This window comes from Corvus cornix, chromosome 2, assembly GCF_000738735.6.
Source record: "Corvus cornix cornix isolate S_Up_H32 chromosome 2, ASM73873v5, whole genome shotgun sequence".
Taxonomy (NCBI): Eukaryota; Metazoa; Chordata; class Aves; order Passeriformes; family Corvidae; genus Corvus; species Corvus cornix.
This window is the reverse complement of record NC_046333.1, coordinates 140,369,063-140,612,855: the sequence shown is the minus strand read 5'-3', so window position 1 is coordinate 140,612,855 and position 243,793 is coordinate 140,369,063. Positions and strand designations below refer to the sequence as shown.

At 43.0% G+C, this 243,793-nt stretch overlaps 1 protein-coding gene across 1 annotated transcript; it reads left to right on the top strand.

The window, feature by feature from the left end:
* Nucleotides 1–1,014: 1,014 nt before the first annotated feature.
* On the top strand, nt 1,015–179,491 carry EXT1 (exostosin glycosyltransferase 1). Its single transcript, XM_010404830.3, has 11 exons — nt 1,015–2,195; nt 153,802–153,895; nt 156,612–156,719; nt 160,348–160,467; nt 166,013–166,145; nt 167,486–167,604; nt 168,325–168,420; nt 171,389–171,478; nt 175,174–175,334; nt 176,329–176,500; nt 179,025–179,491. Exons 1-11 carry the CDS (start codon nt 1,249–1,251, stop codon nt 179,208–179,210), a joined length of 2,226 nt encoding a protein of 741 aa, XP_010403132.2. The 5' UTR covers nt 1,015–1,248; the 3' UTR covers nt 179,211–179,491.
* Nucleotides 179,492–243,793: the final 64,302 nt, after the last annotated feature.

Sequence of the window (243,793 nt, the reverse complement as noted above, 5' to 3'; positions counted from 1 at the left end):
ACAGCGGGAGCGCCGGGGTGCGAGGGCAGCCCCAGCGCTGGCAGCGGAGCCACGTCCCCGCCTCTTCCAGCCTTCCCTGCCGAGGAGAGGGGCCGCGACCACGGTCCCAGGCCCTATCCGCACCACACAGAACGCTTGTTACCAGGCGCCTCGTAACAGTGTTTTTGGGTCTCAGCCCCGGTTTTGGGTCTTTTCACTCGGGGCGGCTCCAGCATAGCGGCGCCACACTCGGCAGGGGGCGGCAGCGGCGGCGCCGGCGCTGCCGGCAGAGAGCGGGGTCGGGACACCCCCGGCCGGGGGCTGAGCGCTGCACTGGCAGGGGGCCGCAGGGGCCGGGCACGGAGCGAAGCAGCCGCCGGAGCGGGGCTCACTGGCTGCCACCCCGCGGGAGCAGCACCGGCCGGGAACCCTCAGCACCACCCCGGCAACGGCGCCCCCCGCCCGCCGGGCTATGAATGGGCGCGGCGGAAGCCCCGCCCCCCCGGACGTGACGCCCGCCAATGGGGGCGCGGGGTGCGCGGCGGGGTGAGGTCAGCGCGCGGGGCCGGGGCGGGGGCGGCGCGGGGCCGGGTGCGGCGGGCGGGGTCGCGGCCCCGGGCGGGCAGGCAGGGCGGGGCGGGTGAGCGGGGCTCGGGGGCCGCGGCCTGGGGGAGGCGGGGAAGGAGGGAGGGGCGAGCAGGAGACGAGGGTTCTCGCCGCTGTTGCTCCGTCCTGGGGGCCATTCAGTGGGAGCGAGGCGAGGAGCGAGTGACGCCGGGGCCGGGCGTGGGGCGCCGGGCGATGCGGGGCTTCGTCAGGCTGCGGCGCGGCGGCCGTGGACTGTGAGCCGGCGGGGCTGGGCTGGGCCGGGCCGGGCTGGGCTGGGCTGGGCTGGCGGCGCGGGGCGGAGAGGGGTGGGCGGGAGCGTGGCGGAGCCGAGCGCCGGCAGCGGCGGGAAGGCGGGAGCGGCGCTGCCCGGTGCCCGCCCCGCGCGGGGGGCCGGCCCTGAGTGCATGCGGGGCGCCCCGCCGGGCCGCCGCCGGGCCGCCGCCCGCCGCCCCTGAGACACCGGCGGCGAGAAAGTTGCGGCGGTCGCCCACATGCGCGGCCGCGGCCGGCGGCTTGGGGAACGGCGCCGAGCGGAGGTGGGCGAAGAGAGTTTGAAGCGCTCGCCGGCGGGAAGATGGCGGAGCGGAGCTGAGAGCGGCGCCCGGCGAGCTCGGGCCGCCCCCGCCTTCCTCCGCAGCCCCCCGGACCCCCGCCGGACACATGCAGGCCAAAAAACGCTACCTGACGCTGCTCTCTGCCGGCACCTGTCTCGCCCTGCTGCTCTACCTGGGAGGCGTGCGGCTGCGGGCGGCCCGGCACCCGCCGCCCGGTAGCCGGCATGGCCCGCGCCCCGGCGGCGCTGAGCGGCCGTGGCCCCGCTTCCCCGACGCCCTGCGGCCCTTCGCGCCCGCCGAGCGCCCGGGGCCTGAGGGCGGCGGGCGCGTCTCCCCCCGCCAGCGACGGGACGCCAGCGCCGGCCTCTACCGCGGGCGCCGCTGCCGCATGGAGTCCTGCTTCGACTTCGCTCAGTGCCGGAAAAACGGCTTCAAGGTCTACGTGTACCCGCAGCAGAAGGGGGAGAAGATCGCCGAGAGCTACCAAAACGTCCTGGCCGCTATCGAGGGCTCCCGGTTCTACACCTCGGACCCCGGGCAGGCCTGCCTCTTCGTCCTCAGCCTGGACACGCTGGATCGGGACCAGCTCTCGCCCCAGTATGTGCACAACCTCCGCTCCAAAGTGCAGAGCCTCCACCTGTGGAACAACGGCAGAAACCACCTAATTTTTAATTTATACTCCGGCACCTGGCCCGACTACACTGAGGATGTGGGGTTCGACATTGGCCAGGCTATGCTGGCTAAAGCCAGCATCAGTACTGAAAACTTCAGACCCAACTTTGACGTTTCTATCCCGCTCTTTTCTAAGGATCATCCTAGGACAGGAGGGGAGAAGGGATTTTTGAGGTTTAACACCATCCCTCCTCTCAGGAAGTACATGTTGGTATTCAAGGGGAAAAGGTACCTGACGGGGATAGGGTCAGACACCAGGAATGCCTTATATCACGTCCATAACGGAGAGGATGTTGTCCTCCTGACCACTTGCAAGCATGGCAAAGACTGGCAAAAGCACAAGGATTCGCGCTGCGATCGAGACAACGCCGAATACGAAAAGTAAGTGAGCGGTGCCCCTTCCCCGTGCTTGTGTCCTCAGGGCATGCCGGCATGCCCTACGCTGCAGGCGGCCCGGGCCGCCGGGCAGATGTGAGCAGATGTGTGCCGATGCGCTGGTGGTGGCCAGAGGAAAGCATTCATCACTCCTTTGGGCGAGTCGGTGGCTTCTCCCGTCACCCGTGAGGCTGCCGGCTGGCTCTGTGCTGCCTTGGCTGGGGGAGCTGGCGGGGAGGCGTTGAAGGGCGATGCGGTGTCCTGCAGCCGTGGCGTTGCTTGCCCAGGGACTGATGACCTGCATCCGCAGCCCGATGGCTTTCCAAACGTTGCCAGCGGCGGAGGTGCTATTGGAGGATGCGCTGGCATTTGGCACTGCCTTTTGTTCCACCAGCGCCTCTTAGACTAGATGTCCTGTGCCTTCCCTGCCCTGAGACAAAGTTTGTACGAGTCCTCAGCTCTCTGCAGGTCGCATGTGAGCCAGGCTCCCGAAGTGGGTTGGTTGCTGAGGGCGATGGCTCTGCCCGGCGTGTGACCTGTGTGTATCTCTACAGACAAGCTAGTAACTTGCGTTGCCGTGTTTTAACTCTCAGTTCAAACCAGCGCAGTATCAGTAAAGAAAGAAGGAAAAATGAGTGCTGGCTGTGTTCGTGTCCTGTGTCTGAGTTTCTGGTTTTCACGTGTGAGGGGATACACCAGTGATGGGAGCTCAGCGTGTGCTTTCTGTGAACGTCTGGTTGCTTGGCTTCCCTCGGCTTTTATTTGTTGGTAATGTCACTGTGAAGCCAGATTTTGTCTCGCTGTACTGCTGCCCTTGTCTTCAGTCTGCTTTTCAGGTTTGTATGTAATAGCTGCCGGGAAATCGCTTCTGGGAATTACCTCCAGGACTGCGATGCTGACTAAGCCGTTTGCAGCTGATTAGTTCATTTAAATGCCGACCACCGCTATGTTTGCTGCAGAATAGGTGCCTGTATATGAAGTTTGTCACACGAGAATATTTCCTGGGTAGCATGAATTACACACTGAATTAAAACAGACCAGCCGTACAGCACTGGGTGATGTGCAGTGGAGCTGCACCCAGAGCTGCCAACGGCTAGAGGGTTTTGTGGTGCACAGGGGAATGTGGGTGGAAAAATACTTCTGGAGAGCATTTGGGAAGAAACTACGTTGGCATTAATGCTGGTGAAAATTGCCGACTGGCTGGCTGTTTCTCCACTGAAACTATCCCCGGGGGTTGGGAAGAGACCGGGAGGGTCAGCATTGCAAAGTCGGGAAGCCTGCATGAACTGCCTGGGTGAACTCTGCTCACCTTTTGGTTACTGTAATTCTGCTGCAGAGGGGGAGGAAAGAGCAGTGCAAATACTTAGTGGACTTTTAATCCCATTCGTTTTCAGAAAACGGATGGGTGAGTGGTGAAACAATGCACACGTGGAAGCTGTAGAGGATCAGTGCCGGGTGATCAGTAGAGATACTAAGCTAAGCTCGTGTTTTTTGTCACCAGGACGTCCCTTTGGCTTGTGATCTCCTTCAGGGAATATATGTTTGGGAAAGAAGGGAGACCTGGCAATGACAGACTTTCAGGGTGTGTTGGTTTTTCGTTTTTAGATCTCAGCAATTGGAGCTAATTTGCAGATGGGAAAAATTCTGGTTATTTGCTGTATACTACAGTATGTGTGCTGTTAAGTTGGCATAAAACCAAACATTACCTGCCTGTGGTTACATATGAGTCCATTCTTTTACAGCTATGCCGTTTGGTCTAATAAAAGATAGACCTCTCTCTGTGAGTTCTGCTCCTCCTAAAGTGTCTTTGCCACTTATTTTGTGGTGAGATTTGTACATAGCAACCCTCAGGGGACACGATAGCATGAACCCAACCGGATTATTCATACAAAAAGCATACTTGCCTCTAGGATGCGGCTGTATCTGGGGTGGGGGGCTTCAACATTTGTTGCAATGCTGCTGTTAGAAGACAGGAACTAAAAACTGATGCTGACAAGAAAATAAGATTACGCCAAGAATTGAGGCAGGCTCGGTCTGTGGTCAGGCTGCTGAGGTGAAGGGGTTTGCTCTAGTGAACAACTGCAGATGCTGCAGCTCTTTGACCCAGCATCTTACCGGAGCAAGGGCACCTGGCAGAGTGTGCTGCTGCCCCTTCTCACTTGTGCCTTGGTGCCAATGCACAGCAGAGTGTGCCATCTGCTGCTCTTCCAGTACCGCATCCTGCCAGGGCCTGTGTCTTCTGGTTCCTCTGTGCCAGTGAGGACCATGCCTGGTGCTCCACTCCCTTTATAAAATCTGACAGTGTCGCATCCCCAAGGTAGCAAGGACACAGCATCCAGTTGAAATGCTTCTGTGCTGATGTGTAGCTCAGGTGTGAAAGCCATAGAAGGAACTCCATTTTTCATCCCACATAAGGCAGCAGCCAATCATCAATGAGGCTGTAGTGCTTGGGAAAGAAGTGACTCTAAATACATCTGGGCCTTGAAAACTGTACACGGAGTGGCTCTTGTAAGGTGTTTGGAGCATGGATTTAACAATGCATCCTCAAGGTTTTAATCTAAAAGAAGGAAAAACATACTCTCCAGGATATGTCTATTTGTATATCCATATCCAATTGGGAATTGCATATTGTGCTTTTCTATGCCAATTTTCCCTTCCTCTGCTGTGATACCACTTCATGTGAAGTACAGGCATTTGGGTGCCCTGGCCATGGAGAGCTGGCCTTGACATATGACTGCTTGCCAGCGTGATGTATGAATGATGTGGTCTAGGTAGAGGCCTTGCCAAGCCAGGTAAATTAGGTGACCAAATTTTAAAACAAGCTAACCTTGTGTCAGCAGGGTAGTGGTGTTACAATATGTTGGGCTTGGGGCTGCACAGAACACAAGTTACTTGTGGTGGGGTTTCATCTAGGATGTAGTATCTGGTGCTGGGTTCATATGAGGTCCACCTGTCCACTGGATGTGGTGTTTCCTCTCTAGGAGATTGAAAAAGCCAAGAAAGGTGACTTCCTGACTTCTGGAAAAATGTGTAAGAGTATGTTACTTCATTTGGGGAAAGGAGGGATGGGCATGTGTGTATTTGACTGTCTCTGTGAATTGTATTGAAAGATCCATCTGTATGTCACAGCTAATTAATTTGCATCCTAGTTACGCATCTCAGCAGATAAAGCTGAGGCAGACTAAAATGAATTACATTATCATGATTAGACTGCTAGCAAACAGGATATAAAGGAAAACAAAGGAAACCTCTGGTTTTCTTTACAATGTCCTTGGTTGTCAGAATTGGCCTTTGTCACCCAGCACTAGGGCAGCTGGGCTTTCTGAGTTCCTCCACAATAAGGTTTCAGCCTCAAGCTTTCTATTTCACGAAGGGTTAAGTGAATAAAAGCTGCTGCTGCTGAAGTTTGAAGACAGCGTCTTAAATATTTAATGACAGGCTAAATATATACATATGTACAATGTGTTTTAAACAAAGGCAGAATTCATATACAGGCTTAACTGGTTCCAAATAATTACTTTTTGGAAGGTAATACAAATGAGTATGGATACTGAAAGAAATGGAGGAATGCAATGTTCTAGTAAAGCCAGATGCAGAGAATAGGTTTGCACCAAAATGAAGATCTTTCTAGGAAAGTAAGATAATGTCTGTGGCATATCCCCTGACCTGTAGCAGCCCTGCCATTGGAAGATGGAGAGAGTAGGTTGATAGTATCCAAAAACATAATGTCTCACCAGAAGCTCATTCAAGGAGACTTTTTTCTCATCCATATCTAAAGTAAATGATGAGAATGAAACAAGGGGAAATAAAAAGAAGAAAGTAGAATGGAGGAGGAGAAGTGAGAAAACATGTATTTTTGGAGAAAAGTGAACTGTGGTGGAGGACAAATAGTATAGTGAGATGTTCCTGATAGACTTACGATTTTTGACCAGTCAGTGCTCAAAAAGCCTTTGTGATCATGACTGAACTGAGAAAGGAAGGTAAAACATGCAGGACCTCATGAGGTGGGATTAGTTCTGCCAGAGGTGCTTGGAGGCATGTGGTAGTGGAGGAGGAGCCTGTGGAAGGAGCTGCTCACAGATTTACCTGGAGCTGCTGGGTGCTGGCAGAAGAGGGAGAGAACAGCAGCACCCTGCATGCTTATACCAGTGAGACATCTCTGCAGGGCACACAGTAGCACTAGGCAGGGTTGGATGTGTACTTTTACAGGAGAATATATCCAGCTGAACATTTTCATTGATGCCTGGTATGCAGTAGGTTTACCTGGTGTGCACACTACTGGTGGAACATGCACCAATCACAGCTGAACCTCCTACCCTTGAAAATCCTGAGTAAAGGTCACAGGCGTGCAATAGGCACAGAATGGGAAGAAAAGCAAGTTTTAGTTTTGCTTCCTTTCCACTAGGAATAAAATACACATACTGAAGAAAAAGAAATTGTAGAAGTAGACATGAGGGATGACTTTGCCACTCAGAAGACTGTTATGAGAATATGAAGCAAGGCTTAGGCTTGCCTGTCTGACATGTGATGATAATCTGAACACTCCATATGCATGTATGTGCATGTTTCAAACAAAGGTGAAATTCTTGTATTTTTAATATACTGAGCTTCTGTGTATTGTGCTAGAATACAAATGTCAATGCCATACTTAATCACTCACTGGATTATTTTTTGAATTATCTAAAAGTCAGCTCATTTGCAGGTATTTAGGACAGGTCAGAAAAATCACCCAGGTTCAGGGTGGCTGTTTTTCAGGACATATGAAATGACATGGGGACCAGTTCATTCACCTTGTAGATCACCAGGCTGTTTTGGGAGCTTGGATAAAACTCAGAAATTACTGAGAGAGCTTGGGCATTTTCCCAAAGTATCTTGGCTCCTACAGAGACCTATCCCCACCAGACTACTTTTTTATATTGATTTTTGAGAAACTGGAAATTTGCAGTTTTTGTAAACTGGTTTACAATACATTTATCCAAAATGCAGGTAAATAACAAAGCTTTAGTGAATGTCTGAGAATATAGGATTTGCTCTATTGTGTTCTTCTCTTGCTCTGTATTAGGGAATGTAAGAATGTCCTTATGCACCTGTTGATGCTGATTTAATGCGAGTAGGGTCCTGAGGTGTAGGAGCTTCCAGAGATTCCAGGCTGATGCCCTGGCAGGACCTGAGAGCAGGGGCGACAGGAGCATCCCTTAGCTCACAGCCAGCCGTGCAATCCTCAGCCTGGCTGTTAGCACCAGGCTCTTCCTTCTTGGTAGAGGTGTGGGAGCAGGTGGATGTGTGTGCGTGAGCATGTTCCCTGTGCGAGCAGTGCTGGGCACTGCCGTGTGTGTGGCCGGGTGTGTAGGGACAGGCACTGGCAGAGGAGCCCACGCTGCCTGCAGGCCTTAAACCAGGCACCTTCCTAACCTCAAGTAATTAAGTTTTCTTGTGGGGTGAGTTATTAGTATAATTGGTTGCCTCAGGCCCTTCTGTGTCTTTCTATGAAGCATCTCATAAGAGGCTGTGTGGTGACAAAGCATTACAGTAGATGGGTGATCTGGTCTGCAGCAGGTGTTTTCTGCATGTAGAAAGTATGTGAACACTGCTTTTGCAGCTGGAGGGGCTCTGCTTTTATTTTTCCTGGCTAGGAAAATTGATCTAGGATGTTTTATTGATAAATACTCATCACTGAAGAGACACTTGACAATAGAACAAAACTCAAAGAAAAAAATAATCGGAATCATCATTTTAAGTAGAATTGATCTTGAAACAAGTAGTTTCAAGGGCTTGTTGAACCCAGATCAGAACTGAGCTAAGAGTGACAGTTCCAGCTACCTATTTTGGCAAGACAAATTCCTCTTGTGCCCCCAGCGAGGTGCCCTTAGCAAGAAGGTGCTGCAGAGCATCCCATGGTGCTCCTGCCTTCTTACCCTCCCTGGCCGGGTGTTTCACAGGGCAAACTCCAACTTCTGCAGGACATTTTGTAGTGGCCTAAAGTAAGCTTCACTGAAACTGCTCCAAAGGGAGAGGGGTAGCTGAATTTGGGGTTCTTTTAGGGGTTGTGTGCAGCTCCCTGCTGCTCCCTGCTGCACTGAGGGTGTTCTGAGCTGTGGGCCTGTTTGCATCTTGCTGGGAGAATGGGATTGAACAAGAGAAGTTTCAGCTTGAGACAAACCCAAGTGAAAAAGACTACTGATCTGACTATGCTGGAAATAGTCCTTCTGCCCCACATACAGTCCTGGAACAGCCCACTGGAAAGTAAACCGGCAGCCGCTTGCGGGAGAGGGAAGTAAATGAAGCTGGTCGGCACAAAGCACTTATTTACTCAACAGATGTGAGTCAAGAGAATGTGCTGTAATCTGATGATTTCTGGAGTATTATCTGTGATTGTTTTCCCTTTCTCTCTGAAGAGTTTCTTTCAGAAAATCCACAGAGTTTTGTGGTCTTGGGTAAACAAACTGTTTTGGTAACCAGAGAAAAATAATTGGTGGGTACGTGGATAACTGTCTGGCCTGTGAATGGAGTTAAATGCCGTGTTCCGAGCTGCCTAGGTGACTGACTTGTCAAGGACTTGGCTATATCTAGATGATGATGCAAGATTTATACTCTTGTCTCATGTCATATGGAGATTAGTTTAGCCTGTGGGAATGTGTGAATATAACTTCAGGTTACATTTGAGGTTCTGCACCTTTCCACATTGCCAAGTATTTGGGACGTATCGGTTTCAAAACCTTCTCATGGTTTACACTGAGCAGTAGATTTGTTCCTCTTCCTCTGTTCTTCTGGCTATGCTGTGCTTTTATGTGAGGTTTTGTATTGTTCTTTTTTCAATCCAGATTTCAGGAGGAAACAGGACATATATCATCCCTGTTTTTCCCTTAATTTAGGAGCCTCCTCAGTCAATGGTAGGCAGCATTGATGGTACCTAATGCTGATACAACTCATCCCCATGTCTCTGGAGAAGCCAGGGAGGGAGGGAGCTATGGCAGGAGGTGCATGCGACACCAGGTGTACACAGGGGCAGTTAAAGATCCCAGCCAGAGGATGGTAGGAGTCCTTTCTTCCACTTACAGAGCAAATTATAGTTTATAACAGTTGACAGCCAAGGATGGAAAGAAACTGTCCTGTTATTGTGGCACGGGTACCACAGAGTCTGCGAGGGTGTTTGGAGGCCAAGAGGTGGGGGATCAGCACACTGCTGTGGTGCTGGAGAAACTACTTTAAGAAATGAATTCCAAATGAGAACGAAAGAGAAGAGATTTGTTTCACATGAAAAGGGGGAAGTAGTGTTTTAAGAAATACAGGCCTTATCTCAGCAAGATATTGTGTCTTAACTGCTTTGCTGGGAAAAAAACTGGTATGAGTGCTGCCAGGCTGATGGCTTTCCAAGTGCAATCTAACTTCCTAAAATGTTATCATTTCTTAGAATAAGAAAACATAACTGTAAGCCAGTCAAGAGGGTTAGGCCTCCTCAATAACAGGATAAAGAAGATGCCATTTTCTTTAAGCATCTTAGTTTCCCCGGTTGTCTCTCCCACCACCTCTTGCTGAGATTTAGCACCAGTTTTTCAGGTGGTTTAGTGCTGTCTCTTTGGCTAAAATGCTAAATGGGTGTTCCCTGAAAGGTGGTAGAGGTGGGCTGTTTGTGTTGGCTAAATCAGGCTCCCATTTCATACTCCAGTTAGACAGACTTCTCAACCCTCCTGCAGTCCCTGGGAGAAATGTGGTGCTGGCAGGGCTGTCGCAAGAGCTGCTCCTGCCTTCTCCTGCCTGTAGCAGATGTGGTCTTGGGACTGCAGTCCAACAGCCAGGACTGCCAGTGGCTACCACGGTTATGTTTCCATATACTTTTAAAATGGAAAGAAGTCTTTGCTTTTCCTAAGCATTTTGGAGGTTTACTTCAGTGCTTTATAATGTTTAGAGCCTGTATAAAACTGAAACACCACTCATTTATGTTTTCTGTATCCCCTTCTCAGTAAGCATCAGTGAGTATAGGTCTAAAATGATTTTCCAGTATAAGGTGGTAGTTGTCAGAAGCAGTATAAAGCAGCTCTTCTCCGTGTATCTGGCAAGGGGAAATTGCCACTAAAGCTTTTTTGGGGTTTGACTTGTCCTGGGTCAGGACATGTTTGGTATGTGAACCTTTTAACTCTCCTTGCTTCACTCAGCTGCTACCAAAGGCCGCTGCTTTTCCAGGCACTGAAGCGCTGTTGTTCCTGATCACTCCTCCATGGGTTCCTGCAGTGCAGTTAGTAAATTCAGTAAAGCTGCTGTAAGTTGACTTACTTTTCCATGACGGTTTCTAGTCCAGAAATACATGAAAACAAAATAATTCCTGGGTTCCTAAGTGAATTTCCCATTTATTCACTTTTCCCCCCTCTAATATCCGCTTTGTGTTTATGAATGAAACAGAATTAGGCCTAATTTAGTTGATTGGCTGCAAAACAAAAGTATGCAATGCTAAGAATGGGAAATGAGAAGGCCTTTCTGAAATGTTACTTCTTTGCATAATTGTAATAGATTATAATTATACAGTTGGGCGTTGAGCAATGGATTTGCTGTAAACACGGTCGTGGGAAATCTCTTGTCGCTCACTTGTGTCGGTTCGAGTCCCAGTGCGGTCCCATCAATGGCTGTACCAGCATCTCTAACATCATTTTCTCTTCGGGCAGGTTGACGTGCTACAGAGAATGCAATCTCCAGTTTCCTTCCCAGCTCCTCCTACAAAATTACAGCTGGTCAATATGGCCATGTCAGACTGTTGACACAAATCAATAAGATCAATCATTCTTCAGCTCCTAAACAAAATTGAGAGCGTGATGCTGGCAGCCTGCATGTAGCAGTAAATTCCTAAAGGAAAATTGCATATTGTAGTGTTTGCTGAGTGTATCTGTGGGGGATCCTGTCCCGTTAATAATTAGTTCTCTGAGGCTGTAAAAAGGAACGTGGTATAAATAGTTTGCTAGTGCTGCAGTGTGCATTATGACCTCTGCAGCCTTCAGGCTGATGGAGAACTCACCTTACCAGCAGCAGTGTGGGAGACAGGGGAGTGTGGCAGTGTTTGGGTTGGAATCCAGTTTTTCTTCATTCTCCTGGAAGATCTTGACTTCTGATACTGGGTTTTGCCTGGCGAATTATTGCAGACATTTTATCACAATACTGGAATTCCTGGTGCAGTCAGGTAGGTCAGTGTGTTACTGCCAGAAAGCCCATCAAAATTGTAGTTTTTGTTGTCTGCAAGAATAAAATCAGAGGCTGATTCTAAAAATCAGAATCATTGTCTGAAGGGAAGGACAAATTTTTGTTATAATGTCTGAGTTTATATCTCTGAAGGCTTGTTTTGGTGTGTCTCCTCATAGACTCAGCTGCTTCAGGAAGATAAACACATGAATGTTTAATCTTAAGAGTCTGCTACCAACCATTGTGCTGGGTGCTAGCAGATTTTTCTTTTAATTAAATGTAATTTATCTAATCCTAATGGGAAACATATTTATAGGACTTATTTTTTAATACTGTGATTTCAGAATTATTTTATAGAGAGGAGTAACACTTCCCCCTTAAGGGTGGTTTAAAAATCAGCAAACAAAATAGAAAAACTAAAGTACACTTTGCTAAAAGTAATAAATCTCAGACAAGATGCAGAAAAAGGCGCAGCTGACGTGTTGGAGCTGCAATAAAGCTGAAAATTAATGATCAGTAGGTTGCTGCTGCAAGAAAGAGTGCATGCATTATGGATTTGAGGAGATGCCTATAGCTTATTAAATGCCAGCAAATTTTTGCATAAGCAGTAGAAAACCCTGATCAGAAACTGTAAAGTGATGTGAACTGCAGCTGGAAGATCCAGTGCTACAGAGGATGTGTGCACTGTGTGTATGGTTGAAACATAACAAAGTGCTTTGCAGGATCATGGTCTGAAGTTGCACACTAAGCTTTTTTAGTTTCTGGTCGGAGGGGTTTAAATGTTTCAGTAAGGCATGACTGTAGTCTCAGGAACAGATTTATCATACTTTACATAAGAAGGTGTGTATCACTGTTTAAAATAATTTAAAACAAGTAACATGCCTTCACCCTTCCACACTCCCTTACACTTTTTTTTCTTTAAACCCAAAAGCTAAGACTACTACTTGAATTGTAATGGAATAATATATCAAGTGAGTGATCACATCAGGCATGGACACTTACCAAATCACAGCGAGATAACTGTGAATAACTCTCTAGTTTCAACAATTTGCATGGCCATTAACAATTGATGGGTTTCCCTTAGAACCGCATTATCTATGGCAGCAGGATCTATTCCTGTGCACCGTTCCTGCATACTAAGTGCCAGAAAAATTCTCAAAAGTGAGGATAATAAAAAATCTGATAGCAGCAAGGTGAATGAAGCAGGTTGGAATTTCAAGGCGATATTTTTTGACCGTGAGGAAGTATTTCAGGCAGTCATGCATTTTCGTAACTGTTCTTCATCCCCTTTTTCTGCCTACTTTTTTTACTACAGTTCTGCAAGTTTTAATTCAAGCTGGTGTTAGGTTTCTCTTCACTGCTTGGCATCACTTCAGGCTTGATGGTCAGTCTGGCCTGTGGATATCAGTTTAAGTAACATTTTAAAATACTTCTTGTTACAGTTTTTTGTTGGACAGGTGTCTTCAGAAGCTTTTATGCATATTTGACATAAGATAAAAATGGCACTAAATTTAGCTGTCCTAGATTGTTGGGTGGCTCTTTCATGGGAGTGATTTCAAGCAGGTGCCAAAGATGTGCTTTCCTTATGAGAATCATGCCACCATTTTAATAAGCGTGTGACACATCCCTTATTTCTAGCGCTTTCATCTCTGCCTGACAGCATGTCAGTTCTTTCTAGATTCCTCTACCAAGCTGACTTTTCCAGCCCCAAATCTCTCCTTCCTTTTATTTCTCTTTCTCACTCTCTTCCCTCTCCCCCGTTCTTCTCATGGTGCTGTTGTTGTGGCAAGATGAAAGCAGCTGAGTGAAGTGGTGGCAGGGAAGGCTCGGGTAATCAAAGAGCACAAGCAGCTGGAGTTGTGTGCAGGCAGGTGGGTGACACATCAAAGTCAGGGGTATGTGTGCTTGCTGCTCTCACCTCTCCTTGTAAATGACCCCCTGCCATAAACAGAGTTCCTGGGGTTAATTTGTGAGGTCACGCGCACACAAATGCGATTACTTTCCTATAGCCTTCCCAAAATCTACTTGCAGAGAGCAGTAATAAAATCTTAGCTTTGTTCCTTGGAAGATGGCTTTTGCATATGTGGTGTGTGAAGAGACAAATACCTGAATTGTTGATAGCAGGGGTTGGTTGTTCACCTTCAGCTGAGAGTAACCTGCCACCTTATTGTCCCATCTGCCTGCAGATGTTGTTTCTGGGTTGCTGTAGGCAGGATGAAAGCTGGAAGGTCTGAGCAGCACCTGGTTATCCCCAGCTGGGCCTTGCATGGTCAGAGACCCAACGTGTCGTATCTTGGCAATGGGTCCCTTGGCCAGGGGAGGCAGCATCTCTCGCTCAGCCACATGCGGGTGCTGCTCCCTGACCTCTGCAGCCAGTGGAGCTTCAGGTCCCCTCAGCTCAGTAGAAGCCCCAAACTCTCACCTTTAAACTCTCCGTGCACGTCTCTTGACGTGGAGCTGACTATGGGGCTGGCTATTTTCTCAGCTGTTTCATCTCCTCAGATCCTGGTTTGTCTTTGCTGTGGAGCTTGGCAGTTGAGCACCCCAAGGTCTGGGTCGACTCTTGCTGTGTGTTTCTGCAGAGGGACCTGGTCCTTGTCTTAACTGTTTGCCCTGAAGGTGTCAAAAAATCATTGCACTCTGCTCCTGCCATTTTTGACAGGACTCTTCCTTACTGCCTGCTGATGCCTGTTAGTTACTGCTGCTGAGAACTAAAACAACCAGGGCACTTGCCTCTTGACTTTCTGTATCACAGCATTAGTGAATTGTAGTGAAAACAGGTTTTCAGCTTTTGTTTTATTAGCTGTTTCTGATGGCCTGTAATAATAACCCTTTCTAGCAAACAGGTTTTTTACTCTTTCATTTTTAATGAAAATTCTTTATGACACAGGTCGTAGTAAAATAATTCATAGGGAAATTGTGTGTGTTGTTTGGGTCTAAAACGGGTGATTTAAGAATTTAGAGATAGTGTTGTGATCCCAGGTTGCTCTGTTGGTGTGGCTACTGGTTATAGCAATAGTTCTTATTTTAACTTTGGTCTCAGGATAACTATGTTTCACAATAATCAATGCACTGATTACTGTAATTGCAGCTTGTGGTACCGTGGTCTTACAATTAACTGACTGGGCCAATAAAGTATGGAACTTAAAGAATATTTGTAAACAAACTTGATTAGGAAGTAGGCTGAGGATATGCACTGGTGGAGGATAATAGAAGAGACCCATCCTCAGCTTTCATAAATAGAACAGATGGAAACCTGAAAATGAGCAGCAAAGCATGGAAACCATCCCACTGCTGTTTACCTTGCATTTATTGCTGTGCCATGTCTTAAAAAATCTCTCCTTAAAAAAAAACGGAAGTTGACTCCCCACTGCAATGAGATCCTGTGTACACAATTTCAGTGTCTTTTGCTGAACTTTAAAGCATTATCAGACACAATGTTGAAAACTGGATTTACAATGTAGGGCTGGTATTAGCCTTAAGTAAAGAAGTGTCTATTGTCACCCCATGATTTAATCATAATGCAATTAAAATGAAAAAGGAAACCACCATTGAAAATGGGAAATAGAATTTGTAGTGGTGCCTCTGGGGAGGTGGATGGCTGACATCTGGTAGTTGCTGGAAAGTTGGCTGTGTTTTACTGTCCTTGAGGAACTGTGTCCCATTTTTGCTTGTTATTGGGCATGCTTTGTGTGCCTCCCTCTGGTTGTGTCCCCCTGTTTCAGATGCACGTCCTTCATCTCTGGTATAGAGACCTGTCCTGCACCCTCTGTCAGGCCATTTGGGAGTGTTTTGTGTGAGTCTGGCAAGTTAACTGTTAAAGGTTACGTTGTGTTTTGGATGGTTGCTTTATTTTAAGGTTGCCAGAAATCCTTTACACCTCGTTGCCTTTTCTCCTCCCTTTCTCCATCTTTATTCCATCTTTAAGAACTTGACTTTTATTTGCAGGTTTTCCTGACTGAGTACATGGGTGTCTCTTTAACAAAAATACCATTAAATCCTGCTTACCCAACCTCTCCTCTTTTTTTTTTTTTTTTTTGAGCTTTTGGTTATCCGCAAAGTTTGGCATTAATGGAAATGCATGAAAGGGAAATGCATGTGTAAGAAGCCTTGATCAGAGAGCTGAGCAGAAGGCTGGTGAGTGGCTGCTCCTGCCTCAGGAGCTTGGAAGGGACGGGGTCTTCCAGCACCTACAGTTCATCCGTTTGCTTCCTACCTGCTGGTTTCCAACAGTATTAATTTTTATGCATTTATTGTATTTAATTAAAAGCAGGGCTGCTTACAGCAATGCTTGCGGTGATTCCTTCTCTCCCCCAAATGCAACAAATAGGCATCTGGTATTTGTTTTGTATAACACAATCCTCATAAAATGAAAAGTAATAAAACATAATTATCTGTAAAGGCTTGTTTTATAAACCTAGGAATGAGCTTGTTCCTGCCTTGTTTTTGTCTGCTTGTAAGATAAAGACGCCTTTGTATGGTTTTAGCCCCTCTCCAGATTAAAAGAGAATCAGTTATTACAGTGTCTTAAACCCTGGTGTATAAAGGTATAAGGTGGTGTGAATGCATGCACGGGATAGCACTACTGGATCTCTAGAGGTGAGAACAGTCTTTCTGTTCCTTTTAGAAGTTTTTCCCTTACAAACAATAGGTTTTATTTGAAAGCTTTGGTAAGGTAAGAGGGAAGAAAATCTGTGGGCTACATGAACGATTCAGCATTTCTAAGCTGTAGGCTTAAAGTTGGATTTGAGCCCTTTCTGGACGCTGCTTGTCCTTGGCAGTGTGAAGGACGGGTGTCATGGGTCCACACTCATGCTTGGATGTGTGTTAGGACTCCTTGATTTGGCCCTCACTGCATTTCTGAACAGACTTTAACTGCTGTGTATCTTCATTTCTCAGAGAATCGCTGGCTTGATCTACCTCCAGTTTGGTCATCAGGACCCCCAGCATAGGATTCAGCAGTTTTGAAGAGCTAATTATACTCATTTCACCTTAGATTTGCTGCTTGCTCTTTGTAGGTGACTATGCCATTTTGCATGCTTTTGGCTTGCTGAAACTGTGCAAAGCCCTTCCACCACGTGCTAGTGGTATATTTTCCTGGGAAAAAGTTAAACCAGATCATTTAAACCAATTAGGTAGTAAAGTGAGACATGCAAGTGGCTTATGGCTGTCTAAAAATGAAGTGTGAAAACCAAATCCTTCTGGAAAACTCACAGTCCAAACTTACTAGTTTTTTATTTTTCTTTAAAATGGTAGTAAGCAAGAATCCACTTTGTTGTAATGAAAGCTGAAAGCTGTGGGCCTGCAACACACCTTCAACTTCAGCATGCTTTGGAATATGTTTGCTTCAATCCTGTTCTTCTGTGCACAATTAATTAAAGTGATAGAAGAGAGCTTTGCTCAGCTTTTATGTGAATTGTAGCCTTCTCAAAACCAGATATGACTTAAGTATTGCTTTCTCTCTTCAAGACAGGCCTTGTAATTTTGAATCTTGATGAGTGGCTGCTTTTGTTCTCTGAGTCTCAGAAACAATGGGGTTGGGAACACATAACAAATTGCCAAATGATAGCACCGTAGAGAGAAATATCTCCTCCTTGAAGTGCCTCATTCCCTGCATCTTTTGTTCTGCAGAGGCTGCACTGATGCAGACCTGGGTGTAGTGACCCACTTTTGGGGCAAGGAGATGCTCCCCCAGCAAGTCCTGCTTTCTGGGCAGCAGCAGTACCTGGGCACAGCCATGTGCTGAGCTGCTGCTGCTCTGTTTTGGAGTAATTTCCTTGAAATACATTCTCCTTGAAATATGCTTTTTTTTCATTGTGTCTGGGGATACTGGTGTAATCTGCACATTGCTGACTTTAGTTGTTTGACAGCACTGTTGTGGCTGCTCTGGGTCCTCTGCCAGAGCACGGCCAGCAGCAGCAGGGGAGGTGCTAGGAGGCACCCAGCTGCCTTATGTGATGTTGCTTTCCATGGCCAGAAGTCTTTGATCTATTCAAACAGAAGCCTGAGAAGTGGGGGATGGATGCCACATTGCAGGCTGATGTGTAAATGCATCCTTTTGCACCAAAGTCTCATTTAATTTATAAGCTAAATGTGCCACGTATGTCAGGGGCTGCAGAGTCCAGATACAAGTCAAATGATCTGTTTGTCATCCCCACACAGTATAAAATGTTCCATTTTCTTTTTCATGCAAGGTTTGGAATTTGACTGTTGTATTTTTTATCTGGGGTATTGCTCCACTTAGGTGTAGAGTAGGGAGATATCTCCCTGGAGAGTTTACTGGTCCTTAATTCATTAATGTCTCCAGAATGTTCTGAGACCAGTGTTGCTTTGCATTCACAGCAACAGAATTGCATTTAAAAGTTCGGATGGCTTCTGACTTCTTATTCTTCAGACTTCTTATTTCTCAGGAATAATTGGGTTTCGCTTTACCAGTGTGAATGAAGTGAAGCCTTTAGCTTCAGTCCTGCTATCAGTGTTGCACGGACTCATTATTTATTCTCTTTCCCATTATGTGCAGAGTGATCGCTTTTGGCTCATTTTGTTTTAAATTCAATGTAAAGTGAAATCCTGTTATTTGCACACATCGTGTGGCATGCATCTTAAAAGTAGCTAGGCAACCTTTATGCAGATGACACTTTTAACTCAAACTTTTCCATCATTATGAGTGTGCTCCTGTGAAAAGAAGCAGGGTGAAAAAGAGAGGGAAGAAAGGGCTGGCTTGAACTCACTTTGGGCAGCTTGAGTCACTTGTAAGACTCTTTGTAGGAAGTATGACACACACTGAAGATCTCTGCTCCCTTACCCTTAAAACATCAAACTATTCCATGTTCTTCCTTTGAGCTTGGGCAGGTAGGGGATCTCTTGGCTCTGCTGGAGCTGATAGTGGATCTATCAGGAAAGGGGGATTTCAGAGCTTCTACAGTCCAGCACCAAGCTGTGGACTTCCTTGTCTGGTTCTCGGTTCCAGGCTCAGGAGGGTGAGTGGTCCAAAATGTCTTCAGCTGTAGCCCTGGGAGGTATTTGTGTTCAGACAGCTTTTGAGTTCAGCTGTGCTTCTCAGAAAACAAGAGCTGAATGGAAGACTTGAAAGACTTAAGGGGAAGCCACCATTGCTCAGTTAGTTTGCTTTTAACCCCTGCAAGGAAGAAGTAAAGCTTACTCAAAGGAGATACTTTGAATAAAAGCATGTCTGTGGGGTCAAATGTGACTGTCACCCATCAATGGCGCAGATGGAGCAGGCGTCACTACTGCAGCATTATGATCTCCAGTTGGGAATTGGCCTCTAAAGCCAAAGTCACTGAGATATGCTGCACAGGGAGTGTTGTGGTCCCAGACTTTGTAAAGGGTAGATGTCATCTCTTAGAGCAATTCTGGTTTCACTAGATCAAGCAAACATCTTCCAGGCAGAAAGCAGGGCCACTGTAAACATCGCACCATGTGCTGTGGCTGCTTTGGCAGAAATGGGATTGGTGTCCTTATGCTTGATACTTACTGCATTGGGACTGTGGGTGATCAATGTGATGCATGTTGGTATTAAGGAACACAGTGGTAGTGTAGGTCAGTGTACACAACAAAACGATCACAATTCCCCACTCCCCATCAACAGTCAGCATACACAAATCTCACTGTGTCGTGGCCTGGTCCTGGGGAACATGGTATGTTCCCTATCCAACTCTTAAGAGGATGGGGGTGTTCAGAGGGCTGATGCCAGAAGCCTGGGAGTGTGGTTTGGGGAGATAAAAGGTTGTGTGTCTGTGATTTATGTTTACTGGGAAGTGATTCCTTTGGGCTCTCACTACATTCACGGTGTCAGCTCAAATACAGGTGACCATGACGGCATCTTCCTACATGTAGTTGAGTTGGCCTAGAGGAGCAGGCTGAGCTGGCGGTGGAAGGGATGGGATGCATTGTATGCCCTTGTTGCCCCAGGTGCTGGGTTTTGGGAGGTGGCAGCCCCAAGCAGCTTACTGAGGTTTCCCTGGAAGCTGATGCAGAACAGAAAATGAAGGTCAGGTTTCTCAAGACTCCTGTTGTCAGATCCCCTTCTGCATACTCATGTCACCCCTCTGGTCTTTATCCATAGCTGAGCCTGAGTGTCCAGCAATAGCAGGACAGCAAGTGTAGCTGTTTCTTAGGGAATGCTAAAAGGGAGAAGTTGGAAATGGCCTGGACAAATACTTAAAGCATGGGGAGGAAGAATCCAGATTTTTGTGTTTGAATGCTTAGGACAGTAAATGAAAGCCTCGTGTTGCGAGGTAAGGCAACTGTTTTTGTAGCCAGAGGTTGGGTTTGGGGGTTTTTAAATTATTATTAAAGGCCAGCTGTATATATAACCTTGACTTAATTTCTCTGCTGCAAAAGGCTGAAATCATTATCTAGGACTTCATGATTAATGTCCAGTTTGCCTGTACTGAGGGTACTGCTGGTAAGTATCCCCATGCAGTGATTTCTTTATTTGACCTTATGTCTGTGGGTTGGTCATGAAAGCTGAGACTACTCTCATCTTGACTATATTTTTAATTACAGGGCAGTAAGAGTCAAGTGGGATAGCATTTCAGGTGGTTCATGTGGGAATAAAGAGATGTGGTAAACTGAGCCCTGGTAGCTCACTTGGGACAATGTGGTGAGTTGTTACTACATTATGGTGGGGGAAGCTGCCAAAGGAATACTACAGCACAGTTAAGTGGGACTGTTTAGTGACATGGCCGAGTGAATTCATTAGTGGCAATGGTGTATTCTTGTATCTGCTTTTCCTTACAATTGCCAGGGGAAGATACTCAGGTGAAACAAGACCGGTGGGAAGAAGGGAGGAGGAAAAGAGACTCCAAAGATCTGGTTCTGAAATGCAGCTGTTTCCTGGATGGGTTTTACTGAATACTGGCAGTTTGCTGTCAGAGCAGTATACTTCTGATGAAACATCTTCATGTAGATGCTGTCTCTGTGCATCTGCTTGTTGGGTAGGTTGGAAACAAGCGGAGGAAAGGACAGAGGTACTTCTGTCAGGTGGAGGCTTTAGCGCAAAAGGGCTGAATCGAGGCAACAGTTGCCTTTGGCAGAGGATATTCTCAGTTACTGGTGTTTTCACAGGCAAATAGCAGTAAACTTGCAGGGGTGTTTGAGATACAAAAATGCATAGACAAAGGTGCCATCTTTGAGATTCCAGAGGAAAGCCAAAGTGAAGAGCTGGAGGCTGCAGACAGCACAATATTTTCTTAAGTATAGACAGAGCTGTTGGCTGACCTATTTCTGTTTATCAGCATCTTTGTTAGGAATTAGTCTGCTGCTGAACCTTGTAATTTTTGGAATTAAGCGGAGATAATAAAGATGACCCTAAAGTAGGAGTGGTTTACAAGAAAAACAATGCATGTATTGCTTTAAACAGTACAATAGACCCCTGTAGCAGAGGATATACTCAGGATCAAGGACATGAAGGTTTATGCTTTCTTCTATAGAAAAAGGGGTCTCTGGTTGAGCTGTGCCAGGGTGTGCGAGATGACCTCTGTCCTGCTGGGGTGGCCCAGTGCCAGGGTTGATGTATACCGGGTGAGACATCTGGGCATCAAAAGAAGCAGGGCAAGCATTAAGGAGCTCTCAAGGAGATAAATGTTGTGTGTGAAAACCCAAGGATGGAAGGTGGGGGAGAATTAAGAATTAGAAAAGCAGCACTACATCTTTTATTGTAATAGCTTTTTCTTCCCTCTCAGGTCTGTTTCCTCTCATGTTTGCTACAAGTAGGGTTGCACTGTTTGGGTAGTGAGAGGTGAGAAGGTTACTCTCTCAAATTTGATGTGATATAGTTGAAACAAATATGCCTGCAAGAGAAATGCTCATCATGGCTTGAAACACCTCCATGTTGACCTGGAGAACTTCTGGTGTGAGGGCATTTGTGTCTGGCATCTTAATTCACAAACAAACCAAATCTGAGAGCTGTCAGTGCTGAATGGTGCACCACAAGCATGTGATTTCAAACACAAACCTTGTGTAAACTTGCTCCACTGCTCCAAATTTCATTAGAAACCAAACCAAAACACCAAAGTGTGATCATCTGAGGTAGATCTGGCAGGGTTTGTGCTGAGACAGCTATACGCTGAGGCATCCAGCTCTGTTTAGGTGCCATCTCACCTGAAAATGGTGTGAAACCAGTATGGAGGCAGAGGGAACACAGCCTGCAGGGAGATGCCATCTGCACTACAGGCTTCCTGGGTGTTGCAGCCAGGCCTCTGGTTTAAAGAGTGTGATTTTCTTTTAAACATGGCAAAAACGATGTGCAAGATGTATTTTTAAACAGAGCATGTTTGTTTTGTATCCCTTTGGAAGAGAGTTTGTGTCTATGTAATCACTTTAGTTAAATTGTATTATTTTCTGTCTCACACCAATTATGCAAATTTTATATTAAGTGCTTATGTGTTTTAGTTTTGGTTTTTATTTTGTACAAAGAATCAGGCATGGTTACATTGGGAAGCAGGTGTTGCAGTGGTATTTGAGACACTTTGCTGCTATCTGGGAAGGGGAATGCAGGACCAGGCAGGGAGGGGACTGGAGGCAGCACTGCCTCTGGGGGCAGTCCTCAGTGTCCCACTCAGTGTGGCTGCACCAAGAGTTTAATGGTGGTTGAAGCATTGCCATGCTGATATCTTTGGAGGGAAGATGTAGAAGATTAGGCACTGCACCACTGTGCAGAGAGTGGTTAAGCAGCCACCTGAGCCTCAGCTTCTGGCAATGGAAACATCCAAAGGATGTCATCGTCTACGGTATTAAAATGCAATGCTTGGAAGTGTCTCACAACGCAAAGGTTTGTTAAACGTTGTATTTGGAGAACACTGGGAAGTGCTAAAGTGGCCCTGGCTATGTGTTTGGATAATGGAGCACAAACTGGATTCTTTGTACAGGATTTTTCTCCTCCTGCTTTCCTGTTTGAGGCCTGTGTGTGTGTCTAAATTCTTGTCAATGAAATAAACTCTGAAGCCTGTTTGGGTGCTTCATCTGACAAAAGCTGCCTTTTTTCTTCCTAATTACAAATGCTGCCTGTGTTTTTGCTCCAGTTTTTTGTAATATCAGAAAAGCTGATCCAACATGCCGTGCACATTTTCCCTGTTACATTATGCCCTGGAAGTTTTCACCTCTAGCTTTTCATAGTAGTTTGTAAATTATGTATGAAAATGTTCTGTATTGTTACCGTATGAACCCCTTGGAGATGGGGTGTCTTGAGTTGCTTGGTTTGGTACTGAGCTTGGAAATATTTCCATGTGCACCCCTAAACCCGCAGCAGTATGCTATTTTGTAGTCACTTGTACTGAATATAACTTTTGTCTGTGCATGCAGAAAACCTGGAGTTGCTCTTAGCCAGTTTAAGATAATGGATCACTTGAAAGACTATTGCCTAGTATTTATTGCTGCTCACCAGAGGATAATTTCAATAAGAGTTTATCATATTTATTCAGCAGCAGACTAATAAATTCAGATTTGTTTAAACAAAGGCTTGAGGAAGAACCTGCTAAATGCTTATGGTTATATTCATGGCAGGCGTAAGCTACTCCATTTCACTCAATGTACTTGTACTTGCTTATGTCACCAATTAATTTGGCTCTTAATATCTTATTTTCAGCACTTTTTTTCTTCTGGGTACTGCAGTCATATTCATCCTTGATGTAAGTCTATTGTGGATAATGGCATCTCTGATGCTGTTTGTCTGTGGAGGGGTTTGATTTGTTGTTGTGGCAAAGTCTAGATAAAGAAAAACGCTATTGCAGGAAGGAATGATCTCATATGCTGAACTTGAATCCGGGAAGGTCTTGAATATGAATTCTCCTGTGCTGTGCTTGTAGCTTTGAATAGTTCACTCAATCTGTCTTTTCTCCACATATTTAAATACAATAAAGTACAGTGTTTGTGTATGGAAAATGTATTCAAGTACATTTGTAGTTTGAGATTTTTTGCTAGGAGTCGATCTAAAAAGGAAGAAACCAGGAGGGAAATGAGTGGTCAAAACGATGCCTGGGAGCACACTAGGATGGATGAGAGGTACATTTTGACATAATATGATCTTAAAGCTTTATGTTAATCTTATATAACTTGCTCTACCTGTGTTGGGCATTGCTTCTGGAAGACAAATGGATGTTATTAAAAACAAAAGCTTTCACCCAAACTGAAACTTCTTGCACCAAAGTTAAATTTGCAGACCCATATCCTCTGAGGGAGGGGAAATAGTCTGAGTAGGTGGAGTATATTATGTTTGGTGGTGTCCAGATTTTTCTGTGCTGCGGGGTATGTGTGATTTAAGTGTCTCTGCATGTTCAGAACTGACGTATAGATCGTGGTTTTCATTTACATGCCTCCTGCATGTACACACACATTTTAAATAGAATTGAATACACTGTGACTTTCTCTGTTTTGCTGGTTGTCATCCCACCAACTTGCCTTTTCTTTGCTTTTAATCGTCTTTATTATTAGGTCACTGCAAACTCTCTGAAATAACATGCACTACGTATATCTTATCTGTGAAAACTAAACAAACCCTCAGAGATTAAAGAGTTGGTCTTACAGAGCACAGGTGCCACAAAGAGACAACTTAGCACATCAAACACAGTGGGTTTTGCAGGCTTTATTCCTGACTCTGGTAAAGTGGGAACGTAGAATGCAGAGAATATTTCTCTGCCTGTTTTGAAAGGTTTTACCCCCCTGGACAGTACTGTTTTTGATCTTTGTCCATGGGAAAATTTGCCTAGCCTCTGGGAAGAATTTGACTCTACAATGGTGTGAATTAGGTGATAGAATACTATGTGAGATTATCACAGGGTGAAAAATTTAGAGTTTTTAGATCTATTTGCATAGTAAATAGATAGAAGTAGAAAACCTCAAAATGGAGGATAAATTGTAGTTAAAAGCTTCTTTCTCCTTCTTCACTAACTCCATATTTTGCAGCAATAGTGGTTTGGGATGATTGGATACAGAATTCTGCAGTTCCTGTCTATGTGATTTAGGAACTTGTTGGACATTGGTAAAAAAAGTGAAAATATCTTGTGTTTTAAGCTTTTATTGGGTAATTTACCTTTAAAAAGACTATGAGATCTTTGTAAGTTGCCTTCTTGCTGCATTCTCTGCTCTGTGCTATGTCTAAGCCATGCCAGTGGCTTGTACTCCTTAGATAAGAATTAATAAACACCCGTCTGGAGACTGAGAAGCATGAAGTCCCATTTGCCTCCTTTTTTCTCCTGGCAAAAATCTACACGTCTCCCCCATCAGGGAAGACAACAATTAATGACGCGGACAGCGTTATGGTAGATCCATTTCAGACCTAGCTAGAGCAGTGGCAAGAGCAGCACAACATGACCCAGAGTCCTGTGCTCCTTTTTGTGCTGGATAGTTTTACCAGTGCTTGTGCTCCGCTGGAGATTTTGGCATTCACAGAAGATGGTGATGTCTTGGAAAGCTCTGCCACAGTGAAAGTCTGGTGTTTGGACCTGCAGAATATGCAGGGTTAGTAATATTTGTTAAAATGTAACATTTTAGTAATGTTAGGAAAACGTAATGGATGGTGACCTTTTATGTGTAAAATTAAACAAACGAATGCCATGGTTATTAACATAAAAAGGCCTACTAACAGTTGTTGACTTTCTAGGAAATTGCATGTGTTGGTGGTTTCTGTTCCATCACAAATGGATTTTTCTGTGTCCTGGGAGTGAATCACAATTTTTTTTCCACTTTGTTTTTAGTTAAAAAGTAAAAGAGAGAAAACCTTTTTATACAAGTGGTTGGAAAGCTGAGCAAACCATAGGAGATAAACTGGCAAAGATTGTTGAACCAAGCAGTGGAAGTGACTGATTCTTGTGCGTTCAAATCCTTGACAAAAAAATTATTAATGTGACTAATATGTTGGTCTGATAATGCGATCTACTCTTGCACTGTAAATGATTTTACGTGGGCACTATGCTTTCTGAAATCCAGAGTAAAACAAAGGAACTGGTGTATACATTTTTGCCATTATCTGTAGTGTTTGAAGTCCAGTGCTGATGCAAGTTTAAAATTATTGGCCAGCAGGGAGTAAGAAATCTGGACAATTTTCTATGCTTTGAAGTCTTCCAGTGTACATTTAAAACACCTGGGCACTCGTGTCTGTGCAGTCTTTGGGCTGCAAGTGGTTATGTGCTTGGTGACCTTCTTCAGGCAGCACTTACCTGGCAGCCTCAAAGATACACTTGCAGTTAGTATTTGTTGCATAGATGTTAGAGGGTTTTAACTGCTTTTGTGTCTGCACTGGTGGCAGGGCCCTGTAATTGTTATTTGCATGGAATTAATGGTGGGAGGTGGATACTGAGGGATACTGAAGTGGTGGTGTGCTGGGGCTCATGGATGTGTAGGTGGTACAAGATGGGGCTCCTCAAGCTCCCTCAGCTGTTGGAAAGCTGCTGTTGTTGGCTGCATCTGCCCTTCTGCTGGAAAGAAGGAGAGGTGAAAGTCAGCATGCAGTGTTCAAAACGGGTGCTTTTTATTCCGCCTGATGTGATCTTACAGGACCTCTCTGTTAAAATAGCCAGAGGTGGTTTTAAATGGTGCTCTCCTGTGTTGTCAGCAGGGAGTGTACCACCCCACCAAGCTGTCTGGAAATACCCACTCCCTCTGTCTGCACTGCTGGGAGAGAGATGGGTGTGTGATGGGAGAAGCTGGAGTTTGGCTGGCACTGCTTCAGGAAACTCCTGCTGCTCTGCCCCGGAAACACCAGTGTTCCCCTGCATGGCCTGGATTGGGAGGTTGAACTTTGTTGCTATTCAGAGCAAAACAGTGATGGACACTGCAGAAATCAGAGTTTACAACTGTCAGTTTGGGGTAACTGATTTATTTTGCAGATAAGGGCAAGGAAGAGAACTGGGTGCTTATGCAAATTGCATTTGTGCTGGTCTGGCATTAGAGTATCAGATGTCTGGAACTCCTAAAAGTGCAGGGACATGTAGGTCTGTATGTGGTTTTGTTACTAAATGATGATGGCAAAGACAAATGGCCCACATGGTGTTTCTGTAGAGGTATTTTGTGCACTAACTATGTCAGAGCCTCACTGAAGGGTGGAGATGACTGGACTCTGTAGGTTTTGGTCCTTACCTCTTTAGCATGGGACCAGGGAAGGTGGCATTGAAGTTGTGGAGCACTATCCTTGGGCCTGAGAACCTCCTGTCAGCCAGTGACTGAAATCTGGTGTCAGGATCATAAGGGGAGATTTTCATGGCTGTGCAGCTGGGCAGCAGCTACCAGGAATACTGTTAATGAGTGCTTATGACCCTTCCTGGTGCCTTCAGTGGTTTTGGTGCAATAAATGGACACCTTTTTAGTGCTAGTTTGAAAAGGGACAAACTATTTTTGTTCAATTGCTCCCGATTTGTGCCAAGCGTGCTGTGACCTCTGCCAGTCTCTGTGCATTAACAAACTTCTTAAAGGTTTTACGGACATTTTCCATTAGCCGCACCATAGCTGTTGCATGAATATTTAATGTCAAGAGCAGTACTTTTTGTTATTTTTATTCTTTTTTTCATTGCTCTGCTTTGACAAAAGTGGATATTTGCCCTCACAGACCAGGTGGCGGCCACATGCCCTGCACACCCGACTTGTACCTTCCTCTTCACTTTTTATCTGCAGTTTAGCAAGGCCCTAAACTTCTCCTCTTCCTGGCCCTCCTCCTCTGAATCCCTCAGGGAACGGTGCCACTTCTGACAGGATTTGCAATTGAACTTCACTGAGCACAATGGCTGTCCTGTGCCTAGCCTGGGTGCCAGGGATGAATTCCCCACGCTTCATGGGTCTCTGGGCCTTCTTTATCTGCAGCAGAAACAGAGGAATGCCTGCAAGGCAGAGCCACTTCTGAGGGTGCACGTGAATCCACAGTGTCTGGGATACCCTCTGAGTATTTTATTTCTTTGCTGAAGGAACCACATTCTTTGATTTGTAGCCCAAGTCCTCTTTGTTGGTGATTTGTTCGATTAATACTTTTTCCCTTGTCGTCTTTCAGTGTTTGTATTGTCTCCTGTTCCCCACTTCTTGTGCACATCCATAGGCTGTGTTCTGTTCTCAAGGAAGACTCTCTTACATTTCCCAGGAGGAAGAATAATGCATGCCCAGGATACCCAGCTGCATGGGGCAAAGGTGGAGGTTTTATGGCATCAGGATAAGTTTTGCTAAGTGAGCGAGGTGTCTGCTTAGCTACATTTGAATGTTTCCTAAACACTGATGTGGAACACGCCTGCCATTACTGTAAGGCGGAGGGGTTTGTGTCCCCAGCTGGCCCAGTGGAGTTGCAGGGTGGGTGATGGAATTAGTCTGAACTGTGCATCTGACATCTCCATGTCAGAGCTGCAGGCAGGACATGGGGCCTTTCTATGGCTATCTACATATCTTCTTCAATACAAATTTGGGGGTGAAGCTCTTCAGTTTATGACCAGGTGACCCGCCTGGTGGATGCGGGAAAGGCTGTGGATGTTGTCTATTTGGACTTCAGCAAGGCCCTTCATACTGGCTCCCATAGCATACTCCTGGAAAAGCTGGCAGCCCCCGGCTTGGACAGGAGCACTCTTTGCTGGGTCAGGAACTGGCTGGATGGCCGGGCCCAGGGAGTGATGGTGAACGGTGCTGCATCCAGCTGGCGGCCAGTCACCAGTGGTGTCCCTCAGAGGTCTGTACTGGGACCAGTTCTGTTCAATATTTTTATTGATGACATGGATGAGGGTACTGAGTCTTTCATTAGTAAATTTGCAGATGACACTAATCTGAGAGCTTGTGTTGATCTACTGGAAGGAAGGAGGACTCTGCAGAGAGACTTGGATCGATTGGATGGATGGGCAGAGTCCAACAGGATGAAGTTTAACAAGTCTAAGTGCCGAGTTCTGCATTTTGGCCACAAAAATCCCCAACAATGTTACAAGCTGGGGACGGTGTGGCTGGACAGTGCCCAGGCAGAAAGGGACCTGGGGGTGCTGGTTGACAGCCGACTGAATATGAGCCAGCAGTGTGCCCTGGTGGCCAAGAAGGCCAGTGGCATCCTGGCCTGTATTAGGAATTGTGTGGCCAGCAGGAGCAGGGAGGTCATTCTTCCCCTGTACTCAGCACTGGTAAGGCCACATCTTGAGTACTGTGTCCAGTTCCGGGCCCCTCAGTTTAGGAAGGACGTTGAGATGCTTGAGTGTGTCCAGAGGAGGGTAACAAGGTTGGTGAGGGGCTTGGAACACAAGCCCTATGAGGAACGATTGAGGGAGCTGGAGTTGTTTAGGCTGGAGAAAAGGAGACTCAGAGGTGACCTTATCGCTCTCTACAACTTCCTAAAAGGAGATTGCTCACAGGTGGGGGTTTGTCTCTTCCACCAGGCAGCAACTGACAGAATGAGAGGACACTGTCTCAAGCTACATCAAGGAAGGTATAGGTTGGATATCAGGAAAAAGTTTTTCACGGAAAGAAGAATAAAGTACTGGAATGGTCTACCCAGGGAGGTGGTAGAGTCACCATCTCTGGATGTGTTTAAGAAAAGACTGGACATGGCACTTGGTGCCATAGTCTAGTTGAGGTGTTAGGACATGGGTTGGACTCAAAGATCTTGGAGGTCTCTTCCAACCTTGTTATTCTGTGATTCAGTTAGTTTTATGCAAACTGTGGTCACTGTTGAATTGATTTCCGTATGTGCACGTGCTGGTGCTGGTTAATGTGTAGGTGGCCAAATCTATTGGAAAGCCCCAGCAAGCCCTTTGTGCAGAAGCAGGTTTCCACCCCTGCTGGTTATGGTGGTGTGCTTTAGCAGCCTGTGTCACATACTTGTGTTTCTAAGACTTAAGGGACACTGAGGGGCATGCTACTGTAACCATTGAGTACTTCTGCAGTTATCTCAACCATGGTCCATGCTGGCTAGAGCAGGTGTAGGATGCTGCATGTATTGTCTGTTCAGAGAAGCTTTGTGCTATTTGAAGACATCTTCCTGCTGGGGATTGTGTCAGTAGGTCTCTTTCTAATAGTTAATTTAGGTGTAACTTGCTACAGCCAAGTTATAACCACACATTCTGGCTTAGTTTGTATTCCAGCTCTTAGTGTGAGGCTGGGGCTGAGGGTTAGAAAAATACTTGATGGACTAGGACGGCTTGGGAGCAAGAGGCTTTTCCTTCACCATCATCCCTTTGACTGAAGCAGCCACAGCACTTTGTTCTCCAAAGCTTTCTGCAAACACTGTTTGGTCTCTGTACTTCTGACACCAAGCTAAACCTGATGAATGGAGAGTTTGAAACCTCCTGCTTTGCCAATTAGTTCCTGAAGCCTGTGGTCACAGTCGTGACATTGTGGGTATCATAACTGCAGGGGCCCCATCTGCCCAACATCTCTTCTGGGTTTGCTTTTCTAGGATGTGAAAATTGAAATGTTCAGTTCTGGAGGCAGGTGCTGAGGAGTATGTGGGAATGGAGGGCTGGGGCTTGAGAGGCCAAAGCACTTCTCATTGCAGCCTCCCTGGAGTGATGCTGGATTGTGACAATAGTGAGATTGGGCTTTGCAAAACCTACTTAAAATTTCACGACTGCTCCACAGGTAGGTAATAGCTTTGAGGCAGCAAATGCATTTGTTCTATCTCGCAGACCTACTACTCTACCAGCCACAGCTGCTCATCGCAGCAGTCACAGACATGTAGCAGTGAGGGGATGGGGCTGCTTGGAGCCACTCTGCCTGGCCCTGTGCGCCTTTAGCTGAGGAGGGAGGGAGAGATGATGTCCACAAGACCTTTTCAGGAAGGAAGGGAAATACCCCTGGTGTCCTGCAGGCACGGAAAAGTGTGCAGAAGGCAGGAGGAGTATTACCGGTGAGTATTCATGGCTTCAGGTTTTACTTTCTAAGAATAAGAAAATGTTTCTTGGGTGAAGAATTGTTAAGAAGTGTAAAGCATTACTGGAAAGCAAGTGGTGGCTGTATTGAGCTTTCTTTCTTTCCCATGCAAAAAGCTTTTGTCTCCTTGCAGGTACCTCCCATCACCTTTGGTATGCTTCCGTGCCAAATTAAACTGATATAAGTAATCTTAATTCCTTTGGATTTAGGGAGTGAGAACCTATGCTTGATCTCTTTGCCTTCCTCTCTGCACTGAGAAAGGAACTGGGGCTGTGGTGTAGTTTTTTCAGAGGTGAGACTGGCTGCCATCTTGTCAGCAAAGGACTGCTAACCTGCAGTCTCTGAACTGGACATGCATAAAAAAAAATGTTAGTAACAAGCTCCTTCTTTTTAATCACCTTTATAAGACATGTGTTGGAAACATCCAGGCTTCCCCACTGTTCCTTGTCCTGTCCCTGGGGGAAAAATGTATCTGATTGCTTAAACTTGGATTTCCCTAAACGAGAGCTTACAAGCAATTGGGACACTTCCATCATTGCTCTAGCCTTTTATTCAAGATAATATTAAGAGACATCATAACATCACAGTGTCAGAACAAACAAAGCACTATGTAATTTTATCCCATATTAATGCAGAGCGTTGCAGATGGTGCTATCATGAGACAGCAATCTATAAAAATGGCCCATGAGACAAAGCCCTAGCATAATTATTTATTCTTCAATTATTTATTCAGCCCTTTAGGATCTGTAGTACTGACAGACAGCACAGAATGTACTGCCTACCAATTTGCAGATCTTGACTGACTGAGTCCTCCGTCATTGATGAAATAAAACGTGTGGGGGGAGGGTGATGTCTCATGGCTTTGAATTTTATTTTTTGTTTGTTTTCCTGTTTCTTGCATGACTGTAAGGCTACCACTTTGAAGCAACCTCATCCACCCTGTTGTTCATCTGTTTATTTCAGTTAATTGCAAGGCAGATTTAGTGTTCTGAACCTGGGGTTTTTAATCTCTTGTGTGCTTGGAGCCAGGGGTTGATTTCCCCACAGGACTAACATCAGCTGGCCAGCCTTGCAGGGCAGACTAATTGGGTGGGTGCCTGCTTTCCTGCCAGCCCTGTCAATCCGGAGAGCTCTGCTCTCCTCAGCAGTTGACAGTGCTGTGGATTCTGCACAGACCCACTGGTTTCCAGTTGGATTAATGAGTGAAGATGCAGGCTTGTTTGGTTAAGACTCTCTGGCCCAAGACATGGCCTGTTCCTGACAGCTATTACTATTGCAGTGGCCTTTTCAGAGAGGAATTTAACCCCTTGATGAATTTTTACTGTTGCTTTACTATCAAAATTATGTCACTGCCATCAAAAGGGACACATCTGCCTCTAAATGTACCTCTGCCTCCTCTGTGATAAGACAAATGTTTCTGTGGTTTGCCAGTGAACCAGAACCGGGAACTGATTTGGTTTAAAGCTAAGGACTGATTTAGGTTTAGGCTCCAACTGAAAATGAAACTGCTTAAGTGTCATTGTCCAAAATGGCTAATATTAATCAGAAAAATCCTCCTAAGCGGCTGTATTATATTAACAGTAACATTAACTCTGTAGGAGTTGAGAGTCCAAATAAAATGCAAATTTGTCTGTCACTAGTGTCTGCTTTCTCTTTCCAGTGTGTGTTGGTTAGGTTCATCTCTTTGACATCCATATTGTCAAAGCCCCTGCCTTTGTACTGAAGCATACCTTAAACTACTGCCCGAAGGTGTCCTTCTGTACTGTTGGGTTGTTTTTTTTATAAAATAAATCTATAATGTTCCCTTGGAAAATCTCCCTCCTTCACCACAGCACTTGTCTTCATATTAGTGATAAAAATGAACAATGGCCCTTTCACTCAGAAACAGTATTTCAGTTATTTATAGATTATATTAACTACATGTCTTTAAAACTGTAAAATCCAACCCTGCTCTTTTATTTGATGTTGAGTCATTCTAGCAAGTCCTTTGTATTAAGCTGGTAAATTTTGTGCTGGTGTAACTAACATCCTAATTTTTTAATTTAGTGGTAAATCTATAACAAGGGCCTTGTAACCAACAAGATAAACTCTCTAATTAGATTCGTTTGGAATTTCTAAGTGCCTGTTTAGAGGGCCAAGTTAGCTAGTTTTGTTCTTGATGAGATAGGATCTCTTGGTCATTTGCTTCATTTAAGTAATTTCTTAAATTTGACTTAAATCTTGTTCTGGGTTTTAAAAGTAGATGGAGAAAATGTGTATGTATTCCGTATCTCAGCCCTGTAGGCAGCCAGAGCTGCCATTGCTTGGCAGAACATTTAAATTGCATGGAAAGGAGTTATGGGCTGCTGTGCTGTCACTTGTTTAGCCAAATATTCTGGCTCCTCACTTCTATGTGAGTCCCCCTCCCTTTTCCAGCCTCTATGACCGAGGCTTCACGTGCTTCAGCATTCCTGAGGCAGCAGGTCCTGATCCAGGCCGTGCATGTGTGGAGCTGCTCCAGTGGGGGATGTTTTGTGTGTGCTGGGCCCCGGGGACTCAGTGAGGCTGTGCTGGGCACATGCTGATTGTGGTGGGAGACCAGTGAAGGCAGGGTGGGAGTGGAGCAGCCTGACACTCTTCCATGGCTGCTAGGAGCCTGTGTCCAGGAGAGCTCTCCTGCAGGAGTGGGCTTGCCTGCTGGGGTAGTTTCACAATTTAACCTACTTTCAGCCATCCCCCATTGTGTAGCTCTTAGTCACACAAGCTGAAATGGGAAAAACCTCACCTTCTTATTGCTCTGGGCTTTTTTTTTTTCCTGTGGTATTTTTAGATTTGGGAAGCCTCTGGAGGGGCTGGGACACCATGAAAAAGGGGCAGGCAGCAGCCATGGCTGTGCCCACCAGCAACTAGCCCAGGCCCACTTCTGCCCTTGGAATGGAGAATATCCCCTTTCTGGGAAGTCACTTCCCAGTGAAGGCCCCCAAAGCTTCCTATCCTCACCCTCCATTTAAAAGAGTGACTAAATGAATTCAGTGAGGGTGACTAAAAGAGCCAAGAACAGTTCCCCAAGCACCGTATTTGGCATCTCTGCCCCTTAGGAGAGCTATGCCATGGCTAATCCCCAGGGTCCTCCTCCCACCCACCTTCCTGGGTTTGGGAGGGGAGCCAAAGCCGGATCCTTGGGATGTGACGTTACTCTGAAATACTGATTGCTACGGTTGCCCAGGTCTGTTTGTCAGCACTATTCAGCACTGCTTAATCCCCTTTTGTGTCCACTCTGGAAGGACAGCTGGGATTTTGCAAGTTGGTTCATGCTGTATTCACAGCCCTGGGGAGAAGGAAGGTGAAGCCACACATGGAAAGGTGTTGGGTGTGGGGATGTGTGTGCGTATGTGTTTTGCCTTCATGAGGTGTTCATGTATTATTAAGAAGAATATATCTGAGTGATACTAGCAACTTAAGCAAGTAAATTAGTGGCAAAGTCTGAAAAATCTCTGCTGACATGCAGGCTTTAACCCAGGCAGTTGTGCCAAAAGATCCAGAAAAGGCTTAATGGCAGGAGATAATGCTGCTGTGTCAGCATACATTTTCAGCCCTGGCTGTGAATTTCCTGGCTTTTGTGTACTCAAGTTAAAACCTGATGTTAGTAGCCCATCACCCCTTCCAAATAAGTACCCTCAAACAAAGAGAGAATCAAATCCCAGCAGTTTGCTACTTAGTGGGGGAGACTGGTGGGTAATAGCGTGTTCAGAGGCATGAACCTGATGAACACTGAGAGCAATGTTACAGTCCACGAGTGACCTATTACATCTGCAGTAGTTTGGGTCAGTATGGACATTCCTGGCCAGAAATTCCCAGAAAAATATATTTAGTTCATGGATCAATAGCTGGAGCTAACAAGTCCTTGGGAGTCAGAGATGCAGCCACTGGTAATCTTTGTGCTGTTGCTAGTGAAACATGTGCGTGCTAAAAAAACCATCTTTCTTAAGCAATTGTTTGATTATACTTTCAATGAATGCACGCTGCAACCAAACACTTTCATGACAACTGTGTAATCTAAGTACTGTAGCAGTTTATCTGTGGCTCTTTCATATTTTGCTGTTTAGTCCTTTCACCCTGCAACTTCCCAGGCAGGGGCATGTGCTGCAGTAATCCGTGTTATGTCCTGGATGTTGGAAATGCCACATGAGCTCCTGGGAGCATGGTAACAGTGGCACCCAGGGCATTTGCTTCTAAAACATGATCATTCTGACAGCACCAAAATAAGAAGACAGATACTGGAAAGAATAACAAAGATACCTAGCAACATTTCAGTGACAGCAGGATTTGATTTTGAGACTCAGATTCTGTGCCGGAATCCATTAGGTTCTGATCCCCAGGTGTCCTACTCCCTCAATCTCCTTTAACAAGAAACATTCAAGAGAAAGGAAAGGGAAATCTCTCTCTTGAACTCGAAGCTGTAACTGGTGTGTGAGTGAATCTATCTAATCCAGCAAAGCAGGGATGGGGTTTATCTTCTGCCTCAGCCAAGCCCTTCTCAGTGTCTGCAGTGAGGAAATGTATGAAAATGTAATGTTCTTGGTAATCCATGCTATGTGCGTGCCTTGGGGTAGCTGTGCATTGATGTGGTGTATTCACACTGTTGGCAGCCTGTCTGTGCTCAGCCATCCGGCCAGCCCTTTCACTGGGACTGGTGTATCCACCCCGGGTGACCACTGTTAAGGTTTAGCATGGTTGGAAGCATGGCCTTGAGTATCATCAGTTCTGCTGACCAAATAAACTGGAGACATGAAATGTTAGAGGTGTTTTGTGCCAGGTGGGTTGTCTGGATTTGTGTGATAGTTGCTAGAGAGAAATGCGCACTCCAGATGTGACATTAAAAATAGGTCAGATGACTCAGGCCCTTAAGCTTCACCATGAACTCTGCAGAGATGAGATGCCTAGACAACTACAAGATTGTAGTTACTTGAAGAGGATATGACTTGTACTTGGCTTAGATGAATATGGGTTTGGACTTGTGCTTAAAACAAGTCTTAGCAGAGGTGGTGGTTTCTTGGAAGAACAAATGTTGTTATTTCCACTATCCGTGGAAAAGCTGCATGCTCAGTTTGTCTGGAAAATGAACAGCTTTTTATTTTTTTTTTCTTGTTTTGGATGCTGTACTGTGGCAAAGTTCAGGGGTACCATTCTGCATTCTTTTGGCATTGGAAATTTCCCCAGGTGTGTTTGCCTTTGTCTTACCCTTGCAGCAAGCACGCCCATGGGTATGTACAACCACCCATTTGCCCTCTCCCTTGGAACTGTTATGATGCCCTTGCTACACAATGGTTTTGTGGGAAATGGTCTGTAGGAATAAGAGTGGGGTCATCTTTTTGTTTTAAGTTATGGGTTCTGTGAGCTCATTTGATTTGTAGAGCTGACTTCTAAAAAGACCTGATGACTCTGGTTGCATACTGCTTACCATTATGAGTGATGCTTGCAGTCCTCTGTGAAGAATACAGTGCAGGGCCTATGAAATTACAGCTTACCTAATGCTTCTGCCTTTTTAGTAGGGTTTAAATGGTGTGGTTAATATCTATACTATAGTGATTGGAAATACGAGGAGGAGATCTGTCCACAAGCCAATTCTTCTTTTGACCATCTTTGCCCCCTGTATCCAGATTGCTGAACAGAGCCTTTGGTCCTACTTCCCTCCTCCATCTTCTCTGAAGAATTTTCCTCTACACAGTTGAACCCAGTATGGGTTCAGGTAAAACCAATTGTGCAGCAGACCTAAGGAAGATAAGGTGACTGCCACACTTTAATACTTAAAGTGCTTCTTAAAAGCTCCTTTTCTATGAAAGACAGCTTTTTGAGTACACAGCTGACTTGGGAAGCTGGTGTTCTACAAGTGTCCTGTGGTCCTCATTCAGATGGGTAGTTTGAAGAGGGACTGATGGGGCTGACCCAGATGTTCAGAGGCTGGTGCAGCCGCTACAGGGTTTTGGTCTGGAAACATTCAGCTGCATTTCACCCAAAGAATTGAAAATTCCTTAAACAACCAGCACTGTCAGGTGGGAAGAAGGAAATGGAGCATCTTCCTCACCTCTTCTTTTTATGAAACCAATACAACTCCAAACCTCAGTGAGTCAAACAGTCACCTTCTACTTACTTTTCTCCAGTGTACCTTCAATTTCTGTGTCATAGGGACAGTATAAATACTGCCTGTAGCTGCCATGTAAACATACAGATCATGTTTTCAATAAAACCAGACTACACTAAATTAGAAAGTGAAGTTTATTCTGCATTACTCTGATATGCTGGTTTATGCTGAAACCACAGTTTAGCCCATTCTTTCTTTGAGTTTTTAAATAAGTGGAATATCTATTACTTTTCACCTCTGTAGTACTTCAAATGCTGCAAATAAGGATAACAGCTAACATAAGGGGGATGTTTTGTCAGTGATTTGTTGGCATACAAGAGTTATTTTTTACAGAAAAGAAAGCAGAAAAGTTGGTGAAGCTCTGCCTTTGAAGATTTCACACAGAGTTGTGGTTTTTACTCTTGGCCTCTGTATGGCTTATTGTCCTTCTCACGGTGGTGGTGGTGAACATAGGCTTTTCTGATTGCTCCAGGCAATGGCTGGTAGCCTGCCCACAAGCCAGCTCTGAGCTCTGCAGAGCAGGGATTGTGGCATCAAATATGCAAGTAAATAAAAATAATTTTAAAAAAAGGGACAGTAAAATAAAATGAAACTTTAAAAAGGACATGGGAGGAGGCAGGAATGAGCATGCTCTTTTCTCAGTTTCTCCTTCTCCACGAGGTTCTTTTGGATTGTGAAACCTGATGGAAAGGATGATATGGGAATGTTGTAGTGGTCCACAATGCTGCACTTCTGCATTGGGCCACAGGTATTGGAGAGCATCTCACTGACAGACATGGAGAAAATTGTAGCTTCTCATAACTCCATAGGCTGCTTGGAAAAATGCACCATTTAATGGATATAATATTACAGAGCCTTAAGGGTGAGTCATGGTATGTTGTTCAATAGCTGGATTCTGTCAAATAGATACAAGTCTTCATTTTGGAGAGCAATGCTTTCAGGCCATGGCGAGAAACATCCAATAAAGGTTTTAATCTGTAGGAAGTTGAATTTCCTCTGTGTTGTGTGAGACCTAGGTGCCACTTAAATCTCATGTATCTGTCAAAATACTTCATAGGTGAATTGAAGTAGCATCTTGGCTTCATGGTGACCCCCTGTTTTGGTGACAGTTTCCTCCCTGGGAACATCACAAGGAGCAGAGGTGTCAAGTGTCTTTGTTTCACTTGGTCAGCCACTTGCCTTTCAGTAGCATCTTTTTTTCCAGGCCTCTATGCTAAATCAAGAAAAAACAATCTATTTTCAGCTGGCATCCCATAGGCTGGCCTCGTGCACCCCATGCAGAACCTGTGTGCTACAGGAATCATGGAGAAGTAGTTGGAAGGGACCTCAAGGATCATCTGGTCCAGCCTTTCTTGGCAAAAGCATGGTCTAGACAATATTCCCAGCACCTTGTCCAGCCGAATCCTAAACACATCCAATGCTGGAGAGTCTGCCACTTCTCTGGTGAGATTATTCCAATGACTGGTTGTTCTCATTGTGAAAATTTTCTGTCTTGTGACCAGCTGGAGTCTCTGCAGAAGTAACTTGTACCCATTGCCCTTCACTTTTCCCTGTGACAGGAGTGGAACCCTCTGGGGCAGGGAGGTCTCCGATAGCTGGGAACAGCGAGGTGATGAGGTGTTTGAGCAGCTGAGTGTTGAACTGGGGTTTGCTCAGCAGAGGTGGCTTGGAGCCGGCAGCTCAGACCTCTGCTGGGACAGGACAGCTCTCCTGGGCTGTCTACATGGCCCTGGTTGGGGTTTGAGTGGGCTGTGAGTGGTGTGGTGCTTGTTGGGAGGATTAGAGCAATAAGAGCTTCAGTGTCTCTGAAACAAGAAAAGCGTCTGGTGTATTGTGCTCACATTCCTGAATGAAACTATTTTACAGTGGTTCTGGTAAAAGGTTTTAGGGCCAAAGAGAAAATGGGAATGTTTCAAGTCTCTTTATAAGGATAGTCTATTTGCATTAATTCCTTTGTGTTACACTGAAGGGAATGTCCTGGCAAAATGTCATTTGAAAGGATTATTTTAGAGTTTAAATGCGTCTTGCCAATCCCTTCTTTCTTCCCTTCACCTCCAAGAAGAGCAGGGAAGTGTATGCTAAAATAAATTTTGGCTTCCTAGCTATTTAGGGGAGTAAGAGTATAAATAATTTTGAAAGAACTTAAAGCTTACAGAATGGAAAACATTTGTTCCTGCAGTTCATTGCAGCTGAAAAAATTTGTTTTATTAACTTTCCGCTTTTCAGTTTTGGTGCAAAGTGCACAGGTTTACAGCCTGAAAAAGGATAGAAGCTTGGCTTGCATGGCCATTCTTATTACATAGTCTTGTCCAGCTCTCACTTCTCTCCTTATTTACAACCTTTGTGAAGTTGTTTTTGTTGAGATTTGATGAATGTAAATTCTGCAAAACAGTGATGAATTGAAAGTGAGTAATAATTTAGCACTTGATTTTGAGTGGTACTCTTGACACAGTGAAATTAGACTTCTATTGCATTTTAATATATTTTAAAAAGAAAGGAAGGTAATTGACTGTTTCTCACTGAATTTTATAAATGGATTTGTAACTCTTAGTGGTTCTAAAAAGGAATAAACTTGAATGATGCATGAGAGGATGTGGTCTGACTTCTGGCACAAGAGAAGCAATGCTCTGAGGTGTACTTTACACAGATACTGCAGTGTGAACAAAGCTTTGCCACAGGCCATTCCTAATTTCTCATCCACTTGTGAACATACTGTGTTCTTGTGATTGCTTATGAAGAGATAGAACAGTCAAGACTATTAGTATTTTCTGCAGGTAAGCTTGGTGGGGGTTGAATACCACCTGTCTTGCTTTATAAACCTAATGCTGTAGTTTGGGAGCGGTCTACTCACAGGCAACTTGGCTTTCCAGTTTCTCTGGGTACTGATCTTGCAAAGTTGATTGTTGGTTTTGCTACAGCCCTCCTTTGCTATATGCACTAATTACGGACTGAGGCCTTGTTTGTATAGCATGTTTGATTCTTAAAAATATTTTAAGCTTGTTTTCTTTCTTGATGTTCACCTCTGATACCTTCTGACCCTACAGTGGAGATGCAGCAGGAGCCAATGGCAGTTCTGATGAGAGAAGAGATAGCAGAGGACCCTTGCAGCAGTGACAGCACAGAACTTTTGCAGTGGTGATGGGACAGAACCCTTAGAGTGGTGATGCCACAAAACTTTTGCAGCAGTGATAGAACAGAACTCTGGCAGTATTAAGATTACAGAGTCCTTCAAACAGAGGTGAAGCTTCTGTCCTACCTAAATAGGTCTCCTGGTAGGTAAGCATAAGTATCCTGTTCTGAGACAATCAAAATGTATACTCTCCTCTGTGCATCCATGGTCATAAAGTTTTCCTTGTGGGAAACTACCTGAGATTTTACATCTGGTTCTGTCATTCAGGTGAGGTGTCTCATGCAGCATGGCCTTTATATTGCCAAGATAGACAACTTAGTGACTATAAGCCAGCTGACAGAAGAGTTGCTTTTGGTAATTTCTTTCCTGAAAAGTGTTTTCTTCTGATGCAATACACCATAATTTTCTCCCCAAAATACAGACATCAGCACATACGTAAATGTACTCTTTACCAAAAGAGAGATGAGAATACTGCCTGACATCCAAGAGATAGCATGCAGTTCATTCACTTGTGAAGTTTAGAAAATATTTCTGCAGCAGGAGAAAAAAACGAGTAAAAATGTAGCTTGGAAACCCTGAAAACCACACTGACATGCTTCTTGTCCAGCAGCCACCTTGCCTAACCACAAGGCCAAGATTACTTGGCTCCTCAGGCAGATCTGTGCAGACTGGTGCTGGGATCCATAAATTAAGGTTATTCAGTATCACGGTTGTTAAACTCCATTTGCCTTTCATTCTGCATTTATCAGAGTGATCCATGGAGAACTGAGTAAACAAAGAAAATTATTTAATTTTAGGAGAGATTAATCTTAAAAAAAACCCCAGAATTCAGAGGAAACTGTGCAAAGTACATGTTTGTTTCCAAGGGAAACAGTAATGAGAAAGAGTTAGGTCACTGTGGAAAAAAAACCCACATAAAAGATCTTTTTTAGCAAGGACATGGAAACAGAGCTTATCTTCTTGGACAGCTTTGCCTAATAGATAAGGCCCTGGACTGGAAGCGGGTTCAAATCCCAGCTCTGCTGGAGAATTTCTGTCAATTTAGACCTCTCAGTTTGTGCCCTTGTAATTTGTTTTTGCAAAGAGAAAACAGTAGTTTGTCCTCTGAAAGCTGTTCAGAGTAGAGATGAGGGCCTTGGGTGGCCCCCTGGTGTGGTGCAGGTCCCCACCTGTGCAGGGACTTGGGGCCTGAGGGTTGAGCGTGACAGGTTGTCCTGCTCACTTGTATGTCCTGACTGGGATACTTTTGCCCTCCTTTAGCAGACAAGTTGTTACCAATCATCATCAGTGCTCTGAGAGACCTTATACATTGTAAAATACCTCCCTTTTTCACCCTCAACTTCAGAAAAACAGAGTGACTATATTGGTCACGTCAGTACCTTTGAGCCAAGGCCCAAATGCTGGTGAATTAAACCTTGTAGCAGGCTTTTGGAGTGTCTAAGCATTATCCCAGCTTTGCTGGCCGTGAATGAAGCATGGGAAGGTTAACTGGTGTGCTCAGTGCACTGGTGCACTGTGAACCACCCCAAACCTACTCACTTCGTATTCGTTCCTCTGTCTGAGGGTGAGGATTAATGTATTTCGTACTACCAAACCCAACCTATAAGGGCTAGGTTAGTTATCAAAGAGCTGGAGAATTGGAAGAGATACAGAGATCTTACTTTCTGAGCTGTGAGTCTCCAAGATGTCAGAAAATGAAGTCCTGTGTTGCTTGGTGTTACAAAACCTAAACTTGGTAACCCAGTGCTGAGCCACACCTTAAATGACGGGTAGCAATGCTTGCTTGTTTCTCAGTTCTCGGTATAATGTTGCAGTCTTTTGTTTCCTCTTTTTCTGGTATGCACAGTTTTCTGTAAGCTGCAGAATTGCTATGGTGTTGCTGACAGTGTCATGAGATGTAGTGGACAACATATTAGAAATGGGCCAGGCACATGCTGGTGGGCTGAACTTATTACCACGATTGTAAACTGTGAGAGGATACAGCCAATTGAATGAGAGCGTCTTAAGCTTTTATAAAGGAGATTTAAATTCAGCATCTTAATGAATTTTCACAAGGAGCGAGCTCAAATGGAACACCTCAAAGCCTTCAGTTAAATCAAAATTTAAGATTCACATTTCAGTATCCCACTGGGGAAAAACAGATTCCGTGTATTTTCTGCAAAAATTAACTGCAAAACCCAGTTCTGCTTCCCTACCCCCCAGCCTTCCAGGCCTACTTTAAATCTCCAAAAGAAGCAGTGAACTATAGTCAGTCTATTGGGAAAAAACCTACAAACCTAAATCACCGAACAATTGCTAGAAAAATAAAGTTCTATCCCGGATATCTTTAAGGTGATAGTTGGGTCCAACAGTATTTGTAGCATCCGAAGTACCTGCCACAGTGTTATCCTTGACTCTGCTGCCTCACATTCCCTTCATGCATCTCTGCTTAACAAGCTGGAAACCTTTAAAGGGTGTCCAGGTTCCTCCTGGAATTTTAGCTGCTGGTAAATCAAAGTCAAATAGAGGCTTTGTGAACCTTCTATTTAAGTATCTTTTAATTTTCTAGCAGTGATGCTAGATTGTTGATAGTTATTTTTTGTTCATACAATTTTTTAAAGTAATCATTATTTAATTAGTTTCTAAGTGAGAGAGAAGTAGTTGAAATCTGCCTGTTCTGAAGAGAAGAAAGAGAATATAGTGCATCAGTGAAAACTGACAAAAATAATGTAGTTCCACTTAAGAGCCTGTTAACTCCTTGGTTAACTAGCACCGTCCCAAACAAAACGTGACCACAACCTGTGTGTTCATATTTGCCACAGCGTTGGTATCACAAATTCATGCTGAGCCTTGTTCAAAAGCCAGTGGTTAAGTTATAGGTGACTTCAAAATGCAGTTGCTCCCTACATAAAAAACGTACAGTAGAAAATAGCAGCTTAACCATGTGGAGAAATAAAGCCAGAAGAGAGAATATGTTTTCAGTAGCAATTTAGTGCATGATTGATCTTACTGATAGCAGTAGTATAGTCTTCATAGCTGAGTAAGCCCACCAGCAACAACCTGCTTATAATATGTGTGTGTTGGAAAAATGCAAAGAAAATAAAGTAAGTTTTAAGTAAAATCTACATTTGTATTAGAAAATGAACATGTTAGAGTTAATTCCCTTTCCAAAACTCCTCTGTTTGTGTTTATTTTGCTATTTCCTCTGACTCTCCTGTGTTTGTCTTGTTATGTCTAGTACATTTAGGTTTTTTAAATCAGCAAAAACAGTGTTGCCAGAGGCACTTGACTTTGCCCTTGTGTGTTTCTTATTAAATTCCCTGCAGTGCTTCCTACCTTCTCACCCCTCCATCTCTCTGATAAGACAGTTGATAAAGTCATGCAGCGTGAATGTCCCGAAGGAATTGTCTACTGCCTGGGTTATACAGACAAACCATTCAGAGGGGCAGAGCATGGAGTGGCACAAAAGATTGGTCTCCCCTATGAGGACCTGGTGGCTCTGCAGCAGGGCCAGCTCTGAAGGGCGGAGTTGGTTTGAGATTCTGCAGCTGTGCAACGTGGGCTGCATACTTGGGGCATGGTTTTGCTCTAGTCATACTTTGTGGTTGAGTTATGAGTTGGGTGTTAGTGAGCAAAAGCTTGTTCTTCCTGATGATGTGAAGGGAAGCTTGTAAGCTGAAGACTTCTACCATGTGGAAATTTGAATATGAAAGTTGTCAAAACCACCTGGCAGTGGGTGAGAAAGATTTCCCTTTTCACCCTGACCACTCTTTAGAAGTTTCGCATGTGTGTCTGAACAGCCAAGGTGATTGTAAGAGTGGTGTTCAGAAAGGCTCTGGCACAGGTGGGAAGTGTGTGTCTTTTCTTCTGCAGCTCTCCCTTCAGTGTTTCCTTTTGTAATGAAGGTGCTCAGAGTAACAGGCATACTTCAGCATTGTAAAACCAGCATCTTTATATTGGTTTATCCATTGTCCAGAGCACAGCTTTTTTTCCCCATCCAAAACAAAGCAGTGGTTCTTGCCTTCCTTTCCATCCCTTGCAAAGAGTCAATTTGAAAACTGTTCTGGTAATAGCACTGAGTCCTGCATTGAGGCAGCAGTGATCCACTGTTGTGGCCAGCAGTGGCCCTTTCCCTCAGGCTCCTTGTGTTGCTCTGGCAGTTCTGTGCTTCTTGTCTACTGACCTTCAGAAATAAGACCACTGAGCTAGATTTCAGGTCCTAGCTGTTGGCACCTGTGTTCACAAACCTTAATATGGTCTGGCGGGTTGATGTCTACAAAACCTGGCTTCCCAAGAACAGAGAATGTTCACATTATTGGATGGAAGATGTTCTTGAACATGATCCTCATTTGTAGGTCCAAAAAATTAAAATGCTGGAATGTTAATGACAATATCTTGAAACACAGACCTGCTGTTATCTAGACACAGATAGCTCTGATACAGCCTTCTGAATTTTTCCCCTTTGGTTATATCCATATATTGTTTTTCTTCTAAACTTTAGTTTTGATCTGTTTTGTGTCAGGACTGGATGGTTGTTGTTCGGTTTTTTGGGGGGTTTTTTTGAATGACTGCAGTAGTTATGCCAGGATATCTAGATTAATAATACTGCTTCAGTGTTTGTATAAGGGCCTGATATATTTCAGTCCCACTTGGGAGGATGCTGGTATCTAGCTTTTGAACGTATATTAAACCATCATTGTGGGTCAAAAATTGTTGTTGTACTCTGTTCACAAAGTGCCTTAAGATTTGCATACTCTGAACTGATAAATAAAATGAGTGATTGTGTTCTGAGTAAATTTTCAGGCTTTCTGTCTTAGTGCTTTTCCTTTGAGGAATGGATGTTGCATGTTGGATTTTGCATGCATGGTGTGTGAAGCTATTCTTGTTTCATAAGAACTCACTCCACAGCCATTTATTGTGAGGTGTTACCTTGTGGCCTGGGAACAGCAGATTGTTTCAGCTTAGTTAGCCCAGTGGCAGCAGTTCTCTAAGACTCTGTTCTCAGGTTGAAAGTCCATGGTTTGCACAATGGGCTTTAGACTGTTTTCAGTTCCTTTTGTGTTGTTTCCTCTCCTTTTTACTCATTCATGACTGCCACATCATTTTTGTGCTGGGAAGAAGAAAGGGAGTTATTTCCTTTGGGAAAGAAGCCTATAAGAAGCTTTCAGTACTTGTTTCCTGCTGCTATACTTCCATCACTAGATCAGCTTCTGTTTTGTTTATACAGTCTTTGCTTTCAGATGTGCCAAACAAGACAGTAAGCTGTACAGACTATTACAGGACATGCTTATCTATGCCTGTTCTGGTATATAAAGCAAGCTTAAAGCTGCAGCATCTGACTGAAGGCCTGGGTGAGTGGTGATTGTGTGCCACTGGCATGTCACAACAGTACAGTGCTCTGGTGAGTGCTACTTTCATCAATAATTTCTTCCAGAATCTGTTTACAAGATGTGCTGAGTGAGATCTGTGTATAAAAGTGTATAACATCTCTGAGATGTATAAAGTACCTGCTGTTAAAGAGGAGTTAGTAGTGCTCTGAATTAGTCTTCTGAAACCTTAATACCTCATCCAGGATGGGTGACCAACCTCCTGTTCTACACAGTGAAGGGAGCAGCTCCAGGGGCTCGTGTTGCCCTCCTCAGGTTGGTATCCACATGGTTTACATCCATGCCACTGCAGCCATGGACAGATGGAATAAACTGGGTTTTGAGGAAACCCATCTCTTTTTCTTGACTCAGAGAGTCTGTATAGGTGACTTACAGTGCCTGGCTTTCAGATGCCTGAAGTTAGGTGTCAGGAGACCCATCCTAAATGTCTCACTCCAGCTGTGGATCCTGAATGAAGGTCGAGAACTGTCCTTAACAATTTTCTCTCTTATTTCCATGTATAAGCTGTGGATATTGTGGCTGTATTTGTGTCTTATTTTGAGGCAATTTTAAATACCTTCCTCTTGCTTAGGCTAGTTATGTCTGCATGTGTTTAGCCTGTTCAGTGGAGCTTTTCTTAGAGAAGCACATCTAGAACGTGTGGAGCTTCTCAGAAAATGAACAGAAGGAGATTTCTGAAACGTCTGTTGTGAAGGAAAAGGAGCATTTTCTGTGAAGAATGTAGCAAGAATTAACAGACATAAAGCAAATTACCATCTGAAATGTTGAGCTTTTGGGAGGTTTCAAAAGACCAAAGGAGATCATGGAAAACACATTCTGCTAATGTAGGACACAGCTTAGTCCATGAAAGTTACTAGCTTTTGGAAACTTTCTGTAATCATGTCAAACTCCTTACTAAACCATCTGGACTTTTTTCCTTTCTTGGCTCAGTTACTATGTGTAGCCTCTTTTATTTGGCGTGAATAGTATGGAGGCTGAAACAAAAGACTCCAGAGAAGGCTAAGGAGACCTTTTCCAAAGATCAATTTTATTAAGAGGTCATGTGAGACAGAGTTTTGCCTCACTTCAGGATTTTGCAGAATCTCAAGGAGCTGATGTGGCAAGTAATGAAGGAGCAAGGAGCAGTCATGCTAAACTGGGTGTAGGTGCAAGGAGATAGATGAACTTTGCCCAGAGTCATTCAGTGAGTCAGTGTGTATGTGCCTGCCTCCTAGCAGCACAAAATAACTTTAGAAACTGGATTATCTAATCAAGATAACAAGGCATTTGAGGAAGGATCTTTCCCATCTAGATCATTTTGTTGGATCAACTAAATTGTATGACTATGTTAGCTGTAATCTGCCTTGACTGAAAGCTACAGCTTGTGGAAGAAGATGGATAAGGTGGCCTGGAGTGAGCCACACCAATTGCAAAATTCAAATCTGGATCTTTTGCTCCCCTGAAATTACAGTAGTCTGGGCACATGTCTGATCAAGGTGTTTGGCTTATTTGGAAGTGTGTCTTTCTTTTTCCTCCTGTGTTGTTCACTTGCTTGAGATTCATCTTGCTTTGAAATAGCTGGTCTCTCTCCTGCAGTTGTCAAGTGTCAGGGTAAGAGTACTGTAGGGGAGTTGTTGTGTCTTGATCTTAGATGGATCAAAGATGTGTAAGTATGTGAGTGTATGTGGAGATTGCACATCACATGCTATGGGAAGAGGTTGCACTTAGGGATGAGACAGGCAGCAGGTATCAACATGTCCAAATATATATTGACAAATGCATTTGATGTGCCTGTCAGAATAGAGCTTTCTCCCTGAGATAGAGGCCAGCTGTCTGCTGCTGGCTAGAGAGGTGTTTTTGAGCAAATAAATTTTTGCCATCTTTCCATTTGCTAATGTGGATATGCTAAATTGGTGGAAAGACATAGGAGGGAGGTGCAGGAGCCTACCTGCCAGTTGACAGTGTTTTGCCCAGTTCCTTTTCTCTCCAAAAAGCTGCCATCAGAACTGGTTTTCTTACCGATTCTAAAAAGCTGTTAAAGTACCTGGAAAGGAAAGAGTAGTATTCCTAGACACTGAGTCAAAATATGATCTATGTAGAACATTTTTGTAGTAATAAACTTAGTGTGGTCCTAGGCACCAATGGAAAGGCAGACACACTTGCCAAGGAAGCTTTCCCTTGTTTGTCCTGTGGTTTGTGGTCTGCTAATTAGGTCAGTTGATTTACTTGAACTATACAGAGATTCGTTGAAGTGCATGCTTACAAAAGAAGGCATACCCATCTCCCTGCAAAAAGATGGCAGTTCTGAACAAAAGTATTGTTCTTTCTTGATACCTGGTTTTATTTTTACCAGGCTACGTGACGCCTGCCAGTTCTCTTTGTAGACTTTTAATAAATGCCAAAAGTCTAGTGTAGAAAACTGGAAATTAGGATATTCACAAGTCTGCAACTGTTTGTGATTGAAATGTGGGTTGTTGCTTTCAGTCAGAGAGAGACTGGATATTTAATTTATAAGGATGATTCCAATTAAAATGGTCATTGTTTTGCTTTTCCTTTCATATGGGAAAATGCAGAGCCTGTTCTGTAAAAGTTCCCTGTGGCTATTTCAGCACAAATACATAGTTTTTCCTCCTTCATAACTCTTCACCACTAATTATAAATCGCTAGATCACCTGTGTCTGACTCTATCTGCAGTTAAGAATTTATCTGCCTTATTCTGGAACTTCCTCTTTTCCCCCAAGGTTTAAACTGGCCATGGCTTTATCAGATTAGATGGAAAAAGAAAACTTAGACTCATTATGTAGGTCTGAGTTGAGGATCAGGGGCTATGATCTGACTGCATTCCCTCATTCGTTTTTTACCCCACAAATAGCGATGCATTCTTGCCAACAGGCAAATTTAATTCCTTGGCAGTCCACAAAGTTCCTTCCTCCCACTGCCGGCTGTTCAAAAAGTAACCTGCTATTAATGTTCATGCAATTCAAGATGTGGTCCTTCACTGTGTTCCTTATTTTCCAGGATCTCTAAGGACCACTATTGTCTGATTTGGGATCCATTGCTTAAAATAGCCATTCCTTCCAGAGCTGCAAAAGAGGGAAAGTGCTGTGCCCAGTGGTTGGGCTTTACAGGGTTGGGACTTTGCTGTCAGTGCAAATGTTTGAAAGTTCCTTTTGTGCATATCTTGCTGCTTAAATCCGTCTATTATTCTTAAAAACACATTAAGAATTTTTTTTATGCTAATTAAAAGCATATTACGTGGTTTTAGACTAAGACAACTGATGCATGGTTTTTTAAAATTGAGTATTTTAGAAATAATTTTCAGCTGTTTTTAAAAAGAAAATGGGTGAAAAGGAACTATTCTTTTTTGGTTTGGGTTTTTTTTTCCCCATCTCATGATTTTGCCTATAGATATTTTAGAGGCTTTTTTAAGGAAAAAATCTAGTTCTGTCTTGTTGCAAAAGATTAGTCTGTTGTAATCACTAGGCAGACAGTTGTACAGCAAGGGTGTTAAACCAGGAGATGATCGGTTTGGAGATGCTGGGAAGCAATTTTGTCTTCTACATCTTCTAGAAAGCAAACACAGTAGTAAAGGTTGTTTCATGCTTCTTAACTTGTTTTTGTAGACATTAATTTAACCATAATTCTTTATTTTCTCTTGTTACCTTGAAGTTGGATTTTAATGAACTGCTTTGATACTTTTAAAAAACCCACCAAATTTTGTAGTGTTGGCAGTAGATTGCAGGTAGACTGTTAAATAGAAATGCATAATAATTTTTTTTGCTTTTTGGCTCATTTGGTTTTCTGATTCCAGTGGTGCTAAATGCCAGAGTTTAGAATTCTTGTCACCACTTAGCCTTTGGTGAATTTGAATTTATACTTAAACTGTGCTGTCTGTATTGTTTCAAATTAATTTCTGGTACACACGTTTTTCTAGGCCATCCATTTGAGTCTCTTCAGGCTTTCTGAGGGTTCGGCCCTGAGTGAAGTGACCGTGACAAAATCCATCCTCTGGGGTTGGGGGTGGGAAGGAGTTGGACTCCTTATGCAATGAAAGGAAATTCGGTGAGAGGTTCTGATTTCTCTCCAAAGAGTTCGTTACATTTCGTAGCAAAGGCCAGATACTTATTACTAAAAACTGTTAATTGGATTGAATATGCTTGCAAACAATCATGGGGATAGTAACAAAGAGCTGTCAGAGAGGATGGACAATGCCTTGTTCTGAGCTTCAGGATAAATGACAGTCCCGTGCTCATTATGAACTGATGGGGTGTTTCTCCACGATTAAGGCTGCAACTACTTTCCATTGTATTTTGTTTCATCAGGTTATTTGTTTTGTTGTATGAGAAAACTTGGATTCAAAGATGTCTTTTGTGAGTTAACTTTATTTTTAACAAAGCTTTTTTTGTGTGTTTCCAGTGCTAATTGGAGTCTATCAGTGGCTATATGATTTAATGGCCTTAATAGGAATCTATGAGCACAAACAAAACAGAACGCTATAAATCTCAGCATGTGCAGAGAAATGTAATTCCTTTCTGTGGAGAGGTAAAGAGCAAAATTACTGAGCTGTATTATATTGCATACCCTGCAGGTCATCTGAAGAACTGGGACTTCACAGTTACTCGCTTTTGTAGAATAATGTCACATAAACAGAGTAAAGTACAAATATCAGTGACTTCTTTGTTTCCTTTGTGTGGCCATAAGCAGTGGTGCTGTTGTTGGAGGGTTTTAGCAGTTTACTGTGCTTCCACATACCCATAGGTACACTGACAGTAATTTAGCTTAGCACATTTGGTGGCAAGCACTGTTATAAAATAAGTGAAGAAAAGTTGTTTTTCAACTATCCACCTGTCTGTGGTTCTGGTAACTAAGGTCATTTGCTGACGGTATTGTAAGGAGATGCCTTACTTTTATTGGGATAACCTCTTTTTATTTTGAGTAGTCAGCAACTGTGCAGAAATTTTTACGTGGAAATGAGGAGAACTGCTATGCGATTTCTGGGACGTGGAATATTGTTCTAGCATCTGTTTTTCGACATGCTATATTTTAGTGTATGGACTGTAAAATCAATCTTTTTCTCCTTTTACTAGCAAGACAAGTTTTAAATTCAAAAAAGAAATACAGCAAACATTCACAGACATATGCCAGTAAAAACTGCAGTTGAAAAGGTGTGATTTCCCATCTTTTCTCTCTTGACCTTGTTACCTAGAAAATCTAGGATGTCATCTCAGCCTAATTGTGCTGCTGGAGTGTATGCATTTTACTGAGCTGAAGGATATCTTTTGATGTACGTAGAGATTTAATTATCAATATATCTCTTGACAGCATTTCAAGAATGGTAAAGAACAGAGCAAGTGGGCTATTTTTTAAACTATCATTGACATCTTCAAACTCCATAGGATGTTGACAATGCATAATGTTATGTAAAATTCCATGGTGGGATATTGAGAGCTACTGTCAAGACTCAGAATTAAAACAAAAAAAAAAATTGCAGAAGGAAGGAAGTAAGCTGTGGGTGGCAGGTTATTTCTTCTTGAAATAATGTGTCAAGAAATACGTATTTTATTGCTGCTCTTTACATCCTTCTGCTACCCTATATGCAGAACTACCTACTGTATCTTCTGTGTTACCCCTTCCCAAAGGGGAACCAATGGTGCAGAGATGAGTTGCTGAAGCTGGTAAGCTCCTAAGACATGTTAGTCCATGTGCTGTTTCCTGATCTGCACTAAGGATTTATGGAAAAGGAAGTCAGTGAGTTGCTCTAATGGGAAGCATGCAGAGTCCCTGTGTGGGGTGGATACAACCAAACCTCTAAAGAGCACAGTAGTTCTGGCTGCTGATTGGGATCAGCTCTGAAGAGCAGGAGGTTCACAGGAGGTGAGCCAGGCTTCCTTTAATGAAAAACCAAACAGCACTTCAACTAGATTGCAAGTTCTTAACTTGGGTTTGTATTTGTAGTAAGTGAAATTTTATATTAATGGCATTACAAATTTGTATTTGGAATAGTTGCGATAGTGGGGTGGCAGGGAGAGAAACAAGCTTAAAAAACAACTACGAAATAAACTAGGACATTTCTAGTTACACATGCAAAACCAGAATGTAAGATTTGAAAACAATACAATCACAGTTGCACTCACTTAAGTGCTCTTACCTTTTGATATGGTATAATGCCACATGTAGGTCCTTGAAACAAAGTGCAATAAACCTTCTGCCGTGTTTCTTTTGTTCCAGTGATGTTGTAAACCATTTAGGATTAACATTTGTAATCTGGTGCTACTTCCTGGATCGAAGTGTCACTGTGTAAAGTGTTTGTGTGTGTTTGCTGTCATTCCTCATTACTCACGTGCAAGCGACAGTCCGGCATTGTTGGCATGTGGCTTTGCCTTGCTCATGCTGCCTTGGTGTGGATAGGAAGGTCCTCTGCCTCAGTTGCAAATATTTGAGTTTCAGACCACAAAAGCATAACCCTTTTCTTTTTTTTCCCACTGAAATGCTTTGGTATGATAATGATCAAAATAAGGTGTGATTCCAAAAGAGGTATACAAACTTTCTTGATCTTGGCATAAAAATATTACTCTCTGGAAACACCTTCTATGTCAAATGATGGATATGTTCCTGTGATTTATGTAAGTGATTGTCAGGAGGTTTTGTGGCTCATCCAGTTTTAGCAGTCAAGTACTCTTTCCCTGTCACTTATGACATACTTGATGAATTTTCATGATTAGCTAATGTGCTTTCATAATTGTCAAAACTTTGCAATGGTATTCCTTGGAAATATTGAGAAGGGGGAAGTCAGCTCTACCTCCCACTTTTTCTGCACAGCCACACTTTTTTTTCAGTTCTCTTTTATTTACGCTGTCCAGTAGCCTTTTGGAAACCTCTCAGTTAGCTTTGGTAGACTCTTCCTCAGATTCATGCTTTGTTCGTCTGTTCTTTAGCAAACAACTCTGTTATTCTTGGCTTGGGCACAGAAATACCTCAGTACAGCAGCACATTAATTGTATTTAAGAGGGTGGTTTTGCTAGTAAGACACAGTGCTGCTGAGAATGTGACACTGATATTTTCCATGTTGTATTCTATCACTTGTGTTTTCTAAAGAAATACTGATAAAACTGTGTGGGGTTTTTTTCCCTACACATAACCTTTTCAGATGCCCTTGGTCTCTGTTTCGAGTTGGTGTGCACCTCGTTGCCTTGCTGTCCCCATCGTTCGTTCAGACACTCCAGCAGCCTATCAAGCACATCCTTCCTGTCACCAGAGAGATGGAGTTGTTTATGGTGTCTTTTATAAATGTTTAAATCCGTGATCCTGTGATTTCTGGCTTGGTGACAGGTGTGGCCCCTAATGGCCAACCTCTGTGCCACTGGGGAAGGACCCCACCATTACAGACAGCAAGGCCAGCACCTCCCTGCTGCCCTCTCTGCCCCTGTCACTTATCTGTCTGCCATGGCTGGCAGTAATTACAGTGCAGGGAACTGGGAAGCAAGGGAAAATGCAAAGGAGGTTTATGGTCCTGCTTTGGGTCTCCTGCACTCTGGGGAAAGGCAGAGAGGACACTGCAGGGTTTGGCTGGCTGGCTGGCTCCAGGGTCAGCTCTGGCTGATGGGCTAATGTCCATGCCCATGCTTGATGGGCACGTGTGGTTTCACCCCTCTGGGCAGAGCTGGGTCCCTGCTTATGCAGGCGGTGTGATGAGTGCTCCTGGCTCAACTCTGAGTCTGTGTGCCTATTCCTTAAGCTAAACCCCCTTCGTCTTGGAGAGTGCAGGATTAGTCCCTGAAAGTCAGAGGGATCAAGTCCTTTTGTGTCCCTGGGGCTGGCCAGGGTCTCCCTGACATCCCTCCCCAACAGTGGGTGTGTGGAGTCTGTCATGTCCTTCTGCCAGGCTCAGTTGGCTGCTGTGCATGTTCCTTGTATTGGGCTGTCACCCAGAGCTCCTCAGGGCAGGTGTTCAGAGATCCCCGTCTGATGTACGACATCTTTGAGGGGAGAATATGTACACTGCACCCTGCAAGGCTCAGAGGGTGTATTTTGTCAGTTGTTTTCCCTCCTACCTTCCATTTCAAACATTTCTGTGAACTTGAATCCTCCCATTAATTTGCCTGAAGGAAACACAAGTTCACTATTCTTGAATCTCATTATTGACTCCTTGTTGCACCAGGAGTTTATCTTCTGCAGGCAGGGGCTCTGGGTACCCGGAAGAGGATGCCATGCCACACCAGCAACACAGCATCCATCAGGTGTACTGTGGAAGCGAGGCCAAGCAGTCAGTGCTGTCATCATCACATTTGACTGGGGCCCTGCTTTGTGCCAGGGACACCAAGAAATTACCAATGGTAGGAATTGGTGCAGCGTTGCTGGTTGCTAAAGTAGTGTGATGGGGTTTAATCTTTTCTTTATTTTCCTTGGTAAAGTTTTGAAATTGAATCCTTTGTCCTTGAAAAGTCCCCACAAAAATAAAATCTCTCTGAGAAGAGAAACTGGTGGATGTGCTTTCTGAATTGCTTACATAAATAACTAGAAAACTCATTTTCTTGTCTCTTCAAAGTATCACAGCCCAGTATATCTGATGGGGTGCAGTGTTCTAGGCTTGCCCCCTGGGTGATGCAGAGGCCGGTGTGCAATTATGCCATTCTGTTTGTAGGAAAGTTGCAATGGTGAGACCTATTAAAATCTTTTGTGAATGTAAGAAAATACTTTACTGGGCTCTCTATTGCTTCTCTCTTTCCTCAATGTTTAGCCTGCTTCTCTGTCTTCTTCACCAAAACCCACTTGATTTTGTCTCTGAAATCTAGACTCATCAATTCTAATGAATCCTGTGGTGAAGTTGCTTTGTGGAAAAGGGGCATTAAAATGTTTTTAAAACTTTAAAAATGGATAGTCAGAATGCAATTTGAAAATAAGTGTTCATAGTGGAAGTTCCCCAGCTGTTACTAGGTGATTGCTCTTCAAAGGCTTTGACATTTTTATGGTTGGTTTAAGTGGGGGTGAATCTATGCTAGAGTTGGCTCCTTCTGACTGTCCAACCCATAGGACATTATAGGAAGACATAATGTAAGAACGAAGGGGAGTGGGGAGTATTTTAAAGCAAGTAGCAGTGAACAATAACTGATTTCTAAAATCCCATGAACTGAACTTTGGTTTTGATGCACTTTACTGCAGATGCCATTTTAAAAGCTGTTATTTTAGCAAAGGAAGGAGCAAGGCCCTCTCTCTAGGTCAGTTCAGGATCAGAGGTTTGAGAAGAAACTGAAATGAAAAAAAAGAAAATTAATGTTGAAGAGATTTTCTGATTTTTTAATTTAAAACACTAATAAAGTGTTCTGATGGCTCTGTAGCAGTCAGTAGATACCCAGTGACATGTACACCCACCCCTGCCCATGAGTCCCCTGCCAAGGCCAGGGAGCAAGGACAGGCTGCCCGACACAGGAATCTGACACAGGAATCCGTCACCTTGGCATTTGGGCAGATCACTTGCTACAGTGAGACTTCAGAGGGAGCTTTCTGGTTGCCTCTGCATTCCTGGATAATTCCTGAAAAGGCTACCCCAGCAATTGATCACAGAGCTGCTATAAAGCAGATTCCTGGATGACACCACAGTGTCGGGTTCCAGTCTGTTTCCTGTTTCTGCCCCTGCATGAAGGTGTCCAGGGCTGTGCCTGTGCGGACATGCTGAGCTCCATCTGCAGCCGGTCTCTCCTGGCCAGGGGAGTGGGTGACCATGCCTGTCGTGTGGTTTGTAGCTAACACAGAGCTGACAGCAATATTGATGAGCGGTGGTTGTGTTGTGCTGGAATAGCTGAGACTGGTAATATTTATGGCTGCATTAAACCCACAGCCCTGAATGCTCTCCATCCTGCATTTCCACCTGCTTTAGATGTGTTTCCAACAGTGGATTTCCAGTGTGTTAGTGTGTGTGTGTGTACATGTGCACAGATTAATCTCCAAAGTGGTCATTTCCAGTGGAGTCGTAATCTCCAGTTTCCTTTGTAAGGAGCTGTCTGTCTGGAGAGTAGATTTGAGCCATTATTCCAGCAGGTCACATGCAGGGCAGTCAGCCAGCGTGGATTTTCCTAGTCCTGCTATGCAGGAGACCTAAATCTTTTTACCTGACTGGGTTTTCCTTCTCAGCAGTGACATATCTGTGATCCTTCCCTGCTCAAGCCCAGATTTCTTTCTTGAACAGACATTACCCAGTTTGTCTGTGTATCTTATGCTTTCTTCTGCCAATACCTTTCTGTGGCTTGGACCTTACAGCTCTTCAAGGACTGAGCTGAGATCAGCAGTTCTGCCTTTATTTATTGTCCTCCCTCCAGCAAAGCAGCATGGATGGTGTTTAATCTACAGTGGTTCCTCCACTTGGCTACCCCTGTTCTTCTCCCATTCCTTACTGAGTCTGATCTTGTATTACATGAATAGCAGCATATATTAAAATATCTAAGTGCTTTATGCTGGCAAACACTGTGTTACGGACTGTGACCGCACAGGAAGTTGGAAGTTTCCCTGGATGTTTTTAATGGTGAAGTTGCCCTGGAGCATGGTTTTTGCAGTTGCGACCATTACAGCAGCTGACAGAGCTCTCATGCAGCATTTCATGAAGATGATAATATTACAAAGAGTAGGGCTGTTGCAGAATATTCTTTTTGTCAATTGCATGATATGAAGTGAGATTAAAGCTAAGTGAAATCTCTGGCCAGTACAAGAAGAATGTTGCTCACAAAAGAGCCAGTGACCAGCTTTTAAAAGACCAGGCTTCATTGCTGGAAAATCCAGATAAGCAAAGCCAGTTAGTTCTTATGAAAGAAGGCAATTAGATTTTTGCAATATAGATGAAATCAATTTGATTTTTCTAAGGCTTAAAAATTCAGCTTCCTAAATGATATTAATCAACACAGCATAGGAGAAACAGTCGATTTTTGCAGTAACTAGAGCAGCTGTGCCCTGGGCTATGGCCCCAGCCTCTCCAGTTAAGGGATGTTGTACAAGATATGATATGAGGAAAGCTAAGAGCAGTGCTGTGCTCTTCTGGGTGGGAGCGTTTTGTTCTTTGTTGGGAGCTGAGATTGAAAGGGTGAGGTGCCTTCTTCTGAGAATACTTGTAAATAGTATCAGAGTTTTATTGATAATTATAGTTCCTCTCCCTTCACCTTCTGTTATCTCTTGAGTTATTTACCTGTGTGAAGGTGCAGAGGGCTGATGTGAAAGCTGTGATGCACGCAACTCAGTGTCCATATTTTGGACAGTTGTTGGCTTCAGAAAGGAGTATTTTTCTCTCATTTTTATTGTTCAGCTGTCTTGAAGGAATTTTTTGTACTTTTCTTCTACTAAAGCTTTTTTTTTTCCTGGGTATGTTGGTACTGTCTCTTACCTTCAGAAGTTTTGAATTCTGTCCTACCATGTGGTTTTCAACATCTCTGTATTTCGACTCTCACTTGCAAACTCCTGGCAAACCAGATGGTGTCACCTGGATTTGGCCTGGGGACCCTTGCATATGAAAGGATCCTTGCTGGGTCCCTTGCTGGGTGGCTTCAGTGTGCATTACGACTTCTCCAAGTGGAGCAACCAGGAAAGGGGAAGCAAAAATCAGCATCCTTGTGAAGTCAAAGCATTTACATTAAAATACGAATGGTTTCATCCAGGTGTGAAAAGGCCTTTAGAAGTACTGGCATGAAAGGAAGTGGTGGGATTTGGTTTCAGGTAGCACTGTCAGCTTGTGCCTTCTTGAAAGCTCTCTTAGATCTTGTTTTGCATGAAGACAGTTGAAATGTTGACAGCTGTTAACATGTGTAAGTTTACTAAATGTCTATTTACATCACCAAGGTAGACATATGATCTGAAGAACATGCACTAGAGAAAAATCTTCATAATGGTAAAAGAGATCTTGGGTCTCTCTGCTGGTGGTTATTCAGTGGTTCAGTTCATAGTTACCAGGTGCCAAAATGCTGAATTTCAGGCTGGGGGCCACAGTGATGGGCTGGTCCCCTGGGTGATGAAGGTGCTCTGTGCTGCTGCATCGACTGAAGAAGGCTTGAGCTGGCTGGGGGATCTCAGACCCATCAGCAGGGTCACTGAGGGTGGTACAGCAGAGCTGGATGATTCGGGCAGTTGGAGTGTCCATCCTAGCACAAGTTAATGACCATCTGCTGCAAGAAAGGTGCAAGAGGAGGTATCCAGAGTGACAGTTCACATTCAAGAAGTTCAAAGCAATTAAGCACATTCTGTTTAATAAAAGTTTGCTTTTGCACAGTGAATGATTTACGGCAGGGTTTTAAAATGTATTGCTTTGGCTGTGCCTACACACTTTGAACACTAAATAAAAATCAGAAAACTTTGAAACAAACTCGTAAATATTCAGAATATTTTGCTTTCTGGAGGATGTGTAATGTAGTTATCACCAGTCATTTACAGGAAGATATTTACACAATGTAGACATTGTTACTTAAACCCCTAGTATACAATTATTCCATTAGTTACCAAATCCTGAAATAACCTCAAGCTCCTGAGATCTGAGGTAGTTAATGCCAGAGGGAATATGTTGTGTTTAAAGCAAAGCAAGTTATTTTAAACAAGGATTAGTTACTTGTCTTTTGTCTAATGCTTTGCAGGTGTATATTTGAAAAGAAGATTCAGATTTTCTGTCTACTCAGATAACAGCGAACTTTTCTTACTGGATTTTGGACCCATAGTGTTTCCTTACGAAACGCCGATAAGGAAAAGCTCTCCCCTCCCCCCAATTCGTTTGAAGTCCTCAGTCCATTTGTCACAGAGAGATATGTCACCCTAAAACAAATCTGGTATGCAGAGGAGCACTCAGCCACTGCTCTCTGGAGTAGAAAACCAGCAGTGGTCACCTTACTGGTGATAGCAAGTCATCACGACTGTCCACGCAGACCAGATTTATGTATATAAAACAGATGACTGGGTTGGAGGATGTGTGCCCTGCAAAGCTGGGTTCTGGGATGCAGAGGTAATTTTATTTTTGTTTTGAACAGATGGGGAAGATGGACAAAGTTATTGGTATAGGGGGAGTGGGTGGATACTCTGTTACTGTAACTGCCAGTGGGTGTTTATTCTCAACCTTCAGAAGTATTTCCCAGGTGTTTTGTGTGGAGCAGGGGTCCATAGCTGGGGAGCCTGGGCAGGTTTTTCTGTTCTTAACATCAGTACCCCTGCACTATTAGACAGTGTGGCATCCATGCGGGTCCCCCTGTGGTTTTAATAATCAAGCATTTAGGTGCTTAAGTCCTCATTTGTGGCCCTGGGAGAGTTTGGGCACACAGTTGCTGACCTGCTCTGGCCCTGGGATGGTTGTGTGGCCCCCAAATGATTTTTGAAGCCGTTTGACTGTGTCTGTACATGCTGCAGAATTGGGCCTTCCAGACTTGCCTCCTTCGCTTTGACTATGCAGGGACATGTGATTGGGTCAGAAAACAGGCTGGAAATAGTAGCCAGGTAATTTCCTTAGCTCCCCTTTGACTTGATTCCTCTGTTTCTGTGCTGGTCCTTTTTGAAATTTTTTAAGCCATGCAACAGCAGTGAGGGTATTAAGTATGTTACAGGGGTTGATCAAAAGCTTGTGGCTGAGCTAATTTCAGGCTTGTATTTAATGATACGCTCTCTATATTGGGTAATGACAAGATGGTATCCTTCATGGGAGTTCTTCCATTGTTTTGTCCTCTAGCCCAAATTAATTATTGATGTGAAACGAGGGGCAAGAGTAAGACAGGGCTTATTTCATACAAGAGTCATCATCTTAAATATTCTCATTGTAGACCGTAATTTTCTTTTACCTTGAGCACTGTCTAAGTAAGTTTACATCAAACATTGATCCTATTTTGTTGAAATATTTGCATGGTCCGTGCTTTTGATTTGTTAAATAGCACAATTTGTAGGCACACCCATTCAGGAAAACTGTGCCAGCCAGCCATAATTTTACTTGATAATAAGTTATACATGATGGCTTTGAAAACAGTCAGCGTGTAGGACTGTGTTCTCTCTGTTTCTTTTGAGTCTCTTCCAGAACTACAGTTTAAGTGTACTTCTGGTTCTGCCTGAAATTTTGACTCTGTGACATTTGTGTTCAAAAGACTTCTGGTGAGGATAGGGTCCATGTGCTACCAGACAACCTGAAATTAAGGAGTTAATAGTAAAGCTCTGTTTCCCTGTAAACTTAAATATCTTTGGGTAGTTGGATACATTTTTCTTAATCAGTTCTGACAAGAGATTCAAAACTTCCCAGTAGCCTAGAAGTTAGCTTCAGTAATTAAAATTTCTGTGTTAATAACTAAACTGATTTTTTTTTTTTTTTACTTTTAAGGGAAAACAATCTGATAAGCAGAATATAAGCAAGTGCCCAGGTGAAAGCTATTTTCTTGTGTTCTTACATTCATGTTGGGAATTGAGAACAAAATCCAAATGCCTCCAATGTCAGGTATTAGAACATGTATGTGCAAGATACTGTTCAAGGAGACAAATCAAATCAAAACTGGAAACTGTTGCATTTCCAATTAATTTTTCCTTTGATTCCTTGCTATAGACTGAGACATCACTGAATTAAGATTTTGGAGTAAATATTTCTTTGGCAAGTTTAGCAAAATTAATTTTAAGCTTACAGTAGACACGTTCTTATTATACAAATTTCCCTTTATTCTTAATTCTTTCTGTGGTCTGGTGCCTGTCTTTTGAGCAGAGGGATTTTTGTTTTGGGGTTATTTTTGTTTGTGGGTAGTGCAGCTACTGCAGCTGTGTAATACTCAATTTTGCACAGAGCCAGAATCTGTCATTGGTTAGGAGATGCTTCACACTTGGTGGTGATGATTTCCTTTCTACAAGCACAAACTCCTAAGTGCACAATTGCCGCATTTTCTGTGCAATTGGAAACCTTTTCTAGACTAAAGTACTTGTGGGCAGAGGTTGTGTTTTATCCTGGGCACGTCTGGTGCTGTGGACTTGTGAAACACACACATTTCCTTTAGGTATAGAGGACTAAACCATGACAGAAGCACAGTCCTATAGGAATTAACAAGTCTTTTCTCAAAGTGCTTCTTGTTTTAGTCTTGAAATTTAAAGCCTTTTTTGGTGAGAGGAATTTTTCCTGCCTTCTCCACATTGCTCTGGTCACTGCCCTTTGTTTTTTATTTGCTTACCTTAGTAACTGTAATTACAATATACTGTCCTGTCCTTAATGCAGTTTTTCCTTCTTTCTGTGAGATATTTCTGCCTCTTGTAATGAAACACATGATGGCTTGATTTTTTTTTTTTTAAGATGAGATAGAAATTCTGATTTCAAGGCTCAGAGTATCTGCCTGTGTGAGGGATTTGGCACTGTATTGCCTGATTTCCAGGGCCCAGCATTTTCTGTGTGAATAATTAAGTACTTCAGCAGTTTCTGCTTTTGGGATTCCTGGCTACCTGTACTGCTTTGTTTGTTGTGTTGCAATACTCAGCACATAGTCATAATCCCTGGTTTGAGAGGTAGTAATTATTGAGCAGATGCAGTATACAATGATAGTGAGGCTTTTAAGCGGCTTACTGATAGAGCAGTTTAAAGAATGTTTACCAGCTATAGTAACATTACTTCTGGTTGCCTGTCTTAATTCATTTCAGATTAATCTGTCTTATAGTCAGAAGGAAAATGAAGTGAGTCAGTAACTTAAAGAGTTATGTAAAATCTGTACAGTGCTAAATAATTGTGCAGTTTTATGTATGCTGCCGAAATTGGAATGTCAATTTGACACAAATACACCAAAACAGAATGCTAGATGATCTTATCTCTTCCTCAAATAAAAGCCTTGAAACCTCTCTTTATGTACTGCTTGGGAGTTTACCAATCTTCTTGTCTTCTTTCACAGGATGTCTTGGGCATATTTGCTTTTCCGTATGGCAGTTAACCAAATCTGTCCATGTTCGTGTGTGGGAGCGCGGGGATGTGTTTCAGAGAATGATGGTCAGAGGTGTATGTGAATATGCACACTAAACAGTATGTCCCATTCCCAGTCACTCCTGTTGAGCAAATAACCAGCTGAATTAGATAAGGATATGACAAACCAGAAACATCTAATTGTATCAAGAGCAAACAGACTAAAAGTGACTAAATATTTTGGCAGAGAGCCCTCCTGAGGAAACTAAAGATTAAGTGTTTCTGTTACATTATGTGGGAAGGAAGAGAGGGTCTGAATTCTCCCTTCCTCCAAAACTCTTAAGCCCAAAATATGATTCCCTTTGGCTGTTTAGAGCTGTTGAAAAATTGGTAAAAGGCAAGCTTGGGGCATGCCAGTGCCAGCTATTAAAATTCATCATCTGGAACCCATGTCTAAATCCTTTTACTTATTGAACTTTCTGTAGTTTGTGACTCTTAGTTTTTCCTGTTTATTTTAGAAAAGGGCCAGTGGGAAAAGTCTGGGCTCCCCGCCCTGAACAAAATAAATTGTGATTTCATCATGTTTTGGCCTTATCTCCTGTTGTTCTTTATTTCATTGCAGGCATTCAAATCTGCCCTGATTGTTGGTTCTGCTCTTTCACTGCATCCAACTCGAGCTTTGCAAACGTGGCTTAGGGCTTATTCCAATGCATATTGTCAGCTGCTCTGTATCAAGGTTCATCCTATTTCCTTAGTTTCTTAGTTCCTATTAAACTTCAAGCTCTGAAGGTTACTTAGACAAGAACCTCCTTTTTTTGCATTTGATTTTTTTTTTTCTCCCTTCATGGTCAGTGTAGGATGTTAGGAACAGTAAATACAAGCTGAATTCAAATTGGTAATCTTGCATCCATTACAAACATTTTGTGTCCATCACCTTACTGCTCATTATGGACAAAGGTTTATACCTGACTGTTGAATGCAAGACAAGTTACTTGATGAATTTGTTTAGGTTTTGGTGTGCACAGTATGGTGTTGCACATAATTATGCCCTCTTTTTTTATAACACTGGTTTCTTTGATTCTTTTTTGGGAGAGCGTCCATTTCAAGTCTATGTATCTATTGGTTTTCTTCACTGCCATTTAGATTAAGCTAAAAGGCAAGCTTCAGTGCAGTGTATATAACCTGATGTGTTTTGTAGTATCATCAACAAAGACTGCATGACCACTTTTTCATTTATCTATTTATCAGTGACAGTTCATGAGAAAAATTCCTTTACCTCAAAGGTCAAATGTGTGACTTCATTCTGTGTGCCTTGGGACAACTTTTCTTGTGTGGTAACTGGATACACAGACACTATTTAAGTCTTGAGAGCCGAATCATTTTGGTAAATGAAGCTTATAATTGTTTACTCCATTTTCTTGTGCGTAGCTTACTGCCTTGACCTGAGTTTGCAAATGAGATGAATGGCACGAAATGTGTTGTATCTCAGTCCTGCCTCCACCGAGCCGGGGCCCTGAGTGTGGCAGTGTAGCAAACAGATGTGGAAGGCCCAGCTGTCAGGTTTAGGGGTGCTCTGAGAGTATGGAGAGTTGGAGTGGGGAGAGGAAGGAGCTGTCTGATTTTAGTATCTGTCTTGGGATAGAAGAGGTGAGAGAGCATGAGGAGGAAGCCTGCTCCTTTGGGAATCCTGGCTCATTGCAAATGGCAGTTTCAGCATGAACCTGGCTCTGCCCCCTCCCTTGGTTTCTGACAAAACTTGTTAAGTGCACACAGCTCCTTCTTATGTGCCCTTGACCTCTGCAGAGGTCTTTGCAGAATGAAAAGAAATAACCATCATGCTGATTTTTTCCAAAGCTGGATGTTTGCTTGCTTGCTTGAAACATGTGCCACCTGGAAAAGAGGAGATAGTTTTTTCTCTCGTGTGCTTGTGAACACAAATAATATGTATTATGATAATAATACATCACCCAGAAAGCAACACTTCAGTGCTCCTCTGTATATGCTAGCATGTGAATTAAAGTGAAGCAACAAAGATTGGGGGGAGCATCCTGTGGGAGGAAAATACAGTGCTTTCTGCTTTTTCACAGGAGAACTGAGATTTACATTTGAAAATGTTTGGTTCATGAGCTTTTTTGTCTTCTTTTTGCCATTGAAAAAGTAAGTGAAATAGGATAGGTTGGCTGTGGAAAAGCAGAGCTACAGAAACAGAGCACAGCCAGCATTTGTTTCTGGCTTGTTAAAACAGACCATGCAGATGTCTAGCAAGAATGCCAAGACTCACTCTGAGCAAAGTTTAAGCTTTGCAAGCTTTCTTACAAACCTTAACAGTGATTAGGCACCTTAAGAGGAAAAATTCACTTTAATGAAGTGCTGGTACTGTTTCCTGTATGACTTTGTAACTTCTGTAAAAGGCTTTTCAGTCTGAAGGCTTGACCTGTCCTGAACCTGTGGAGCTTGGAAGATCTAATGAGAATGGATGCACATGGGATGTTCGAAGGTGGGAGTGATCAGACAAGCATGGATATGGAGTATGGGTGTGAGATTGGAGCTGCTCAAAAATACAGTTTTTTGTTTTTATTGGGGATTAGGTCATGAAACCACCATTAGTGCTAATAGGAATTTGTGTGTCTTAATCTTCGTAAACAGCATTAACATGCACCCTGCAATACTTAATGTGTTAATGTATATGAAAACTGGCTTTCAGCTAGCATATTTGAATGAGGCAAGATGGGGTTTTGGAGGTCATTATTACCACACATTAAAGTAAAATTTATGTTGCACAACTCAAAACTCTCAAACAGATGGAGTTGGAATTGCTCCCAGCATCTGGCTAGAACGCCAGGGCTTCCTCAGGAAGGGGGAGAAGCAATGTAAGAATTCAAACCATTCCTCCACTCCTTTTAAGTAAACCCTAACCGTGCAAAGTGAGGAAGCTGTGGCACAAAAAGCTTTTTTTGCTATCCAGCACATCCTATTTTGTCTTTCCTTGGGGGTTTAAAATGAACAGGATGATCTCCAGGCCATTGCTGCCAGTGTATGGGTTTACAGGAAAGCCAGTGTGTGGTCTGCCCTTGTGGGAGGGGGAGACAGACCCTCCAGCCTTGCACTTGCTGTCTGCTGGCATCTCCTGTCTGTCAGAGGAGCAGTGCTGAAGTGTACAAAATGCAAAGCTTGAAGTCTTTATTATATAGCAGAAAAGCAGCATCTTGGGCCAAGTTAAAGGTGGAGAGGCATGAGACTCTCCTCAGTTGCAGCTGCCACCAAAGGAGGATGGGTTTGAGGCAAGGCACTTGCACAGGTGTTCTCCAGGCTTTTTTCCCTGACTTGAAAGAGGTGCTGAGCACTATGGGATGTGTAAGGTGCCACTAACCCAGGGAGCTGGGAGTTTCTGCCATGCTTGATACTGAAGGAATCTGGCTGATTTTTCTTCCAACAAAGGATAGCAACTCACCTTTCTATGCAAACTCTTGCTTTTGTACTGTCTCCCTTTCCATATATAGTTTTCATTTGATAACTGTATGTGTGAAAATAAAAACACTGGGAAAATTAGGCCTGTGCCAGTTTTTAGTTTAGAGGTGAGATTACCTTAGCCTTTGCCACGTATCATTTAAAATCTTGCTCTTTATATCTTGATTTACATTTTAACGCTTTTATATTCCCCTGCTTGTTGACAGGATCCTCTCAAGGAAGGGCCACAAACATTACCTACTAAACCAGGAATTTTTGTAGTCTGTAAACTACACCATAAATTCTAACCTGACCATTTAGATAGAAAAAAAGCCCACTACCCATAATTAGCAGTGTGTTGGAAGCCTGCAGTGCTTGCATATTTTTTAAAGAATTTAAGAGAAATGAATTTCATATGTGAGGCTTTCTTTGTAAGCAAAGGGTAAACCAAAAGGAATTTCCTGGGATTGTTGCATGCATTAGATCTGAAGAGCTTTTGGGTGGTGGTGTGTTTAAATATTGTGAAAAGTGAACCTTAAGCACAGAAATTGAGGTCATTAGGATTTCTTTGTACTGAGAAATGCTTGCATATGGACCAAAGCAAGGAGTTTATCTGGCTACCTGCCATTGCCTCCTACATCACTCTTCGTAGAAAGCATTTTCTTCCAAACATAGCAGAATGGGAACTCGTAGCTTAAAAGAGCCTTGTGGTTTAGATGCCTTTACAGTCACTATGCAGGCAGGGGAAAAAAATGTTTGACCAAGATCCTGTTACGTAATTCAGGGCTCCTACATGTAGAAAATGTGAAACTGAGTTTAAAAAAATCATCTCCCAAAGGCTGTGTTGTAGTTCAGTCGGAAATGGTACTCTATTCACAGGAGTGAAGGCTAGGGAAGAAACTTCTGGGTTAACCCAGATTTAAATTGTGATTTTTAGCTTTTGATAAAGTAATTCTCTCAGACAAGTAGAAGAAGAGCCTGAACTAAGGCTATACTGCTCTTTATAACAAGATGCTGAACTTACTCTAACAACACAAATGGCTCATTTTGTTGCTCTTCCCACTTGTACAATTTTAATGGCATGAGAGGAACTGTATTAGTAGCCTTGGACTTTTGTTAATTCCGATCTTTGGTCCACTATAAAATATATTTCCATGGGTTATAATTAGTGGAAGCCCCCCCAGTAATTAAATGACATCTGCTTTTCATCAGAATCATGGCTTACTTAACCCCAGAGCCATCGTCTTTTGCCAGCTTTCCACAGCCTCCCAGGATGCTCGGACATGACTGTTTGAATTGCTTGCTGCAGCCTGTCATTGCCCAGGAAGATTAACGGAAATAGAGAGTCCTGGGTTGTCCGGTTTGGCAGTCAAGATGGGGAAAGTGCCATCTGCATAGCAGCTGCTGTTCCTCTGGCCTCGATTAATTTCTCTCATGTTGCATAATAGCCAACATTTTTTTCCTTTGTGCGGTGTTTGACCTTTGGGACCATCATTTTCCCCTGGCATGTGTGGGTGGGTTATTTTCCCTTATCTCTTCTATGACAAGCCTCATTTCAGACCGTGCTTTTAGGTCCTTGTGTAACATTCTGCCACCTTGATCTGGTTTTGCTCTGCTGGGTGAGTGTGGGCTCTTGGGGAAAGAAGGCTCATGCAGCTCCTGCCGGTGTGTGTGTTCAGTCCCTAATGTCCTGCTCCCCTTTTCTCACCTCCATCCCCAGGAGCTTGTTAGACCTCAACCCTCTGATGGATTAAGAGAGGTCTGCCTGAGGCTACTTTTGAGACACTCACTAGGGAGGGAAGTAGAAAGCTTCTGTTGTTGAATTTATCTTGGAAGTCCAAGTGGTGGGTCTTGTTGCTTTCAGGTGATCTCACAAGTTATTTCATTGAAACTCCTACAGATTTTATGTAGCCCCAGTGGTTTTGCTCTTATCTGCTTTGTTCTCTAATCAAACAGAAAACCCCAAATCAGCTCATTTGGACACAATTACAGTGCAACATCTGTTTGAAAAGCAAACAATATTTGTGAGTAGTTATGGTTATGAAATGGTTGCTCCGAAACAAAAACCAAACACAAAATGAAACAAAACAAAACTTCTACAGTTTTGCTCCATGAATTTACTGCATTTGGGGAAGAGGAGAAGGGAGTAAATACATAAGAAAGGAATGCAGCTTGAAAGTAACCCATTTCTTTCGTTAAGTTTTTCTCATTATTGTTGTCTACTTAGAAATAGCTTTGAGGATTACATTCATGTGGTCTACACTAGGTTCATTCATTCAAACTATTTCTGACCAGGTATTTATTTTCCCTGGAAATGAAATTTATCTTGCTGCTTTGTTGCAGCATGTGGCCATTTCACAAAGGGAATATTTGATTGGAAATAAATTAAGACTGGTTTTGGTTTGACTTTCTTTTCTCCAGATGTGAATGCCAGTCTGTGTCACCCCCACTCTTTTGGCTTTTTCTTTCTGTGATGGGAAATTACTTGAATGACTCAAATTTTTATTGTACTATGACAGAGCATCATGCATGGAACACTAGAAGCAAAGGGAGATAAAAGGTTGAGTTTTTGGACTCTTCTATATTTACTGAAGCATTCTTACCATTTTTACTAGAGTCAAAAACCTGTTCCAGCTCCAGAGCCCTCTGTCAGTCCTGATCTGTTGCATGAAAAGAGTATATAGATAGATTTTACTTATGTTTCCTAGGGGGGGTTTGCATTCATAGGTTATAGGTATTTGTAGCTGGCTTTGAGATGTAAAAACCCCACATTTTTACTTTGGATCAGAAGAAAGGTATACATCCCGTCATATTAAATGCACTAGGGAAATTACATTAAAGTAACATTTCCACACAGAAAAAAATAATCCATCAGGTTGTAGATGGATTCTTCAAATGTGCTGAATACTTTCAGATGCTGCTGCCGCTGACTTCAGTAGCGTACCAGTGCTGTATAGGTTTGGCAATTAATCCCCTTTGTCCTTTACCTGTAGCGCTGGCTTTAGAGCTTCTTGGCTTGTTTGTATAATTTTGGCAAATTGCCCTGTTCTCCTGCAAGGCACACATGGAGGGCAAAGGCAGGTGGCCCCGTGTTTGGGAGAGCTTGGGCAGATGAAGCTCCTTTGAGCAGCTGCTTTGGGGGTGCTCCTGCTGTGTGAGCAGCACCAGGGTGTCCATCCAGGGAGTCTGTGGCAGGAGTGGGGCTTTAAAGGGCCAGGAAATCCTCCTGGAGGAGGGATGGGAAACGCTCAGTGAAGACTCTCTGTGATTTGATGTGAAATGCCCATGTGATGCATCTCATTAGAGCAGGCTGACAGAAAACCTGTTTTGTTAAGCCCTGGAATAAAGCACACAGCAATGGTTTGCCTGCTTTGTCTTTCCCCAGAGATTTTTGGAGAGGGTTATGCTGTTCCAGCCACCAAATGCAAGAGCCTTATAGCTTTCTCCCCCAAGAGAGGTGGAAGAGGAGGTCAGGATGCTTTCATCATTAGACAGGCTATTCCTTTTGGCATGAAAAAACGTGATTTGGAAAGATTATTTTGTGCTCTGTGTGCTGCTGGACAAATGCAGGACAAAAATTGGGGCCAAACCTCTCTTAGTCCTCAGTCCCAGCTGGTGTGATCCCTATTGGGCCGCCTGGCCCCTAGAGGCACAAGTGGATGGGCCACGGGGATTTCCTGTGGCCCCTCTGGCAGCTTTAGGGTGGGATGCCCTGGCATCTTCACACCCATTGCCTGCCTCTACCTCCAGCTGCTGCCTGACACCAGGTAGAAATTACTGGAAGAAGCAGACAAGGCTCCTAGGATGCCAGCTGCAGTGTAGCCGGAGAAAAAATGCTATGTCCAGGGTGTCTTTTTCATCCCCCAGCTGATAGCAAAGCAGTGGGGAGTGGTAGGATTAAACCCCAGTGAAAACTGAAAGTCCTCCCATCTGCAGCATTCATTTTAATTTTGGTATTTTAAATCAGACTTTCGTTCAGTGCTTTTGAGTCTAGACCTTTTGATAGGAAAGCAAGGGAATAAAAATATCTTTGTGTGCAGGTTGTGTTTGCAGAATGAAACACTTCCTCCCCCACTTTCTCTTAAACCTAACAGATCCCTCCCACAAGAAAACTAGTGAATCTCAGAGCTGATCCCAACCCTGTGAAAAGTGTCAGACCAAAATAAAGAGTCCCAAAGCAAGTGATAGTATGAAAAAGGGAGGGAGCAAGAAAACCCTTGACTTCCATATGAAACTCAGCTTTTGGAGGGCAGTAGATGCCAGCTTTCACTGCAGACCCAGTTTCTTGTCCCTGCTCTGGAGATCATCACCTCCTCTTTCCATTTGATCAGCAAGGAAAATTGAGACAATTTCTCAAAGTGAATATAAAATATAATGCAATTGCTACTGCATTACTTTTTCACAAGGTTTTGTATTTGGAGGTCAAGGAAGGATCAGATCAAAGGAGAGAGGGGTAAATGAATGATGCCAACAGGAATGAATCAGAAATTAAGTGTTATTGCTGGGAGTTTGGGCTTTCCACATTAGCAACCAATGCCTCTGTTCTGTTGGGAGAACAAGTCAGTTTTGGACCTATCTCTGATGCTGGTTAGTCATGTTTTCCAGCAGAAGAGGAGAATTTTACCAGTCTGCTCCCCATGACAGTATGCAACTGTGTGGACAGTTTTCCATCCTGGAAAACTTGAAATCAGAGTGGAGAGTGTGTGTATGGAGGGAGGAGTGGGGGAAGGTGGATGAGAGAACTGCCTGCTCCATTGGCACATAGGAAGATGATGCTTCCTTCTGACAACAGAGCTAGAAGGAAATAGCATGTTTACAAAGTGCCACACAAATATGAAACAAGTATTGTGGATTTGATATAATGTGGATCAGAAGGCTTAAATATGTTTTAGATGGGAAAATTTTTGAACTTAATTATTTCTATTGGGCAGCTGTCAAAAAAACCCAACCCCAACCCTTCGTGAATTTTCAAAGAATAATTCAGCTTTCAGAGTATTTCCATGGATGGAGGAAAACTTGATTTGCAAGATGAAGAGATCTTCCTTGCCATGCTGCTGGCACAGGCTTGCACTTAGTGTAGGTGCTTCTATTTATTTTTTTTTTTTTATGTATCTTCTGTCACATAGCATATTTCTAGACAACCTCTCTCTCTCTCTGGGCTCTGCACAAAAACATTTAATTGAAAATGAATGTAGAAACATCTGATGTTCAGTGGTGTTCAAATTTTGGATTCAGCTTGTCTGCTGAGCTCTGCGTTACACCAGTGGAAAAATGCTGGCTGCGTTTCATCACATCTGACTGTTGACTAAGTTAGATGCATTTTAGCCGTTGCCAGATGTACAAGATACAGTAAAATGAGCATTTCCTGTAGCAAATTAAGACTTTTTGGCTTTGTGACGATATCGGCAGAAGCTGCTTGTTTGCACTGGGGATTTGGCCAGATTGTGCTGGTCAATACACACAATAAACTGAGTTAGCAGAGGAGATCTGATCTAGCTGAATTCATCTTACTCTTCTAATTAGTTAAGTTTGGGGGTTGCAGCCTTCTATTGTCATTGCTGACTGTGATACCGGTTCTAGATACACCCACCATTAAGCAAAGCCAAATGCCTTGTGGCATTTCTTAGCCAGACTGAACCAGTGAAGACAAGCTTCTCTGGAAGGGGGTATCTTGGATGAACTAACTGAATGAGTGTGTTTGTCATGCCAAACCCTGATCTGTCATGAACTGAGACGCTGTGGAGTCAGGAACACAATGCGTGATGCACCACATCATATGACTCACCACATCAAGGCCAGGTTGGATGGGGCACTGAGCAACCTGGTTTAGGGGAAGATGTCCCTGCACACGACAGGGATGTTGGAACCAGATGATCTTTAAGGTCCCTTCCAGCCCAAACCGTTCAATGATTCAGTGATTCAGTGACTTTGGCAAACAGATAGCTCATCATGCAAAGGCTTGCTAGTATGCAGATAAACTGCCCACAAGTACTGGCAGGCAGGAGATCCGTGACTGTCTCTTGCCCCTGAACTGCTTGAGGCTGAAGTGCTTATTGGATTGTATTTTAGGGTCATCTATAATTCTTCATAGTGCTCATTGATTCCCCGGAGTGGGAACTGTGCACGTATCTGGACTATAGAGTGTGGTCCTGCAGCTGCTGCTGTTGTCCATTAGCAGACTTGGAGTCTCACAGGGAGCTGGGGTTTGCCTTTGTGCAATTTTGTCCCTGCAATTACTTACTGAAGAGATGCTGCCTGCCCTAAGCAGCAGATGAGTGGCTGTGGAGGACACAAGAAGTAAACGAGGAAAATTGCCATGTTAACATGAGGTGGATAGCGTAAGCAAGATCACAGGGAGAGCAGAAGAGCTGGGTTAAGGCAATTCTGTCTCTTGTCCTCTAGCTGACGTGGAATTTACTGCTTGAAAAGCATTTAAGTGCTGTTAGGGCAGGCAAACTGGAGGGGGGGGAGAAAGCTGTTTGTGTAAGAGCCCTGGTTATGGTTGAGTATCTGTATCAGAGACTGCAGAAACCAGAGAAGAGCAATGACACTGTAAATACCTGACATTTGCTGAGCTTTAAAGAGGAAGGTTATCAGCCTCTGAAAAAGACCCAAAACTACTCATGGAGCCACCCAGCTATAAGAGCTGAAGCAAAGGAAATTTTTTTTTGAGCTGGTGCAACATTTACGATATTTAAAAATATTGTCAGCCTGGAAATGGTTTAAAAAAATCCCACACGTTCTTTTGGAAGTAGTAAGTTGACCTGAGGTGTCTGAGAGTGAATAGAGCCAGAAAGTGCTGAACTCCTGGCCTGGCCTGAGTGAGAGAAGGGGTCACAGCAAGGCTGGGCTAGTCTCGCCTGAATTTAGATATTCAAGAGAAAAACATCTGTGTTAATAGGCATGAATTTAGTACACTCAGTGTAGAAACACTGTGGTCTTTGAGGGAACAGTTTAATCCATGGTGCCTGTTTTGAGATGGAAGAGCCATGGAGCTGTGCTGGACGTGTGAAGACTTCTGAGCTTCACAGTATGACAGGAGAGATGGTCCCTCTCTGCCAGCACCAGCACTGTCGTGTAATGGGAAGAATTCCGGAAGCTGAAATTCAAAATTGGAGGTCTACAACTGTCTCTCCACATGCCATCTCTGCTCTGGTTGCTGTTTAAAGAAGGCTACCCTGTGCTGGAGCCACCCTAGCCACTACATGGGATGAAGTTACCTCCTTTGCACCTATTATCTTGTCTAAGACAAAGGGTCTACAAAGTAGGTGCATGTGAGTTGTCAACAGCAACTCTGCAGGGAGCTGAAAGCTTGGAAAGCCTGGGGAGAAAATGCTGTGCTAATAATGTATGAGGTGTATAAGCTATGCGTCATTTAAAACAGATGTATGGGTCCCCAAGGAGTGTAGTAAATGGGGCAAGGAAAGGTTTGGGCCAAGTTGTAGTACTGATTTATCTGTCTCCTTCAAAAATGAAAACAGGTCTAAATAAGGTAGTCCCTTTGGGAATACCTATAAATAAATAAATTTACAGTTATCTCCTATTACCAGATCCCTTGACTATTGAAAGCAAAGCTCATGATTTACATTAGTAAACTAACCCTGCTATTTTCCAAAACAAACAAAAAAAGAAAGTATTTTGGAGAGCTGGTGGAGGGAGGATATCTCTATCGCATTTGGTGACCTGTATTAATGCAGTGGGAAAGACACTTAGAAATTCATCCAACTGGGGAATTCATCGATATCTCACCCAAAAGCCCCAAATCCTTAGGGCCAGTCTAGATCCTGTTTACCCCTGTAAATAATCCCATACAAATCAATTTACTTTCATGGGTAGACTAAACAGGATTTGTCTGTAATTAGCATGAAGTGGAACAGATTGCAGGCGTGCTTATCTTCTAATATGGAGGTGCAGCCAGCAGAGGTTGAACACTGGGTGTTGCATCATCAGCAGAGCAAGGACAGCAGGGACTGGTGGATACTGGGAAGCTTTGGCTGAACGGAGGACCTTGGCCTTTGTCATGATTCTCTAGTAAATGCCATGAAAACAAGCCAACTTCAAAGTAAGTTTGCCAGATCAAAACAGAGCAAGATAAAACCTCATGTGAGATTAAAGTCCTTCCGTTTTATTTTTCCCTGTCACAGCACTGAATTCAGAGATTAATGCTGCCTCAGTTGTTTTTAGTTATGTTGCATTTTTTCAGATTAAAGCCAGTGGTAGTTCTGACTTGGATTGTAAAGACACATTTCATTTTTAATTTAGTAGTTCTAATACATTATTATTTAATATTTGATCTCCCAGTTGGCTTTAAGTAGCTTCTTTTTAATACGTGCATCCCCCAAGTGATAACAGTTTACTTACTGGTTTAAGCTTATTTTGTGTTTCTTATGCTGTCAAGATGGGGACAACTTTAAATCGGCCTTCCTTCAAAGATTTTTAGGTGGGGCTGTTCTTCCACCTGTTGGGTGTTAAGCAGTGATGGCACCACATGTGTATCGTCACACCAAATGGGTTATTTTTAAAATGGTGGTGTACATTCTGACAAGCTGAATGATGCCTCGTGTTTGGATGGATCTCTGTGCGTGGGGTGCAACCCGTTTGTGTCCTCAGGGTCTGAGAACATGTGGGAACCTTGCTGCCATAGCTCATGTGTGAATGCAGCCTTTGTCCTTAAAGTTGGCCTGCTAATGTAGTATGTTGCATTTGAAGTATGTTTGGTTACATGCCCTCAAAATGAAGGTTTCATTTTCCTTTGTAGCTTAGATTGATTTTTTTGGTTCATTAAGTATCTCTTAGTTCCGTGCTTGGTTTGGCAGGGATGATAGTTCACATGTACAGGGAGGGATTTCCCTCTCATCTGATACAGGTTGAAGGTGTGTTATGGCTCTTTATACTGAAGGTAATAAAATGCTTTAGTAATCTTTATTTTTTTATATTTATAATGCTTCAATGACACCTCATGTTCTGGATACCAGCACCTACTCTGATAAAGCCAATATCTGCAAAAACGAAATCCTATGTCTCAAGATACCATGTTCTCATCCACATGACTCGAACTTGCCTAAGCCAAGTTAAAATAGAGAAATAGGAGTGAGGTCAGTAGAACAACATTAAATTTACTCATGCAAAACTAAAAGGAAAAGTTGGCCTTTACAAAGGTTAGTTTTTGCTAGCAAGTGCACAGAGAGTAGATGCATAATAATAGTATTTTTATGGAACTTTTCCCTTTCAGTTTGGTGAAAACTATAGGTTTAGTATTTAACGAATAAGAAAGCCTTAGACTTTCACTTAGCCTAAATGAAATTAGAAGAAAAATAACACTGAATTTAGCAGGAGTTAAATTTGCTCAGGGATGAGTAAACCTGCCTTTTCATTCTGATTTGTGAGCTGCCAGCTCTAAAGCTGGGGGTTTAAACAAACAAAAGTGGAATGGCAGTATTACGAGATTTATTTGCACTGTATATGCAGTGAGCTGTTAATTGAGTTGGTTGAAGAAAATAAAATTGGATATGTTTGATATATTGATATAAGTAAATAAAACAGAATCTGTTTTGTAAGTTGAGCACTGGTATTTGCATTTACTCTGTGTGTCTATGTGTGTGTGTCTGTGTGTGTGTGTAAATAGGGGTCTGGCAGTTCACAACCTGTGCAGGGTTCCTTGTGGGGTAGGAGTCCACCTCATGATAACTGATGAATACGCTTTTGATAACCTCTGATACAGAAAGAAAAAAAATCTACTTGATTTGATGCGATAGCAAACATTTTAGGGAAGATCTGTCACCAAGGCAGGAAATGACCCAGCGCTTAATATCCAGGTTTGACCTTGGGATTGGTTGTTGGTTTTCCAGTTTTAGTAATAATGAACACTTAATATTTGCAGCTAAGCCTGCAAACAACAGAAGGGGGATTACAGGCGGGTTTCAAATCCATGTGCAGAAATGAGCAAACCAGAAATTTTTCATGCCTTGTGCTGAATAACATAAATATTTTACTTAGCTTTAAGGAATAACCTTTGAAGGGAAAAGTGACAGCGACCTGAAAAATGGCCCTGAGTGTGGAACTGAAAGGCTTCTAGTTGAAGAAGATTTTTAGGGATTTAAAAAAATTTTTTTCAAGTTGGGTCACTTCATACTTTCCAAATGCTAGCCCTCCTGGTTATATTTGCAGACTCCCCCATACCAGCGTACGTGTATCCTATTGTGCAGCGCCTGCCAACACTGCAGCCTCCAGCTCTTTTTCATGTTTGGGAAGTTCCCAAGCAATAGGGCGGGCATTGCATCGACGGTGCCCTTCCCTCGAGGAGCCCCAAAGCACCCAGGAGCAGCTTTTGTATCTTGGGGCCGGCCGCTGCCTCCTGCTCTGATTGTTCCCTGGGCTGCTCAGACTGACAAAGGCCATTTGAAGAGAAGGCTGGTGCAACAATGGAGCGCCTGACATGAATGCGGAGCCGGGCCCGCAGGCGTGGGGAAGGCAAGGGCAGGCCAGGCGGCCCCTCGCTGTGCCCGGGCGGTGCCCCCGGCACCCCTCGGCTGGGCACTGAGCCCAGACCCGGGAGCTGGGGAGCCTGAACCCAGGGGAACTTCCAATGTCCTTTGCCTGGCTCTTGTTTTTTTACAGCTTCTTGGTAATTGATCACACAAATCGGTGACAGAGGGCCACTGGAGTCCGCCGTTCCCCTGGTGGAGATCCTGGGCGCGTCCGGGTGAGCAGCTGGCTGCCAGGCTGGCCATGCACCCCGGGACACAGCCTGCGGGCCCCCGGCCGGGCCGGGCGAGGAGTGGGCATGGCAGTGTGTGTGTGTGTGTGTGTGTGTGTGTGTGTCAGGAAAGGGAGAGAAGGGAAGCCCATGTTTCTCTCCCAGCCATCAGATGGGAAGAGCAGTCAGCGGGTAAGGTTGGACAGTCTGGAGGATTGCTTTTAAGGTGGTCACCAGCTCCCGTGCAGGGCAGCTTCAGGCAGATGGCTCCCTGCGGCGAGTGCTGCCATTTGAGAGGCTGGCAGCACTCACAGCCATAACCTGCCCATGTCCTTGCCAGCTCCCTGCTTGCATCCCAGCCACTGGAGTGCAGGGGCTACCAGCCAAATCAGCAGCCATGCTGAGCACCTCCCTTGTCTTAGCTATGGGCAATCCACACTTTTATTCAAATTATCTGTTTTCACTGCCACACGAAGTTCATCAGCAGCTGACTGACAGGCCTGCTGTAGCATTTGATCTGCAGATCAAGAAAGGGTGCTTGGCCTGGTGCACGTTTTGGCATACCTGTCTGGTCTTGATTAATTTGTAACTGTTACTTCAGGGTTCAAAACTGCTTCTTTTTTTGGATTGTATCGAGACAGCTGTAACTTCATTAAGACAGCTGTGAAAGTGTAGCTACGGCTAGCACCTCTTGGGCTGGTGGAAGGAAGGGATTTATTAACCAATGTATCTCTTTCTGTTCACAGTGGTACTTGCTAAATTTGTCATGTTTCGCCCAAATCCAAAACCAAAGACCAAATGAGAATATCTGTACTTCCAGTGTTTCCTCATGCCATGTTTCTTGTAGCAGAGAGATAAGAACACTCTGGTTTGCTGTTGCAACTGGCAACCAAAGTCAGTTTGCATGAGAGCAGAGGTGACAAATGGGAGGGGATGGGGCTTGGGAGCCAGTGCCTGGGATCTGTAGGCGTCCATTGACAGGAGACCACATATTGCTGCACGAGCAGGGCTTGGCTGTGTGGTGATTTAATCCGTAACAAATTTTCCCATCCAGGTTTACAAACCATTGGAACAGGGCTTAAAACTGGAATTTCTAAGCAGCTCCAGCACTGTATGAACGGGGGCTCTGTTATAATAAGAAACTAGCAGACGACTGCTCCTTCTGCTGTTGTGCAGATCTCTGCATGGGGCTGCCCTCATAGCAGGACCATGTGTCTGTGCAGGCTATAATGAGACAGAGCTCTGGCTGGTTTTGTTTATGAGTGCAGGGCAGGGCTTTAAAAAAAAGTCCACTTGCTAGCTGTGAGTAAAGCTACGTGGTTTGACCAGAGAAGGAGATTAAGGTATAAATTCACCCTTCTTTTTTTTGTTTTAAGTTTTAATTAAAAGAAGAAGGTCTGACCTTTCTGTGCCAAGACAGCCTTTCAAATTAATTTAAAACGCATTAGTGAGTTCTGCTGAGGTCTACAAGTAGGTGACTCTTCTGTCACCACTGCTGCTCATTCCTTTCCCAAGAAGCAAGAAAACTAAACTCTGCCATCTGATACAGTTTTGAAACCTAGAGTTGAACAGGACATTTATTGGGCAAGGGAAAAAAAAAGGTCTTGTTAAAACAACAAGATAAATAGCAATTTGGAATGTATGTGAGAGCTGTGTGAAGGGTTGGAGGAATAGGAAGGCAGCAGCTCAAGCTGCGTTTCTGCAGTGGTCACCCTAAATTTACTCTAAAGAAGTGGAAGACCAGTAGTGCAATTCTGGCCTTGATTTACATCTCATTTTTAAACAGCAAATCTAGCTGAAGGGAATAAAGCAATTTCCATGCCATGGGAGTAGCTCCCAGATCTCTCTTTCTTCTGAGCAGCTGAATAAAGAGTCATTTTACAAAGACCTTTTCCCTAATAAATAGCAAAGCAATCTCATAAAGAAAGTAATGTGCTTTTTAGGCTCAGTAACCATATTGAATTAAATGTTATGCACAGTGTAATTACATTTGCCTGTCAATTGTATTAATGTGAATTTCCTTGATTAATTTTTCAAGTTAGTTGATATTAAGTAGGTAGGAAGTTTAACATCCCCCTAGACCTCCTCTGTCAGCCTGGCTCAGCTAGTGGAGGGAGGGCAAAGCTCAGCACAATCAGTGTTCAGTGTTACTTCATTAACTCTACCGCTTTAATAAGCACCTGGAATCTTCATCTTTCCAGTCATCTGTAGTCATCTTGTACAGCTGGGTACAGTGTGACTCCCTGAGCTGTGAGGAGCAGTCCTATCAGGTGTGGGATGCAGCACTTGGAAGCAGCATGAATTCCCAAATCCACATGTGTTGTAGAGTTTTTACAAGGCAGTGATGGTGGAAGAGTTTGTAAAATGGTGAGTGGGCTGCAGCTTTGACCATGCTGCCTGTGCCATGTTCAGAGTGGCACAGTGAGTGTGCAAGTTCACGCATTTCTTTGAAATTGTGTGGAGTATGTGATTGCAAAGGATGTGGAGCAGCAGCTTGAGAGCAGGGGTAAACAACAGAAGCCTTATCAAGACAAGATAGTGCACTGCTTTACATGCAGATCCCAGCTGATTTCTCCCAGTTACCATCCCGAATGTCAGCTCACTGCCTTTCCCAAAAGCTTTCGGTTATTGTGCTGCGCAGGTTCTGTTTACTTCTTGAGGCTTTGTATTTGGGTCTTGGCCACGTGGAGAGTATTCATTCCTCATACATACCTGGCTAGCTGGTTACTGTACCCAGTGAACTCACAACACTCAGCACAGACTCTGGAAACCAGTGGATGTTGATATGTAAGTCTGACCTTCTCTGAATTAATAAAATGCTTGAAGCTATTTTAGAGAGGAAGCTGGAGTCATTTGCACAGTGGGGGTCTGTGCATTACAGCTGTGCTTCTTTTTTGCTTGGTGTCTGCAAACTTTATATTAGGTCTGAGTTACTGATTCATCTCTCAAACATCTGTGTTAATTCAGGGAGCTTGGGGAGTCCTGGTGTAAGTGTGAAGTAGGAATGAAGTGAAACAAGCCCACTTAAATGTGGACCCTTCTTGTGTAAATTGGTCTGGATTATAGTGATCCAAATAAACAATCATTTGGATGCGTACATTCTGCAGCACTCTTTCTATTACACAGCTCTTGGGAGATGAAAAAGTCTGTTCAGAGTCTACTCAGAAGGAAGAAATGGGAGCAGGGCTGTAGAAAAATGTTTCAAGACTGGTAGTCTGTTTCATGTTACAGGGCTTGCCATATTTGATACACCAAATTTCTTAAATATTGGTGCCCTACACAACTGATTAGCAGTTAACATCTGTAAAGCCAAGTGGTGCACTGTATTTTATTTCCAATGCACATAGCTTTTGCTCCTTAATCCTGCTCTTTAAGTATTTCAAAGCAGTTTGGGAAAATGTACAAAGTCAAGTACACACGGTCAAGTAAGAAGAGACTTGGGAACAACTGGAAGCACTGTATAGGAAGGTCCAACATACACAAGGTTATTGCTTTAGGAGGACTTTTATTTACCCTTGCCCTATTGTTCCTCTATGGAGCATATACTGTAGCAAACCATATGCTGCAGGCAAAGTTCGAGGTACCTTGCCAGGCTGCAAGACCGTATGGACAGGAATGGATTCTCTGTGCTTTGCTTTTTTGCTTTCCTTTGCCCCTCCTCTGAGTAAATGGCATATTTGTCAGTTTTTAGCTTATTCTTATTTAAAAGAAAAAGAAGAAAAGACCAAACCCCCCTAAGAACAGTAATTGGAAAATAAAAGATCACCCACAGCCTTCTCTCTACTTTTAGAGCTAGTGAGAGGAATAAACTGTTTCAGGTGCATTTCATATTCATTGCCCTGCCATACACAGTTTGTTGGGAGCAAGTGTTTCTTTTTCTATGTGACCAGTGCCTTACCAAGTAAGAGAAAGTGAGATCCTGGCTTGATTAAATAATAGTGTGAAAGTTGCTTGCTTGTCAGTTCAGTGGAGCCACGTTTGTACCTGGAGTCAAAGACTGCAGAAAATGAAGTGGGTAGGGAAACCCAAATAATTGCATTTAGTTGTTGCAAGCCTCAGGGTACAAGAAATAAAAATGACCAGACACCAGATTTCTTATGTGATTGGTTGGCAGCCTGTAGGGAATGAGCCCATACACCTTGTCTTTCTACAGAAGTAATTTCTTCTGTAGAATGGGAGTGTTCATAAATGTTGCATGAGTACTATGAGAACAAATTAATTCATTATTGCCTGAACATTGACCAAACTTGTATTTTCTTGATTCAGTCATGTTTGTACCTAACAGTGTGAGCAAAAGTTTTAGTAACCACAGTGTTGAATGTCATGCTAAGGAAGAGCATGGGTTAACCATTGATACATAGAAAGCCTGGATAACCAGGGGAGCAATTACATTATTTAAGGCTATAGCAGTTTTACCTTCACATTTCTAAACAGCCTGCTTATTTTCTGTTCTTTGGATCAGCTTGTCTTTTTGCTATAGGGCAGACAAGAAATTGGCCCTGTTCCATTTTGAAGGGGAAGAAACAGTTTTGTGGGGAAATCCACTTGCTCTAGGGCTCTAATGAGTTGGAAATATTTTGAAATACTGTGATTTAGATCATGAGTTATGCTAATGATTCAAGTTAAAACTTCTTTTAACGCTTTAGGGAGGTAGGGGTATTCATGTGTTGCTGGTAGTGGTAAGTCATGTTTGGCAGATATTTTTGGTGTGCCCAGAGTGCTTAAATACTCCTTAGTGAATAGTAGAGAATAGGCTGGGATTGCTGCAAGCAACTAAAACCTCTGGCTCTATCTCAGCAGTCAGACAGGAGCGGCACAGGGATGTAGCAAAGCGCTGTGTAAGACCTCTTGGTGTTCTGGAGGGGTTATCTGGATGGCACTTGATAACCTCCTACAGATCAGACTCAGACCATACCTCTTATGTTCTCTTCATGTAAATAAAGGCTGCTAAAGCAGACCCACTGCTCAGGAAAACCTGAGTTATTCAGGCAGTAATGTGCCTTAGGAAAAGAGCTGCAGCAGTTTCTCGGGGAAAGTCTGATTCATCACTTGTCTGCATGCCTGGACAAGAAAAGGGTCATATTTCTGCTAGACACCAAAGCATGGGGGGGAGGGTGTTTCTGACTTGATTTATCAACTAGGAGAGATGAATTAGAACCCTCAGGGGAGGGAAAACTTCACAGAAACTGAAATATTTTTACATTGCAGATGATTGTGGCCTCCAGACTTTTTCTTGTATGGCATTTATGCAAGCACACATTCCAAAACAAAATTAAACAAACAGTCCCTTGAAGACTCCTAATTAGCCACTTTGCTCAATACTCAATTAGAATAACCATGTAGGTAAAATATGACTGCAGTGCAGTGAATTTCATTTGAAGTAGCAGTCCATAAGTAATGTTTAGGAACAAGTAACAGAGTTCATCAATGAATGCGTTTTGCTTGGAGCAAATTCGGCACTGCAGACGATCGGCAGTTGGGGAGGGTGAGATGCTATAAACCTGATGGAGTCTTGTAATTTAAAACAGAGGCCTAGAGTTCAGAAGATTAGGAAGATCGTGCCTCTGCCAGAAACCTTGATGTGACCTCAGGCAAGTCATTTTACCTTTCTGTGCCTTATCTGAATAAATATCTCTGTTTCCTATCTGTAAAATGAAGATAATGCTTCTTCATACGTGTCCTGAAACTTGAGTGTTAATAAAATAAACAGAAACCATCAGATAGGAGGTTCTCCAGAAGAACAAATGCTGAGTTGTATACATTTGTACAGCCATCGTTGACAAGTGTTTTTTTCTTAGGCCACTTGCAAATACGTACTCTATTGGGACTTATTTGGCTTACCCTCCTTGTGAGGAGGGTAGGTCTGAACAAGACATTTGCATTCAAACCCTCTGAATACTTGGGACAGAGAGCAGCTAGTTTCTCTATCCAGATTTAGATCTAAAGTGGAATTTTGGATGTAGTTGTTAGCTGCACAGTGACTAAAACTTTGCCTTGGAGCCTGACGCCAGAGCTCAGATAGGAAGTGAGATTTTGTGGCTAGACCCTGTTTCTCCCAAAGCATGTTAACTAAAAAAGCTTTAAACAAATTCCACTGCTTAGAAATTACCATCTCTACACGTCTATTAGTTTCATTTCCTCAAAAGGGCACAGCTCTCACAACTAGTAAATTATATATACTTTATGTTGATACCATCTAAACTGTGCTAGTAGATAGTTTTAGGTGCCTCACCTGCTTTTTGTAGTACAAAGAGAATTACCTAGAAGTTCTAACACTATAGGCTTGTCTTCTCCCCACGCCACATCTCCAGCCCCTCTTTTGGTCACATTAAAGTGTCTGCTCTGTACTTGCTCACACTTTGCTAACTGTTCGTAAAAGTGAAGACCTTACTGAGGGATGCCTCCTCAGAAAGGCATTTTGTCAAGAGATAATCATGCTTTTGAAATGTTATGTCCCAGGTGAGGTAAAATGCAAAATTCAAGGAAAGATTAGAGGAATGCCTGAATATTTCTGGAAAAAGGCAGGCAAAATTTGATGTGCTTTTAGTGATAGGTGTTAAAATAATGTCTTTAGCTTTGATATTAAAGTATTAATACCATAGTATTAAAAGAGCTATCATTTATAGAAGTGCTTTGCCTAAGCAACAACAACAAAAAAGTGATGTACTGATTTATTAAAAACCCAAAGGTTTGAAAAAACTTTTTTTAAAACCCTGGGGAAATTTTATATCTGTCTCAGGTGGTAGCTTCAGTTATTTGGGGGCAACATCTTTTAGTCATATTTCCAGGCAGTTGTAAATTACAGGATGCTGAGAAGACCAAGATCTTCTTGAAAATAAATTGCAGTCCAGCTTGTGACTTGGATCATGCATTTCTGTATGTGAACTGAGCAGCTGAAATCAAAGGCTGCAGAAGTGGCTGCAGAGCTGAAGCTGCAAAGACTGGAAACAGGGAGGGGTGTGAGGATGGCCACAGCAGCACAGGCTGCATGACGGAACGCTTTCAGGTTTGTGTGTTGTTCACAGTGCAAGAACATTTGATAGTTCATAAAATCTTTTGCTTCAATTCAAAAACAGTGTTACGGTTCTTGGAAGAGCACTTTGGGAAGTTCCAAAAGATTTTGCTTTTCCAAGGTTGTATGCACAGGTTTTGGGAAACTGAGTTGCTTTGTAGTTTCCTGGGATTCAGACAACCAAAAATCGAAAAAAAGCAGTCATGAAGTATGTGAAAATATAGCCCTTTATCCATTCTTTATGATAGACAGGAAAAGAGAGGTCACAATTAGTAACAGTTTGAAGTAAAGCTGTTTAAATATTTTGTACTTTTCCTACCTCTATTTGTAAAATTCAGATCAGGTTTCTACCTGCAGGGATCTTCAAACAGGTCGTTAAAGACAACCTAGCAGTTATGAATCAATTTATTCTAAATTTTAATTTAAAATTGCACTTGTATAATTTTCCAAACGGGTTGAAGTTTTTGTAAAACTTATTTCAATAATTTTTACTTTTCAAAAGAAGTCAGGTGGTATATCTTTACTTATCTTCCTGATTAAATCTCGCCATACTGGAGAGAACTATCATTTCCTTCCCAGCCTTTCCTTGTCTTTTGAAAATACCAATAGGTAATTTTAGCAACTTAGATAAGGAATTCTACTGTAACTGGGAAGCCAATTATCTGTCAAGACATTATTGCAATATTATTAGAAAACTGGATACTTTAGCAGCAGGTAATTTTTTTTGTATTTCCTGCATAACTATCATGCACTCTGTTTTGATTAGATCCTAATGATACTGAGAACATTTTAAACAAATACTCTCAGCCCATGCAAATGAAAAACATTTTACTTCTTCAGTTGCTCTTGTGCAGCAATGGTAATTAATATGTCTTGTAATATTCAAACTATACCTGATTAAATCACGGTGCACCAAAGAGGGCTTTATAAATAATCTTCCCATGAACCCTGCTGAGAGATTTGGGAGAAAAAAGGAAATGTGATAAAACGGCATCATTGTGCCTAAAGGTGTGGACTAACAGTGATGATGGTATGGGCAAGATTCCCTTGCCCATAACCCAGCTCCCACGCTGGCCCACCCATGGTGAATGGGACTGACTTGATTTTCCATCATTTTTACATGACAGCAGGCTTTGCAGTGCTGCACCCAGCAGACTGGCCAATTCCTGTTGAACAGTAACTCCCTCAGTTGCTTTATCCTGCATTTTACCAGTGGTTTTTCCTGGTGCTGGACAGCCTCTCCAAAAGAGCAGTCCCAGTGTCCAAGCATGTGCAGCCTAAGATGTTTCTCTCCAGTATGACCCTCACTGGTTGGTGATAGCCTTGGACTCTGGTAGAAGTGTGTTTCATAATAGTCAGCATAAAGGATATGCCAAGGAGTATCTGCTTGGACTAAGGTACCTTGGGGAGTTGTCCCTTGAGGACCATCGCCAAGCTTACATGCAAGTAGCCTTTGGGATTAAAAGACTTTAAATGCACTAGTTAATTAATAATATTGCCAATCCCTTACCTCAGTGATGTAGTATGTGCAAGCCAAAAAAAGAAGTTTGTTTTGGTTTTGAGTTAAGCATGTTTTATCTTTAGCAGCACCTTTTCTGAAGACTGAGATTAAGGCCTCCCCATCAGGGAGGGGATGAATTTTTAGAGGAGCACTGCCAACCCAACAACAGCAGAAAAAAAAAAAAAGAATCCCTGTGTTATTTTATGTTAGTTCTTTTTTCCTCCATTCCCTTTACTGAAGTTTGTTGTAACTACATGAATTTAGAGGAAAGAAATCGCTGTTTTCCAGATGATTTATTTCAGCTTTTGTTAGGCAGCTTCACTCTTTCCCCTGTGTCATCAGCTTCCCCTTGTTGTTTGCATGGCTCTTTCCTATAGGTACAGGAAGCAGGTTTGTAAAAATAGGAGAATGTGCTGTTAAAACAGAAGAAAAAAGAAGTATAGTAGCTAATGGGTATGGGACACTAACCAGGTTTTAGGGTTTCCAGTGTCTGTATTTGTGTAAGAGCCACCCTCTGTTGCTCTCTGTTTTGGTTCATGACTGGATGGTAAGCAGGCACTAGCCTTGAACACTGTCATTTGCAAAACTTCATTTTCTGTGTGTTTGGGCATGTCAGCAGGCTTTGAAGATTTATTAATAACAGATTTTTTTAAAGGGGTGTTTTCAAGTTCCTGGCTTAGATGAGGGCGTGGCCCATTTACTTCTGCAACCACCCATATCTAACTGCCTAAACCAAATCACTTCAAACTCCTTTTATAACATAACTGCCAAAAACTGGCAGAAAATCCCTCCTGGGTGGCATCCATCATGTTCCTCGGGATGGCTCCATGGGTCCGTGTCAGGTTGCACCTGAGCTGTTGCACGCAGCCAGGGGGGACCCGTGGACCCGCCTGTTGGGCGCTTGCTGCAGAGCTCAAGCTCAGCCATGTGAAAAAGCTTTTGGGCTGGAGAGCTTGGGAGGCAGTGCCCTGATGTTTGGCATTGCTAGACTTCTCTACCTGCTTGTCTAGAGCGCCAGAGTGAACTCCTTGTACTTGTGCATTTTTTTTCCCTTTGAAGACTGGAAGGCGTTTGGTAAGGGCAAAGTGTTACAGTAAGTCAACATGAGTTGCACCAGAAGGTCTCCCAGTAGACAAAGAAAGGAAGAGATTTGATTCAATTTAGCAGATTCAGTTTAGATGTAGTGTGGTAATTTCTTGTTTGAGTTAACCATGTAGGATCAGTACTTCTGAACACTTCTGTTTCGTAAAAAACAGAGCAAAAAGGAGAAACAGAGTGAGAACAAGAGGTACTGAAATACTTCTGAAGTACTACAGAAGTACCAGTGAATCAGCCTCCATTTAGCCATTCCCGAGTTGCACCTTCCCGGTGCTGGTTCCTGTGTTAACGTTTGTAACAGAGCATACAAATCTTGGATCTTTCTGTGGGAAAATACTTGGGACCTCAGACACTGACAATTTCTTAATTATAGCCTGTGGCAATTCCAGCTTTACAGAAGGAATTTTATGGAGAACTGGCATTTCTGTCCATCAGTGTACTTCATTTACATTTTAAAAATATTTTGATTATGGTTAAATAACTGGTAATCGAGTGCAGGTGGTAGATTTTGAGTATGATCTTCATTACTTTTGGCAGGAAAAGAGAAAGCTATCTTTATGAATAAATACTTCTTTCCAAAACTTAAATGCTGAGATTCCTTCTTTGTGGGAAAGAGTTTATTTTCTCAGCCCATGGTTCAGATCTGTGACTTGCCCTTTTTGGGACACACATACTAAATACACTTTTAATCTCTCAATATGCCCAGGTGTTCATTTTCTTCTTTTTTCTTTCAGCTCCAGAGCTGTAAGTAATTCTGGACTCATTCCATCCACCTGGTTGAGTGCTTTTTTCTATTCTTGATTTCTATTTTTCTCCTTCTCTTTCCGCATCTCTCTCGCGTTTCATTTCCTAAGCTTTTCTGCCAGAACAGCTTTTTATTTCAATCACCTCTGGGAATGGAGTGGACATAATGAATTGGGTATTTTATACAGGCTCCATGGAGGGATCAGGTGTGGCAAGAACTGATATTAGGCAGCGCTGAAGCAAAGCTCTGAGCCCGTGCCAGCACAGGGCACAGGGCAGCTGCCTGGCAGTGCCATCCAGCCACGGGGTGGGAATCTCTGACTTTCTGCAGTTGCTTCTGGTCCATGAAGCAAACATGGGCCTGTCACACAACCTCCCTGCAGTGCGGTTGGGGAATATTTTTGGGAGCAGGAATATAACTGCGGCAGAGATCTGTGCTCTTCCATCCTTGCTAATCAAGATTGCTGATGAAACATTTATTTGTCAGGGTTGGATGTTTAGCTAAATATAGGAATAAATTTTTTGCAGTGTGAAGATGAACATCAAGGATCTTGGCACAGGGTAATGTCAGTGAAATGCAGATGCAATGAATGTGTCTTGTCAAACTATTATCCTCCCCATGATGTAAGGAGGTGTTGGATGGGAGTGATTCATTTCTGTTTGCTTGTTTGTTTGTTCTGTCCCAGGTTATTGGTACCTGTATTGCTGTTCCATCCTCAGCTTCAGGCATGGAGCAGGACTCCCTAAGAATCCTAAACAATGATACATTTTTGCAAGAAATGATCTTGTTTCTGGCACTGGGACAAGAAGAAGTCTTGCCCTGATCTCATTTGTCTAAGCTGCTGTTGTAAAATTCCATGAAGTTAATCCTTGTTCCAGTTTTGGACATTGATTTTTTTTCACTTGATACCCAACTGAAATATATTTTGTTGCAACTAGAGATATTTTGTCCATTCACCTTTGGTCATAGTAATCTTCAACTATTTTTTTTTCCAGCTTAATTTTTTATATTTTAACTTCCTAACCCTCTTTTATTTCTTACTTTGTACAATTCTATTATCCTTTAGTCATTGGTTAAATTTCTTAAATCTCTTCTGACTTTTGCTCCCCTATTCAGGGTCTGGGCTGTTTTAAGTTTTCTGCTGCTGTATCTGTCTTAATGTATTGTCTGAGCCTGGACACAGGAATGTGACTGAGGTCTCACAGAGGCTGAACAAACAGAGCAATTATCTCCCAGAGCAAAAATAATCCCACGTATGCCATTTCTCTTCCTAAAACTCAAGATTTTGGGGTTTTTTGTAGCAGCATAACTTTGTTGATTCATGTTTGTGTTGTGATTCTCCATGACCCTCAGATTCTCATTCCTTGTTTTCATATTTGTGCATCAGTGTTGGCTTCCAAAATGTATTATTTAGTTTGTTAATTAGCTCTTCTGAGTGTACTAAGTTCTTTGGATTCGAGAGTAGCTCATATTTTCCCATGTGGAGAGGTTTTTTCCTCTTTATCCTTGCTCTTTCTTCTGTTGCTATGTAAAAGACAACACACACAGAAAACAAAGAAACTGCCAGTTATTCAGAAGAAATGGAGAAGCTGAGAATATACAAAATAAACAGGGTAAAAAAAAAGAGGAAAATATTTTTCCTTCTTAGCTGTGGTAATTTTAAGTTCGTTCTTATGAACAGTAGGGGAACCATATCTAGCATGCAATTTTAATGAAATGGAGGTTAAATTGAGAGAGAGCAAATTCTAAAAAAAATGGAAAGTAAAGAATGAGCCACAACAAAATGGAAGGATCTACTAGATATATTGCTCAGTATTTCTAGGGATGATGTTATGATTTAGCCAGCTAGAAATGGCCATAGCAGATTTTGTAAATATGATGGATAGTGGAATAATTCATGGTTGACTTTCATTTTTCAATTCAAATATGTTTGCACATGAATTACTGTTTGTCCTGGGTATATTAAAACATCATCTTACTGGATAAATAGATAGATCAATGCATTCAATGTTAATCATGTCTTCAAATTTATTTTAGCTGGGAGTCATGAAGCTGAAGTCTTCCAAACATACACATTTCTCAGTAATTTTGACTTTTAATTCAGCCAGGAAACAGGGATTTAAAGTGGATTGCTAATACCATTTTGTTGGGAGGGGAAAAAAATGAGGTGGAATGAGCTTATCCCAATAAAAACGTTTTGAAATTCACCAAATGGACAGTGAGCCCTCAGTTTGCACTGTCTGATACTGCACTGTCAATGTTATTGGCCAATATAAACTCTTCAAATGTCCTGTACTGCAAGTAAAGACCTTTCGCTGAGGAAATTTTAGGGAATAATAGCTCAGGCTTTCATGCCTAAGTAAATGCTTCACTTTTATCTGAAATTTGTAATAAGAACATTTGTGCTGCTTGTCACTGCTGTTCTCAAATCACTGAACTCTCCTCTCAAAATACAAGTCTCACATGGCCATCACGTGAGGTGGAGCACTTGTGTTTCGGGAGCGTTCACCTTTCTGAGTCCCACCAGGAAGGATCCCGCTTTGCAGAGCAGAATATAGGTGCCTCCTCCTGTCAGGGCAGGAGACCTTGAGTTTGGGCTCTTACCTATGTCTCGATTCCTTTTTCTCTATCTTCTGAAGCAGTGGGATAAGCCCAAGGATCAGGAATATGTAAGAGGATACACAGTGACCCACAACTGTTGGTGGGTGGTGGAGTTCTTCGTGGGCTTTGCTGGAGGTGGTCTTTGGTACAAAAGGTGGGACTGTCTGGCCTCATGACAGAGGGGATGGGGCAGGAGCCAGCTGTTGGGTGTCTTTGTTCCTGTTACCTCCAACCAGTCTTTCCCTTTTCATGCTGGTGCTGGAGGCTACCAAATGAATCTTGCATTTTGACCCATGGCTGCTATTGCCACTCATCCTTTTCTTACCTTTCATCCTTTCCCTTTGCACCGAGGAAGCAATTGATGGGTACTCAGGGGTGCAACAGCAAGCACTGGGAAGAGAGGTCATCCAAAATTTGTAGGGCTGCTAATTAGATTTTTTTCTTCATTAATTAGTCAAAGCTAATTAATGTCTGTCTTTGCAGAGATTCTGATGCAAACACAAGAAGAGAGTAGTTAAGTTGGGAATTTTAAAGCACCCTTGTGTTACTAACATCGGCAGCAGACATTAACCCCCTCTCCCCCTGTCCTTCTCAGTTTTTGGACTTTCCCATGGTGGGTGAGACTTACCTGTTGCCAGACAATGTTATTGAAATGCTCTGAAATCAAATAATGTGTCTAAATCACCAGCCAAGCCAGAGGGGATAGCAATTCCTTCTGTTTACATCTTGGAGGCAACTTTGCATCTGGAGGAAGGCGTCTAAGGCTCACTGGGGACTCGGTTTGAATATGTCCCCTCTCCCCCTGCCCTTTCGCCTCCTGGGCTGACCCAGCTGCAAAAGTGTCAGTCTGGCTGGAGATCTCCAACCAGCCTGACATGATGCATAGTTCCTCTGGCTCTTTGTTGTGTTCTGGTGGCTGCCAGGCTCAGGGAAGGTTTTTGCTGGACTGCTGGTGCAGGAGAGAGCCATTGCACTTCTACTGCCAGCCCCCATGCTTGTTTTGGGCGGACGTGGACAGAAAATGAATTGTTTTCCAAGCACTCCTGTTCCACAGAGCAGGGCTCCGGTGTTGTTTATCAGTGTAAAAGGAAATGAGGATTTATAGCATTACCTGTTAACTTTACTGGGGAAAAAAGATTGCTGGAATTTGAAACTACCCTGTTGGGATTTTTTTTTCTGTTTTTAATTATAAATTAGTATGCAAATAGTCCAAAGTCATTTTGGCTGCTGTTGTAAACTGCAATGCATGAGAAAAGCTCCCTATGATAGCTAAAGTGATGAAAGCAGCATGTAGAAAATGCTGGGTAACTGCTAAGTGCGGAGGAGAAGGGGAAGAGGGCAAAGGATTGAGCTTGTTCACAACTTGGAGGTCTTACGGCACAGCAGATGTCCTCTGTGTTTGATTGCCTGGGCCCTTGGGGGAGTCTGCAGCTCAGCATGCTTGGCATCAGTCTGTCATGCCACTGCTGCCTTGTCTGGGGAAACGTGTTCACTTGACATCCAGCCATGGTTTGTAGTTCACCGGCGAGGAGGCTGGCATCCTTCGTGGGGGGCAGTTGTAAATATTTCCATCCCCACACTGATTAACCTGAGAGACATGCTATCCAAAGCATAAAATAAATCTGTGCTGCTCTGTCAACCAGCAGTGCAGGGTGATCTGATGTACTAAATATTTGGGCCAGAGACTCCCAGTTCAGGATCCTTGTGCAGACCTCTGTGTGTGTTACCACATGTCTGCTGTGAACAGTGTGTGACTTGACCAAAATCTCCAGAAATGATCTTGGTTTACCTTAGTGAAGCTGAGATCAGAGTCAGATGTCTGTCCGACCTCTTTGTTGAGCACACAGATATAAAAACCCTCTCTTCTCTTCCAGGATTAATTATTGATCACAAAAAGCTTTTTTCTAACACAGAGAGCATTATGTAATTACTATTACTTCTATATACTTCTTTCCTTCTTCTTAGTCTTGGCTTGTGGACTGTTGCTGTCACAGAGGTTGTCAGGAAGGTGGCTGTCTACAGCTGTCAGCTAAGAGAGACCATTTTAATTACATTTCTTTTCATTTCACATTCAAGTCACAGTTTTAGCCATGCTGAGGTTGGCTTCTCAGCATGTGAACTTGGAGATGGCTTCTGCTGAGCCCAGTGGGGACCCCATCCCTTCTGTGGAAGTCCTTCTTTGTTTCCTTCCCCACTAACACCACTAAGGAGCAGATATTACTACCCTTTTTGATATGCTTGATATTAAAAATTAGCTTTGATTCAATACCTGATATTCCTAAAACTTTCTATTGTACTCTTTACTGCCTGGCATTTGAGGTATTGGAATTTATCTATCTCTGTAAGGTTTTTTTGTTGGCAACATCCAATTTTTAATGAGCGGAAAGTTCAGGAATGTAAACTTCAAGCATCAGACAGTCAGGAATATTAGCCTTTCAAGATCCTCTGCTGTTCTGACTGAATATGCATGACAGTCTCTTGGAAACTTCCTTCAGGTTATTTAATTAATTCAGTGGTTTAATTTTGTGTTGGACATTTACTGACTGGGAGGAGGATTGGACTGGATCTCAAATGTTCAGTGTGCCATGCTTAAAATGTATCATGTATGGGAGCTGATAATTCAGGTGTGACAGAGTCCAGGCGTCAGGAGAAAAGGAGGTGGTGGAAAGCACAGGCTCAGCCATTTCCACATCGTGCCTGGCTCTGTGCTGGCAGTGCTGCTGTGTCCCATCTGCCTACAGCCACACCACTGGTTTATGACTCAGCGCCCTTGGGACTGGAGTTTCCCCACATCTTGTGTTTTGCTTGCATATTGGGCTGGGGGTAGAAGCGCAGGTGCTAATCTCTGTAGTCCAGTGTAAGTCTGGAGTGGTGTTCCCTTTGAAATCAGCACTGTTTCCTCTACATTTGCATCTGTGCAATTGAGATCCAGATCTGGTACAAGGTGATAGGAGCTGTTTTTGCCTTTTTTTGTGGTTTTTTTTGGTAAAGTGCTGCTATTTAGAGAACATATTAGGTTTCACTGATACCTAAATCAACAAAGATGTTTCTCTGAACAGAAATTTCCACTATGGGCTGAAGCTAACACAGTTTTTTTAAGTCAAATATCTCTGAATCATTCTGAGTTTTTTTGTTTACAAGGGATTTTTCTAAAATCATAAGAAATCCCCAGTCACTCTCCAAGAGGCTTTAATAAAGTCACTTTGTAATATGCTGCCAAGCTTCCTCAACCCTTGTACTACCCCACTGCTTCCTAGATCTTAAAAGAAGCTTGAGAGCTCCTGATATTCACTGAAATAGTTACTGGTATAATTTTAAAGTAAGGGCTTTTTTTTACTTGTGTGCTTTGCCTCTCTGTCCTGGTGAACTCTGAACGCCCAGTCTGCCATGCTGGGTGGTGAGGTCTGACAGAGAGGCTGCTCTGCCCTGGCTGGCCTGGCTGCTTTCTGGCCCTGCGTTTAGTGAAGCTATTGCTAATAGCTGGTTAAATGGATAAGATCACTTGGGCGGTCTAATCCCAACAGCCTTATCTTCCTGAGACCGGTGTGCAATTATAACGAAACATGTTCCAATGTGAATGCTTAAGCGCATTATATCTTAAACCACTCAGATGCTTTGCCTTAAGTGGGAATCCTCATGGGGTGAGCATAGAAATGGTGAGTGCATCTCTTGCCCCACTCCCTGAACATCCCCTGTGGGTACGGCAGCCACTTAGCCTGGAGAAGAAGCCAACAGCTTTGAAGATTATGTGCCCTTATCAAGTGAGGTGTATTGACCCTGCCAGGAGGGATGGCCAGCTTGCTTCTCTCCATGCCAGTTTGGACATTCTCTGTACCAAAGCAGCACTCCTAGAGTTTCACCCTGAGGAAGGAGTTATGGTGGTGGGGAAGGATGGCCTGATGGGTGTCCTGAGAGCAAACATGGAGCTGCAGAGCACCACTCACTGTTTTGAACAGGGCTCTTGCCCCTGCAGGGACCACACAGCTGTGGGCTCTGCATCCTTCTCCACCATCAGCATCACTTGACTGCCCAGGATGGTTCACAGCTTGGGCAAAAAGGAGCTAATTAATTCCTTTGCCTGCATAAGTCTAGACAAGAGCAGAAGCATTTTTAGGCATGCTCTGTTTTGTTTTGGTTTGGTGGTGGTTTTGTTTTTTTTACTGAGGAGTGTAAGATGAGGCTGTGTTCTTTGGTATAAAATTAGTGTTAGTTTGCTCTGGCTAAGCAGAGCAGGACATGAATTCCTGCCTGCAGTTAAGTGTGGGAGCCTGGGAGTCGCTCTGTAAGGCTCGTGGTTTCATGCTCCTGCTGCCCCATGTGCCTTTCAGTATTTTAGATTGTGGGGTTTAGGTGTTTGTTCTTTTCATAGAACTTTCTGTGTTCTAGAGTTGTGTTCTGTTTTGGGGTCTTTAACCTTTTTTTTGTCTTTGTTTAATGATTGCATGCCAAACTATAATACAGAAGACTTTAAAGCACTTCACATCTAACCTTCCTGAAAAGCCCCTTCTGGGCTGTAACACCATAAACTAACAGTACAGAAAAAAGGAATCTTAGTCCAAAACCAAGGACCCTAATTAAATGGCAGTGTTCACCATCCCAGTATGGAAGGATGTCATGCTCCTGAACGTTTGTTTAGCTGTGACTTCTAGAGTATATTGTCAAACTTCAGAATAGACTAGAGAATAAACTGTTGGGAAGCTCATTACCAAAATATCTAGAGAATCCAACATTTTTGGCTGCAAACTACTGGTTTCTATTTCTCAAGCTAAAGAGGGATCTCTGGGAGGTCCCTGGCAGTGGCTCGAGCTCTGTGTGTTCATGTGGCCGGAGGACAATGGCACCTGTAGGCTTTAACCATCGGTTTGAACACAGGCTGCAATACTTGCATCAGACAGCAGCTCTCAAGTGTTGTTTCAGCAGATGTAATGAAGGGGAACAGAAGCTAAGCTGGAGGGAAGCAGGACCAGCAGCATCAGCTATAAGGCACAAAGTTCAGCTTCTGAAATTTCCTGTTTCCCTCCTCTCCTGCTTCTGTCCCCTCACCGTGGATCATGGGTGCATAAGTGGCCTTTGTGCTTATTATCCCTCTTAATCTTTCCCAGTGTAGATCTCCTTCCGTGCTAGAAGTGCCTTTCCTTCTTCTTTGAAAAGCAAATAAGGATGAAATAATGGAGAGCCTTTTTTTAAATTATGAAAAGAAAGAAGCTGTGGCTTGTGTGTATGAAAGAAATCACAATGCAGCCTGCCTTGTGCTGTTTATACAACCTGGGTTTAGGTCTAAACACTACCCAAGAAGTGTCAGTGACCATAAATGGGGAGGGCTAATACACAGCTGGTTTTATGGGTAGGTTAAAGCAGAGATCACTGGAGCGAGACTCATAATCCTCAAAGAATTGAATGACTAGCAGCTGCTTAAGGCGTTATTCCTATTCATAATGCCTGTGCAAGTGCACTTGAAACTGGTTACTCTTTTTGGAGGCACGAGGCAGAAAATGCATAAACAACTGAGCCAGGGAGAAAACCAGGGAGCTTGTTCCTACTCTAAGTTCAAATCTGATTGCTGTAAAGCCAAGCAACTTTAATTCATGTCGGGCACCTGCCCCTCATATAAAGCCAGAGTTGGGGGCCACTCAGTCTCTGTCTTCTCAGAGGCCGGGTCAAATTTGTAGGAGAAATGAACACCCAGTCTTCTGGAGACTGAGTGCACGTTCTTCTGAATACTTGACGATTTTCAGTATTTTAATCATCACCAGGCAGGAAGAGCTGTGCTCTGGAGGCACAGAGTCCCTGCAGGGCCAGCTTCAGGTGCAGGTCAGGCTGCTGGGGTGGCAGGGCCTGTCACTGGTGGGGCCCCGGCTTGGTGCGCACTCGGCACACCCCCTCCCATGGATATCTGGGATGGGGAATAGCACTTAGGGGAGGGTCCTGCCTGACTGGGGAGGACATTAGCACGGGCATTGTGTAGGGATGTCCTGGGGCAAACAGAGCATCTCTGCCTGCTCGTGCTGTTGCAGCACTACTGCTGTTCTCCCTGACACTGCAGAAAGGTAGATGCTTTCTTCTAAAGTGTCTTCTTTTAATTGTGGCAGTTTTTTAAGACCATTAAATGTGAAAAGGAGAAAAGCATATTTATGTGAACCCTGGGTTAAAAATAAAGGGGAATGGGATATTTAAGGACGCACAAAAAGCACTGAAGAATTTGAAATTGAAATGGTTCTGTCAGTGTGGAAATGCAGGGGTTTGTGCATGTATCTAGGTAATTTTCATATGGATTTGTGCATGTCTTTCTTGTGCAGTGTTGGTAGTGTCCATACTGCAGAAAACATCCTATAAATTACTTAATCAGTCTGTTTCTTTCCCTGTAATAATGAAATATTTGCATTAGCTTTCCATATGTCTACGTTTCTAACAGAGAAGCTGTGCTGAAGGCAATTTAGCCAAATTAAAAAATAAGTTTTGCTTAAGAATGAGGAGCTGATGAAGGGCTCAACTCTTTTCTTGCTGGGGGTGATGTAAATCATGAGTAAGTTTATTGGAGTTGATTACATTATAGTGGTGCAAGGAAACTCTATAATGAGATGTGAGTCAGGCTCAGAAAGTCCCATGCAGAGATGCCAAATGGCAGCACGGGATCATCAGAAAATCCCACAGAGCAACTTGAAAGTTAATTATTAGGGACATTTTCTCTTCTGGAGCAAAGACTGTTGTTTATTGAAGCAGGTTATGAACCTGCACAAATCCTGCTATGATTATTTGGCCAAGATCACACCACTCCGTGAAAAAAATGTGATTTCTTTCTCCCATTTGTTAGTCTTATGTGATATCCTGTTTTATGCCTTGTGTTTCCCTTGTGTTTTCCATCTGGCAGTTTCCACTCTGTGTATCTTTTCAAATAAGGATGAGGGTGGAGAAGGCAGGGTTTTCCCTGGAGATATGAAGAGAAAGGAGTCCTTTCCGCTAGCGAGTAGATTAAGAGTTTAGCCCATAAGCACCTTCACTGACCACCTTCAGAGTATGTAGCCTATTTGAGGTGCTGTACATGGAAAATGGCTCCCTTGGCTCACGTCTCTATGTCAGTTCCTACGAAAAAGACCAGAAGAGAGCGATACCATCTTATCTGACTTCAGCAATAGCTTCAGCCATCAGCCAGGGAGGATTTCCCATCACAGAACGGAGGGATGTTTCAGTTGAACCTCACTGATGCTATTTCTAATCCTAAACTAATTAATAAGCAAAATTATACCCCAGAGAGACATTCTGGTATGTTCGTTATGAATTCACACTTCCTCATCAGTAAGAAATCATTGTGTTTAAAATTGATAGGAGGAAACTGTTGCAAGGACTGCAGGATGCTTATGTGGTGGAGGTTGTAGGTGTCCTTCAGCTTGTGTATGAGTAATACTAGAAGAGTGGGAAGGACAAAGAAAAGATCATTAAGGGCCAGTGCTGTCTCAAAAAGGAAACAGAAAAAATTGGAGGAGAATCAGATGTGACTGCTGTATGCAAGAGCCTGTTTCAGGGCTTCCTGGGAAAGACTGGACATTCAGGGGTTGGTGAGTGCAGGAAGGATCACTGTCACCGGAATAAATACATGTTGCTCTGAGGATGGAAGCTCTGGTTGCAAGAACATTTCCATGGAAATATTTTGGAATGGGGAAATAAAAGGTTTCGATGGGGGAATAGTGAACAAGTCCAAGATGTTTCACCAGCCAAGATATCTGGAGAGCCAAGGAGGTGGGGACATACACCCCAGGGGGAAGGGAGTACCGTGGTACTGAGACTCAGACTCAAAGTACAGAGGAAAACTGATGGGGAAAGTAATACCTGGTAGACCAAAACCCCCAAAAGGGATGAAACAGAGTTGCACATGGGATACTGCTGTCATGAGCTGCTCTATCTGGTATGCGCTGAAATGTTACTCTGCCCCATTTCTTCCTTTTCAATGTCAACTAATGCATGCCTTTTCCTCCCCACAGCTTCTCTGGGGAATGGGAAGTTTGGGAGTTTTCTTCTTGGCATGATAACTAACATCCTTTGCGGTCCAGAAGGAACCTCCCTGGACCGTGTGAGCAGCTCTGCACATCCAGCCAGATGCGATACTGTGCATGAGCTTCTGGCCCAAGGGAAAGCAGAGTGGGGAGCCAAGCTCTCGGGAACAAGGAGTGGAAACCTGAGTCACCAGACAAGCCTACCCCTGAGCTTTGCTCCTTTTGCTAAATAGTGGGGTCAAGGCCGTTGCAAGCACAGTAATTGTACTCCCAGTGTCTCTACTGTTCAAAGCAGGCTGGAGAAGAGCTGTGAATTAACCATGTGTTAGGGGAGGATGGGTAAGATGGGCTGTTGGAGGTGAGAGCAGCCCTGCCAGCGCATGCGGCCTCCCTGGGCAAGCCCCGCCTGAGCAGCGGGAAGGATCTGGGGGGGATGCTGGGGATGGGACAGGAGCTGGGCTATTGCATGGCTTGTCTGGTGCCAGGTTTACTGCTTGTGCTAGAAGGTAGTATAGCCTTTCAGAAAAATTACACTGGAGGGAAGAGGAACAGTTATTAAAAGTATCATTAATACCTACAAAAAGTTTTCATAAAACTTTGCTTCGAAGAAAATAAAAAGAAATCTCCTTATCATGTGAATGGAGTCACCAAGGAAAGCATTCTCAGGGCTTGGAGCAACTAGTGCCTGCGTTGTGCTGAGTGCAGTGTCCTTGGAGCTTTCTCTGGGAGAGACGAACATTTTTCAGAGGGGTTAAGAAGGTTGCTCTCTGACACGCTGAATGTTTTTCAAGTAAAAAAAGTCACGCAATTCCCATGAACTTGTAAACTAGCCGTTCATAGTTTTGGCATTACCTCTTTAGGAGCAATCTGAGCCATCTCTGGCTGTGGATACTGTAGTCATCACAGAGTGACTTCAGAAATGTGAGTCAGATCATGACACCGGCTTCCTGCTTGCTGAGTAATCAGTCTGATTTGTGGTATGTGCTGCTTTGCTAGCACACCAGGCCCATTCCTGCTTTGCCACGTGTTTTGTCCGGGTTTTTTTATTCCGTTTGTTTCTTGTGTTTATTTATGGGTTGATAGGTTGAGCAGTTGACTTGAGCCAAGCACACCAAAGCATGTTGCATTCCAGGGTGGATTTTATTAACTTTTCTTCCACAATTATTACTAGTGTTGGTGAGAGGCCTGCAGGGGAGGAGGTTGAGAAGCCTCTGCTTTGTGCTTTGGTGCCAGGATATCTGCTTGCTCAGGCTTTACGTGAGCAAGCAGCACTGAGAACCAAGGAGGGAGACAGGGAGGCATGGGTCAGACTCCCTGAATCAGGGAGGTTTAGGGAGATGCTGTTTGAATTGACTCCCTGCCAGTTGAACCCAATACATCATGGATCTGGGCTGAGGCTGACGTTTTAATGGTTTGATTAGTTTAGGAAGAATACTTCTATTGCGTGTCTTCGATTATGTTAAGTACTGTGTGAAGTTGTTATATCAGGATGAGCTTAGATTGCCTTTCTGTATACAGTACAGTCTGTGCTGTCTATCCAGGATCCTACCAGTAAGCTGCTGGAATCCTCTTAAGTAAGGAGCTGTTAAATTAATAAAGCTGTTAATCACATGGAGGGTAAAAAAAGAGATAGAGAGGAGGAGAAAATCTTATGTAGAAATGCCAAATCGTAGCTCGAAGGTTTCCACATGGGATGGTCTTGCAGTGCTGGGTAGAGCAGTTCTTGTGTTAGAGAACTGCTTTTCATATGGTGATTTTTATACAGCCTCATTTTTTTAGATATTCTCTGTGTCAGAGTTTGAGCCTTGCTCTTAATCAAATGTAACACTTAGATTGCACTGTGCTTCTTAAATGTTAATCCCAACAGAACTCCTTTATCCTCAATAAAACCCTGTTACTATTATCCTCTGCGCACAGGCAAGAATTGCAGGCAGGGAGGTGAATTGTTAAAGCCCTTCTGCAGAGTTGCCATCAGTTCCAGTTCAGGACTGACAACCTGTGTTCAGACCATGGGACTGTGCTTTCACTCCAAATACAGTTGTAGGACTATGTAAAAGGTATTTCAGGTGTGTTTAAATATGACAGAATTGACTTAGGTGTTACTGAAGTCTATAGGATTTAAGTGGCTTGCCAGATACTCCAGTACTTTGAAAGTTTTGCTTTGCATCCATTGCTCAACAGAGTTGCATGAAAGAAATGGCACTGAAATGGAGCGTGATAAATAATTTACATAGAAAATAATTGAAAATTTACTTTTTCTGTATGATTGGCTATATGCAGCTGTTAATAGTACAGATAGTGAGCTGGGTTTGATTGCTCTTTTTTTACCAAACATGGCTGTAACAGAGTGCAGCTGGGGTAGACGTGGATTTATGTGTGTCTGATTGTTCATGTGTTGAAATAAACAGGGTCCTTGTCAGACTGATGTCAGCGTGGTTTTAGTCTTTGCTGCTGTTTTTCAGGGAGGAAGTGATTGCTATTGCTCAGCCTTTTAGCACAGGATGCCCCGCCTCAACTGCATATTTTAACTGAAATCACAGAATCAGAATTGGGTTGGAAGGGACCTTTAAAGGTCATCTGGTTCCAGCTGCCCTGCAAATGAGCAGAGACATCTTCAACTAGATCAGGTTGCTCAGAGCCCTGTTCAGTCTGACTCTGAACATTTCCAAGAGCTTGTTCATGTCTTGGTCTGGAAAGTTCTTATATGTCAGATATCCACTATGACGTGCTGGCAAATGGAAGCAATTAAAAAATTAAAAAAAAAACCAAAACAAAAAAAAAAACCAACCAAACAAAAAAACCCCACAACCCCAGAATTTAAAAAAATGCACCTTTATGGAGGGTCGAGGGCTGCAAGCAGAGCAGCAATGCTGACCCATGTGCAAGGGGCCAGGTCCATACAGAGATAAGTGGTATGTGTCACCAGGAAACCTACAGGCAATCTTAAGCCATAATCTGCCAGTGTTTTTGCATTTCTCTTTGAAGCTGGGGAACTGTGTTCCTCTAACGTGACCTTTGTATCCTCCTTTGGATCTTATTGTATGGACTGGAGGCCAGCATGTCATTAACAAAGGGGCAGAAAAGCAGCTCCGTCTGGGCTTTTTTTGTTGTTTTAAGACCTTTTCTGTTACAAACAGGCATGCCAGCACTTTGCCTGGACAGTCAGGGAGGGAAAGGGAAGTGGCAGTGCTGGCACACCACTGCTGCCCCCTGGCAGCTGTGCCCCAGCCCCAGCCACGCTGCTCACCACGGATGTGCCTGGCTCTGCCAGCTTGCCCTTGCCTAGTCTTGTGCCACCAAACTGCTTCTAACTGGTGTAGCTGAACGTCCACATCCACTCATCTGGACTGATGGGCTTCAGCTTTTGTCCTGTGAACAGCTGGCAAAGGCACCTGATACCAATAGCTGATGTTTTTTGGCAGGAAGGGCAGGGCATTTGGCCTCATCTCCACTGAATCCCAGCTCTTGGCTTTCTTTCAGAGGGAGGCACTCAGAGCAGATCCAGTTGACTGAGAAAATCTCTTTTTCAGATGATGAGCTGTGTCAGACGTGTAAGGCTTTCAAGGAATGGCAACTCCCAAGCCTAACTTTAGCACTTTGGCTCGAACTGCTGTGGTATGAGATGCAGCAGGATTAGAAAGGTCAGGCAACAGAAGCACCTCCCTGGCAAGCTCAGGGCTTGACAGTGACCCAGAGCTGCTGCCAGCTGTTGCCTGCTGGATGGCTCCAGGACATTCTGGGCTGTCTTGCTCCATTGCCGCCATTGGGGCTGGCAAATCTGATGTCAGCCTCTCAGTGTTTCACGGACAGCCATGGCCAGATACCACATGTGCTCTTACAGACGAGAGCTCCATCAACATTAAGACCATGAAGCCACATGATGGAGGTGCTGAGTCTGATGAGTGTGTCCTGCCATCCCTTGAGCACAGCTGACCAGTGCAGTCCCCCCCGCACAGGTGCTGAGCACCTGCTGAACAGCCCTGTTCTGTGCTCCTCAGAATCCTCCTCCAGACTTTGCATTTCCCAGCAGGAGGGCACTAAGAGCACCTCATCTCCGTCTGATATTTGGCATGCATTGTATCCAAGCCAAAAGTAATCCAAAGAAGCCACCACCAGACCAAGAGACCTGTGTTATCTCCTGCAGCTAAAGTCAACCAAAAAGCCTTGGAGGGCCCTTCGAGTACTCTGAGTTGAGAGAGACACTTTTGCATCTTGGGAAGAGCAAGTGATGTTGACTTCAGACCCAGGCAGAAGCAATATCTTTAATCTTATGTTGTACTGGATTCTTAATCTTCCTTACATTGCTGTATCTCATTTGCACATATTTTCCTGTGTACGTAGAGATAGGGGCTTTTTTCAAATATTAATCAGCCTGACTGATGGTGGAGATTTGTGCATCTGACAACATGACATCAGTTCTGTTCGAGCCCAGTTGTTTGCAGGTCATTACAGAGCACCTCCTTGAAACAAGTGTTTCACAAGCAAGTTTGGGGCTTTTAGGTGTTAGTTTTCCAGCTTGTATTTACTTCAAGAAAAGTAAGAAGGACATAATTCTTTGGCACATTAATACCCTTATGTTGCCATGTCAAATACTGTTAGAAGTTTGTTGAGATCTTGAAATCCAATTTGTATCAGATTGCCCAGTGCTGTTAAGATTACCATGGACATAACTGGAAGTGTGTCTTGCTTTCTCTCCTTCCCTCCGTCCATCCTTCCCTCCCTTACCTGGTGTGTTACCTAGAGAGAGAAACTTAAGAGCACGTAAAACAGTGCTGTATGGATCATGGTGTAGGACCAGTGATAAATGGCACCCTGTGCTGCTGTTGGGAGATGCAGGGTGTGGAGCTGCAGTTCTATTTCTGCCAGCATGTAGGAAATCCACCTCTGGTTACAGAGCAAGGCAGGCAGAATTGGGGTTTGTTTCTTGCTTGTTGAGATCTACCCTTTTTATCGCCCACTTTTCTTCTTTTTTTTTTTTTTTTTTTTTTTTTTTTTTTTTTTTTCTTATCCCAAAGCAGGCAGTGAAGCTGCTTTCTCCTGCCAGTGGGGTAGGCTAGGCTGCAGCAGAGCCAGGATAGGGCAGTGGTCGGGGCAGGGCCATGTGCTGTGGTGCAGAGCTGCCTCTGGAGTCCTGCTGGTGTGGGACTGGTGCCCAGGACAGTGAGACAAGAGGTGTGCAGCTTTCATCTGCTTGTGAAGCATCCCCAGTTTAGCCAACAGCTCTGTAGCAGCTTGTCATTTGGGAGGCATAGAAATGCTCTTAAAATGACCTTTTTGGTTTCCTTTTCTCCTCCCAGCCCTTTTTCTATGAAAGCTATTACATTCTGGCTGCTGTCAATTTAAGAGTTTGTTAAACCACTCCAGACGTATTTGTAGAATATCTGTTCTGAGTGTAATCTACACTGTGCTCCCTGGACCCTTCCTCTCTGTCACAGAAAAATAAGCTTAATAGAGTTAAATGCAAAAATACAATTTCCACTGAACTATGAGAATTGACTGCATAAGCCTCCTATGTAAACAGAAAGCACCAATTTGTGCAGCTCTGCAGTTAAATACTGGAGATTAATTTTTTACAAATGTCAAATGTCTGTATTTAAATTTAATATACATGTTAAGCCTTTTCCCTTTTTCCTCAGCCTTTCATTTATAACAGGCATGGAGTCAGTTAGAATTACTTCTTTCCAAAAAACAAAGGGGTCTGATTTCTGAACCTCATACTAGGCATGGAAAAGGTTGCTTCCCTAAACAGGATTTACCCACTCATTCTCCACAGCCGCTGTGGGCCAGGGACTGTGTCCCAGGCTGCACAGAGATGTGTTCAGCTGAGGCCAGCAGCTGCCCCATGCTGCCCTTGCACTGCTGCCTGGACCTTGCCAGTGGGGCTTGTCAGCAGCACCTCTTCCTCCCCACTCATTTTCATAGTACTTCATCTCTTCACATTATTTTGGGAATGATGGGTGGAAGAAGGAGAACCTCTCCGCCATCTCTCTTCACAGTGTCTCCTCACATCCATGCACGTTTTAAAAGCGCAATGAATATGTGTTCTGGCCCAGATTCTGTTGCTGGGGTCTCTGCATGGGGGACTTTCAATTGTTTGAAGTGCTGGCACATCTGTCAGGTGATGTAGGTTGTCTGTTGGCGGGGTCTCTGGGTGTGTCTTGCTGGGGACCAGGCGTTGGGAGGGGAGCAGTTTCCCCATCTATCTCGTCAGCCTCTGCAGCAGCTGTGCTCCCGCCCCACATACACACACAGCCTCTCCATTGCCTGGTTCTGGGCTTGCTTGTGTAGCACATTGCTTCCAGAATGAAATTACTCTTTCTCATGGGGAAAATAAGTCTCCTCGGCTTTATAGGCAAGTTAGTCTCAAGGTGTTTGAGGAGGACTTACAGGGCAGTAGCCGTATGGATGACATTGGAGGCAAATATGAACACCAGTGCCTGAGTATTTTTTAGTTTTCTGTTGTGTGCCACGCATTTGTTTAACTAACTTATTCCCTTAATTAAAGTAACAGTAAGAAATAAAACATAAAAAACTGTGCAGCATCATGCTTTATTAGTAATCTCAGGAATGTTTCTACCACTCTATCTTTTAACCTGTACTTATTTTTTAAAGAATATTGAAGAGGATGCGTCTTTTGTTATTTTCTCTTATCATGTTTGCTGTTACCTTTCTGCTCTTCCTTATATATTTGAATAATTCCCTTGAAGCTACCTGATTGGTGTGCACAGATATTTGTGTGTATAACCATCTGCAGATCGAGTAATCAGTGGGAATTAATGCTGAAATTCTTGTTGATGTAGTTCAGGAAAAAGAAGGCAGAATAGGAATAACCCTTTCAGAAAAGCCATGAAATGTAAAAAAGGCCTGTGTTGCAGCATCTGAATAACAGAGCTGTACAGAAGAGGAATGACAGTGACATTGAACCCATCAGTAAACACTTCACAGCTTTCCTTTGGCGTTGCAAACCCTTTGAGCTCTGTTCTTCTGGTTGATGTGATGCTGGCTGGACCCCATGATGTGTTTTACAGCCTTATAATTCTCTTCCCCAGCTTATATTCTCTGTATACATTGGTGCTGTGTGACCCTGCTGCCTGGCCTGCTGAAGACAAACACTCAACCAAACTCAAATCTGTTGCCTGTGTCCTGTCTGTGTAGCACTTAATCTTGGGAATGACTGCCTCTTAATTTTTCTTGTTGCTTGTATTGCTGTACCTCAGGGCAACTGAGCCTGTCCATAGATGCAGTGATGCTTTATCTGCGTGAATTAACAACCTGAATAAAAGGTAGTGTCTCAGCAGCTCTCATTATTTATTTATCTTTATGTTGGTCTTATAGAACAAATAAAAGTGCACTGGGCAGTGTGAGATATGGAACAGCTGAGGAGCCCAGTTTGGCTTTCTCCAGCTGGTATCCAGGGTGGCTTCAAAGATTTGTGTCCTCTTTAACATGTGCACGCGTAAGCCTTGGAGTGGGGATGGAGGCAGGGGCTGCATCAGTGGGTACTGAGGCAGTCCCCAGCTAAGCTCTCTGGCAGAGCTGACTGCAGGTGTCTGCAGATTTTGTGCCTCATGTAGTGGAAGATCACTCAGGGAGGTGCCAGTGCTGGTTGTGTCTGAGTATATGCAGCTTTGGTTAGCTACCAGTTACACCTTGGCTGCTCATCTCCAAGCACAAGTGTACTACTGAGCACAGCAACTTTGTGCACCATCGACTTTTAAGGCAGTACGGTCACAAATAGGGGCATGCAATTTTTACTAGGTCATGAGAGGTGGTTATTGTATTGTTGCTGAGTTATAACATCTTCATACAAGATGCTTGTGGCAGTGGAGATTCAATTTAGGGGTGACTGATTTACGAGATTACACCAGTGATATATGCATCAGTCTGTGCACAGGCTGCTCAAAATGGATGCATGGGGAGTACTTATCTGGGTATAAATGTACTATATATTATAAATACATAATGCTTATGTAGACCAGTTTATGCCTTCCAGTAGTATGTGGAAGGAGCAGAGAATAGAGAGATACCTGCCTCCACTCAAACATGGAGCATGGTACTGGAGGTGCCAATATCTCAAGGATCAGAAGGGGCTTCTTATGTGCATTCATTATACATAAATCTCATATGTGTGTGCAAAGATATATATGTAAATGAGTACTGGAAGATTGAGTTTTGTATTCTGTGTATGTAAATGCCTACTCATGCACTTGGAAGTATAGTGCTGGCTGTAGGTTGCAAGTATAGCAAAAGCATATGGCTTAAAAAATAACTTCAGCTCTGTGCTGTGAAATGGAAGAGAAATGCAGTGTAATGTGCGGAGCTGCAGTCACTACTTTTACCTCTGGGATTTTGACACATCCATTAACAAGGAGACCTTGGTGGTGCAGTTGTTCTCAATCACTGTCAGTCTCATGGAAAATTCAGAGGAAAAAAATCCACAAACTGGTGATATTGTTTAAGCGATAGCGCTGAAAGTCATTCATTTAATTTGAGTTATATATGACCATATAAATAAAATATAAGTGTATATGTGTACATAGTATTCTCATATGTATGATTAAATGTTTGTATGGTACTTTCCATTCCAAAAGGTAAGGTTGTGTAACAACCTTAAAATTAGGGAAAAAATTTAACTTGTATGCAGATGTGTTTTATTTTTTTTTGCTCATTAGTAAAATGACATGATTGCTAAGAAACAGGTTATCCACCCAACAATGTGTAGAAAGGCATCAGTTAACTTAGAAAACCAAAGTGGAGTGTAACGCAGTATCCAGCTTAACTGGTGACTTGGAGACTGAGTAAGCATTATACCCAGAGTGGGGCTGGAGGTGACTGGGGTCAGTGACTTGCTTTTAGATGGAAAAGGATTTTACTGGCTGCAAGATTATCTGGGAACCTGAGTGTGTGTAGTGGTATACGCGTAAGGAAAACTCAATAATAGATATGCAAAAATAATAAAAGAGATTGAAATAAGTAAGATAGAGATAAGTCTCTGCCTCAAAATCCAGATGTGGATTTCACAGAAGATACTTTTTTAATGAAAAATTTTGGGAAATACTTTCCCTTTCTCCTTCCAGCTGGCTCTTGCTTGCCCCATCTCTAATATAAGCCACATAAGAGAAATGCCAGTCATAATCTAATATTGCACTTGGTGACTATGAAGTATTAAGAAACAATGGGGAAATGAGAAAAAGAGACTGTAGGAGAACAGTCTCCAGACCTGGCCTCATTTTCATTGGTTTATCCGTTCTGGGAAAGAGGATATACAGTATTTTCAGTAATGTTTTCCACAGTTATTCATTTGCAGCTTTGTTTTTAACCTGGTTCTCAGTCTCTGATATTTTTCTTTCTTCTTATTTGTGATGTGAGTCTGATACCCACCATCATCGCCAATAACCTGAGAACAAATTACTTTCATAAACTGGGTAAGTTAAACCTCTGACTGTCCATAGCCTCCACTGCCATTAATGGCTTTTTTGTTCATGGCCCCAGACACCGGTCTTAAAAAACCCTTGTGCCTAGACATGACTCAGAGGATAGATGTTCAAGCATGAATGACAAATTAGTTTATCTCAAATATATGAAAAAGAAATGAGGTGTGACAATGTCAAAGTTAGATAGGCTTCTGAAAAGCCAGCATGACCTTGTGCAATGTGTGTGCCGAGTTGCTAAATTTAACTGGGTACAGTCTTGTTAAGAGAGTGCTAATGCTCCTTTTCCAGGAGGAAAATGGGCCTTTTTGGTTCCCTAGGCACCTGACCTCTTTTGGTGCACATATTGAATAGCTTGCACATCCTGACCTGCTTCTTTTTACAACCCTTCCAGCTGAGCCCAAGGAAATACTGCCAGGAGCAGGGGAGGGAGGAGACCAAAGCATGGACCAAGTAGGAGAGGGACCCACATCTCTTCACTGCTTTATACAGCAGGTCACATAGAAGTATAGGAGAGTTTTTTGACCCAGAGTGTTTTACCTGCAGAGCCTTAAAGGCTGTTCTGTTACCTTGCTGGAAATGGGATCCATGCTAAGGCCAACAGGAGATGCAGAGGGGTAGGAGAGAGCTCATGGGTTTGCTTTTCACAGCTCCTTCTTGGAGTTGCAGGTGTTGCCGTGCCCAGCAGGAGCATGCCATGCCTGGCACGCAGCATTTATTTCCGGAGCCATGGAGGCGATCTTGGGTGGGATGACACCTGTAGCTTCAGGTGTTTTCCTGTCTGTTCACTGTCAGGGTGGCCAAATGTCCTCCCCATCAGTTGTGCAGCAGTACTAGGCTGGCTAATCCCAACTGCGTCCTCTTGGCCACCTCAGTGGTATAACCCAGTGGTATATGCCCAGCACAGCCAGCTTGGCAGCTTGGAACTGCAGGGCTGTCTGGTTCAAAGACTTTTCCTATTCCCCTAGTGTACAGTGTGGCCTCACTTGGGTTTTCTCTAGAAACTCAATTGCCCTACATATTTCTGGAGGCACGTCACCTTTGCTCTGTCAGCTGGGGCCATGCAGGCTGTTGACAGCAGTGGAAAGATGACTTCATGCGTCTTGCAGTCTGTGCTCCCGTCTCTGCTTTCCAGGCTGGGCAGCATTTAAGGTTTCTCTTTCTGTTGGTTTTGGTTTGTTTTTTTGTTTTGTTTTGGTTTTTTTTTTACAGGAGGAGTTATCCTGGCTTACGCTGCATTTATGATTCACTGTAATCATTAGGTCCTTTTCTGAAAGGCTGTAATCTAATTAGTCGCTCCCCACCCTGCATGAAGTATATTAATAACAATAGGAACAGTTCATTTCAGAAAATCCTTTGTAAACTGTGCATGTGGCACATATGCACGGCAAAGTAGAAACCTTGCAGAGTAAAAATCTTAAAGAGCTTTACCAAAAATAATGCGTACCCTTGTTTCCATTTTATGGATATGGAAACAAACTCATGGAGTTAGTAACCTGACAGGTTTTTCACCACCCCAAAGGGAACTGAATGGGCTGAGCTGGAAAGGAGTGTAGTGATCTGGAGCTCCTGCCCTGTCCTGTGCCTACCCTGCCAGCAGGAAATGTGTGCAGTGTTCTGCTTATCTCTTATCTGACCCACTTCTTCATGTTATTTCCCTCTTAATTCTTGTCTTTCAAGTACTGTGGTGTGATGGAATGGGGATTCTCATCACTACATGCACCAGAAAGATAAATGTTGTGTCCCAGTATTTTGTAAGCTGGCCCACCGGAATTTTTGCTTTGGAGAGTCAGCTCTTTTGAAAAGTCCCTGTCGTGACAGCGCACATTGGGTACAAATCATCAAAATAGGAAGATAGGTGGTTTGCAGCTAGTTTGCTGGCTAGAGGTGTTTGGACTGTGAATCACTCACCATCACTCTGCTTTGCATACAAAATATCTTGTATCAAATTACATCTGTGCATTTTTGTCCTCTTTTTCTATGCCTCCAAGGTCTGACAGTAACAATTACTCTGCTTTCATAAACCTGCTGGACAGCAGTGCTTGGTCACATCTTCTATTTATTCACCTTGTTTAGGCTTGCAGTGATAATTGTTTTTTTCTCTGAAGCATATGATATAACCCATGAGGCCAATGTGAGGTTGCCATGAGCCATGCAACGCAGCAATCACTGGCAAATGCTGATTACCTTTGTGCTCAGATGATTTGAGAGGATGTTGCATGAAGGTGTAAATAGATAATTTTCTTTTCGCTTCTGTTAGCAATGCAACCAAAGGGATTCCCCCTCATTTAGCATTATTCCAATTCAATTTGCAGCAGCCTTGTCAGCCAAGAAATACCCTGGTGAGCTTCTGGTCAAGAGTGGTTTCCTAAGTGCCACTAGAAAAGCAGCCAGCCCTCCCAGGGAAAATGAGTCCTCTTTTTTGTCCATGTTTGTTGCTAGTAGCAGGCTTTAGCATTTAGACTGCCTTGTCACATTTCAAAGGCATAAAAAAAAGTATAAAATAATTTGTCTGCTTTCTTTTACACTTATTTACAGAAAATCAAAATTAATAGTTCTCTTTGAACTGAGGGGGATCCTTTTCACTTTGCCATTTCCTTCTCCTTTTTCTTCATGTTAAAGCAGGACTCCTGGGTCCTGCAATGAAAAAAAGTAGCAGCCTTGTTGCTAAAACTTAGAAGTTTTGAGAATGAGGTGGAAGTCTCTCAAGGAGATTTCTGTTTTCTTTCCAAGAACAGTTACAGTTCTTCCTAAACGGATTATCTTCTTCAGCAGGACAGCCCTGCTGAGCGTGAGGGAGTATTTTCTTTTTTTACAGGGATTTAAGGGACTTTTTAAAAACTAGTTCTTTAATTAAATATGGGGAAAGATTGTAAACTGAAGCATTTATGTGGATGGTTATGGTGGCACTGTGGGCTTTATTTTCACAGATTAGACAAAATTCTTCTTTTAGTTTTACCTTCCTTGTTTTTCTGCTGGATTGGTGGCCTTCTGGGAGGGGACTGCTGGCTAAGCAGAATGGTGGCCGTGGATGTCACAGACTCCTCTCCCAAAAAGTCTGCTGCTGTTGGAGCTGGTCCCACGTTGTAGGATGGATCTGGGCATTTCATTCCCTGTATCTCTGTGCTAGTTGGGTGTTAGAGGGACAGAGCATCAGCAAAGGGATGACCCAAGCTGGGCAAGTGTGAGGCTGGTCTTTAACTCCAAGTGCACAGTTGAGTTATTGGGATACTTCTTCCCAGTTTTGCTCTGTATCAGGATCCAGCTGGAGAAAACTCAGTGCTTTGACTAATTGCTGTTACTTGGTTCCAGTACTTCCCCATCAGGTATTTTAATTAAATAAGTTCTAGTTCCATCTTAGCATAAATGCAGACTTCACACCAATTCCCATAATTTTGGCTTAGTCTGTAGCCTCCACCAAGAGCCAGCACACTGCCACGTTGGAAATTTTAGGCTCACACAGGATGACTGCTGCTTTGAAAAGGAGATAAATATCTTTTTACTGCCTCGTAAACAGATAAAAAAGCAGAAGGACCAAGGTCCTGCATTTGTGGAGATTCAAGTCTGAGCAGGAGCTGGGTCTGGGAAGGAAAGCCAGAGTGTTCTTGCAGGGATGAAGGGAAGGTGCGACTGGAGAGCCCGTCTTGGGCCAGGAGCTGTGGCTGCACTTTTGAATCATAGCCAAACTGTGCCCTGCAGTGGGGACATCTTCTCACCTTCCCTCCCCCTTGCTTGGCTTGGGGGCTGCCACCATGGACAGCCCAGTGGTAGCAGAGTACATCTGGTAGGAGAGAGTTTGTGGGTCATGATTCATCTGGAGGGCGAATTAAAAAGTGCCTTATTTTTAGAAACAAATGCCCTCACAAGGCTAATTCTTCATGCGTTTGTAGTGAAACAATTCACTTCAGGTATGTTTTAGTTTTCCTGTTCAACTTTCAGCTTTAAACCAGGTCTTCCTCATTTTAATCACTCGTGTATGGCTGCCATCTCCTCCAAGCTGGTTGCTGGATGTGGGCAGGCATCCTCCAGCTGTGACTGCCCCTGAAGCCCGTGGGTCAGGTACTGATGCAGGTGTGTGGGGTGACCTCCCTGGGCTTGGGGTGGCCAGCAGGACTGCCATGACCTGCAAATGCACCTGGCATTCATCACCACCTTTGTCGAGGGAAGCACTCATGGTGCGGGAATTACCAGTCCCATTACCACTCCAGTGCCAGGGAAGTGAAGCTTTTGCATTACAAGACCATGGTAAATCACAGGGAGCGATGACAGCTTCGTTAGCATGGGCAAAGTTACTGTAATTTACGTATAAATAACTCCTTTGTGTCAAGATAATTCAGCTACCTTAAAATGCCTTCTCGAATTCTGTAGAGATACCTGTGATTTACACACCATAGTTCTTGGCATTTTCCTAATTACATGTAGACATTTTCAGGGATTTTTTCGGTGTTCATGCTTGCAGGTCAGCCCTTAGCTGTAAACTTTCTCCAGGAGGTCCTGGAGGACATGGGGCAGGTTGGCTTCTTCCTCCTCTGCTTTCCTGGCTGGGCTGGGACAGTGGCGCAAGGGTGTCCATTGGCAGTGGGGCTTTGCTCAGCAAGTTCACACAGTATCCCAAGGCTACTGGCCAAAGACTGCCCGAGGGGCAGGCACTAGGCAAAGCATGTGATGCCTCCTGCAATGACAGGCCGTGTCATTGGTTTCCATCAGTTCTCAAAAGGTTTTTTGGGAAGAATTTTTGCTTACAATTAAGCATGGCTTTACAAATGGGGAATGTTTCACCGCTTCCCTTTGGTCATATTGTTTGCTTGCCGAGGAGCAGTACAGCTGTCAGGTTCAATTCTGTGCCTACGTGAACTTGTTTAGATTTGCCTGCCTCCTGGTGGCTAATGCCAAGTGTCTGAAGGCACTGTTTCCTGTTTAACTGTGTGGGAGAAGGTGTTTTTTTAATAAAAGGTTTGAAAGGGCTTGGCATTACTGGGCCTACAAATCATCGGAGCATTTCAGCAGCCTTAATTGTTTTCCAGCACAACTGTGTTTTCAACTCATTATTGGCACATTCAATAGCATCTGTATTTTTTGTGTTAGGAGTGTCGTGCTGTGCAACCTTTTACCGACTGTAGTCTTTAGCCAGGTGAAACGCTCCATCTGGTCTTTGGGGTACAGCTTGAGCTCCTCATGTGTGCTCCTCTGGACAGGAAACCCACAACGCTGCTGCGCCAGGTCGGTGGACCTGCGGCGCTGGTGTTTCTTCCACGTACTTTGCAGAGAAGTAAGTCTCAGCCTTTTGGGGTAGACCAGGTATGAAGGGGGCTGGATCACAGGCTCCTCTCTGCACTTCTAGTTCACTTTCCCTGCTATGCAGATTTTGTCCTGGCACCCTACATAAGGACCACTGGAATTAGACTTGAAAGCCATAACATGAGTGTGCATTACAGTAGCTTCTGGTGTGGTTGATGATTTTACCTTTGTTACAGAAATTTCCATTCCACAGAAGAGCCAAGTAGGAAAACAGCTTTTGAATCATGGGGCTTTCAGTTGGAGAACAGTTTAATGGAAGTGCTGCATTCCTCCAGAAATTCATCACATGTTGCAAACAGCAGTCAAGTTGCATCATAGCCCAGTAAGGTGCAGGCAGGCTCCTCCACCCACTATAATGACAGGAAAAAGACAGGTGGTTCAGGTACTGTATGTGGACACTGAAGGGGTAGAGAGAGGAGTCACACACTAGTAAGAATAACTAAAAGAGCTGAGACAGCAGCCCCAGCTTGTCTGATGCCTTTGTTTGGTGGACAAAAGGCATGTTTTTCATTTCCATTAAGCTTAATATGATTGAATTAACAAGAATTGAAATGCCCCCTTCATCACTGCTGAGACACGCTCGCATCTGTGGCTGCTGTCATAATGTTGGAGTGTGTTGAGGACCACTGGCAGCATGTCCTTCATCACACCATCCGAGTGTGAGCTTGAGGATGTGCTCTGCCGTACCTGACAGAGGAGGTGTGAGAATTTGGTAATAGTTGTACCATGCAACCAGTATTTGAGCTGTTTTTTCAGTTTGCCTCCATCCAGCTCAGAGCACAGCAGGAGCAAGGGGAAAAAAAAATCAAGCGATGATGAGCTGCATGCAGGCTGGGCTGGAGGAGAAGCACCCTACCAGTCTCTTTGGGGAAAAAACAAATGGGGCCTTAGACATTGAACAGTTTTGGAAGCTTCACCTTTGGGTTTTTTTATGGAAGGGGGAAACGCAGGCCTTGAAGCTCCAGGGGTAGAGCAGGATATTTTATTGAGCACCATCTTCAGATGAGGAGGGCTGTTAGAGAGAGGGACTTCAGGGTATGGGCCTAAGTATTTTGTGGTGTCTTTTCATGGCAGAGTAGTAGTATTACCTTGCGCTGCTGTATCTACAAACCCAGCCTTTCTGCAGTCTTCTTTTCCAATAGGGGACTTTTGCCTTAAATACAGAACCTGATAAAAATAATGATTAATCTGCTGTTCTTATGCCTCAAAGCAGTTGTTCACCGAATAGTTTAATGTCTGGACCTTTAAAATAGAAGGAATTACTTAGGCACTTTATAGGTTTTTTAACTTTAGCCTCAGAGATGGCGAGCAGGGGATTCAACCTGAAGAGAAAAACACATGTGCACTAAGGGAATTGTGGGTTGGCGTTTCTTTCCAAGCTCTGCTTGGCTTTTGCAGGCTCCAGCCCCATAGTCCCCTGGCCATGCTTCCTGCTGCAGGAGGACTGCAGGGCTTGGGGAGAGTGAAGGTTGTGGTGTCCTTCAGAAAATCCAGCTTTCCAAAGGTTTGAAATAAAGATTTTGCAACTGAGCTGCAGAGTTTTTAAGGGGAATTCTTTGGGGATGGAAACAAATAGCTCGTCATACCATTTCACAGGATTTAGCAAAAGGTATTGCTTCAGCAAGGGATAGTGTGGGTATTTGGGTTTTTTTTTAGTAATGGCATGGGGGATTTCTGTTTTCCTTTTGTCTCATAGTGAGTAGAGTGTGTACAACTGACTTCTGAATGGAATAGATTCCTTTTAGAAACTGGAACTGATGTTAAACTGTGATTTGACCCACTGATGAATTAATGAAACACTGAAGCACTACAGATTTTAAATAACTCTCCCAGTCCCACAGGAAATTCAGAGCAGACCCAGGACCAGAGCCCATGTCTGTTGCTGTGGGAGCAGACTTCCCCAGAGACTGATTAGGGTGTGAAATCCCTGGCAGTTCCTTCTCACTCACCATCTATCTGGGAGAAGCTGCAACTGAAGTGAGCCTTCCTGCAGGGAGTCTGAATATTTTGGTTAATCACTTTTTCTCCCACGGTCCATTTTTCCATGCCATTTCAATTTTTTTTAATTGCTTGAATTTCTAATGAGCTAAAAATACGAAGGGTGTGTGTGCCTAGATGCTGCCGTAGGTCTCAGCGTACCTTCTCTGGAAATGATGGAGCAAATTCAAAAATGTGGTGCCAAGAGGATCATTTGAAAGGGAATGAATTTGCAGTCAGCTGTAGCATTGCCATGGTAAACAGGCATGATTGTAGGGGTTTAAATCCTCAAAGGGTCTTGCAGAGCTCTAGAGATACAGAGGAAAAATGAGTTTAAAATTGCAAGCTCACTGCCACGTTGGGGGAAGGCTGCTGCAGCAAGGCATTGTTTAAGGGCTCTGTTTTCGCATGCTTCTGAAAATGTGCTCTTGGAAACAGGGATTTGTGCCTAAATGGGAATCCAGACAGACAAAACACTTCATTTATTTATGTAAATGTCTGTATAAAAATGCAAATGCGGTACCTATGGCTATTGCCTCCATATTGGGCTACAGTATAGCATATAAAAGGCATACTGATGAGTTTTCAGTGAATTTTCTGAAAATGCTTGAACAGTTATGGGCTCTGATGTATAAAGTTACCTTTTAAAGTTATTTAAAGAACTAGATATTTGGTTTTGCATCCCAATGGCTCAGCTCCCCACTTTGAAAATACTTCCAATTTAAAAGAAATCTGAATCTAGAAATCAGCTTTAATTCTGCTGCTGGTTAACTTCACTCTGGGGTATATTTCCTAGATAGTTCCAACCTCAGCTTATGCATTTATTTACTTAATTCAGAGTTTTGTAATTTTTTTGAAAAGCATGCTTTGATCTTCAGGCAGATGCAATGCAGCTGAATCCAAAACACAGTAATTGAACAGGATGGCTGAGGACTGGAACTGCCTGTACCTGGCAAAACCAGCAGTAGATAGTAACACCGAGCTTGCTGAAGAGTCCATTTAAAAATGGTGATTAATTTCAATTTTTAAACTGTCCTTAATTTGATATTATGTCTTGCCATGTTGCAAGTATCCTTTGACAGTCTCCTGTTAAGAATTTCAAATAAAAATGTTTTGGCTGACACTTAAATAAAATACCAGCTGATTTGGAAAGATATGGATAATGTTGGTGAGTTGTGCATAACCTGTGCCAGCACTAATGCTCTCCTGCCAGTCTTCATCTGTTTCTATGAGGAAGAGTTAAAATACTGTGGTGCCTGTGCTGCCATTCTCCCAGCACTGCTTTTGACAAGAACAAGGAGCTTTTTCTGTGGGTAAGGCAGACACTGTCTGAGCTGTCTTCCCAGGAGAACAAGAAATAAAAAACGAGAAGAAGAAATGAAAAAAGAGGAAACTCTGGCATGTGAACGTGCACATGGGGACAGACACACACCTCCCCTCAAGTCGTCCTGGGGAAAGCAGCATTCCTTATCTGCAGCATATCGTAGGGAAAGTATACACAGCAATGTACCCGTAGGCACTGTATGTTCTTTTCTCAGTCACATCTGGAGATTTCCAGCTGACTTCCCAAGATGTGGGGATGATCTAGAGGGGTTTAAGGTTTCCATGCTGGGAGTCTGTTTTGCAGTAAAGAAGAAAATTATCAAGTTTGGTCACTCCTGGTGCTCTATATTTCAAAGTGCACCTGCCCTACAAGGTTCATTTCCACAGTGTTAGCTCCTTCTAATCTTCAGTTTGAGACCCTGAGCTCTGGTGGATCAGACATAATAGAGTTATATTTAAATGTATGAATCTGCAATACCTACTCTCACTTTCTTCTCTCTTTGCTTGCTTTTCTGGTGATTTTCCTGCCTGTCTTCCCTGGTGCTTTCTCCTTCTCCACCTATTAAAAATAAAACCAGCCTGGCTGAAATGGATGGTGTTTGTTGCTGCAGGCTCAGATTTCATGAGCCTTGTCAGACAACAAAGTGAGCAATGCACTGGATCGCCTTTATCCAGCCTGAGAAACTGCTGTTGATCAAATCTGCCGTGTCCTGGTTGAAGAAGCTTTCATGGAGCAGGAGTGATCAGCTATCTCCATGACAGCCTTGTCGCAGGGTGCCTATTGCCTCCCTTGGCTCTCTGCTTAGCCAAGCCAAGCTGCTTGGAGGTGCCTAATGAGGGACAAGCCAGGATTCTTTGTGCTCTAATTAATAAAAAATTAACCTCTGGTCGCTGGCTGTTTCCAGCACTCCCAGCGCTACTTGTTTGCAGGGAGGCAGCTATTATTTTCTGTCTCATTCTTTCAGACAGGCACAAGTAAGAGACAAGGGAATCACCCTTTGCCAAGGGCTTTTCCAGAGTTTTTTTAGAAAGCATCATATGTCCGTGCATGTAAGTTTTTAAGTCATTCTGGGATTGAGTGTTCAAGTAATGAGCTGTATTTGTCTTTTGAGCTGCCTGGATCCCACTGCAGCCCTTCAGCAGCAGTACTTAGGGGTTTCTGCCCTGTATTACTAAAACCACCATCAACTGCTCCCAATCTTTAAATAGTTAAAGATTACCTTGATCTTTAATATTGTTTTTGGGATGCTTTTTTTTCTCCCTACTTTTGCTCTTTTGCAGTCATCATAGTGAGCTTGAAAGGAAGAAATTGTCCAAAATACATATTTTTTGTTTTTCTCAGGTCAGGGGGAAAGGAAGAAAAATAGTTATGACTTGCTGGCTTTGAGAGAACAGACTTTCTAGCCATGTGTGTGCTCACCAGAGTAGGTGAATTCCTTGTTGACTGGGAGTGGAGAGAGGTTTGGGTTCCACCAGCTGGTTCCTGCCCAGCCGCTGACTTTACGTGACCTTGGAGGAGTTACTAAACCTGCCAACTTTATTTTCTCTAACTATAAATCAACCATTATTTCTGTAACAGAAAAGGAATTTTTGTTTTGAATTAATGGCAGAGGTTTAGGGTCCAATTTCTCAGCTCCATGCAATGTTGGAGACTGTAGAGCAGTTAAATTGGTTGGGCTCAATCTTCATATGTCTTCTGCTCCATAGTTATGAGTACTATAGTTATGAGTGTTGATGGAGTGTTAATTCTTCCTACAGTGACTAACAGTATTTTCAGGCTTGTGCAGGATGCAGAGAACTTTAATTTTTTATATTTTATGCAGAGGGAAGATGATATCAATGCTGGATACTCTTGAGGGGGTCATTTGTGCAAGCAGTCTTTGAGGGGTGAGCAGGTCTGTGGTAGTGTTTGGCACCAAACATCATCTTGATATGATTTTGTATCACTTTCACAGTGCATATTTGCAAGCCTGGAGGAAGGATACACTACTGGCCCACAGGTGCTGTGCTTTTATTAATTTCTTTCATATGTGCTCAACAAATGAGCAACTTTTGTGATAATACCACTTCCTGAATTTCCTTTCATTTTGGCCACTGATAAAGGTTTTATTTGATGAATAGCAGAATATACCTGAGGTGGTCAGCCTTGATTTTTGTGGTATGTTGGCTCTTCAAGGAAAGAAAAGGAAGGGTAGAAGAGAGTTCAAATTTATCATCTTGAGAAGTCAGACTACCATGTAAAGAAGCAGATGTTATCATCCTTTGCACAGAATACCCCTGCCAGATTTCTGCAAGACAGTGCGTTAAATACCTGATAGTGGCTCAACAATGTAGTCAATCTTAAATACCTTCTACCTGTGTTAGTGGCTGAGGTGTAGAAGTACTCAGGAAACCACTGTTGCAGGTTCAGAGGCAGCCTGTCTGAAAGGTGGTGCTGTAGTGATGTGGTCCCAGGGCTGGAAAAGCTGTCCCAGTGGTTGTACTCCAACACATCATGCTTCCAGCCCTGGGCCACCGTCACTGGCCACAGTAGGTTTCATGTTGTCCCTTAGGAATACCCTGCTTTATTTTTCCATTGTGTTGAAGTGTTACTGTCCACCAATTAATACTGGAGGTCCGTGTTGGTTCCTTACTGAAGATGAAGGTAGACATTCATGCAGGCTGGAAAAAGCAGGATGCTGTTTACAAGGAGGAAAGGCTGTGGGAATGATCAGCTTTTATTGTGAGTCAGGAGGGGGCTTTTCTTGTTCTTTAGTTTCTTTGATTCTTCCCTGCCTTGGGAGAAAAGGCAAAAAGTACCGCCTTTCATAGAATATTCATCAAGGTAAACAAAATTCAGCCCAGAAAGAATGTTTGGGGAATGATTTTTTTAGAGCTAAGGGGAGCTATCTGATGAGAATGCTCTGCTGTATACTTCAGCAATATATATAGATACAGATATAGATATATATAGGGAGAAAGAGATATATATATATATGCATTGGAAGAAATACACTAGCTTGGTCGTTTTGTTTGTTACTGTTGGCTTTGGCACTGAAGTGATGTAGTTCTTAAAGTAACACAGGAGACTATCTTTATTGCATTAAAAAGTCAGAGGAGAAGAATGAAGCCATCTCAGTGAACCAAATTGTTGGTGATCTAGCATACAAATTTTTTACATTTTTTGAAAAAATATCTGGTGAAAAAGTGTGACAGTTGAAAATGAGGCAGCACCTTCTTTGCTAGGCCTCTGCAAATGTAATAGTAATCTCCAAAAAATTACCTATTTCTAGTCTAAATGTTTCATGAGTAACTGCCTACAAGTGGCAGGAATTAATCAAAATGAGAATGCTTTTAAGCTACATCTTTTAGCTTCTTTTCAATAATAGATAATTATTGACATTTCTGGGAAGCATATGGAGTCCCAGAACAGCAGCAGTACAGTAAGCTCCTTCAGTCTTTCTTTCAACTTGAGCTTGGGGTTCTTCCTGTCGAAAGAAGCAAAATCTCAAGTCTGTTGATGGCAACAGAAATGCTCTCTGCAATTGAAAATTGGCTGTTTCCACCATTTAGTCATTTCTGGTTTGAGGCACATTCAGTCTTTGAGGTCTCTGCTGAGAATTGCCAGCGAGTGGAACAATAACTGAGGTTATAATTTTTGTGGTGCAGAAATATTAGCTCTCTGGCAACTGGACTAAACATACCAGACTCATTTCTCATAAGACACCAGAAAAGGTTCAGTGCAGAACATTACTCAGACAAATTGTTGATATTTCAGAGCACAGAGCAGGAAGGATTAATTTGTCCAATAACTCTCTTCATGTGATCAGAAATTTTGAGTGGCAACAACTTGTTTGGCAAATGACATTGCTAATGTCGTCTGCAAACTCTTAACTCCACTCCTAAACCTGAGAGTGTATGTTTTTTCATTGATGAATGCTGCTGTAGGTATAAATTTCCCCTATATCCAAAAGGAGAATGTAACCCTCATTTCAGATGTGTGTGCTGAAGGAGAGAGGAAGAGAGTTAATGCCGTAAGTCCTTTAGGGCTCTGGGTTTATCAGGCTTGGCAGGATTTGGTTGTAGTTCAAAGTGCAAATTCTTGAAACAGTGGAGATGGCTGCTGAGCCTTACTGGCATTGTTTTAGTTTTTGGTCTTTTGTTTTAAGAGAAAGCTGTGGTTCATATAACTTGGGAACCCTTTTTTCTTCAGTCTCCGGAATTTCTTGCATGTGCTTTCCCAGTGTATAACATGCACACATTTCTCATGTAAAAGTGCAAGCTTTCATATAAGAAATGTATTTTTGCTGTGTTGAGACCTACATAAAACCAGTAAGGATGCTTGGTTCTTGCTAGTATACAAGCATATATACATGCATGTAAAGATCTTGAGTCTGAGGTGTATCTAAGTCTGCAGTTCAGTCTGTGAACCTCTCATTTAAGTTATATTCTGAATTATTTTGATATTGTTTTTAATCTCAAAGACATCAACACATTTCTTAAAAAACTGTAAATCAGTCCCTTTGTGGATTTCACAGCTCTGTCAGGTTCAGGAGTAGTAAAGCTTATTTGAGAAAGTGCTTTTTGCAGTATTTCTAAATGTGAGTGTGGCTTCTGCAGTTGTTGTTCATAAAAAGCACTTTTGACAATTTCAGAAAATGTAAATTTAATCTTGATAAGTGCTTTCCCTGAATGCGACCTTTCCTCTGTAGTGGGAGAGTGCATATTACATCAGCATAAATGCATTCAGATAGCTCTATATACAGGCAAGTGACCTCTCATTCAAAAGATGTTTTAGGATCATTTCGAAGACCCTATTATCCAGCAGAAAGTTTAATGTAGATTAGGGAAAATGTAATATAGTTTTAGGTTTTCTGTGTTTTTTCCCCTGTGTAACAAAGCGAATCAGGACTTTGCCTAGAAATCATTTCGCACACTGTCTTCTGAGCTGATCACTGTCATTATTTTAGGTCTAGAAAGCACTATTCATTCATTTTTTCTGCCCTGTAATACAGACGGAGTTAGCAGGTAATGCAGAGCTTTCTATTGTAAATAAATAGCATAGAAATGGAAAAACTGGCATCTTTATTTTTCACACGTTGTTGTTTCTTGTCCATTTACAAATGAAATTTTAAGTTTTTCAATGGCATTTTGAAAACCTTCACATCCTACCTTGTCAGAAGAGTCACGGCAGTAATACAGCAAGATTGTTTAAAAACAAACAGTAATTTTTTAGGGATCTTATTGTGTACAAGTAGTATTAGTATGCATGAACTACCTGACTTGTAAATCCTGAGACATTGGTGGGGTGTTGGGGCTTGAAAACAATTCCAGATTTGTATTTTCTCCAGGTATTCAGCATCCCAACAACATTGTGGTTTCCACAGATACAGTTGAAAGGGAAGATTTCTCAGAGCCCCGTGCTGTTTTAATGAGGGTATCATGTGTCAATCCCAGTGGAGCCGTTACCCTCTGGACAGGCAAAGCACAGCACCAGCTGGGTTTAAAGGTTCCTGCACAGCCTTGCTTCCTTGTCAGCACCACCAAGAGAGGGATCCAGGCACCACAAGCAGACAAAATGCATCTAAGCCATCTTCCCAGGCCTGGCATATGCAGTTCAGGATGCGATGGATATCTGCACCCTTTCAGACTGGCAGCTGGAGACTGGGGAGAAGACCGTAGGAAGCCTGAAAAGGTAGCAGACCATCTGCATTTGGGCATATGAGCTGCTTAGGAGAGCAGGAGAGGGATCAGTACCAGTCAAAGCTTATTAGAAATTTTTTGAGCAAATTTCAATGGGTACTGGATGACATCTTTGTGGTGTGGGGGTTGTGGTACTAGGAAACGTTATGCTGGATTTTATCATCAAAGTGCATCTTCACCTTGATTTTCCCATTGTTGCGGTTTAACCCCAGCCAACAGCCAAGCCCCAGGCAGCCACTCACTCACTCTCCACCAGTGGGTTTGGGGACAGAATTGAAAGGGTAAAAGGTAGAGAACGTGTGGGTTGAGATGAAGACAGTTTACTAGGGAAAGCAAAAACCACACATGCAAACAAAGGAAAAAAAAGGAGTTAATTCACTGCTTCCCATGGGCTGGCAGGTGTTCAGCCATCTCCAGGAGAGCAAAGCCCCATCATGTGTAATGGTGACTTGGGAAGACAAATGCCATCACTCTAAATGTCCCCCTTTCTCCCTTCTTCCCCCACCTTTATATCCTGAGCATGATGTCATATGGTCTAGAATATGCCTTTGGTCAGCTTGGGTCACCTGTCCTGGCTGTGTCTCCTCCCAACCTCCCAGACACCCCCAACTTCCCTGCCAGTATGGCAGTACAAAAAGCAGAAAAGGCCTTGGCTCTGTGTAAGCCCTACACAGCAATAACAAAAGCAGCTCTATATTATCAACTTCTGTGTTCAGCACAAATCCAAAACACAGCCCCACAGCAGCCACTGTGAAGAAAATTAACTCTACTACAGCCAAAACCAGCATACCCATGTATTAGTTGAAAGGGCTTTCTCAGATGGCTTGTGCTAGTCCAGAGCAGTGTTCTTGGACTGGTTTAGGGCCCCTAAAACTCTTACTTGTATATTATTAGTCCAGTTATTTACATTCCTGTCCAGGCCTTGAAAAATCTTTTGCCTCTTTGTTTTCAGGTTTTCTTCATGACTGTTTAGCCTGTTCAGGCAGTGCCTGTGCCTCAGTGGAAGGCACCCTTGGCTTCTAATCTTGTGACTCTCAAATGAGCTCTATTTCAAAGTCTGTGCAAACCAAGCTTTTTAATCTGATGATTGGATGGGAGTGTAAACCTAAGAACTTGGCAGCAGAGAGAAAAATGAGAGGATTCATCTTCTTTAGCTTAACACTTTGGAGGTTTCAGCCTTTGCCCATTGCCCTGAATTCTGTGATGATTCATGCATGTGGATGTGCGGAGGTGTTCCTGGGTAAAGCATGTGTGGGCATATAGATGCACTCTGGTGAATACCGTGGTTGATGGTGATTTGGTTGAATTGCAGGTTTCTATAGACAAGAAGAACAAGAGGGTGAACTATGGCAAACGCGAGCGTGATTAGCATTTCCAGCATGAAACCCTTTGGTCAGCAGGAAGGAGGAAAAGCAAAGCAGTTTGACACATGAGAACAAGAACATTTCTTATTGCCTAAGCTGGTCCCTGAGACTTTGAAATGCCCCTCTTTGTTGAGGAAGCATGCAAATGTTCTCATTATTTTCTATAATTTGCATTATTAAACAAAAGTTATTACCCAGGCTCAAGCTTTCTCAGAGCACTGAGTCAAAGATACACTTTTGCTTGCTGACACTGCATGCTCAAATGGACCTAATGGTGTTCTGTGCAGAAGTATTTTATCTTTAAGGACCCTTAATTGCTTTAACATGCTGTGCTGTAAACAGACTGAATCACAGATAAGCAGCAGTCCTTTCCAGCTCTATTGTTAGGTAAGGTTAAAGGCTCTGGCTCAAATTAAGAGTTAATCCTTACTTTTAAATAAGGGGAACTAAGTCCTTAAAAGAAAAAGTAAAAAAGCACCTTTAGTAGTTCCTAATCTGGATTTTTAGCCCGGGATGCTTCCAGAGAAATCTCATCTCTGATTCTGGAATCCTATTTCTGGCTGTTTTTTTCTGGCATCTGTGTTTGTTTCTCTCCCTATGATCATGGACTGACATTGCTTCTTTGAGGCTTGCCAAGTTTTTTTCCTTTTTCTGAAGGTCCACCCCTTTGCAGACACTGTCTGTCTTTGATAGTCTGGAGGTGTCCTGATGGAGCAAGGCTCTCCTCTCCTCCAGCAGTGCTGTAGAAGATGCTTTACCTGAAGGATCTGGAGCAAGATGCATGCACTCCATGGAGTAACAATGCCCTTGATCACAGCAGGAGCCCTATGGCTGCTGAGGCAAGGAGTGGGAGGTAATGGGGATCTGTGAGACTGATTCCCCAAACTGGCACCAATGCCTCAGATTTTAAACACAAATCCTATTAAATGAGTGGAGAGTTTTCCACTGTGTTTTTCTTACCTGGGCTGATGGTTAAAGTGACGTGGGTTCAGGGTGAAATGCAGCGTTGGAAGCGGCTGACTGGCTGTGGGGAGGGAGCCCTGCTGCAGAGTGTGGCAGTGCTGCCCTGCTGCTCCATTTTATTCCCCATAAGGAAGAGACAAAATCAGTTGTTGATGTCTGGGAAAGGTAAAGGGCAGGGGAAAAAGCAATAAAGTGCTTGTCTGGCACACAGGCTGGAGCAGCAGGGAGGGAAGCCATAGGAGATGGAGGGCTGGCACCAATTCCAGCCTTCCGTCCTGCACCAAGCTGTGTTGAAGAGAATGTTTGGCTGCAGAAGAACAGATACTGCTCTACCCTGGAGGTCAGTTTGCTTATTCATTTCTCATCACTGGCTTTCCATTTACCCCAGGAAGCAGTTTAGCTCTTCGAAAGACTTTCTTGGTGTGAGGGGTTGCTCTGGTACCCATGTAGCCTTATCACATCCGCTTACCTTACCCCAGACTTTTGTCTCTAAGGATTCTGAATACTGGTGAGGATATTTCCCGTGGTCCAGCTCTCCTGCATGTACACACACACATAGTGGGAGGTCTGTGTCTGAGCTTTGATTCTAGCTGTAGGATGACTACAGGATGGGTTGGAGTGCTGTGATAACAAAAAGACAATTTCTGTAATCCAGATTAGCCTCTGCTCTGCTTGAAAAAGAACTTGGTTGCTCTTAGCCCCTCAAATGGTGTTCTGTGAACAGCACTGAAGAGTGGATCCTCCTAATCTGTCCAGGCATCAATACAGCGTGTCCTAGCTCACCAGAACCATTTTCACACAGCAGATCTAGTTGATGAAACGGGTGTGAGGTTGGCTCCCCAGTAGTAACTGTTGTGAAGAATGGGATTGCTGCTGGTGCTCTGGTCACAGAATCAGGTGAAAGCGGCCTCTGTGGAGTAAAAAGGTGTTTGCCCTGGTTGAGACAAAGCCAGGCTGCACAAACTCAAGGTCCCTCACTTAGCTCTTCAGCCAGAGGGGGTGCTTCTTGCTGCGGCTTCACAGGCTTCCTCGGCAAAGGGCAGCAGGAGATGCTGGTGGCTCTCTGGATCAAGGGCATTGCCTGGGCACTTGTTACCCTGCAAGACCAGGATGGCATCACATTTTACACAGAGTAATCCTGGAGTCCAGATGAGTATTAAAATAAGTTGAATCTGGGGATATGATTGTGATTAGGCTGCTTCGTCTTCTTGACTTGGAATATTTCTCCTCAAGGGTGTTCAAAACAATGGAGTTGAGCCTTCAGATTCATAGCTGCCACTTTATTATCCTATTAGTCAATTATGGCTGCTGAGGAGCAGGAGTAAGTGACAGTATGGCAGATAACAGCAATTTATTTGCAGTTCTCTTAGTCTGGTACCACATATCATCAGGCTGTTTAAATTTAATGATAGGGTTTTTGCATGTGTTTTAGTGCAGTTAAAGTTGTAATCAAAATGTTTAGGAAAACCCCCACTGACCTGCATAAATACTCCCATCTTCAGCACTGCTTTCATGCCCTGTTGTAATCTTTATTAGCAGAGCTGACTCACTAATTAGGAGAAGCAACCTGCCTTAGAAATAATAGGGTTTTTTCTCTTTTTTACCACTCTACAAAGCTTTGAGGAATAGAAGTTGGTGGTGACCTTTGTTTGGCTCTGCTTTTGAGATATTCTCTCACCTCCCACCCAATTGAAATTAAAATGTAGAAACAGGTACATGTTAGCTTGTTTATCATAAGCCCAGCACACTATATTCCATGTGGGGGAAAAGAGTCACCCATTGGACTGTAAGCGTCAGGCACTGGTGATCTTGTTCTTGAAGAGGTGTCTGTGGTCAAACAATGCAGCCTTCAGCATGGTCCCAGCTCCCATCACACTTTTGTCATCAGAGATCACTGTTGGAGAGGAATGGAGAAACTACCAAAATTTTGTCTCTTCATGTTTCATGGGTTTGTAGCTGAGGAGACGACAACCATGAGGTCTGAAAGCAGGCTTGGGCATCCTCCAAAGCGGCATCCATGGCCTTTCAGTAGAGGTTGTGTCAGGCATACAGGCTGAACACTGATGACCATCTGCTCTTTCGAGACACTCAACCTTAGGACCAGGATGCGTTGCTGCTGCTGGCCTGAGGTACAGCCATTCAGTAGAGCATCCAAAAGCTTCATGGCCAGAATACATAAACACATGGCTTCTGAAAAATTTAAGAGTTTTTTTTCAAGGATTTGGGGTTAAGTGGGATGTTCAGTCATTTCATAAAGGTGTAATCATCAAACTTAGGAGCATATTCAGGCAACATGGTCAGAGCCCATGTGGGAGAGATGGATGAGGTTGCAGCTGCCAGCCACTGTGTGCTTTCATGCAAAGCAGCAACCTAAATGAAATAGGGATGTGCAGGATGAAATTTAGGGATTAAGTGTTTTGTGACTTATGGGGAGCTCCTACATATAGCTGCTAAGCACTGAGTACATAAAGCATGTTGCTTATACAGAGCAGAACAGGTGGCCAGGAGACAAACGGCTCTGGCAAAAACACATGAAGAATGTGTTTCTGCTATAATGCCCTGAAACAGTGAAGGATGATGTGAAGGCCTGGATGGAGGCTGTAGCCACAAGTGGACAGACGTTTCTCCTGTTTTGTCCTCAAGAGGAGATGGCAGGCTTCATTTTTGTTTTTTTCCTCTGCAGCTCAGCTTTTTGATTGAGTTGAGGCCGGGTTTTCTACTTGCCTTTCCATTCACCTGCATCGATTCAATTACTGTGGATGAGCTGCCTGGATCCTGCTGCAGCCCTTCAGCAGCAGCACGTTGGGCTTTCTGCCCCTTTACCAAAGCGCCGTCAAATGCCCGCAAAGGGTGCACCTCACCAACCCTCTCCCACCTCTCTGCCCTGCACTGGAGCTTTCCCAGGGGAAAACCAGCTAAGACCCTGTAGCTGCCATTCACAGGAGCCCCATGCACCTCAAAGAATATTCTCTGAGCAGAGAAGTGGTGTCAGATTGGTGTTTAGAAGTTGCTAATTAGTGAGTAATGTTATGTAAGCTGAGCTGGGCTTCCAGAAATATATCAGTCGTGTACAAGTTAGGGAATGGTTTACAGATGACGGGTGTTATTTTGTGCTAGGGCAGGGACAATTAAATGGATTTTCTTTGAGTTGTTAACCAGGAGGCATAATACCATTTATTACATCCATATTGGGAATATGTCACATAAAAACATAATTGATGGAAGTATTATCTTGCTTAATTGGGAAATCGAAAAAGCCACTTCCCCTTTATTTACAGTTTATTAGTAACAGTATCTCCTGTTTGGTCTGGGATAGTTTGTACATAAGTCACAGGCTTTCTGCATTAGATTCAGTATATAATTCTCTTAAAGGACTCCTCTGTCCTTTAAGACAGGAAACTAAGAAAACTGGCTCCTCATTTTAGAAATGACAACTTCTGTTGAACGTGCTGTTGAAGCTTCACAGTATTTTACAAAGGCGCAGTACAACCAACACCTAGGATAACTGAAAGATTCAGAGGAAAAGTAGCAAAAATACTGTCTTCTATCTTATTAAGTAGGTGAACTCCCTAAATCTTTTGTTGCTTCTCTTCGTGAGAAGGAGTTTCAACTTGACTCTGCTTGACAGTGCCTTGTGTAGTCAGGATAATTATTTTTCCAGTAGTGTTCAGCAGTAAGTTTCTCTCTGGTGATTTTGAGGATGTTCTTCCAGTAACAAGAAACTCATTTTTAAAGGGAAAATATGATTATGAAATCATAAAAATATGTGAAAAGTCTGAGGCAGAGATAAAATTCAAATGGAAGAAAACAGGAAATGAAAGAATTGACCCCATTTGGATTTTAAGCTCTTGCTTTGCTTTTAAACTTTATTTTTAAATCAAGATGCTACCAGAAATCCAGACTTTTTCAAGCACCTAAAATATTAAAACCAAAAATAACAAGTATTTGATTTTGCATCAAAAAAATTAAATGTTTTACTAAAAATATTGATTTCAGTGAGTGGGCAGTGCTTCTGAGAAGAAATTAATCAGTGAAGGATTTGAGTTTTTGTCATAATCAACTTTAATGATGTTATCCTCAGTTTAAAGCACTTTTTTTTTCAACTGTGGAACCCATTTTAGTGAATGTAAGACACATTTCCATCTCATCATCCCAGGGATGTTCATCTTTGTAACCACCACATCCACAGCACAGCAGGAGAAAGTGGGTGGACTTGCCAGGAGTGGGTGGCAAGGGTGGGACAAGGTGCTTGGATTGCTCTGGTGCCCTTCTGCTGGACACAGAAATGCATCCACTGTCCCAGGGTGTTCAGTTCACCCAAAGTGAAGCTGGACCCATGGTCAGTTTTGAGTCCTTATTCAGTGCCTGAGAGGTTGCCATGGGGGCAGGGGAGGGAAAGTGAACAACATTTGGTTTTATTCTCTCAGTATGAAAACAGATTTTAAAGAAACTTCCAAGCAGAAGCTCACTGTCTGAAACATATGGACATTTTTCAAGCAGAGTAATTTATTAACCTCTATTCAAATACACAGAAGGCTACTGAGATGCTGTTTTCAAGCTTAATGCAAAATGAGAGAAAAGCGTATTTCTGAAAGAAAAATTACTCCTTTGGAGTCCCGGCTCCCTGTTGCACATTTTTGCTCTCCTAAGCTGAGTGGTTCAGGTATCACCAAGGCAGAAATGATGAGAGGGAAAGCTGTTTAAGCAGTGAGCCAAAATTTGTCCACATGAAACCAGGAGAACATTCCTGAGCTGCAGCCCATCACATCACACTGGTCAAAAGTTCTTGGCTGACATGTGGCCAGGGACATGTCATTACACTTCTCTTGTGTTTGGTCTCCACTGCACTGCAGGAACCAAATCCTTCTCTGTCTCCCTGATATTTTGGATAAGAGTTGTGGTTCAGCTGTTTTACTGGGGGATGTTGCTGCGCAGCGCCAGTTGTTGGCCACGGGGGTGCCAAACCGAATAGATATTCATCCAGCTCCTAACAGGGCTTAGCCAATGAGCATGGCTCCCATTTGTGCTACCTTCCCTCTCTCTTGCTTTCTGTTTTCTTGTCACCACCTTGAAATCCAGGTTTATTTTCTGGCAGTGTTTGAAAATCCGTAGCATTATGAATGGTAATGGGCAGTGGCTTAAAGCACAGAAAGTTCAAAAGCAGAGTCATCAGCATGGTAGAATAAAGCCCAGGTCTCTGAACACACAGCCAAGCCTGCCAAATAACCTTTCAAAAATTGGCTGATTTAAAAACTAGCTTGGGCCAGGATTTGCTCTGGTCCATCAGACATTCATTACTTTTGCTCTGGAGTTGCATGATGTCCTTATCTTTATCAGGAAAATGGCTCAAATCATTGGGAGCTGCTTGAAATCATTGGTGACATGACAGAGCCTCTTATTTACTCCTAGAATAACCATAAACATTGCGTGAATGCAGTGACATGCCCTGTGCCTGCTGCTGGTTATTGCCTGGAGCCAGACAGTTGGCTGTGCACTTGCAGGGCCGCTCCTGAGATCACACTGGGACTGGTCTTGCAGAGAGAGCTGCTGGCGTGCAGCAGTGACTGCATCTTCATGTTAATCCGGGAGCTCTGGAACCCAAGTAATTAGCAGCACTGTCTGAAATTGGACAAGATGCAAAGTCCTAACCAGATGATGTCAGAAATTTATTATTTAGAAATCTTTATTATAAGAGATGGCATTAAATTGTTCAGAATGTTTCTTTGAGGGGAGGGCAGTGTGGAAGCTCTGGACAGGTCCTTGTGTGCCATGTCCTTGGCCAGTGCTGCCCAGGCCAAAGGGCTACAGGAGACACATGGGCCGCCTCTCACCCAGGTGGATATTTGTCCAAAAGTTCTCCCTAGACCAGATCAAGGTGACAATTTTCACTGCTGTCTGTCCCACCTACTTCCCTAATGATGCAAAATAGCCATGGTGGGGGACACAAGACTCCTGCTCATACAGAACTGTCCCATACCACTGCTCATGGCTGTTAAGTACCATCAGACAAGCTAGTTCAGGGGTGCCTGCCTGAAACAGGATGTGTGATCTGCCTTCCCTGGCACCCTTGTTGTCCAATTTACTAGTCTGCCAAAGACCAAATAAATAAAAACTTTCCTTCTTGCTTGTAGTGGACCATGTCAGCATGAATTAAATGGCTGCTTTGGTTCATTTCTCAGCACTGTGTTTGTTCACACCCTTTCTCCCTCATCTCTGTGTGGTAAAATACCAAAATTATGGGTTCGAGGCAGATGTGGTGCTGAGGTGAGTGACAGCAACAGCCCAAGAGGCAGCTGGGGGCTGTGCTGCAAATGCTTATGATGACTTCCTTTCCCTGGGGATTTAGAGTGACCCAACCCCTTTCCAGTGCTCTCAGTGGCCATATAGCAGAACTGAACAAACACTCCAGGCCAGATATGCAGGACTGCATAGGGCACTGTTCACATACTTATTTCAGTGGGAATTAAATGAATGTATAGCTTTCAGCCTTGCTTGTGCTCTCCCATTAGGGAGATGTAACTGGAAACACTGGTTTTGCTAAGTGTTGCAAGTGGTTTTCAGGATTCAGCCTTTAAATCTCATTGTGTCAATTAAGCAGACAAATACGAAGTTATGTTCTCTCATTCTCTGGCCAGTTGTATGGAAATGAGTCCCTCATACCTGAATTTGCACCGTGTTGGGAGGCATCACATCTCAGTAGTTATTGTGGGAGCTTGTCACCCCCCCAGCCTGGATGAAGAGATGCTGCGGGATTCACCTCTGCTGCCTGCTGCTCAGCACCGTGCCAGGGAGGGAGGGAGAAGTCCCAGATGACATTTCCATCACTAAAATTTTCCTTCCTATTGTCATTTCTTTTTAGCTGGTGCCAAACAAAAAAGCAGTAAGTTGTTCAAGCAGCCTTCTTTTGGCTCTCCATCAGCATAAAATGCCATGTGTCTCCAAAGAACCATCCAGTTGCAAGCAAAGTGCAGTTGGCCAGGCACTGAAGAGCATGTCTCCAAGGTCATGGGGGCTATTTTCTGCCCTTTGGTGTGTAGAAATGTGCAGGAGGTGAATCTGAAGGGTGCAAGACGTGTTCTTGGTGGGTTGGAAGGATTTAGGATGAGACTTCTCCTCCGTGTGAAAGGGGAAACATGCGTCAGATGATGCAGAAGCTGTTTCTGGTGCAAACAGGTAATTTTCTCTCAAAGATGTGTTCAGGGGATGTGAACGGCCAGACACAGGGGGAGTCCCAAAACATGCTTGTAAGAAAACAAAACCTCAGAGTTTTGGGCATCAGCCTGAAAACTGAATCCAGGGTGCTGAGGCTCTGCTGGAATGTAACTTTGCAGTCTGTTCCACAGCAATTTAAAGACAAAATAAAATCAAGCATTTGCTACCAAGGGTCTGATGCAAGAAAACCTTCTACTAGCTTTACAAGAGGAGGAGTGGCTCCTGTCATCATCCCTTTCTCCACTAAAGTCTCCCCACTTTCTGTGGCTTTGTTCTTCCCTTTTCCTCATCCTCTGCTCTCCCCTCCTTGCAGTGCCATAGAGATGCAAACATTGTCGCTGTGTGCCTGGGGTATCCCTGACCCTGCTCTGCACTTTGGTTTGAAAGTATGATGCCTGACTCAATGAAACCAGGTCAGAAGGATCGGTGCTGAGACATTCACATTTACTGTGTGTGAATGAAACATAAGTAGAACTTTTTGGATAGTTTACTATCCCAAAAAATGTGAAATTATTATGAAAGTAATCATAAGGCACAAAGGAGCTGTGGCTAATGAGGGGGCACCTTGGCTGCTGAAGCAACTGAGCTGAGCATGTCCCTCGTCACTCCTGCACTGGCTTCAGCCAAACTTTTGTATTTCCAGGGATAGTTACTCCCTATTCACCCATTCCCTCTTCTATCATCATTATCCTGGATCCAGTCATCTTTACTGTAAAAACTTCCCACTGAGAAATGGAACCAAGACTTTTTCTGATCTCTTTAATGTAAAATACCTAAAAATAGATCACGTGGGAACAGTTTTCCACTTGAAGAGCAAAATCGTGCAAAAATGTTTTAATGCAGATTTGGGTCCTAATTATTTTTTCTTACTAACAGACATAGTTTTGCTACAGTGTGAACAACAAGTCCATAACACCCAATGTTCACCCACTTAGAACTTGGTGTTTTCCTTCCTCTCCTTAGGGCTTTACTGAGAGAGCAGAGAATCAAACTATTGAATCTCATCCCCAAAGTCCCAGAGTCAACCCCACCATTAATTCTGCACCCTTCGTTACACCAGGAAATGCCAGCTGGTTCAGCTGGATGGCCCCAGGTTAGTACAATGAGTCAGAAGATCTAAACTGGGCAAAAGTCAAGTGTCCTTACGTGAAAAAATACAAGAGAAGTGCTATAGTTAAAATATGGTGTTTCAGAGCACTCGTTAGGTCAGCATCATGTGATCAGATTATTTTAGAGTTGGCTAAAGAGCACAGAAATGTACAGACGGTGTTGTCAAAGGATCTTGTGTTAATGGCAGGGACTTATCCAGGCTGTTCTGCCTGGGCCACTGTCACTCCCATCTTCTTTCCTAATGAGCAGTTCAGTTCATCTACTGTGCCAGCAAGGCCTCCTCAGCCATGAACAGACCCGAGACCAGTTTGAGTCGAAGGGAGTGAGCTGGATCTGGATGTGTTTGTGGGTGTGAGCCTATGTATGTCAATTCTCCCTACCTACAAGTCAGTACAAGAGGAGATCTACTCCTAACACCTGCATACTATTAGCTTACTGGTAGGGCAGACAGGGTGGACAGCAGGGTAGTCTTAAAATCCCACATGGCAAAGCATGCAAAAGCCATTCTAGGACATATACAGAAAAATTTCTCTATGTCTGCAGTTCTGCCTGTAAGTGTTGCAGAAATACCCAAAGTATCAGGCTGCATGCTCGCTGGGGAAAACGTGTGGTAACCATCGTGCTGCTTTTCTTCTGTGACTCCCGAGAAGCAGAGACCTGAGCTGGCAGGGGCTGGTGATTGACACATTGTGGTGGTGCAGATTAACACATTGTGCTAGCTCTTGGTGTCAAGTGCTTTTGTAGCCTCAGATCTTTATTTTCCATGCACAGATGTCCAAATGATGGTCCTGATGGAGAGGCTGCGGTCAGGGCGGGAGCAACAGCTCTCCTCAGTGAAGGCGTTAGCAGTCCTTCACTTCCACCACATGCTTCATTCACCCCTTGGGTCTGGAGGCTGTTGCAAACAGGACTGTGTTTCTGGAAGCCTGGGCTGGTGCGACTGCCCCAGTCTTGTGCAGCCCTGTACTAGGATAGCGGGATGGGCTCATCTGGGTGCTTTATCACAGCTGTTTGTTTTTAATCTGTTGATACATCCAAGTAGGCTAAAGAAGAAGCTGTGCTTGTTTCCAGAAGGCCATCTTGAGAGCCATGCAGGACTTCTGCCATGCCTACAATGAGAGGACAAGAGGAAATGGCCTCAAGCTGAGACAGAGGAGGTTCAAATTGATATTAGAAAAAAGTTTTTAGGAATCACCATCCCTGGAGGTGTTTAAGAGGCATCTGGATTTGGTGCTGGACGATGTGGTTGAGTGTTTTAGGGGTTACAGTGGTAGTGCTGGGTTGATGGTTGGACTGGACGATCTCGAACATTTCTTCCAACTGTGATGATTTTATGATTCTGTGGTAGGCCCTGGAGAAAAGGAGGGTATGGAGGTAAGGGCTTGGGAAATGTCTCTGCCTTCTCAGCTTGGTGAAGACCTTGTCTAGAGAGACTTAAGCAGTTTTCTGCAAGGAATTGTGTCCTCTCCTCCAATGGAAAGTCCTATGTGATGGGCACATCTACCCCTCCAGTCAACGTGATGATGTGTAGAAGTCAAGACGCATGTCAAGAGTTCTTCAATACCAGAGGTACCTGGAGTGCCAAGGCCCCCCTCCTGCTTTCCCTATGAATAAGTAAAAACCTGTGTTCTTTTGACTCCCGTACAGGATGTCTAAATTCAGTAAATAAACAATAGGCAGCCCAAGACAATTAAATTATAGACTGTCACTTGGCTTTAAATCACAGATGTGTGCTTATAGTCAATGCCCTTTGTTGTTGTGACAATTTCAGACTTCTTCCCACCTTATTTTCCTCTCTGAACAGCTAAAATGAAAATATTGAGTGAGTCTTAAATAAGCTAAAGCTTGTCAGAAAGATCTGAGAGTGTATACTGCTATTTCAGAGGCGAGCCAAAAGCTGTATGCATATAATACATATTGTCAATGATTAGGCCCTGCTCAAGCAAGGGAAATGGTGTCATCTGCTTTTTAACAAAAACGTAGAAGAAATTGTGCTCTGCTCCTGAAATCCTCTGTATTGAGACCATAATAATTTACAGTGGTTGACATTCAGGCAGATGATACTGACTACAATTGATTAGCTTGTTGCAAATGAGTATTTTAGGTTTCTCAAAGAATCACTGGCAAAGGCATTGGCAAAAGCAGGGTTAGTATGAAAGTGAAAATGTGACAAAGTTCATTGATAAGGTTCACTGTACTATTTATTAGATGGTTAAGGCACACAGAGAAGAATTGGAATAAAATCCAAAATCAATGTCTAAAACTAAAATCAACCTAAAATTATCTTCATGAAAACTGGGGGTGGAAAAAGGGTAATAATGGGAAAGGGTAAGGATAATCCTTTGTGGATTCACAAGGTTTGGAGTGGACCCCTTGCCAGACTTAGTCCCAGACTTGACCCATGGCTTAGGCCAAAAGGTTCTAGCAGCACTTAAACTTCATAACGCTTGATCGATAGCCTAATTTAAACAATTTAAAAATAGATTCTATAGAATTCGCTATAAGCACTACAGTAACTCACTTACAGGCCTAACTTACTTATGAATGTAACATGCCTAAGAATCTAAGATACTAAGTGACACTCACAGTAAATCTGCTATAGCATATTCCCATTCGCACACACACAGTCCTAAAGGAGTATGCACAAAGTATGTACCTGTGAAAAATTTCCCCCCCGAGTTCAGTGACGTACTCACATCAAATGCCTTTGTATCTCCTTAACAGGCAAAGTGTTGAGCCTTGAGGAGTGGGAGTATCAGCCCAGGCTTAATTTTCGGCTTTTGGCAGCGGTCCTCCCTCCAATTATAGCAAACCTGAGAGTTCACTGTGAGAGGAGTCCCACTCAGAGGGGAGTGCTGATCACAGCCCCTGCAGTCCAGGAGAGCTCAAAGGGTCTCACTTAGGGCCGCTGTTTATAGGGTCACAAGAGAAATTGGCTTTAGTCATAGTAATTTTCCAAAGTGGCCGCAATTGGGGTCAGTAACTTTCTTTGAAAGTTTGATAACAAAAATGTTGTTCTGCTTGGGCTGTTATTCAGGCAACAAAAATAAGTTTCCAAAGCTGTTTATTAAAAATAAGGAGCTCGTTAGAGAGCACTTGCTCCTGGGAGCAGACAGTGTTTCTGATAAACTCAAGAGGAGCTCAGCCCAGGTGCTGTTCATCAAGGCCAAAGCCTAGCACGCATTTCTGAGATCATAGTGTAGCCCAAGGAGTGGGAGGGAGGATGCACCATTACACAGCTTAAGATGGCACTAACACAGGATCTGGTGGTGATCAACGTTTTTAAAGCTTCACAACCTTTGCATGTTTGGTCAGTGGTGGATGAGTCTGTAGATTATTAATAACTAAGCAGAGAAATGTCTGATTGCAATTTTGAAATGGTACATTATAGCCAAGTACATAAATATGTACAGGTTATAGGACAAGAAGGTTTCAAAGTGAGGTAAAGGAGGTAGTCTCCTGTTGTTATTCAAGGGTTCAAAGGTCTTCAGTGACAGGCTGAGGATGGAAGAAGGAGCAACATGAGTGGCAAGGATTCTCAGGTATTTAATTAAATCAGTGGATCCATTTAATGAATTTGTTCGATTTTCCATAAGGGAATGTGATTGCACCCATGTATATTAACAACCACATGGACTCACAAGGCAACCAACATGAACCCAGTGCTCCCCACCACTCATGGGGCTCTGCTGTGTGACAGCATCCATCATTTGGTCAGCAGGAGCTCAAACAGGCAGGGCTTCGGGTCAAAGGCTGGCAGTATTTGAGAGCATTTATGAGATTTTTGTGGTTTGTTTGCACAGTCACAAGAGCTTCATTTTCAGACCTCAGTGGTTGTAGGTAGCTCTGACCACTGCAATCAGCAAATAAGTAGCTGCACTGCATAATTCTTTGATTTGGATAGGAGCAAAAATAAATTAATTTGAAAGCTTTTTGAAGGAATAGTCGGCTATGTCAAGCCATGCAGATAGGTCCTCCTGACATAATGGGCCACAACAGGAAATTCAAATAGTTGACCTCACTGCCGAAGCCTCCCCTTGTGCTCCTGACCCTGTACTCTGTGTGTTGGCTTTCTGAAGGCTTCACCTGCAGCTGTGAAGCAAACGACTACAAACAGGAGTTAAAACTAGTTTCAGACTGTCACTGCTCCTCAGTCCCCTGCAACTTGTTTTCCATCTGTTCCTCTTCATATCCTTCCTTCTCCTGCAGGTGTGGGAGAGGGTTCCTTTGCTTCTCCTGAAGGGGCTGTTTCCTTGCCAGCTGACATCTGTAGGCAGCCTCCTCCAGCCTCTGGCTGTGGTCAGTACTAGTATGTGAGGAAGGCCTTACAGTCCCTAAGGGGTGATTATAAAAAAATTCTCCCAAGGTTCAGCTTCCCCCACACCTCCAGTCCAAGGTACGTCACAGACTTAATTTAAGTATCCCTCACTCATTTTAAGTGAAATGTAATGTAGCCGTGATAGTCATGTTATTTATTGCTCGTCCTTCCACTAATCCCCCAGAAGTTCCTGGCCTGAATTTTACTTAGAGACAATTAGTTCCATGTCTTAATTATAAACTATGAACTATATATAAAAAAAAAAAAAATCTCATAGTGCTTTAAATCCATCTTTTTTTAATTGGGTTTTCTTATTGTACAGCTAAAAACAAATGGGAATGCCAAGTGTTTCTGCTTTGTATTTCTTGTTCTGCATTCCACATCGGACTGGCTCTGCTCTCATCCTCAAACTTAAACACTTGCTTTCTTTTTGGAAAATGGTTTCTGCTCCTTCTTGTTAGCCGTACTTGGACCCAGACCAGATTCTCTTGGCGGAGCATTTGTGGCTGCCTGAGCAATCCCATTCATAACCTACCACTAAGCTCAAATGGTCCCTTCCTCTTCCTTCATCCCACTGCTTTCATATTTTTCTTGCCCTTCTGACAGTTGCTATACATCTTGCTATACATCTAGTCACCTGCGGAGTCAGTCACTGTGCAGGTTGTCCCCTCTTTCAGGTCACTGCATGCTCAAAGTAAACACTTTAAAGATTAAGTATAAGGAAGTGGGGGCAGGTAGTGTGCTTCAGCCTCCTTATGTACTTGCCTTAAATATTACTGCTAAAAATAAGTGGAGAAAAATGTGAAAAGTGTAATTTTAAAACTGATAGTGTGCCCTGAGAGAGGGGTGTCGTTCTTTTCGGCTTTACTGGTCTTCCAACCTAATTCACCCACCCCCAGAAAAGCTGTCTGCACTTACTTCTTTTCTTTAATTAAGAAGAATGCTGCCAGCAGTCTCGATTCCTGCTGAGACCATTCCACTCAGCTGTCAAACCCCATGGGAGTTGCCATGTGCCCTGCAGCCCCCAACCCCTTTCCCAGGGGCTGAGCGCTGCCACTGATGGATTCCTGATGCTCTGGTGCCTGCAGCCATGAGCAGTGCTTGATTTTTGGAACCTGCTGAGAGCACATAGTCCTGGTGGCATGAAAACAGGCTTGGGTGCATCTTGACAGCCCAGGGTTTGCAGTGCCGAGGGATCTGCCTCCTGTTCTAGCTCAGCCGCTGATCTGCTGCATGATGGGGGAAGTCCCAGCTTTTTGGATGAATTACAGATATAGTTAGAATGCCTTTCAGTAGAGGAGCAGTCCCTTATATACACCTAGAAGAACTGTAGCTTGGTCTTATTTGACTGTGGTGCAACTGGAATGTAATGAACTATAATAAAAATACCAAGTTGCTTGTCAAGCAAAAAAACCAGCTGTTTGGTATTAATGTTTCAAGAAGTAATTTCGTGCCCAGTGTATACTGACAAAGTATTTTTGTTTGTGCTAACACTGTGTAATAAAATTCTTAGAGAGTGAATAAATAGGGAAGGGGTTTTTTGTGGTTGTTGTTGTTGGGTGGTTGTTACTGAGCACAGCAGTGCATCTCCTGTGCTTTTGAGAAGGTTGATTGGAGCTGTGACTGATGCTACGCAATGGTAAATGACACAATCCCTTCAGTAGCTGGAGGAATTGAAACCAGCTGTTGGAACTTGTACCCACACAGTCCCTGAGTTTGTAAGGAGAAAAAAAAGAAAAAGTGGTTCAATGCAACGATCAAGAACAAGGCGTCAGCCTTTTCATCTAGACTCACTTTGCAGAAGTGCTGTCAGTTAGAACTTGAGATTTCTCAGCCAAGGTGCTTCCTGCGGAGGGAGGCGGGAGGACTGTGGCTGATCAGGGACATGGATGTAATTCTCGGTAACAAATGAGCTGTGGCATTGCTTGGGTTGAGAGAAGAGTTTTAGCAGTGGTGATGGTGGATTATTTGTGTATTTAAATTCTGTTGCAAGTTAAATGGACATGAAAACCTCTCCAGATATTCATGTTTCCGCACTAGGTGTTGTAGTTATGTAGCAAATGTATTAACCACAGGTTTGCACCAAACATTCAAAAACAAATTAGAAATGGGGAAATACAAACACATTTTCTCATTAGGGGATATAAGTATGTGCTGACTGTAGTACAAATATAATTTTTATTCCATTTGTGTAACCTTTGGTATTTTAATGAAGTCCTGTTCCTGTGTACAGCGTATGGTTCACTGTCAGATAATTTAACACTAAGAAAATCTGTCTTGAATAAATTAGAATATATTTGCAAATTAATTGGTTAATTAGATTTTAGACATCTCTTGAGGACAGGAGAGAAACAGATGTGTGCAAAAGCCACACAGATAGTTTGGGGATGAGTGTTTCTTGTAGGGTTTTATCACTCAGTTTTGTGAAAAACAGCCTTTCACAAGTGCCAAAGATTAAAAAAACTCTCCGCTTTAAATGCAGAACATTAAACTCCAATTTCCATGGTGTTGCTGGAACATGTTTTTTCTGAGGCACAGGCAGAGCCATTTGGACCTGTTTGCTGAATGACTGCACTCAGAATATGCAAGGTACCTCTTGAGCTCCTTTTTTTTTCTAAGTGTATCAGTGAAGCCGCCTGGAAATCCTCTGAACTAAACACTGGCAGATCAGCAGAGAGATGCCATCTGGCATTGTGGTGGTCAGGCAACTTATAAGAAGAAGCAGGTCTAAGATGGAGCCCAGGATTTAGAAGAACAGTCACTGAAGACAGAAAACTGAAAAACTGACAGGGCAGGTTTTTTTCTCAGCTACATCGGTGTAAATCCAGAGCAACTCCACTGAGATTCACACCAGAGTAACTGAGAGCAGAATCTGGCCAACATCATCCACCTGACATCAGGAGAGGGCTCGGATGGAAAACAATTTGCTTATGTTTCTCTTGTAAGCGTTTTGCGCCTGCTTTTAGAGAGGCACGAATTCAATTTTGCTCAGTTTGGGGACAGACATAGGACAATCATACAGTAATCACTGATTTATTTTTACTGATTGGTAAAAGTAGAGATTCTGCTTACCAAAATCTGCACTTGTGTATTCATTATTGACTTAGACCCCTTCAAAAACAAATTCTGAGTAAATCTTCCTTGGAAACAGAGAATGCAAATTTTAAGGGCTTGAGTAGGTCCAGAAGCTGAGTAGGAGAGGATTTTCAGCTTAAAACCGGTTCAGCAACTCCCTGCAATCCAGGCTGATCCTATGAGCAGCAGAGGTGGGTAGCTGCTGCTACTTACATCCACTTTTCAGCTCTGCTGAAACAGTACTGCAGTCTAAGCCCAAACCAGAGGACATTGATCAGTCCCTCTTGGAAGACAGCTGGTGATCACATTACTTTGTTTTTGCAGTTTTATCTCCAGGACCCCATTTTGGGTGTGTTCACCATTTGGCAAAAACCTCATCGTTAAAAGCAATATTTGCAGTGTACAGTAAGACAAACAAGAGGCCATTTGCGTGCGTCATTGATCATTTTACAAACAGTCCTCAGGCTACGCACAGAGCTCGCCTGGTGCTGGCTGTTTGGGGTCACAGTACGGACGTCAGAGGCAGAAGTTTTCCTGCTGCCTCTGTTAGGCACCAAGACCCTGATGCTGCTGGGAAGAACCTTCAAGTCATGCTCTTTCTTTGACCTTGGTGTGTTTTCTAAGCAGCGGACAGAGCAAAGTAAAAGCCTTGTTGCTGTCGATATGTGAAAACTACAGCCAGATTTTGCAAACTCCAGAGGCTGAAACTCCAGGGCTGAGGTTTCAGGGGACACCCACAGCTGCACTGTGGCTCTGCACAGGAGGCACCAAAGGAGGCCTCCTTTGGGCACAGGCACTGCGTGTCCTCGGCCTGGGACTGCTGTCAGCAGCCACATGCCTACAGGAAGAGAGCACAGCTTTTAACAGCGCTGTTGCAGACTGGGATTTGCAAAAACCTGGCCATGGTGACCTCAGTGCACTAATTTATGAGAGCATCTGGGCTGGCCCCTGAGGGCAGCATGGCTGGAGTGTGCGGGTAAGAACATCGTGCAGCTGGATTGTGCCAGCAGGCTGCTGTCCTATCCTTTGGGGACCCGGCTGCTGCTGGGTCCCAGGCAGCCTGTGGGGATGTCTCTGCTGGGCTCTTGGCCTTTCAGTCCTGGCTGACCCCAGAGCCCAGCTCTCCCTTTGCAGGCAGGGAGCTCCTGTTCCTACACAGAATCTGGCTGTCTCCTGAGCCTGCTCCCTTCTGGCCTCAGCACTTCTTTCCTCTCCTGTGCAACAGGGCTTACCAAGACAGGGTGAGACAGGTACCCACTTTTAGTGGGATCTGGTTTGTATTACTGGGAAAGCAGCACTACACCACCATCCCTGCCTGGGATGCTGTGGAACAGTGTATCTTCCAGCCCAGCCAGAGCTGCCCTTCCCTTCAGGTGCAGATTTGTTATGTTTCTGCGAATAAGTAAGAGTGTAGATGCATTAAGACCTGAGGCTAGGAGACTGCTGGTTTGCAGCTGTGACGAGTATGAACAGCTACAGAGAGATATCCATGGACATTTCCCTGCAGCATTCATCTGAATGCACAGCATGCTGGTTTCGTGGGCAAAATGAATTTGCACATTTGTCAGGAGTCTGGGGGTTGAGGAGAGACCTGAAAATTACCAGCTATGATACAATTCACAGAGTAATGGGTTAACATCATCTGCCATAACTTCTCTATGGGGCTTTTGTCCAATCTCTGATTCAAGCAGTGTTTTCTGAGGCTTTTGACATTTGTGGCAGCACTGGGACAGACAGTAAGGTCCTGTGTCACTTTAAAGGCTTAATTTTTTCCAGATTCCTCACAAAACTGGAGCTAGAAGCTCACTCATGAATTTCTTGGGGAATCTGCTGAGGCAGCAATTATGTTATCCTTCAAAACTCCGTGGAAAAGGTCACCACAGAACCATGCTGAACCTGTCAGGCTAAAGGAGAAGGGGCTGAGAGGCTACTCTCTGTGCTTGCTGAGAGCTGGGAGACACCTGTGGAAGCCACAGCCAGCTCAAGATGCCATGGTGTGGGCAAGGCACAAACCACACATCTCCTTGCCTGGTCAGGTTTCTGCCAGAGATGTATTTATCCAGCAGAGCAAGAAGGCCCAAAGCAGAGGAAGATATAAACCAAAAAAACCTGTATTTGAGAGGTGTGACTGCAGTGCTCACACCTTCCTCCTCTCTGAATACAAACTAACCTGGGGGATGATAAAACAAGCAAGGAGCTGCCTTCAAATTTATTTCTCATTCTTTCTCCATTTCTGCAACCCCCCCACAGCAGAATATTAATTTCTGATGAGAAACTAGTTTTAAACACGACATCTCAGTGCAAAGATAATAACACTGATGTGTTTATTATCTTTTGTGGAAGGTTTTGTGGAATAACTGGCTGCATTACTAGACAGAGATCATAAACCTTTGAAAGGTGGAGGGAGGAGAAAAGAAAATATTCCGCGTAGGGAAAATGTGATTGTGTTAATGACTTTGCTAATCCCTAGGCTTCCAGTTTTATCCATTCATGCTTCCAGTATCTGCAGATGAACTCGGGAGGGCTTCAGTAATCCATTAAAACAAGATCATTTTAAAATTTCCATTTAGGCATAATAATTTACTGGTTTGGGTTTTTTCCCCTTTCTTCTCTGCTAATTTATGGATGCCTCTCTTAAGTTTGCCAAAATTATAATCAACCTTGATACTTTGTTTGGGGTGATCATCCTTGTGGAAAAGTCTTGTGGAGAGTTTTATAGGAATTAAACCAGTTGAGATCTATAGAAATATAATAATGATCTCAGTACAAAATAAAAAAAAAAAGACACATTTCTAACTGTCCATCCATCAGATAAATAAATCTTGAGTAAGTTGAATGTGTTGGTCTGATGTAGAAAAATCCTGAAGCTTGTTATCAAGTGTAGGCTGTTGTTATTTAGTCTTACAGAATTTGTTGTACCTCCAGTAAAGTGATCTAAGTAGTGCCTGGGCTGCTTATCAGAAGATAGCCCCAGGCATTTCAATACTAATGTAATTGGATGAAGTTTACATGATGGAATATTGGAGGTAGAGGATTTGTGCTCAGGACTGTGAAAAAGCACCAGATACTAGTAGCTTTTACAGAAAATGGAAGGCCAGATGGATCAGGAGATTACTGTGTCTGATTTCCTGCGCAGCCCATTCTGTGTCACCCGCTTTACCCTGTGCTGCGTCCAGCAAAGCAGGATGAGTTACTGCGTGTCCTCTGGCTAAGCACATCCTTCCTATTTCAAGAGATCATTTAATGGAGGAGCCACCATCTCTCCTGGCAGTTTGGTTCAGTGCTTAAAATACCTTCAGTGCTGGGCATTACTACAGATTTCTATTGATGTTTGTTTCACTTTTAACTTCCACCGCTTGATTCTTGTTGTGCCCTTTTCCAGCAGGTTGAAGAACTCTTGCTTTCTTTTATTTTTCTCCCTGTAGAGCCACTTATATGCTGTAATCAAGCCACTCTTCCTCCTCTCACTGATAAGCTGAACAAGCTGAGGTCTTTCAGTCTCTCTCAGAAGGGTGTTCACTACAGTCCCGTAAATAACTTCTCTGTCCCTTTTCTCTGTCTTCAATTATCCACCATCTTTATAAAAGGTGGGAATATTAGCACAGTGTGTTTTCTGGTGTCTGCCTCACTGATTCCAGGTACAAAGGGACAATTTCTTCTCCATGTGTACACGGTTTATGTAAGTATTCATTTGCTCTTCTGTAACAGCCTTGAGCTGCTTGTCCACAATGACCCTCTAATCCTACACAGAATTGCTCCTTTCTAAGGTAAAAAGTCTTGTTTCAGATGCCAAGCATGATATTTTGCTTTACTGCATTTTATAGCCTCTTAAACAGTATGTAAAAGATACATGAGGATGCTCCAGAACCCTGCTGCAGGTCTGCACCTTTTTTGCCTCCAATGTTGGCAAAAATTGCTGACTCATCTAACACGTGATTTGAAGCACTGCTGTAGGAAAAGGCTTGTATCACAGCCCATCTGGAGTCTGAGAGGGGCAGCTGGGGGAGAACAGCTGCTTGAAAGTTTGTAGGGAGAGCTCGAGGTCTTGTTTATACCCCTTGGGGACACAACACACAAAATCCAGACTCAGCTGGGAACTGTGCAGCCTGTTCTCCCACTAACACAGGGTGCTGCAATTACAGTTTTTAAGAGGTAGGAAGTTGAAGTTACTCTGATGGAGAAGGCTCTTTTACAGATGTCTTCACCTGCTCTGTGCTTGTCACTGGAATTTCAAAAATAATATTAAATATTTTAAAACTAATACCAACATTAACACACCTGTATAAAAAAGCAGTCCCGTTGCATGTTGCACTGTGTCATTGCATGGCCTCTCTTACAGTCAAAAATTTCCCCCTCCATCTGGTGGCTGTTAGCATTTGGCTGAAGAGCTGTTGTTCCTCTGACTAATCTCATCACTGCTGGCATCCTCTAGTAAACCCTTTTGTCTGGACAGTCATGTTTTCCTTGGCAGTATGCAAAGCGCACCAGATCATAGGTCTCTCTGAGCACTTGCATGCAGATGCCTTTCCCTTTCCATTTGTCCTTGCACCTTCACTGCTGGTGGAGATACTAAAAGGCAGGCCGGGGAGCAGGGAGAGAGCAAAGGGCTTTTTTTGCCAGGCAGTGTCATTCTGGCCTTGCACACTTCCCAGTGGTGCTGGAGGAGGTGTGTGGCAGTGTTCCAGGGCTGGGGCTGGTAGAGCTGCTGCCTGGTGTAAGTGTGGTGTAGCTGTGCTTCAGCTACTGGCCACAGAGCAGAGTTGCAAATACACTTAAGAGTTCCCTGCTCTTCTACAGCTCATGTGAAGCATTTCAGTGTTTGGCAGATCACAGGAGAAGGTGCCAACATATGCCTAACCTCATCTGTGCTTCTCATTGGGGTTCTGGCTACAAAACCTACCAGCTTTAGATTTCCTTGCTGAGGTATAAAATTTCTCATGGTTAAAGCTTTATTTGAAGACACCTCTCTGCAAAAGAGGGAGTCCTCTCAAGTCTGCACAAACTAGTAATTCTGAGGCAACTGAATTTGTTGGTTTCTTTAAAGAAACATAATTATTTTAAAATGACAAACTGTTCCTTTTGTTGATAAATGTTTTATATCTTTGCTGCTATGCCTGAATAGTTTGTGTAAATAATTTATTAGCTTGCAAACAGACGTAGCACGTTCAGGCAAACACTGCCCAGCGGGGCAGGAATGCTAAAAAGGTGAAAGAAGATTCTGATTGGTGAGCACTGGGAGCAGGAGTGGGCATCAATAAGGATGGAGAAACACCATCTGCAGTTCGTAGGCTTGGGCCCAACATAGCTCAGATGCCTGACACTGCAGTGAGGTACTGGAGGTACAGATGTGAGCAGTCAGGCAATCACCATCAACAGGTATGTCTATGGGACTCTTAGGTGCACAGTGAGAGTGGTGCTCAGAGATATGAAATGGTCTGGTTTAGGCAGTGTTTGGCATTTAACATTTTCAGACTGGTTTTCTTGCTTTGTGTGCTTGAGAAGAGCTCTCCTTCACTTTGCTGTGGTTGGTTATTCCTCTAACGTTGTCAAAATGGGCCTTGATTTTTGAAAAAGTAATTTTGCAAAAATCGTATGTGAGGTTCTTTTATGTGTCAGGACAGGGTCAGGCAGGAGAAGGTAGCTAAGCACATGCATCAGTGGTTTCCAGATGAAAGTCCTTTGTAAATAGTGTGGAAGTGTGTGCATGTAAGTATGCATGGATGCAAACATGCTTCTGGGGTTTCTTAGACAGCAATTTTGCCTAAAAGTCCTGTATGTCACAATGGGGAATTATAGACTCATAGGAAGGTTTGGGTTGGATCTTAAAATATCATCTGGTCCAATCCCCTGCTGTGGACAGACCATCTTGCATAGATCAGATTGCTCAAAACCCCAACCAATCTGACCTTGAGCACTTCCAGCAACGGAGCATCCTGAACTTCCCTGGGCAATCTATTCCAGTGTCTCAGCACCCTCAAAGTAAAAAATTTCTTCCTTATATCCAACTAAACTTAGCTTCTTTCAGTTTAAAACGACTATTCCTTGCACCTTTGAAAGTGGGTAAAACTCTCTCCAGCCTTTTTATATTACTGAATGTAATACAGACACCCTGCTCTGATTCAGTATCAACTGAAGACCACTGGAGTTGCCTCAACAACACTGTGAAAGGTAAAAAACGCCTAATAAAAGCCATCTGCAATTCTAAACTGATGCTCAATGGCATGCAGCTCACTCTGGCTGAGGAGGAGAGGAGAGTGGCTCCGAAGGGCACTTGGTGATGCAGAAATGAAGAGGACCTGTGCACTAGTTATAGATGCCTTTTTTTGCGGAGAAAAACAAATAAGAGAGAACTTGGATTTTATTGTAGTCAGCAAAAGTGAGCAAGCACAGAGAAGCAGCAGATCTGCGGAGTGACAGATTCCATTTTACCTGGCCACTCAGTGAAGCACGGTCCTGGTTCTCAAACCGCAAATGGCATGGCCTTGATTTAGTTTTATGTTAGCAAAACTGTGAATGGGTATAGGAGGCATCACCAAAAAACATTTATCAGTGCATTTTTCCTGCTATAGCCTCTCTCCTCTCTCTTAAAAATTATTTTAATACTGACTGTTGACTGCAATAGGGAAAAAAATTGCACTTTCCTGCCCTTCCAGAGTTCACACTCCTGCTCTGCTTTATTGCAGAAATTAGTCTTAACATTAAGTCCAGAAGATGAGCACCTGCTGTCAGCCAGTGGAAACCAGCCTGGACTGTAAACAGTGCTGTGTTAACAGTTCACCCTAAAATTCAGAGCTACAAAACCAAAATACATAGAATGAGGATTGTTCCCTGCTGTCCACTGTGTCCTAATCCTATTTTTGAGGTAGCTTTATCTCATTTATAGTAAGGAGAAAGAAGATACTTGGAGGTCCTGAGATGAAGGCAAGTAGAATTCATAATCAGCCAAAATACTGACGTATCTAGATGTGTTGTAGTGTACTGCTCCTGGGGACTAAGCTGCAGCTGACTCCATATGAGAAAAACATCAGCTCTCTATTTCATTCAAAGTTGTTCCTTGGATTTGATGAACTAATTTCTCCTCCAAGCATGGTCACATTTTAGGTCAGCATGCCTAGACAACATGGGGCTCTGCCAGCAGTTCCTGTGTAAAGTCCCTCTTTGTTTTTTTGGAAACAGATCCAGTCATTCATAGAAATGAACTCCTGCATAATTAGAGCCAGCATTGCACATCATCTTTGCTTTCCATTTTTAGATGTTGCGTCTGGAGGACTATAACTTTTAAAGATGCCAACAAGCCACTTAGGAGCTTGATAGCCCTAATGGGAAAATCTGTGGAGCTGAATAGAAAATGATAAGCTTTGCAACAACTATTCTAAATTGTTTGGTAAAGAGCTCAGCCAGACATTCAAAGCAAGAATAGAAGCTATAACCTCTTCTAATTCGATCTTCAGGGGGTTGTACTTTCTCTACTGCCATGCTGAAGCCCCAGTCCTACAGGCAGCTTAATGGAGAGGATGGTGTTCTTTGCAGTGGAGTCCTCTGGTCTCTGCTGGGTCCAGTTATTGGACTGTTGCACAAATGGGTGCAGAACACTGATTTTATCCATATTTTACCCTCTAGGGCTTGTAATCAACCTTTTTTCTTTCTAGGTTAGTTAAAACATTCAGTAAGTGCAGATACTGAAGTGTGAAACTGTGGAAAACTGATCCTCTTCAGCATTTTTTAACCTTAAGTTTTTAATAAAGAACTATTTAAAAATAATTAAGGAAGATTTGGAGACCTTTTGTTTCTTTGACAGGTAGGTAGCTGTCATCAGCTTCGGAGCCAACAGGTGTGTTGACAGGTGAAAGATCTCACAATGAGTCTTTTGTATGTCTGCATGCTGAGGCTTTCAGGTATGTCCTGTAATCTCAAAATTAGAGTGGGTAGCAGATGAACTAAAATTTGTTTCTTTGTTCAGAAAATGCAGTATAGATTTTTCTTGTTTGGATCTTTAATCCAAACTGATGCTTGAATAACTGAAATTCCAGTAGTCATTTGGGTTTTTGGTTTGTTGGTTTTGGTTGTTTTTTGGGTTTTTTTAAGTTAGACAATAAATCAATAAGAAAATTGTCTTAGCAGTGGGAAATTATGCCAAAGATGTTCACTGCTGGACTGTCACAGCATGTGGGTTCAGTTAATGGGAGTAGATGGAGCTATTTAGGACAAGTGTTTGACACTGCTTCACTGCTAGGAAAAGGCTAAAGTCCAAACAAAGTCATTCTGTGAAGGACAGAATAGGATATCCCCAATTTTAAAAATAAGCATCATAGAATTACAGAATGGTTTGGGTTGGGAGGGATATTGAAAGATCATCTAGTCCAGCCTCTCTGCCATGGGCAAGGACACCTTCCACTAGACCAGGTTGCTCAGAGCCCAATCCAGCCTGGCCTTGACCACTTCCAGAGATGGGACAATCTGTTCTAGTGCCTCATCGCCCTCCCAGTGGAAAATTCTTCCTTATGTCCAATGTAAATCCAGTCACTTTTAATTTAAAAGCGTTATGCTTGTCACTACAGGATGTGGTAAAAAGTCTTTTTTCCATCTTTCATGTAAGCCCCCTTTATATATTGAAAAGCCCCAATAAGGACTCACCGGATCCTTCTTTTCTCCAGGTTGAACAGCCCAAACCCTCAGTGTTTCAATCATAGGAGGGGTGCTCCAGCCCTCTGATCATCTCTGTGGCCTCCTCTGGACCTGCTCCAACAGGTTGATGTCCTTGTGTTGGGGAGCCCAGAGCTGGACACGGTGCTCCAGGTAGGGCCTCACCAGAGCAGAGTAGAGGGGGAGAACCATCTCCATAACCTGCTGGTCACACTTCTTTTGATGCAGCCCAGGCTATTAGTTCCGTGTTGAAACACCAAAGCAGGCTGTCAAGAGTAAGATACTACTTTCAACTTACTCCTGCATTTTTCTATGCAGAATACTGAGGAACAAGGCTGAGTAGATGAAGCCCAAGTGCATGGCGGTTTCATCAGTGAAGTGGAGGTGCTGCTTTGTTCTCCTGCCAGCAGGCTGGGGTTCTTTATATTAAAATATTCTAAAACGAGTTCATGATCTCCAGAAAATCGCAAGGTAGAGGTACCATAATGATGCAAACCGCTGGTGTAATTTATTGTTAGAAGAATCCTTTTAGAAAGAGGCTGTCTGAGCCACCGGATCATCTTAACAGCTTGGTCTTATCTTTATCTTGTAAGGGTCCAGCACCTTGGTGTTCAGTAAGTGCCAGGTGGGCACATTTCAGACAAAGAGGATCCGTACATGTTTTTGTCACTTCAGAGGGCATGGCAGGGGAGGTGGGGCCGGGTAAAATTTTACCATGTGACTGTGTGTGTGCGCATGTTCCTGGGTGTGCATCTGCGCCTGCAAGCATCAGTATCTTCACTGCTTTCCCACCAGCCTGGAGGGTATTGAATTTACAATGTGTGGGGCTACATTTACATTCTTTACAAGATACAGGCAAGCACTGCATTTGCTGCTCCATGGATTTTTCTTGTTCGGGCATGATATGAGTTTCCTTGCTGCCAGCACCATGAGGTGCAGCTGTGAAACAGGCGCTCTTAGAGGACTTCAAAGCCTAGGAGCCAGTGTTTGGTTTTAGAAGAAGCACTACGTGGTGCCGTTAGCAGGTTGCTGGTAACTGGGGCGTAACGCTGCCTAGAGAGGCACTTCTGCAAGGTTTGCCTCTGACATGTGACTTACAAACCCACTCTGGTACACTTGCTAAATAAGCAGTTATCTTCAAACATCAAATTATGTTGGTGAGACCACATTTGCTGCTGTGTAAGACTACGTGTTCTGGGTGGTGTAGCTGCTACACTGGGATTGGATAGTATTTTGCAATCCAGATGTTGTGCATGCTTTGCATGCAGCATATAGATTTGCAGGACATTATGTGTAAATATTTAGACAGAAATCTTTAGAGCATTTTTATTTGTTAGAATGTGCATTGACTTTAACGGCTTGTGTACCCAAGTGTTTTTCTGCATAATATTGAAGTTAACTGAATCCAACAGTGATGTCACTGAAGACTTGAAAGACACTTTCATTTTGTACGGTTACTGTCCATCTTAACTGTAAAATAAGGTTTCTTTAGCAGTGCATTAAAGTGAAAAGTCTACTTCCCTGTTTTTCTTTGTTAATCCAACCTTCCGAACTAAATGAAGATGCTGGCACAGAATGGAGAAAACAGTCGTACTTTGCTGTTAGTTGCTGCATGCTTGCCGAGTTTCATTTCCATAGCAAGGCCTAGTACAATCATGCAGAATTTTCAGATTGGGCTCATGCTCATACCCATACTCAGCCGTTACCTGTGTTCTGAAATCACTGTTCACACCTGCTGCTGCTGTAGTTAGACAGTAGCATCCCTTGGAGTCCAGCAGCCAGGGCGGTGTGGTGTCAGTGGCTGCGGTAATGAGCTAGACTGAAAGAAATACTCCAATGGCCGCTTTTCAGCACTTGGCAAGAAAATCCTTTTTATGTTAGTTTCAAGGTCGTCAGATATCATTATAGGCAAGTATTAAAAATTTCAAAGAAAGGAGGCAGTGTGTTTGATTTATAGAATAATTATCTAGCTTTCGCTCTAACTTTGCTTTGGCAATGGTTTTGCAAGCACTCGAAAATTAAATCCATTTTTTATGGCGCTACAAGGTATTATCTCATAGCAAATGATAATTAAACACCTGTGAAATCAATTAGCCTTTTAAACAGGGAAAAAAAAAGTTTTCCAATTATGTTTTTGCACCTCCAAACTTTCTAATTCCAGAACCAGCACTTGCAGAGCGGGAGACGAACTGCCAGCCAGTAGCTAGTTAACTGGCATTCAGATCACCCCAAAGCATTGCGCGCTGTAAATCCAGAAGCAAGCAGCTCGCAGTGACAGCACCCTTCCAAGCAGGATGCATGAGCCTTCCCAGCTCAGTCTTGGGCAGCTATCTATCTGACACACAGCCGAGCTGTCAGCTCTTCTACAGAGGCAGTTACTCACTTGGTGTTTTCAATGCCAAGGTTTACTTGACAGTTTATTTAAAAGGCAAGATACCTTAATGGAAACCAAGCAACGAGATGCTCTGTGTGACTGAGTGGGGTTTCTTCTCAGGCTCTCCAGTCAGTAGTTCAGAGCCATCTGCATTAAGCATTCACACATGGAAAAACGGCCAATTGGTTAATAGCTGAAAATTAATATACTGGAGAACAGGGAAACACTTCTCCGTTTACCTTTGTGTTACAGGTATTTACTGTCTGTCTTTGTTGTAGTACTTCATCTGATACAGAAACTTTTGGAAGATGCAGTGTGTGTTCATGGGCTTGCAGATTCAGAGAGGGAGCCCTGGACATAGTTGGTTAAGTACCATTGCAATTTTTTGGCTCAAGAAGTAAAAAAACAGCTCTAGTCACATCTGACATCTAAAGCGGAATGTGCTGATAGTCCCTGCCAAAGATCAGCTCCAGCATCTTCCAAAAGATGGATTATGTGTGGCGCTGTTAAAATATGTACTGCTGGGTTAAACCCATTGCATTTGATTTGAGTTAAACCTGTTGTATTTGGCTTGGGTCCGGCTTCTGTTACTTCCATCTGAATTTTAATAGCTATGACATGCAGCTGGATTTCAGTGAATGCCGCATCACCAAAGAGGGAGAAGTAAGGTCAGGATACTCAGGATGCTGTGGTTAGCATTCCCAAGGTTCCTCTAGTTGCTGGAGAAGCCATCAGTTATTTGTGTCTCAGGTTTTCCACCTATGAAATGGGAATGGTGATGGTATCCTGTAAGAAAACATGTAGCCTACATGACAGGTGACATACAGCTAGATAAAGTATTATGATAATCATTGCATCTAGACATATCTGATGGTCTAAACAGTCTTTTTAGATTTTAGACCTCTCTTTAATCAGTGGTGATGAGGATGTGGCTTTCAAAAAAAAAACCAGTTTATACTAAAATTGGTAGTGAAAATGTTTCCCAGGCTAGTTTATAATCTCTACAGTGTTGTGACATGGGGAAATGCTTAAGCTGTAGGAAGGAATGTATGGCATGGCTGATTAGTCACTGCAGAGCCTCTGCAGCCTGCTGGGGCTCTTTGGGATAATGGAGTACCAGGAATCCCAAACAGCCTTCTAATCCATGTGCTGATTGACATGGTCGGCACATCAGAAGAAAAAAGAGGGGGGATGGGGAAAGACAAACACTGTGTGTTGGAGCAAGAAGTTAAAATGGTAAGAGCATTTGGCTGAGCAGTGTTTCTCCTTTGGATAATTGCCCACATGGCATTGCAGTGTTTACACCTGTGTGATAGCTGGGGCCAAACATGTTTCCTCAACTATGGGTGGTGGCAGGGAGGGAATAATTCAATTAAGTTGTGAATAAATTAGAATTGATTGCAAATGGAGCTATTCTTTTATGCTGCCTAAAAAGGTATTAGCTGTGAGCAAGGTACAAGTAATAATTACTAAAAGAAGCCTGAAAGTTAATAAAACATGCCTCTAATACCTACAGAGGGATGCCAGCTTTGGATTAAATCTGTAGCTATTTTAGTTTTGAAGACCCAACTGTCATTTTTAAGGCATATGCATTTTGGATTTTAACATTTGAATGCTGCAGCTGAGACCCAGGCCAAACCGACCCTAAAATTGGCAGTAAAATGCTACCTCTGTGCAAGCGTGCAGAATGAAGGAATCAGGAACGTATGAGCACTAAGCATGTGCCCCCACTCCCCGGCAGTCTTCTAATGTGGAAACCTGGAGCTTTCTAGAAATAAATACCTTCTGAGCAAAGCAGAGGACTCCTTTAAAAGCTTTTCTACAATAAATGCTAGGGAAGATAAACTGCCGGAAGGAAAGTGCCAGAAGTAGTGCAACACCGAAGCAGCAGAAGTAAGGAAGAAGTGCCCAGTCCACCCCTGCTCAGTGCTCTGCAGTGCTGGTCTTTGCTCTGATTCTCTGGAGCCTGAAAAACCTCCACAGCTGAGTGAAAATAAGAGTGTCTCAACAGGCAGGTAATGGAGAGCTGTCCACACATGCTGGCAGCTCTGAGTTTGCAGAAACCACAGCAATGCAAGCTGGAAAACCATAACAAAAGTCCCTGCCATATTCAGATCTTACCAGCTAATGGAAATAAGTAGTTCTGGAAACAGATCTAACCCCCATTGCTGGGAAGAAGAAGAAGAAGAGGAAACTCTGGAAGAACCTCTTCTAAATATTTGACTCTTTTCTCTATAGCTTAAGACGCCTTTTCCAGTTGCAAGTCGGGGTTCTCATACTTCATTGTCTCCCTGAGGTTTTGCTAAGATTATTCAGTGGAGATAGTAGGGAAATAAAGCTCGTTGTTGATCCGATACTGATGTTTGCATTAGATGCCAGATCGGTACTTAATGTGCAACATCAGTAGCTCTAGCTGAGAGGGTGTTCCTGGAAGTCTGTGCCAGCTCCAATTTCTCTCCTGGACAAGTGAAGGAGAAATTTCAAGTCCAGCAAATACTTAACTCAGGTACCTACCTTTAATCATAGAGATTATCTCACTCACTTCATTGAAAGTATTTTAAGTCTGAGTTAAAGGAAGTGCAGAGATGCTTTCAGGTGTAATGCTGTGTGCTTTCTATGTGGAAAAAAATGCCAGTCGTACATAAATGATTTTCGGTCCCTGACAAAATGCTGGCAAAACTCAAACCTGCTGCTGTGTGCATGGTTCTGTCTGGGCTGAATGGGAAGGAATCTGAAACTGAAAGTTGCCCTGAGCCTTCTGTCCTCGCCATGGCCTGTGTGCTGGAGTTTCATTTACCAGGTGACGTTTCTATGGCCAAGGTCTCCTCCAAATGCTGCCTGGCAGTCTGAAAAAAAATGAAACGGTCTCTACTGCAAGCTTGACTCTGAAATACTGTTCGGTATGTGTAAATTATTTCCTCCACAAGCGATGTTTCAAATTACAAAGCTATGCTTGCAGCCCGAAGAAACGTTTGTGTATTTGGGGCTGGTTACATGTGGTGCACAAAAAGTTTTTCCAAATTCGTATTTAAACATGCTGGGCCATCTTCTTTTTTCCAGCTAAGGCAGGGTGCTCCCATTGTTTGGGGTGCTACCCATGAACTCATAGGAGTAAAAGCAGAACCTTATGTTTGCAGATTTCAAATAGATACTTGATCCTGGAGTGGTCTCTGAGGGGTTTAAACTGGACATGGGTCCCTTATCACTGTGCTCAGAGATCCCATTGAGTCACCTTAAAGCATTTTGGTTGAAATTGCAGGGAAATTTATTCAATAGAATCTCTGATGCGGTTCATTCACTGCAGCAGCTCTTGATAGGTATTACTTTACTCTGGATCTACTCCTTCTGTATTTGTGGGTCCTCCCTGAAGGAAGTAGAAATTTTGTGCCCATACAGCAAGGTTAGGATGGGGCTTTCTGTGTACATATGATTGTAGATAAATTGCTTGATGACCATGAACTGTGCTATTACAGAGCTCAGCAATAAATTACATGGAAAATGGTCAACAAAATCCTTTTCCTTTTTTTTTCCCTTTGTAAATCTATCCTAATAGCAGCAAGTTAGATATGAAAGAAAAGTTGCCCAGTATAGGATGTCACTGGGATATGGAAGACTCACTTGCAGTGGCCTTGCTCTCTGCTTTGCTTCGTGTTCTGGTTTTGCCATCAATGTTTTGTGGATAGTGTTGCATTCTGGGGTACTAACAGGATTTTACATTTTTAGCTAGCTAATGATGGGGAACTTCTGACTGGTGTATTCTAGCCCTATGGGGTATTCGATTTTTGGTATTTATTAACATTTTCTGTCCTACAATACACAGTAAAAGCAATGCACCTCAGACCTCTCAACATGTAAAAAAGGAGTGCTTAAAAATGGCAACTTTTTTTTGGGGTTTTGGGGGGTTTTTTTGATATACCAGTTTCCTCATATTTTCCCCTGTGTGCTGTGTCAGTGCTAACTGGTGAGCTGGGACATGGCTGCCAATCTCTATCCCACACAGAGAAAAATAAATTGCTGCCACTCAGATGGAATATGTATATATGTATTTTAGCCAAAGTTGAGATAGGATTCAAAAGAAAAAAGGGACTTTGAAGTCTGTTTTGTAGTTTTAATTAATGCAATGAGGGGTTTTATTTTACTCTCAGTGGAGATAATCTTAATCCATTCACAGTGACCTTTTCTTGTGCAAATTAGCTATACACGGTTGTTTAAGCAAATGGGCCTTTGCAAGATGTCTCTTCCTAAAGACAGAGCTTATAATTGAAAATTGGCTTACTCCCATCTGTCTGGCCTGTGTGAGAATACAAACATAGATCCTGACTTCTTTGTATATAAAATATAATCATATATGTATGTATATCTATACACGTAGACACATATAAAAAAATTGCTCTTCCTGCAGGACATGGTAAAATTAGACTATTGGTGTCAAAAAATTCCAGTGCTACAAGTTGCTGTCAAAATAACATCTATGTGCAGAGTCCATGACACTCTGGAGAATGGAGGGTGTTCAGTCTGGATCCTTTTGACTCAGACGAGGTCAATGCCATTCACAGTTCCATGGGCTTGTCAGAAGTACAGTTCGCTGATAACAGGCTGATAACACTGTTGGAATTTGATGTGTGGTTTTGGTGACTGATTTTGTGGTGATTGATGGAATTGGAAAAAAAAAACCCAGAAGTGTCTATAAGCACTTTCATTCACGGGAGCATGGATCATTGCAGCCATGTGGTTACTTGCCAAAATCTGGTAGTTACTCCTCTCTCCACACTTAACAATAACCACCAAGTGAGTCATTATAACCCCCCATCCCTTTTTTAGTGCCTGCTCAATTTGGCATAGTTCAAATATTTTTTTGCTTTGTACAAACCTCTTGTGCAGAAATGAACACAGTTGTGCATGGCTTTGCCTAAATCTGAATAGAATCAGGGCCACAGAAGTGCTGCAACAATGCTTTGGGTACCAAAATATTTAGTGTGAGTTTGTTGTTAGAAGTTGTGCATTGTTTATATAGAACGGTCTCATTATTTCAAAGGCAAAATTACTTCCTTCCTTAACAGTGTCATTCCCACTCTCCCCAGCTCTCTCCCATGGTGGTTGCTCCTGAGGATGAACAAAAAGGAGCCAGAGAGGGGGCTGATACACATGCATGGAGGGAGCTAGTTAACCTGGTGGTGAACAGTCTTGGTTGGGGATGATTTTATCCAGATGTATCTCAACAGCTGTTTGCATTTTCACGCCCAGTTACTCTAGGACTCACCACTAATTGAATTTTCTCTTTTCTCCCCTGTTCTTGTTAGGTATGATTACCGTGAAATGCTGCACAATGCCACTTTCTGTCTGGTTCCCCGTGGCCGCCGGCTTGGCTCTTTCAGGTTTCTGGAAGCCTTGCAGGTAAGAGCTGCAGTTTAAAGCAGTGGCTACGCTGGCTGCAATTCGGCGTGCAATAGCAAGGAGGCGGGGAGGAGGGAAATGTGTTTCATTTCCTTGGTGGACAGTAATCCACTTTGCAAAAGCCTCTATTCATACTTCTGGAGCAATTGGCAGCTTCTTCCCAGGAGGGGCTGAGCACTGAACTCATCTGAAGGTTGGATTGCATTACCTCCAGGAAGAGGGTTTCCCTGCATGTGGTGAGGCTGAGAGATTGGACCAGTTTAGGACAGTATTTTATCAAGCTGTGAGACTTTCCCTGGGAGACACTGGCCTTTACCAGTAAGCCCTGGGGCAGTAAAAATAGCTTTTTGTTTTCGCTTAGCCAAAACAGATCTGCTTATGCATTGCCAGTTTTGAGATGGTGCTTGCTGAACATACAGAAGGTGGCCTGGAGGTGGTAAAGCTCCACATGGAAGCTTCACATGAAGGTGGATATAAGCTGATCTCAGGGAGCTCGCATGCTGTCTGGGACAGCACCTGAATGTCCTTCACCTTTTAAAAATGTTTTGGTTAGTGGTCCCCTTTTTGCCGTGGGGCAGCAGCAGAAGGCAATGCAAAAGGACTCCAGAGTCCTTGTGGCCAGACAGCATGGTAGTCAAGCCTGACACCTGCCTACACTGCCTTTGACCTGTCTGACTTTTTTTTTTTTGCAAACATCAGCTCAGTCCTGGGGTCCTGGATCTTCAGTCAGCCATAGAGAGCATTTTGTGAGGTGCTGCAACTCCCCTCTAGGTCTGGCATCTGCATTTCCATGGGGGCTGAAGTGGAGAGAAGGAGCTGCTGAGGCACTTCAGTTTCAGTGAAATGGCAAATGAACACACCTTACAGGGTCCTGCCTCCAGGAATGCTCTTGCCGTTTGGGAAATGTCCCAGCATTGACAGTAAAGCTGTTAATGAATGGCATGACAGCCCTTTACATCATCAACCATAAAATGTCCCAGCCACTGTTAGGGAGTATTGTTTACTGCAGTGCTGAGCAGGATTCAGGTACCTATGTGTAGGTGTATTATGTCATTTTAGAAGCCCAGGGTACCCAGAAACACTTCTGGCTTTCTGCTGCTTCTCTGGAAGGACTCCAGTAGATCCTGTGTCATGTCTGCCAGCCTTTGGATTTCTTGGGTACCCTACGTGCTCTGGACACGTGGGTGTAACCACTGAACCTCACACCTGCAATCGAATTTGAGACCCAAGTTCTGGACTGTCGCTTGCCTTTCTCCTACTAAGGAGAAGATTAATAGCCTGAAAAGTGCTGTTCTCTCTCCAGTCTCTTCAGAGGAAGAAGAGGCTCGGCTTACATGAGATGACAAGTCACTTCAGATCCTCCTGAAGAGCATTCCTCAGCTCTTCTCTCATCTGGGCCCAAAGTCACACAGCTTCTGTTAGATACATCATCTCAAGAGGAGAAAGCAGGGAGTGTACCTCACTGCCCAGAACTTGGGGGCTCCAGGTCAATGATAAAATGTAGACAACTGATGATTTTGCTATCGTGCTAGCAGCAGTATTCACCAATAATGATGTATTCCCAGTTTCTGTCTGGATCCAGATAATGTTGAAAGTCCCAATCCATTCACAATTCACATTAGTGAAATGTTTTAAACATGAAAACACATTACTAAGTGTTTTCTGGTTGGCTTTTTTCATGCACTGATGTAATTTCTTACAGAAGATCACAGTTCTTTACACATCATAATCACTGCTGTAATGTAGATTTGACCAGTCTAAGATGCTGTGCGTGATACATCTTACCAAGGAAGGTACAGCAGTCTGAAAGATTCCCCTTTATACCATGTTTTGGGAGGCCTGAACCCTAGTCTGGACCAAACTCAGAGCACTTAAACTTGGTTTGATCCAAAAGAAACTAACCCAGACCACAGATTTGATAAAAATCCTCTGGTACTAGGTTATTTCGTCACATCAGAAGGTTTTTGGCTTGGTTCTTATGTTGTGATTGAGCTGACCAGAACAGAACGGTTGATCATGTGTTTATGGAAATACTGACCTATTTACTAAGTATTCACAAACTGTCTGTGCAGAAGAACTTGTAAAACTCGTAGAAGTTTAATTAGTTTAGACAGATCATACCGATATGAAATAGATACTAAATGTGTATGCCATTTGTTTGTTTGTTTTAAGACATACAACAGTTCTTATTTTTGTAGACAGGTGATGACAGACAAGTTGTGTTTGTGCAGTTGCCTCTGTTTGGAGAGTTGATACCAAACAGGATAGAGAATTTACCCCTTCATGGGAAAGGTGCTCAGGAGTTAAATATGATCTGTATTTTCTCTCGGGTTGTCAGCAACATACTAAAAAAATTAGGGAAGTTGCTCCTTGCCAAATGGTTCACAAAGCAGTGAGAGAGTCCATCATTTTGTATTACATTCTCTAGTGTTCCATCTGCTGCATTGAGCAGTTCTGCCCTCATCTGGCAGCTTAAGCACCAGATGACAAATGGCCACTCTCTGTGCAAACCCCACCTTTCAGTGCATATGAATAAACCCAAAATGGAAAACTACTAACACTTGGGCTGCCCTCCTACGGCTTCTGGCTTCTGATGTTCTTTGCCATGTTGCCTCTCCTGAGCTTGTGCAGAGAACGGGATGGTATTGGTGGAAAGCTCGAAGCTTGCCCTGGTGGTGGGGCAGCTGCTGATGGTGGCCGTGCTCTGTGCCCACAGGCTGCCTGCGTCCCGGTCATGCTCAGCAATGGATGGGAGTTGCCGTTCTCGGAAGTGATTGATTGGAACCAAGCTGCCATCATAGGCGATGAGAGATTGTTATTACAGGTAAGAAAGAGACCGCGGCCTTCAGCAGATGCGTTGATTATTTCTGCCACCATCTAAATGGACAGCGAAGATGAATCCAAAAGGTCAGGGCTGTAAAAGAATTTTTATCATGAAGGGATTGTATGTGTCAGACTGGCTGTGAACTCATTTAATATTACATCATTCATTATTTGATTTGAAGGTCATTGCAGCCACCAGGCCACATTCTTAAGTGCAGGAGACTTTTAGTTTTGCAAAGAGCATGAAATCTCTTCTGGTGTGGAGCACTTGGATGCCAATCTGAGGTTGACCTGTCCAGGTACTGTGATGAAAGGAAAAACATTTGAGGGTGGATTCTGCTCCAGTGCTTAAAAAATAGTTTATCCTCAGGAGTATCCTCAAGAAAGCAGGTATTTTCTCAGGCAGGAGTTAACATCTAACGATTTGGTGGGAAGCAGAATCTGTCCCTTTTCTGATGCGTGGACCACGTAGCATTGCTTTCTGAAGCAGTGTTCATGTCACTTATTTTTGATCTTGAGATCATGGAACAAAAGTGGGCTGAGAAGTTACAAATTCCCTGCTACTTTCAGCATCTGCTTTGGTTTTAAATACACTGTGGTTGTTTTGGGTTTTTTCAGCTACCTTAGTGGGCTTTGCAATCTAAATATATTCTGTAAATTCTGCAGAGAAGTTGATGTTAGAAGAAGTTCTTGAAAAATTGGTTTCCCCAAAGTGCCATTGCCTAGCATGAAGCTGAGATCCACAAGATCTGGAATAAACACAAAGTAGTCACTAAGAGGGATTTTTTTTTTTTTATCCTTGAATTTAGTGTCACCCACAGAGAGAAGCCCTCTAAGGTACAGGTGTAGTGCCACCCCAAACCAAAGTATTCTTGCAATGTCTTTACATGGCTGTTAATTTGTCTAAAGAAGTAAATATTTGTGAAGAGCTGACTTAGCAAGCCTTGCAATGTGCTGCCTGTTCTACTTAGTGTGATACAAGCTGCAAATATAAAAGGGCGATTTGATTTTTGCTTTTGTGGACAACACATTTTTTCTGAGCAAAATTATGTCTCTCTTTAAATAATAATAATTTGCTGATCTTCATGTTTTCCGGTAACGTGCCATTCGTTCACTTCACACAGCTGCTTCCATATTGAACAGCTACTGCACTGTTATTAACAGTGTTTTTAAAGAGCTGGCAGAGGGCCTGAATGTCTGCTCTGGGAAATGTTTTTGTTATGTTACAATTCTTAATTTCCTGTTTGAGAGCAACTCGGATGTTTTTATTTGCATATTCTCCTCATCATAGCACTGGGAGAGCTTAATCCAGCCTTTCTGCACTTATTTGTGCAGGGTGGTTTCTCCCTCCCCCCTACTCATTGCTGAAATGACCTTTTATTAAAGTTCTAATAATTCCAATGTAATCATGCCAGATTAGTATTAATACATCATTTTCTCCACCTGTCCTTCTGGACAAGTAGATTAATAGAGTAGGCAAATGCATTTAAAATGGGAGCCCTGATTTTTCTTTCCAGCTGTTGTAACAGAGCCACCATCAAGGCTTTTTTAAACCTTGACACTGTGTTTGCTGTCACTCACAAGCATGGTATGGTGTGTAAAATCATAACTTCTTGCAGTAACCTTCATAGTCAGAGCAGCCTTCCCTTTCAAAAGGTGTAGTGAGGATTGAGTATTGATTTTACTGGTTGCTTACACATGTATACACACACACCACACAAGGTTGCACATATTGCAATGAAATGTTTATTGAGAAAATGCTGTATTGCCACTGCAAAGTGACTTGAATCTTGTCTTTGCTACTGATAGTGTTTCTGGGTGTGATTAATGCACATCTGTGCAGCCAGTGCAGGTAATGTTTATTATCCTTCTACTTACTGGAACACATCATGAATAGTGATGTGATCACTTGGAAAGACATGTGCTAATACATATTTTCAGGTTCTGTCTTTCATACTACTTCTGCAGGGAATATTTTACCTAAAGACCTAGGTTTTACTTAAAGGGCCTGTAGGGAAGGAACATAAAGTAGCATCTTGGACAATCTGACCATTTTCTTCTGCTCAGGCTTGCTGCAGTGCTAACTCTCTCATAAGCCCAAAGTCTGTACTATATTAGCAGTGTCTCTAAGATGATGGTCTAAGAGGTGAAGGGCTGAGAGAGCAAAGATTGGCCCATCTGACACTGCAGCCAGTAGAGCCATGGACAAAGTGTCCAGACCTGGTTGCAAACTCTGCAAGTAAAGAATTTGCTGATTATTGTGAAAATTTTTTACATGTAAATTCTTAAAGTCACAGTGTTTCTTCAGGAAAGAGGTTTCACAGGAAATAATTTGATTTGGGAATATTTGAAATCAAATAATAATTGCTGCCACTTCTCAGAGTATTTTAGGAATAAGCAGAGTGTGTTTTGGTCAGAAAAGGGTTGGATGTGGTGGTATGCAGGCAAACTTCAGAATAAGCTGGAATGCACAGGGACCAAATACACAGCCCAGGTATTTGCTTTTAAAACTAGTGACTCAGGTAAAAGATTCATGAGAAAGGAGTGTCTGAGAACAAGTTGGCCTAATTTAGTGGTTGGACTTGATGAACTTAGAGGTCTTTTCCAACTTAAACAATTCTGTGATTCCAGTTAGAAATCACAAAAATGTAGGTGCAAGCGCACAGCTATTAATTTCTAGAAAAAGATGAGCACAAAGCAGCAACATATCCTAAATGCCATTCTGGTGCTGTGACTAGTCCTTGTCACCAAAGCAAATTTCAGTTAAATTCCCTTGATAGTGTCACTTCTCATTGTCCAAGTTGTACTGGAGGCCTTGGTCAATGTCCTAAGTTAAAGAATGGCACATACACACCTTAGTTTCAAGAAGGACATGGGGATGGTAAAAGAAAACGACATCTTTTGTAGACACTCCTGTTCTGATCTAGTGAGCAGTGTCATTTTTTAATGTAAAAGTGTTGCAGCAGGACAATTTGGGGTTTATTTGTAAGGCAACTTATACAACAATTAATGTGTAGATTTAATGGGAAAAAGGCAAAAATTTGTACTGTTTTCCCTTGTGAATAACAGATGTAGTGGAAGATATTATTCTTAGGTCTACCTAAGGTAATTAGTGAAATGCAATTCGATCCACAGGCTCCCAAAAAGGGGAGTCTTACTTAAGGTGTTGCTATGTTTTCCTTGGGACACTTAGTGTTGCCATGCTGTGGTAAATGCAATTCCAGATCCTGTTAATATACTTGGAGCATGGGGATTATTGAACTCTTAAGACCTGCAGGTACTAGCTTGTTAAAATACTAGTCCACAAAGAGTTTTGTGGGATGAAAAGCATGAGGGGTGCATGGAGGACCTCCTTACTATGCCACACCACAAGGTTTTGTGACCATAAAACAATTAAAAACTAAAAGAAAGCAGATTTTAAAAAAATAATATATTCAATACCAGAGGTTATAAAGGGTTGTGTCTTACTTGTTTTACATCAAGGCTTTAACTGTTGACATGCATCTCCATTGGACAGGAGTGCTGAAGCTGTATAACCTGCTAATAGAGGAGAGGGCTTGTCAGCGGCATATTAATTTGAGATTGTGTTGTTTCTAAAGCTTCTGACTGTATTACATCTTGTATTACAGATTCCTTCTACAATCAGGTCTATCCATCAGGATAAAATCCTAGCACTTAGACAGCAGACACAGTTCTTGTGGGAGGCTTATTTTTCTTCAGTTGAGAAGATTGTATTGACTACACTAGAGGTGAGTAAAAATTATCTGGGACCTTGCCGAGCAGCAAGGTTTCTGTACCTGTCCAGCTACTCCTGTCCTCAGCTGGTATCAGACCTTGGTTTTCATGACATGCAATTGGTCACTGGGAAAAAATCTCAGCATCTTGATGAGTTTTCTCCCCTAAGGAAATACTTTCTTCATTATCTGAATCCACATTAGAAAACTGACACGGTGAAAAATGGGAGCTACCCAATGCATGGAGAAGTTGTCATGTGTGATCTTGACTTTGCAAGGCTTTATGGCTTATGAATCACTATCCTTGTCATTGGTAGTAAATGTATTTCTTAAGAAACACTTCTGGAATTCATTTTGGAAAAAATATTACTGTAGGGATCCTCCTTGACCATTCCTTAACATTTTGATGCCTTGTGATGGGACTATTGATCTGGCTCAAGGAAAAGGGGGGGGGGCTTGTAAATGCTGTGTCTTATCTTCATACACAGGAGAAGGGAAGGCCTGATCATTCTTATAAATTATTAAGAGATAATCATAATTAGACTGCTATTAAAAGGGGAGACAGATGATCTCAAATGTAGATAGAATCCTTTCTGAATTCAGAGACAGAGGAAAGATGAAAGCCTCTTCAGAAGTAGGACCCAGGCTGCACTTTCAAAAGCAGGTTTCTTTTCTAACTGTTTTGCAATTTTTCACATGACTTTTTGACACATTTGTACCACTGAAAGGAGCTCACTTTGTAGGTGCAAATGCATTCATCTTATGCTAATGCTTCTGCAATTGCACCTGTCTTTGTGCACAGTTGTAATGCACACTTGTTAAGGCTCCACATTTCCTGGTCTGCCTGCTTCCCCCTGAAAACTGCAAATGAGTGCCCATGGCTGATCCACCTCCAGCTGCTGGAAGTCAGTCCCTTAGGTTTTTCCATGCCAGTGAAGAACACCAGGCAGGGAACATTTGCAGAGCCCCTGGCATAGCTCAGGAGCTCACAACGCTCCCATTGCCCTCAGAAGAGCATATCTTCATCTGTGCTGCCCATTGGCAACTTCATCGTCAAACTCCTCATAAGCACTGATGCGGTAGTGATAATGATCACAGCCCACACCAGGATCAGATCACAAAGGTGGAAGACCATGTGCCATTGCTCACAATTTAATTAACCCTTACAGAAGTGCTCCCAGGGACCATCAGGTGGCTCATGCATCATCTGCCCCTTCCCTGCATGTGCCCTGTTGTTGGTAGGGATTGCTAAAAGGACAGGAGCACACGGCTCTCCCCACTGCCCCTCTCCTGCCTGTGCTGGGGCTGGACTCCAGGGGACATAACCTGCAGCTCCCACAGCCTTGGTGTCCATCACATCTAACTCCAGCACTCACACATGTTTTTAGTGCTGCTTTGAGACACATCGGCCCATGTGGCTGCAGGAGCCCAACAGACAGCAAAAACTCTAAAGCTGAAGCAGATGGGTAACCAGCAAGCTGGAGTTTTTGCTCAGAGCAGAAAAAACAAAATGAAGACAGAAGTGTTCCTGGAAGATTTAGTTTAATGAAACCAATTAATGTATCCCTGGTGTTGAAGTTATGTTATGCGTTTTTTCATTTGTTTGGGAGACTGATTTTGGTTTGTGATTTTTTTTTTAAATTGTATTTTATTTCAGGACTCTCAGTCTTTTGAGACAGCTAAGAGGGATTCTGTTATGAACAGATACTCATTTCACATTTCAACTTGCCTAAGTAAAGTCCCAAGTTAACTTTCCTTAGGAAAGGAGTAAAACAGTTGAGAGGGACTTTTGTTGTCTGAAACCTGCAAGCAGTGTATCCTCTTCTTAAAATATAATGCCTGGAAGAAAATTCCTAGCAGGATTTTTTTTTTTTTTGGTGGATGTGATCCATCTTCTGTTGTAATACTGTTGTGTCAGAGTGCTCTAACGGTTCTAGATACCATCAGAATAATCACTTGCCTGCTAACTGCAGAGCCAGTGTATGTCTATGTCTGAGGATATCACCACGGAAGAAGTCTGCACCAAAATCAGATGTCTGCAAGGACATCACAGCCTTTATCCTTCACACCTCTGGAATCACATTTTAAGTTCCTTGATCATTTCACAGCATTTGGTGGCTGTTGTGGTTTAACCCCAGCCAGCAGCCACGCCCCACGCAGCCGCTCGCTCACTCTCCCACCAGCGGGATCAGGGAGAGAACTGGAAGGGTAAAAGCCAGAACACTCATGGGTTGAGATAAAGACAGTTTAATAGGGAAAGCAAAAGCTGCGTACAAAAGTGAAGCAAAACAAGGAATTAAGTCACTGCTTCCCGGGGGCAGGCAGGTGTTTGGCCATTTCCAGGAGAGCAGGGCCCCATCACGTGTAATGGTGACTTGATAAAACAAACACCATAACGCCAAATGTCTCCCTCTTCCTCCTTCTTCCCCCTTCTTCCCCCCATTTTAAACCCTGAGCATGATGTCATATGGTCTGGAATTTCCCTTAGGTCAGTTTGGGTCACCTGTCCTGGCTGTGTCTCCTCCCAACCTCCCAGAAACCCCCAATTTCCCTGCCAGTGTGGTGGTATGAAAAGCAGAAAAGGCCTTGGCTCTGTGCAAGCCCTGCTCAGCAATAACAAAAACATTTCTGTAGTGTCAACCCTGTGTTCAGCACAAATCCAAAACACAGCCCCATTGCAGCCACTGTGAAGAAAATTAACTCTACCCCAGCACAGTGGCCTAAGCCACACAGCTCATAGTCCAAAATAAGATGTTTGAATCAGTTGGCCAGCAACCCCCAGTGGCAGGCACAGAGGAGTTGCCCAGTGCCTTGGACAAGGTGTGGGTTAGGCAGTGGTGCTCTTGAGTGTCTGCTGCAGGCTGGTGAGTGGGAGCACGGGCAGTGCAGTAAAGGGCTGCTGCAGGCACCATCGGATGCAGGCTCCAGGGTAACTGCACTTCTTCAGCTTGGTTTTCTCTGGAAACAAACCCAGAACATCCCTGCACAGCATGCTCAGTCCTCCACTCCAGAAGAGGAGGGGAGGGGGACAGCACAAAGTACAGACAAGCAGTGTTGGATACTTGGCTAGGGCCTGTTGAAAAGCAACAATGATTAAGGCAATATGTGAACTTTTTGAAGTGTGAAGATGAGTGAGACAAAAATATTGGACTATTAATGCATTCCAAAAAGAAAAAGGAGATCTTGCCAAAGATCCTAACCCCTTTCTTCTCTTATTAAACTTCCTGTCATGCCTCGTCATTGGAAAGACCATGTAGATTCTGTCTCTGCAATATGTGCAACACTGTACACTCTGCTTTTTAATTCCTTGGTGTCCTCCATGTCATCTTTTTACACTTCTTAGTTCTTTTTCTGCCAAGTTTACTTTTTTCCCCTCTATCCTGACAGACAGCTAGGTTTCTTATGTAGACCCAGGGGAGTGATAAATTAGTGATCCATTTTTTAACTGTGGTGAACCAGCTCCCCAGCTCCCCAGGAGGATGCAGAACCAGGCCGGTGAGGTTTGTGGTGCTGACTGCTCTGAAAGCAGCCTGTGCTGCAGTGGCAGTGGGGCCCTGCCCCGTGCTGGAGCTGTGCTGGTTCCAGGCATACTGAGGCGCGTTGAGGTGCATTGAACATGAGCCGTGTGTTTCCCCTGCAGCCTTGTTGGCTACCAGTGCCCTGGAAAACTCCACCGTCTATGGAAACCTCCTGGCCACGTACATTTGCAGACTTCTCCTTATCCGATTGTGCCCCAGTTCTGAGAAAGCAAGATGGAGGAGCTGTAGTATTTATGCTTTGTGGTAAACACTCAAAAATAAATACTTTACAGGTTTTCTCTTTTGTTTAGTGGCATAACTTGCAGGTGGGTAAACAGCAGTCATTGTCTGTGTTTTTTCCTGTCCCCACTGCCACATGGGAGATCTGACAACTGATACACCTAACTTTTCAACTAGAAATATTCAGATACATTCTTGTCAGTGATGGCATTACAGTCCTAAGTCTGTTATTCCAAAAAAAAAGTTAAATTAACTTATTCATGTGAGTGAATTACTGCATATTAGCTATGGTAATTGGCTGTAGGCAAAATTCAGACAAGCATGCATTTAACATCTGCCCCAGTTTAGCAGTTCATGTATTGCCACCAGCAGTGGATTGTCTGGCGCAATGTAACTGGTGTTTTAATCTTTTCTTGTCATGGCAATCAGAAATTCCAGGAAAACCACTGCTTGTGGCAGCACTTATTCATGTATTGACCAAATGTCCCTGAACTCAGCAGCTTACAGAGATTTTACCTTGTTCAGACTCCAGCAGCTGCTTTTGTTCTGCTTGTGGTGGGTCTTTTTGCTTGTTTTTTGGTTTTCCTACACTTCAGTCCAGCTTCAGAGACATGAAGTTTCACCCTATACACCTATGTTAAGGCCAGAGTCATTAGGTTAGGACAACCAACATGTTCTTGGCACTCGAGCCCTGTGCACTGCATAAACTGCCAGTTACGTGAAAACCTCCTTGGGAGATCACAAAAGATGAGCGGCAGAAGAAGGCAAGGCATTCCTGCTTAGCCCGCTTGGGGGAAAATTCATCCTTCAGCACCCACTGGCCCTTTGCAGCATCCCATCTCCAGACCTGCCAACTTCTAATGCTCCAAGGGAAGGGAAATCTGTGAGAACATTGGGCTCAAGAGTGTACTGCACTTAGAAAGTTGCACCTTTTGGAGGCTGAATTTGTCCTGTTAGAGATTCCCACCACTGAATCTTGTTATGCCTTTGCAGGAAGTTTAAAGAATTTCCCATCAGTGTAAGAACCACTCTTGTTCCTGCAATCAGGCATCTGATGTGAAGCAACTGTAATTAGTTTCATAAATACATACTAATAGTACAGCATGGTATATTTTTTTCTTTTTTTGCTTGTGGTATTCTAGATGATAAAGTAGATGACCTAGCAATCTGTTCTGACCTTAAAAATCTTGCATTCTCTGGTTTTGGTGCTCTACAGAGTCAAACAGTAGTCGTGAAAAGATCTTCTGTTCCATCCAACAAGGAACTGTTACAGAACTGAGGCATGGAATCAGTGATGTATCTGAATGCTAATATCCCTTTATAATTAAGCAAAAATTAATAATTAGTGCAGCCTGATCTGCTGAAAGTCTTTTTGATTTTGAATACTCTTATTATCTCAAAGTATTACCTAGCTTTTTAATGCCATCTTCAAATAATTTTCTTCTGTGAGTTCTGGATAGTAAAGCTGACAATGAACTAATCAGGCTTACAACTGCTAAGATATTCAAATAGACAAAATATTTGACTTGAAATACAAAATGCAATAAATTGTATGGTCCCCATGTCCAGAGAGACTAATGAGGTGCTCTGAAACCTATGGCACAAAGCCTGAGCTGCTGAAGTGGTGTCAGAGTGTGCAGGTTCTGAGTCCTTTTAAGAGAGATCAAGGAGGAATGTCTAGTAATTTGTGTGCCTCAGCTTTTTGCAAAATGGGTGATGATTCCAGTCAGCTGGAGTCCCTGAAGCTCCTACCAGTGACTGTAACATTCTGTTTAAAAATCATTACTTCTCTTGTTTTCCAGATTATTCAGGACAGAATATTTAAGCACATATCACGTAACAGCTTAATATGGAACAAACATCCTGGAGGGTTATTTGTACTGCCACAGTATTCCTCATATCTGGGAGATTTTCCTTACTACTATGCTAATCTTGGTGAGTGAATCCTTGCTATAATGTAGTAGCATCTGGAATTTCTAGTGGAATTTTGAAGTTTTGTCTTTGAGTAGCATGTGCCAAGTGACTTACCATTCATTTCTAGTTAATGATGCCTTTCGTTTATCCTGTCTCAATCTTCCCTGCCCACTGTAGACTGGAACATCTCTGACTCATCAACATGCATCATGTGCCTCTTGCTTGCAAAGATTGTTAAAAAAAAAAAAATCTATGTTCCTTCATACTTTTCAGTTGCTGGTAATTAATGCCTGAGTTGCTGACCCATTCATAGCCTGAGGGGACATAAGAGGAATAGCTTTTTCCTTTCTTTGTTTATTTGTGCTTGGCAAATTGGAAAAGTGGTAATTTACCCGTGACACTTGTTATTGGGGTGCACACTTGGTATGGATTTATTCTCCATACTATGTGTCTTCATATGGATCCTGCTAGAAGGAATGAATAGGGCTTAGCTTCATGGCTTTTTCCTGAAGCAGAGCTTGAACAATGAGTTCTGCAGGTGATTGTTCCTTCAGGCTGAAGGGATCCTGCTTACCAGAGTGCTGCTATTTTTGGCTCAGCCTGTGCCATCCCACGTGTGTGGATCTGTACTGCTCACCTGCTAAAAATTGACAGTTACTGTGTTAAAAAAGGGAGTAGAAGTGGTAATTTTTATGAAAAATGACTATGACCCCACACAGATGAATTTAGATGAGGTTGAGAGCAGTAATGAAGGGTAGGCACCAGTAGGATGTGTTATTCCAGGCAGAAAGGGAAATCATAGCAAGACAAAAATTTAAAAATGGAAGGCAAGGATGCAAGCAGAATTATCAGCTCAGGAGGAAATTGAAGATGCATGTGGATAGGAATCACCGCAGAAAAAGCAAAAATCTGACAGAGGCTGTAATGGAACTGAGGAAACTGAACAAGCTTCTGGAATTTGTGGAGATAATCTGTAAAAAGCATCAAGCACCCAGAGCCAGGCAGCAAAACAGCCTGTGTCAAGAAAGACATTTGGCTGAACAAACTAGATGTCAATATTGTGGGACAAACTGGATAAAAGAAAGAGATTACAGGACATCCGTGGAAATAGTGAGTAAGAAAAGGAAATCATTGTCTTGGAGTCCGGTATTTCAGAGTGGAAGTTAAATGCACAGAGTGGGAGTTAAAGGGAAGTGTGATCTCCTCTGAAGCATCTGGTATCTGAGATGAAGGGAGATGACCTAAAAAAACCTGGCAAGGTTTGCATTAAATGCAGATTGTTTTTTCCATCCCCAAAGTCCTTTAATCTGTAGTAACTGGGGCGATTTTGTCTTTACTGAATGTGTATCTCTTCACTTCAGGTCTGAAGCCTCTTTCCACATTCACTGCCGTTATTCACGCAGTAACTCCCCTGGTTTCCCAGTCTCAGCCTGTGCTGAAACTCCTGGTTGCTGTAGCCAAGTCCCAGTACTGTGCACAGGTAAGCAGCACTGTTTCGCTGTCAGTCACAGCAGAGACAAACCACTCTGCCAGGAGTGAGGAGCCTAGTGACTCAGCCCTGTTTCAACGCCCTGTTTTAATTCTGATGTTTCTTTCCTCTGAGATTTCTACTGTCTGTGACCTACATGCATGGGAAATAAAAATTCTGAGTATAATGGGAGTGGAATAGAGATAGTAATTAAACCCTTTGTTACATGAGACAGGTAAAATAATGAGTGCACTTTAAAGATCAGCATTGTGTGTGCTGCAAACTGCAAAAGGATGTCTATGCCTCAAAAGCAGCTACATGATCTTCCTTCCTCCCACTGTGACTCTTAATCTCATCAGTGCCAGGATTTTGGCTTCTCTAAAAAAAATCCTGGGGAGTTCAGTAGGAGCACCCTCTTGCAGCAGAGTTTCACAACGGGTTTTGCCTTTAATGAGAGCCACAGTAAATCAGTGACATCTGTATGAAGTGGCTGAGATAGAGACTTCCAAGTTCCTATCCAGCCTATATTTGCCTGAGAGGATATATATTGTAAGTAGTCAGATTGGGTGAAATTAATGTAGGAAGTGTTATTTTTATACAGATTTGTATCATTGCTTTTGATTTTGAAATTCCTAACTTGAATTTAACATGTCTGTCTGGAGATCTGAGACCTTAGAGTATGGACAACGTTGCCACAAAGGTCTCTGATCGTGGTCCAATAATCTCTTTCAGATTATTGTTTTATGGAATTGTGATAAACCCCTCCCAGCCAAACACCGCTGGCCTGCCACTTCTGTGCCTGTCATAGTCATTGAAGGAGAGAGCAAGGTAGGTGGAGAGAAGCATGGTAAAAGTTGCCTGTATTCTCCAACAGGACAGAAATTTATTTTTCCAGTGGCTTTGGTGAAAGCTTTGTAGTTCCCTACAAAATGACAGCTCCTTTTTATTCCTTGGCCTTTTGTACCATCTTAGTTGCAGGTTTGTGTTTCATGCATGGGCCCTGTGCACTCAGAAACCATCAGCATGGCAATTAATGCCTTGAATCTGAGATACACAGGTGGCACCCAGTTTTGAAATGTCACCCCAAGAGTAGATAGTGCTGACCCCATTGTCAGGGATTCCATCTCTCTGCAAGTGCATGAATGTAGGGATGCAGCTGCATTGAGTCTGGGAAGCCACATGCAAGACTTGGGTGTCAGCTGTGGACTCAAAAGCAGACTTAAAAATGAAAACTTGCCTTTGAAAAGCATCTTCTCTTACTGCCTCGTGAGGTACTGCTGCCATCAAAAAAAAGGAAGGGACAAGGGACATGGGACACCTGTGTGAGAACAAAATCACCATGTCATCTCTTGCTGTGCAACACACGTCTTATTTGTACTTTCACAAAGTCAAAATAGATGCCATCAGATGAGAAAAGAGGGGTTTTTAAAATCCACACTGAAGTGGATGATTCCTTTCCAACTGCAGGCCTGAGAGAAGCAAGACTTCGTGCTTCTAGAATCTGAAACAGATTCAAGTTGGTCCTCTCTGCAGTCTCTGTCAGCTGGATCCAGAGCTCTGTGTTGGCAAAGGGAACTTCTGGTTGCTTTGCCTGTACAATTCTATTTTGAATTTGTAATTTGGTCTTTTCCCCTTGTCACTCAGTAAGGGAAAAGAGAGCCCTGCAAGGTTAGCAGCTAAATGCTCTGGCCTTAGCTAGCCATGTAAACAGTATCAGGAGAATTCCTGCAGGGCCAAGAAAGGTTGTAGAGATTTCTGAGCCTTTTGAATGTTCTGGGTGTTTTTATTTTCTTTTTGTGAAACTTGCAGAGGTGAGATAGCAGAGAAAATCTCTGACCAGTTCTACAGTGTTTGTAGAAATTGGCCCCAGGCACTGTTCAGATTACAAATGAGTCTCCTGAGTACACAAAGGTGTGTTTATAGTGGACAGTCTCTTCCCTCTAACTTCCCAACGTAAGCCAAGTGGCTACTTGTGTGGAAAGCTGTTTGTTTGGACGAAGCTTGCAGAGCCAGAGCAGCCGAGTTCAAAGGTTGCACAAAGGAACTGCTTTTCATCTCCAAACTTGGCTGAGGTCTACTGGCAGGCACCAGTACTCCATGCAGGTGATCACAGAGGTCTGCCTTTTCGTAACCTTCACTCTTCCGTTGAAATCAAATATTGTAATACCCATTTTAGAGATGGGTACTTTAGCTATAAAACAAATACCTGCCAAGTCCTGACTGTTGTACTATTTGGTCATTTTGCACAGTCTGTAAAAGATCAGGGATGAGAACACGGGTCTCCTGCTGGCCGCTTGCTCTGCTTCATCTTAGTGTAAACAAAGCAAAACCTTCAGCCCCAGCCAGATGACCTCTTCATCAGAACCCTGCCTCTCCAGACCAAGGCCATCATAGTGATGAAGGGATGTTCTCCAGACAGACACTGTGAACATCTTGGTTATGGAGATGGATCTTTCTCTGAATCAAGGCATAGATTCCAAACACTTGTTCCCAAACAGGTTGCAGAGGATGTAGAACTGACCGTGTCCCGTTAGGAGGGTTGTGTCAAATTTCTCCATGTCCCTGTTTCCATACAGTGAATTCCTCTTACTGGTGCTGATTTTTGAAGTGGGTTTTTGGCATAGTAAATTGGTAAAGAAGTCTAGTAACTAACCAAGCTATTTTTCCTAGCAAATGAGGGAAACAAACTGTGTTGCATCCTTGCTATTCTTCATCAGTTCTCAAAAGGTGCTATTTACTCTGCTAAAGAAACCATACGGATTTTCATTTCTTGCTTTTATCTTTTCAATCCAGCTTTCCCATCTATTTCCTATTACTCTGAGGACTGTCCTGCCATATCTTTTAAAAGTTTATTCTGTATATAGGTTTTATGTATATAGAATGGTTTGAGTTGGAAGGGACTATAAAGACTATCTAGTGCCAACCCCCCTGCCGTGGACCAAGAAGCCTTCCACTAGACCAGGTTGCTCAGAGCCCTGCGCAGCCTGGCCTTGAACACTGCCAGGGATGTGTCATCCACAGCTTCTCTGGGCAACCTGTTACAGTGCCTCACCACCCTCACAGTAAAGAATTTTTTCCTAATACCTAATCTAAACCTACTCTCTGTCAGTTTGAATCCATTCCCCCTTGTCTTGTCAATACATACTCTTATAAAACATCCCTCTCCATCTTTCTTTCAGGCTCCCTTCAGGTACTGGAAGGCCATTTAAGAATGTGACCTCTTAACATGCTACAATACCTATATAATTCTTCATGCAGATAAAAGCTCAGTTTGAGTTCTTTAGCATATTCTCCTTTTCTGATGGAGAGTGTCGCACCATCCTGGTAGCATTACATCCTTCACATGCAGCCTGGGCTCCTTGGTTTCCCAGCTGTGTAACCTTATGAAGGCTGCAAAGTCCTTCTCAGTGTTGATTATCTTTGATCACACCCTGTAGGAGAGCAGAGGGGACAGTCCTAGCCACCAGGGAAAATGTCCTCCCTGGAGAAGCTGTAGGTACATTTAATTCTCAGTACAGACCAATGCAGTTTGTCACTAAATGAAAGCAGCCTCCTCCAAAGAGGGAGGTCTATTCAGAAATTACTCCTCAGATAGAAGGTGTAGGCTGACTTCTGGGGTGACAAAAATGACACTCCTTCACTCTTGAGCTGAAGGGTCCTTTCCATCAGACAGAAATATGCCACGTACTTCAGACAAGAGTAAATAAGAGTGAGGAATAAAACTGAGTATTTGCCTTGGAAATGAGTCCTTCAAGTGATTTTTATTTCCTCCCCTTCCTGCCTTGGATACCCACAGGTTATGAGCAGTCGCTTCCTACCCTACGACAACATAGTGACAGATGCAGTGCTAAGCCTGGATGAGGACACCGTGCTTTCAACCACTGAGGTAAGGGGTCTCTGTCGTTGTGGGAGTCTGCTTGGCTCCTGGGCTCAGCCTGAGCACAGCAGATATGCTCTTCTCTTGGCTTTGCCAGTGAGAAAATGTTACAAGATTTCCTGCTACACTCCTCAGATTTAACGTGTTGCACTTGTTTCAGCAACCCTGCCACTGCCTGCCGTCAGAGGAGCTTTTCACCCTGGTTAATTGGCTCATCATTAGCATATGGTTCTTCCGTTCTCTATTATTTTAGTAACATAGCTGCAGGCGGGTGTAGGCAGCCAGGAGCAGTCAGCTTTAATATTCTGTTCTCACTTTTCTGATTGGGGTAGCTTCCCCCCCCCCACACATAATCAGTAGGATGTAGGTGGAGGAGGAAGGGTTGTCAGCAGCAGGGGACTGCTATCACTCCAAAAGACAGCATTGCCACCCTAGTGCAGGATTTCACTGAGGAATACTCTTTCCCCATTGTGTCAGCCCATAAAATTGGAGATCTTTGCTAGTTTAGGTGCTTGAGTGTTTGTGCCAAGAGCAAGATAGCACTAAGAAAAGAAAAATACTGTGGAAAACCAATTTTTACAACTGGGATGAGTATTGATTTCTAGAACCTCTTTCTGAGAACCACAAGGGAAACTGATGACAGTTTATATAGAGTGCAATATTTGGGAAATACATTATTAATGATGGCCAGGGAATAGCTTGAAAAACTCGATTTTCTTTTGTTTTCCCTTTTTTTCCCCCATGTTCATGGTCATTCCCCTCTCCCCACTTCACCTTAATAAAAATGCATTTCTGCCAGTGATGGGGATCTTTCACTGATGCTGCCACTACTTATATGTCAGTGAAAAAATGCGTAACATTAGTCTTCAGTCACTGCTATATACTCTAAGATGTTACTGGATTTGTTCTAAATGGATGAGACTGCAACTGCTCTTCTCCCCTGCACAGAGGTTGTGCTGTGGTTAGACTGCTCCAGAAACAGCCACAGTACCCTCTTTCGCTTCACAAGTGAAAGAAATAGTTGACATTGAATCTGTTTGATACCAGTGTTAAACCTTGGTAGTTTCTGCTAGATGAGGAAGAATACGGCTGCTGCCAAAGCACTTGTGTGCAAAGCCCTGCAGAGCCCAAGGAAACCCCAGAACAATAAAAGGCATTTATCCTTGGGCTGGACTTCCTAAGGTTGTTGCTTAGGATGAAGAGTCCCATCTCAGCTGCCCTGGGGATCATGGTAATACCTCTAAGGGACTTCATTGCACTGAGGGCATATTTACAGCAATCCACCCTGTGGCTTCCATGAGGATTTGGGGCTTTGTTTTGTTTTAACTGGGCATCCTCCAAACTTCAGAGTAATTCAGGCTTCTGGGAAACATATGAAATAAATAGTGTTTCTCATTCAGCTTGGCCGTGTTTTACCCTAAACACTTTGAAGCACAAATACTTGTTGTTGTGTGAGACAACCTACACTTTTCTTTGTGGCTTTGTTGCTTTGCTTTGTTTTCTTTGTTGCTCCTGTGAGCAACTTGCAGCTGATCCTGTGTGTTTGTGCAGTGGGTATTTGCTCTATGAGCCCCCTGGTCCCTATGCTGCAGACAGAACCAGCTGGCCAGCTGTTGCTAGAACCCACCTTGCAGCTCCGGCATGTCTCTGCCAAGGTGCCAGCACCAGCAGCTCTGCTTGGTGGCTCTTCATGAAGAGGTGGGGGGCCTCCCTATTGCTTCGCTTCCCCCACGGTACAGCTTACGCAAATGTGATGTGCCATTTCCTTTGAAACTAGCTGCTCATGGAGGGTTGTTGTGGCACATCTTCAAGGCCCAGAAAAGGTAATTTAGAAACGTGTTCAAAGACAATCATAATCCCATTGAGAGCAGCAGTCACCAAGCTCATCCTCCAGACTGTCCGATCTCGGCGTAGTAAAGGTTTTCCATTCTCAACAGGGCGGTGCGTAACTGTTCTGTGAGAAGAGCTGTTCCACACGCACAGAGGGGTGTGTGCGTGGGAAGTCATTAGAAACCAGCGTGGGTTGTGATGCAGAGGTTTAAGAGACTGCCAGCTTGGTTGGATTTTCCTGCTGATCAGCTGAAAGTGGCAGTGCTGCTGGAAATTACATAGGATGAGATCTGAGGGGCTTTTTTAATAAAGGGAGTTTTCTCTTAGGGTGGTTGCTTTAGTGCATCTCCCTAGTGCAAGGGCAGATAGTTGAAAGCACAAGAGAGGGCACTGGGTGCAACAGCTTTATTATTTATTAAAGTTTGAGATTCTCATACTTCTCTAGAGAAAACAGATGTCGCGTTTTATGGGAAAGGCCTTTATAGGGAAAAAATCCCTCCAGTTCTTTCATGTGGTATTGATTTGGATGAGATCAGAACTATCACAACGGTAACTGGTTTGTGCACATTGTCTTTCTAGTTGGCCTCAGATTCCTTGAAACAACTTTAAAGAAAATAACCAGGCCCTGACTTTGTATTTCAGTCCATGTGCGACTCTTCTGTTTCATAAAAACACTTGCAAATGTGAGAAGTCTGACAGTAATCAACACAAAATGGGACTGTTCTCAGAGCAGCTATTCTTTATCTAACCTCTACACCCTTAACTTTGCATTCTTGGAACGCTTTTCAAACATTTTTGAGCAAAGGTTTAGGTCCCTCTGGTACTGAGGGGAACCTAATGTGCAGTGCAGAAACAAAGCCCTCTTTTTTTTTGGGTTTGACTAGGACAATTAGAATTGTGTATAACTCTTACAAAATTTCAGTCTAGCTTGAGCTCCAAAATGTAATTTGAAGGGGAGGGACTGCCAACCAATGATAAAATCTTTCCTTATGTATTTGTACCAAATTCTTTTCAAATATAATGCTGACCATCCTTTTGCAAACTACCCCGATCATCCCTTTCCTAAAAGCACCAGATTTTGTTTGGTAGGATGATGGGGTAGCAATGTTCTGTCATGTCTCAATTCTCAGAGATTTGAGTTATTAAAATAATTACAGCAAGACAATAAAAAAAAAATGCCATTGGCAGCATTTGACGTGCTCGTGTGGCTCCTACAATATAAAGCATTTTTCTTAAAGTTTAGGTTCCTTATGCCATTTAACTAAATGGGAGTTTTATCTTCCTCTTTATTAAGCTGTATGTTGAACCTTTTTTGGTCATATAGACAGTTTTAAAAGTATGACCAACATGGTCTTCAGAAAGCTCAAAACAGTTGGAAAATATAAAGGGACTCCTCACTGAGTGTCTGTTTTATTCTCACTGAGCCACCTTTACCACTTAAAGCGTTTGACTGCTGATTTTCCAAACTCTGTGTCAACAGTGATAAAATGGTAGGTGCCATGCACAAAGATGTGCAAAACTTTCAGTTTCCACATGGCTATTATCCTTTGGTGTTGCATCGTGGTGAAAATACATGCACCTACACCCGTTCTTTCTGTAACTTGAAAAGGTTTGATATGTAAAGGGCAAGCTTGAAAATGTTAATGTAATGCTGTGATGCTCTAGACTCCCTTTAACAGGAACCATTAAAATGTGCATAATTATAGGGCAAAATGTCAAGCAGTCATTTTAATTTACTGATGAATACACAGAATTAATGTTTTGCAACAGTTCCAAGATTTTGAATTGCGAATTAGTGGCAAGGTAGTATTTTGTTTTGTTGACATTTGTTGAAACAGTTTTGGTATTCATTTGGCCTGTACCTTTGTCCACAGGTGGATTTTGCCTTTACAGTTTGGCAGAGCTTTCCAGAGAGGATTGTAGGGTACCCTGCACGCAGTCACTTCTGGGACAACACTAAGGAGAGGTGGGGGTATACCTCCAAATGGACTAATGACTATTCCATGGTATTGACAGGAGCTGCTATTTACCACAAGTAAGAACCCAGAGCATCTGCTATCCTTCTTCTGTATGAAACAAAATAGTAAAGAGGGGTTGGGGGTGGGGTGTGAAGAACATTCTTCCGGGGAGGGAAAAAAATGGAAAGATAGTAAGTGGGTCTACTTTTTATGGGGTAATAATTTAAGTTCTTGGTTTAGCTCTGGGGATCTGGTAATCATTATTGCACTTGTTGGGTCTCTTTGAAGTCACTTGTGTTTTGAGGCAGTCAGACTGCTCTTTTTAACATCAGGAATTACACACTTCAAAGAGTTCCTGAATTCATTAAGCTGCTTGGCTGAATGGCCTGTAGCGTAGCAGAAAGGAGGTTACTTCCAGACCAGCTCTGAGTGTGTGTTGGCTGACAGCTGCAGACTGCAAAGTCTTCTGGCTACCCTAGAAATGTAGTACAATGGGCATGTCACAGCTCAGCATATTGCAGCATGTTGGAGAAAACCCATGTATTAGAACTTCAGCAGACCAAAATCCTCTCTACATTTAAAGAAAGAGAAAATTCTGGAGTCTCTAATCCACATCCTTGAGAAGGAGAAGACCATCCACAGGGAATGGTATAGACCCAAAGGAGAGTAATTTCAGCAATAAAAGAACAGCAGTAGGGCAGTTTTAGTAGAGTTCTTTCCAGCTGAACAGTTTGGAAAGAAAATATGGAGGATGAATTCATCGGTGTTGTCTATAACATTATAGCACTGTGGGGCTCTCCTTCCTACTTGTCCATTATCTTGATGCTTAGGCCCACACTGTTTCTTTCAACCTGGTTGCAAAAAAGGCTCATGTTCTGTTTCTCCTTTCTCTGTCTTGATGAGAAACTGATTTGTTTTCCCTTCTTGTCAGAGGGTGAGACCAAAGAAGGGAATTGGTATATTGGGAGTTGAGTACAAAACTTGTGTCTCAAATGAGATAGAAATTTCCTGGAGCTTGTGATACCTGAAAGCCCAGTGACTTGTATTAATAACACTGCTGTTGGTTTCCAGATATTATCACTACCTGTACACTCATTACCTGCCTGCCAGCCTAAAGAATATGGTGGACCAACTGGCCAATTGTGAGGACATTCTAATGAATTTTTTGGTGTCAGCCGTGACAAAATTGCCTCCAATCAAAGTAACACAGAAAAAACAGTATAAGGAGACCATGATGGGACAGGTATGTAATCACAGCATGTTTCAGCAATTGGAATGTAGTAACAAGTCCACTTCTAGGTTAGGCTTACAGAGTGATACAATTCTGTCAAATATTTTTGCAGTTTTTAGTTTAGCAGAACTGTAAATAGACTTTAGATATGTTTATTATAATGAAGAAAAAGGAAAATGGCGAACATCTGTGTGTGCTGCTTCCCTTCATAATTTTCTCACTGTGTTATTCATGGTGATCCCAAGCTCCTGGAACTGATGGTTGTGGTGACTGAATTTCAGTTAAACTCTCATTTTCTAATTAAGTTTTCTATACCTAAGGCCTAGGCATGGAATGCTAGAAGCATAAATAAATTCTAGACAGATTTTCTACTTTTTATTATTATTAATTAATATAATGTACCAGGCTGTCCCTGTGCTATTTTAAATTATATAGTGTGATTCAAGCACTGACATTGAACTGTCACAACTGAGATAGTTTGTGATATGCAAGTATTTTTTCCCCACAGGGAACATTTTGTCCCACATCGCCCACTAGCAGCCATGAAGTGCTTGCTTTAGGTCCTCTTCCAGCTGCTAGCTAAGCCTTTTGTCATTGCAGACGTACCTCTAGTAACAAGGATACATCATAACGTGGGGACAGTTGTCCTACTACCCTGTATGAGAGAACAGTGAGGGCAATAGCAAGTCCTGCAAAACCTGCAAGTCCCGAGCAGCCTCCCATCTGTGCTGCCACAGTGTCTATGCTCTCAGTGCAAACAGTACCATGATTAATATGGGGCAGGTGAAAGAAGGGGCCCTCTGTTTTCCCCTCACATTTTCTCTTGGTAACATTACTTGGATCTTTGACTGGGGAGTGGCCATGCCAGTTTGTAAACTCCATTACCTGTATGTCAATGTGCTTGCACCTGAAGTATTGGTAGCACTGGTAGCATTCAGCAATTCTCACTCATCCGGGTGCCCAAGAGACCTTCTGTGGACAGGAAGGTGCCATCCAGAACGTATCTATTGCTTCCAGTTTCAGCTTCAACTCTCCACAGGGCTGTGCTTTGGCTGTTTGGCAAAGCCTGAGCATTCATTTTTCATCTTACAGCACAGGTGACTCGAGTCAGCCATGAACTATAACTCTCTCCTAAAGACAAGTTGTTCCTGCAGCTTTGGGAAATGTAATGGACCATGTTCATAATTCCTTGAAAGACAAATAAAAAATTAACATAACCTCAGTGTTGTGACAGAGATGAATAGTCATATGGAAATTCAGTGTTAATGGCCAAAATGTCTGCTATAATCCTGTAGCAACAAGCTTTTACTTGCTCTTTAGTCGCACTGTATACTCGGGAGGCTGTAATCAATGCACATTATAACCTACCACTTGAGCTAAACTGGACAGGCCTTGGACCAAGATCAGGTCTGGTTCCACAGTCATTTGGCAAGTCCCTGACTTTATCTGTTTCTTCATGCTTTAATTTACATCCTTTGACTTCATGAATTTGTATTTGTTTTTAAAGTATAGTGGAAACTTAAGTGCTATAGAGAGATGCATGGGAAGTGGCACAAAAAACCCCTAGGTTCTCAGCATTCATACTTTATCTTAAATAATAGTTTTTTGTTCATAAATGTTCGTTAGGTACAGATAAAGAATAATAACAGCTTTAAAGCTGCTAGGGCCTTTTTTTTCCAGTGCTGCTGGGTTTCAATGGACTTCCACAGGGATTACAGCTGCCCTGAACTTTGGAAAATGAGGCCAGAATATTTTGCATGTATACAGTCGAAGACCATGGTGTTTTCCTTGGGTCAGAGTTTAATATGATACAGTGTGGGGCTCCAGTTCATTTTTTGTGTCTGTGAGACAGTGCTGTCTGATGCAGTGGCCTTGGCCAGTGGGATTCCTGGAAGCACCTTGCTTTTCACTGCAGGGCATCTACACACACGAGTAATGCCAAGCACATAAGGACTTCTACTCAGTTACAAGCTGGTTGAAATTACTTATGTATAAATTTCTGCAGATCTGATCTGCAAAATTGCAGGTTTAACCCTGAATAATTGTTTTCCTCCTACAGCTGAAGACCGTGGGCAGCAGCTGGCCTGGGCTTGGGTGTTTACCTCTGCTTCAAAGCAGTGGCCTTCTTTTTTTCCTGGTGGTTTTTAAGAACTTTTATCTCTGAAATAGCTGGAGGGTTTGAAGAGAAGAGTGAGGGATAGGCTGAAGTAGAGCGCTGGCAAGATTTGGGAGGGCTGCTTGTGGGTGTTATGCTCCCCAGGCTGGCTCGTGGTTGAACTCAAGTCTCCATGTAGCCCTGCCCTCTTCTCTCTTTGGGAAGTCAGGGTTGTCCAGCTCACCACAACTGGATCTGCTGTGGGCAGGGTGTCCTTCCCCCTCTTTGAGCCCCCCGAGCAGATTCCAGCCGCCACAGAGCCACGTGCTCCTGAGCCCTGGCACAGCTGGGCACCATGGTGTCTGCCTGGCCCAGCTCCCACCTTTCCTGCCATCCTATGTGCCAAGGCCGACTCTGATCTCTGCTCTCCTCTCCTCACAGACGTCCCGGGCCTCTCGCTGGGCCGACCCTGACCACTTTGCCCAGCGGCAGAGCTGCATGAACACTTTTGCCAGCTGGTTTGGCTATATGCCGCTGATCCACTCGCAGATGAGGCTCGACCCTGTCCTCTTTAAAGACCAGGTCTCCATCCTGAGGAAGAAGTACCGAGACATTGAACGACTCTGAGGACGCTGCTGAGGGGGCCGAGCCGCCCTCACCCGTGTGGGAGCCAGACAGTGCCGCCAACAGCGAGCGCCCACCCCCGCCAGCCACATCCCGGTGCCAGGGCCCGCTGCTCCGGACTGCGCCGAACTGCCGGCAGGCTGCTGTCGCTGAGACTAGGTCGTGTACAGTTTCATTATGGAACATTAAATAATTATTTTTGAAATGATTGCTATGCAGGTTTAAACTTTTTTAATGATCAAAAAAAACCCCTATTAAAAACAGAGTTCTTTCTTTAATCAAAATTGTGTTGGTTGTGAATATTTCAGAGCTGCCATTTCTTTCCTTTATGCATTTGATTGTCAATGCAATTTTCATTCCTTTTTCCCTGCACAGTTAAACGCTGGAATCTCACTGGGAGAAAATACAGGTTCAGAAACAAACTGAGCACAAACAGGACAGAACTGAAGTATTAATATTTCTCATTTACTACTGACTTTTTTTCCTGTTTTCCCCAAGCCAGTAGTAGTCACTGTGGAGCCACTAAGGAGCATAACTCCTTTGGACAGCTGGAAAACTGGAGAACTGCCAAGGAACCAGATGAGAGGGTAGATCCTTCTGGTTGGAGACCCCTGTTTTAAAGGCAATCAGCCTTGCCTTGAAGGGAGAAAGGAGCATTACTGTGGAGGAGCAAACCAGTGACATGGAGCACAGGGACAAGCATGCACAGCAGGGCTGTGGAGCCACGTGTGAGTGTGTTGTGCTTGGAGAGGCACGTCCTGACTGTCCCTGCCCATGGATGGCAGAGCTCCCCAGGGCAGTCAGCATGGCTGGCATGGTGGTCCTGTGGGACACCCAGAGCCTGCACAAGTCCCTGCTGCTGGCAGCGGTGCCACTTGGCAGCTAAACATCCAGATGTAGCTTTGTTCTGAGGGTAAAAGGGGTGTTGACGGAAAGCAAGAAAGCATGTTGGTGCTTGCAGTGTGCAGTGCAGGAATTTGGCCTGTAACAAACTGGCTTATTCCAAATCAAAGCATGGGCTTCTCTCTTCTCTCTTTTTTTTTTTTTTTTTTTGGAAGTGCAACTATATAGAGAAATTCCCTCATGGAGGTCTGACACCTGAAGTAAAGTGTATGGTCAGACACGGGGTCCTGGCAGCAGTGGTGTTCCCAGGCATGCTTGGGGCAGGGTAACACACAAAAATGTGCTTCTGAAATACGAGTGCTGCTCATGCTCCAAAATGGTTTCAGCATTTGAAATACAAGTATTTTTAAATTGAAATATTCCAATTGTTTATTTCTTTGTAGTCCTTTGTTTATTTATGTGTTTCTTTACATTGAAGAATGAAAACAGAAGCAGTGATTCGGGTCAGGAAGATGCCATTCCAATTTGCTAAGAAAATAAGCACTTTAAAAATGTTTTGAGCTCTCACATTTTGATGAGTTGCATTTGGGGTGCTCCGTAATTATTGCCACCCCAAAAGGAGCTCCGTTAAAGTCACAGCAAGAGGGTTTAGTGCCGATGCCCAGAAGACCAGCAAGCCTTTCTATACCTCATTTCTTTGTAAGCAGGCAATCTGGTAGCAGGGATGAAGAGTAGTGACTCTTCAGTCACTACCAGTCCCATCTAGTAGGGATGAAGAGTAATTGGACCAGAATTATCACCTGTTTCATTCAGGCTCAGGCACCAATTTAATATTGCAGCTTTAAGCAACTCCCGTAACCAGGGCATGCCTCAGTTTCCTCCTTTGTAAAAGTAATAGTTACTGGTTGTAGAGAGAATGCTATGAAGCCTAAATAATTTCTCTTGCTGATAAGGTCATTATCCCTAAACTGAAAGGTGCTGTAAAAGTGAAAAGTATGTGTTACTAAATGTTATATGCAACCTGACATGTAAAGACTTGCCGAGAGTGCTTTGCTTTGCATATGTATTGCAATATTTGAACAGAGCACATTGAGTTAGGGCAGGACCATCAGGTTCCTGACATTTTGTTTTAGAGTCATAGAATGATTTGGGTTGGAAGGGATCTTGAAAATCATCTAGTTCCAACCCCCCTGCCACGGGCAGGGACATCTTCCACTAGACCAGGTTTCCCAGAGCCCCATCCAGCCTGGCCTTGGATACCTCCAGTGTGTTCTGGGCAACCTGTTCCAGTGTGTCACCACCCTCACAGTAAAGAATTTCTTCCTGATATCTGATCTAAATCTACCCTCTTTCAGTTTAAAACCATTACCCCTTGTCCTATCACTACGTGCCCTTGTAAATCTGAACCAAATCTTTAAATGAATCTGCCAAAACATGTGAGACTGCAGCTAGTGACTTACACTGCTGAAAGGAAGAGGTGCCACTTTTCCCTCCATTCCTGTTGCTCTCCCAGTCCCTTACCATGCAGTCTCACCTGACACCTTCCGCCGTGGTGGTGGCCACCAGATGCTTCTGTAAGCCCATTCAACTCTCTAAACTCATGGAAAAGTGTCCAGGGATTTACTGGATTTTTCTAATACCATTTTAGAGAGTTAAATCAGCATGTGGAGAGAAATATAAAGAGGCAGCAGTAGGTAGGCAGGGCCAGGGAGGGAAGGGGAGCAGGATATATTTCAATCTGTGTAGGGTGAGCTGCTAATTCACTCCCCACATATTGTAAGAATCTGAACATCGCTTCCCTGTGCTTTCAGGTCTGTGTTTGCTGATCTGCATGGGAAGGTGAAATCCAGAGTGAATGATTTTCCAGAGTGAATGGCTCAGTGACTCCCATGACAGTTTTTCTCTTGGAGATCAGGTAGCTTGTTCAAGGACTGGAATAGACCTTCTCCTTAGACTCGCTTTTTGGAGAATGTGCCAAACACTGGATGAGGTTTGCAGGGCTCATGTTTTGCTCATGTGCCATGTGCAGGTGGGTGAGCACCCATGTCCACAAGCACATCTGCACCTCTGGGAAGCAGTCACTGGTCTGTAGCCACCAAGAGGGGCCCATACTAAAACAAGAATTACAATTCTGCTTGACTTTTAGTAAATGCTGTTTGGGGGCACATGGGTTGGAGTTTTAGTTAAAAAGGGAGTAGCTAACAATTTTTGGAGTGCAGTGAGTCAAGCCAAGCTTTTAAGCTGTTTGACATTCTGTTATCATCACTTTTTGGGGTGGCTGAAAGAGACTGTGCTAAAGCTCACTCAGTGTGATTTGAGGCCCCTTGTGTTTACTGATTGCTAATTAAACAAGTAACAATGGAAGGCTTAGCTCCAGAAGGGATGTGGATAGGTAGGAGCATTTCTCTTTGCCGTGTGTTACCCGGGTGTAGTTGTCTTGCTGGGAAAGAATGTCCCTCATGGCCAGTCTCGAGAGCGGCCGTCGGTCTCTGTGTCCACGGCCCTGGGGCCCAGGGGAAGAGCTGGACACGCCCAGCTCAGAGACTCAGTGTGCTACGCTCACTGTGGCCATCACTGACCAGTGCTCCTAAGGACAGCAAGCAAAGCCTCCTATGTTTACCTGTGTTGGACAGAGCTGTGTTGTTTCCTTAGTGAATGAAATCACTCTTTTGACATGTCCTAGGTGCAAGCTAATGGTTCTTTATTCTTTTTTTTTCTCCTCTCCCAATTCAGATGGTGCTGAAACAAGGTTCATTCCTTGTTGCTCCTTTTGTAGGCTTTTTTTAATTATTATTTTTCATTAACAGCAGGCTATGTTAGCCTTTACTTTACAGGTACTTGAATGCCTGATGACTTGACTGAGTGTTACGCATGTGGCCTTTTGTAAAGGTTACTGACCTTAATTTAATCAGGGGTGAGATGGGTGGATGAATGTGAATAGATCCATGCCATTAAAACAGAATAGAAGTAGGGATTAGAGTTTGGGAGAACTGATGAATTTTTAAGTGAATTTATTAAAGGAAAAAAAAAAAAGAAACCCTTCCCCGTTATACTTTGAATGAGATCTATTGCTGGAGGAAGGTTTCATGAGAAAAACGCAACACAAAAATAGGGGCAAACATCCAAGACAGAAAGTGCCTGGCACTTTTTGCAGTCCCTCGGACCTGCACAAGATTTTATTTGCCCTCTTTCTATTTTGTGAGAATCGCTAATTATTACCATACCTTTTTCTAGATGTGAATGTTTAAGTTTTGTAATAATTTCATAGTGAACACACTGGTGTGCTAATGCATGGCTATTGAGTGCTTTGATCTTTTCCATTGGAAAACATTGTGGATTTGATCAATTTCAGGTTGCAGTTTTTCTTTTAGAGCCAATTTTGGCAAAGAAATTAATCTTTCACCAATGAGCGCCTTTTAAAATAGCTCATTTACCAAAAGATGTCGTTTGGAGAATGGAAGTCATCATTTTAAGCAATGAAAGAAAGAGCTAGATGTAGACTCAGATCTTTTAAAAATCTTTACATGCCCAATGTAAAATGTTGTGCCCTCCTCTTTCGCACTCCCCCCCTACTGAAACTAAAGGAATACTCAGTGTTTGCCATAACGTCTGTTACTGATTGACAACAATTTGTTAATTCTTCCACTTAAACATCCTCTTAAAGCAAAGGGTGGATTGGTTGTCTGCTCTTTTTTTTCCTTTTTTTTTCTTTTATTCCCGGGTGGGCTCTGATGTCTGTTCTGGAAATGTGGCCTTCAAGGGCATCAGCCTGGCAGAGCCATTTCCCTGGCGTTAGTGGGATTTCACAGGATGGACCTGTGGTCTTCCAAGAAGGGACCTGCCCCACGCAGGGTCTTAGCTGGTGTCTGCTGGAAATAAAATTGCATCTTCCAAGATTCTGTACATCTCACCCTTGTTTAAAACTAAGTCAAGCTGGCCTTTATACCACTATTTTAAGCGTCTTCACACACATTTTTTAAGTTGGAGTTGAATTAGAGGGAGTTGAATTAGGCAGGGGTTAAACTGGGGGGGGGGGGGGGGGCATGGGGGTGGGACTCATCAGATGCTTTGAGATGCTTCCTCCCACTCTTTCACAATGTTTTTAGTGATTATTTCACAGTGGGCTAGTGACGATCCAATGGGCCTTGAGACCTTGTACATAATTCTGTATATTTATTTTGAGAGAAAATATGTATAGTGTTTGGATTATGAGAATGGAAACCTGAAATGGGAATTCTTAGGTCAGCAAATGTAAAGCAAAAAAGCAAACAAAAATACAATCTTATTTTGTATAAAATGTACATTTTTGAGAAAAATTTTCTAATGCATTACCAATGTTTTCATAGTGCTACCACATCTTTTTTAAAGTGTTTCTCCCTCTTTGTTTGACTATTGACAACATGGTGCAATTAAACCTAAAGCAAATGTGTGAGTGAGAGAAAAAGAGAGAATGAGAAATTTAAAAGCCATATAATTTGGTTTACTTCATTAACCTGTATAACATCATAGGTTTACCATCTAAGATAGGTTGTTTTTATAGATAGTGTCACCAAAGACTTTTTTTCTTCAGATTTATTTTGAAAAGTTGTTAATAAAGGACGTACATTTCTGTTGCAGTGTGTTCTTATTTTTAAGGTAGAATAACAAATCTTGCTTGGGTTCTTGAGAACGCAAATTTGGGAGCACAATTGCCGCGTTTCTCAAGTTCGGAGTAGTTAAATGGAAGGCTCTTTATCTGCTTTCTCCTCAGCCTGAACTGAGCATTGGCTCTGTGTATATCCTGTGTCTCTGTTGCATTGACAGATGTGGTGGAGCATGTATATGCAGCGTCCTAGTCCAGCAACGCTGACAGGTGTTTGGTGTCTTAGCTGAGGGCAGAACTTTCGGTCTGTGTCACTTGTGTAAAGCAGGACAGTGTCCCTGCATTGTGACACGGTCATTGGTAGGAATGGTGACTTTTAGAAGGAGTCACTGTAATGTGTAAATGCAAAAATAATCACTCCACCAGCCTGGAGGCCTTTGAAGGCTGATCCCTGCAGGCTGAGGATATATTGATTTATGACTCATGTTTGTTGTCTGGGGTGTATCAGAAGCCTGTCACAGTCACCGGGGTTTGCATTCAGCCCACCTGACTCCAGATGTGCACAAAGCACTCCTCTCTCTCTGTCAGAGCTGGGCCTTGCTGTCTCCCTGCACAGCCAACAAACAGAACAAACAACTGCTGGGGATTATCCTCCTCACCTGTTCCGGACATGGGCTTTAGCATGAGGTAAGTTGTGCCTCACATATGCTGGTTTCTCTCTGCTTATGGTACAAGCACATCAATTGCAGGATCTGCAGCACAGGTGCCAACATCTGGTTGGATGAATCCCACACTGGGAAAGCTCCTGATAATGCTAGTGGGCCCAGGATCATGGCCTGCATATTTGAGGACTCAGTCACTGGTTTATTGCTGTCAGAGATGCTCAGGCTGACCTCATCCCTGCTGGGGTTCAGACTGCCAGAGCACGGAGAAGTCCTTAGACTGTCAACAAAACCGATCTGCCAGTCGTGGAAGACTGATGTATCTTGGGGAGAGGTTGAAAGATGTGAGTCTGCTCTGCTCCTGGTTTTCAGTGCCACTACAGATTTCTTCAAAATAGAGCGTCCCAACAGTAACTGGTGTTTGATATTGGCTATGGGCTTTTCCCTGCCAAAAAATGAACACAAACTGTTCCCCGAAAATGATCCAACAACGGTGTTCCCACTCCTTCAGCACTCAAATTCTGTGTTGTTGCTATGTTACTTATACAAAACAGCTTGGGGTGGAATTAATTTGATTAAATGCAGGTAGCTACATCTGTAGAAGCCACCAGAAGGCTGTCATCTCCACTGGAATTTAGCATGGACTGACTGGTGTAGAGCTGTAGTCTGAAACCTGACTTTCATGCTATACTTACCTTGGAGGTGGGGATTTAAATGTGGGGATGGAGTGTGTCAGGTCCACATTGGGCCTTTCCAGCTTTATTTCATCTGAAAAGGGTCCAGTTTGTGGGCTCCAGTGCAGCCCTGTGATATGAAACAAAATGGGGTAAAGGAGAAAACTGGGATAGTCTCCTCAGAAGTGCGATGTTGACCTCAGCCAAACCCCTGCTGTTGTGGTATGCCCCTCAGCAGCCTGCACAGGCAGTGGAGATCAAATCCAAAAGCGATCAGGTGAACAGGATCCTTGGAGACTTGTGCTTGCTTCATTTCTGCTGTATAAAAATGTGGTCAGTAAAGGAAGTAAAACCTCCACTGGAGATCTCTGTGTTGACGTGTTAAGTGAGGAAATCCCCAGGCTGGTGTCAGTTTTGCCTGCTAGCCTGCCACACTGGGAATAAAAACTGTTCTTAGCTGGAATACACCAAAGCCACGTCTCTGAAGTCCCTGGGACCTTGCTTCCTTACCTGAACCGAGGATCTGCCCCAAGATATTTAGCATATAATCAGTTCAACTTTGAATGCACTCTTGAGAGCTTTTTTGAACAACCTCACTGAAGCCCATTGTGCTGTCACTTGAATGGAGGTAGATAAGAGAGTTGGCACTGATCAGCGCCTTATTTTATTTTCTTTTATAGATGATTAGCAGAGAGAAAAGAAACAAGTGTCTGCTTTCCCTTTCTAAAGCTGTTAGCTAATCATATCCACAATGTTATCGGAGGGAAACAGATTTTACTCAAGATTTTGAGCTGTGTGAGGTGACATTCTAGGCACTGCATGATGTGGTTTATTCCACACTTCATTTCCCTGCATGACTTCCAGGGCTGTGTGCGGGTTTTATGAGCTGCCAGCTCCAGGTACTGCTAGTCCTGGGAAGCTGGATTTGCATGTCACCTGCATTTCTATTGCTCATTAAGGCTGGATGGGCACTCCATGCTGCAGTGGCTGCTCTGTGCAGCTTGAGCTTTTACCTGTCTCCTTTCTGTAATTAACTATTGTCTTGCTGGTTGGTGGTGGTGAAGCAAATTAAGGAACAGCTGTATTTATTTCCAGAAAATGCAAGTTAAAGCCATTTCTGAGATATCACAAGAAGAATGTAGTGTTAACAGAAACTGCTGAGGTAATGGTTGCAAAAAAATAAGATACAACACTTTCTCAAAATTGCAGCAGAAATGATAATTTTGAGCCTGTAAAATATTTTCCCTCAAATTCCTCCCTTCCCCTCTACACAGAATCAGGTCCCATTCACTATCACAAAACAACCACAAATCAATTGCTGTCAACTGAGAGATACATTTTGAGTTTTCTTTGTTTCTAAAATGGATCCTTGCATTAAGCATCGTGAGGTCTGTGGCAGCCCCAGGGGGGTTTTCATTTGGTAACCCTGTAGATGACTGAAAAGGTCCTATGTTCCTAGAAGAAGTTTAGGGTCTGTTAGGACATCTTCATAGAATCATAGAATGGTCCGGTTTGGGAGAGACATTAAAGATCATCTAGTTCATTTAGACCATGGTGACTTGGAGAGATACCTGCAATAACTCCAGCCAGATCTTTCAAAATGTTCCGTTTTTAATTCCACCATGGTTTGCTGTGTGGATACGAGGGTGGGTCTTTTTCTGAAAATCTGCCCCATTTTACAGTCTCATCACCTAAACCTTCTGTGGAGCTGCACAATGCAGTAGATAAGGTGTATATGACTGCCCTATACACAATATTGCTACCACTGAAGGAGCATAAGGGAGCTGGGAAGACAGTATGAAAATGGACAAATTAAGAGGACCTGAAACTGTATTTGAAAACCAAGAATTTAAAACACAGTAATGGAGGGCAGTATAGCAGGAAAAAATGGATTTTCCTCTTGCTTTGATTGGTGTAAATCCCTCTTGCTTATGTTGAAGACAATGGATTGTTTTCAGTCCAAGAAAGGCCAGAATTAGACTTTCAAAACATGAAGTTAAAATACCTTTTTATCCAGTGATGTCTTGATAGTGCTAGATAACAATGCACATTCACAATGTGAACTTAGCCTTGTGAAAGGCTGCCAGGAAAATACAGTCCTCTGCTTTCCCTTAAAAAGGCAGTTAGAGTACTATGTTAATGCCAGTCAGTGACTACATTGAGATTATTTTTAATATCCAGGAAATCCTCAAGAGAAGCTAAAATAAAACATTTTTCACTTCATAATTTTCAAGGAAAATGTATACCAGTTCATTGCAATTCCTTTTCCGTCACAGCCTTAATAGAATTGTTGCTACTAGAACTAAAAGTGAGTCTAGCTCAGGAAGGTCTAAAAATTGGAAATTGTTTATGATACCGAGCAATAATGTTGTTTTCAAAATCCATAGATGATTTAAATGCAATCCCCTTAAGTATTGAAGTCTGTCTAGTTCACTCCAAAGGCAAATAAGTCAAATGTATATTTTTGTCTCCTTGTCTTAGAGCAGGGCCACATCCTGCTTTCAGCAACATTGAAGTGAATCCAAAATTATTACAGTGTTCTTCATGTTTTCCCTGAGCCCCAAGCTGGGGTTTTATGGGAGATTAGTGACCTTCCTTAGCTGTGAGGCATTGGGGTGAGCATGGCTTGGGGTCACCTTGGGCCTGACACTTACCCTCAAAGTGGCTTTGCTGTGCTCATTGTGCTCATTGTGCAATACAAATCCAAAAGTGGAGGCTAAGCCCCATCCCAGCCTCTGATGGGCTTAGCCTCCCCAAATTCCATTTTATGGCCCTAGTAACAGAATTCAAGTCTGATACATTTAGAGGGGTAATGTCAATAGTAACTGAAGTCTTGAGGAAGATGTTTTTCATGTATTGAGACCAAGGACTGGTTAATATGATTCTTGGTCCTTTGGTAGGATTCTTGTTCCTATTCCCAACTCTTCTAATGATTTATTCTGAGGTAAAAACCCATTAAACCTCTCTGCACCTCACTGTTCCTAAATAGCAAGTGGATATTCATAAATATCATCATTTTGCAATGAAGAATGTGAATTTAAGGGGTTCATTGCTAGTGCTTTCTGGTCCTCAGGTGAAACATTCAGTCTGAGTAAATTTTTATTACATCATGTAGAAGAAGCCCTGGAACAGGGATTAATAGTGGGGAGCACTGGGGGTGGCTGTTTCTGACCCCTTTTGTTGCATGTGTGGTTGTAGTTTTCACTCATTTATTCTATTTAATCTCTACATGAAGAAAAGGTTTGGAAAAACACTATTTATGGTGAGACACAGCAATAACAATATCACAGTCGCAGCCACCTACAAAAATGGTTGAAAGTCATTAATCCTGTATAACAGAGGGGCAGACTTTTGAGGTCCAGTCTTGTAAGGCATGGCCACCCCAGCCTGTTGAGTCCCAGCTCATTACAGTTATGGATATAAACTGTCTGCAAGCCCAGCTGTTCTGGAGGTTATCCACATCCTCATGTTACACGTGTCCATGTGGTAGCAAGGGGAAAAAAAAGGGAAATCAATGCCAGGACAAGAAGAAGAGCCCAGCTTTTCCAACAGCTAGCATCTTTCTAGAACTTTTGTTGTCTTTTTTACGTCTCCGCAACTCTGGCATTACGTATCCCCCCGGGTGTCAGGTAAATGAGGAAATCTGAGCCTTCACATAGCCCTCGGATTTGAACTTTCTGAGGACGGCCTGCCTAGTTTGTGTGTTTGGACTGATGCCATGTGAATGAGTGAAGTCCTGCTGTATTTTGCAGCTGGCACACTTCTCCACTTATTTAATTTTCCAAGATTGCACCAATCCAAGTTTTCTTGGATTATTGGTTTAAAAAAAATAAAAAAGCAGCTGTGCTGTTTCAGTCAAACCAAACAAGGAAATGATCAGAATTTATGAAGGGCTGGAGCCCTGACTGCTCATCCTGACAAGGCAAACTCAGTGGGAATGTGGAGTCAGTGCCAAGCTGACCTCTGGAAGGTGCTGTCAAATCCAGTGTGCTGGCAGGAAAGGGTGTGTACACGTGTGTGTGTGCGTGCAGAAATGATGGAAAAAATACTGAGGTGCCCGGACAATTTGTTTAGCATCCTGGGATTTTCTAGCAATGGCCTCTAGTGCTTTCATGTGTTATGCATCAAATGTGATCAGCCACATGGCACAGTATGGTGAAGTAAACGCATTGGGTCACTAAAGTGCATTAAGTGCCATTTACTGCATCGATTTAATTCTGTCCCTAGTCAAACTTGTAACTGTCTCTCTCCCTTACTGCTGCTTTCCCTTTTCCTTTTACTGCTGAGCAGTCAATAGCATCTATTTTCTTGCCCAACAGAGTAACTCGGCCTAGCTGATAGCCTGAGCCCGCTGCCATCCATCCTGCCTTGAGCGATGCAGTCGATCAGTGCCTGTAGATACTCCAGGCTGGCAACCTGCGTGGGCTCAATGTGGGTTTGGTGAGCCTGAAAGGCCAAAGGTTTCTTTCACTGCCAAAGCATGGCAGCTCTGGTGCTAGAGAAATTCAAACCTGCCCACAATGATTTTTTTCTCTCGTAGGATACACTTCTTCTGTGGAAGCTTTCCATTAGCAGAGCAGAAGTTGTGCGGGACAAAAGATGTAAGTGTATTAATATGGTTGGGGTTGAGTCTGGAGAATGGATGTCTCTGTCAGAAGAGTTTCTCCTGCAGGAATTTGTTTATGTCATTTGCGCTATGTCCCCATTTCCCCCTGTACACTCTGTAAGTGCCGGAGCAGATTGGAGGTCAGTGCTCAGATTAATTCTCCATACAGAAAAAAGCTTTTTCTTTCTTCCTTTATTTTCCCTCTCAAGTGCTTACACAACCTCCTTTTTTACTAGAGTGCTGACTCTTTCCTTTTTCACTTTCAATTTCCAAAACACTGGTTTAAGTGTGCTCTTTCTTGCGCTCCTTTGCAATTATGCCTTTTAATCTGCTTACAAGGTTATGCTACTTCAAATTTAAATCACATAATATTAGGGGGTTTTGCAAACCTTGTGTGAACAATGAACTTTTCATATGTAACTCCAGAACCTCCTTGAATCTAAAAGACTCTTGTTGACTCTGTGATAGAAAGTTAGCATACAAATACTCAGAAATCTAAGGCAGGTCATTTTTACCCACAGCATAATTAATTTCAATGCTCCAGCATGGGTTGGGCAGCGAGGAAGGTGCTGCTGGATAAGATTTTTTAAGCACTGGTGCTCCTGGAAGCCTCAGTTCTCTCCTCTCTTCTCCAAAACAGCCAACTTCAAAGGGGTCCCCATAAAACATGCTACGGTGCAATTTTACACACAGAGTGCATAACTGTTTTAAACTGATTTAATTGTATTTCTGGTCAGGATCCACAGCTCCTGTCTTTGCCATCTGAAGTGTCCTCATAAAATGAGGCTGATGTGGACCCAGGAATAGGGCCAGTTCTACTGTTAAGCTCCAGCTGCTTTGTGCCAATTTACTGACAAACAGTTGTAAACCCAGTTTTGCTGGGTTTATATTTACTCTGCTGCATCAGAGTGGCCTTCAGCAGCTGGGGCACTGCAGAAAATGGGGACCTCAATGTTTAATATCTACTGTGTGTCCTCTCTCAGGGGTGTGGATCTTGCCCTTGCAAGGAGCTGTATAGCACATGTCTTTCCTCTATAGCTGTTGTAATCATATATTCAGTAAAGGCATCTGGAAGTGTCCCACTGGGGCAGCAATACACTGTAGCTTTGCTATTGACAGGAATGTAGGCCTGAGATTTCCCTCACTAGGTGTCTAGTGTATTTAAAACTCTTAAGGGAAAGAAAGGGACACCCTAATTAATAATGCTGAACGTACTGATGAAAACATAAAGTTACCACTGGACCAGCTGAAGAGTGAGGAACACCCAAGAGCTGGCTGTGTCTTTAGTGAATCGGGGTTGTGAGATAAGCCTGGTCTGGACCATGGCCTTGGCAGCAGAGCCTGATGGGGCAGTGGCACTCTCATGGGGCTGCTGTGTACTTTGGGAAGCCAGATCTGTTTCCCAGCTACTTCAGAGGGGCTTTCTGTGCAGACACAGGAGGAGGAGGAAAAGGTAGGGACAAAGGCACCTCACCTTCCAGGGAAGCTGTCAGGTGAGAGCTAAGGGAAAGGAGACTTCCAAACTTTGGCTTCCCATTACCACACTCACTGCCCCACTGCAGAGCCTATTTCTTTGTCTGCTTCTTCCTCTTCACTCTTTTTTTTTTTTTTTAAGAGGTTCACATTTTATGACTAATTAACAATTCATTTGGCTAGAGAGCAAGTGAACAGAAAGATGTGGTAGAACATACGGAGGAACACACTGTTCTTGGTCCCTGCAGATCTGAACTGAGAAGCAAGGTCCAGGAGTAATCAGTTTATTAGCAGAATAGGCTGGAAATAAACTTCGGAAGAGGAAGAGATCAGAGAGGGGAACTGAGTTCCACGTCATTTCTCCCTGAAAATTGCAGACAAGGTGAAGAAAAGCCCTAAGGAATCATTAAAAAGTTATGAGAGCAATCAGGGGAAGTGGCAATGGTTTCCAAACTGAGACGGAAAGGGAAGACAAATTGGGACAGATTTTTTGTGAAGCTCAAAAGCATCAAAATTATATTTCACAGAATCACAGAATCAAGTAGGTTGGAAATGACCTTTGAGGTCATCGAGTCCAACCTATGACCTAACACAACCTTGTCAACCAGACCATGAACCTAAGTCTCACATCCAGTCTTTTCTTAAACACCTCCAGGGACAGTGACTCCACCACCTCCTGGGCAGCCCATTCCAATGCCCCATCACCCTTTCTGTGAATAACTTCTTCCTAATACCCAGCCTAAACCTCCCCTGGCACAGCTTAAGACTCTGGATGTAGCCATGAGAGAACAGTGGGTGTTCTGTCCTGGGGGATTTCAGGGACTAGAGGGAGACAAACTCACAACCTGCTGGTGGAGGTGAGAGGGGTGTGAGAATGAAGTGAGCTGGAGCAGAAGGTCACTTGTTATTTGTTTCATTACTTTTGCAAGAAATTCCTGGAGAAAAAAGTTGTATGAGACAAGCTGAAGATTTGAAGAGTGGAAGAAAAATGTCTGCCTGAGTCTGGGTTGGGTCATATCAGAAACTGGTTGTTTAGCAAAGGCAGCAGATAAAAGCTGTCTCTGAGGCACAGAAATCTGACTGGCTCATGTGATTTCCACTATCAGTATTCTGTAACCTGCTAATAAAGACATCAAGTCTTGCTGCTGCACTAAGGCATGCAGGCCCCAGACCCATGACTTCAGTGTTTGGTCCAAAGAAAGGGAATGGAGGATACAGAGGAGAACAGGGAGAGCTTGCATATACCCTGGACTGGAAATGGGGGAAGTCCAGGAAATTACTCCAGCTATGGAGCTGGAACAGCACAGGGTCTGTTCTTCAGGCCTGAGGCTGAGTGTCGCAGCCTGGCTTGCATCCACTCACCTCTATTTTTTCCCTTCCCTCTCTTTCCACCCTCAAATCCAATATGCATGTGGTCAGATGCTGGTGGGGACAGTTCCTAGCCTGTGCCATCCCTAAAATGGGGTGTGGGTGAGGTCTGGGGGACAAAGAGCTGGAACAGGCCAGACCTACACCAGTCTGTCAGTGGGCAGGAGTACAGGCAGCTGGGTGCTCTGACCCTGCAGAAACACTGCCACGATGTTCAGGGACTAAGACAGGGGATCTAGAACACAAAGCCAATGCTTGGTGATGCCTAAGGTGCTTGAACAGTCAGGAAAACCACCAGGGCAGAGTACATATTGTACAGATGGCTTAGTGCAGTTCTTTGATTTGGTAGATCCTGATTTCGCTTTTTTTGTGTTGGTGGCATCGGCCAAGGTCAAGAAGTATTTCCATGCCCGCAGGAGAAGAGGTTCTCCCTGAGGTGCTGTGGCTGCTGGGTCCCTGTCCTTCCTTCTTCTTCCACTCACAGCTGCTACCTCCTGGGTTGGGAATGTTTTGGAGGTCAGGCTGCTCTCACTGACCCTGACTTGGGCGAGACTGGATCACAGCCATGATCTCCTGACAAGGGAATAGCTCCCTGCTGTCCTCACTGCCACTTACTGGGCTATTCAGAGGCATGATTTCTTTTCCCCAGGGCTCAGCTCCCATTTAAGCACCTGCAGATAAGGGTCAAATTTCCTGAAGTGCTCATCAGGCAGCTGCCTCCCCTGGGACACTTAATCATAGATTAAAAGAAAAAAAAAGCTGTGCCAAACTGTTCAGAAAGATCCAGCCGTTTGTAAGCCCATAGGAGCAATGACTCTTCTTTATTTTATGTCCTTAGAGCTGGGCCCATGTCCTGATGATTTCTATAAAATTAACTCCTTGGTTTTCCCCATGGAAGAACTGATAACAATTTACTTTGTGTTTTCTTTGGAAGCTGAAGATGCTGATGGAAGATGAAGGCTCCAGATTCCTTCCCTGTCTTGGTGCACAAAGATGCTATTTGCTTAATTGACATTACCAGACAGAAATTAAATTCCTGTTTTGCTCTGTGTTAACACATGTATACTGGATGAAGAAGTGTTAATTTTTAGACATATCTGAAGAAGACAGAAGTCAACCTAGAACAAACCCATTTGTGTTTTAAAGGCAGGTTAACATTTTCTTTTGGGCTGTTTCCTATCGGGGTGAGAAAAGCAGCAGTTCTAATGACTAGGTTGCTGCTCAGACACAAAATGATGGATCTTTCTGTCCTAGAAAGTAACATTCAGTGACTAAAGCAAGGACTAAATGGCCTAAAGCAGTTATGTCCCATCTTTCAACCAAGAGCTCACACGACTTAAAGACACAAGCTCTGCACACCTTCCTAAAGCATGGTTGGATGAGTCTATGTTGCATGAGCAAAAATATTGTTTCCCTTGATCACAATGCAGGAAGTTTTTGCAGCCCTCAGAGATGTAGACAAGGAGTTTGCTATGGTTAAAATGGACCATTCAGTCTGGCTGTACCTCGCTGAAGTCGTAGATTTGCACTGGACTGTCAGGACTTCTCTCCTGGGCACAGCTTGAAAGGATGCTGGGAAGGGATATGGTGCAGCAGGGCCCCACATTCCCTTCTTTGGTCTATTACTGAGATGTTGCAAGAATTTGGCCGGATCAGTTCTCTATCACTTCAGATTTCTGGCATCAGTTTCTCTTCCAATAAAACAGGAATGATGCCATCAGCTTCCTCTGCAAAGCTCTCCAAGACGGAGGTTAGAAAGCACTAATGAAGAGCTGGCTGCAATTGCATCCAAATTTAGCAGGAAAATGGGCTCTTGTTCCCTTGGACCTAATGTAATAAATAAATAAATGGAGCAGTCCTGGCTTTGTTGCCAATTCTATCTGATTAGATGGAACTTAATTTCTGACATTTTTTCTGTTCATGGCAGTATTATAAAGGCACCCCATGGAACCAGATTGACCTCTGGGTGCGTCATAATTTTCCTGGGTATGAAGTTACTGTCTTACAGAATTAGTTTCCTCAGCATGCCTTTGTGGGGCTGGTGCTTTAAATCAGGCAGATGCAAGCAGCTGTAGCCCTGACACGGTCATTTTACAGCTGGCTGCTGTTTGTCGCCTCTCCCTCTTTCCCAGCTGCCAAGTACTGTTTTACCTTTCTTATTGCTGTGGACATGACATTATCTTACACTGGAGAATTTCCCTTCCATAGAGTTGCTCTGGATAATGTTTGTGTACAGATGATGTTTATGAAAGCCAGGGGGCAATTTACTTACTGCAGTGGGCACCGTTGCAATGTGTAAAATCATTGCACACAAATACCATTGACTAAACAGCTCCCTTCCTTCTCATAATTCATTATCAGAACAGGTTACCTGGGGATGGGAGGGAATCTCCATCACTTGGAGACTGCAAATCAGCCTGACAGTCTTTCCAAGGAGCATGCTCTTGCCCAGCTGCATAGCATTGGGCTGGATGGGGACATTGCCAGGGAAAACTGATGGGTTCCCTTATGCAGGTGGGCAGAAGAGACAACCATGGTGAGGCTGCTGGCCTTACAGCCTGAAAATCTACTGCTGCAATGCTGGCTGTTCCAACTCAGAAACCAGAAGACTGATGGATAAAAGATGTCCTCCTTTCTTCCTGAAGTCTCTCCAAAGGCCAGGCCTGTGATATGAATTGAGCACACCAGTCTGCTCCAGGAATGGTAGATCCAGCTCATATGGAAAACTTAATTACTTTCCCTGCCTGGGCCCCTTGACTTATTGCTGTCTGTGGAAATCTGAGTAAATACTGTCTGGATTGATGACAGTCAATGGAAAAGAGCTTTCTCCAGCCAAGAGGAAGGAAAGAGAGTGTCGAGCCAAGGTCCTTCTTCTGGATGCACTGCTCTCCCAAATTCAGCTGCTGCTCATGGCCTGAGGAGAGGTTGAAGTGCCTTACCATGAAACCTCTGTTTTGAAGCAGTTTCCCAAGCTCCTTTTCCATGTTCATCATGGGGCTTCTTTATCCCAGCAGCAAGTTATGACCACCTGTAACCACCCCTTATTTGCTTGCTAGATGAGGATCACACTTGAAAAGCTGATGTTAGCCCCAGGCTGGATGTTTGCATGAACCTGGTGTAGGAAGATTCTTAGACTCCAGTGCTTGCGATGTGGCTCTGAAGATAAGGACTAGAAGTCAACAGTACCACTCAGCTTTTAAACATACAAACATACTGAAATTATTATGAGAGTTGTCCCCTTTTAGTTATCTTGCACTTTAACTGGGACCATAAAAGTGACTGCTTGTGCCACGAAGTTGCTTTTATTATTGATCATCTATTGATCCATGCAAAGAGTAGGTTTATACTGTTTTCTTAATGTTGTACAAAGAACATGAAAATATTTATGGTCGGGAATACTTGTTTTATGCTCTGCATGATGTCAGTAGCCGCCCACTCTCCTTTGGTGCTGCCTTGTCTGTAAATTCATCAGGGCAGGGGAATTCTTGGTGAGCACCTACCATAGTGAAACTCTGACCTCCTGAATCTCCGTGATGGATAACCTCCTCATCTCAGGTATGAAATTTCTTTACCTCTAGACCGTGATAAAGAGGGTGTGTAAGAGCTGAGGTAAAGAGATTCCTTATCCCTGGAAACATTCAGGGTCAGGCTGGACAGGGCTCTGGGAAATTTGGTCTGGAGGAAGGTGTCCCTGCCCATGGGAGGAGGGCTGGAACTAGATGATCTTGGTCCCTTCCAACCCAAACTGTTTCTATGATGATTCTGTGACAGTGATTCCAGGTTGGTACTTGTCACGATCCGCTAATGCAAGCGGGGGTCGTGATGGTTCGTTTATCGATCTCAGAGTGCAAAAGGACACAAGAGATTTCAGTTTTAATCAAAACAGTGCACCTTTATTAAGTGCCCACAACACAGTAATGCAATAGAAGAGAGTAAGAGAGAGAGAGAGAGAGAGAAAAACAAAGTAGAGAGGGGGAAAAAGAGGGGCAATAGCTACCAACGGATGAGACGAAGTCCTCGTGGTCTTCCGCCAATAGATTCGTCTTCTTTCCGTGGGGAGATCTCGGACTCGGTTATTTCAGAAGGTCCCTTTATAGTCCTTTTCAGAAGCGAGGGGCAACTGGCCAAGAGGTTGGGAAATCTACAGCCATTGTTATGGGGTCCGTTGCTTTGGGAAGCAGGTACAGGACAGACGTACAAGACAGGTGTACCGGAGAGATGTACAGGACAGGTCATTCCTTTCCGCTTCGGCGCAGTCCTTCCCGCCTGGGCAGCAAGAACGGCGCAGTCCATTGTGACCTGCACTAATTTTCCTCAGGAATGCGTACCAGTTCCCAGTGGGCACACCCGTAGGCCACACTTGGCAGACAATCCCACCTCAGCCAGGCCAGGACTGCTGTGTTCAGTCTCTGTCTTCGGCGATGATCGTGAGGCAGATGAGGGATTTTCGGACCGTCTCTTACAGTACTGCATATGGTGCAGGTGATCAGCAGCTGTGGTCCCACTCCAAGCCTGCCTCAGCCCTGGTGCCTGGGGTTGGCAGATGCTGGTGCCTCGTCCCATCACTCCTGGCAGCCTTCCTTGCTGGTGGGTGTAAGGGACACTTGTGCTCACCGTGGTGATGACTCCTGTGAGATGAACTTCTGCAGCCCAAGCCTTCAGAGAGGTAACCACAGAACCACTCCATGTGCCCCAGCTCATTCCAGGCTCTCTGAAATGTCCCTGTATTCACTAGTTTCAAAAACACAGGCCAGCAGCAGTGAGTGTCCCCCATAGTAGCAGAAAAGGTCTATGCTGTAGCTGATAAAGACTACATAAAGATAAAACTGATAAAAACATCAGCCCCCTTGGTCTCCAGGAACTTCCTGGGATGTGAGGAGCAATACAACTCTTATTTAACATGCAGGAATGAGGAATTTGCCTGTGCCTGTGCACAACAGGGAACTGGGAACATATCCATAAGACCAGCTCCGCAATATTTTTGTGTCTGTTGGTACTTCCCTGTGTTGGGTTGTGTAGATCATTAATAGCTGTGTCATTACCTCCTGTGCAGCCAATATAAATTAACATAATCCATTTTCACTTAACTTTGCCCTCAGAAGACAAAGAATTCAGCAGTCATGTTTGTTATCCTCCCTTAAGCAAAACGTAGAAATCAAGCTTGAAATTGAAAAATTGAAAAATCACCTCCTGGAGCTTAACATGGTGGTTAAAACACAAGAACTGGTTGTACCAATGGGTTATGGGTCAATTCCTTGCACAGTGCAGGAGGATCTTCTGGTTTCTGGTGGCTGTCCCAGTTCATTTGACCCATGTGGTTAGATCAGGCAAATGTTAGTTTTTCTCTAGGAGAATAGGAATAATTAACCTCAGGAAACAACCTCAAGTTGAGCCAGGGGAAGTTTAGAGTGGGAATTAGGAAAAATTTCTTCATTGAAATTGTTGTCAAGCATTGGAACTGACTGCTCAAGGAAGTGGTGATGTCACTATTCCTGGAGATATTTAAAGATATGTAGATGTGTCACTTAGGGACATGGTTTAATGTTGGCCTAGGCAGTTCTGGGTTAGTGGTTGGACTTGATCTTAAAGGTCTATTCAAAACTAAATAATTCTGTGATTCTACACAGAGCAAATTCTGTCTAGTTCACGCATCGTATATTTCAGCTGCTTCCTTTTGCTGCTCAAAATCGTCCATTGAAATGTGCACTTAGTTAAAAGACCTGTGGTGTCAGATGGGATACCAGCCCCTTCTTAACTACTGATGAAGGCATGTCCTAAGTGGCATTGGACCAAATCTGTGTAGCTCTGATGGTGACTCTTATGAATTAGACCATCTGCTTGCACAATACCAATTTTTTTTGGTCCTTGACTGCCTACCTCTGCACTCCTAACTTGCAGGCCCCTTTGTGCGTCCAGCAGTAATTTTCTCTGTCTGCTGTTCTATGCCAGCAAGTTATGAAGAAAATACAAAGCTTTCAGCAGTAACCCTGGGGTTAGAGGAAAATGTCCTGATAACAAATATTCCTGTTAGTGCCAGTAATCTTGGAATTAAAAACATTAGTCTCCCCCATTTGTAGCATGGACTGTGGCTCCTCAGAACAGAAAAACAAAGACTTGTGGTGTAATCCTCCTTTCAGCACCTGTCCTGCAGCATGTGTAGTTATCCCTCTTGTATGACTAGGAGAAAGAATATGTAAGAAAGAGATCAGAAAGGCCGCAGGTCTTGCTCAAGAACTCAGTGGTCTATGAGTTCCCACCTCCCTTTGCTTTTCCCTTTTATTCTGTCCCTAGGTGAAACAGGTGAGATTGCTTTCCATAGGAAAATACGTACATTTGAATGGCTGTGTCTGGTCTCCCCCATGACCTACCTCAAACTTGTTTCTTTTGGATCTTGGCATTCACAAGCACACCCCAAACTCTGCCACTGAGCATTTAATGCCTTTTGTTCTCTGAGGATTATCCTTTTATCAGCAAAAGTAACCTGCAAGCCCCACTGCAATCAGTTATGGGAATCCAGCTGATTTAGAGAGCATTTTGTCAGGTGACAAAATGATGACAAATGATGAAGATCACATGCAGCAGAATTGGGAAGCTCATACTGGGGTCTTCCCAAAAAGTGTCTTCTGTTATTGATACACAGAAAAGACTCCACTACTGAAATAAGTAGTAAAGTAGGTATGTTTATTCCAGCACTGAGGCACATGTGGATTGCTCCACCAAATGCATGCGCACCAGCAATACCCTTTGGCTTGGTATATAGCGGGTTAAAGCTGCATATTCATTAAGTTTCCCAATGCAGCCATACATATTCATTTCCTAGCCCCACCTAGCCCTGCCTAGCCCCGCTTCGTATTATAGTGAGCCCAAAGTCATTTCCATATGGCTTGCGCTTGCGCAGTGCCTTGTGCAGGGGTCTCTGGGATGAAGTAAGGATTCTTCTTCAGATGAAGTAAGGAGTCTTCCTCGATTTGAACTTTTCACCTTGCTTCTTTGCACATGCTCCCTGAATCCCTCGCCCAAGTTCATACCCCAAGGCTGGTTTGAACTGGTTCCTGGGTCCAAAGCAGGATCTTTTGGTCATGGCTGCTTCTCCTTATCAATAGTCTTGTATCCTCCCTTTTCCTACTTGACAAATGTAATAAATGTTAGGCAAGCTATATGCATTGTTTTAGCAAGCAGCCCCTTTAGTAATTCACTTAACCCTTGTTTCCCTGGCTCATTATGAGATGTGTCACAGGATTCCTTCTGTCTAGCACGCTCATTTTCTTGGGATAGTGTGAAGAACAAGGCTGCAGAGTGCTACAGAAAGAGCCTTGGTTTGTTTCTTTGCTTTTAAGCTATGGAAGGAAGGTCAGGAAGCTGAACTGTTCTGACCCTCGGACAGGAGCTGAACACATGTTGCTGAGATAATTTTGCAATATTGATTGTGTGCTTGGAAGTACTAAATCTTCTGCTTGCACATAAACTTTCTCATCCTTGATTTTGTGCCTTCATCCAAACCCCTCACTCTGCTATAAGACAGCCAACTGTTCCTGTCTAACTCAGTGGAGACCAAACAGTAATGGACTCTGGTAATACCTTATAAACCAAAGCTTTATTGAGGCAGTAAGAAAGATGAGCAGCAAGGTGCCCACACAGTGACTTATCCCATCACCGATAGCAAATTCAAGACCACAGCGATGCCGTAGCTTCTGTGCACTGCCAGGAACAGCTGGTGTCCCACGGTCTGGCAGCAACAGCCCATGCTGTGCACGCCTTTGGAAGGGGCAAGAGTTGTGCTGTCCCTTGGCTCCACCCGAGCAGTGAGAGGAGCGAAGCACACCTTACCTTAACAGTGTTCTGCCCACACTGCTGCTGCCAAGCTGGGGGCAGGGCGCTGGCAGTCTGTCTATCCCACCGCTGACACTGGTCCGAGGCAGGGCATCAGCAGTCTGCCTATGTGCCAATATTGGCCATAGGGCAGGGTGTCAGTAGGCAGAGTGTCATCGACCACTGCCTGGTGACAACAAAGACATTGCAAAGTGACCTCTTACTGTTTTTGGCACAGATGTCTCTGTTTGAGCCCACAGTTCTCAGCTCATCTGGAATAATCATCAGCACTGATAATATCATCAGTAACAGCTCATCTCAACTCCAGCCCATCCCCTCCCCTTCCATCCCCTATGCAGGGGAAGAAAGGTCAAATGCTCTTTGCTCTTGTGACCTGGCTGTCTTTTACATTTACCCAGTGCTTTACACTGCAGCATCTCAAAGTCCTTTGTGTCACTGTAGTAAGCAGGCTTTTTCCTCCACTGTGCAAATGAGGAGAACAGGAATGACAGGGACAGCCCTGGGCAGTAGTGGGGCCAGAGAGCTGAATGTGGCTCCTTTCTGATCTTGCAGGAAGAGGAAAGCACCATCAGGTTGGAGTGGTCCAGTTGGCAACTGTGACATCCACCGTGCAACATGTCACAGGCAGAGGTGGGACTCCATTTCCATGTCTCCTCTGAAACCTTATCCAGCCCTTTCCCCTGTGGTGATCCACAGTCCAATGCATTCCCATATTTTCATCACTCAGTATTTGGGGTATGTGTGGAATATGCCTTAAGGCAGCAAGTCAAGCATGGTTTGTAAAGCAAGATGTGTTCTTTGACATCTCTTGTGTCGTGCTATGTGGCAGGAAACCCTTCTGCACAGTTTTAAGTGTCCACCCCATAGACAATATGTGTGCTTAGTCAGGGCCTCATTTTACTTAATCTACTCCTCTGTCATGAGCAATATTCTTTTAATATTTACAGTGTTTTTCTGGTGCTAGCATTCATATCCCCTCAGAAGAAGAGCTGTCTTCACCAATGTACTGTTCTAACATTCCTATCCTGAATCCTTCAAAAACATTGACTTTTCAGAATAAAGTGGAAGAAGTCCGGAATTGCATGAATCAAGGATGTAGGCATATTTACTGAAATTCTCTTGGGCAAGGGCTGACACATCTAAAGATTCACTTCAAAAATTTCTGGCACATTATGATCTTATTGAATAAAAATGAGTCTATCCAGGAAAACAATACAATCCTGTTAAGTATTTTCAGATCCTATGGGACAAAGGTGTTCTACAAAAGCAAGATGGTGTTTATTAGGACTGAGCTATATTGAGATCATGTACCTCACTAAATAGTTCATATGTTAAAAAGAGACAGAGAAATAGCAACCACAGTTTATGCTCTACAATATCAACCAGTGACAGGAAATACTTGTGCTGGCTTGGATTACACTGAGAATAACCTGTCCTTCAGTAGAGACCAACTTGCTAAAGGCATGTGCAGTGCACATGGTGGTGATTAGGAGTGATGATTTCAGGGTGTAGGGCTGCAACTTTCAGGTGCATTTAGTCCTTCCATCATTTCAGAGAATCCTTTGCTTATAGGTCAGCAGTGCTTAGCATATGCAAGGTGCCCTGCACTTTTAGTGCTCTGAAAGCACCCGAAAAGTGTCCTATTTGTAGGCCTATGGACCCATTTGATGTGGGGGTTTGAAGGCATATGGGAAATCCTGAAGACAGCCCAAGGAGCTGATGTAACATGAGGATGAGGAAAAAGGAGGAAAGCATTGACAAGAGTGGGGAGGATCAGGACTATTCAGTGCCTTGCCCATGGCCAAAGGAAGATCGTCTAAGGAAGAGGCTGCTGATGACAGAGGGAAACAGCTCTGCTCTGTCCATGCTAAAGCACCATCCTTGCAGCTGGGGGGATTTTGGAAGTCCCAATGGTATGTTAGAGCCCGTGAAGATTTTAGAGCAGTCTGAGCAAAACATTTTAGTGCAGAGGTCAGAGAACATTTTTGTTCTCCTTTACATCCTGCTTTCATGCAGGCTAGTTCTGGATCCAGGTGCTGGTTCCTAAGGGTGTGGATGTTGGAACTGTAAAAGGACGAGAGGCCCGGCTCTGGTGGGGGGAGAACCTTGCAGACCAGCCAATATGGTTGATAAGAGCAAAACTCCATTTATTAGCAATCCAAAGGCACTTATATAGTATCCCAGCTTGTTAACTCCTAAGTGGCTTAAAGCTTATCAAAGCACATTTCTACTTCTACATAATTGGACTTACATTGGCAAGCTTCTACAGTTATGTTATGATTAAAAGAATTCAAAGTTCACCCCCCTTTTTCCCTGGTTAGCACATCTTATCAGGACAGCTGCATCGTTTCAAAACTCCCTCTTTGTTCCCAGCCCTGCTTGTTTTCTTCACACAAGAATTTTCTCATGGAGAGTTTTTTCTCACACGCAGGCCTTTTGCTTCCAGGCCTATTGCTTGTACAGTTCTTCTATTGATCCCATAATTCTATCAATGATCCATGCCCTGGATCCTTTAATAATTGCAACATGTGGAGGGAGATGCCTGGATTCACACCATCCCCTGCCCTAAGCACAGAGGTGTGCCCAGGCTGATGGGAGGGCATTTGGCTGACAGGGCAGCAGGTGTAGTTTGAACAGCCATCTTCTGTCTTCTCCACCCTATGCACAATTTATTTTATGAGTTTGCAGCCAGACCATGTGGATGAATTAACATATATGAATAAACACAAAGACATTTACTCCTTAAAATCAATGCAGTTCTCTCCTCACTTGAGGAAAACCTCAAAGTCTCTTGGTGTTCTTCCTGGCTTGTGCAAGTCTCTCTGAGCTAAGACTCAGTCTCTACTTTCTTTTCATCCTCTAAAACCTTCATACTGCAATTTACTGTATTCCTGACTCAAAAGCAATATCCACTATGCAAGTTACTGGCAGAAAGAGATCATTTTGTATCCAAGGTCAGCACAAATTTACACTGAATTCATTATACAGCAATTGGCTTGGAAAGGCTTTTGAATGCTAAGGTTGTTTATACAGTTTTTATTTCTTTATCTTATGCAGAGTTGGACTTACACCTAGAAAGATATTTTGATGTTTTAATGGAAATATCTAGTCATTTTGCACAGAGAATTGGAAAGAAATGGGAGTGCTGAAAAGGACTCTCTGTGCCTTGCTATCGCTGTCTCTGAATCTGCAAACAAACCAGGAGCAGTTGGCTGCATGTGGAGCCCCAGCTTTTGCAGATGTACAGCAGGCAGGTGTAAAGGAAAGCCCATGACTTTAAACCAGACCCTCTCCACTGATGGCTGCCAGTCACATGCCCTGGCCACTCTGATTCACTGTGTCAGGCAGGATCTGTCATGGCAAATAATAGAAGTGATGCTGGTTGATATGTTTGGTCATATCTGGAATGTGGAAAATTAATAACATGGTAAAATTCCTTCTTTTTTTATTAGTCTGTCTTTTAAGGAGATCTTCCTGATAGTCATGCCTCCTGAGAAGTTCCTTTATTTTTTTTTTCCTTTATAGGGAAAGAATTTCCATCTTTCATCCATCCATCTATCTATCTGAGAAATTTCCATCTATCAAAATGAGAAATTCCAATAGCATCCCACTGAAAAAAAAAAAATCATTCCTAAAAGCCATTCAGTTTGAAAGTATTCAGCAATTTGTGCCAGAAAACTCTTCCACTGGAAATATTTTTTACTGACTGTACATGAAACTTAGCTGAGCACAAAGTTCCTTCTGACTGAGGAATTAGAAATCAGACTATGTAAGAAAAATGACTTCCTGGTCACACTTTTACACAATCATTTTGTGGAGTTTGACTGCCCATAGCAGTCTATCTTTAGCAAGATCATTATGAGCTATTGGATACTGAATTAACAAAATGCCAGCTGTATTCTGAGGATAGAAGGGTGTAAATCAATAGTAGCTGGAAATAAAAAGTGTTGTCCAATAGCTAGATGACGAAAATCAGAGCTCACATGTTTGTATGCTTCATTCAACCTGAGCTACTGATTCCCATTGTGACCTTGGGCAGTCTTTCAACCTCCTTGCATTTTGTACAGTTTTACTGCATAATTGAGAATCAGCAAGGCTTTGCCAAGCCCAGACTTATGTATCAAAATCTTATATATTTGGGGAAATTGATTTTCAGAAATATTTCCTACTTCTACAGTGGTCCTAAGCAAACAATTCTTTAGAGTGCTATCCAGTTTCTGAAATGGGAGTGGAGTGTAAAAGAAGGAAGATACCAAGAACCAATATTAGAGAAGATGAAAATGTAAATACCATAAGCTGCCATACTAAAAGAGCATTCCTCTCCTGGAAGGATATCTTCTTCAATGGGTGCAGCCATGCAGAGTTGCATTAACTCCATCTGGTCTGGAATCGGCTTAATAAGTCAGTCATTTATTGCCCATATATTTTACATGAATCCCTGAGGGATACAATATAATAATACAGGCCCAGGCATGAGCAAAAGGGGCTTGACTTGCTTGTCCTGCCTCACAGGCATACTCAGAGCAGCAGATTAGCTTCTAGATGCTTCAGAGAAGTACCAACCCCTTCTGATACCCTCTTGCCAGGATGTTTCATGCAGCAAGTTATAACCGAAAAACTGCTGGAGAAGAGTGAATGCAAACCAGAAGGTTATCCACTGGAAAACAACAGGGCAGAGAGGGGGAAAGAAACTGAAACATCATATTCTTTGTCCTGGCTATAATCCACAGACATTATAAAAAAAGAACACCTGGAAACCCTAGGATATACCGTTCTAAGAGTTGTGTTTATGCTTAAATTTTGTATTCCTAGTTTCTAAAAAAAACCATTGGAAAATACTGTATTACATGATTAATGGTTTATTCATTCATTTCTTAGCTTCTTGTTAAACAAAAAGTGTGTTACAGCTAATCTGAAGCAGCTGTTTAGGGAAGGCCTGGGACAACACGATATTTTCAGTATTCAGACAAGACAGATATTGTCAGTCCATAGCATGTAAACGAGCTCAGTTACCCAAAACTTCTTTTGAAAAATGAGCAGGGGACTTGGGTGCTTTTTCTGTGATTTACTCACTTCTCTGAATGTGGAAGATGTCAAGTTAGCCATGACAATAGTTAGTGATTTATGTTAAAGTTGGATAATGTAGCCTTTGCCCAAAATTACCAGGTGCTCTTGTGCTGTGGTGCAGAGCAGGCAATACAAGCCTTCTATTCCACACTGTAAAGTGGAGCTTTTGTGTCTGTGGTATAGGCCCTGCTGGTGTCTCTGAGTAAACAAAGCTAAAATACTAATTCTGTCTGAGGGTCTCAGGTGTATTGCCCAAAGGAGATGTGGGCCCTGCTGATGTGCAACCACTATGGAAGGGGGACCTGGCTGGCGACTTCCAGAGACTGAACTGTGGGCCTGCACTGGCTTTGCAGGCTCAGGGAGTTGTCAGCTCTGGTGGAGGCTGCTAAAACGCTGCAGGTAAGTCCCAAATGTCATTTGTGCCTTTAGTGCTGCTGACTGCCCTGCATCCCACCTGGCTGATCTGCATGGAGGGCTCAGAGCAAACTGCTCTGCCCAGGTGGCTGGAGCCTCTTGCAGGATCACTTTGTCTTGAGAGTGAAATGGGAATTTGAGAACAGCTCCTCTCATTGGCATTGCCATAGGTTTTTCACTTATTTGACAGGAGGCAGAAAGGAATTCCTTAGTCTCCCAATATTTTAGAGTAACACATCTATGAAAGGTCTGTCAAATGAAAAAGTAAGACTTTCAAGGAGTCAAAGAGCAAGTTTGCCCCAACAATTTAATGTTATGGGAGATCACAAGCAGTGATGTGAAAAAAGGACAAAATCCTTGTATTTAAGTGGTTCCAGTAGCAGTGCGGATAGTGCCTTCAGACAGCAGAGGAGGATGCTAGAGCTCTGCAGAAGGAAGCTTCTCTGACTTTAATGTCTTATGACAAACAAGAAAGAGCCATTCAACATCAACAACACAAGCAAAGGACCTCTAGTTTCTCCACAGCTCAAACTGACTTGCAGGTGGCTACAGACCATGACTATTCAAATACTTCTTGATCCTGTAACACTTAGCAGTGGTGTCTGTTCAGGAGAGTTGTATAAAGAAAAAAGGGGTAATAAATACTTTATGTTTATTACAGTCCAGATTCATTCTTGCCCCCAAAGTGCCATGAGAACAGTGAATAAAAGGAACTTACTACCTTGGGAATAATGTAGATTTTATAGTTGGATGATGGTTCCAGGTTAAATTAATCTAGTTGCCTGTATTACTTTGAGACGTGCTAAGAGGAGGGAGCACTGAGATGGAAACTATGAGATGGAAACTATGACAGCACTGAAAGCAGAAAATAGGCTTTAAACATGGAAGCAGAAGGCTGTGTAAGGAGAATATGGTTTCCAGTTGAATTTTCTGAAATATCTGGGTTTCTACCTTCTGATTTCTTACCACCATTTTGTACAAATGGGAATTTGACTGTAGGAAAAAGGTCATGTGTGCCTTTCCTCAGCTCTTATCCCAGACAGTGACCTGCGTGGCTGTAACTAATTTGACACTTCCTCTTTGTTAAAATAGGATCTCCTTAAATTATTTTATGGCACTTTTAATTTTTAAAATTGGGTTTCAAAATTGCCTTTTTTAAGTGATAAAGAAAAATCTTATTTCGGTTTTTACACACTTTATTCTTTTTCCTTTTGACAGGAAGGCAGATGTAAGTAAGCAATGTTGAGTGTTTGCCTAAGAGGAACACTTTTGATTTTTTTTTTCCTTGTTCACCTCACTGAAAGAGAGAAGGTCATTGCTGTCTTACACAAAATCAAATTTAGACTGGAACTTCTTTCTTTAAGAAATAATGCTCACTCTTCTTCCCAACTTCTTTGTGCCTCCCTACTCTTTATTTCACTCTTTCAAAAGAGAGAATTTACTAAATAAAACTTAGGGGTATTTTTGGAGCCAGTTCTAGCTTTTCTTTCAGTAGAAGGCTTTCCTTGTCTTTTTTTTTTTTTTCAATTAATTAAAGGTACAAAACAGATCCATCTTCAATATCTGATTTATTTTTCCTCTCAAAAAGTCTGCCCATGATTAATTTTTCTCTTATTCTATGCAATCTTTCAGACTGAAATTCCTTACTTTTTAAAAAATATGTTCCTACACATTTATATTTACTTTATAAGAATAAAATGTATATCTGTGATACTAATGCTAAGATTTTATACTGGATCCGACTGTATGCTTTGAGAGATTAGCAGTGAATACTTGACCTACAAGTTAGGATGTGCAGGCAAAAGGTGAGTGAGAATTGCCTTAGACAGAAGTTAAACTCTCAGGATATTACAGTGACAGTTCCCCTTCAGCTTCCCCTCTTGCATTGACTTTTATACCCTTCTTGGAGCTACAAACCAAAAGCTAAGCAGTGCCAATTCCACCTATTCTTTCTTGATCAGTTCTGTTTCTGCTACATCTTTTTGGAAAGGAGGTGACCCAATGTAATTTTCAGGACAATTTTAGTTTTTTTTCTTTTTCAGCTTTTTACTCTTTGTAGTTCACCTCTAACTGGAAATTTTCAAAGCACATTAATGGTGTTTCCCATAGTAGAACTTTTCTGCAGTGTAACCTCTTGGTAGGTCACTGCCAAGCTGAGTTTGATTCTCCATGTACTAATGCTCCACTCTATGACTTTGTGGGTGATTTTTAACTCCTCTCTTCTTATTTTTTTCATCTGTGCAATGAGGATAATAGTGATTGCTTTTCACCTTTAATAGTGGGAATGTGAACCACTCCAGTAGGATTCAGCATCAGTACTTCACCTATGATTTAATTTATCTGAGGTTTACATAAATTTCTTAAAGCTTCCTTAACTCCAGCTTTGCAATAGTTTTACTAATTGTTATGTTGGCAGGATCCTTGCATTCTATTCCTCCCTTTGTTTCTGCAAATCCACACTATTACTATTGCTGTGGAACTGCGAACACACGACATGGCCGTGACAGATCAGATGTTCAGCTCTCTGCTCTGAGCCTGCCAGCATTGCTCTCCATACATTTCACCCCGGGGGTTTTCCCATTCAGCACAAACATATAGAAAATGCAAAGAAATCGTTTGTAACCCACAAAATGAATGGCTCAAGGAATAAAAACCAGACAAAACCAGATGTGAAAAATGAGCACAGAAAGTTGAACCCTGGCTGCAGTCCTGGAGGTCCAGTCCTCCTCTTACTGAAACAGTGACTGTGATTCCCCTGGATTTAACCATTGATAAACCAATATATACAGATTTTTTGCAAGGTATGTGTATGTCTACCCGCAAGTGAACTGAGCCATCTACTCACACTGGTTCCCTTTCAGCAGCCAGTGCAGGCCTTTATTTTTCCTTTGCTTTCTTGCTCTTCTCTCTTTACTCTCTGGTCTTCTCTACTCAGAAATTCTTCATCAGTTGTGAAGGGCTGCAGCCCTCATCCAGACTTCATTTCAGCCCTTTGCTCTTTACTCGATTTGTGAACAGAGAATCAAATTTATCTCCCCTTGTTATTATTTAATTCTGCAATTAGATTGCATTGGTTTGCAAGGCACTTGAGGTTGTAGATTTCAGGAGAGGTGGCATACAAAATAAATGTCTATTGACTTGGCAAGGCTGAGGATGTCTCATTGATTCCAGTGTACTCTGTATTATTCTCTGTCTGTTCCACGCTCAATATCCCCTACCTTTTTATTCCTTTTTTTTCTTTAATTGCTGCTGCATGTTGAATACATGTCTTCATTGAGCTGCCCACAATAATGCCTGTATCTTTTTCCTTGGTGGCAACAACTAATTCAGAGCTCATAAATGTTTACAAGTAGTTTTAAACTGTTCCCCACAAACCACATGCCTAGGCTGAGTTTCATCTAGTATGCTACTGTCCAGTTACCTAGTTCGGCTTAGTTAATTTGAAGCTCCTTACAGTCTCATGTCCTAGCTAGGCTGAATTATTTTTCTTCCGTCAGCATGTTTTATTCCTTCCCATTTTCATTTTGCAGGTTAATGAATGTTTATTTTTTATTACACTTTTGTGATGTGTTGCAGTGTGATATATGGCTGTTTCTTTGAAAGGGAAATGAGACAGCTGTCTATTGAGAATGACCCCAGTGTTGGGTTTTAATCTCTGGACAATGCTATTTGTTGATCTCCTGCGAATGGGTTTATTGACTTATTTTTATGGCACTTTAAATTGCAATTATTTACAAGCATAAGAACACATGGTTCTTCTTGATCTGCATTTATCTGAAGACCAAAAAGACTCTTATTATTGTGACTATAATCTGACAAAGTCCCTTTACTGGCATAAAATTTCCCCCCCCATTTTATGGATAGAAATCAAAATCACTTGGGAAAATAGATTACAAAGGACAACAGGATAAATGTCTACCCATCCCAGTCTCTTAGGCAGGGGTCTGAAAAGCAGTAATACTTCTATGATACTTTATCAGCCTTCAGCAACTTGGGTTTCTCAGGGATTTTCACAGGCAGAGTCAGTATTTGTTCTCTCCCTGGCAAGCATTTAACCCCGGACAAAGAAAAATCTGGTAAAAAATAGTGGAAGTTTTCTGAGTGGTTCCTGCTCTGGTGGTCATTCCTGCTGGGGAGGTTCTCTGGGTAGTTTCTGCAGCAAAAGGAAAGTTGTTCTCAGGCCCAGGCTTGTCCCACAGGTCTCTACTGGAGACAACATGCTATGAACATATCTGTGCATCTTTAACAGAGCCACCATCATCACTGGCCTTGGCTCCAGGACAGCTGTCCCTGCATGGTAAACACTCCCATGGCTGGATTGCTTGTTGTCCATATTTCTGCATCAGACATGAAGGAAATAACATGGCTTTAACTGCTGGGGAGAACCATCCCTGAAGCTTCTCCAAATCTGCACAGCAAACCAAGGACAGTAGTGGTAGAAGCAGCTTTTCTGCCTTTAATTGTAGGGTCTACCCTTGCTCCTTTTTTCCTCACTTGCTGGTTAATTTCTGTTCCTAATCTTGCCTTTAATCGGCATTGCTGCTATTTCTCTTGCCAGGGACTCTCAAGGGGTTTATTCTTTATCATGTCTAAGTTTTTCCAAGATTTAGCAGGGCCTTCCATTGCTCCCTTCTCAGCTGGCTTGTTGTTGAACCCTACATATTATAGGATTGCAGGATAATGGTGGCTGAAAGGAACCTCAGGAGATTTCTGGTCCACACTCAGCTCAAAGAAAGTCCAGATCTGAGATCAGGTCAGGTTGCTCAGGGCTTTATCTAGTTTAGTCTTGAAAACTTCCCAGGAGGGAAACTGCTCAAATTGTCTGGGTAACCTGCTCCAATATCTGACTGTCCTCTTGGGGAAAAAGTTTTTCCTGATAGCTGGTTGAACCTTTCGTGTTCTAACTTATGCCCACTGTCTCTCATCTCCCCACCATCACTGTGAAGGTCATCTTCTTGATGGTCTCCTTGTCAGTGCTGGCAGGCTGCTATAATGTCCACCTGAAGCCACCTCAGGCTGAACAAATGCAGTGCTCCAACTCCTAACATTTTCTCTTCTCCACTTTTTCAATGTATTTCTGAGGGACTCAAAAGAATGCAGTGCCTAGATGTGGCCCAGCAGGAGCTGAGTGGGAGGATAGTCTGTCCCCACAAGTTCCTGGCTGTGCTCCCACCAGCACAGCCCAGGATGCCATTGGCCACCTTTGCTGCCAGGGCACGCTCCTGATGCTCAGGCAGTGCTCTGTCTGCCAGAAATCCCCAGAGTCTTTGCAGTGAAGCCAGCCAGTCACAGCCTGGCTTGGACAGAGCACAACCCGTTAATCACTCTCCTCTGAGCCTAGCCCTCCAACCAGTTTTTACCCATGCAGCTGGTTGCCCATCCATCCAGACCACAGTGTCCTCAGGTACAAATGTAGTTGGAGACACTGTCAAAAGCCCTGCTAAAGTTGACATAAGCGCTATCCACTGATTACCCCTTGTACACAAACCCAGTTATTTGATCATAGGAAACAATAGGCTCGATCAGGAATGATTTACAGTCAGTAAATCCAAGCTGACTCAGTTATAAGGGGTTCCTTTCTGTGCTCTTTGCAATGAATGGGATGGGACCTGTTGAGCCCCAGAGTCCCAGAAATGTTTTCAAAATCTAACAGTTTTGTCATTTTTTGTACTTTGACCTTGAGTTCTTTTTTGAGTTTCATTTTTCTTGTTCAGGAATGTGCATTTCTCTCTTTGACAGCACTTCATCCTCCTCTCCCATGAACAGTGAAGGGAGAAATTAATCTAATTTTTCTGCAATGCCTACCACTTTTGGCATCTGGTCTCTGTTCTTGTGTCTCTGGGGGACATGGATGATTCCTTTATTGACCTCATCTTCCTTATACATTTTAAAAAAGTTCTATTAGTTACCTCGAGTTCTTGTGAAGTATTCCTTTCACCCTTTCATTAGCTTTTCCAGTTTGTTTGGTGTAGATTTTTTTGTTACAGCCATCACCCCATGTTACATGATTTCTCTGTCTTCCTTAGTACCTTCTGGTTTTAATGATTTATATTATTATCTTCGATTAATTTTTGTTAAACGTGAATTTTCTGCAGTTCATCTAGCAGGAACACAAAAACATTTGACTTTTGTATCACTTTTTTATTTTCTGAGTTATTTTCTAATATTGCTGTTCTCTACAATGCTGATTACTGGCAGTCCCATACCCGTATTAGGAAACCTGCAAATACACAAGATTCCATTTTCATGTTAATCCTGCTCCTCCCTCCTGTTTGGGGAATACAGGAGCAATGAAACAACCCAGGACATGGGGGCTCCAGTGAGAACCTTGCCACAGTGCAGCACTCAGTTGACATCTCAGTTAGCAGAAGTCATGGCTGTGGTACTGTCTGTCCAATGCCTTCCTGCCAGGAAAGCCCTCTGAGGAGGAAAGCATAATTTCATCCACTCCTCAAGTATCTGAAAAAGACAAGACTAAATAACACATCCAGGTGTTGGGAGACCAGAATTGCAGATTTAATGCTCTGTCTCCTTTTGGGGCTTGCACAGTGTCCCTGTATCCACAGGATTCATCCCATAACAAAACCTTAGGTAATATACAATAAAGTACCCAAACGTACTTGTCAGAATGGAGCAACTGGCAAAGCAAAGGCCTGGTGTCATTGCCTGACTGTAGATGTCCAGAAGGGCTGGTGGGAATTTTTGAAAGGGTGGGAGCAGTCTTGCTTCAAGTTGTAGATGGGATTTACAAGCATACGATACAGTGTTCTTCCTAGGAAGGAATCAGAGACAGATTTGCTCTTGGGATTGTTTGTTGCTTGGTGTTTTTTTAAAGAAATCTCTGGTAACCTTTTCAGTCCCTTAGTTCTTGTGCTTGGGTTATTTAGGATCTAGTTCTGTGTGATGTTTATTTCAGTTAAGACTTTGTTCTTAAAAGTTCTGGCTACAGTGTAGAAGGTTGCTCCTTTGCTTCAGCACAGAATGTTTCCTTAGCTGAGTATTTCAAAATATATGATAAATCCCCTTGTAATTAATAATTTACTATTTTACTGAATACCTGTGAATTAGTAGGTCTTTAAAAAAAAAAAAAAATCAGGATAATTAGGCAAAGAGTCTTTAAAAGAAGTAACTAGTCATAAATTAGAGACACAACCATAGCCAGTTCTTTCTCCTGCTCTAATCAGAAACCCATCCTGGATCTCTAGTTTCATTCTTGCTCTCTTACAAGGGCCTTTTTTGCCGCCTCAGTTTAGTTTTTGTCAGGGAACAAGAGTGATTAAAAATAATGCACAACAATTATAAGCAGCCCCCACTGTTAGTCTGTTCTGCTCCTTTATACTTTTTGCAAACAAGTATATGCTTCAATACGTACAATATGTATGTATAATATTTACAGAGATACAGTTTTCTAAAAGCAGGCTGATGATATTAAGCTCAGCTCCACACCCCCATAGACAATTACTTGGCATGATTTCTAGATGTGTCAAGTGTCAGTAATTCCTTCTTGACTGCTTGGAAGAGCTCACTGCTTTAAGAAGAGCAGTTGTTGCCTTTACCCACGTGGTCCATCATAACTAGGGAAGAAAGTGAAGGTTCAAGAAACTTCTTGAGGCCCTCCTTGAGACCTCACAACAAAATAGGAGATGGCACCTCACCAGACCAGCAGCCTCTGATCTAGCCATCCAATTTTTGTTTAGGGATTGCTCATACATGCCTTTCTCATTTCATAAAGGAAGGCATTAATAATTCCTGGCAGGGGACAAGTATTTCCCTCTCCAGCTCTTTACCACCCGTGAAGATCACAGAATAAAGCCACCACTGAAGGACATTGTCTGACATTCAAACAGTGGAGATTTTTGTCTGTGGCTCTACAGCAGTCAAGGGGCAACTGTGAGAAGATGCTCAAGCCTGGCATTCTCATGCCTGCCCTGCTGGGACTCTGGCTGCCTCACTGTGCATTGTTTGTGGTGCAATCTGGGTGGCCAAATGAGGTGACAAAACAAGCTTGTAGGTGCCTGCGTCCACTGAGGGCTGGGGACAGTGATGATCCTGCTGGATCCAGCAGAGTGCTTAGTGCATGAGACATACTCAGTCCCCCAGGCTGGAGCCTCTCCAGAGGCATGTGGTAGGCGGGACAGATGGCCCCCTCCTTATCCCAGCTGCAGGCAGTTTTGCTTCCAACCCCATACTCATATTTGAGTAGCCCAAGTCCTGCCTCTAACTGGGGGTGCTGGCTTAGGCTGGGATGGAGTCTGCTTTTCCATTCAACAATGTACATGGATGTTGGTGGATTTCAGGGAAGGAGTTATCCTGTCTCCCCCAGCCTACACTAGCACAGGCATCCCTTGCACATACCTAGCATGTATGAGCATATACAGAACAAAACTCCAAACTCACCCTTATCTTACCACTATAAACGCTGCCTCACCAGTCCTTTTTCCAAAGCCTTTGGGTGACCAGCCACACCCTGTTGCTGCATTGTGTCTGCCATAAATGTCATTTCATCTTGTACTCCTTTACCTTATAACCCTGAACTAATTTAAGATGGATCATTGTGATTGCCAACTCAGTATATATTGCTTTAATTTCTGAAGCAGAAAAGAAAGAGTGAATAGTGAGCCTGAAATGATTCACTGAAATTTCCAATGCAAAGAAGAAATCCCAATTTTCCTATGTGGAAAGAAAAATAAAATGTTTTGTTTTTCATGGACTTGAAATAGAGATACTGCTCACCAGAATAATAGGAAAATCACCAGACAACTCTCCTGAGTTTGTTTGGTGACCTTTCTAGCCTGTCAAAAGTTAGTGAAGACACTTAAAAACAAACAAACAAACAAACAAAAAAAACCCCAACCAAATATTATAAGCTAAGAATTGGTATGAAAACTAAAAGAATATCTTTTCAGCATCAGGATGAAATTCTTGGCATGAAAAAAGAATTAAAATCAATTCAGCCCATCCAATGTGATGCATGCACTTAGACTGACATGACAATACAGACTCCCACCAGTCACAGTTTTTGTGTCTTGCAGGAGATGTTTTACATATATACATAGTGGCTACATCACTTCTTTTCCCTTGGTTTATGCTCTACTCATGAAATTATATGTGTCATTTTGGTTTACATAAAAATATTTCGTTGTAACAGAAACACAAACCTGCTGTGTTGCCTGTGTTTCCCTCTGTGAAATTTTAGATCATTAGTATCAATGTTTTAGAGCTTCAGGCACTGCTTTGCAGTGATGGTCTAGCAAGCTATGTTGCCCATTGCAATTAACACATGTAAGACTCCTTTAAAAATCTAGTATTTGTGAGAAATGAAGCAGTTGTTCAAATCCATTGGGAAAATTTTCTAACACCACTACAGTATCTTCTCATCTGCTCTGTTTCCATTATTGATCATAATGGAGAAGATGTATTCCATGCAAATTTCTTACACTGGATGACTATAATTTTGTAATGGAAGGTCATAGAATAAATGGAAATTAGTTTTATATGATTTTATTTTGTAATTTGAGACAGATATTCAACTGGTGTAAAATGGCAAGTTTTGCTGAGATCAAGAGTGGTAAAGAAATTTACTTTGGCTTAGCAGCTCTGGAGTACAGGGCTCAATCAGAAATGTAATGCTTCTAAGTGAAATCTGAAATTTTCTGTTGATCAGATTTATTCCGCTATCTTTAAAAATAATTTTTTCAAGATCAGTTAGGTTTCATAGAAGAAATCCCTTCCTTACTGAAGCTGATGAAGAAAAGCACATCTTGCTGTCTTCACTGGAGCATATGCAAAATTAGTGCCTTCAGATGCTGCCAGCAAAAATGAAGGGAATGGAGGGAGAAAACCAGGCAGTGGCTACATTGCAGTTCTCAAGACAAAAAATTACTCGGTATTTGCTCTTGCATAACATGGAGGTGTCCTGATCTCATCCACACTGAACACTTCATGCCCACAGAATATAAAGCGAAATTTAATAGTCCCAAAAGTCAGGGGCTTACACTGTGGCAGTATATCGCGAAAGTACAGGAAAGAGCAAAGGACTGCAGCTGCTGAGGATGTGCTATTTTTAAGAGAAGAACAGATAAGTAGTCAAAAAGGTACGAAGAAATGCTGCATCCAAGTGTTTCTGCTGCATGCTTGGAGATGAGAATGAAAGGCAAAAAGCAGTGGAGAGAAATTCATCAGTCAAGTCTGTCTTCTTTTAGCACTGGTGCATGAAACCATTGCAAGGTCATGCGAGTGCTCATACAGAACACTGTTACACAAGCTCCTTGAGATGGGGTGAATTTTAATATTTTAGAAGAGTTTATGCACTTTTGAAAAAATATTTTTTTTGCTAATATGTATTAGATTGCTTTTTGGTGTACTGATTTCTAGAATTGTACTATAATTTTTCTAACGTGGCCTTGCAGATGGACTTGACCATAAATCTGTGCATGGGATGTGCGAGGATGTCACATAAACCTTTCAGCCTGGGATGTTATGGTTATTCTACTAAGGGGAACTGCAGCTGCTGGTATCTGTGAGTCAAATAAACCTCTGCCTTATTATCATATTGCTATTTAAAAATATGGAACAAACATCTCTCTTCAAATAATAGAAAAGTTGATTGTTCCATGTCTTGGGGGCATGAGTTTCTGAGGTCAGTAGGGACAGGCAAAAAGTACTGAAATAAAATGAAAATGTTGGAGGTTTGTGGTATCTCTGAAAAATAATTGAGCTTCAGTTTCATTTCAGTGGGGCCTGGGGATCTCAAAAATATTCTTGATCTACCAGACATTTGCAGAGGTAGTGCTCTTAAAAAAAAGAAATGTTTTCATATGATTTCTAATTATATTCTTTTCTAATGAATGGAGACAATTTCAGATGATTTGTGGCAAGAGATAGACAGAAATGTTGAAAAATCAGATGGGAACAATGTACGCTGATGACTTTCCTTGGGTCTCTGTAGGATGATTATTATTGTCTTTTATGAGACATAGAGAGGAAAGTGTATCAGTGAATTGGTAAAAGGTCATTCTACATTTCTTTCTCATTTCCCTAAGAATACCAAGGTCAATCTTTATTTAAGTCCCTTCTCTCTGGAGTGATCCATTAGCAAGTCAAGGATCAAGTTATCATGATAGACATCCTCAGGGCAGTCACAGAGTGATGCTTTCCTGTTGTAGTGCTAGGTTTAGTTTAGCAAGCTGCAGCGTTCCCTGAGAGCTCAGCGGAGCTGCTTAGGGCAGTGCAACCATTTCACCCTCCCGTAGTCCTTTCCAGACGGCTCCACACTCTTGCTCCGGCCAGCTATCAGCTCTACAACACAGTGACGGCGAAGGAGGCAAGAAGGGTCTCTCCATAAGGGTTTAAGAGGATCTTTAATCTTAAGTCTTGTCCCAGTGATCTCCAGAAGCAGAGAGACCCCGTGATCTGGGCACAGGGGGGTTTTGTCACTTTGCAGGGGCGGTGCATGGGCGGAGTTGGGGTACAGGAACCACTAGGGAGAACCCGAGGGAGTGGCCAGGGCTAGGAGCAAGGGAAAGCGGGGGGGGGGGGGGGGGGCGGAACAATGTAAAAGGCATTTAATAAATGAATCAGTGGGAAATACAACACCACACTTTCCTTCCCCTCCATCCTCTCTAGAGAGCTGGTGGCATCGAACACTGGCTCTTCTCCCACACATAAAGCCCTCTAGAGCCCAGGGCTAGTCCACATTGCCATTCCTATGCAGAGTCAATTTCCCATCTCTCCTTCCAGCACCTTGTGTGACAAGTCTTACTGATATTGAGGCATTAATGTTTAACCTGGCTCAGTACTGAAGGACAGGAGACCATCAGATACATATGACAGCTGCCATAGCCTCAGCTGCTCTGACCCTGCTCTGAGCAGGGCTATCTTACTCCAGGTTTCTCAGAGCCTTTTTCAGGCTGGTTTTGAATACTTCCAAAGATGGAGGTGGACCACTGTATCTCCTGGGCCCCTCATCCCTAAGTGAAATCTTCCTTTCTTGTGCAGGTTTGAAGATTCCCTTGCTGGAACTTGTGATCTTTGCCTTATTCTTTTGCTGTGACCCTGAGCAGAGGGGTACTGGGACCGTCCTGGGGCTGCAGTCCGACAGGGCTGGCATTGAGCACAGGAGGCAGTCACTGCACCATCTCTGATAGAACATCTGGAAGTGTCCCATCCTCCTCCTTTTAAAGGAAGGTGACAGAAGACCTCCATTGATAAGAGCTACTGCTTTAGGCATTCTCCTCCTCCTACTCATTACAGATTGGCTCAAACAATGAGGCAAAGCTTCAAAGTAAGCATAAGAAACACTACTACTCTAAATAAGAGTCAAAACTGTAGCAATTTTCACTTATACCACCTTTAGCAAAGCAATATTCACATCCAGTTCTTTCACCTTTCCACATTCTCACCATTAGCAGTGCCCTGCAGCATCAAGGTTCAGAGGATAGGTCCACTTGTCAGGAAAGAATTTTCTCTGGTGTTTGAATTGGTCCAGTGTTTAATTTCATTGCTGTTCCCTTCTTATCACCTCCATTCTTGCCTCCGGCTTGTGCCTTGAGACAGGAAAAGACAAATGACCCTTCTGCCTTCTCTAAGGTCTTCACAGCCCAGAAGGGAGATATCCCTAGTGTCCTCTCTCCAGCTGCCCTGAGTCAGGGGCTCAGCAGTAGCTCTACAACCATCTCTGATAGCACTGCTGCACAAATGGGATCTTCCAAGAGGGCAGAGCCAACATCTGGAGGTTAGAAACAATGTCAGCCAATAGCTATCTGGTTCCTATTCATGAACTGGGACTTTCAGGTAAATAACTCCAATCACTGCAATTTCTTCTCCTAGGAGAATGTTACCAAGACTTTTATTGTTTCTATTGACCTGCCTTGCTTTCCTGTAGCCCTGCAGCTCTGCAATATTCTCTCTGAAATAAGGGGACCTGTAATTCACAGTGTTTATTTGACAGCCTTTGTGTGGTCAGGGAAAGGGAAAACAATGCTGGGGAGGCACATTTTCCCTGTCAACTTTTTGTGATCCCAGTATGTTTTGTCTCTTCTGCCCGAGTTGATGGGATCATTTAATAGGTACAGACTGAAAATGTCCTGTGGTTGTAATGTTCAGCTCTTCAGACTGTTTGCTGAGCCTGACTCACAAACAAGTTTAACTATCAAGCCAGGGTGAATATTTTGTCAATGCAATATTTTTAGAATAATAAATAGACCAGTAATTTATTAAAAGATGCTCTCATTTCATAAATATTTCCATAAAAGCTTGAGGAAGTTTAATTATGTGGCAATCCTTCACCCCATTGTGGAGGACCAGAATTAAAACTAGCTTCACTTTCCTTGCTCAGCAGCTCTGTGATTTCTGATCGTACCTCTAATTGTTCAGAAGCTCTGCTTTAAATGATTCTTAAATGATTCAGGAATCATGTTTATGTGGAGCAATTGTTCCACTGATCTGCACAAAAACCCATGATGGGAAAATCACCATTCATTTTATAAATGACAGTTCTTAAATCTGTTGTATTTCTTCCTTCCACCAAATGTGCATCTTCTCTAATATGGCTTTGGGTAATTTAAAATTTTTCTCTATAGAAAACCATGCTAATTACAGCTTGATTAGATAAGTAGTTAGTGAAACAGCAAGTTGCCTGCATAGCCTAGCAGAGCTGTTTGAAAATGTTTCAGCAATTGAAGCTCATGGGAATATACAGCTTAAACTTCTCAGAATGAGAGCAGGCATCCAATCAATATTTAAGCCTATTTCACAACCTTTTCTCCCTGTGATTTTAACTTGCTGCCCAGATAACCAAAAGCCTGAGATATGACACTTTCTATTTTAGTATGTTTTTTTTTTTGCTAAGATTGAGAGGGGAATTCTTAATACTGAAAATCATTAGAAGTAGTTTGCCTCACGATTTCTTTGTTAGACTACAAACAGAATTATAGATGGATTCAGGAATATGGAGTCTGAATACTTCATATTGACAAGAGGTCAGACTCCACTCTAAGGTACACCAGTGCAAATCAGAAGAATTTATTTTTTTCCGCAATTCAGTGTAGTTACTTTAGTTTTAGCTGGTATAACTTTAAAGATTATTTCCAGGAAGGAAGTTCTTACAAAGTAAGAAGTACTACATATATAAATTGCTATTCTTATCAATTTGCACTCTTGTTTTCCACTGAATAATCCTTTGCTGGTGAAGTTTAGGGATTTGGACAGACATTTGTTAGCTCCACAAAGGGAAAGTGTAAAATACAATGAAGACTCCCCACAATTCTCTTTAATCTCGTGCCGAGTTACTACCAGCATGACCCTGAAAGTAGTATTACTTCCTGAATACACAGTCTTGATGAACAATAAATTTTTCTTTCATGACAGGTTTATTGTTTTGTTGAGGAATTGCTTGAGAGGTATTTCATTGTATATAGTGAAGGTGTAATTGGGCTACAGCAGGTGTATTCCTTTAATATGTTAGGCAATAATTTCATGTCACCTTTTTGTACACAGAGATTTCATTCTGTTAAACTGATTGATTACTTTATTAGGATTCATTTGCTGGCTTTTGTATCAAGCAGTGTCTTGCTGAAGGGAGAAGTATAAAACTTCAGTACTTTGCCAAGAGGGCAGGATCTGTGTGAGAGAAGATGACGGCAGAGCAGCCTGTTCTGCATGGGGAGGTCTGCAGGGTATTCGGACCAAGAAGTTGTCCAGTCTCTCTTTCCATCCCAGTCAGACACAATTAAATACACCATTTGTCTTCCCTGTCAGACATTTATGTAAATTGTTCTTAAAAGTCCTGATCATCTTTTGTGGCCTGAATCTGCAGATACACAAACCTCTCTCTTACGCCTCTTTCCACTGCCATTGGGGAAGCCCAAAGAGGCTAAAATGTACTTTTGAAAATTGCACCCCATCATGACTGAGCAGTACCTCACCATCCATGAAAAAGAAATTGTCCCCAAGTTCTGAAAAATATTTATCATTGGTTTCTCAAAAGCATCTGCTGCTGCTCTGACAATCATCTAAATTGCATTGTGCTGAGGAAAAGCTGACCTTTCTCCAGTGAGGTCTTCTATTGGAATTCGATAAATAAAATCAGTCAAAACTCCTTTAAATTTCCTCTTAGAATATTTCCCTAGACAGAAGCCACAGTGAGGAATATTAGGCTAAATTCTCTCTTGACATAAATCCATTGAACCTAAATTAATCTACCTCTTGGAACTACCTGATTGTGTCATCCGGTGAAGTATCCTTTTAGCACGGCACCCAGGACCTAAACTAAGTTACATCAGCAGAGAATGTGTTTTGCTATTGCTGCAGTCAGAGAACCAACTCTGATTTTAGTATCATGCTAATAAATGTTCTTTGCAATGCTGCATGATGAGATTTCAGCAATAAAACTTGCTTGTGTTTCCTTAAAATTTTAATTTATAAAATTGATCCAGACAGAAAACTAGAAGATTTTCTTTCAGAACCAAAAAGGATGTTCCTGTGAAGTTTTGCAGAAAATCTATTAAGCTATGTTTGAATCTCACTTCATTAAACATTTAGACTGACTCGCTGTTTTGATATTTCTTATAATGGCTTTTTTGTCTCGCTGAAAAACTTGTTGCGCTGTTGGTCTCAGCCAGAATTTCCAGAGAGCTACAATGTTTTGGAAAGCAGAGTGCTAGTTATGTGTGAAGAAGCAGTCATAAATGAAAGCACTAAAGTAATTATACCTGCTTGGGTATTTTTGCCTAATACTATTTTGAGGAGCCCAAAGCACAGCCTACAATAGTGAGGGTTCCCAGCCATTATCAAACCTAAATTCCCCCGGATGAAGCAATACTCCTGCCTCTGTATTGTCCATCCCGTCTCCATATTTGCCTGTGTAAGTTCTTTCTACTAAGGTACAGTTTTCATGCACATTAGTCACCCTGAGCAGTCTGCACAAAGTTGATCCTGACCTGTACTGTGCCATCTCTTGCCAGCAGGCTTCACTGCTAATCTACCATGAAGGATGCTTCATTTGCCGCCAGGTGGGTTGCAGAGAGGGGCTGTGTTGTCCCACTTTTCTTGCTGCTGTCTAGAAAATTGCAATAATGCTTTAAAATGGACAAGTGGAAAAAGGCATCCTTGCATGCCATGCACATATTCTGCCTCATTTAGCACCTACACACACACAAAAAAAAAAAGGTTAATAGAGCTGCCAAACTGATTACATTAGATTAAATTAGATTAGTGAGCCAAAAAATTAAGACATCGTGGCAGACAGGTCTAGGAATGTTGTGGCAAAAGGGAGTATGGGCTACCCAGATCTAGAAAAAAATGGATTTACTCAGTAAGCTACCACTGAAATAAAAATACTTTAAAAACGTCAGATGCAACTGAAACATTTTAGACATATGGTGCATTAACCAAAATTTTAAACATTTGCCTTTAGCTCCATAAATGTAAAACTGATGGAATGAGTTTAGCAGGCGATACAGATTATCTGCATTAAACTGCACGTGTTCATTGTAATGCAGGCCAGTTATAAATGTAATACAGACACATCTCTTTAATCTCATCTAATCATGACATCTATGCTTTTCTCTTACTTTGAAAAGTGTTGGTCATTTCTATCTTGGGGTATTATTTCTGTGGACTGAAAATATGAATATTGAACATTAGTGATCAACACTCCCCAATACCCAAACCAATCAATGCTTTGATTACTCCAGTTAGGGTACTGGACTGGGTGCCAGAGGAGCATTCACTACACTTATTATCAATAATCTTGGAAAATCACTGCTGCTCTCTGGGTTTAGGACCTGCACCAGATTGCAGAGATAAAGCAGAAGAAACCTCCTCTGCCAACCCCTATCTGGTTTATACAGACACACTGGGAGTTGTAGGGTTCTTGGACACTTCTGAGAATGACTGTAGGAAATATGCATGCAGTGGGGTGTTCTCAAACAGATAGCCAGCCCGCCCAGAATGTGCAGCACCTCCAGGGGATTCAGAAATATCCTCCAATTGTCTGAATAGGAAACAATGAGAGAGAAAATCAAGACCCCTATTGTTATGAGCAAATCTGTGAAGAAAAGAGTCAACTTTTTCTGTTGTACAAGAGTTACAATGTTTCTTAAAACTGTGTTATATAAAAAGTGCCAACACAATCAATTTTCTGGACTTTGAAAGTAGATGCCTTGATAATCCTTACTTTAATTGACCATGAAAGTTTCTCAGCAAGGCAACTGGGGGCTTTACAAATTGTATGCTTGAGATGATATTTTGGGCTGGTTAGGATTCCTGCATCCTATTGTTGAAACCTTCAGCCAGGCACACAGGTCTGTTAGGTAGAAAAGGACAGAGGGGAAAAATTGTAACTGCTGGGATACCAGTTAGAAAGGGAGTGAACTGACTGCAAAGAGGGGAGAGGGTCTGAGTTCACCTGCGGCTAAATAGTAATTGCAGTATATCAAAATCATCTGTGGGTGCTGCAGTAATATTTGAGGATGGCCATTGAGAAAAGCATGGTCAATAACAATTGATGGTCCGGGTCAGAAATGCTGTAAGTCTTGTTTTAAAATTAGGCAGCATCAGAAAGCTGGTGGCACTGTGTGGCAGTGATGGATTAACCCTTTGCTTGACTGGTGACTGAATACAATGCTTCCTCAACCTGTTTGCCCAGGGACAAGAAGTAGAAATCTTGTCACATTGACATAGCTGTGCTGTGGGGTACAAGCTCTCAGCAGGCACAGCACAGCCCCATATGGAGCTGCTGGGGGGCTTTGGGACCCTTTGTGCCTGTTCCAGCATGGCTATCCTCCTTCTCCTCTTCCTCCTCCACCTCCTCCTCCTCTTCCTCCTCCTCCTGTCTACTCTCCTCTGGAGTTTAAATTCAGGTGCTTTTCTCTATTGTCAGGACTGCCAGAGGGAAGGATTTTGTTGCCAGTTTCCCTTTATCTTCTGGGCTTGCTAGGAAAGATCAGAAGAGGAGCTTTTCCTTCCCATTTATCTCACACCATAACTCTCAAAACCATATGGGAGATCTGCCTGCTCCAAAGAGCATATGCAGGTACACTGTTCTGGCACACACATGAGCTTCATGCGAGATGGCTTGATTCAACATGACTTCCAAACCGGAGGAGAACGCAGCATGCTCTAGACAAATGAAACATGGCTGGCAGCCGTTCTGGTAGGGCGTGCTCTCCAGCTGTACTCCCAAGCGTGTCGTGGCCAGGGACCCGTGGGCTTGCTGGCCAGCGGGGATGTCTGCTCGGCCTGCCCAGGGCAGCAGAACAGCCTGGCAGCCAGCCGGCCTCTCCTGCAGCCCCCACGGCTGCCAGCACCAGCTGAGCCAAAGCTGGGCCTCTCCCCGGGGCGCTTGGAGAGACGCCTTCCTCCAGATGCCCACAGAAGGGATGGGATGGCTGGGGCAGGAGGCGAAGGCCAAGCCCAGTGAGCTCCTGGCTGCTGGACACATGGCTTGTTCCAGCTGACAGAAACATGCCCAAAACAATCACTCACCTGCCTGAAGTAGAGGAGCCCCATATGTAATGGGACTGTTTGGCCTCTGGTTGGTTCAGCAGGTTTCCGTCTCACACTAAGAAGTGTTCAACAGTATCAAAGCTGACATTTTTCTACATTTGTATGTAGTTCAGACAAGGACAACCCAAAAAGTAAGTGCGAAAGCAAGCTGACAGTTACTGGCTCGGGTTACCTTCAAGAGAGCTGGAGGGAAAGGAAACGGATATGGGTGATGAAGGGAAACAGGAATCTCCAGTCAGTTTGTCAGATTAAACTGTTGTCTTCCTCTCTGAGTCAAGTATCTCCAGGAGCTGAGCCTGGGCTTGCTTATTCAGATGGGCTTTGTGAGTCATGACAACTCTGGACACATAGAACACATCTGGTGGTGCATGGGGAAGGGGTGGCCAGCAGAGAAAAGTCACTTGCAATGATCACATGCAATACTAAAGGACAGTTCATATTCTGATGAACATCTTTTCTCCCCTATTTTTCCTTCTCATGTAATTTTTCAGGCATCTGGACCAAAACAGACATGGACAATGCCCAAAAAATGTGCAAGAACTTTGACCGTGCAGGAAGAGGCTACTACCCAGAGGAACTTAGTGGCCCTGCTTACCATGATTTTAAATTTAAATTTTTACCATGATATTAAATTGCCATTTTGGATTTCTTCCATCTCTAATCACCAATTTGTATCCTGAAATTTCAAAGCAGGTGCAAAGGGGGATAAATGTTGCTTGCTGATAAGGGCATGGCACAAGACAAGTGGCACGAAAGGGCCATAAACTCCTGAGTTTATGTGGCAGTTGAACCTCCTGCACAGACAGATATTTATTTAGCTCTTGAGCATAGATCTCTCTAGTGAATTTCAGAATCTCCCTGACACAAGAATACTGAGCCTAAGGCATATTACCATCTCAATACTGAGCTTCTGCAAGAAGTATTTCTGTGTGAATTGGACTTGTTACTCCAGATGATTATAGTTTCTTTTCCAAAGAGCACAACTGCGCTAGAGAAACCCATATAATTTAGAAAGAGACCACTAGAAGCCAGTTCTGTGAAAGGAATGAGTTTTATGTGACAATAATAAATTTGGGTGTGACAGATATACAGAAGGAAAACTGCTTTAAAATAACACATGTGCCTCAGAAATTGTGGCTATCTGCCCATCCTTTCCTGCTTGCACTAACTTACCCAGATGAATGTGTGCCTCCTTGCTGGAAAATACTTCCTAACTTCCCTGCCTTTATGACCAACTGGCCCAAGTCCAAAGTCTTGGTAGTATCATATTTCTGTCTGCATGCCTCAGTGTTCAGAGCAAAAGTAATCATGGCAACTAGTGTCTGGATGGATGGATGGGTGTCTGGATGGATGGATGGGTGGATGGATGGGAAAACACTGCTGGAGATTAGTTTCTCTGTGTTAACACTAAAATCCATGAGAAGGTGGGGTGAAATCATCCTCACTTCTTACTATGAGACTATGCCATTGGATGTAATGTCTTATGCAGAGAGGAGCAGAGGGCGCTGATTTTTGCCCTTTTCTAGTCAAGCTGTGTGCACAGCAGCTAGTATGTGATTTTGGGCAATGGGGCAGATGGCCCTTACTATACAGAAGTGGCTGCTGTCCAACAAACACATTTTTCTATTAAGTACAGAAGAGTACCATCTTTTTTTGTGAATATGGACCTTGTTTTAATGGTGTTTTTATTGCCTCACAAGTGTAAGGCAATCACATCTCAGGTGGTTCCTTAGCCTTCCTTACACTTGAGATGTTTCAGAAGTTGAAGAGATACCATGATGCAGAACACCACTTGCTATGGCAATTGTTACACTTACAGCATGGACAAAACCTGCACTGCTTGCTCAGGAGCTTGTAGACTGAACTCAAAAGCTCAGATGACAGTACCAGAGAGATGACTTTTCTTCTTGAAACACAGTTGCCATTTTTTTATAATACTTAACCAGAAGCGTAGGGCTTTGGGGTTTTTCACCTGTTGACTGCCATAAGCAGCTCCCAGGACAAGAGTAAGTTTATAAATTGATTTCTCTAATCAAACATGAGGAAATCTGTGGCCCTCACTAGGCTCTGTGGCTGTTGTGGATGCATACCATTTTTATTCATTGCTGTTCAGATTTTAAAGTGTGCAGTGGTGCAGTGGCAGCTCCGGCTCATTATAGAATAGTGCATCTTCAAACAGGTTCACATTCCACCTTATCAGAACTCCTTGGTTTTGCTTGATCCTGTTTCTTCTTTAAAAATAGAGAACATTTTTGGCGGGTAACAAATCAGGAAACATATCTTTTGGTGCTATGTTTAATGTGAAGCTGTAGTGTGATGCTAAAACAGCTAGATTAGGCCAAAAAGTGAAAATTGAAATAAACAAGATGGATGAACCCAGATCAGAGAGAGATGAGGTCTGGCAGTGATCACTTTGAAAATATTGGTCTTACGTCCATGGAGGTAAAGGTGTCTTTGTTTCCACAACAGAAAAGCCAAGATGAAAGGGCCTGCCTGTATTTACAGGGATGGTGCTAGATTTCTGCACCAAAAGCTAAAAAAAAATTATCTGCTTACTTGTTATGATAGAAATGACACTATGGCAAGCAAACCTAGGATAGGAATGGTACTGCTATATTAAAAAAGTCCAGTTAATAAAGAACACAGTATGCATGTAAAACAGATACTTCTCTTCGTAAGGAAAATGTTTATTAGAGAAGCCCCCTCTTCAGAAGGTGTGGGGATTTTGAGACATTCTATATAACAAAAAAAATTTATTGAGATACATCACAGTAGCTTATTTATATCATAGTACATCACTGTACTTCTTGCTTGGGTCTTCAGAACTTTTGACACATCAGCCTTGATATGCATAAGTTTATTGCTTCTTTTGTTATGTCGGTGGTCATGATTTCGTAACTCCTTTGAACTAGGTTTTTTAAAAGACTGAGTGGAAAAAAGTGTTCTCAGCAAACATCTGTTAAGATCGTGAGACACAAGAAAGGAAACTTTGCTGTCACAGTAGCCCTCTTTGTTCAGTGTAATCTAACTAGTCATCTCCTGTACTTGGAGCTATCTTGTCAGCTAGGTATTGTTTCTCTTCTGCTGAGCAAAATCAGACTGACTTTTGTCTTACTAATTCCCTGAAGAAACCAGAATTGTTACGCTTCTGAACAATTTCTCAAAGTATTACCATCCTATTTCACATTCTATGCCAGATTTGGGATTTCCATTTCTTATCTGGCTCCTCAGTGTACAGCCCCTGCACCCCCTTTGTACCTCCCTCCACATGATGTGGACACCATTAATATTTTCTCTCCATGCACAACATATACAACAAGGGCTTTTTTTTCCTCAGTGGCCTTTCCCCAGCTCCCAACCAGCATTTGCCTGGAGGAAAGCCAGCTGTGTCTGAAATCACTGAGAGAAGAATAGTGCTATCAAAAGACTGCCAAATAATGCAGGAGGGAGCTGAAAGAGATGCTCTGAGATAATATTTCAAGTCAGCCCAAGCTTTCTGCTACATTTCCTTTTGGATCAGCCTGCAAACCAGGGAAGGTTCAATCAGATTTCAGGTCACAGAACCATATTTCTGAGGATTTTTCCCTCCCTACCTTATTATACTGCTGTCTTCAGGTGGCCTTTCTCGGCCTGGTCAAGATAGGACTTTGAGGTCAGCATCAAGCACTCTGCAGGTTGCTTCAGAAGTGAGGCAGATTGCTCACGGTCTCCTTTACCTCTCCTTTCTGGTAAAACTGTTAATGCTCTTCATAAGAAAACTGTGGCAGTATGTGAACTGTTAATCCATCTGACATTCTCCTTTCCATGTTTTAATTTTATTTACAGCTTTCAAGGAGGTTTTTAGCCTTTCTCTTTTTATCCTGGGCTTTTCTTGGACCCCAGCTTTACTTCACTTCTCCTGTATGCACTTAGTAACATGTGCAATGTACCTTTCTTGTAGCCACAAGGTTTGCCTTGTAAGAAGTGAAATATAGGAACATACCTGTATATCAAAATTCTTATTTCCAGAGCATTTATTTACTAGAGATTTTCTGAACCCTTTACATGAAACCACAATAAATCAGGTAAAAAAAGGGGGAAAAGTCTAACTGATGCTTTTCCAACAGAAAAGGCTCTTTCACTGTTTGCAGCTGGTCGTTGATTGTCCCTTGGTGTCTGGAACCTGCTCCTTGCAGCATGGCTTCATCTGATGGTTGCTGTAGCCCCAGGTAGAGCCACGTATATTGTATATTGGTGTATATTGTATATTTTTTCACACAGGTGCTGGGCTTGATATAAATCTGGTTTACACTGTAGAAAAGTAGCTCACAGCACAATTTTGAAAAGATCAGCAGCTCCATGGAGTTGATGGTCCTTGTCAGCAGGCAGTGATTCACAGCTACCAGAGCAGCTCTCTTCTGTCACTGCAGAGGACAAAAGTCCCATCCATACCAGTGTGGTAGGCCTCAGCTGTCATTCTGGTTCTCAGAGGTTCAAAATCCAAAGTAGCTCAATCCAACTTGAGTCATTCCGTGGCTGTAATGAACTGAGTGCAGTTGGTTGTGCCAGTGCACATGCCCTTGGTACCTCTTTTTCTGCGGCTGACCATATGAAAGTGATGGGGGCCTGGAAACTCAGAGCCCAATATGGCAACTTCATGTGGTTGTCCTGGGTACCCAAAAGCATCTCAAAAGATAGTATATGGCTTTTTGCCATATTTATCTTTCACAGAACCCAAACCACACCATGTCTGTATTCCCACAACACATTTTTCCTGCCCTTTCTGTAACTATAGGGTGTCTACTGTCAGTCATTGCTGAAAAGTCAAGGCACCTCTCAGTCCATTACATAATGTCACTGATGTAGGGAATGCCATTTAATGAGGAGGGATTAAAGTCCAGCATGAAGAAAATTGAAAAAAGAGAGACAAACTCATTTCCAACCAAATCTCCAACTTTGTTTCTTACTCTGATGATGATCTTTTGTTGGTGATTAATGAAAGATGCTGAAATGATCAATAGCTGGATAAAATGACAAATGGTCAGATCAAAGGCTTATGCAGTTTGGTACTCTCGTGTGTGTATGGAAGAGAGTTGTTTGTATAATGAAGGCTAAGAACGAGACAAACATACGTGATACCGGGAGCAGCTTTCAATCATTTTCAGCTCGGAGGTCTTCTGTAAAAGAAATGATTGTTAACTTCCTTTCCCATTAACATGTTGGGTTTTCGGTGAAACCATGCAACAAAATTTCATGCGCAAACCCCTTTGGCAAAGAACAAGCCCTCATCAGCTGATCCCCTTTACTCACCTCCTTGGCAGCTCCTTCAAAGGCCTATCATAGATTTCTAAGGCGGGATTTATATTTATAAGAGATGAACTGACTTCCAAAAATACGTCATATGTATTCAGGCATCCCCTGTTCCTATTTTTACTACAATTTCTATTATGTCTGTTAGCTGTGTCAGTTTTAGACATCAGTATCTCCCTTGATCTCCTGTACAGAAAGGGACACTGCAGTTTTTGTGATTTTAAGAGAGAAGTTACGGTGTCACAGAAGACTATTCAAGAAATTGCTGAATAGCTCAGCATTCAGATTTTTAATTTGCATGGGTTCATCTTGATAGTATCTGAATGCCTTGCACTGATGCCTTAAATGATTGTGAATAGTATCTGTCATGTGATGTTTACTCTTCCCCCCTGCATTGGAGTGAACTGTGTTCCCTCGAATGTCCTATTTTGGTATAGCTTTATCAGTTTTGGTTTTGTTTAGCTTTGTTTTCTTGGAAAAATGTGCATGTTATTCTGTATTTATTTTAGATAAGGCAAGGTTAGAGAGACAAACAGGGACCTTAGGTTTTGTGGGAGCTCATTCCACAGTCACAGGCTGACCAGTTTTGTCTCCACAGATAAGCTTTGCCCTAGTTTTAGAGAGGTTCAGTTCCAGCAGAAGAGCAAATTTACCAAGTGCAGGTTTTATTGAGGCCTTTAGGCACTATTTAAGATACTTTGGACTCAAGATGAGAATTATTCAAATGATCGATCACATAGTGAACTCCATTTTTGTTGTGTTTGAAAAGACAACACAAGATCTGGAGGAAAAATGTGATTTCTCATGGTCAGCTCTACTATGTGAAGAGCTGTGTGGATCTCTGGTGTCTTACACCAGATACATCACACTAGTGATAAAGGAGTAAACGGCTGAAGTCAGTCACAGCTAGGCATGCAACACATTGCAGCCAACTGCAGAATCCATGTGGAAGTCCTCATGCAACAAGTTAGTATCGACAGGGAATGACTACTCCACCAGTAGAGACCAAGGGGACTGTCCCAGGGGAGGCAGGTTTGGGCTCCAAACTTCTTAGTCCTGTGACAGACCAGATTCTTTCCTCACATGGACTCTGCCTGTGGTTTCAAGTTCACAGAACATGTATTGGCTGAGAAATTAATGTTGAGAAGAAGTTCAGCAGAGGCAGCTTTCTCATTAATATTAATCTGTGTTCTGCTGTGTCATGGGATGCTGGAACAACTGCATTGCTGGTGGTAATGAACTGACTTTATGTTCATGCTAGCACTTTCTGAGATGCTCTGAGCAGCCACCAAAAGGGCTGTTTCAAAATAGCTTGAAGTCTTTTTGTATTGAAGAGGTTGAGACTGATGCTTTCTAGCCCTGCTAGTTCAGGTGCCTCTGCTGTGGTCATTTTAAATGCTCTCACGCTGAAGCTGAGCAACAGAAAGCAAAAAAAGCCAGCAAAGTACTCACTAGAAATTTGGTATGAAGGGAGGGCATCTCAGCTTGCTGGTGCACTCATAGATTTTTTCAGGCATGCATCCAGTATTAAACTCAGACTCTTAATTTCCTTTAGGCTATGATTTCATGTGGCTCAGTTTATTCATAGGTACCCAAAAAGTTTTAAAGTCTCATACAATTCAGAAACTTCCTAATGTCCCAGACAGCTCCATAAAGCAATGAAGCACTGGAAAATTAAGAGCAACCATAATAGCTACAGATTACTTCCTAGAGATTTACACCCTCCCTTTGGAGCATGGAGCCTGGCAGAGGTGGCTGGGTCATCCCTGCTGTGGGATGCACCCAGAGGCAGCCTACATCAGGCCCTTTTGCAACCTACAGAGTTCCTCCAAGGTATTGCTCTTTACTCCCCCGAGCCAGTTTTAAGGAGGTTGTGCTGTTTAATATGAGGTGTAAGAGATAAACCAGGTTTTAGTTCCTTCCAGTCACTGGAACAGTACAGCCACTGTTGTGCTACTGACAGCATTCCCCCTGGCTCCTTGGCCTGGTTACAGCTTGGGTAGCTGCAATCTGCCTACTTTCAGTTTCCCCAGAGCTCCTGTTGGCAGCATTATTCTTTTCCACTTCTTGTCCTAATTTAGTTGGGTTATCGTGCTGTGCACTGTTGAATGCTACCACAATCCATATCTGAGGTGGCTACATGTCAGGTTTGGGTGAAGCCATCTCTCACTGGGGGAGCCTGATCTTCCAGGCTTGGCTCCAGTGAATAATCCAGAGGTGTGTCATTAGGCTTCCAGAGGTCCAGCGGTTCTAGTGGGAAATGCACTCAGAAGAACAACATTGCTCGAGTGGCCTGGAGTTTTATGCACATCTACACAAAATCCTTGCAGGAAATGTGAAGTCTTTGTTTAAATTTGCTGTCTCAAACCAATTAGAAAATAAACATCACATTGGGGGAAAAAAGTGAGAAAACTGAAGGGATTTATTTTGCTTGCTCTGAAACCATTAAAGGTTTGAGGCTTTGAATACACCTGTATACTGAACAATGGTAGCCACAACCTTTCAGCTCAATTTGGGTTCAGTGGAAGCCAGAATTAAAAATGCAGCCCACTGGGCTTGTGTGTAAATGAATTAAGACCAGTGGAGAAAAGATTCCACTGTTCTTAGGAGTTTTGCACAGATCTACAATTTATAAGGATGCTGATAAAGAACTTGGAGAAAATATTTTTTAAATAAAGGCAAAATACTTGTATGTCTCTTTTACTAGTAGACATCCACTTTTCTTCCCTTCTCAAGCCTCTGGGCTAAGCAGCTCATTAGTGTTCCATGGTGAGAGTTGCCCATCTGAAGGCAAGACAGAGAAGGTGTATTATCCCTAGGGCTGCATTTTGCTCTGCTTTGACTTGGGAGGAGGCTTTTATTCATCAATTGACAGAATGGAGTGCAGGCTCCCTGTCTAAGTAAATAATGGGAAAGGCATCTAAATTTCCTGCATGTGATGTAAAATACAACCTTGATATTTCTTTCTTGAGCAACAAGACACAGCAGATGTGAGTTTTGTCCAACAGGAACTATATACAATACATATGCACATATTCAAAAATTGCACACCTTTTAGGTAAGTTATACATGCATTTGTTTTCAGATGCAGTCAATATCTACACTGGCAAGAGATTTTTAGGTTTTGATATATGGCTCTGATGGCCGCCTGTGTAGGGAGAAATGCATCCTTAAACACCGGGCTGTCAAAGTAATATCCACAAATCATTCAACGCCCATCACTGGCAGATAGTAAATATTTTATACCTTATTGAAAAATAATATTTCTTCTTCTCAAGTATTGCTCATGTGCTCCCTTTGGGCAACTCTCAGAATAGCCTTTTGGGATTAATAAAAACTAATAGTTCCCTTTATGCTTTTAAAGCTTTTGTCACATGGTCTCCCCAAAGCACTTCCACAGCAGCAATCCTAGTCAGTTACTTTGAAAAACAAATATGCATTAAGGGGAGCATAGGGAAAGTAAAACTTTCTTCCTCTGTTCTAGCAGAAGAAGTCATCTACGCTGTGTGCAGGACTGCCACTACCATGGATGGTCTCTCTGCAGGGGTGGCACAGAGGAACAGCCCCACTCTGGGAAGATGTTTCAAAACAATGTACAAAGAAAATGAGTGGTGTGTCTGGGGCAGGCTGCTAGGCTCAGAGGAAAGGCTTTGAATAAAGGTGTAAAATATCCTTTTGTTTTTTTAATCCACACTATTTTTATGTCCCACATACTGATCCATCTTTTTATTGCCGTGTTTGCAACTGGATTGAAATTATTTGGTTTAATGATAATTTTTGCTTTAGGAATAGATATCCCTTACATTATTCCAGATAAGACTGACACTGTGCAGGGTTGTTGGAGGGGCATTATGGCTGGCCCACAGGCACCTCTGCCTTCTCTACTTTCAGGTTGCAGGTTGTTGATGATGCTGGCCCAAGTTTCATTTGCCATGGTTATGGTTTTGAGAAGCAGCAGTGTGTCGTTATGTCCCTGGAATCTGGACATTATAAAGAGAAGAATGGAAATAATAATAATAATAATAATAACTATTATTATTATTATATGGCTTCCAGAACACTCTGACAACAGTCTAACATTCTGCCCTTGAGCTATTCCTCCAAACAAAATTTCCAGTATGTATTCTTCCCTTTCAAGTGTCTAATGGAGTGTTGAGCCAGCAAGACAGCTGGGAAGTTCGAGTTTCTGCCTGCACAATGGCAGCAGTGTCTGTGCTGTCAAAATTAACTCTCCATTTTTTCCTGCTTGTGCTGAAAAAAAGATCCTTCTAACATTTGAAAAATATGCTGTGTGCTCAGAGATCTTATGTTCCTCTGCCGGTTTTGTTCAAGCAAAGCTGATTAAAAATTTCAATTCTAGTGTCATTCAAACAACCAGTGATACCTCAAACATTGGTATCATGAAGGTCTATTTTAAATACATGATTTCACGGTGTGTGGAAGGATAAGCACAGCAGATCACTGCTTGGCTAATGAGGGGATGGACACTGCATAAAAACCTGAAAAGAAGCATCAGCCCAGCTCTATAGTTATTTCCAGACTAGATTGACACAATACCTGCTGCTACTGGCACTAGTCCAGTAAATCCAGCTCTGGATTGCACTTACCTAAGAAATTTCATCATGGTCTGTGGGGTTTTGCAGCTGAAAGGGAGAACATGATCTTGCCCATTTTATTACACACCTAATTTCTGTTGAACAGTGGATTTTGTGATTCATTTTTCAGCCAATGCACAAACTGCATCAAGACATCAGACATGTGAATTGGCACTTTTTGACCTGAGCTGCTAGACAAAGAAGGTTTATATAGACCTGTAATATCCATTTTGACCTCTCTGCCTTTGATGGTAATAGCACATGTTCAGCATGAGCTCAGTTTTTAATATATAAGTGACCCTCTTGGGGATCTGTTCTAAAGAAATTTGGGCTTCTCGATGATGGAAAGAAATGTTTTTCTCTTTAAGGGAGGGAGGGAAGCAGGTAAGAAGGAGTACTCTGCTCCTTGAATATGGAAGACACATGTAAATGCAAGATGCCATTTATCATTATTTGATATATAGCAAAATACAGTAATTTCACTTAGCAGCAGGTTTTAAGAAGATTAAACATGCTAGGAAAATTGTTTTAGAATAACAGCGTAACAGGATATTGTAAATTATTTTGCAGTAGGCTGTCATGCTATGTCACCATAATTCTTCAATATTTAATTAAAACCCACAGCAAATTAATATTCAGGTCCTGTCAAGAAAACTAATTGGACACAGAGACCAGCTGCTGCAGAAGCTGGGATGTCAGCTTCAGATGGTAATGTGAATGGTTCACACTGGCTTGTGGGTACGTTTAAAACACTCATCATAGAATCATAGAATTACAGAAACATGGATAGAATGGGTTGGGTTGGGAGGGACATTAAAATCATCTAGATGCAATCCCCTTGCCATGAGCAGGAGCACCTTCCACTAGACCAGGTTACTCAAAGCTCCATCCAGCTTGGCTTGTACACTTAAAGGGATGGGCATCCACAAATTCTATAGGGAACCTGTGCCAGTGCCTCACCAACCTCATAGTGAAGATCACCATGGACTTATGGACAAGACTGGTTTTGTTTATAACAAAGTCTTAGCATTTTAGCAAGAAAGATTTATCTTCAATGTTAAAATATGCTAATCCTATTTAGTTTAGAGACTGGGGTTTTTTTTAAAGCAATTCTCAGATGATGCTCCGTGATAGAAAGTTCTCTTCTGGGAAAGGTGACAGCCACTGGTGTCCATGGTTTTAGGCACCTCAGCTTCTGCATACCCGATAGACCTTCAGTTTTTCCCCCTATCTCTGAGATTAAGCTCTTTCAAGGTAAGGACAGATACTTCAGATCATTAGTCCTTTTTTTAGCATTGTAATCCTTGCACTGGTCTGAGCTACCACTCGATCAGGCTACATGATTATGGTGGAGTGACTATGGGAACTGCAGTACCCATTGGAATGAGGCCAACTGCACTGACCAGGTTTCATGCTAAATAATGAAAGCCTTGACATTAAATACATCACAATGAATCACACTCCTATTCAAGGTGATATTTTATAGCTCTGCAGTCTCAGAGCTGTGTATGTTTTTTAAAAAATAAGTTTTAAATTACTAGGGCTTTCTACAGCTCATTTGTAAACTCACAAGTACAGGGTATTGCAAGGTATCTGTATTTCAGTGTTCATCAGAACATAGAGCACTGCTTGCAAATTGATCAGGAATAGGAAAAAAAATTAAAATTATGGAAACTGGTGTAAACGGGATTTATAAATATTGTTAGTATGGGCTATTTAATTCTCCTACTCTTGCAGTACTATCCAATATCCAAAATATACTCTCTTTTCTAGTAAATTTTTTTAAATCTAGTGATTTTTTCCATCATTGACTTATATTGAAGTGCTGAACTCCAACACATTTGTTGCTAGCTAGCAATTAAGATGAAAGCACTGTCCTTTCTGAGAATGGCATTCATTCAGACAATACGGAGATCTGACACAGTTTTGCTCTTTTAGTTAGCAGTTGTTTGCAAAACAATAGAAAGGAACTCTTCTTTATTTCATTGCCTTAAAAATAAAGAAAGAGAAAAAAAACAAGAAAAGGAAAAAGGCAGTAAAAATTTAACTTACAAAGAGATGAAAAATGGGGTTTGCAGGGAGCCAACATCATGCTGTATGGAAGCTAATATAGTAACTTCACAGTAAATGCAAATGCATTATGTTAGGCAAATTAGAGATGGTTGAATTAGTCTTGAGTAAATGACCAACATTGTGCTGCTTCTGTCTGTGTTCTCCACTTGATGCTGATTTCTTGTTGCTTGTGTTGCTATTTAAGCAGATTCTTCTATGGGTTAATCCTGTGAGTACCTGAACTGTTTGCAGACATCAAGAATCTCTTGATACAGTGAGGAAATGCCTGTCCCAAGTGGGTCAGTGCTGAACCCCAGCAGGAGTCCCTGCCCTGGGACTTGCTCCCAGCTCCTCTGAGACTGTCAAGGACTTCACCCTAGGCCTTGTTGGCCTGGATCCAGCCCCAGGGAGCTCTGCATGCCCTGCTGAGCCTCGTGCTCAAGTTTCAAGGTGCTGGTCTCATGGCCCTCACCCAGTGGCTGGGAGACACAAACACCCATGCAATAGAAGAGTTCCGGGTGGGCAGAAACCACATGATTTGCCAGGCTGAGAGCTCTTCATCACCCTCATCTAGAGAGTGATACTGTGTGAGCTGTGATGGCAAGTGGGTGACACGTTCAGTCCTGCTTATATCCTTTTTTCTGTCTCAGTAGTGTTTGGGCAGGGTGTCTCTGCAGGGCAGTGGCCCAACTGCCATGGAAGTAGGGAGAGCAGCTGTCCTTGTACCCTGTGATGCAGAATAAGCATCCATGAGACAGGGCAATAAGTGTCCTCTGAAATTTTATCCCATACTAAATTCACTGGAGGAAGACCAACATCGTTCTAGGCTTTGCTACAATATCAGGTAGTAAATACCTCGTCGTGTAAAGCTTGTTCTGCCATAGAGAACAGTGCTGCTCTGCATTGTATTAGTGTATGTCTTCCACGTGCAACTTCTGCTAATTTAATGAATTATTTAGCCATGCCATGCTCACAGGCTCATGCCAACACCGTAATGGAATTCTGTATTGGCTACGGGTATAGCCAGATGTTCACAATTTTTCTCCCTCTTTCTGCACAGATTTTATGTAAATTGCAGGAAGAACAGCACTGCCATCACCACCTTCTCCATTATAAATCCTGTAACAGGCTCCATGCCTGTACAACTCACCCCACAAGGGACAAGCTGCTGGGTGTGATCCCTACTCTTCATGAGTTAAGGATGCTCAGTGGTGGGAAGGTAAGGGCCACTGGGGCCATTTCTTCACTCGCCTGCTCCTGCTGGTGTAAATCACGTGTAATCACAGTCGGCAGATTTACACTGAGGTGTTGTCAGGAGACAACCAGGCTTGGCAAACTCAGGAAGAATTAGATAAGCTACAAAGTTAAATGGTGATCAGAAGCTGATGAGAGAAGCACAGTAGGAAATCCAGAGCTGTAGGGTGTGACAGTTTTGCAGAAAATTTTTTCCTTTTTTTTTTCCTTAGGATTGTTTTTCCAGTGCTGGTGTGATTTTACTGAGTACCTACAGAGAGAAGAGTTGGCCTCACTCTCTCCCTGTTTTCCACTGTTCAGTCCCCTCTTCAGAGGATTTACTTGTGATTTGCACTTGCAGAAGTGAGAAGAGATTCAAGCTGTGCTCATGCAGTTATACCAAACGGAGGAGAGAGGCCAGCAGATCTGAAGTTGGTGGATTTTGGGGCTGGGGCTATTTTTGCACAGCTGTGCTCCCTGCTCAGCCATTCAAATTACTCCATAGTGAGACAAAGTGGTTGCAGCCATTCTGGAGTCCAAGCAGTTTCAGTCCAGGACTGCTTTTCAACTCATAATAACTTCCATGCTGCAAAAATATTTAAATATGCGCTTTACTCCTATTGACTTCACTGCAGTAGTTAAGCTTAAGCATGTGCTTAAATGTTTTTCTGAAGTGGGTCCTCGGTTGGATAGCATTTTATACATGACATTATAGTTAATAAGCATCAGGCCCACTACTCAAGAATGTGAGAGTTAGCCATTTACAGAGATATAGAAATGTCTTTTATAACTCAAGTCTTTCAAGGGAAGGATAATTGTCCAATTTTGCACTGCTGCATGGGAGAAAACAAAAGCAGGTTTTGTGTTTGTGTGCACAGTTCTTTTTGGGTTTTTGTCATTCTGCTTTGTAAATTGCTTCAGGTTTTGGGGCATTGAAATCTACCTGATGCTGCAAAATGCTTCTTAAAAAGCAAAGTCTTGCACCTTGCCGCAGCTGTGGGATTTTGTGGAAGTGTTATGCTCGTTCCAGACTCCATCTGTGGTCTTGTTCACCCCGAGTGCCTAATAATTACATGCTAACTTCATACTGTGGCACAGGGATAATGATGGATGGTCTCTGGCCACAGTGATCCCTGCTCTCTGGTCACTTGAGTTGCCTTGCCAATGAGGCTGCATTTCTGTTTACTCAGTTAATGAGGATCAGCATTACAAAATGCATGGCAGGGATTCAGTATACATTACCAGTTAATAGAGATAATTGAGTGGAAGGAAAACTAGTTTCTGATGTCACAAAATGTCTCTTGTGATAAAGCATTTGGAATATAATGGTTAACATTTCATTTAGCACTGACAAAGATTGGTGTACCAGTTAATATATATTGTTTTTGAAATCATAATGACATAATAATTGCTAACAGATACATTCCAGTCATATTGTGTGAAGACTTCCTCTCCATTTTTCTTGTCTTTCCAGCCTTACTAATTCTCCAAACATGCCATCAGACATCTGGTGCCAGAATTGGAGTATCTGTTCTTCTGTCTCCACATCTACACTCCTGAAAAGATAACCAAATCTTTCTATTTTGTTTTGTGGTTTGTTTTCTTTTTCACAGAAACCTAAACACTGAGATCAGTGGGAGTTGAAGACCAACTAATATTTCAAATTGGGCAACTTAACTATGCTATAGACATATGTTTGTAGCAGATCAGTAGACAAGTGCCAGGAAAGGACACTCAGAGCATGTAGGATCATTTTTAGGCTTGGTAGGACCACTAAAACTTTGGGTTGTGCATGGTACAGACTTTCTTTGGCACTTACTGACACTTATCTTTGGCACCATTAAGAATCTTGGCTCTGAGTTGGGAAAGCAGCTAGCAAACTAACACTGTTTCCCTGGTTGTTGATCATCCATATTCTGATTTGACAAGTATTCATCAATACGTATTTTATTTTGAAAAAAATAAGACTCAACTGAGACAGCATTTTACCTTGCTTTTTTTTTCCAGTAAGTCCTCATATCAGTTTCAACTAAAAAGATATGTTTAACTCACAGATATATTTGCTTTTCCAGCAGGAAAAATCTTGAGAATAAAAAGAAAACAGGAATACACTGGGGGACATAAACAGTAGTCTTCTCTATATATAGAAATAAATAACATCTAAAAATCTTTTTGCCTCCTACTTTAGTAGACTAAAATCCTAAAAGCTTCTTGTATGTGCTAGCTGACTAAAAATAAAGAGCATTTATCACATTATCATTCATACAAAAACTGCCTGCACAGCCTGTGTAGTCCCCAAGCTGCTGGAGGCAGGAAGGATATTTCATGTCAGTACCAGTTTATGTGGCTGAGTTCTTCCCTTGCTTTTTCTCAGATACAGGATATTAGACAACACAGGTTTTCAGGCTGATGTGTTACGACCAACATTAACTTCTTAACCTTGAAAATACAAGCTGCTAGTCAAAATACTGGCAATTATTTTAGTACTGATGGTGGTTTTATAAGTATTAATCAGAAGAAACAGGAAAGAAGATACCAGAGAATAAAGCAGTTAAACTCGAGGCTCTGCATGCTGCATGGGCAGTAGTTCCCCTCATCCCGTGCAGTGGCAGGTTAGTGCTCTCCATGGACTTGTCTTAGAAGCCAAGCACGTGTTGCTGAAAGCATCTCTGTGAGTCTCCAGGCTGCTGGTGTATGTTAATTTGGCTGAGGAGGGACTACAGGGGCCTGTGGATGCAAAGAAGAAGGTGATTTGTGCTGCCATGTAGAAAAGCAATAAGTAAGTAGTTTTCTGTTGAGGAAGGATCCAGGGTATGGGCTTAGGAACTCTTTGGGAGCCACCCTTTGTAAAGCCCAAGCCAAGAGACCATGTGAGCTGGACTTTCTGATGTTACATCTGATTTCTTCAGGTATGGCTGGAAGATGTGGGGAGTTCTTGAGCTCATGCTGGCGGGGCTTTGCCTCAGGTGGACCCACAATTGTTTCCACTGGCATAGAGAGAAAGCTGACTTCTCCAAGATCACTTGGATGGAAAGGTGACTGGGGAAAGCAAGAATTTACAGAAAAGGAGTAAGAGATCCACCATGCTCTGCTCTTTGTGCTGGTACTGTGTCCTGCTTCAGGCAAGGTGGCACCATCACAAACCAGAGCAACACACAGGTGAGTCCAGCACATTAGCAATAGCTGTCAGACCACTGTCGAAATAACCTGTGAAGCATCTGGAGGGAGATGTCAGGGATGGTCAGGACTGCAGGACCAGCCTGAAGCAACCACTGCGGCTGTCTGTAAGTTGTCCAGAACAACTTGCAGATATCTAAGAGATGAAAAGAAGGCCACCATGAAAAACTAACTGTGTAAAACCTCTGTTCTTCTAATATTCACATGCATTTTAAAGCATTAGATCTCCATTCATTCGAGAAGACTTTCCTGATTCTCTTTGGTACCTTAGTGCACCATCACTTCTCTTAATCTTTTTAGTCTGAGTGCAGATGGTTAACACCACAAAAAATGTGGATGGACATACAATCAGTTTTATCTGCCTACAATCCACAAAGGCTTTCTGCTCTCTTGACATAGGAAAATTATCCTGTAACACCAGCTTCTGCTGTTAGGGTCAGGCCTGCCATACCTTGGGGAACATTAACCTAAATATACTTCTTGAAATATGTGAGAGTGGCTCAGGGGAAATCTCTGTCTCAGACAAATTTCCAGACAGGGTTAATGCCTTCATTTCCCTTTATTCCAACTTGGAAGTTTTGTCAAACCTGGAGACTATTCATGGTCCAGGGACGAGGAAGGTGATGAGGGTGCAAAGGTGAAAAGTGAAAAGAAAAAAGACTAGGGTAAAAAACCCAAGAAGTAGGAAGGAAGCTACTGGTTGTGAGATCCAGCCCATGCTGTGGCTCATTATTATTACTTGCAACAGCAAATGTTGATGAAGTGCTGCAGAGTGCCAGTAATTAGTAGGCATGGCTCTCCAACTGCTGCAGCATGTGGTCAATGAGTCCCTGCCTCCAAGAGATGTTCTGCACTGTAAGAAGAGAGATTTATGTTACTGATAAACATAAAGAGAGACTGAAATACAGCCTATGTGCCACATTAGGAATGAGATTTCTCCTACACCTATGCATGCACAGAAATTATCTCAGGCTGGAGAGCTAAAGGAAGGTGAGGCTCAGCATCTAGGGTGCAAGCCAGAATATAAATATTTCTGTTTTCTTCTCTTCAGACTCCCTCCAATCTGTTCAGCAGTATCTGGGAAAAAGAAATCAAACCCATGCAACATGGAATGCTGTTGAGTGGCTTAGTGACAATGAGTTATGCATATCCAACAGCATTGGCATTATGGCTGATGCCTTCCACAGTTTCCACATCTGCGTTGTGTAGAATTCTCTTAATTATATTTCTAGTCAAACTCTTTTTGCCTCTTGTAGGCTATACACATTTTGCAAGCCTGGTAAATAGGGTATGAGCAAAGAAACCCACTGAGTTCATGAAAGAGGATAGAACACTGTGCTCACTAATGGCAATTAACAGGAGTTGATATGGTGCCAGGCTAAGTGGGAGCAGTGATGGGACTACAATCATCACTTGGAGGCTTGCATGGTGTGCCACTTGGTATGGTGTGTAGGAAAGGGGGCCTGAATTCCCCTTCACTCTTGGGTAGATCCCCATCCTCCTTCAATGTTGAATGTGGCTTTGCACTGCAGACCTACCCTTTAGCACACTGTTTTTCCAATATAGTGTACAGCTCAGCTTCAGATTTCCAGCCTCTGAACTGCTGAATGAAGTCCCTTAGAACCTCATGAGGATGAAGAACATCTTGGGTGGCAAAGTCTAAGTTCTTCTAGTAACATACTGCTGTGTCAAACACTTTCCTGGCAATCTTTTATTAAGCTTTATCTTAACATGAGTTTGCCATTTACTCCCACTTGTGCTAAAATGCAGATCTAGGAAACAGCTCCTCTGTTCACTAGGTAGCTTCTTTCAATTTCTGTTCTAATTTTAGAAGATTGACTTATAACTGTGAGCTCTTAACTGTCAATATTCTCTACATTTAAACAGTTCTTCTGCTTTGCTCACACTTGCCACTGATATTTTTATAGATAATGACCATATTCTCTCTCAGCCTTCACTTTGATAAGCTAAATAGGTCAACCTTTTCTAGTGTCCCCTCAAAAAATAAATGCTAAAATTCCTGAACATCTTATAAGCCCTGCTCTACTCCATTCCAGGTTGAATTCTTTGTTAACACATGGCAGGAGAACTGGGTATGGGACTCCAGGTACAGTCTTAACAAAGTCTTACTCAGCTTAAGGCACTAAGTGTGCCTAGTGCATGCAGGAACTATGTTGCCTGTACACTCTTTGGTGAGGCCTACATGAATGTAAT

Coding starts and splice junctions, on each gene's coding strand:
- EXT1 (XM_010404830.3), top strand. CDS start 1,249: ATGCAGGCCAAAAAACGCTACCTGACGCTGCTCTCTGCCGGCACCTGT. Junction 153,896..156,611: donor GGTTTCTGGAAGCCTTGCAG/GTAAGAGCTGCA, acceptor CTGTGCCCACAG/GCTGCCTGCGTCCCGGTCAT. Junction 171,479..175,173: donor CCGTGCTTTCAACCACTGAG/GTAAGGGGTCTC, acceptor CTTTGTCCACAG/GTGGATTTTGCCTTTACAGT.